Consider the following 288,358-nt stretch of genomic DNA (forward strand, 5'->3'; position numbering starts at 1 on the left):
AGAGGCACTGTTGTGCTTTCTTCACAATTGGACTTCAGTGCCGGGCCCAGGGCAGGTTCTATTATAAAAGTTATTATTATTGTTAAGATTTGTTCCCCACTCCCTCAGGACGTTCTGGCAGTGAAGTTTCCAGCTAAATGAGGTTGGATGCTGAGCTTGTGGAAGGGTGTCGGGAACTGCACCGTTTAGAAAGGCAGGCCAAGTCATTTCAGCTCTTAACCTCGATTCCCTGGGGTCTCTCCCTTAAGGCCCCACGATGCCTCCTAGTCGCAAGGTGGGGGCAACTACATTGCGCGGGAAATGACTCATGACGTTGCCCGCTTTCAGCGGGATAAGGGTCATCCATTGGCTCGGGACCGTCCATCAATTAGTCGACAAGCATAAGGAATGCGAAGCACGGCGGGAAATGTAGTTTAAAATCGTAACGAATTTTAATTTCCTTTTAATTGGATCTAACACAAATCCACAAAGCAGATGTTCATATGATCTAGAGTCCGCAATTTATTTTCGAAAATAATGACGTAATGCTGGGGGCTAAATCTCGCCCCCTTCACGTGATCCGAGGCAGGACCCTGCCCACGTGACCCCTCTTTTTACTCTTCCCACACCCACGGATTTTTTTCCCCTTCTGAAAGGCTCATTAAATTGAAACAAAACATCACTTACACGTTGATACGGCTGTAGGTGAAAAGGAAGGCCAAAAAAAGAACTCGCGGGAGGCTGAGGTGCGTAAATATCATAAAACGGTCCTACTGGGCGGAAGTCGTTCTTCCTACCGGTTCCCACAGAGGACTACAATGCCCAGCTGGCTTTGCGGTCACTTCCGGGCGGGCGGCGAGTTGCGCGCGCATTCGCCAGCTCGAGCGCGGAGGAGGAGGGGGTGGAGGCTTCGCAACCGATTTAAAATAATTTTTTAAAAAAGGAGAAAAAATGAGGCAAAAGATCTTCTTCTGATGAGGCCAAGTGGACAATGGGCGCCTTCCTTCACGAAACAATTAATATACGCTCTATAAAACTACCAAAAATTTAATTGGAGTTCCCCCCCCCCCGAAGGTTCTATTATTGCGTCTGGTTGTGGTGGGGGATCTAAATTTAAGGAGAAAAATAATCTTTTATTCTATTTTTTCTTGATATAATTATCTGTAAGCAGATTATTTGTTGGAAGGAATAAATTTTGTTCCACACCAAAAAGAAGACTGGCAAGGGGTTTAAGAAGAATAGGAGGGAGGGTTACAATGGTTGAACAGTCCAGAGGGGCTTTATCCGGACTGTGAGGGGGTTAAAACTTTTACCCCCTTCCTTCAGCCCCAAGGAACCAACATCCTGCAGCCTCTAATTTCGTTTTAATTATGGATACAGGCAAGGGTGACTCCTCCTTGCTGGTTCAAGGCTGCTTGGGTATTTTCTCCATGTCCTCTCCTTTAGTAAGTAAAACCAAAAAAAAATCCTTTCCAGATTATTGTTCAAGTCTTCGTTTTCTTTGTCCTTGTAGGCATGTCTTTCTGCCTTGCATATATCTGTTCTGTGCTGTGTTGGTGTTCTTAAAAAAAAATGATTTAATTGAAGAAGTGCGTGCTGATGAGGGTAGATATTGTGTGAAAATTAAAACTTTTTTTGTCCTATTTGCTTTTCATATAGAAATATGTAGTATGTTTGCAAATGTTTCTTCGGATCTTGAGAGTTTCATGGCATGCTTTCTGTTTGAATCTCATTAAAATGTTCTTTTTTTAAAAAATCTAGTTCTGTTTTTTTCCCTAAATTTCCTCTAACCTATTTTCGCTCATCTGTGTATTTCTTTGTGTTTATAATATTTCGCGGCGTGAAGTGTTGCTGCGACAGTATCAGTTTTAATATTTGTGATGCAAACTTTGCGAGTGAAGTGTGTTCTCGGTTGTGGAAGAGCGTTTGCAATTGAGGAGGATGTGCTTTTTGATTTGTTGCGCAAATATTGCTGGTGTGGACGCGCTGGTTTCAGTTTACTGTGTCACTCCCCCCCCCCCACCATCTCTCCTCCCTCCCCGCCCCGCTTTAAACCTTCCTGATCCCGAGTGAAATGGCTGGGTTTACAAAGTGCTCCAGGTCGCCTTGTAACGCTGTGAGTATGGGCTGGGGGACATTGAAGTGAGTTTGCCCCGTGGTGCCCGCGGTTCTCCGGGCTCCGAGTTACAAAGGCAGCTGTCAGCTTCGCCTCGGAACTAGAAAACCGCCGAATGAATGGGTGAATCTGTCTTTGGAGGCCTCTGGTCACTCGGATGCAGTAGAGACTGTTCGTTTGGACATTTGGTTTTCAATACTTTCTGCATTGTTCCTCCTTTGACTTTTTTTTTTAAAAATTAAGACTCCTTGCTATTGCTTCCTTCCGCTTTACTTAGCAGTTCAGAATCAGGTGTTGTATCACCGGCGTATGCCGTGAAATTTGTCCCTGCGGCAAAATCACGCTAAAACGGTAAATTACAGTAAGTATCTATATTTTAAAAAGTTAAGTAGTGGGGGGGGGGGGGAGAGTAGTTTATGGGTTCATTGTTCATTCAGAGATCTGATGGCAGAGGGGAAGAAGCTGTTGCTGAATCGTTGAGTGTGTGCCTTCAGGCTCCGGTACCTCCTTCCTGATGGTAGCAATGAGAACAAGGCATGTCCTGGGGGTTGGGGGTCCTTGACCATGGATGGGTCCTTTTCGAGGTGCCGTTCCTTGAATATGAGAGTCGGGTTTAATGTCATTGGCCTACGTCGTGAAATTTGCTGACGTTGTAATAATGCAATACATTAAAAAGAGCTGAATTACGTTAGGTGTATATGCATATTAAACAGTGCAAAACCAGAAATTAATTTTTTTTTTAAAAGTAGTGAGGTTCGATGTCCATTTGGAAATCTGATGGGAAGAAGCTGTTCCTGTGCCTCATTCCTGATGGTAGCAATGAGAAAAGAGCACGTCCTGGGTGGGGGGAGCCCTGGATGAAAGCTGCCTTTCTGAGGCACCACTCCTTGAAGATGTCTTGGATTCTGCTGAGGCTGGTGCTCACGATGGAGCTGACTAATTTTACAAGTTGCTGTAGCTATGGATCCTGTGCAGTAGCCTCCCCATACCACGTGGTGATGCAGCCAATCAGAATGCTCCCACAGTGCATATGTAGAAGTTTTCCAGTGTTGTAGGTGACAACCCTAATCCCCTTAGGCTCCAGATGAAACGTTGCTGCTGTCCTGCTTTATAGCTGCATCAATATGTTGGGACCAGGTTAGCCAGGAACTTGAAATTGCTCACTGTCTCCACTTCTGATCCCTCTTGCTTGTGTTCCCTCATCTTGCCCTTTCTGAAGTCCACAATCAGTTCTTTGGTCTTACCTACGTTGATTGCAAGATTGTTATTGTGACGCCACTCAACTAACTGGTATATCTGGCTCCTGTATGCCATCTGTAATTCTTCCAACATTGGTTGTTTTCGGCAAATCTATGTATGGTATTTGAGCCACACAGCGAGAGTAAAGCAGTGGACTAAGCACCATCCCTGAGGTGTGTCAGTGATGACTGACAGTGAGATGGAGATGTTGATCGTGGTCTTCTGGTTAGGAAGTAGAGGATCCAGTTGTGGAGGGAAGTACAGAGACCCAGATTCTGTAGCTTTTCGTGAAAGTTGTCTTTGTGGCAGCAGTACTTTCTAATACATAAAATTGTAAATTACAGTCAATATATATTAAAAAGTTAAATAAGTGCAAATTTCTACAGTTGTGCTGTGGGAGCATTCTGACTGCCTGCATCATCAACTGGTATGAGGGGCGGAGGGACTTCTGCACAGGATCGAATTAAGCTGCTGAGAGTTGTAAACTCAGTCAGCTCCATCATGGGCACAAGCCTCCATAGCATCCAGGACATCTTCAAGAAACAATGTCTCTAAAAGGCAGCATCCATCATTAAGGCCCCCCCATCACCCAATTCATACCATGTTCTCATTGCTACCATCAGGGAGGGAGGAGGTACAAGAGCCTGAAGGCACACACTCACTAATCAGGAGCAGCTTCTTTCCCTCTGCCATCTCATTTCTGAATGGACATTGAACCCATGAATACTACCTCATCAGCAACACACACAAAATGCTGCTGGAACACAGCAGGCCAGGCAGCATCTATAGGGAGAAGCACTGTCGACGTTTCGGGCCGAGACCCTTCGTTGGGACTAACTGAAAGGATAGATAGAGATTTGAAAGTAAATCTCTTACTATCTTTCCTTTTGGTTAGTCCTGTCAAAGGGTCTCAGCCCGAAACGTCGACAGTGCTTCTCCCTATAGATGCTGCCTGGCCTGCTGTGTTCTATCAGCATTTTGTGTGTGTTGTTGTTTGAATTTCCAGCATCTGCAGATTTCCTCGTGTTTGCTCTTTAAATACTACCTCGTACTTTTTAAAATTTTTGTACCAAATTTAACTATTTAATGTGTGATTCCTGATTTATCTTTTATGTATTGCATTGTTTTGCTGCCATAAAGACATATTTTGTGACGTGCCAGTGATTTTAAACCTGATTCTGAAAAGATTTTTCTTTTAAGTAGTGAGGTAGTGTTCATGAGTTCAATATCCATTAAGAAATCTAATGGCAGAGGGAAAGAAGCTGTTCCTGATTAGTGAGTGTGTGCCTTCAGGCTGCTATGCCTTCTCCTTGATGGTAGCAATGAGAACAAGGTATGACCTGGGTGATGGGGGTCCTTAATGGAGGTCACCTTTTTTTTGAAGCATCGCTCCTTGAAGATTCTCTGGAGGCTAGTGCCCATGGTGGAGCTGACTAAGTTACTAAAGGAAATTATTTTTCTTGCATAAATGAATGGTTGTCAAATGCTTTGCCTGCTGTTAAACTGTTCCAATGCTTGTAAAATGCAAGAGAAAGATAGAAACCTTGAACTATACTGAATGAGTCAGTCTGGGATCTCCTAATTGCCTTTGGGTATGATATCAGAATTAGGTGTAATATCACTGGCGTAGGGAAAGGTCATGGTTGACAGTGAGTGACATTCATGAGTTACATCAAGTGATAAGAGGCAAAAGTTTTGAAGAGCTTGTTAAACTTCTCAGATTAAAAGGCAAACGGAGGATCATGATAGCCCACATCATACCACACGGTACATAATGATATGTCAAGACATTTGTTGTGCATCATGCATGGGCTGCAAGTTTACCAGAAAGCAGCCGAACTCCTTTAACTTGTAGTGCTTTAAAGTTAGAAGGCCAAGTGTAAAGAGCAGGCACTCAGCCTCTTTATTCATCACCTCCTGTACCTAATAAAGTGGCCACTGAGTGTATATTCATGTTCTTCTGCTGCTGCAGCCCATCCACTTCAAGATGGGACATGTTGTGCATTCAGAGATGCTCTTCTGCACATCACTGTTGTAAAGTGTTGTTATTTGAGTTACTGTTGCCTTCCTGTCAGCTTGAGCCAGTCTGGTCATTCTCCTCTGACCTCCCTCATTAAGTGCCGCTCACTGGATGTTTTGTTGTTCACCCATTCTCTGTAAACTCTAGAGAGTGTGCATGGGAATCCCAGGAAATCAGCAGTTGCTGAAATACTCAAACCACCCTGTCTGGCACCAGCAATCAGTCACTCAGTTCACATTTCTTCCCCATTCTGGTGTTCAGTCTAAGCAACAACTGAGCCCTTTGACCATGTCTGCATGCTTGTAGTTGCTGCCACATGATTGGCTGATTAGGTATTTGCATTAATGAACAGGTGTCCCAGTAAAGTGGCTACTGAACGTAGAGCAGTAAGGCACAGTGCAGGCCCTACGGCCAACAAGTGTTGTGTTGACCATTTAACCTACACTACGATCAACCACATCTTCCTTCATTTTTCTGAAGACCAGACCATGTACCTAATTAAGAGCGTTTTAAATGTCTCTAATGCATCTGCCTCCAGCACCACCTTTGGCAGCTCTTTCTAGGCACCCGCCACTCAATGTATGGAAAAAAAAATACTACCACCAATATATCTCCTATGTGGTCACTGTAAAGTTAGGCCCCCTCAAATTAGCCGTTTCTGCCTTGGGGGGTGGGGGGAAGCCTCTGGCTGTCCACTCAATCGATGCCTCTTATCACCTTCTATATCTTTATCGATAGTCACCTCTCATCCTCCACTCCAAAGGGAAAACTTGCTGAACCTTTCCTTATATGACATGCTCTTTAATCTAGGCAGCATCCTGGTAAACCTCTAATGCTTCCAGAGAATGGATATCTGTAGAACTGTTCAACACAGGAGCTGGCCATGACACCACATTAAGCAAAACCTATCTCCTTGACCATTATTCAATTCCCTCCTTTTCCTGCAACCTTGTATCCCAATGAAGGGTCTTGGCCCCCTCCACAGACGCTGCCTGATCCTGCAGCATTTTGTGTGTCACTCAGGATTTCCAGCATCTGCAGAATCTCTTGTGTCCCAACTTCATGTGACTGCATCTGAAATGCCACTATAATGTCTGCTTCCATCAGCGTGTTGCACTCTCTGTATATTATATTACTTCAGGTGTCTCACCTTAAATCTGTCTGCTAGTACAAGACACAGTGCAGGAACAGGCTTGTGGCAGCACGGTAACATAGCGGTTAGGTTAATGTTAACTGCAGCGCCTGTAGCTGGGGTTCAATTCTTGAACCCGTCTGTAAGAAGTTTGTATGTTAACACCACGGCAGTATAGCAGTTAGTGTAATGCTATTACAGTTCAGGGCATTGGAGTTTGGAGTTCAGTTCCACTGGTCCTCTGTAAGGAGTCCCCATGGATTTCCTCCCACTGCCCCAAGGCGCTCCAGTTAGTAGGTTAATTGGCTGTTGTAAATTGTCCTCGGGTTAGGCTAGGGTTCAGTTGGGACAGCGTGCGCATCTTGAAGGGCATACCTGCGCTGTATCTCTAAATAAATAAATGTTGTGCTGAACTAATTAAATTAATAATCAAATGCCTAGCCAAACTAATGTGCGCTGAACCAGTGGTCAAGCATCTGGGGAAGGGGTGGTGGAGCAAATTTTTTTTTAGTGTTTGGTTAAAACAAGACCCTGAGGCCTACATGCAAGACCAGATCTCCTCCAAAATCTTTAATGTAAATTAGCTTCTTGCCTGTTGTGTTCTATAAAAGTAGTTTCTTTGTACTTGTCCAATTTTCTTGAGTGAATTTTTTTTCTCTCTGATGTGCTCAGGGCTCCTCAATGCATCATACAGCACAGAAACAGGCTCTTTGGCCCATCTGATAAGATTTCCATCTAAGCTAGTCATATTTGGCCCACATCCCACTAAACCTTTCTTATCCACATCCCTGTAAGTACCTGCCTCAACCATTTCCTCTGGCAGTTCATTCCACGTACTGAATATCCTCATGAAAAAGATGTCTCTCAGGATCCTATTGACTCTCTCCCCTCACATCTTAAACCTTCACTTTCTGTTCTTGATTCCCAACCCGCAGAAAAATGATTTTGCATTCACCCTATGACCTTGTGATTTTATACATCCCGGTACAATTCTCCCCCTCAAGCTCCAATGAAAACTGTTCCAACCTACTTAACCGCTCTAAAACTCAGTCCCTTGATTCCTAACAACATCCCCATGTAATGGCATGCTTCAGAACAGAGCATGATATTTCTAATGTGACCTCAACAACACCTTGCATGGTAGCAAAAAACACAAGATCATAAGATATAGGAGCAGAATTGAGACATTTGGCCCATCAGATCTTCTCTGCCATTCCCCCCCCCACTCTCTGTCTTCTCCCTGTAACATTTGACACCCTTGCTAATCAAGAAATTATGGAATATTGAAAGGTCTAGATCAGGGGATCCATAGACCCTTTGTTTAATGGTATTGGCCCATGGCATAAGAAAGGTTGAGAACCCCTGGAATAGAGTGGACTGAGAGAATGTTTCCAATAGTGAGGGAATAGTGGACCAGAGGGCACAGCCTTAGAATACAAGGATGTCCCTTTAGAACAGATGAGGAATTTCTTTATCCAGAGGGTGTTGAGTCTGGAGGATTAATTGCCAAGTCATTGGATATATTTAAAGTGGAGGTTTATAGGTTTTTTGATTAGTTAAAGTGTCAATTGTTCCGGGGGAAGACAGGAGAATGGATTTGAGAGGGATAATAAATCAGCCATGCTAGTTTCGTGGAGCAGACTTGATGGGTTGAGTGACATGTGTCTTGTAGAGTGACATTTGAATCCATATGACTCGTGTATGCCCATTGCTCAGCTGATCCACAGCCTATCCCACAGCTGTTTACTACTGCTCTAGTATTTGACATCCTGTTTACTTTGGCTCACGTTTGCAATAAATTTGTAACCATCTGCCCCTTACTCCCTCTGCATTGTTGGCAGGAGTGCATGTATGTACAATTTCAGGTCGCTCCATTACAGGAAGGGCATGAAGGCTATGGAGAGGGTGCAGAACAGGTTTACCAGGCTTTCGATAGAGGCTTACTGGGATCCTGTCTTCATTAAAGGCAACATGCTTCAAGGAGAGGTTGGGTTTTTAATTTATTTTACTCTGAGATGCAGCACGGTAACAAGCCTATCCAGCCCGTGCCATCGAATTATACTCGTGACCAATACACTAACCCGTTTCCCTTTGAAACGTGGCAGGTAACCTGGATGAAATGCATACGTCACGAGAGAATGTAACGTCTCCCTACGTACAGTGGCAGGATTTGAACCAGAGTGGCAGAGGCTCAGGGGAGCCCTGATAGAAATTCATGTGATTGAGAGGCAGAGAGAGTAGGCAGCTACTACCTTCTTCCCAGGGTTGAGAGGGGGCAAGTTGAAATGAGGTTTCTTTTAACCTGGAATGTGTATCAGGGGTGGTGATGGTGGCATTTTGAATTTAGTGGGGGCTTTAAAGAGCCTCCTAAATGGGTACATGGAATGGAGATATATGCACGTGGTGTTGGCAGAGCTGATTAATTTTGTTAAGACAATTAATTTCTTGTTTAGTCACTTCGGCACAACAATGTGGGCTGAAGGGGCTGTTCCTATGCTGTACTGCTCTAAGTTATTAACACTGTGGGCATCGCTGAGTCGTGGCTGAAAAACGATCATGGTTGGCAGCTTGACATCCAAGGATAGTGGGGAGTCTAGGACCATCATGGCTGAATCCCATTCTTTTGCCTTCTCCCTGTTACCTTTAACACCCTTGCTTATCAAAATCCTGTTAATCTCCGCTTTAAATTTACCCAATGACTTGGTCTCCAGTTGTCTGGCAATGAATTCCACAGATTCAGCACCCTCTGGCTGAACAAATTCCTCATCTGTTCTAAGTAGACGTCCCTCTATTGAGGCTGTGTCCTCTGGTCCTAGACTCCCCCACTATTGTAAACATTCCCTCCACATCCACTCTGTTTAGGCCTTTCAGTATTCGATAGGTTTCAATGAAAGACCCACCCCCCCCCCCCATTCTTCTAAACTCCAGTGAGTACAGGTCCAGAGTCATCTAATGCACCTCATATATAATGTAGTGTTCGTGATGGCAGAGTGGATTGTGGGTGGATCTTCAGAAATGGGATGGAAGAAACAGGCCCCTTTAACCTTTCTAATTTATGCTGAACTATTATTTTGCCTAGTGCCGTCGACCTGGACTACACTTCCACACCCCTCCCATCCATGTATGTATCCAAGCTACTCTGAAATGGTGAAATCGAGCCTGTATCCACCACTTCCACTGGCAGCTTCTTCCAGTCTCTGCTATCTCACAGTGACTATTCCAGTTATCTATGTAGAGATACATCATGGTAACAAGCCCTTCTAGCAGAACGGTAGTAGCAATATCCCTGTTGTCTGTCCTCCTGATTGGTTAGTCCTTATCTAATCAGCTTTCCGCTCTCCCACCTTGTTTACAATCACATTCTAGTTATTAATTGGATGCGAGACTTTTGTCTGTTAACATTCTTTTCCTCTAGTTTTGTCTCAATGGCTTCCTTTACCAGGCAGTCCCAAAAGCCATTGGCGGGTCACGGTGGTTTTGTGAATGTCAAAAGTCAATCCTGTGGCCATTGCAGATGCAATATTCTCCCACTGGGACAAGGGAAGGATGATGGGTGTATGAATACCGCTGGACTGGACATTCCTAGGCATCATCCCCGATGAAGATGGCAGAGTTGGTTAAAGTTGATACCTATACCCAGCTGGAAGCCCAAAAAGTTTATTGGTCATGTATGCTTGGGAAAGCGCTAGATCCTTTTTGCATTTCAATGTGTTTTAAAGTACATAAGACAAATGAAAGCTAATCGTGTTAGAGAGAGAGCCTGTGGCATGTCGAATTGTCGGATAAACAATTAGATTCTGTTAGTCTGCAGATCATGGTCTCTCTTTGTAGGCTTTACTATTGTTTGCTTGATGGGTGCTGATGCTTCCTGCTGAAATAAGTTGGGGTGGGGAAAAGGGTTGATGCTTTTGCTGCTTGTCCACGGGAGGGGGAGAGTGGGCTTTGGGGTTCTTGTGATTTACTGTCGTTCATTCTTTGGGGTCCTCTGATGTTTTTGTGGATGTCTGCGAAGAGCAAGAATTTCATTCTCTGATATTAACTGGAGCAGTTGACACCATCTAATCATAAACTTGAGATCAAAAAGAATTCCGACATTTGACTTTAAACAGAGACCCACTCACCCATCCTGCATTATGTTCCCAGACCAGATCTTTTGGTGCATTGGCCTTCATCATTCAAAGTATTGAATGCAGGAGTTTGGGCTGTTGAGTTGAAGTTGAGTAAGATGTTGGTGAAGGCCATTTTGGAGTTGTGTGCAGTTCTGATCACCTGCCTACAGGAAAGATGCCAATTAAGATTGAAAGAGTACAGAGAAAATTTGCAAGGATGTTGCTCAGATTTGAGGACCTGAGTTACAAGAAATGGTTGAACTTTGTTCCCTGAGCATAGGAGAGCGAGCGGAGATTTGATAGAGGTATACAAAGTTATGACTGGTATAGATAGGGTCAATGCAAGCCGGCTTTTCCCATTGAAGTTGGGTGGGACGAGAGCTAGAGGTCATGGGTTAAGGGTAAAAGATGAAATATTTAAGGGGAACTTGAGGGGAACTTCACTCAGTGTGGAATGAGCTGCAAGTGGAAGTGGTGGTTGTGAGTTCTATTTCAACATTTAAGAGAAGTTTGGGTAAGTACACAGAAGGGGAATGGGGGTGATGGTCTGGATGCAGGTAGATGGGACTAGGTAGATGAATAGTTGGGCACGGACTAAATAGGCCAGAGTCTTTTTCTGTGACTGATGAGCACAGGCTCCTGGCCAAGCAATGCACTGATATATTTTTTTAAACCTTTGTTTTCAAATCTCTTTGCGGGTGTGCTGCTTCCAGTTTCTGTTATGTTCTCCCCCGCCTTCACATATCTGCCCTTCCAACTGCGCATCCTCGGGTTCAGTGGCATCGCAGTTCCCTGGACGTGGAATGCAAGTGCCATTGGAATTTCCCTCCCACTCCACCCCTTCTCGTCAATATTCACCCAGTTTTTGGGCTCCGTGCACTTAACCCCTTGGTGTCATGCCAGCAGCTTTACTGTGACAAAGCAATGTTGGCAACTTCTATAGGGAGAAAGCAGGGCAAACTGTTACAGTTACTGAGAGTGCAGTGCAGGCCGTTGTGAGGTTCATTTTACCATACTAAGGAGCAGGTATAATGGTGGGGTAGAAGGTGTCCTTGAGCTTGGTGGTACATGCTTTCAGGAGCTTATTTCTTCTGCCTCATGGGTGAGGAGGAGAAAAGAGAATGTCTGGAGTGGGTGAGGGGGGGGGGTCTCTGATTCAGTTGAGTGTTTTAAGTCCATAAACATAGAAGATGATTTAGGTCACTCAGCCCATCGTGTCATCTTTGCCATTCCATCATGACTTATTTTTATCTGTCTCAAAACTATTTTCCTGCCTTCTCTCTGTATTCTGACTAACCAAGAACCTCTGTTTTAAAGCTCCCCAATGACTTGGCCTCCACAATGTCTGTGGCAGTGAATTCCACGGATTCCCCACCCCGTGGCTAAAGAAATTCCTCCTCATCTCTTCTAAAGGTGAATCTTTTTATTCTGAGCCTCTGCCCTGGTCCCAGACTCCTCCACTATAGGAAACATCCTCTCCATGTCCACTCTATCTGTGTCCTCTGGTCCTAGACTCCACTATCAGAAACATCCTCTCCATGTCCACTCTATCTGTGTCCTCTGGTCCTAGACTCCACTATCAGAAACATCCTCTCCATGTCCACTCTATCTGTGTCCTCTGGTCCTAGACTCCACTATCAGAAACCTCCTCTCCATGTCCACTCTATCTGTGTCCTCTGGTCCCAGACTCCTCCACTATAGGAAACATCCTCTCCACGTCCACTCTATCTAGGCCTTTCAATATTCGACAGGTTTCAATGAGACCCCCCCCCATTCAAAGTAAACTTATTATTGAAAGTTCATAAGCAAGGTGACAGCTTTAGGGGGAATATGAGAGAAAACTTCATGCAGAGGGTCATGACAGTATAGGGTGAGCTGCCAGTGCAAGTGGTGCATCCAGCCCTATTTCAACATTGAAAGGAAGTTTGAATAGCTGTGCCGAGGGCATCTCTAAACACACAACACATCAAACTTTGAAGTGGATGGGCTTCAGCAGCTGAAGACCTCTCCCGGTTTCATTCCTATACCTAATAAGTGGCCGCTCAGTTTGTATCTAGTAGTTTTGCCATATATCACCAGCATCATCTTGGAAGGGAGAGGAACTGTGAAGGAAAGGTTTTCATTGTATGGTGAACAATGCAAATTGAATGACAAGAATGTTACATTCTAAACTCCAGCAAGTATAGCCCCAGTCTTCCAAGAATACATCTCTGCTTCCTCAAGTTTCACCAGTGACCCAGTTTGGCCCTTTCTGGTTGTAGACATTTCTGGGCTCCCCAACCTTTTTTAGGCCATTAAGCAAAGGGTCTGTGGACTCCAGGTTGGGAACCCCTGACTTGGAGAGATTCACCACTCCGAATGGATGTTCCTCTATTCTGTTTTTAAATGACTATCCACTAATCTCAACTATCCTGTACTCGATTAGGGGGGAAGGGGGTAATCTCGTTGAAGCTTGCCACTTACTTATAGATGTTTGTGAAAGCTCCTTGTCCAAACTTCATCAAAATGCATACATTCAGACTTGATGGGCTGAATAGCTCTTCTGTTTTATGGACTGGATGAGGGAGAATGTTTTCATCAGAGATCTGAGGGCTCAGCCTCAGAATAAAGGGACATTTCTTTAGAATGGAAATGAGGGGAAATTTCTTCAGTCAGTGGTTGGTGAATCTGTGAAACTTGTTGCCACAGAAAGCTATGGAAGCCAAGTCATTAGAAATTGTCTTCCTGATTGGTAAGGGGTTATGGTTGGTAAAAACCCAGTCATGATTGAATAGTGGAGCAGACTCGAAGGGCCACTTCTATAACTTGTGGTCTTTAGTCACACATAATAGATCCCTCTCGCCCCAGAATTACCTGCATAAAGATGTTCAAATACTAGATGTTACATATGAAGAACTTTGTTACAAATCATAGGATCACGGCAGCATGACTGATAGGCATTTGGTCCATTGAGTCTGTTGGCTCTGTTCATTTTCCCCACAGCACCCTGCATGGTCGCATGGCAGTTAGTCCAATTGCTTACTGTGCCAACGGTCACCGATTCCGCCAGCATTTCGTGTGTTGCTCTGGATTTCCAGCATCTGCAAAATCTTGTGTGTTCAGCAAACGCAGAATGCAGTGCACGTACACATACGATACAAGGGCCATGGTGACGTGGAGTTCTCATGTCACAAGCATGAGACCCTGCAGATGCTAGAAATCTAGAGTAGTACACAAAATGCTGGAGGAATTTGACATCTTCCCCTTTCTTTCCAGTCCTGATGAAGGGTCTCAGCTGAAACGTCAATTCTATTCCTTTCCATTGATGGTGCCTGACTAGCTGGCAATATTAATCTTTATCATACAAATGGTCCCTTAGTGGTTAGCACAATGCTATTACATCTGGGGCCATTCTGAAGTTCAGAGTTCAATTCCGGTGCCGTTCTGTAAGGAGTATCTGAAGACCTCCTCGTGGAACCTGTGAGTTATCGCTGGGTCCTTCCACAGCCGAAAAACGAACCTGATAGGTTAATTGGTTATTGTAAATTGTTCCATGGTTAGGTTAGGGTTAACTGAGTTTGTCGGGGTTGCTGGGGTGATGTAGCTCAAAGGGCCAGAAGGTCCTATTCCACACTGTATTGCTAAATTCACAAAAAAGTCTTGTAATAGTACAAACTATTGAAGCTGGTGGTGTCTGTTTTCATACTTTTAACTTCTCGACTCGTGATAGACTGGTGTCCTATCCTGGGGAGGAGGGGGATGAGTCTGATACTCTCAGTCGCTTCACGCCACAGAAACCGGCATAAGCACCGGCCTGATGAGGCTGGGGACAGACTTTAATTTGACTACTTTGAAAGCCTCAAATTTGTTACTATTCTATGCTTGGCCTTCCTGTTAACAAAGGAGGTTTTGAGGCTGAAAAGTCCCAGATTTGGTGTAAATGACTAGTTCTCTAAATTAGCAAATGGTAATCAGTTTCATCACTTGCTAATCACACAAAAATAAGAGACAATCTGCAGATGCTGGAAATCCAAGCATGCACACAAAACAAAATGCTGGGGGAACACAGCAGGCCAGGCAGCATCTATAGGGAGAAGCACTGTCGACGTTTCGGGCCAAGACCCTTTGTCAGAACATCTTTCATCCTGACGAAAGTGAAACTGGGAGGAGGGGAGGGATGAAGTAAAGAGCTGGGAAGTTAATTGGTGAAAGATACGGGACTGGGCTGGAGAAGGGGGAATCTGATAGAGGAGGACAAAAGACCATGGAAGAAAAAAGAAGGTGGGGGTGGGAGAGCATCTGAGGAAGGTGATAGGCAGACAAGGAAATAGAGAGGGAAAAGATGGTGGGGGGGGGGGGGGGAGGTATTACCAGCAGTTGGAGAAACTGATTTTAATACCATCAGGTTGGAAGCTACCCAAACAGAATACAAGGTATTGTTCCCCCAACCTGAGTGACAGTAGAGGAGGCCATGGATTAACATATTGGAATGGGAATGAGAATGGGAAGTGGAATTAAAATGGGTGGCCACTGGGCATTCCCACTTTTTCTGGTGGATGGCGTGTAGGTGCTCAGCGAAGCCATCTCCCAATCTCCATCGGGTCTCGCAGGAGGCCACACTGGACATGGTAGATGACCCAAACAGACTCTCAGGTGCAGTGTCATGTCATCTGGAAAGACTGTGTGGGGTCCTAAATGTTAGTGAGGGAGGAGGTGTAGGGGCAGGTGTAGCACTTGTTTTGCTTTCAAGGATAAGTGTAAGGAGGGAGATCAGTGGGGAGGGACAAATGGACAAGGGAGTCACATTGGGAGCGATCCCTACATATCTTTCCCTCTTCTTTCTCCTCCCCCCAATCCCCCAATTTTTGCTTTCCACTTGTTCCTTGCAAGCAGAACGAGTGCTACATCTACCCCTACACCACCTTCCTCACTATCATTTAGGACCCCGAGCAGTCCTTCCAAGTAAGGCGACACTTCACCGTGAGTTTGCTGGGGTTGTATACTGTGCTCCCGGTGTGGGCTCCTGTATATTGGTGAGACCGACGTAGATAGGGAGACCGCTTCGCCGAGCACCTATGCTCCGCCTGCCAGAAAAAGCGCTATCTCCCAGTCGCAAGCCATTTTAATTTCACTTCCCACTCCTAGTCTGATATGCCTATCCATGGCTGCCTCTACTGTCACGATGAGGCCACGCTCAGGTTGGAGGAACAAAACCTTGTATTCCGTATGGGCGGCCTCCAACCTGATGGCATGAACGTTAATTTTTCAAACTTCCGGTAATGGGCTCTTCCCCCCCCCCTTTCACTATTCCTCATCCCCTTTTCCCCCTCTCATCGTATCTCCTTGCCTGCCAATTGCCTCCCTCTGGTGCTCTTCTATCTTCTATCCTTTTTTCTTTCTTCCATGGCCATCTGTTGTCTATTACAATCCCCCTTCTCCAGCCCTATATCTCTTTCACCAATCAACTTCTCAGCTCTTTACTTCACTCCTCCCCCTCTCAGTTTCACCTGTCACCTTGTTTCTCCCTGCCTTCCCCCACCTTTTTAACTCTACTCATCATCTTTTTTTACTCCAGTCCTGCTGAAAGTTCTCGGCCTGAAACGTTGATTGCACTCTTTTCCATAGATGTTGCCTGGCTGGTGAGTTCCTCCAGCATTTTGTGTGTGTTGTTTTAATTGCCTGTTAATAGTTTATCTCAAACATTTCCACCTGCAGGCTGATCCGAGTTTTTGGGGGAAGCTACTTTATTTCTTAAAGTGGTCAAGCCTGCCAAGTACAAGTCTATTATTGTCCTGTGTACCAAGATACAGTGGAGAAAACTGCATTGCAAGCCATTCGGTCAAACCATCATTACAACATAGTACAAGGGAAAAACAATAACAGAATGCAAAATGAACTGTTAGTTACAGAGAAAATCTTTTTGCAAGTAAGCAAAAAGATGCAAGGGTATAATGAGGTGTAAGTATATACCAGAGGCCATAAGAAAGCAAAAAGAAAGCAACATTAGTGAGGTAGTGTTTGAGGGTTGATTCATTGTGTTCAGGAATCTGATGGTGGAGAGGAAGAAGCTGTTGCAAAAATGCTGAGTGCTCAAAAAGCCATGGGTGCTAGCCTTCTCGGCATCAAGGACATCTTCAACTCATCACCAAGTAGTGCTCTCTTGGTACTATCATCAGAGAGGAAGGAGAGTACAGGCTCCTTTTGAAGACTAGAGGGCTAGTGTTATCAGAAGAGGCTGGGTCGATATTCTCCAGAGCATTGTCTGAGGGGTGACCTCAGAGGGTTGTAATATCATGAGGGGTATTGACAACGTGGATGGTCATAGTTTTATCTTAGGTTCATCGTCTCTCATGGGCACTCACGGTCTCTTCTGGGCAGAGTCTTTACAAGATGGGTGACACCCCACACACAGAGCCATTATCAATGCTTTTTATTGATGGCTTCACATGACCCTGATCAGTGAAGGGGTGTGGCTAAGGTGCAACACCTTGCCCAAGGATAAGCTGCAAGCCAGCGGAGGGATGGAGCGCCTCACACAACCTCTGGTATCACCCCGGGAGACTAAAACTAGAGGGCACAGGTTTAAGATGAGTTGTGGGGGGAGGTGGGGGTGGTACTGTAGTGTGTGGCTAGCAACCCTCAGTGACCTAGGTTCAATTCCATGGCTGTCAGTAAGGAGCACATTCTCCCTGTGCTCCTCCCGCATTCAAAAGATGTATGAAAGTTGTGGGCATGCTACTTCGGTGCTGGAATGCATGGCAACACTTGTGAGCTTGGACTGGACTAGTTGTTTCACCATATGCTACTGTGTGCATGTGACAATAACGTTACTCTGTATTCCTGTGACTCTTCATAAGATAAGATGTTCACTGCCTGCTGATAAAATAGTCAAAGCCTTCAACTTGTTGATTCACAAATGATCTATTTTTGATCTATGCGTTACATGATTAGCAATTATGCTTTATGGATCGAATTAAGTTTGTGATCTGTCTCTGTTTATCTCTTTCCTTTCATTTAAAGTTTGGTGGTGGGGGGAAAAAGAATTGTTGTTAATGAATGTGACATGTTTCACTGTTTATTTCAATGTGCATGTAATAAATCAGAAGTGGTCGTAGCTTGCAAACTGGAAATGCAGCTGGCTTGGTGATGTATTTGACTTGGAAGCATAAGGCAATGTGTGGTCAAACTAAGAAGTTTAATGACCATTTCTCTGCTCCAGGTAAGGTATTAGTAGAGACCTCACTGAGTTGAGTATGATGTTTTCCTTATTGGAGAATGTCTGTGCGTGACTGTTTAATGTGGGGAGACTGATGCATGGGCAGTCACCAGTCAGTCCCTGACAGATCGGGGTCAGTGTCCAGAGGCGTGGAGCGCAAGAGGATTGGGGACACTTCACTGCTGCAGCCTTCCTCCACCTTCACTAATATTGTGACATGTCACCATCTTCCACTAGTTCCACCGCAGAAACATTGTTCTTCATCTTCCTTGATCTTCAAAGATTCGAAGTACATTTAGTTTCAACATTTGCAGAATACATCCTTGAGATTTCTCTTCCCACAAACAGTCACAAAACAAAAAAATCATGGAACCTGTTCAGAGAAAAACATCAACCTCCCCAAACACAAAAAAATTGTGCAAACGGGGTGGAAAAAAGCAAGCGAGAAACATAAAATATAAAACACCAAGTCTCCGAAGTCATCTTTCCACCATGAGTGACCCTTCTAGGCGTTAGGTGCCAGAAGGCATCACTCTCATTGAACTCAAGCCTCTTCACCACGACACAGTTACGATCCTTGGAGAAGACAATGCAAGGATTCCTTCTCGGCAGAAGATGCCTGCAACCCAGCAGCATCCGGCAAATTCATCTCCACCAGCCTCCCAAGTGCTTGTTTCTTATGCACAGCCTGGCCATTGTTACACTCGTGTGACCAATGAACCTGCTGACATGTATGTGTTTGGAATGTGGGAAGAAACTGGAGCACCCAGAGGAAACCCACGTGGCGACAAGGAGAAGGTACCAACTTCGTATAGACAGCAGTGATAATTGAACCGAGGTCACTGGCACTGTAATCGTGTTACACTAACCACCATGCTGTAGGAAAGGTGCAGAGGGATTATGGGCCAAACCAGGGTAAATTGTCATAAATTGATAAAGTTATTGTGATGTATCAAGGTGCAGGTTTGCCTGATATCATACAGATCATTTCATCACATCAGTACATTGAGGTACTGGAAGGAAATTAAGGAGAAGGGTAAGATTTGGGTTCCCAACCTGGGGTTCACAGACCTCTTGATTAATGGTAGGGGATGATGGCATAAAAAAGGTTGGGAACCCTTGGGTAAGCCTGATTCATGAAAGGGTCACTATATCATCGTGGGCTGAAGGGTCTATACTGTGCTGTTCTATGTTCAAGTACAAGGGAAAAGCAATAACAATGCAAATTAAACTGTTCAAGTACAAGTGTAGGTAAAATATAAAGCCATGACAAGGCAGATTGAGGGCATGAGTCTGTTACCAATACAAGAGGATCATTCAATAGTTGCTACGGATGTTCAGTGGACAGCATTCTAACTGGATGTATCACTGGTGGGGAGACTCTGCACAGGATCAGAAAAAGCTGCGGGAAGTTGTAAACCCAGCCAGCTCCATCGCAGGCACTAGACTCCCCACCATCAAGGACATCTTCACAAAGTGATGCCTTAAAAAATGGGGAATCCATCATTAAGGACCCCCGTCACCCAGAACATGCCATCTTCACATTGCTACCATTAGGGAGGAGATACAGGAGCCGGAGTGCACACACTCAATGATTCAGGAACAGCTTCTCCTCTGCCATCAGATTTCTGAATGGATATTGAACCTATGAACACTATCTGTACTTTTTCTCTCTCTTTGTACTAAAGTTAACTTTTTTAAATGTATATACTTTAGTTTTTATTATCTATTGCTGCTGCAAAACTACAAATTTCACAACATTTGCCAGTGATAATAAACTGATTCTGATTATTGCACAGGGATATGAGATGTCCTTGAGTCTTGTACTATGTGCTTTTGTATCTCCTGCCCGTTGGGAGGGGTAGGGTGGAGAAGAGATTTTTGTATCTATTGCTTGGTGGGAAGAGAAAGTCTAGTCTGGGTGGGGTGTTTAGCTATGCTGGCTACTTTACTGAGGCATCAAGAAGTGTAGATAGTCTGTGGATGAGGTGGGTTTCCATGACGTGGACACAGCTCAGCACAACTTTGTAGTTTCTAGTGGTCTTGGGCAGAACAGTTGCTGTGCCAATTCAACAGGATTGAATGCTTTCTGTGGTATACCAATAACTCTTCTCATCTGCCTATCACCTCCAACCCTTTCCTCTATAGTCCACTCTCCTGTCCCATCAGATTCCTTCCTCTCCAACCCTTCATTGTTCTCCACTGCCACACCCCTTCTCTCCCCCCCTCCCCCCGGGCCGGCTTCAACTATCATTTTCCAGCTATCCTCCTTCCCCTCCCCCAACCTTTCTTCTGGCATCTTCCCCCATCCTTTCCAGAATTGAAGAAGGGTCTCAGCCCAAAACATCGATTGTTTACTTATTTCCATGGATGCTGCCTGACCTGAATTTGTTTAATGGACATTGCTTTGAGAGTCTATGGGACCTGAATTTCTATAAGGGGCGGGCTCAAAATAAGTTGGTTGGTTCTGGTTGGGCGGAATGGCCTGTTTATTTTCCCTCTCTCCCTCTCTCCCTCTCTCCCTCTCTCCCTCTCTCCCTCTCTCCCTCTCTCCCTCTCTCCCTCTCTCCCTCTCTCCCTCTCTCCCTCTCTCCCTCTCTCCCTCTCTCCCTCTCTCCCTCTCTCCCTCTCTCCCTCTCTCCCTCTCTCCCTCTCTCCCTCTCTCCCTCTCTCCCTCTCTCCCTCTCTCCCTCTCTCCCTCTCTCCCTCTCTCCCTCTCTCCCTCTCTCCCTCTCTCCCTCTCTCCCTCTCTCCCTCTCTCCCTCTCTCCCTCTCTCCCTCTCTCCCTCTCTCCCTCTCTCCCTCTCTCCCTCTCTCCCTCTCTCCCTCTCTCCCTCTCTCCCTCTCTCCCTCTCTCCCTCTCTCCCTCTCTCCCTCTCTCCCTCTCTCCCTCTCTCCCTCTCTCCCTCTCTCCCTCTCTCCCTCTCTCCCTCTCTCCCTCTCTCCCTCTCTCCCTCTCTCCCTCTCTCCCTCTCTCCCTCTCTCCCTCTCTCCCTCTCTCCCTCTCTCCCTCTCTCCCTCTCTCCCTCTCTCCCTCTCTCCCTCTCTCCCTCTCTCCCTCTCTCCCTCTCTCCCTCTCTCCCTCTCTCCCTCTCTCCCTCTCTCCCTCTCTCCCTCTCTCCCTCTCTCCCTCTCTCCCTCTCTCCCTCTCTCCCTCTCTCCCTCTCTCCCTCTCTCCCTCTCTCCCTCTCTCCCTCTCTCCCTCTCTCCCTCTCTCCCCGCACCTGTTGAGGGGAACTCAGCAGCTCAGGTAGCATCTTTGGAAGGGAATGAACGATCAAGTAAACTGAATGAAGGGTCTCGGGCTGAAACTCAACTGTTTATTTCCCTCCATAGTTGCTGCCTGACTTGCTGAGTTTCTCCAGTATCATGTGTGTGTGTTGGTCAAGAGTTCCAGCATCTGCATAACGTTGCGTCTCTGGAAGAAATGATTATTGATATATGGTAGTGTAAATAGCTATCAGCTGTTCTCAGTCAGAGTAAATAGTTACATCACTGTGCACTACCCTGAGGTTCATTTCCTGTAGGCATTTACAGGAAGGTAAAGAAATATAACAGAATTTATGAAAATCTATGCATAAACAAATATTAACAAACAACCAGTGAGCAAAAGATATACAGTGCAAATTAAAACTGAAGAAAAAATGCTGAGAACATGAGTACCTGGAAGTAAGTGTGTAGTTTGTGGAATTAGCACTACTGAGGTGAGTGAAGCTACCCAGGCTGGTTCATGAGCCTGATTGTTGAGAGGTATTAACTGCTCCTGAACCTAGTGGTGTAGTTCCTGAGGCTCATGTACCTCTTTACTGTAGTAGTGAGACAGGAGTGTGGCCTGGATGATGGGGGCAGTGTTGTCTTTGATGGTGGGGATCTTGTGACAACGGTCCTTGTAGCTGTGCTGAATGGTGATGGACCATTCATTTGGTGATGTAGCTGTGTCTACCACTTTTAGACTTTTTCATTCCTGGGCATTGGTGTTTTCTTACCAGGTCGTGAGGCAACCAGTCAACTCTGCATCTTTAGAAGGTTGTCCAAGTTTTAGATGACATGCCAAATCTGTGTAAGCTTCTATAAAGTAGTGGCGCTGTCATGCCTCCTTTGTGTTGGCATTTGCATGTTATCCTCTGTGATAACACCAAGGAATTTAATGTTACTGATCCTCTCCACCCCGATCCCTAATAACCAGTCTTTGGGCTTCCTCATCCTGTAGGCAAAAATCAGCTCTTTGGTTTTGCTGACTTTGAGAGAGAAGTTGTAGTGGCACCTTCTTGGAGCATGTGGATCTTTGGAATAACTGAGACTCTCCCCCTCCATACAAACACACATGTTCATGTGTTTAAATATGCTGCTGACCCCCACCACCCAGACCATGCTGTCTTCTCGCTACTGTCATCAAAAAGGTACAGGAGCCTCAGGACTCAAACCACCAGGTTCACGAGCAGTTACAACCCCTCAACCATCAGGCTCTTGAACCAGAAGGGATAACTTCACTCAATTATGCCCACCCCAACACTGAACTGTTTCCACAACTATGGACACACTTTCAAGGATTCTTGTTTTTTCTTTTATTTTCTTGTGTGTATTTGCACCCTTTAACTTTTGGACATTGGTTGGTTGTCCGTCTTTGTGGCTCTTTGATTCTTTTGTTTCTTTGTATTTACTGTGAATGCCTGCAGGAAAATTAATCTGTGTGAAACTGTGCAGAGGTCTGAAGCACATATCTATAGCTAGGGTGTCTGTTTTGTGCAGCAGTGTATTTGTCAATGTAGAGCACAGAGCGAGTTTGTAAATCTAGCGGGGGCAAAGGCTGTTGGGAATGGCAAGGGAGGGGTATGGGAGAGGTGGCAGAGAAGAAGTGCCGGGGCGAGATTGCCGTGGACGCAGACACACCCAGCCCTGAGACACCAGGCAAGGTCATTTGATTCCAAACAATTGGTTTGCTAATCATTACAGATGATGGTGGTGGTTCCCTCTCCCTACCCCCTTCCCACACTCAGTCACAATAGAGATCCATATCAGAATCAGGTTTATTGTCATTCACGTATATCATGAAATTTGTTTTTACGGCAGCAGTACAGTGCATTACATTTAATTGCAGCAGTACTGGGCAAAAATCTTGGGCATCCAAGCTATATATGTGTGCGGGTGTGAGACAGAGTCTGAGAGAGGTCGAGATATGTTCAAGACAGTCGGGGCATGTGAAGCATAGAAAAGTCGGAGTGGAGGAAATTGGGAGCAAGGTTTGATCTATCTAAATGCTGGGCCAATTTGGAAAGGTCGGATGATCCAGGCCCAGAGTGGATCGAAGTGACAAGGCCTGGGAACTAAAGCAGGAACGGCCCGATGTTCGGACTATTTAAAAACTGGCCAGATGGATTGAAAAGGCTGGGTGTTGGGACCAGAGAAGTGGGTTCTGTTCGCTGCTCCCTGACATTTACTCCACTCTTTGCTGCACTGAGGCTGTGGGCCTGCTCCGGCTCTGACGTTTATTCCATCTACTAAGCTGAGGCTGTGGGCCTGTGCCAGACTGTGTGTCTGAGGACTCACTTTCATTCAAAGTACCATTTGTTTAATTTTATTATACTTTTTCTTTCTGTCTGCATGTTGGGTGTTTGTCAGGTTTTATGGGTTCATTTGGTTTTCTCGGTTTGGGACAGATCTCAGGGACATTGATAATGTACTCTGAACCAAGACTTTTGCACAATACTGTATACAGTGACATATGTATTTTGTGTTGAATTTACCTTGAACTTTGAAGTATGTAAGTGCTGTTTCAATGCTTTTTTTTTGCCTTTATCCCTTTCCACTAATTTACTTCTGTTCTTGCAGAGAGCTTGGCGTACAGTGTCTGTCCGTCCCATGCTTGAGAATTGAAGAGGCGGGGGCTCTGCAAGGTGCCAAGAGACTGTCTGCACGTCATGTCCTAGGCTGAGGCGTCCCCCCCCCCCCCCCACCCTGGCAATTGGTTGATCGGAACAGAAGGGAGGACTTCGGCCGTTGCGGGAGCACAGGATGGCCACGGACCCGGGAGAGCCAACTGGCCCCGGGGGCTCCAGCAAGCCAAGGGGTATGACCCCCAGTGAGGGCTCGGCTGACAGCGAGACCAACCCCACGGCTGCTGCACCTGGCAGAACTGAGAAGGCTGGCGACCCCCTACCCCTGGCTGAGAACCACCGCTTTGTGCGGCGGAGCATAGATTTGGCGGAGCGGGATGGGCCCACCCGTCCGCCCGCCTGCGCTGCCGTGCCGGAAGGCAAGAGCGACGCTGCCACTACAGCCAAGACAGCGGCCGACGTCGCCAAAGACTCATCCAGGGACAGGACCGAGAAGGAGAACGAGGAGGAGGCCGAGATGAAGGCGGTCGCCACCTCTCCAGGAGGCCGCTTCCTGAAGTTTGACATCGAGCTTGGGCGAGGGGCCTTCAAGACTGTGTACAAAGGGCTAGATACCGAGACTTGGGTGGAAGTTGCTTGGTGTGAGCTGCAGGTCAGTGCCTCTTCTTGTATTTGCATGTCACAGCGTCCTACAGCGTGAAAACAGACGCTGTGGCCCAACTCATCTGTGGTGACCACCGTGTTGGTCTTTTGTGGCCCACACACAAAATGGTGGAGAAACTCAGCAGGTCAGGCAGTGTCTACGGAGGAAAATAAACAGTCAACATTTTGGGTTGAGAACCATTTGGTCCATATCCCTGTAAACCTTTCCTATCCATACACCTATTTAAATGTCTTTTAACTCCTGTTGATGAACTGGCAACTGGTTCCATATGCCCACCACCCTCTGCCTATAGAAATGGTCTGTCCTGTCTCTTTATAAAACCTTCCCATTAAGGATTTGATCCCCTCCCCAGGGGGAAATGCTGAGTGCATTCCCCATACCTATGGCCCTTTACCCTACATCTGCTCTAACCACTATGCTACCATGCCAGATACATAGTGTAGTACAAGGTCAGACACCAAGTCTAATGCGATGGGTCAGTGTTCTCTCCCGTGGCCAGTACTGAAGAACAGCACATGGAATATAAAGGGAGATTGGGTTAACAGTGTTAAAACATGGTGGTTAAACTTCTGGGATTAAAGAGAGGTATGGGTTAATCTTCCAGAGTCACAAGTACAAATCCCAGTAAAACGCTCAAAAATTAAAATGTGTACAGTCAGTGGCCACATTATTAGGTACAGGAGTGCAATCCAGTGCAGTCTTCTGCTGCTGTAGCCCATCTACTTCAAGGTTTGAGATGTTGTATATTCAGAGATGCTCTTCTGCACATCACTGTTGTAATGTGGTTATCTGAGTTACTGTCACCCTCCTGTCAGCTTGAATCAGTCTGGCCATTCTCCTCTGACCTCTCATTAACAAGCCATTTTCGCCAACAGAACTGCCACGCACTCAATGGTTTTCCATTCCTTGCACCATTCTCTGTAAACTCGAGAGACTGTTGTGCATGAAAATCCCAGGGGATGATTAGTTTCTGAGATACTCAAACCACCCCATCTGGCACCAACAATCATTTCATGGTCAAAGTCACTTAGATCACATTTCTTCTCCATTCTGATGTTTGGTCTGAACAGCAACTGAACCTCTTGACCAATTCTGTGGGTGAAAACACCTTGTTAATGAGAGAGGTCAGAGGAGAATGGCCAGACTAGCTTAAGCTAGCAGGAAGGCAACAGTAGCTCAAATAACCATACATTACAACAGTGGTGTACAGAAGCAACACAGCACATCAAGCCTTAAAGTGGAAGACCATGAGCATACGCTCAGTGGCTATTTCATTTGGTACAGGAGGTACCTAATAATGTGGCCACTGAGTGTACATTTGTTATGAAAACCACACTGGGTTCCACTCCTGCGACCACTTTATTAGGTACACTCTGTGGCCACTGAATGTACACCCATGACAATGAACTGGGATTTAATCCATTTCTTCTTAAATATTTCAGTGGAAGGCATTGAATGTTTTCTCTGTAGCCTAGTGCATGTGCTTCTAAATTCTCTGCAATCCAATAGTGTGTTAACTTGATTAAACAGTGATTTATCACACTGCAGAGCTGCAGAATGATAATCTGTAGTGTAAACGGCACGTTATCACAATGGGACGTTTACCATCACCTCTTCTCTCTGCCAATCCACCCACATCCACACCCAGAGTTATTTTCTTATCGAAAGACAAACACCTTCAACAAAATGGACAGGGCCTTGCAGGCAGGCAGGCAGGAACAAAGAGGGGCTGTTCAGCTTGTCTAAAGCTGCCCAGTTCAAATATGCAATAAAGGGGAATCCATTTGGATTTTTAAATAGCATTTAGACATTGCCATGCCAACATGCCTGTCTGGCAGTCAGCTCACATTAATACTAAATCATTGTCTGTTCTGTTACAGCAGTTACAGTCTAGCTAATACACAAGAGCCCTTGACCTGTCTGCATGCCTGTTCTCACTCAGAGCTTCCTCTATGTGCAAGTGTGATTTTATTTTCTCTCAGCAGGATGTTTGAAATCCAGCCCCCATTTATAGGGTCAGTTTCTGCTACACTGCTCTTGCCTCCATCAGTTCAGAATACACTGAGGCATCATCTGGCTTCATTTCCTCGACTCCCGATACATGGTGGAATTACAGAGTCTTGATGAAGGCTCTTGGCCCGATAAGTTGAATGTTTATTCCTGTTCATAGGTGCTGCCTGACCTGCTGAATTCCTTCAGCATTCTTGTGTGCATTGCTCTGGGTTTGCAGCATCTGCAGAATTTCTTGTGTTCACATTTTGGAACTGGTTTATTATTGTCACAGGTACTGAGATACAGTGAAAAGCTTGTCTTGCATACCATTTGTACAGATCAAATCATTACAGTGTATTTGAGGTGGAACAGAGTAAATAAAGGGAACAGCTCTAGAGAGAAAATACAGTGTTGTTAAACAAAAAGGTGCTAGATTGTAAAGTACACTGAGGTCAAAAGTACTACTAGGAAACTGTTTAATGATCTTATAGAAGCTGTCCGTGAACGAGCTGGTACATACGTTCAGGCTTTTGTATCGTCTGCCCGACGGGGAAGGGGAGAAGAGATGACGGGGGGGGGGGGTGGTGGGCTTGAGAGTGCTGTTTGCTTTACCGAGGCAGGGAGAAGTACAGATAGTCCATTGGAGGGGAGGCTGGTTCCTGTGATGAGCTGAGCTGTGTCTGCAACACTGTAGCTTCCTACATTCATGGACAGAGTATTTGCCAAATCTAAGCAGTTAGGATGCTTTCTACAGTGCTTTGAAAAAAATTGGCGAGGGTTGACCTCTTTAGTCTCCTGAGGAAGTAGAGATGTTGCTGTGCTTTCCTGGCTGTGATGTCTGCGTGATGATCACTTCTGAGAACATGAAGTCCTCAACCTCAACACCACTGATGTAGACAGGGAGCATGTACACCACCCCCTTCCTGAAGTCAATGATCAGCTCTTTTGTTTTGCTGACCTTGAGGGAAATATTGTTGTCACGACACCATGTCATTAAGCTCCCTATCTCCTTCCTGAACTCTACAGTGGTTTTATCTGCAACTTGTAGACTGAGTTGGGAAGAATCTGGCCGTGCACGAGTGAGTGGACAGGGTGTGGAGTAGGGGGGGTTGAAGATGCAGTCTTGTGGCATCAGTATCAGTGTTCAGAATAATTGTGACCTGTCCTTACTGACTGAGGTCTGTTGGTCTGGAAGTCAAAGATTCAGTTGCAGAGGGTGGTGTTGACTCCCAGGATCCAGCACTTGGTGATGAGTTTGCTTGTAATTCTATTATTGATTAAATTCCCTTTCACCTCCCTCTCCAGAGTCTGTCTTTCTGTTGTAGTTTCCATGGCTGAGGAGATACTGCTGGGTTAATTGAACTTAATTTTTGAGGGGATTGCCTGATTGGGAAAGACTTGAGAGACATGGGCCTTTACTCTCAGGAGTTTCTATTTATTTAGATATGAGCATAGGTCAGCCCCTTCAGGCCCAGCAAGCCACACTGCCCAGCAGCTTACCTATTTAACATTAGCCTGTTAACTTGCAGCCCTGTGCTCAAGTGCTGTCTTGTAACCGAGACACTGTAGGAGCTCAGCACGTCAGGCAGCATCTATGGAAGGAAATGGAGAGCTGCCGTTTCAGGCCGAGACCCTTCATCTGGTGAACATAGGACCTGATGCCAAGAGTCTTGATGAAGGGACTCAGCCAGGAATGTCAACTGTTCATTTCTCTCCATCTGGCCTCCGAAGTTCCTAAAGCATTTTGTGTGTGTTGCTGAAGATCTGCAGAATCTCTTGTAGTTATGCAATGTCAAACAAGTGGCAGGTTAGGTGCTTTCAGCTGTAAATCATCTGGTCAGTGATCTGGATGGGTTGGGCACACCATTCTCCTTCTGGACCTTTGTGTGCTGCAGTTTCCAAAAATCCAGCTTTCTAGGAATCCTTGGCGGAAGTTCCTTAGTGATTCTGAATTGTACAATTTCTTTCCCAAACTTCAGTTTCTCAGAATGTTGACAGATAAAGGAAGAAGGATTAGTGTTTGTCACGTGCATTGAAACGTACAGTGAAAGCATCACCTGTGCTGGTGGGCTGCCCGTATGCCCACACCTTACCTATCAGTACTGCAGTGAACATATTTGGAATGTGGGAGGAAACTGGAGCACTGTGATGAAATGCTCATGGTCACGGGGAGAGCATACAGACTCCTTGCAGACAGTGGCGGGAATTGAACCCTGATCTTACAGTTGGCTGTTATAAGGTGTTGTGCTAACTGCTACACTACCTTGCTGTCCCATCTTCGCACAGGCACCTTGCTGGTGACAGTTGTGTTAACCACGCAGTAATCTCGCCTGATTATTTGATTTCTCTATTAACTGTTGATGATGGGAAATCAAAGCTCACGCAGTGACTTGTAGTTTGCCCTGAGTGGGGCAGATATTTCTTGTGATGTAAGCGTCTGCGTTCATCAAAAATCACTTCAAATAATAGTGTGCACATTGCTCTCGCCTTGTCATGGGCACATCTTCAAAATCAAGTGTCTCAAGGCAGAGGGTTGTAAATTCCGTCAACAGAGTGTTGTAGACTCAGCCAGCTCCATCACAGACCCAAGCCTCACCACCAAAGGGGGACATCTTCAAAAAGAGGTATCTCAAGGCATCATCCATCATTAAGTGGCCTGACCATCTGGGACATGCCCTCTTCTCGTTACTACCATTGAAGAGGTGTAGGAGCCTGAAGACCCACACTCAACATTTTAGGAACAGCTTCTTCCCCTCCACCCTTCCATGATCACTACCTCACAATTCCTCTTTTGCACTATGTATTTATTTTTTTCAAAGGTAAATTTAATGTCAGAGAAATATAAACAATATACATTCAGAAATGCTTTTTCTTTGCAACCATCTACGAAAATAGAGGAGTTCCCCAAAGAATGACAGTTAAATGTTAGAACCCCAAAGTCCCCCCCCCCCTCAGCTCTCCTCCCTCCTGTCCATAAGTGGCAACAATCAATGACCCCCCCTCCCCCCATGGCTAAAAAAAGCATTGGCGCCCGCCACCGAGCACTCGAGCATGCAGCAAAAGCAACAGCAAAGACTTGCAGTACTCCAAAGACTACGTGTTCACCCAGTATTCAACATACCATAGGTTCTCTGTCCCCGTTGTGTTGCTTTTTCGGAGCTCTGTGCCCAAAGATCTCGGGCTTTTGGGCACACAGCCAAAGGTCTTCCAGCTCCTATGACACACTGGTCTGGGACCCTGACCTTTGATACGCCCGTCTCCAGAATCCCGAGATCCTAGGCCTCCAAAGGTGAGCTGAACTCTTAGGCCAGGCCTTTGGCATGTCGGATAGCGGCCAGTCATGACGCTCCGCGAGCAGGTCCCATCCCTGCAAAGAACTGAAGTCAGTGTGTAACTCCAAGTCAGGGACTTCAAGATAACCCTCAAAGGGAAAAATAAGGAAATAGAGCTGTTTCCAAAGAGGCAAGCAAAGGAGTTGCCATTTAGCGCCATCTTAACTAAGCCCCGCCCTCTGACTTGTAACTTGTAGTCATAAGACCATAGACATTGGAACAGAATGGTCCATCTTGTCCAGCAAGTCCGCTTCGCCATTCAATCATGACTGATCCTCTTGGTTTTTCTCCTCCTCAACCCCAGTTCCCGGCCTTCTCCCCATAACTTTTGATGCCATGTACAATCAAGAACCTATCAATCTCTGCCTTAAACACATCCAACAGCCTGGCCTCCACAGCTGCATGTGGCAATAAATTCACCGCCCTTTGGCTAAAGAAATTTCTCCACTTCTCTGTTTTGAAAGGGTGCCCCTCTATCCTGGACTCTCCCATCATGGGAAACATTAGGGAAACATTTCCACACCACCTCTGTCTAGGCCTTTCAGTATTCAAAAGATTTCAATGAGATTTCCATCATCCTTTTGAATTCCAGCAAGTGCAGACCCAGAGCTATCAAATGTTCCTTGTATGATAACACTAAGTCTTGGAATCATCATTGTGAACCTCCTCTGGACCCTTTCTAATGCCAGCACTTTTTAGGATGAGGGTCCCAAAACTGTTCAGAATACTCAAGGTGAGGCCTCCCCAATGCCTTCTAAAGCCTCAGCATCAAATCCTTTCATGTCTTGCACTGTAGTTCTGTCACAAAGTAATAAATTTCACAGCATACATCAGTGATGATAAATCTGACTAATTCTGAATTTCAAGTTCAGGTGAGCCTGTGTTGCATGGAGAGAGAAATGGGGAGAACATATCAACCCCTGACTGAGAATTAACTTGGATCCTCTCTGGTCCACAGCAGATGCCCCTCAAAACTAATCAATAAGCTTAATGACTTTGGCCTCAATACATCTTTGTACAGCTGGATTCTTAATTTCCTCACGCAGACCCTAGTCAGTTTGGATTGGAAAGAACTCTTCAATCTCCATCAGCACAGGTGCACCATAAAGCTTAGCCATCTTGCTTTACACTTATAACTGAAGCTAAGAACGGGTCCAATACCATTTTTAAGTTTGCTGGTGACGCCATTGTCGTAGGCCAAATCAAAGGTGATGAATCGGCATATGGGAATGAGACTGAAAATCTGGCTGATTGGTGCCACGGCAGCAACCAGCAAGGAGCTGGTTTTTGACTTAAGGAGAATGAAACTGGAGGTTCTTGAGCCAGTCCTTATCAGGAGTTCAGAGGTGGAGAGAGTCAGCAACTTTAAATTCCTTGGTGTTATAATTTTGGAGGTCCAGCAAGTGCCATTACAAAGTAAGCACGGCAGTGGCTCCATTTCCTTAGAAGTTTGTGAAGATTTAGCATGACATCTAAAATCTGTGGTGGAGAGTATATTGACTGGCACGAGGAAACACGAAGTCTGCAGATGCTGGAAATTCAAACAACACACACGCAAAATAAACGTCGCCAGTGCTTTTCCCTATAGATGCTGCCTGGCCTGCTGTGTTCCACCAGCATTTTATGTGTGTTGGCTGTATCATGTCCTGGTATGGAAACACAAATGCCTTTGAATGGAAAATCCTACAAAAGGTAGGATATGGTCAAGTCCATCATGGTAAAGCCCTCCCAGCCATTGAGCACATCTAACTGAAGCTCTGTTGCGGGAAAGCAGCATCCATCCTCAAGGACCCCCCGCTACCCAGATCATGCTCTCTCCTTGCTGCTGCCAGCAGGAAGCATGTATAAGGACCTCAGGACTCTCCAGCAGGTTCAAGAACAGTTATTACCCTTCACGCATCAGGCTGTTCAACTAGTGTGGATAACTTCACTTGCCCTATCACCGAGCAACGGACTCACTTTCAAGGACTCTTCATCTCATGTTCTTGCTAGTTATTGCTTATTTATTATATATTTGTATAGTTTGTTGTCTTTTGCACTTGGCTTGTTTTTCTGTCCTGTTAGGTGCTGTTTTCACAGGTCTGTTTTATTTTTTTTAAATCCTCAAGACAACTGCAGCTCATTCAGAATGTTGCTGCTATAGAGTCCTCACTGAGACCAAAAAAGTAGAACATAGCACTCCAGTTCTCAAGTTGTGTTCTGGCTTCTTGTCCATCAGTGGATTGACTTTAAAATATTACTAGTTTATAAAGCACTGAGTGAATGGTCTAGCTCCAAAATACATGTCTGATCTCTTGCTGAATTATGAACTTTCCTGAAGTTGTCTGTGGCTTGTCTGATTACTGTCCCCAGGGTCAAAACTAAACATGGTGAATCAGATTTTAGTTTGTTATGCTGTGTCCTGAATAACCTTTCAGATCCTCTTTTCATATAACCTTTTCATATCCACTATAGCTTTTAATTAGAATCTCCTGCACTGTAACTTCTATTGATCAGATCTGTGTTTTATGTGATTTTATTCTCTTGTATATTGTCTGAAATTTGATGTTTGATTTTTTCTATCTTTGTAAAGCCTTGTGAATTGCTTTGTGTTTGAAAAGTGCGATACAAGTAAACTTGCTTGCTTTGATTAAATTATGGTTCTTGGGTTTACTGAGTGTGCCTGCAAGTAAATACCAGGGTTGTGTACAGTGAAATGTATGCATTTTGATAATAAATTTACTTGAACTTTGAAATGGGGAAGAAGGAAAGGGGTAAAACAACTCATGTACTGAGCCAGTATAGAGTCACACAGCAAGGAAATAGGTCCTTTGGCCCAACTGAGGAGATTTGGTGTCACCATAGACATTCACATATTTCTGCAGATGCACCGTAGATAGCATTCTAACTGGCTGCCTCATTGTCTGGTGTGTTTGGGGGGGGGGCGGGGTGTGAGAGGGCTACTCTGCAGATTTGGGGGAAAAAGCTGGAGAAAGTTGTAAGCACAGTCAGCTCTATCATGGGCACTTGCCACCCCAGCGTCCAGGACAGATTCAAAAGGCGATGCCTCAAATAGGGGGATCCATCATTAACCCATCACCCAAGACATACTCTCTTCTCATTGCTACCATCAGGAAGGAGATGCAGGAGCCTGCAGGAACACCTGCTTCCCCTCTGCCATCAGATTCCTGAATAGACAATTGAACTCATGAATACTACCTCACTACATTTTTGTGTACTGATTTAATTTAACTATTTAATATATTTGCTGTATTTCACAAGCTTTTTCTATTATGTATTGCAATGTACTGCTGCTGCAAAGACAACATATGCCGGTGATGTTAAATCGGATTCTGAACTGATCCATTCAGACTTTGTTGCCCAGTGAGTGTGCCCCATCTGCCCCAGTTCAGCTTTCCAAACCACTCCTATTCATGTATTTCTCTAGATAGCCTGGATTGTTGCAGGGTGTCAATGATGGAGGGAATGAATAGATGCTGTACAGTCAGGATGTTTCGTCAGCATCTCAATTTGCTTTAGTCTATAGCAAATGACTCACCACATTCAAAAACCAGATTTATTGTCAAAACACACAAGTCCATCTACACACAACAGCATTGAACGACAGCAGTGTCACAGTTACATAGCATCACAGAGGAACAACCAATTCAGCATCCACTCAGTGGCCACCTTATTAGGCACACCTGTACACATCAGTAATACAAATAACTCATCAGCCAATCATGTGGCAGTAGCTCAATGCATAAGAACATGCAGGTATGGTCAAGAGGTTCAGTTGTTGTTCAGACCAAACATCCGACTGCGGAAGAAATATGATCTAAGTAACTTGGGCCATGGAATATTGTTGGTGCAGACAGGGTGGTTTGAGTATCTCAAACTGCTGATCTCCGAGGACAGAGAACGGTGGGAAGAACAAAAAAACATCCAATGAGCATCAGTTCTGTGAGTGAAAATGCCTTGTTAATGAGAGGTGTCAAAGGAGAATGGCCAGACTGGTTCAAGCTGACAAAGTCAGCAGGAACTCAGATAACCAAGCATTATTACAGTGGTGAGCAAATTAATATCTCTGAGCGCACAACGTGTCAAACCTTTGTGTACAGGAAGTATGTGATAAAGTGGTTACTTAGTTTAAATTATACATAATGAGAACAAAACAAGGACATTTTCATGCTAAGTTAAGATTTAATGTTGCTAAACTGTAGTGATTAGGGTTTGCCGGCCGATTCAAGAACTGAATGGTTGAGGGGAAGTAGCTATTCCTATACCTGGTGGTGTGGGGCATCAAGTTCAAGCTTGTCATTCAACCATATATTTGTATACCATGAAACAGAACAATATTCATCTGACCAAGTTCACGGCATGGTACACATTACTTTACATGTGTGGGTGTGTATGAGTTGTATTTCCATGAATAAATTAGCATATTTATTCCAGAAGGTTGGCGCTTAGCATGAGATACATTTAGGACACAAGCTGGAAGGGAAGCTGTATAACATTTATGGCACTTCATACAAGATGAAACCAGGGTGATGGCAGAGAGTTCAGTAAGCTGAAGAACTTGTTCCCCACCCTAATGGTTCTTGTCCTAATGCGAGGGTACCTCCTGCCTGATGGTAGGGGGTCAAAGTGATTGTGAGACCAATGGGAGGGGCCCTATGTATGCTGTGCTCCTGATAAATGTGGAAGAGACCCTGATGATCCTCTGAGCAGTCCTCAATTCTTTAAAACAAACAGAGGAATAGGCCCTTCAACGTTTTGAGCCATGCAGCCCAACAATCCCCGATTTTAACCCTAGCCTAATCACAAAACGATCTATAATGACCAGTGAACCTACCTGGTACACATTTGGATTTTGGGAGGAAACCGGAGCACCCAGAAAAGAATCCACACATTCCACGGGAAGGGCATACAGACTCCTTACAGATGTCGTTGGAAATAAACTCCAGCATCGCACTCACTGCACTGCCACTGTGACCGTTTGCGGTCAGATGCCGTGCAGTTGGTCAGGACACTTAGTGGTGCTCCTTATGGTGGGTGAGTCTAAGATCAGAGGATGCAGCCTCAGCATAGAGGGGTGTCTTTTCAGAACAGAGATGAGGAAGAATTCCTTTAGCCAAAGGGTGGCGAATCTGTGGAATTCGTTGCCATAGCCAGCTGTAGTCAACGGGTATACTTAAGACAGAGGTTGATTCTTGATTAGTCAGGGCATGAAGGGATAGGGGGAGAAGGCAGGAAATTGGGGCTGAGAGGAAAATGGATCAATGATGATGAAACGATGGAGCAGACTTGCTGGGCCAAATGGCCTAATTCTGGTCCTATGGTCTAATCAGTCTCTAAGGCTTAATCTGGGGTCCACGAATCACTTGCTTAATGGTATTGGTCCAAGGCGTAACGAAATTTGGGAGCCAGACAAGTTTCCTGTCATTTGTAAGCACTTGGCTTTTGGGGGAGGTTAGCGATTTGATTGTAATGCAGTTGAGCATCAGAGGGAGATGTTTAGTGGGGTTTTTTGATTCACTGTATGGAAAGCCATAGAAAATCCTTGAATGCTGTTGGTTTATTATTGACCACAATATGACAACTGGATTAGCGTGTTGTATGTACAGGTCACTTCTTTACATCAGTGAAAAGGGAAAAGCAATAACAGAATGCAGAATAAAGTGTTGCAGTTACAAATTGCAGTGCATGCAGGCTACAGAGGTTGAGTCCATCGTACCATATTGGGAATCTTGCAATCAGTCGCTTGGTTATGCAAGATGGGTTAACATGTGAGGGACTAGAATGTAAGAGCAAGGCATTGATCAGACCACATGGAGTATTGTGAGCAGTTTTGGGCCCCATGTAGGACATGCTGGCATTGATAAGGATCCAGATTCATGGGAATCATCCTGGGAATGAAAGGGTTAACATATGAGAAGTTTTTCAGTCTGGGCCTGTATTCACTGGAGTTTAGAAGATGGGGGAAACCTAATGAATATCGAAAGGCCTAGATAGAGTGGTTGGGGGAGGATGTTTTCTATCATGGAGGAGTCTAGGAGCAGGAGAACGGATTGAGAGCGATATAGATCAGCCACGATAGAATGGTGGTGCGGTGTTGATGGGCTGAATGCCCTAATTTTGCACTGATGTCTCATAACTCCAGGGTAGAAGCTGTCTTTGAGCCTGGTGATCTGTGATTCTGCCTAATGGAAGGGGGGAGAAGAGGGAATGAATGTGGCTAGTGCCTTGGACTATGCTGGCTGTTTTAACAAGGTCGTGGACGGGAGGCTAGAGTCTGTGATGTGCTGAGCCATGTTCACAACTCTGCCCTTTCTTGTAGTCATGGGCAGAGAAGTTGCTGTACCAAGTGGTGATGCACCCGGAGATGTCCCTTCAAACACTCAGCATCTGTGGGTCATCTCAAGTCAATGACCCATCATGGCCTTGCATTCACACAGCACACATTTACTTGCTTTTTCTCGGCTCTGTTCAGTACCTGAGGCCCGTGGTCAGTGACAGCTTTACAAAGAGAACTTTTTTTGTTCTACATTGCACTTCTCTTTCCTGTTTCCATTGCGGTTCATGCTCACTCCCCCACAACAGTCACTAAACCTCAGTCCCTTGTATCACCACCTCGGGGAAAATTCGTTTCTGGATGCTTTCAAGCATCTTGAAGAGTAGCTTACACAACAAACCTACCATACCGCCGAAGGGGTGACTGTTCACTGTAGTTGCTATCAGGCCAAAGGGAAGGGAACGGGGCAGGGTGACAAGGCAGGCAAGTGGGCAAATTAAAATGATGTGCTGGCATTGGAGAGGGTCCATTAAGGTTCACAGGAATGAAAGGGTTAATGTACGAGGAGCGTTTGACATCTCTGGGACTGGCCTAATTCTGCTCTTGTGTCTTACCATCTTATAAAGAAATCCCTCAAGTTTTTGCTTTATTGCCCTTCAACTCTCAGACTCCTGAACTGGCATGGATAACTTCAGTCACCTCAACTCGGAACTGTTTCCACTCATTTTCAGTTCTGCTTATTATTTATTTATTATTACTGCTATTTTGTTTTTGTAAGCTTTGTCTTCTGCATATCAGTTTGTCAGTCTTTGTGTGTACTCTTTACTTCTGCTGTATTTTTGTTTTATTGTAAATGCCTGCAAGGAAATGAATCTCAGGGTAGTATATGGTGGCATATATGTACTTTAATAGTAAACTTAATTTGAACTTTAGAACTATAAATTTTATTCAGTTTCCTGAACTCAGGGTGGCAGTGATGCCCAAGGGGGTTGAAGGGCCAACCTGGGCCCCTGGCATGATGAAGGCCGGTTCTTCACATGCGAAGATCAGGAGGGAATATCCATATCACTGAAGGACTTTTCCTCCCACCTGCACTGCATAGGTTCATAGTGAGGATCAGTACACTCCAGGCTGGGCGACGTTCCACAATGACACAGCAAGCTGCAGCAATTGGTTGAGTATCGGAGTTTTCCTTTTTGTAGACAAACTCCTGTCAAAGCTAACGAGTCCCATTGACCTGGGTTTGGAATCTCTGGCTGGCTGCCAGCCTTCCCACCCAGTTACACCACTGGACACTCAGTCGCACCATGACCTGGCAAACTCAGTCAGAGCGGGGACGTCACATGAAAACATTGCTATGTGCACAGTAGTGTAGGAGAGGCCATGTGTGAGCGACCTGCATGGCAAGCCAAACAGTGGTCCTGCGATGAGCACTACACCTGGAAATGAGAGGCTGAGGAAGAAGTTTCACTTTCCTTAAATGAGCAGGACGTCCAACCCGGGTCTCACCTGGCCCCTGGCATGAAGAGATGGAAAAGTTGGTGATTGGATCAGATGAGCTCTCCGCCATTGCCATGTGGACGTGTGAGTGGACCGGATGACCACCCTCCACTATGGACATCAGCAAATTCTCTTCCTGCCTGCCACCTGGGGTTGGAGGCCTGGAGGCAGCCTGTCCTGAAGTTGGAGACTTCTGTGTGAGTGGGATAGTTTTGCTGCTGTTGCTTTTCATTGTTGTTTCTTGTGTTGTTCTGGAACATTTCTTAGGGTTCATCGTAGCCGAGGGTAGTGGGAATAAGCTCCCACTGCCTAATAAATGTTCCCAATGGCGTGCATCTCACTAGCTTCTGACAACCAAATCCAGATCCTGTTTTTCATGTGGTTTAGCTACTAATCCTGGTGGTGCCCTTTCTACTGACAGGAGATGGGACAAAGGTGGATTGCTGGTGGCTTAAAGCCAGTCTCTTTAGGTATACGTGGCTCATCAGCTGTGGTTGGCGGCTTATCCATGAGAAGTACTCATGGGAAAGGCTTCGGGAGTAAACCCCGAGGGGAAAAATCCAGAGCTGGAGTCCCTAAGAGTTGAATTCAATGCTGACTGGCAACTGGTGCAACACTGCTGGTGCCAGACTGTCTCAGTTCCTTTGGAGTCATCAGCTGCATAGAGCAGGGGAGCCTGTGACATGGGCTACAGCTTGCTACCCTGGCTTGCATATTACATAGACAACTAGAACAGAACTAGCGGAGGGCCTTAGTTGATTCTATGGTGATTCTTCCAACATCAAGATGTTTGTGTGGAGTTCTCAAAACTTCATTTCTCTTTTTGTTGCCCAGCAGTGTCTGTCAGTTGAGGAAGTGGGTACCCCCCCCCCCCCCGCCATTCTCCCCTCCCTTCCCCCAACCCAGCACTGTAATTTGGTATTAAGATAACCTCATGCTGCTTTGAGTGGGGAACTTACCCAGTTTTTGATTCCCTTGTGGAATTTTTATCCTTCGGTTGGGAGAGTTCTGCATTTATAAAGATGAAGATTAGCTTTATTTGTCACATGTACTTTGAAATGGTGAAATGCATCATTTGCGTTAACAGGTAGCAGCCCCCAAGTGTCTAGGGTCAACACGGCATGCCCTCAATTTCCTAACCCTAACACATATGTCTTTGGAATCTGGGAAGAAACTGGAACACCCGGAGAAAACCCACACAGTCAAGGGGAGAGCATACAAACTCTGTACAGGCAACAGAGGTCACTGGCGCTGTATTAGCATTATGCTGACTGCCATGCAACTGTGCCACCATTTTTTCCTTTACTCTTTTACTGAGGGTGTCTTCAAGACCTGGTGCCTCACTCTGGACCTTCACCATCCAGGAAATGCCCCCTTCCTGTTCCCATCATGGGGAGGAGATACAGGAGCCTGAAGACTCACACTCAGTAACTCAGAAACTGCTTTTTACCCTCCACCATCTGATTTCTGAATGATCCCATGAAAATTTTGTTATTACTCTCAGTTTTTAATTCCATAAAACAAATTCCACATCCTGTAAGTCAATGATGATGCATTGGAAATGTGGAACCTATTGTTAGAAGCTTAATGGCATAATCCAAGGCATTGTGCAGTGGTCCACCAGTAATTGTGCGTCTCATGGGTCTGGGCCTGTACTTGCTGGAGTTTAGAAGACTGAGGAGAGATCTCATTGAAACCTACTGAATACAGATTGGTTCCAGAACACCACCCTCTGTGGATACCAAAACACACGAATGCTCAAGTCAGTGGACTTTAGGACCTGGCGGAGCTCCGTATCTTATTTCATCAGTCTCAGTGCAGTGGACTTTAGGACCCAGCAGAGTTTGGGACCCGCTGCCTGCAGTGTTTCTGTTCTGGAAAATGATCACGATTGAAAATAAAGTAGAAATAATAAAACGATCAGAAAGAGGTGAAACGTCGTTGGTCATTGGATAAGCATTAGGCTACAGTCGGTCAACGATCAGAACAATTTTAAAGGATAAAGTGAGAATAATGGAGCATGTGAAGGCTCTGCCCTGATGAAAGCTACAATTATTACTAAGCAACACAGTGGTTTAATTATTGAAATACATACATTTCTTAAGTGCTTTATATGCATAGAAAGGTAAAATATATGCTATATACTAAGATAAACTGATGCTAAATAATACTGGATGTGTGTGTTCCGCCTTAGAGAACTTATGGTTTTTTTTTGATTCCCAATCCGCACATCCTCCCGTATACTTCAAAACATTTCTAGATTACTTATAATACCTAATACAATGTAAATACTATGTAAGTAGTGGTTATACTGTATTGTTTAGGGAATAATGACAAGAAAAAGAAGTCTGTACATGTTCAAACAAGTACTGGAGAGAGAACTTCCCAGTTTTCCTGATCCGCGATTGGTTGAATCTGCGCATACGGAACCAGCGGATAAGGAGGGCCGACTATTGAAAAGCCCAGATAGAGTGGATGTGGAGGGGATGTTTCCTATAGTGAGGGAGTCTAGGACCAGAGGGCACAGCCTCAATATACAAGCATGCCCCTTTAGAACGGAGATGAGTAATTTCTTTATCCAGAGGGTGGTGAATATGTGAAATTCATTGTCACAGATGGATATGGAGGCCAAGTCATTAGGATAATTGTTTTGATATGAATCCTCTACAATGCCAGCACATCTTTTCCTTAGATAAGAAACCCAAAACTGCCTACAATACTCCCAAGTGTGGTCTGACCAATGCCTTGTAAAGCCTCAGCATGACATCCTTGTAATGGTCCTCTTGACACACCACTGGCACAACACTATGGGCCTTGGGACATATGCTCCATTCTGTATTTTTTTTTATTCCTTCTGATTTCCTTGTCCTTCACCTCAGCTGGGAGAATAATATACCCTCAGTGGATATTTTATTCAGTACATCAGCTCGTAATGTAAATATCTAATCAGCCAATCATGTGGCAGCAACTTAATGCATAGAAGCATGCAGACGTGGTCAAGAGATTCAGTTGCTGTTCAGACCAAACATCAGAATGAGGAAGAAATGCGATTTTATTGACTTTGACTATGGAATGATTGTTGATGTCAGGTGGGATGGATTGAATATTTCAGAAATTGCTGCTATCCTGGGATTTTCATGCACAACAGTCTCTAGAGCAGTAGTTCCTAACTGCTTTGGGCCAATACCATTAAGCAAGGAGTCTGTAGACCCCAGGTTTGGAACTCTGGCTTGAGAACTTACAGAAAGTGATGCGAAAAACAAAAAAAAATCCAATGAGCGGCAATTCTGTGGTCGAGACGCCTTGTTAATGAGAGAGGTCAGTGGAGAATGGCCAGACTGATTCAAAGTGACAAACACGACGGTAACTGAAATAACCGCACGTTTCAGCAGTGGTGTGCAGAAGAGAATCTCTGAATGCAAAACACGTTGAACCTTGAAGTGGATGGGCTACAGCAGCAGAAGATCACGAGCATACACCGAGTGGCCACTTTATTAGGTACAAGAGATACTTAGTAATGTGGCTACTGGTGTATACTTTGCATGGTGTATTTTTTGGCATGTGGGAATCCAGTTGTGTAATGCATTAAAAATTTGTGCAATTTTGTGCATAACTTGGTGCAATATGGTGCATTAAAAATAGCTTCCTACACAGGATGAATTTTCTTTGAAGTGAGGCTATTGCTGTATAAGCAAAAGTGAAAAGCATTTTTTCAAGATGCTACAAATAGCAAAGATGAGCGATTACTTAGTCTGTTCCTGTTAGTGTGGTTAGTAAGACATTTTGGCAAGGATATGAAGACAATTTCTGGCTCTTCATTCTGGGCACCTACAACAATGGAGTATAATCTTTCTTTTGCATGCAATCCATAGAGATCATTTGATCACATCAGTGCATTGAGGTAGTACAAGGGAAAAGCAATAACAGAATACAGTTACAAACAAATGAATGTCTACAGATGCTGGAAATCCAAAGCAACACACACAAAATGTTGGAGGAACTCAACAGGTCAGACAGCATCTATGGAAATGAATAAACAGTCATCGTTTTGGGCTGAGACCTTTCTAAAGTGCTGAAGATGGGTCTCTGCTCGAAACATCGACTGTTTATTAATTTCCATAAATGCTGTCTGACCCACTGAATTCCTCCAGCATTTTGTCTCTGTTGCACTGAATAAAGTTAGTTCAGGTAGACAGTGAGGTGTAAGGCGATTAAAACAACATGGGTGGATGTAGAATCTGTCTTGCAGCCTTTCAATAGTCTTAGCAGGATTGAAACTGTCCTTCAATCTAATAGTATATGCTTTCAGGATATTGTATAATTTGATTTTTTTTTGGGTGGCATGTAGAGTGCAGAGAGCAACTAGCACAGCTTTGTGCTGTTCTTATTTAGTTGTGTTGACTGCGGACAACATGCAGTCATAGAGCACAGAAACAGTCCATCTAGTCAGCCTAATCTTTCGCCTGGACTCTGGTGCCGTGCACCGTCACAGCAGCCTCTGTGGGGCCAACCAAAGGTGATATTGTGATTTTTAAAACATCTTTGTTTTTACAATTGCGAGACTTTGCTGGACATTAAACACTTCAAGTATTGGCGAGTTGTTCGTTGGCCGAGGAGCTGAAGCAGTGGACTTGGTGTGGGTTGTGATGCTGCCTGCTACAGAGGTATCAGAGTGGGTGCGCGAAGGTGCTATGCAGTTAAACAGCGAGTGATTGTCTTGGTGGTTTTTCTTGTGATCACAAGACCCTGCTGGACATTGGTAATGTGGAATGCTGCAAATCTGGTTCAACAGTTTATTGGTGGGACAGACAGCAGGGGAGCTGCACGGCCTCAGTTGTAGTATAGACTAGGCCACATGCTACAGTCGCCCAAGAGAGAGACTTTGGCGATACTGCCCAGAGGCGGTGTCGGTGCTGCCCTCCAGTGATCACTCAGTAGAAGATTGCATTCATCTGCAGATTGCGGCGAGCTTGCTCATGCCAGCAACATTCATGGATGCAGGGCTATTTTAGACTTCTTGGTGTGGCTGCATGTTTACTGCTATCTTATTGGTGCTATATGTCCTTTGTTTTGTGTATGACTTGGTACTATGTTTTGCACCTTGGCCTCAGAAGAACGCTGTATTCATGGGTATTCCTGTATGGTTGAATGACACTTAAACTTAGTTCCATCTATTTGCACCTGGACCATAGCCACCAATACCTCTCTCTATGTACCCATCCAACTTCAAATGTTGCAAAGAACCCACTGGTAACTGCTCCACCTTCTGAGTGAAGAAGCTCCCCCCTTATGTCCCTCTTAAATATTTTACCTTTCACACTAAAGCTATGGCCTCTCATCCTCATCTCATCTAACTAGAGGGGAAATAACAGCAAGCATTTTATATATACTAATAATTACATTTACCTCTGTAAGATCTCTGCTCATTCTCCTGCACTCCAGGGAATGAATCCCTGACCTATTCAGCCCAACTCAGGTCCTTAAGTCCTGGCAGCATCCTTGTAAATTTTCTCTGTACTCTTTCAAGCTTGTCGGTATCTTTCCTGTTGGCCTGGAGCCTTTTCAGTCCTGAATTCAGGACTGGTGTGTACAGAAAGACCATATGTTATAGAAGCAGATTTAGGCCATGTTGGCCCACTTGGTCCGTTCTGCCATTTGATCATGGCTGATTTATTATCCCTTCTCCGGCATTCTTTCTGTAATCTTTAACTCCCTTACTAATCAAGAACCTGTTTTAAGTATACCCAATGACTTGACCTCCACAGCCATCTGTGGCAATGAGTTCCACAGAATCACCATCCTCTGGCTAAAGAAATTCCTCACCTCTGTTTAAGAGGGACAATCTTCTATTCTGAGGCTATGCCCTCTGGCTCTTCCTCTATAGGAAACATCCTCTCCACATCAACTTTATCTAGATCTTTTAATAGTCCATATATTTCACTCCATAGATGCTGCCTGCAGCTGCTGAGTTCCTCCAGCGTTTTATATGTGTTGCTTCTGGATATCCAGCAACTGCAGAATCTCTTGTGTCTACTCTAAATTGTGCCTCCCAGCTCCTAGGATCTGTGCCCTGGGGCAGTTCGCTAAGGTGAAAAAAGCAAGTGAGGTAGGAAGGAGCCAGTCATACTTGGAGTATGAGAAGGCAGCAGCAACTGATGTAACTTCTGCCAACCAGAGTGACCTTAAGTTCACAAAACAACATAATGAGGATTAATTTTTGTTTCCTGCTGATTTTTTTTAAAAAGTGCTTTTTTTAAAAAAAAGAAAAAGGAAGCCCTGAATACCCCTGTGGTTCCTGCTCACCACAGTTTCATTCTATGATGTACGTGTGGTTTTTAGTTGAATTTTTGTCATTTCCAGCTCTTCTGCAGCAGTTTGCACCCTGATACGCCACATACGATTTTTGAAATGGCCGAACCAAAGCAAAGGGAAGTGCAGTTGGCTTGCCAGTGCGTAGAATTTACGGGTGCAATCTTTTCCGATTGCAGCCTGCCACGCTGTGTGAACTGTGATCTTTATAGTCTTAGTTTTCCACCCGCTGTGATCTTTACCAAGAAGTGGCCAATCTTTTACAGCACACACGCACTCACAATTCTGGAGGAACTCAGCAAGTTAGAGAGGAATCTCTTTAGAACAGATGAGGAGGGATTTCTTTACTCAGAGTGTGGTGAATTTGTGGAATTCGTTACCACAGATGGTTGTGAAGACCAAGTAATTTGGTATATTTCAAGCGGAAGTTGATAGGCCTTTGAATTAGTAAGGGCATCGAAGATTACAGGGAAGAGGCAGGAGAATGGGGCTGGGAGGGATAACAGATCAACCATGACTGAGTGGTTATGCAGACTTGATGGGCTGAATAGTAAGACAAAGTATGGTGGTCTTATCAACAGACAGTGTTTTGGGCTGGGACATTAAACCCAGACTGGAAAGAATGCCTAAATAAGAAAGTGGTGTGGTGAGGGAGGAGTACAAGCTGGCAGTTGGGGGGTTGGGTGGTTGAATTAAGAAGCTGGGAGGTAATAAGTAGAAGACAGAAAGGGGTGAAGAAGATGGAACCTGATAGAGGACAGTAGACTATGGAAGAAAGGAACCAGAGGGAGGTTGACGGGCAAGTGAGGAGAACAGGAGGTGAGAGGGGAACCGGAATGGAACTAGAGGGAGGGAGGCTGGAGAAATAACTGGAAGATGGAGAAACATGTTCATGCCATTGGGTTAGAAGCTACCCAAATGGAATACGTGGTATTGCTGCTTCAGCCCGAGTGTGGCCTCATGGTGGAAGTAGAGGAGGCTACGGGCAGATATGTCAGAATAGCATTGGGAAGTTGAATTGAAATGAGTGGCTACCAGGAGAACCTGCCATTGTGGCAGCTAGGGCAAAGGTGCTTGACAAAGCAGCCCCCCCCCCCCCCCAGTCTGCATTGGGTCTCACCAATGTAGAGGAGGCTGCACCGGATACAATAGACGACCCCGACAGACTCACAGGTCACGTCATCTGGATGGTCTACTTGGGTTCTGAATGGCTGTGAGTCTCAGAGTGTGAAGTCCACGAGCCCGCTGGAGGCCTGTCCTGGGGTTGGTGGACTCTGTGGGGCTTGTTTTGCTGTTGTTGTTTATTGCATTCTGTTGTTCTGCTGAGCATTGTGGACGTGCTACGTTGGCACCAAAATGTGTGGCAGTGCTTGCAGGACGTCCTCAGGTTGTTCTGATACACATTCAGCTTTACGTTTCAATGTACATCTGAATCTGGTGGTGAAGGAAGAGGAGGAGGTATGAGGGCAGGTGTAGCACTTACCTTGGCTGTTTCTTTGCTAACCTTTCACTCAATCATGTTTCCCTTGCTCCGGCATTGGTGTATTTCTGTTCAGGCTCTGGAGAAACAAGCTGACCTTCAAAGTGCCATTTCAATGAGGGCATGGTAGCACCTCGACTTTCTTAGAAGTTTGTGTAGATTCGGCCTGTCATCTGAAATACTGACAAACTTTTCTAGATACACAAAGGAGAGTATCCTGACTGGTTGCGTCATGGCCTGGTATGGAAACATCAATACCAACACTACGAAAGTGTTGATGCAGCCCAGTCACCAAAGGCAAAGCCCTCCTCACTGTTGAGCATAGCTACGAGGAGCGCTGCCATGAGAAAGCAGTGTCCATCATCAAGGACCTCCTCCATGCTGTCTTCTTGCTACTGCCACGGGCAAGAGGTACAGGAGCCTTGGGTCCCACACCACCAGGTTCAGAAACAGTTATTACCCCTCAACCATTGGGCTCTTGAACTAAATTGAATAACTTTATTCAACTTAACACTGAACTGATTTCACAACTTACAGACTCACTTTCAAGGACTCTACAACATCGTCTATCTCTGTCTTTGCTCAGTTTGTCACCTTTTGCATATTGTTGTTTGTATGTAGTTTCTATTATATTTATTTATTCCACTGGGAATACCTGCAAGAAAATGAATCTCAAGATGACAAATACATATTTTGATAATAAACTTACTTTGAATATTGCCTTGCATTATGCCATGAAGTTAGAGCAATGGGTTCACCTTTCCCTCGGAGTCTGATTTATCACTGTCTTGGATGGTGTAAATTTGTTTTGTGACAATAAAAATAGTGCAAGGAATAACAAGTTATTTTCATGGACAATTCAGAAATGAGGTATTAGAGCAGATGAAACACTTTCTGAATTATTGACTGTGGGTCTTCAGGCTCGTGTAACTCCTCCCTGGTGGTGGTAACAGGAAAGGGCATGTCCTGGATGATGAGGGTCCTTAGTGAGGTGCAGGCTCTTGAAGATGTCCTCTGCATATGGGTAGGATGGTGGCATGGTAATGTAGTGGTTAGTGTTAACACTGTCACAGCACCGTTGATCATGGTTCGATTCCAGACACTGACTGGAAGGAGCTTGCCCGTGTGTAGTTTTTCACTGACTCTATTGTATTTCTTTGTTGTACTGTGAATGCATGGGTGGAGGAATGGAGTTGCATCTCTACCAAAGGAGGTGTTCCCTCTGCTAGCCTGCAGGTCACCATTGGGCAAGATGTAGCAGCTGCTTAGCCCCCGATCAGGGTCATGTGAAACCATGGGAGCAGGTGGTAGATATCACAAGTCTGGTTATGTCACCAGGTAGATAATCTCTGAGGAGATAATTGCTGGGGTCACCTGTTGTGTAAAGTCACTGTCCAGAAGAAGGCAATGGCAAACCACTTCTGTAGAAAAAATTTCCAAAAGCAATCATGGTCATGGAAAGACCATGATCGCCCATGTCATACAACACTGCACAAAATGAGCAATGAACTGTGAATACCTGCAAGAAAATTAATCTCAGTGTAGTGTACGGTGATAATAAATTTACTTAGAACTTTTAACTTCCTGGGGCAGAGGAACAAGTATCTAAGAATGCAAAGCTCTGAAGAGGAACTTCATCTTGCAGGTAACAGGGTTGCATGAATACCTGTGCGTCCCACCAAGCAGATTCTGCTTGCGATCAGAAGCGAGAACCAGAGCTGATGGCTTGTACCGTCCACACGCAGCTTTGGTCTCCTTTCCCTCCTTGGGCTGAAGTCTGTTGGACAGTGGTTCTCCGGGTTAGCCCACGCACAGAAAGCTGGAGGAATTCAACTGGTTAGGTGGCATCTGTGCAAGGGAATAAACAGTCAATGTTTCCTCAGGGTGGGAAATTAAAGGGGCAGAAGCCAGTAAGGTGACAGACAGGGGAAAGGTTACAAGCTGCCAGGTGATAGGTGAGGGGAGGGGGAATAAATTAAGAAGCTGGGAGGTGATAGGTGGAAAAGATAAAGGGCTGAAGAAGCTGGAATCTGATAGGAGAGGAGAATGGACCATGGGAGAACAAAAGAGGGACACCAGAAGGAGGTGATGGGCAGGTGAGAAGAGCGGGGGTGAGATGGGAGCCAGAATGTGAAATGGAAAGAGATAGATGGGGGGAAGAAATTACCGTTAGTTAAGGAAATTGATGCTCTTGCCATCAGGCTGGAGGCTACCCAGAATGAGGTGTTGCTGCTCTACTCTAACTTTGGCCTCATCATGGCGGTTCAGGAGATGGTTGACCAACATGTCAGAATGGGAGGTCAAATTGAAATTGGTAACCACGAGATTGTCTTTTGCTTGTCAAAGCAGTCCCCCAGTTTGAGAAAGGGTGATTGGAAAAAGAGAGAAGGAAACCAAAATGCTGCTTTAGCCGTAATCCCAAGTCCTTGTGCCTTTCTAAGTCCTGAGTGAGGTGATGTGCAACAGGGGGAGTTGTTGCCATGGGTGGTAGGCTTTCAGTGACTCAAGTTCAAGTTTGTCATTCAGCCACACAGGAATACAGCCAAACGAAACAGAAGGCCTCTGGGACCAAGGTGCAAAACACAGTACCAATAATCACAACAGCAGAAAAACAGTCACAAAAACTAATAATACAGCCTCAAGTGTGGTGGCCTGTAGATTGATGGTGAATGCAGTGTTGTCCTGGAGCCATGTTTCCGCACAAACAAACACACAACACTTCCTCATCACGTGCTAGTGTAGTCCAGTTTGTCTTTCATCAAGTGAGCACTTTAGAGGCAAGACATCGATGGGAGGGACCAGGCCCTAAACCAGCAAGGACCCCAGCGCCTCTCCTGTCTCCCACACCGCCTCTGTGTCTTCTCCCGTACAAAGCTGCAACAGGGCACCCTACAGCACAAGGGCCATGTCCGCTCAGCTCTCACTGAACTTGACTTTCAATATTTTACATTACCAGGGTCTAGTGATCACAAGATCTGGAGCAGGAAGAGGTGAGCTTGCCCTTGGCTTCTGCGTGGTTATCATTCCACAGCCTCTGTGGCAACTGTCCCAGTCACATAACTGACATTCCTGCTAAAACACATAGCTCTTGATTTGTGATTAGTGGAAACTATTTTAAAAAGAAATCTTTCCTTCTAAGACTTGTTGTGATGCCAACAGCAGAGATTAGACTTTATTATAGCTAGAATTATGAGAGCCGAGAAGAGGTTGAATTACTTTACTTTTCTCTCCCTTAAGCTCACTCCTGCATCCTGTATGAAAGCCCTGTTGATTTAAATCTTAAACCCGGAACATTTCACTCCTATCAACCAGGAAGTGCCCTCTTCTCATTGCTGCCATCAAGGAGGAAGTACAGGAGCCTGAAAATGTGCATTCAGTGATTCAGGAATAGCTTCTTCCCCTCTGCCATCAGATTTCTGAATGGACAGTTAACCCATGTACACTATCTTGCTGTATTTTTCCTTCTTTTTACTCTCTTATTGCACTGAAAGAGTAAGGAGAAAATGTATGAGGATGGGTCTGGAGCACCTGAGTTATTTGGAAAGATTAAATAGGTTAATACTTTATCCCTTGGAATGTAGAAGATTGAGGGACGATTTGATAGAGGTATACAAAATTGTGAGGGGGTATAGATAGGGTAAATGCAAACAGGATTTTTTTCCACTGAAGTTCGGTGGGACGGCAGCTAGAAGTTGTGGGTTAAGGGTGAAAGGTGAAAAGTTTAAGGGGAACATGAGGGAAAACTTCTTCACTCAGAGGGTAGTGAGAGTGAGTTGAGCTGCCAGCACAAGTGGTGCGTGCAAGCTGGATTTCAACACTTATGCGAAGTCTGGATAGGTATATGGATGATAAAGGTATGGAGGACTATGGTCCTGGTGCAGGTCGATAGGAGTGAGCAGTTTAAATGGTTCAACATGCCCTAGATGGGCCAAAGGCCCTGTTTCTGCATTGCAATTCTCTATGACCCTATGACTACTAATTTTATATATATATATATTTATTTGATGGCAGAGAAGATGTGTGTACACGCACATATACATCTTCTCTGTCATCAAATTCTTTGAATGTGCTTTTAGAATTTACAGTACTGTGCAAAAATGTGTGTATTTATCTATATCTTCAATGCTTGGGTACCTAAGACTTTTGCACAGTACTGTAGTAATTTTATGATTGCACTGTCTGCTGCTGCAAAATAAAGCAAATTTCATGACATGTGGGTGATGATAAACCTGATTCTCTTGTGGGCTGAGAATGGGAAGGATGCAGGGAGAGGGGAATCAAGATTAAGAAAAGAGGGAGGGAGAGGGAAGTACCAGAGAGACAATCTGACCTTAACTGGTGTCTTAGGGCTGGGTGTGTCTGCACCCACACCACCTCCTGCCCTGGGATTCCTTCTCTGCCACCTGTCCCACACCCCTCTTGTGGCATGCCACCCTCACCATTCCCAACATTCTTTGCTCCCACCAGATTTACACACTCGCTCTTTGCTCCACATTGACAAGTACAGTACTGTGTAAAAGTCTTGGGCACCTTAGTTATATATAAGACTTTTGGTAGTTCTGTAGAAGGACGTAATGCTGAGGTTATATAAGGCATTGGTCGGACCACACAGAATATTGTGAGCAGTTTTGTGCCCCTTATCTAAGAAAGGATGTTCTGGCATTGGAGAGGGTTCAGAGCAGGTTAATGAAAATCATTCTAGTATGATATATGAGGGTTCTGGGCCTGTACTCACTGGAGTTTAGAAGAATGGGGCAGGAAAAGCTCATCTTAATATACTGAAAGGCTTATATGGAGTGGACGTGGAAAGGGTGTTCCCGATAGTGGGATAATCTGGAAGCAGAGGGCACAGCCTCAGAGTACACGGATATCCCTTTAGAACAGAAGTGAAGAGGAATTTCTTTACCAAGAGGGTGGGTAAATCTGTGGAATTCATCACCACAAACTGCTATGGAGGCCAAATCATTGGGTATATTTAAAGCAGAGGTTGATAGGTTCCTGATTGGTCAGGATGTCAAAGATCATGCGGAGAAAGCAGGAGGATGGAGTTGAGAGAGATAATAAATCATCTGTGATGGAGCAGACTCAATTAGTTAAATGGCCTAACTCTCCTCCTGTGTCTTACGAACCTATGATTGGTACCTTGTTGCACTGTTTATTTATTGTAGTTTTTACATCTTTATACTGTTGTGGCAAAATAATAAATTTCATGTCTTGTTATTCTCTAACAAGAATGGAATCACTACCTCATTAGTCCTCTTTATTTTAAATTTGTAATCTGTAGTAATTTTGACTTTGCACTATCCTGCTGCTGCAAAACAAATTTCACCCCATGTAAGATGCTGATGATGAACCAGATTCTGATTCTAACTGTTTCTCTGTTCCTTCATGGCCTTGAATGCTTGCCTGTTTCTGTAACTTCCTCTACTTCTCAGAGAAATGCATCATCGTGCTGCAGCTTAGAGGAGCATAGGCCTTGATTTATCTCTCTCCCATCGGCAGCAGACGATGCTTATCACATTTGCTGATTGTGGGACTTTGTGGGACTTCCTGTATTAACAGCGTCAACACTTCAACAGCCCTCTCATTGGCTACAAGACCCAGCTGACGGGAGAAATGGAAGACATGTGTCATAAGAAACTCCAGTGCATGAACATTAGCAGAATGCTTAAGTTTCTGGGCAGAATTAGAGCTAAGATTAACTGTCATCTCCTGGCAGCAGAGGGGCCCGGTATCTAAGAAAAGATGGGCTGACTCACCATGCGGGGCATCCCCTTTCGTAACTACTGCTGGGGAAGAGGTATATGAACCTGAAAAGGTTAAAAATTGAGAAACAGCTCTTCTCCTTTGGCATCAGATTTTTACAATATGTTTTTAGAAAATAAGATCAAGGATGTAATGCTAAAATTTTATAAGACATTGGTCAGACCACACTTGGAATACGTGAGCAGTTTTAGGCCCCTTACCTAAAAAAATGATGCGCTGGCATCGGAGAAGGTCCAGAGGAGGTTCATGAGAATTATCCTAGACATTAAAGGGTTAACATGTGAGGAGCATTTGATGTTTCTCGGCCTGTACTCACTGGAGTTCAGAAGAACGAAGGGGGGATCTCATTGAAATGTACCGAAAGGCCTAGATAGAGTGGATGTGAAGATGATGATTCTAAAAGTGAGAGAGGCCAGGACCAGAGCGCACAGTCTCAGATGTCCCTTTGGAACAGAGATGAAGAGATCTTCAGCCAGAGGGTGGTGAATCTGTAGAATTCATTGCCATGGATGGCTGTGGAAGCCAGGTCGTTGGGTAGATTTAAATCTGAGGTTCATTAAGGGCATCAAAGATTACAGGGGGAGAGCTGGGGAATGGAGTTGAGAGGAGAGGAGAAGTTGTTTAGTATGGCAGGTGTTTTTCTTTTCACACTTCTTATTAGTTTTTGTCAAGCCAATCCTCTAGCTTGTGGCCTCATCGATGGACCGCAGCAAAGCCATCTTGGATCTTGGTGAGAGGGCATGTTTGTACCAGATGGAGGACGTCCTAGGTTGGGGCACCACAGGGGCAAGCTGGGGTTTGTCAGGCACCCCATCAGCATAGTGTTTGTGTTGTTTAGGCATGTTGACTTCTGAGACTATTTATGGCTGTCCAGTTTTTTTCTGGTAGCTGTAGTAAAGTCTGGGAGGGGTGAGGTGGGGTCATTGTTAGCAAGGGGTGCCAGTATTGCGTTCCTCAGGAGTCGTGGTTTTTCAAGTTTTAGAAAGGTTTTGGAGAATTGAGTCAGTAAGTTGGAGGAAATGGGTTTACGAACTGTAATGTTGTTGGACATATTTTAGATACGCTTCTAGAATTTTGCTAAAGCTGCTCTTCTACAGATCTCCTGAAGTGCTATTCTGCACATTGTTGGGAGCTATTGGACAGGTGTGGACTTTAGGGCTCCTGAGATTATTCTTAGAGAAGTGTAGAGCTGTGTATTGATGATGTTTATGTGAGCCCTAAGTAAACGAGCTGTGACTGAATTGATGCCTCAATCTGCTCCTGTGTAACTGAGTACCTTGGCACATTATGATTTCTTCCCATTTTCACACTGGGCTAAGATCTCAGTACCAGTTAAATCACGGCACCACTCCTTCTGGTGTACCAACAAGAACAAACAAGAGAAAATCTGCAGATGCTGGAAATCCAAACAGCACACACAAAATGCTGGAGGAGCTCAGCAGGCCAGGCAGCATCTACGGAAAAGAGTACAGTAAAGGTTTTGGGGCATGAGCCTTCATCAGGACTGGGAAAAAAAGATGAGAAGTCAAGAGTAAGAAAATGGGGGGGACGGGTGAAAGAACCACAAGGTGATGGGTGAAACCAGGAAGGGGGGAGAAGTAAAGGGTTGGGAAGTTAATTGGTGAAAGAGATACAGGGTTGGAGAAGGGGAAATCTGATGGGAGAGGACAGAATGCCATGGAAGGAAAAAGAGAGGTATCTCTTTCACCAATCAACTTCCCAGCTCTTTACCTCCCCCCTCCCCCCTCCCACTTTCACCCATCACCTTGTGGTTCTTCCTCCCCTCTGCCCACTTTCTTACTCTGACTCCTCATCTTTTTCTCGGGTCTTGGACCGAAGCATCGACTGTACTTAATTCCATAGATGCTGCCTGGCCTGCTGAGTTTCTCCAGCATTTTGTGTGTGTTACCATCAAGAACAAAGACTGTCAGAGTATGCAGTTAACAAATTTCACAACACATGCCATTGATAATAAACCTGATTCTGACAACTTGAGCTTGCTAGTTTTGTTACAAAATGACAAGCCCATCACCAACAATGAACCCCAGTGTTGCAGGATAGTAAATTTGTTTGCACAAATATTCAATGGCAGTACTAGACAGACGCAGACCTGTATTATACTCTTCTCCAACAGTACTATTGCCTCAGTGTTTTACAGCAATAGACCTGGTCCCCACTGGAACTATACCCTGGTGTAATATAGTGATGTCCTGTCCCTGCTAGTACCGTACCCTGGTGGTATACAGTGATGGATGTGTCCCTGCCGTTATCTACCCGGTACCGTACTCCAGTGTTGTACACCATATAGCTTTACACACCGTCCTTGCACATCTGGAGAAGGATGCTTATGTGAGAATGCTGCCCTTGGACTACAGTTCAACATTCAACACCATAGTTCCCTCCAGGCTCAACAAGAAGCTCAGAGACCTCGGCCTTCACCCTACTTTGTGTAACTGGATCCTGGACTTCCCGTCAAATCGCCGGCAGGTGGTAAGAGTGGGCTCCCTCACCTCTACCCCTCTGACTCTCAACACAGGTGCCCCTCAGGGCTGTGTACTAAGTCCCCTCCTTTATTCTCTGTATGCTCATGACTGTGTCGCCACCCACAGCTCCAATCAAATTTTTTTAATTAGTTTTTTTATACATTTTACAAATTAAAAAACCCCAAATCACAATGAGGAACATTAATACAGTGCAAAATTAAGCACACAATGACAATATGATACAAAGAAAGAGAATTTTTAAAAAAAGCACCTAAATTGAAGACAAGTAAACTTAGTATCCTCCCCAAGCCCCACAACACAAAAAAAAACTCCAGACCAACCACAACACAATATAGAGAATATAAATCAGGACAATCAAACTCCCAGACTGTGAATACACTTAGCAACCGAGGATAATAATGCCTACTACCAGAAAAAAAAGTGAGCTGAAAGCAAGGAAAAAAAACCCTAGTCAAGAGGAAGGTTATGAAAGTACTTGATAAAAGGTCCCCAGACCTTATGGAACTTTAGGTCTGAATTAAGAACTGAATAATGAATTTTTTTGAGGGCCAAGCAGGACATAATGTCATTAAGCCATTGAGCATGAGTGGGCGGGGCAACATCTCTCTATCTAAGGAGGATCAAGCGTCTAGCCAGGAGAGAGGCAAAGGATAATATTCGGCATTTGGTTGGACTCGGACGTAAATCTGTCTCGCCCCAGAAACCGAACAAAGCAATTAAGGGGTTTGGTTCTAGGTGCTGATTCAGAATATACGATAACGTAGTGAAGACATCTTTCCAAAATTTCTCCAAGCTAGGACAGAACCAGAACATATGAATGAGAGAGGCCACGCCCCTCTTGCATTTATCACAGAGCGGACTAATGTCAGGGTAGAATCGAGATAGTTTAGATTTAGACATATGGGCTCTATGAACAATCTTAAACTGTAAAAGGCAATGGCGAGCACAAAGAGAGGTTGAGTTAACCGATTTGAGAATCGAGTCCCAGCTCTCATCAGATAAGGAGGTATTTAAATCCTGCTCCCATGCCATTTTAATTTTATCCACAGGGGCCCATCGTAAGGCTGCTAATTTATCTCGAATAATTGATATTAAACCTTTCCCTAGTGGATTAATGGAAAGAAATAAGTCTATAGCATTTTTCGCAGGCATTTCAGGAAAGTTAGGAATTAAAGGAGCAATAAAGTGTCTAATTTGGAGATATCTAAAAAAAATGGAGCAATGGGCAGATTGAACTTAACAGAGAGCTGCTGAAAAGAAGCGAAGCGATTATCAATGAAAAGATCTTCAAAATATCTAATGCCCTTCCTATAGCAAACATGGAATGCTGGATCGTACATAGTAGGTAAAAAAAAAGGTGATTATCTACGACAGGGCTGGAAACGGAAAAACCATGGAAACCATAGCATTTCCTAAACTGAGCCCATATACGCAAAGTGTGTCTAACAAGAGGGTTAGCTATTAATCTGGACAGACTACCAGGGAGTGCAGAGCCAAGAAGTGCAGAGATAGATAATTCTTTAGTGGGGAGCTCCAATCAAATTTGCTGACAGCACCACACTGAATGGCCTAATCTCAAATAATAATGAGGCAGTGTACAGAGTGGAATTCATCACCCTGACACTGGTGTCAAGAAAACAACCTCTCCCTGAATGTCACAAAAACAAAGGAGCTGGTTGTGGACTACAGGAGGAATGGAGACAGACTGACCCTTATTGACATCAATGGATCTGGGTTTGAGAGGGTGAATAGCTTTAAGTTCCTCAGCATCCACATCACCGAGGATCTCGTAGTCTGTACATCCCAGCTATGTGGTGAAAAAGGCACAGCAGGGTTTCTTTCACCTCAGTTGAGGAAGTTTGGTGTGGGCCCCCAAAACATAAGAACTTTCTACAGGGGCACAGTTGAGAGCATCCTGACTGGCTGCATCACTGCATGGTATGGGAACTGTGCTTCCCTCAATTGCAGGACTTTGCAGAGAGTGGTGCCGACAGCCCAGCGCATCTCTAGATGTGAACCTCCCACTATTCAGGACGTTTACAAAGACAGGTGTGTAAAAACGGCCCAAGGGAGCTTTATGGGCCTGGGTCACCATAACCACAAAATGTTCCAGCTAATACCATCCATGAAATGGTACTGCAGCATAAAAGCCAGGACCAACAGGCTCTGGGACAACTTCTTCCACCAGGCCATCAGACTACTTAATTCATGCTGATGTAACTGTCTTTCTATGTTATATTGACTATCCTGATGTACATACTAGTTATTATAAATTACTATAATTGCACATTCAACATTTGAACAGAGATGTAACATAAAGAATTTTACTCCATGTACATGAAGAATGTAAGTAATAAAGTCAATTGAATTCAATATAGTGATATTTGTAGCCACTAGTACTGTATCAGATCTAGGATTTTATGTTAGTGAAATCATAAAATTGAAATTGCACTTTTCCGATAAACATTGCAGACACTTTAGTGGTATCTAGTATGAATTGAATTCTGAGCCACTCCCAGTCTGGTGATAGTGCAATCCACTATCAACTCGGCACGTTGTCCTGATCTATAACCTGGGAGTGTTGTTAGTGTTTGAGCTTACGATGTGTTAGCTTTATAGCTGTTTTATCGGCGCCATTAATAGTGTGTGTTTTGGTTATCAGTGTATGATTACAGTTGATTAGTGTTACATTCAGTAGTTAAGTAAACTGTTTCACTTGATCGTGTCCCATACTAACACTATTGCTTTGTAAGTGTGTCGCGCTCTGGGTAAGTTTTTGGCACATTCCCATAGGACAGTATCAGTGTATTGTGCTTATTTGATCTTATTCCAGCTATGTCTGAATAATACCGGCATGTTGGTCCATGGCCTCATCTTGTGGCATGATGAGCCCTCCCTCAGGGTGGAGGAGCAGAACCTTGTGTTTCTCTGGGTAGCCTCCAGCCTCTTGGCATGAACATCAATTCCTCCTTTCAGTTAAAAAAAAATTCCCTCCTTCTCCTTTCTATTTCCCATTCTGTCCTTTTATCTCTTTTCACCTGCCTATCACTTCCCCCTGGATCCCCTCCTCCTTCCCTTTTCCCCCATGGTCCACTCCTCTCCGATCAGATTCCTTCCTCTCCAGCCCTTTTCTTTTCCCACCCACCGAGCTTCACCTATCGCCTTCCAGCTAGTCCCTCCACCCCCCGCCACCACCTTTTTGTTCTGGCATCTTGTTTGAGCAGGTTGGGATTTTATTCATTGAAGGATAGGAGGATAGGGAGATCTAGTAGAGGGGCAATGTGCATAGTTTTTCCCTGCGATTGTGTATCGTTTGAAGGTGAGGGGGCAGAGCAGTAATCAGAACCTGATGGGATTGAAAAAGCTTTCTAAAAAAGGTGAATAGAACTCAGTCTATCACAGGCAAAGCCCTCCCCACCATTGAAATCATCTGCACGGAGCACAGCCACAAGAAAGCAGCATCCATCATCAAAGACTCCATCCAGATCATGCTCTCTTCTTGCTGCAGCCATCAGCAGGAGGTACAGGAACCTAAGGTTCCACACCACCATGTTCAGGAACAGTTTTTGACCCTTTAACCACCAGGCTGCTGAACCAATGTGGATAACTTCACTCACCTCAACTCCAAATTCATTCCACAGTCCATGGACTCACTTTCAAGGACTTGACAACTCTTGTTCTCTATTATTTATTCACTTATTTCTTCTTTGTATTTGGACTGTTTGTCGTCTTTTGCACTTTGTTATTTCTTAGTCTATGTGTGTAGCTTTTCATTGATTCTATTATATTTCTTTGTTCTACTGTAAGTGCCTGCAAGAAAAATGGTAGTATATACATACTTTAATAATAAATTCACTTAGAACAGAACTTTGAAAGAATGCAGAACAGATTTACTAGGATGTTACCCAGGGGCGAGGAGGGACTAAATTACAAGGAGAGGTTGCATAGATTAGGACTTTATTCCTTAGAGCAGGGGTTCCCAACTGGGGCCCATGGAGTCCTGCTTAAAGGTATTAGTCCATGGCATAAAGTTTGGGAACCCCTGCCTTAGAACTTTAAGCTCCCAGACTTGAAACTCTCTCAAGCAACACACATCAACACTCAAATGTTCAAAGTAATTTTACTATCAAAGTACATATGTATCACTAAATACAACCCTGAGATTCATTTTCATGTGGGCATACTCAATAAATCCATGCTAGAATAATAACCACAATAGAATCAATGAAAGACAGCTCCGACTTGGACAGTCTCATGCAGAGTGTGATCAATATATGGCAGAGGAATTTGAGCCAAGTGTATTAACAACATTTCAAAGACAAGAACATAGACAGGAAGGGTTTAGATCAGGGGTAAAGTTTTTTTTATGCTGTGGACCAAATGCAGGCAAATAGGATTAGCTTGGTTGGAATGAACCAGTTGGGCTGAAGGGCCTGTTTCCCTCCTCCATGCCCTGACTGAGATTTGGGATGATCTTTATCACAGGAGCATCAAAATATTGAAACATATTCATTGCCTTGCATCAATGAACAAACAGTGTGAGATGTGCTGGGGGCAGCCCACGTTTGTCGCCATGCTTCCAGCACCAACGTAGCCCACTCGAAACCTGCTGACCATAATTGGAACCCAACGTGGGATTGTGCGGCGACACAGCAGCATAATGGTTAGTGCAGCGCCTTATAGTACCAGTGACGCAGGTTCAGTATCCGCCGCCCTCTGTGAGGAGTTTGTCCTGCTTGGGTGCCCTCTGGGTGCTCTAGTTTCATCCCACGGGTTATAGGTTAATTAGTGATTGTAAATTGTCCTGTGATTGGGCTAGTCTTGAACAGCCAGAAGGGTCTATTCCAGGCTGCATCTCAATAAGTAAGTCATCGAGCTTTACAGCAAGGGAACAGTCTATGTCATCTCCCATCTAGTCTATGTCAACCAAGTTGCCTAACCAAGCTAGTCCCTTTTGCCAGCATTTGGCCCTTGTCCATCCGAACCTCTCCTATCCATGTATCTGTTGTAATTATACTTGCCTCACCCACTTCCTCTGGCAGCCTGTTCCATATATTCACCACCCACTGCATGGGGGAAGGATACAAGCATGAAATTTTGCAGATGCTGGAAATCCAGATCAGTACACAAAAAATGCTGGGGGAACTCAGATTAGGCAGCATCTATAGAAAGGACTAATGAGTCAACTTCTTTGGGCTGCGTCCCTGGGAAAAGTTTGCCTCGGGGTCCCCCTTTTAAATTATTCCCCTCTTATTTTCAGTCAGTGCTCTCCAGTTTGAGAGGGGAAAGGTTGTGATCATTTACCTAATCTAGGCACCTTATGAGTTTATAAATCTTTGAAGTTTCCTTGCAGTCTTCTACACTCCAGGGAGGAGAAAAAAAGTTCAAAGTGCAGTGCATTTATTGTCAAAGTATGCATGGGTGGCAGGGTGGAGATAAGTCTACTAACCTGCAGGTCTCTCTTGGACAAGGTTTAGTTCCTGCTTAAGCGCCCCCCCCCCCCCACCTCCACACTCTCAATCAGGGTTATGGGAGGGGGTGGTGGATGGCTGTCTGAGCAGCTGGTGCATACCACAAGTCCTGGTTATGTGACCACTGACACCAGGCAGACAGTCCCTGAGAAGAGTGTATTCGTGGTCTCTGATGAGTATTGATGATGGCTGGGGTCACCCGTCTTATAAAGACTCTGTCCAGAAGAAGGCAATGGCAGACCACTTCTGTTGAAAAATTTGTCAGAACCATTCATGGTCATGGAAAGATCATGGTCGCCCACATCATTCGACACAGCACATAATGATGTTGATTTATACCATGTGCATCCTTGAGATTTATCTTCTTGCGGGCAGCCACGAAACAAAAAGCCCACTTAAAGCCCACACAATAAGGACTGTCAAATGTGCGGGAAAAAAAAAACAAATTGTGCAAACAATTTTTTAAAAAGTTAACAAATAACATACAGAACATGAACCATAGAACCCTGAAAGTGAGTTCACAGCCACGGAGCCAGTTCAGTCCTGAGGCGAGTAAAGTCTCTCAGAGTAGTGAGCTGAACACCAGTTCACCCTTCACCATTGGCCTTGATACTTCAATCGACTAAACTTCAGTTTGTTTTCTCCTCGTGAGCCTAGGTCCCACCTCTTTGATCCAGCTCAAAGTTTCAGTCCGGCCCCAAGTCAGCTCCAGCAATGGTCGCTGCAGCTGTACCTGCATTCCCTAGGGTTCAGCTCGCTAATCCTTCAGGATTTCGCAAAAACTCCAGGTCATACAGACGGTTCAAAGGCATACCTCACAAAGGGAAATTACAGCCTGCAGATTGTAATAATCGTAATCCAGAAAAATTATAATTAATAGAATAGTTAGTTGGTTCGTTTGCTCCCTGCAAAATGACACTGTGTCTCACCAGCACCATCTTTCCCAGGGTCCCAGCCTCTCCTTGTAACTCAAACCTTCCGGTCCTGGTAACGTCCCATTCCAGTTTAATCCTTCCTTTAGCAGTACTCCAAATATTAACGTCTTGTACATCTTTAACATGTGCCCTTTCCAGGTTTTAAGATTAGCTTTATTTGTCACATGTACGTTGAAACATACAAGGAAATGCATCATTGTCGTCAAATTAAAACAGCAAGAATTATGTGGGATCAGTAACTCAAATTACAACAATGGTGTACAGGAGAGTATCTCTGAATGCACAACATGTTTTTGAAGTGGATGGGCTACAGCAGCTGAAGACCACAAACATACACTGAGTGCCCACTTTATTAGGTGCAAGAAGTACCAAATAAAGTGGCCGCTGAGTTCAAGTTAAATAAAGAATTTTGAAAAGGCATATCTGCTCCTTTCCTTTCCCTGCCTCATTCCTTCAATTCTCTTTGCTGTGCTTTGTAACTGCACTCTGCCTCAGTATCTTTGGGGCCACGTTCATAGATCCCTCAGAGTGGCCGCACAAGTTGACAGGGTGGTTCAGAGGTCTCATGGGGACTTGACGTTCTAATCGGGGGGTTGAGTTTAAGAGCCACGAGGTAATGTTGCAGCTCTATAAAACTCTAGTTAGACCATAGTTAGGAGTATTGTGCTCACTTCTGGTCACCTCATTATAGGAAGGCTGTGGAAACTTTAGAAAGGGTGCAGAGGAGGTTTACCAGCATGCTGCCTGGTTTAGAGAGCATGTCTTATGAAGAAAAGTTAAGAGAGGCATTGATAGAATGGACAGCCAGCACCTCTTTCCCAGCACAGCAATGGTGAGTACTGGATGATGATCATTATCATCATTCTGCGCCCATCCTATGACATGGGTGGTCATCATCTATGATCTTTGGAAAATTTTTTTGCAGATGTGGTTTGCCATTTCCTTCTTCTGGGCAGTGTCTTTACAACACAGGTGACCCTCTCAGCCATTGTCAATACTCTTCAGAGATTTTCTGTCTGATCTGCACTGGCTGCTCATATGACCTGCTCCCATGGCTACCCTTGATCCTGACCAGGGGGCTAAGCAGGTGCTACACCTTGCCCAAGGGTGAACTGCAAGCGTAGCTCCAGCCCGCCACCCAAAATACCAGAGGACTTCCTTTTAAGGTGATTGGAGGAAAGTATGAGGGAGATGTCAGAGCTAAGTTCCTTACACAGAGTGGTGGGTGTGTGGAACGTGCTGCCAGGGTGCTGTGGTAGAGGTAGATACATTAGGGCTCTTTAAAAGACTCTGTTAGGCATGTGGATGTCATGGACTATGTAGGAGGGAAGGATTGGATTGATTATTGAGTAAGTTGAAAGGTCAGAATCAGGGTTACTATTGATGAGATATGACATGAAATTAATTTTGCAGCTGTAGTATAATGCAAGTGAGAAGCTGGGAGGTGAGGGGTGGGGAAACTGGATGGGAGGCGGAGAGGATGAAGTGAGAAGCTGGGAGGTGGGGGGAGGAGAGGATGAAGTGAGAAGCTGGGAGGTGGTAGGTGGAAGAGATAAAGGGCTGAAAAGAAGGAATCTGATATGAGTGGAGAGTGGATCATGGGAGAAATGTGAGGAGGAGGGGCACCAGAGGGAGGTGATGAGCTGGTATGGAGAAGGGGTAAGAGGGAAACCAGATTGAGGAATGGAAAAAGAGTGGAGGGGGGAAGAAATGACTGAAAGTTAGAGAAATCGATGTTCATGCTCCCAGTTTAAAGAGATGGCAGGGCAAGAATTTAGTAAGAAACAATGATGGTTGCTTGAAACAGGCTGTCATGGATAGTGATGGAGGTGTGGGGGGGGGGGGCAACACAATAGATGCATTAAAAAGGATCCAGAATGGGGATAGAAATTACTGGAAGTTAGAGAAATCGATGTTCATGCTATTGGGTTGGAGGACCAACCGGAATGTAGCCTCCCCATGGCAGTAGAGGAAGCCAAGGACAGAATGGGAAATGGGAAGTCAAATTGAAAGGGATGATTGATGATGATGGTATCCATTAGTCTCGTGAGACCATGGATCTGCGCCTGGAAAGTGTCCTCTCCAGGGCGCAGGCCTGGGCAAGGTGGTATGGAAGACTGGCAGTTGCCCAATCAGCAAGTCTCCCCTCTCTACACCACCAATGTTGTTCAAGGGAAGGGCAAGGACCGATACAGCCTGGCGTCACAGGAGTTGCCAGAGTGAGGTTGAAGGCAATGTTGGTCTGTCTTAGGGATTCCAGCTCCAGATTTGTCCTCAGGGTTTACTCCCGAAACCTTTCCCAAAAGTGGGTTTGGCCGCAAGACTGCGGAGGTTGGAAATCAATTTTCCCTCTCTTAGACTGCCTTCCCAGGCTGACGAGCTCCATCTACCCAAAGCTCTGGTGTTAAGGCACCAGGACCCACCTTCGCCCCTTCTGTCAGTAGAAACAGTTCCACCAGGCTTACAGGGTAAGCCACGTGAGAAAGCCGGGAGTTGAACTTGGTTGTCAGAGGCTATTTGAGGCGCATGCCGTGAGGAGCACTTTTAGGTAGTGGGAGCTTGTCCCCACTACCACTCCTTGGCTTGACAACCTTGGAACCTGAAAGGGGTAGCCACCTATTTTATGGTTAGAGTTATCATATGGAATTGGGTGCCATTGGTTGTCGGACCTTGCAAGGCAAGGAAGGATCTTAGCCACAGTTGCTGGTTCTCAACAGAAGAAGGGACAAATCCCTCATTCAACATGATCATGACTAATCTGCTGCAGGCCTCAGCTCCTCTTCCATGCCAGTTCCTATTTCTGGTTCACGTTCCTCTATTTGCCTCTGGAAAGTGAATGGCTGCGGTCATCTGTCTTGGGCTGTGCAGGAAGCAGTGTTGAGAAATAGCGGAGTTAGGATGGCTGCTGATTCTACATCCCACACAGGATATTGCAAGGAGATTTACATGGGAGGAGGGGAGAGAGGAAGTGAAGGAAGGCTCTCTCTACTTTTAGAAAATAGCACAGATTCAGTATGTCATCTCAAACTTTGACAAACTTGTATTAGAGGCACAATGTAGAGTATCCTGGCTAGGTGCATCATGACCTGGTATTGAAACACCGCTGCCCAAGAACATAAATGCCTTACAAAAAATAGTGGAAACAAGCCGTTCTGTCACAGGAAAAGCCTTCCCCACCATTGACCACATTAATAAAGGGCACTGTCAGAGGAAAGCAGCATCCATCATCAAGAATCCCCACCACCCAGGCCGTGCTCTCTTCTCACTGCTACAATCAGGAAGGAGGTACAGGAACCTGAGGTCCCACACCACCATGTCAGGAACAATTATTACCCTTCAATCATCAGACTCCTGAACCAGCGTGGATAGAAACATAGAAAATAGGTGCAGGAGTAGGCCATTTGGCCCTTCGAGCCTGCACCGCCATTCAGTATGATCATGGCTGATCATCCAACTCAGAACCCTGTACCTGCTTTCTCTCCATACCCCCTGATCCCTTTAGCCACAAGGGCCATATCGTAACTTCCTCTTAAATATAACCAATGAACCGGCCTCAACTGTTTCCTGTGGCAGAGAATTCCACAAATTCACCACTCTCTGTGTGAAGAAGTTTTTCCTCATCTCAGTCCTAGAAGGCTTCCCCTTTATCCTTAAACTGTGACCCCCTCGTTCTGGACTTCCCCAACATCGGAAACAATCTTCCTGCATCTAGCCTGTCCAATCCCTTTAGAATTTTATACGTTTCAATAAGATCCCCCCTCAATCTTCTAAATTTCAGTGAGTATAAGCCTAGTCGATCCAGCCTTTCTTCATATGAAAGTCTTGCCATCCCAGGAATCAATCTGGTGAACCTTCTCTGTACTCCCTCTGTGGCAAGAATGTCTTTCCTCAGATTAGGGGACTAAAACTGCACACAACATTCTAGGTGCGGTCTCACCAAGGCCTTGTACAACTGCAGTAGAACTTCCCTGCTCCTGTACTCAAATCCTTTTGCTATGAATGCCAACATACCGTTTGCCTTTTTCACTTCCTGCTGTACCTGCATGCCCACCTTCAATGACTGGTGTACAATGACACCCAGGTCTCGTTGCATCTCCCCTTTTCCTAATCGGCCACCATTCAGATATTAATCTGTTTTCCTGTCCTTGCAACCAAAGTGGATAACCTCCCATTTATCCACATTAAATTGCATCTGCCATGAACTTGCCCACTCACCTAACCTACCCAAGTCACCCTGCATTCTCTTAGCATCCTCCTCACAGTTAACTCTGCCGCCCAGCTTTGTGTCATCCGCAAACTTGGAGATGCTACATTTAATTCCCTTGTCTAAATCATTAATATATATTGTAAACAACTGGGGTCCCAGCACTGAGCCTTGCGGTACCCTACTAGTCACTGCCTGCCATTCTGAAAAGGTCCCGTTTACTCCCACTCTTTGCTTCCTGTCTGCCAACCAATTCTCTATCCACATCAATACCATACCCCCAATACCGTGTGCTTTAAGTTTGCACACTAATCTCCTGTGTGGGACCTTGTCAAAACCTTTTGAAAATCCAAATATACCACATCCACTGGTTCTCCCCTATCCAATCTACTAGTTACATCTTCAAAAAATTCTATAAGATTCGTCAGACACGTTTTTCCTTTCACAAATCCATGCTGACTTTGTCCGATGATTTCACCTCTTTCCAAATGTGCTGTTATCACATCTTTGATAACCAACTCTAGCACATTCCCCACCACCGATGTCAGGCTAACCGGTCTATAATTCCCCGGTTTCTCTCTCCCTCCTTTTTTAAAAAGTGGGGTTACATTAGCCACCCTCCAATCCTCAGGAACTAATCCAGAATCTAAGGAGTTTTGAAATATTATCACTAATGCATCCACTATTTCTTGGGCTACTTCCTTAAGCACTCTGGGATGCAGACCATCTGGCACTGGGGATTTATCTGCCTTTAATCCCTTCAATTTACCTAATATCACTTCCCTACTAACATGCATTTCTCTCAGTTCCTCCATCTCACTAGACCCTCAGTCCCTTACTATTTCCAGAAAATTATTTATGTCCTCCTTATTGAAGACAGAACCAAAGTAGTTATTCAATTGGTCTGCCATGTCCCTATGATCAATTCACCTGTTTCTGACTGTAAAGGACCTACATTTGTCTTGACCAATCTTTTTCTTTTCACGTATCTATAAAAGCTTTTACAGTCAGTTTTTATGTTCCCTGTCAGAGTTCTCTCAGAATCTTTTTTCCCTTTCCTTCTGCTGGTCTCTGAATTTCTCCCAGTCCTCAGGTGTGCCGCTTTTTTTTGCTAATTTATATGTTTCTTCTTTGGACGTGATACTATCCCTAATTTCCCTTGTCAGCCACGGGTGCACTACCTTCCCTGGTTTATTCTTTTGTCAAACTGGGATGAACAATTGTTGTAGTTCATCCATGCGATCTTTAAATGCTTGCCATTGCATATCCACCGTCAACCCTTTAAGTATCATTTGCCAGTCTATCTTAGCTAATTCACATCTCATACCTTCAAAGTTACCCTTCTTTAAGTTCAGAACCTTTGTTTCTGAATTAACTGTCACTCTCCATCTTAATGAAGAATTCCACCATATTATGGTCACTCTTACCCAAGGGGCCTCGCACGACAAAATTGCTAACTAACCCTTCCTCGTTGCTCAATACCCAATCTAGAATGGCCTGCTGTCTAGTTGGTTCCTCGACATGTTGGTTCAGAAAACCGTCCCGCATGCATTCCAAGAAATCCTCTTCCTCAGCACCCTTACCAACTTGGTTCACCCAATCTACATGTAGATTGAAGTCACCCATTGTAACTACTGTTCCTTTATTGCACACATTTCTAATTTCCTGTTTAATGCCATCCCCAACCTCACTACTGCCGTTAGGTGGCCTGTACACAACTCCCACCAGTGTTTTCTGCACCTGAGTGTTATGCAGCTCTACCCATATCAATTCCACATCCTCCAGGCTAATGTCCTTCCTTTCTATTGCGTTAATCTCCTCTCTAACCAGCAATGCTACCCCACCTCCTTTTCTTTCCTGTCTATCCCTCTTGAATATTGAATATCCCTGATAACTGTCGAGGTGATAACTATCAGTGATAACTTCACTCACTTCAACACTGAATTGATTTCACAACCTATGGACTGATGCTGCAACTCATGTTCTCAATATTATTTATTACTCCTACTATTTTTTGTATTGAGCAGTTTGTCTTTTTTGGACATTGAATGTTTGACAATCTTTATATGATCCTACGTTACTTCTTTGTTCTACTGTGAATGCCTGCAACAACATGAATCTCAGCAAGACATGCACTCAGTGGCCACTTCATTAAGTGCAGGGGTGGAATCCGGTGTGGCCAACCACTTCAAGGTTCAACATGTTATGCGTTCAGAGATGCTGTTCTGCACACCACTGTTGTAACGTGTAGTTATTTCAGTTACTGTTGCCTACCTGATGGCATCAAATTCAGCTCAAAGACACAAGAGACAGAATTTACAGCACAGAAACAGGCCCTTTGGTCTTACATGTCCGTGCAACCATGGTCTTTAAATGAGCAAGTCCCATTGGCCTGGATGGAAACATGGGAGTGTGGGTTAGCAAGTTGAAGACAATACAAAGATTGGTGGTGTTGCAGAAAGTGTAGAAGACTGGCAAAGAACATAGTAGATATACAGTGCATGGAGTTTCATGGTCTTCTGCTGCTGTAGCTCTCGAGTTCCTCCAGCATTTTGTGTGTGTTGAACGTGCATCGTGTGTGTCAGAGTTGCTTTTCTGTACACCACTGTTATTTGAGTTACTATCACCTTCCTGTCAGCTTGAGCCAGTCTGGCCATTCTCCTTGGACCTCTCTCATTAATAAGGCGTTTTCGTCCACAGAACCATGTTCAATAGATTTTATTTTTGTTTTTCATACCATTCTCTGTAAACTGTTGTGCATGAAACTCCTAGGAGATCAGCAGTTTTCTGAGATACTCAAGCCATCCTGTCTGGCACAATCATTCCCCAGTCAAAGGCACTTAGAACATATTTCTTCCATATTTTGACCTTTGGTCTGAACATCAACTGAACCCCTTGACCATAGAGTCATAGAAGAGTCTTATAAAAATACAGCACAGAAACAGGCTCCATTCAAACTTCTTGTAAACGTTCAAATCAAGCCTGCATGCACCACTCGTGCTGACAGCTCATTTCACCTTTTGCCCTTAACCCATGACCTCTGGTTGTAGTCCCACCTAACCTCAGTGAAAAAAGCCTGCTTGCGTTTACGTTATCTATACCATTCATAATTTTGTATACCTCTGTCAAATCTTCTCATAGTCTTGTACGTTCCAAGGAATAAAGTCCTAATCTATTCAATCTTTCCTTGTAACTCAGAACCTCCAGACTCGGCAACATCTTATTAATTTTCCCTGTACTCTTTTAAGTTTATTTACTTCTTTCCTGTAGGTGGGTGACCAAAACTGCACATGATACTCCAAATTAGGTCTCACTAACTTCAACGCAATATCCCATCTCCTATACATAACACTTGGATTCAGGAGCATGTTCACATGCTTTTATGCATTGAGTTGCTGCCACATGATTGGCTGGTCAGGTCTTTGCATTAAAAGGCTGGTGTACAGGTGTACCTAATCAAATGATCACAATGTAGAGATGGGGGTTTATAGAACTTGTGACAACTGCTGGAAGAACATCATGAGTCATGCAGCATCTGTGGAAAGAAAGTGACTTCAACCTTGTTTTTTTTCCTCCTGATTCCTGCATCTACAGTTGTGATCGCCAACCCGTCGATCGCAATCGGCTGGTTGATCTTTCAGACTTTCCTAGTAGATCCCGAAAAAAAAATGAAAAATAAATACACAAATACTGTTGGAAGATTGTTTCCAGGTTGTGGGGTTTTAGTTTCATTCTTTCTGCCCAGTGCGCATGCGTGTAGCTCCCACGCAGTACACAGTGTAATTCAGTGGTCCCTAACCACCGGGCCGTGAGGAAACGATATGAGTCAGATGCACCTTTCCTCATTCCCTGTCACGCCCACTGTTGAACTTGAACCCACACAAGGTCATCAGTCGCCTAAACACTGTGATACCCTCGCGCCAGGGATCACTGGTTGGCCTTGCGCGGTCAGCGGGAAGTGCCGTTGTTACTGGCCTGGAGAGCAGACAGGTGGGCGCCGTCTCTAAACCTGTTCAGCACACCGAATGTTCGTGGGGAACCTGGTGCTAAAATATTTGCAGACAACCTAATTCGGAATCAGGGTTTCATAAGTAGCAGAGCAGATACCACACTGCAATCTACTGAAACAAACTTTTGTCATCCGATAGATCCTACAAGGCAGCGGGCATGCGTCCTAACGCACTCCTCACTCGGTTGGTTACTCTTTCTGGACTGCGACCGCTGTGGCTTCGGCACTGGGACCTCTGGCCCTGACCTTGTCCTCTCACCCCACCCCAGACCAGCCGCACCTGGCCAAGGCGTCTGGTGGTGGGCGGGTGGGAGGCTGCAGTTAGGGCCGGGAGGCTGTCTAATGAGGCAATGAAGCCCTCAAAACTGCTTTGGCACCTCGAGTCCAAGCACCCTGCACTTAAAGACAAACCTGTTGAGTTTTGTGAGTGAAAAAAACATGAGCAAGTGGGACAGAAGCTAAGTACCGAGAGCCACAAAAACTAAATTGCGGAATAGACTGGACAGAAGGAATCTTCTTCGAGCATCACTGTATTCCCCGCTGTGTTTAACAACCCCCCCCCCCCCCCCCCGTCGGCTGGTCTACAAGACGATTGTCAATATTAAACCGGTCCGCGGTGCAAAAAAGGATGGGTAACCCTGGTGTTTATACATTATTTCTACTTCTGGGTTGCGGGGTTTTACTTCCGGTCTTTTCTGCCTGGTGTGCATGCATGTAACTAATCGATCTGGGGTCGATCTTGCCTGTCACTAAGGCCGAGTTAGGGGATCTTGGGCTTAAAAAGGTTGGTGACCTCTAACCTACAGTCTCTTGTAAGGCGACACGGTAACATAGTGTTTAGAGTAAGACTATTACAGTGCCAGCTGTAAGATCGGGGTTAAATTCCTCCCCCCCCTCCCCCACAGTCTGTGAGGAGTTTATATGTTCTTCTCATGACCTTTTTCACAGATGCTCTGGTTTGTTCCCATATCCCAAATATGTACAGGTTAGGGTAAGTGAGTTGCGGGCTGCCCCAGCACATGCTCAGACTGCAGTTATTGACGCAAAACAACTGTGTTTCATCTCACTGTATGTTTCATTGTATACGTGACAAAGTTAATTTTTGTGTTGAAAGGTCCATTGCTCTGCCTTCATCTGTTGAGTTCTTCCGCTGTTTTCTTCTGCTCCACAATCTGCAGTATAGGAATGGGGGTGTTACGTTATGTCTGTGCACAAAGTTGGTGAGATGGGCTTAGAATGTAGTGTGCATTTCTGGTTGCGGGTGACAGTGACTAAATGCATAAAAATGCCGATGTGGTTAGGAGGTTCCGGAGGTACATAATAAAGTGGCCACTGAAGTTTATGGTGACTTGCTAAATATATGCAAACTTCAAATAAAGTAGATGCACTGTTGTGCCTTCTTTGTGATGGCACTTGCTTGCTGGTCCTAGAGCCACTCATCCGGTATGATATTGCCAAGGAATTCAAAGTTACTGACTCTCTCTACCTCCAGTCCCCTAATGAAGACTGGCTCATGGGTGTCCAATTTCTTTCTCTGGTAGTCAATAATCAGTTCTTTGGTTTTGCTGACGTTGTTGTGGCACCACTCAGCCAGATTTTCAATCTCCCTGGTGATTCATCACCACCTTTGATTTGGCCAAGTTATGGTGTCATCGGCAAACTGAAATATGGCATTGGAGCGGTACTTAGCCACACAATTACAGGAATGAAGAGAGGCTAGGCACACATCCCTGTGGCGCATCTGCTGATGGTGAGTGTGGAGATGTTGGCAATCTGTACCTACTGGGGTTTGCCATTGAGGAAGTTGAGGATCCATTTGCACAGGGAGGATGCTGTCGATTTAACATTCTGTCCTGATCTGCCAGTGGCGAATATCCATTGCAGCCCTGACTGTTCAGGAGTATAAAGGTTTGTTATGTTCACCCTCCTAATTCTGGATCCAGTTGTATTATCCTGGTGGTCAGCATCGCCCCCTTGTGTTGGCTAGTAGCATCCTTTCTGAGACTACCACCTGAGATTCTGCAAATGCTGGAAATTTTGAGTAACACACAAAATGCTGGAGGAACTCAACAATTCAGGCAGCCATCAGATTGTGAACAATCCGTGAATCCATCAGCACTACCTCATTTTTTGCACTGTTTATTTTTGCAATACATAGTAATTTTATGTTTTTGCACTGCTTGCTGCCACAAAACAACAAATGAATTTGTCAGTGATAATCTGATTGTGAAAAGGGTGCTGTGATTCATAAATTTATAAACTTCTATCTGCTTCCCTCCTCCTCAGCCTCCGATGCTTCAGAGAAAGCAGCCCAAATGTGTCCAATCTCTCCTTGAATTTACTCTCGAATCCAGGCAGCATCCTGGTGAACCTATTCTGCTTCTCTCCAAAGCCTTCCAGTCCTTCCTGTAATGGGGCATCCAAAGTTGCAAAGAGCTGCAACATGGCTTCCTGACTCCTGAAAGATAAAGGATTTGCTTTATTTGTCACACGTACTTTGAAACACCGTGAAATGTGTCGTTTGTGTCGATGGCCAACATGGTCCAACGGTGTGCTGGGGGCAGCACGCCTCTGGTGCCAACATAACGTGCCCTAACCCATACATCATCGGACTGTGGGAGGAAACTGGCGCACACTACACATCATGGGGGAGCTGCACATTCTGAGCGTACAAACTTCCAACAGACAGCGGCGGGAATTGAACCTGGGCCACTGGCATGGTAAAGCATTGTGCTAGGCGCCACGCTACCATACAAGCTCTTACAAGCACCGCCCTGACAGGGTAGTGATAGACACTGGTTCCTCCCATTAAACAATATCTGTGGCTCACAGTACCATAGCCTGGAAAGTGGGACTGACTGGCATTGGATCTGAACTCCCCTATTGGGATTGAAGGGTTGATTTTTTTCCCTTTGTTACATGCAGATATTTTGGTACATGTTATTCACTCAGTATCCACTTTTATTAGGTACACCTGCTCATTAATGCAAATATCTAATCAGCCAATCATGTGGCAGGAACTCAGTGCTTAAAAGCATGCAGACATGGTCAAGAGGTTCAGTTTTTGTTCAGACCAAATATCAGAATGGGGAAGAAATGTGATCTAAGTGACCTTGACCGTGGAATGATTGTTGGTGCCAGATGGGGTGATTTGAGTATCTCAGAAACTGCTGATCTCCTGGGATTTTCATGCACAACAGTCTCTGGAGTTTACAGAGAAAATGGTGTGGAAAAACAAAAACATCCAGTGAGCAGCAGTTCTGTGGGCGAAAACACTTTGTTAATGAGAGAGAGGTCAGAGGAGAATGGCCAGACTGGTTCAAGCTGACAGTAACTCAAATAACCACATGTTACAACAGTGGTATGCAGGAGAGCATCTCTGAACACACAACACATCAAACCATGAAATGGATGGGCTACAGCTGCAGAAGACCAAAAGCATACACTCAGTGGACACTCTATTAAGTACAAGGGTGCTGTACAGCTGAACACTGTATTTGGTTCTTCCCTTAATGTACCTAATTAGAGATGTTCGTGCATGTTTCAGGGAAATAGGGTGTGAGATTAACTGTTGTAATGCAACGTAGAACTGTCCAGCCTCCTCTTGGCCCAAAATAGTATTTATGGGTCCTTTAGAAATCTGATGGCAGAGGGAAGAAGCTGTTCCTGAAACATTGAGTGTGGGTGTTCAGCTCCTGTACCTCATCTCTGATGGTAGTAACAAGCAAAGGGCAGGTCCCAGATGGTAAGGGTCCTTAATGATGGATGACACTTTCTTGAGACCACTTTTTGATGGTGTCCTCGATGGGTTACTTATTGCCCCCCCCCCTCAATAATTGTAACCTTCATTCCTCTTTTGTGTTGCAGGACAGAAAACTCACCAAAGCCGAGCAGCAGAGATTCAAGGAAGAGGCAGAAATGTTGAAGGGCTTGCAGCACCCGAACATTGTGCGCTTCTACGACTCGTGGGAGTCGACGCTGAAGGGGAAAAAGTGTATAGTGCTGGTAACGGAGCTTATGACGTCCGGGACCCTAAAGACGTGAGTAAATACCACACAGGTCTTGCCTCCTGGTTTTCATGACTTTGGGGGTCTTAAGGGCTCAAATTTAATTTCTTGTTTGTGCTAATCTAAAACAGAGTCAGTGTCCCTTAAAAAAGCAAATGAAAACTTTATCTTCCTTCACACACTGACAAAACCCTGTGCCAACAGTGTCAGATAATGAAAAATCTCATTTTCCTTGACGCAGAAAGCTGCATGCGTAGACTTGTGACCAATTCCAACTCTCCCTCGGGATGCAAGATTCTGGAATCTGAAGCAGCAAACAATCTGCTGGAGGAATTCAACAGGCCAAGAGCATCTGTGTGGTAGAAATGAACTGTCAACATTTTGGGTTGAAAACCTTACATCAGGGTTCAACATTGTCATTAGGTGTCATGTTGTATGACGCAGGTGAACCTGGTCTCATGATTAGATTGCTCTTGGCAAATTTTTCGACAGAAGTGGTTTGCCGTTACCTTCTGGCCAGTGTCTTTACAAGGCGGGCGACCCCAGCTGTAATCAGTGCACTGCTGAGATTGTCAGTAGTCACACAACCAGGAATGTGATATGCACCAGCTGATCATACGAACATTCACCATCTTGCCCAAGGGTGACCTGCAGGCTAGCAGAGGGAGGGAGCACCTTACACTCCTTTGGTAGAGTTGTATCTCCACCCCAACACCTAAAATCTACCTCTACTGTTTCTAAAGCGTTGATTGTGGGTCTTCAGTCTCCCGTACCTTCGCCCTAATGTTATTAATGAGGAAGAGAGCATGTCCTAGGTTGTGGGAGTCCTAAGTAATGAATATCACCTTTTTTAAGACAGCACATTGAAAATATCCTCAGTGGTGAGGAGGCTGGCTAAGTCGACAACCTGAGCACGAGCATTTCACTTTCTTTGTAGCTGCTACACTTTACTCTGCGTATATATTATTTTACCTTGTTCTACCTCCGTGCATTGTTGGGAGGAAAAAGCAAGTCAGACTGCATCTATGACTGGAAATAAACACTCGAAGTTTTGGGCCAAGACTTCATGAGAACTGAAAAGGAAGGGAGTAGAAGCCAGAATAAGAAGGTGTGGAGAGGGGGGAGAAATAGTACAGGTGATAGGTGATCAGGTGAAGGAAAAGATGGGTGGATGGAGAGGGATGGTGAGAAGCTGGGAGGTGATAGGTAGAAGAGGTAAAGAAGAATAAATTGTTAAGAGAGGAGAGTGGACCATGAGAGAAAGGAGGACGGGTGAGGAGAAGAGAAGGGGTAAGAGGGTAACCAAAATGGAAAAGGAGAGAAGGGGGAGGGGAGAGAAGTGATTGGAAGTTTGAGATATCAAAGTGCATGCCACCAGGTTAGAGGCTACTCAGATGGATTATGAGGTGTTGCTCCTCCAACATGAGAGTGGACTCATCATCTCAGTTGAGGAGGTCATAGACCGATGTGTCAGATTGGGAATTAGAATTAAAATGTGTGCCTACTGGAAAAACTCAGCTTGTGTGGCAGACGGAGTGAAGGCGTTCTGCCACCTAATCTGCCTATTTATTTTTACTGCCTCCTGTATGGAGGGGTGTTGGATGGCAGGGGAAGGCGTGTGTTAACCAATGTGATCTCTTGCCTCCCACTCAGGTACTTGAAGAGGTTTAAGGTGATGAAGCCCAAGGTCCTGCGCAGTTGGTGCAGGCAGATCCTGAAGGGCCTGCAGTTCCTACACACTCGCACTCCACCCATTGTCCACCGCGACCTCAAATGTGATAACATCTTCATCACAGGGCCCACCGGATCTGTCAAAATCGGAGACCTGGGACTGGCAACATTGATGCGCACGTCTTTTGCTAAAAGTGTGATAGGTAAGCTTAGAAAATCTTTATCACGCTAAGGTGGTAGGGAAACCACTTGGTGCTCGACAGACTTTCCAGCAGTCTGGAGGTCATGCAATAGTGATGGTGATTGTGAGAGACATACTGATCCATGCTTGATCCACTCTGTCACAACTGAAGGTGTCCTCACTGCCATCTTCAGGGATTGCCAAGAAGGCAGTATCCATCACTAAAGACTCTGACATGCCCTCTACTCGTTATTACCATCGGAGAGAAGGTACAGGTGCCTGAAGATTCATATTCAAGGATTCAGAAACAGCTTCTACCCTCCCCTCTGCTGTCAGATTTTTAAACAGACCACGAACCCATGAGCACTACCTCATTATCCCTTTATTTTTTTGAATTTTCATATATAGAGACAGCTTCTACCCACTCTTAAGTCTATTGAATGGTTTCCCAGTTTGATATGACGGGCTCTGTCTCACTACAATCTTGCACTTTCTTGCTTGCCTGTACTGCACTCTCTCTGTAACTGTAAAACTTGATTCTGTATTATTTTCTTTTGAGAAATACACCACAGTACTAGGCCCTACTGCCCAATTGCACCACAGTGACCAATACACCTACTTAGCCCCTATGCTTTGAGACGTCTGTTCCTTAAGGTTATTACCACTGGGGGAGGTAGTGGGGATAAGCTCCCACTGCCTATTAAATGCTCCCAATAATGTGCATCTCAAATAGCCTCTGTAACACTTACCCAACAGGCTGGTATATGTTTAGGGGAAAAGGAGATCCAGCCACACACCAATCCCACCTCCCGTACACGCAGGTGCTGTGAGAATCGAGTTTATGCCTCGCGCCCGCCCACAGTATCAAACCCACAACAAATACCATTATGAAATACACTTTAAAGAATTTACTAAAATGAAAAGAGTATTAGGCAGTACAATATATATGCAAGGGAAACAAACAAAATAAAAAGGCACCAACTTATCAAAGTTCAGTCAGTTTAGTGCACATCGTTGGAGCTCAGAATCGAACCATTCGACCCCTTGTCGCTTGCCTCCGACTTCCATGTCTTCGCACCTGGGACCACGCCCGGTGGTCTTCCGAGCAGTGCAGCGCACGTCCACCTTCCTTGACGTCTTCCTCCCGCTCTCTCCCAAAAGCCCACGAAAAACCCCTCCCCCAAGTTCCCAGCCTCACAAGACAAAATAACATTCCCCATTGGTTAACAAATGAATACAATTACCATATCAACAAGTATAAAGCAAAACAACTGCAAGAGAAATACTTATCAAAGAAGCATTCCTACTCTTAACAAACCAAAAAACCCATTTTGAGTAACATACACAGGACATTGTACACCTCTGACAACCAAGTTCATCTCCTGGCCTTCACACCTGGCTTAGCAAGAAAGCCCAACAAAATCATTTCTACTGACATGAGAAGGGGCAACAGCAGGTTACTAGTGTCTTAAAACCAGTTACTTAAGGCAGATGGGGCTTGTCAACCATGGTTGACAGATCATTGAGGAGAAGGAAAACTCTGATCTCAAACCTCTGCTGCCTTGAAGGTGTACCTACTCATGGGGAAGGCTTCGGGAATAAACCCAGAGGAAAATTTTGGAGCTGGAATCCTTAAAGGAGTCCTAAGTTGAAATCAGGGTTGACTGGCTGAAACTCAGGTGCCAAACTATATCGGTCTCTGCCGTTCCTTTGGATTTATCAGATGTGCGGAGAGGGGGAGCTTGCTGCATGGGCACCAGCTTGGTTTCTGTATTGTACTGCCCTGGCTTGCGTATCACTTAGGCAGTTTGGACATAATATCCATGGTTGACCCCAACCAACGGAGGTCTTTGGGATGTGGGAGGAAACCAGAGCCTCTGGGGGAAGCACTCACGGTTGCAGGGAGAGCTTCTAAAACCTTTACAGAGAGCGGCGGGAATTGAACCCGTGTTGCTGACACTGTGGTAGTGTTAACTCTAACCTCTATGTCACCGTGCCATTTTTAATCTTGCCATCTTTGCAATGTACTGCTGCCGCAAAGCAAGCCACACAACATCACAGAAACAGTCGCTGCAGCCCATTTAGTCAATGCTGAACTCTTATTCTGCCTAGTCCCATTGACCTGCACCTGGACATTAGCCCTCTACACCCCTCCCATCCCCGTACTTATCCAGACTTCTCTTAAGTGTTGAGATTGAACGTGTATCCACCACTTCCACTGAGGGCTCGTTCCACACTCTGAGTGAAGACATTCCCCCCTCTGGTTCCACTTAAACATTTCACCTTTTATCCTTAACCTATGACCTCTAGTTCTAACCTCAGTGGAAAAAGCCTGTTTGCATTTACCCTATCTATACCCCTCATAATTTTGCATACCTCTATCAAATCTCCACACATTCTTCCACACTCCAGGGAATAAAGTGAGGTGACATTTCACCTGTGGGTCTGGGCTCATCTACTATATTTGTTGTTCTTTGTGTGGCCTCCTCAGCACTGGTGAGACCCAGTGTGGATTGGGAGATCACTTTGTGAGCACCTTTGCTCCATCTGCAACAGGCAGTCTTTCCCGGTGGCCACTCATTTTAATTCCATGCCCCATTCCCATCCTGACATGTCAGTCTATGGCCTCCTTTACTGCCAGAATCCTTGTACTATGCTGAGATTCATTTTCTTGCAGGCATTCACATTGGATGCAAGGAAACACTATAGAATCAATGAAACAGCACACACAGAGGCAGACAAACAACCACAGTGCAAAATATGACAAATTATGGAAATACAAAAACAAAATAATAATAAATATTATAAATAATCCTGAAAGGATGAGTTGTAGAGTCCTTGAAAGTGAATCTGGAGATTGTGGAATCAGTTTAGTGTTGAGTTGAGTGAAGTTATCCACATTGGTTCAGGAGCCTGATGGCCATAGGGTAATAACTGTTCCTGAACCTTGTGCTGTGTAAGGCTCTTGTACCACCTCTTCAATAAGTTGTTCTATTGTGAATGCCTGTAAGGAAATGAATCTCAAGGTAGTATATGGTGATGTATACATATTTATTTTGAACTTTGATATACAGTGGATTCCAGTTAATTGGGACACGTCAGGGCTAGGTCATTTTGTCCCAATTAAGCAGCTTCTCCAATTAGCCAAAGTTTCATGGAAATAGTTAAAAAAGGTATAAAAAAGACAAGCTACCATTTATCAAACAAATTATTTATTTAAAAACAGTAAATTAGAGCACTACTGATATTATTACAGTACTATAAAACCGTGTATTTGATTGACTATAAAAGAACAAAATCAGCGCAAACACCGAGTGAGATAGTAGATTGACTTCAGTGATTTGACAGTTGCCTTCATTTTAATTAAAACATTCAAGGTGATTATTGATACCTCCAAATTCTGCGTGTTCCTAACGTATTAAGGTAGTGATATCTTTTCATTTTCACTTCTAGTCTGCTCTGGCATCTCCATGCCTGAATGCTTGAAACCACAGTGAGCAAAACAATTCTGAACTGTCTTGTTGTTTGTTACTCACCATCTATTGGTGACAAAAATTTTGACACAAACACTCAGTGATGCTATTTAAAAAACTGCTCACTCTAAGCACAGCCACACAACTTCCACGTGACTGGTGACAACCAGAAACTGTTTGGCCACAGTCTCCTGCCCCCAGTTAAGCTGCATAGTGTCCCAAATAAACGAAGATACTCCCGGCTATTTTCTCAATATGTTTTTGTTCTTGAGTTTTCCTAAATAAGCGGCTACCCCGATCTACCAATGACCCAAGTGACCAAATGCACTGTATTTCCAAGTGAGGATAGTGTGTGATTTGGTGGGCAACTTGCAGGTGGGGTTGTTCCCTTGTCTTTGCAGCCTTTTTTCCTACTGCTTGAGAGAGGTGGTGGGTTTCAAAGAAGTTGCCTTGGTGAGTAGCTGCAGTGTTCCCTGTAGATGGTGCACACCTGCTACTCCTCACTTCAGACATTGAGGGATAAAGTCGCTGTAATAAGCCATTGATCAGGTCACATTTGGAGTACTGTGAGCAGTTTTGGGCTCCTAATCTTAGAAAGGATGCGCTGGCATTGGAGAGGGTCCAGAGGAAGTTTGCGAGAATAATCCCAGAATTAAAGGGTTAACGTATGAAGAGCGTTTGATGACTCTAGGCCTGTACTCACTAGAATTTTGAAGAATAGTTGGGGGGTGGGGTGCGTGGTGTATGGATTTCATGGAAGCCTGTCGAATATTGAAAGGCCTAGATAGAGTGGATGTGAAGAGAGTGTTTCCTATAGTGGGAGAATCTAGGACCAGAGGGCACAATCTCAAAATAGAACATTCAGAACAGAGATGAGGAATTTCTTTAGCCATAGAGTGCTGAAACTGTGGAATTCATTGCCATAGACAGCTTTGGAGGCCAAATCATTGGGTATACTTAAAGTGGAAGTTGATAGATTTTGATTTGTAAAGGGTGTCAAAGGTTATGAGGAGAAGGCTGGGGTTGAGAGGGAAAATAAATCAGCCATGGTGGAATGATAGAACAGACTCAATGGGCTGAATGGCTTAATCCTGCTCCTAAGTAAGCATATTAAAATCCTTGCAGACCTGGTGCACACATCAGCCTTTGGATAGTAAGCGGTGGACCAGTTGGCTCTGGCTTTGCTCTGCTTATATTTTTTCCTTTCTATTATTTGTGAGTGATAATAATGGTAAATATGTAGTCTAATGCCTCCATGAATATGTGTTTTTTCATAATAAACATTTTTATATGCTTATTTATTACTCATTCTTTTTCATTTAAAAATTCCATAATAATTGTAACTTAATTGTCACAGTAATAGTAATAATATTGTTACAATTAAGTAACACTGAGACAAATGGGCCTGTTCAAAGCTCAAAGTAAATTTATTGTCAAAGTACATATTTGTGACCATATGCAATGCTGAGATTCGTTTTCTTGCAAGCATTCACAGTAGAAACCATGAACAACTGCACACAAAGACTGACAAAGAACCAATGTGCAAAAGCCAATAAATAGTTGAAATGCAAAAAAAAAACCCTAATAATTAAATAAGTAATACAGAGAACATGAGCTATAGAGTCTTTCACAATGAGTCCATAGATTGTGGAATCAGTTCAGGGTTGAGGTGAGTGCAGTTGTCCACATCAGTTAAGTTGAGGGGTAATAACTGTTTCTGAACCTAGAGGTGTGAGTCCTGAGGGTTCTGTACATTCTTCCTGATGGCACCAGTGAGAAGAGAGCATGTCCTGGGTGGTGGAGATCCCTGATGATGGATGATGCTGTACTGCAACAGTGCTGTATGTAGATGTGCTCAGTGCTGGGGAGGGCTTTACCCGTGATGTACTGTAGTTTTTCCTTTTCCTTTCAGGGGCGTGATTCCAAGCTGTATCTCCAAAACAAAAACCATAAATATTTAATTTTTCTTTAACAAATTCAACATGTTAAACTTGCCTGTCGCTGTTCCTTCCCCCGGCAGGAACTCCAGAATTCATGGCTCCGGAGATGTATGAAGAGCATTATGACGAATCCGTCGACGTTTACGCCTTTGGGATGTGCATGCTGGAAATGGCTACCTCAGAATACCCCTACTCCGAATGCCAGAACGCTGCCCAAATCTACCGGAAAGTAACCAGTGTAAGTCTGATTCTTCCTCATTGCATTTAAAGGTCAAGGGATGATCAGAAGCTTTAAACTCCTTGGTGCTGTTATATCAGAGAATGTCTTGGGACTGGCACAAAGAAGGCATGACAGCATCATTACTTTCTTAGAAGTTTGTGTAGGTTCAGTAAGTCACCTAAAACTTTGACAGGCTTTTATAGATGCACAGTGGAGAGTGTTCTGACTGGTTGCGTCCCAGCCTGGTATGTAGACACCAATGCCCAGGAACGAAAAGGTTTATAGAAAATGGTGGATACAGCCCAGTCAATCACAGGTAAAGCCCTCCACAGCACTGAGCATATTTAGATGGAGCGCTGCCACAAGAAAGCAGCATCCATCATTAACAACCCCACCCCCACTCCCAGGGTCCAGACCACATCTCTTCTCGATGCTGCCGTCCAACAGCAGGTACAGAAGCCTTTAGTCCCACACCACCAAGTTCAGGCTTCAACCTCCAGGCTCCTGAACTATCTTCACTCACCTCAACACTGAACTGATTCCACAATCTACAGACTCACTTTGAAGGACTCCACAACTCATGTTCTCAGTATTATTTACTACTAATTTACTTTTTAATTTGCATAGTCTGTTGTCTTTTGCACATGGATTATTTGTCAGCTTTTGTAGTTTTTCATTGATACTTTTGTATTTCTCTTTTCTACTGTGAATATCTGCAAGAAAATGAATCTCAAGGTAGTATATGGTGACAAATTCAGTACTGTGCAAATGTCTTAGGCACACATATAGAGTTAGGGTGGCTAAGAGTTGCACAGTACTGTATTTGTTAATTTGGTGCAGATAGTGAGTTTGTCAATCTCATGGGAACGAAGAATGTTGGGAATGGCTAGGGTGGAGCCTGCGGTAGGGGTGTGGGACAGGGGGCAGAGAAGGAGGGACAGGGCAGGGGTGGCGGGCACACCCAACCCTGAGACACCAGGCAAGGTCATTTGAATCCAAACAATTGGTTTTGTTGATCATTACAGAATGTCTCTCCGGTGCTTCCCACTTCCTTCCCTTTCTCTCAACCATGATTCCCCTCACCCTGCCCCCGTCCCATTCTCAGTCCACAATAGAGACCCATATCAGAATCAGGTTTATCATCACTCACGTGTGTCATGAAATTTGTTTTATTTGTGGCAGCAGTACAGTGCAACACATAAAATTACTACAGTACTGTGCAAAAGTCGTAGGCTCCCTGGCAAATTTACTTTGAACTCTGAAACACCCTTAGTTATTCAAAAACAAATCTAAAGCTCCCAGTGACTTTTGCTGGGCCTGTCTCTCAACATGCAAGACGTGCTTTTAAGGTTGGAGGAGAGAAGTTTAAAACCAAAGTGATTTTTAATGCAAAGTTTGGTCGCTGCCTGGAACGGATTACTAAGTAGAAGCAGGCTTTTAGACAGACATGTGAACAATGGGTGGTGGGGGTGGACATATTTACCAAAAGAAGTGTAAGGCACTCCTTCCGTCTAGCTTGTTGGTCACCCTTAGGCAAGGTGTAGCACCTGCTTAGCCCCTCCACCCCCCCGATCAGGGTCACATGAAGGCATGTGAGAAGGTGGTGAATGGCTGTATGAGCAGTTGGTGTATATCATGAGTCCTGGTTTTGTGACCACTGACAATCTCTGAAGAATATTGATGATAGCTGGGTCACCCATCTTGTAAAGACATTGCCCAGAAAAAGGCAATGGCAAACCACTTTTGTGGAGAATTTGCCAAGAACCATCATAGAAAGACCATGGTCACTCGCATATGGCATGTAATGATGATGCATGAATATGAGAGGAATGGAGGAATATGGATGGTACACAGGATGAAGGCATTTAGTATTAAATAGCATCAGGTTAGCACAGTATTGTGGGCCAAATGTCCTGCCCAGTGCTGTACTGTTCAATGTCCTGTGGCAAATACTCACTCGTTTGGTGTGGCCACCTGATAATGAGTGTGTTAGTGTGCGCTCACAGACTCAGTAGGCCTATTTATTTGTTACTTGAATAGACATGAACAGTGCCTCATGCCCCCAAAGGTCAAAGTAAATTTATTATCAAAGTATGAGGGGTGATTGATAAGTTTGTGGCCCAAGGTAGAAGGAGATGAGATAGTAACTTCAAACTTTCTGCATTTTCACTCAAAGAGTTGAACTGGACGTGCACGTAACGAGAGCTGTATAACAAATCTCCTTCTACCTAGGCCACGAACTTATCAATCACCCCTGCTGTGGACCACTTCTACAAAGAAGGGATCCGTATGCTCCACGACCACTGGACTAAGTGTGTACGTGTAGGAGGGGACAATGTTGAAAAATAAATGTGCTAGGTTTTCTAAAACTGACTCATTCACAGTAGCACAGAGAACTACAACAAACTACCGTAAATTCCGGACTATAAGCCGCTACTTTTTTCCCACGCTTTGAACACTGCGGCAACACTGCGGTCTATACTACGGTGCGGCTAAAGCATGTTTTTTTTTCATGCCGCCAAAAACATTTTGCCTCGTAACAGCAGACCAATAAAATTGATGAGTAGTTCACAGAGGTCCAATGAAATTGTACGATAAATCAAGCGCACTTTCACAATTAAATTATTGTAAATCAGTCATTTGTACTCACCCTCATCAACATGGAAAACACTCGAAGAAAAGCATATGATGCAGCTTTTAAGTTAAAGGCGATCAATCTGGCGGTTGAAGAAGGAAATCGAGCTGCTGCACATAATCTTGGCATAAATGAATCAATGGTGAGACAGTGGAGACGCCAGCGTGAAGAACTGAGTCAATGCAAAAAGACGACAAAAGCTTTCAGAGGTAATCATAGCAGATGGCCCGAACTTGAAAACTTTCTTGAAGACTGGGTTAACACACAGAGAGCAGGCGGCCGCGGTGTTTCCACCGTGCAGATCAGACTGAAGGCTAAAGCAATCACCACCAAAATGAAAATCGAAGATTTTAGAGGTGGGCCATCGTGGTGTTTTAGATTTATGAGACAAAAAGGCCTGTCCGTCAGGGTACGCACGACTCTGCGTCAGCAGCTCCCTCCCGACCACGAAGAACAACTTGCTAACTTCCGCACATTCACTCAAACAAAGATAGCGGAGAATTCCATCGGGCCAGATGATATCATAAATATGGATGAAGTACCTTTGACGTTTGACCTGCCTCTCACTCGGACTGTTAATAAAAAAGGTGACTCATCCATCACACTGAAAACAAGTGGCCATGAGAGAACGCATTTTACTTGTGTTCTGAGCTGCACAGCATCCGGACTAAAGCTTCCACCGATGGTGATTTTTAAGCGGCTGACAATGAAAGTTCAGTGAAAGCTGCCATCAAGAGTACAAACTCAATTCCAGCTGTGATTCCTGGGGGCACCAGGAAGTATTTGCAGCCACTGGACATCAGCGTGAACCGGGCATTTAAAGTGGCGCTGCGCGTTGAGTGGGAGGCTTGGATGACGAGCGGCGAGAAATCCTTTACCAAAACAGGACGCATGCGAAGAGCATCTTTAACTCAAGTCTGCCAGTGGATCCTAAATGCGTGGAGCCGTGTCACAACATCCACCATCACCAACGGGTTTCGAAAGGCTGGACTGCTGCGTGATGAAGAGGACCGCGTGCGCTCAAGTGAGAGCGACAACGAAGAGACTGAAGTGAGTGACGAGATCCTGAGGTTCTTCAATTCGGACACTGAAGGACTTTGATGGTTTTAGTGCGCAGGAGGAAGATGAAGAAGGCGATCAATAACTTTTCCTGGTAGGCTGCAGTATATATATTTTTTTACCAGTCGTTAGGAGATATTGGAATGTTGTTCGTGCACTGTTCAGTCAAAAAGTATACGCAACGTAATTTGTGTGTTACCAATACGTATGTATATTTAAAAGTAGCTGTGTTACAGGCACTGTTCGAAAAAAAGCATTTGCAATATGTATTTGTTTATGTTACCATACGGATTTAATTAAAAGTTAAAAAATCCTCATGTGTAATATCTTTCTGTGTAAATATCTCATATTACAACGTGGGACACCTGCGGCTTAAAATCCGGTGCGGCCTGTACAAGTGCAAAATTGATTTTCTTTCTAAAATTAGAGCGTGCGGCTTTTAATCAGGTGCGCTCTGTAGTCCGGAATCTACGGTAGTCACAAGAAAAGGTAGACAAATGGCCAATGTGCAAACGAAACAAAACTGCAAATACAAATTAATTAATTGATATAAATGATCATTTATTTATTTGATTGCTTGATTAATTAATTAATTGTCCTTAATAGTGAGTCCATTGGTTGTGTTCAGTGGTCAGTTTAGAGATGAGGTGAGTGAAGTTACCCACACTGGTTCAGGAGCCTCACAGTCGAAGGGTAATAACTGCTCCTGAGACTGGTGGTGTGAGACCTGAGGCTCCTGTACCTCCTGCCCCATGGCAGTAGTGAGAAGAGAGCATCTTTGATGACAGATTCCGCTTTCTTGTAGCGGCACTCCTTGTAAATATACTTAATGGCAGGGAGGGCTTTTCTTGTGGTGGACTGGACTTTATCCACTACCTAATGTAGTCTTTTCCTTTCTTGGGCATTAGTGTTTCCATACCAGGCTGTGATGCAACCAGTCAGGGTATTCTCCATTGTGCATCTGTACAAGTTTGTCATGCTGAATCTATTCAAACCCCTAATAGAGGTGCTGCTGTGCTTCCTCAGCTCAGATCCCCCTGATATGATAACACCATGGAATTTAAAGTTACCAATTCTCTCCACCTCTGATTCCCTAATGAGAACTGGCTCACGAACCTCTGTTTTTCCCCTCCTGTAGTCAATAATCAGCTCTTTGGGTTTGCTGCTGTTGTGTGAGAGGTTGTTGTGGCACCACTCGGAATCTTCCTACTATATGCTGATTCATCATAAGGGTGGCATCAGTAAAGTTGGGTTAAAGGGGCCCATTTCGCACATGGTAGGTTCTAAACTGCAGCGGTGCTGGCATCGGGGGAAGACCGGAGGGTGTTACTTTCTAACTGCTCTTTGCTGGGGCTGCTTTTGTAAAATCTGCCCTTGTGTTCCTGCTCTTAGGGCATTAAACCGGCAAGCTTCAATAAGGTGAGCGACCCCGAGATCAAGGAAATCATCGAAGGATGCATCCGACAGAACAAGTCAGAAAGGTGGGTTTTACAGATGGGCGGGGCAGGCAACGAAAAGTCTCTGTGACAGAGTTGCAGTGATGGAGCGGGGAAGAAATTAGTTGAAAATGCAAACTAAAACGTCATAGCAGCTTATTCGAAATCAAGATTGTTTAATGTTATTTCCAGTGCACAAGTGTAAAGGAGAACAAAATAATTGTTACTCCGGATCTGATACAGAACAGAAAAAAATGACAGGATGAAAGTGCAAAGTAAATTTATTATCAAAGTGCATGTATGTTACCAGAAACAACCTTGAGATTCATTTTCTTTTGGCCATACTCAGTAAATCCAAGAAGCATAATAGAATCAGTGAAGACTGCATCCAACAGGGCAGAAAAGAAAATAAATAATAATAATAAATAAGTAAGCAATAAACATCAAAAGCATGAATTGAAGAATCCTTGGAAGTGAGTCCATTGGTTGTGGGAACGGTCAGTGATGGAGCGATTGAAGTTATCCTCTCTGGTTCAAGAGCCTGATTGTTGAGGGGTAATAACTGTTCTTTAACCTGGTGGTACGAATCCTGAAGCCCCTGTACCTCCTTCCCGATGGCAGCAGTGAGAAGAGAGCATGGGCTTGGTGGTGGGGGTCCTTGATGATGGATGTTGCTTTCCTGCGAAGCGCTCCATAGATGTCCTCATTGGTGGAGGGGGGTTTACCTGTGATGGACTGGGCCATAGCCACTTCTTTTTGTAGGATTTTCCATTCAAGGGCATTGACGTTTCCATACCAAGCTGTGATGCAACTAAACAATATACTCTCCACCTCTCATCTACAGAACACAATAAAAATTTTAAAATGCAATAATTATAAATATATTAGCTTATGTACATTGATTGATTGTCCATAAAGTGACACTAGGCACAGGAATACATAAGTTGACATGAAATGGTAAAGTAGTGGTGATTGGGGTATGGAGGGGTGGGTTAGAAGGTGGAAGTGTTGATCAGCCTTACTGCTTGGGAAAAATTATCCAGGTAACAATGCTGCTTAGGCTATTCGGAAACTGGACTGGTGACCATTAAGAGCAGAATTAGGTCATTCGGCCCATTGTGTCTGCTCTGTCATTGCATCACTTATTTTTCTTCTCAACTCCATTCTCTTGCCTTCTCCCCATAACCTCTGATGCCTTGGTAAATCACAAGCCTATAGCCCTCCACTGTAAGTATGCCCAATGACTCGGCCTCCACAGCCACCTGTTGCAACAAATTCCATAGATTGGCCACCCTCTGGCTAAAGAAGTTCCTCCTCATCTCTGTTCTAATAGAATAGGTTTCTCCTCTGGGTGGTCTGGTTCTCTCCCACATTCCAAAATTTGTCAGCAGTTTAATTGGTTACAGGCTTGTTGGGTTAGAACAGTGGTCCCCAATCTCCGGGCCGCGAAGCATGCAGGGGTACAACGGTCGGCGGAATGCACCCAGTACGCCTTTAAGAAAAAAGCCAAAATAAACAAGCTAATTAATTAGGTGCCACCCCCGGCACGTAAATGTCGGCCCAGATCAGAGACGATTGCCGATCGCATAGAGAAAGTGAACTCAGCAATCGCCTCTGATCTGACATCTACGAGCTGGGTGGCACCTAATTAATTAGCTTGTTTATTTTGGCTTTTTTCTTAAAGATGTGCTGGGTGTGCGCCGGCTACTGCTGCATCCCTGCATGCTCCGCGGCCCGGTATCGGTCCGTGGCCCAGAGGTTGGGGACCACTGCGTTAGAAGAGCCTATTACAGTGCTGTAAAAGAAAGAAGAATAAAGTGTTCAGATTACAGAGAGAGTTTACTTTGGAAGGAAAAATGGAAGATCAGATTATTGTTTAAATGGTAACAGATTGCAGTATGCTGCTGTGTAGAGGGACTTGAGAGTGCTTGTACATGAATCACAAAAGGTTGGTTTGCAAGTGCAGTCGTCTATCAAGAAGGCAAATGGGATATTAGTCTTCATTGCTAGAGGGATTGAATTTAAAAGCAAGGGAAGTTATGCTACAACCGTACAGGGTTCTGGTGAGGCTGCATCTGGAGTACTGCGTGCAGTTCTGGTCTCTCTTCTTGAGGAAGGATAGACTGGTTTTGGAGGCAGTGGAGAGGAAATTCACCAGGTTAATTCCATGAATAAGGGGATTGGATTATGAGGAGAGATTGAGTTGCCTGGGACTATGCTCGCTGGAATTCAGAAGTATGAGAGAAAATCTCACAAGTATGAGAGAAACCTATGAAAGGGGTAGATAAGGTGGTGGCAGGAAAGTTGTTTCCACTGATAGGTGAGACGAGAACTAAAGGCATAGCTTCAAGATTCAGGGGAGTAAATTTAGGATGGCAATGAGGAGGAACTGCTTTTCCCAAAGAGTGGTGAATTTGGGATTTCTCTGCCCAATGAAGCAGTGGAGGCTACCTCAGTAAATATATTTAAGACAAGGTTGGATAAATGTTGGGATTGTAGGAGAATTAAGGGTTATGGGAAAAAGGCAGGTAGGTGGAAATGATTCCATGGTCATATCAGTCATAATCTTATTGAATGGTGGAGCAGTCTCGACAGGCCGGATGAAATACTCCTTTTTCTGTTTTTTGTGTTCTTGTATCGTGATGCAGGTATTTCCAATCTGTTAGGTAGGGAGTACTAGAATATTAATGTATTGGTGAAAAATAGACATTGTCTTATAGTCAAGGTGCAATCTGAGAAGAATTTGGAACCAAACAGTCCCCAGCTGAACACTGTTCATACAGAAATTCCAGAAGTAAAGGTGTTTCCCCAAACTTTTATGTTACCAACAACTCAAGCAAATTTCCACAGATGTAAGGTAGAAGCATTTTGATTGGTTGCATTACCGCCTGGTATGGAGGTGCCAGAGCACAAGACTGGAAAAAGCTGCTGAGGGTTGTAGAGTCAGCCAGCTTCGTAATAAGCACTAGCTTCCCCAACCAGTGATGCCTCAAGAAGGCAGCGTCCAACATTAAGGACTCTCACCATCAGGGTCGTGCCCCCTCTCATTACTACCATCAGGGAGGAGGTACAGGAACCTGAAGACCCACACTCAATATTTCAGGAAAAGCTTCTTCCCCTTCACCATCAGATTTTTCAACAGACAATGAGCCCATGAACGTGACCTCACTATTTTTGCTTTTTTTGCACTATTTATTTCATTTTTAATATATACACTCAGTGGCCACTTTATTGGAACCTGGTGTGCTTTTCTGCTGCTGTAGCCCATAAACTTCAAGGTTCAATGTGCTGTGTATTCACAGTTGCTATTCTACGCACCACTGATGTAACGGGTGGTTATTTGAGTTACTGTCGTCTTCCTGTCAGCTTGAACCAGTCTGGTCATTCTCCTCTGGTCTCTTATTAACAAGGCATTTTCACACACACAACTACCGCTGACTGGATACTTTTTAAAAACTTTTCACACTGTCCCCTATTAACTCTTTTAAGCATGAAAATCCCAGGAGATCAGCAGTTTCTGTTACATTCAAACCACCCTGCCTGGCACCAACAATCATTCCACGGTCAAAGTCACTTCCCCATTCTGATGTTTGGTCTGAACAACAACTGAACCTCTTCACCCTGTGCTTTTGTAGTCACGTGATTGGCTGATGTTTGCATTAATGTGTGGGTTGTGCACAGGTATATCTAATAAAGTGGCTACAGATTTGTATTTCTTATGGTCAATTACAGTATTTTTATGTATTGCACCGTACTGCTGCAGTATAAATATCTTCTGGTCCAGTCTACCTACAGTAGTTTGCAGTACTTATTTATTTTATATATATTATTGTAACTTATGGTAATAATTTTAATGAATTGCTCTGTACTGCTGCTGCAAAACATGACATATTATAATGATAATAAACCTGACTCTGATTCTGAAGCAAAGGTGTGCAGTCTAGAGTCCTCCCCACACCTCAAAACTGGTCCTCCAGAGATTCAAGGTGCACGGCCTAACCTCTATTCACCTTTGCACAGGCTTGCCATAAAGGACCTCCTGAGCTACGCTTTCTTTGCCGAGGACACGGGCTTGCGGATCGAACTGGCCAAAGAGGACACCAGGCAGGACTCCTCGCTCGCCCTCCGCATCTGGGTGGAAGACCCCAAGAAGCTGAAAGGCAAGCACAAGGACAATGAGGCGCTGGAGTTCAGCTTCGACCTGGAGCAGGACACCCCTGAGGAGGTGGCACAGGAGATGGCAAGTGCTTAATGGGTCCCGAACCTTCTGCGTGTCTCCCTGCGTGCATGTGTGTGTGAGTGCTTACATGTCTGTGTGTTTCTCTCTCTGTTTTCCTTGTGTATCCTTCTGACCGCATGCTTGCGTGTCCCTGCGGGCTGTGGAGACGATCGTCGCTGCCGTTTGCCTCCTCCGCTGACCTGCGGCGTGTTTGGTGGTTCTAGGTCCGGTCGGGCTTTTTCCACGAGAGCGACTCCAAGCTGCTGTGCAAGTCCATCCGCGACCGGGTCTCCTTCATCAAGCGGAAGCGCCAGAGGACGCAGCAGATCCGCGAGGTCGAGGAGCAGGAGAAGCTGCGCCCTCAGCCGGAGCAGCAGCCGCCGGCCCCGGTGACCCCCGGCTGGCACCAGCACCCGCCCGAGTCCGAGGACCCGGAGGTCGACCAGCATGTGCTGCAGAGTAAGCTGCTCGCCAACACTGTTTCAAGTAAGCTTCCATCTCCTCCCGCTCCGTCCTCCACCTCTCCCTGCTCCCCCACCATTGTCCAGTCCCATTCCCTGGTCTATCCGCAAACAACCCCCGCCCCTAACCCCCTCCTCTTTCTCTCACCGGAGTAGTCCTCCCGGGCAAACCTGGCAGTATCCATGGGAAGCGGGTTAAAGATTCAGTCATAAAGCAGCATGGAACAGACCCTTCAGCCCATTTGTTTTGCATCGATTCAAACCTGGACCGTGTTCTTATACAGATGTACGACTCACTTCCTTACCTCATCTGGTTGGGGGGGTGGGGAATGTGTGTGTGTGTGTCTGTGTCTGATTTTTTTTGATAGCCTGGACCGTCTTCTTGTACAGATGGCTCTTATCTACTACTCACTTCCTTGACCTCATCTGTTGTACATGTGTGTGTATATATACACACGCGACCCCACACATACCCCATGTGCCCATAGAACAAAAGGCCCTTCAGAGAGAAAATCTCACAAGTATGAGAGAAACTTATGAAAGGGGTAGATAAGGTGGCAGCAGGAAAGTCGTTTCCACTGATAGGTGAGACGAGAACTAAAGGGCATAGCTGAATCTCGCCATGAAAGACTTGGTGCGCTTTTGTTCAGTTACAGACTAGAAAAACTTAAACAACGGACAGCTGTTAGCTCTCGCGCAGGAGAACTTAAAAGTAGAAATAAACAAATACTGGAGCGTATGGAAGCAACCGACAGGGAGTTCACGGACAGTATGACCCGCCTGACGATGAACATTGAAAAACTGACTAACTCTGTTGCATTAATAAAGTCCCTTGTTAAATGTATAGAACCTGTCTGCATCAGTATTATCTTGTATTTCCATACAATGTTACACTAGACTGTTACACATCTATTGTCAGAGAAGTACTTGCATAAATAGGTAAACCACCTTCATACGAGCAAGGACAGAAAACAGGGCAAAGTGAGTATGCTTATTTATTCAGTAAGTTATGGGTCAAAGTATTTGGTGAGTACATTTCTAACTCTTCTGGCTTCAGTCTCGTTGCCATCTGTTCTGAAATTGTTAGGTTGCGTTCAAGAAAACAATGAAATGGCGTGCTGCCGTCACCATCTGTTCCGACACGTCATGACAGCATTTTTAGATTTCTTTGGTTACCCTGTCCACACTGCTCTGGTCAAGCGGCGTTTTCAAAATTGCACACTCTGGAGAGTGTTTCTGAAAATCTCCGGTTTCAGGGGACGAAAACACCGTTTTGGTGTGGATGGAGGGTAAAAACGAAGAGAAAAAGCTTCGGTTACGGATTTATCCGTTGTAGTATGGATACGTCCATACGCCTTAGAGTCTTTGCAAGAGATTAGATTAGTTGCCTAATCTACAAGAGGGGAATCTTCAGTAACTGCAAGCTGTGTTTGGATGAGACAATACCATATCTCTAATACAGCCTCCTTTCTTCTCCCTCGCCACCTCCCCCTCCCTCTCTCTCTCCTCACTGAACCACCATCCTGCAGTTGACAGTGTCTCAGACAGCAACCCACCCTCTGCCGTGTGCTCTGAGTCTCAGGGAGGCGTGGGTTTCATCACCGCAGTTGCCTCTGCCGCAGAGCCTGGCACGTGTGCGCCACGGGTCTCCTCGGGTTCCAGCGTGGAGTCGCACCACCCTTCGGCGGGACTCCCTCAGCCGCAGCAGCAGGCCGTAGCAGGATACCAGCAATCAGCTGTGGTGAGTAAGCACCAAAGCTCACCGTTGGTCCAGGGAAGGTGGGAGTATGCATGGGGCTGGTCAGAGGGGGAGCAGGAGAGGGGGAGCAGGAGAGGGGGAGCAGGAGAGGGGGAGCAGGAGAGGGGGAGCAGGAGAGGGGGAGCAGGAGAGGGGGAGCAGGAGAAGGGGGAGCAGGAGAGGGGGAGCAGGAGAGGGGGAGCAGGAGAAGGGGGAGCAGGAGAGGGGGAGCAGGAGAGGGGGAGCAGGAGAGGGGGGAGCAGGAGAGGGGGGAGCAGGAGAGGGGGAGCAGGAGAGGGGGAGCAGGAGAAGGGGGAGCAGGAGAGGGGGAGCAGGAGAAGCTTTAAAGAGGGTGCAGAGGAGATTTACCCAGATGCTGCTTGGATTGGACAACATGTCTTACGAGAATAGGTTGAGCAAGCAAAGGCTTTTTTCTCTGGAGCGAAGGTGGATAAGAGGGGCCTTGATGCAAGTATACAAGTTAGGAACACCTTTCGCCGGGCATTTGGTGTTTGGAGGAAATTATAGAGGGAAGATGTCAGAGGTAGGCTTTGTACAGAGTGGTAGGTGTGTGAAACGCACTGCCAGGAGTGGTGTTGGAGGCCATTGTGCAGTTTTTGTGCATCTAAACAGTGATTTGTTTCTAGCGAGTTAAATGATACAGAATGCTAACATGTTTTTTGCTGTCATTTTTCAGCCCCTGAGCCAGCCGGTGGTTCCTGATTCCCAGAGGCCCATGAGACAGGTGCAGGATAACCAGAGGTAGGGTTACTGTTCAAGCCTCTGACAATAACCCCCTTCCCAGATGGTATGATAAATGCAGTTAGGTCCTGACTGCTGTATGTGTAGGGTTGGTGAGCCCCTTAAGCGGATTGTACCAGCAAGCTGGGAATTCCCCTTGTCGTCTTCTCTCTCCCAACATCCCCTTCTCTTAGCTGCTTCTCCTGGCGCCCCAACAACGGTACAGCACAGGAGCAGAGCCTTTGGCCCACCATGCCTCTGCCGAACTAATCTGATGAGGCTAATCTGAATAAATCCCATCTTCTCACCCATTCCTCTCACTCGCTGCCTGTTCATTTGTCTGTCTAAATACCTCTTCACCGTCTTCGTCATGCCTGCTTCACCTGCCTATACTCTGCTTTTCAAAAATCTACCCCCTCTGTAGATCATTCAGACTTCTTGGGGAATTTGAGGGGGTGGTTAAGAAGGTGTTTGATGCGTTGGCCTTCATTAGCTGGAAGAGAGGAGTTCAGAGCCACACGGTAATGTTGCAGCTCTATAAAACCCTGGTTAGACCACACTTGGAGTATTGTGTTCAGTTCTAGTCACATAGGAAGGATGTGGAAACTTTAGAGGAGAGGCTGCTTGGACAAGAGTTCAAAGTTCAAAATGAATTTATTATTTACATATATGTCATCATAAACAACCCTGAGATTCATTTTCTTACGGGTATACACAGTAAACACAAGAAACACAATAGAATCAATGGAAGACTGCACGCAACAGGACAGACATACGAACAATGTGCAAAGGCTAACACGGGGTGCAAGTACAAAAGAAAAAAATAACAACAATAAATAAATAAGCAATAAATATCAATAGCATGAGTCGGAGAGTCCTTGAAAGTGAGTGTATAGGTTGTGAGAACAATTCTGTGATAGGGTGAGTGAATTTATCCCCACTGGTTCAAGAGCCTGATGGTTGAGGGGTAATAACTATTCCTCAATCTGGTGGTGATGGGCCATGTCTTATGAGAGAAGGTTGAGTGAGTTAGGGCTTTTGGGGCAAAGGAGGATGAGAGGTGACTTAGTAAGAGGTGTTTAAGATGATAAGAGGCATATATCGTGAATAGCCAGAGATTTTTTTTCCCCCAGGGTGGAAATGGCGAATACAAGGGGGCATAATTTTACGGTGATTAAAGTGTAAGGGGATGTCAGAGCTAGGATTTTTACACAGAGTGGTGAGTACATGGAGCACGTTGCTGGGGTGGTTGCAGAGGCAGGTACATGAGGGGCATAGAGACTCTTAGACACATGGATGATAGAAAAATAGAGGGCGATGTAGGAGAGATGGGTTAGATTGATCTGTGCTGTGCCGGACTGTTCTATATTAAACCTATACTCTCTAGCATTTGGAATATCCTCCCCAGGGGATAAAGGCTGACGCTCTACCCAATCCGTGACTCTCATGGTCTTGTATACTTATATCAGGTCTTCTAAAAATAAGAAATCTGGCTTTGTCCAACTTCTCCTTTTTAGTTGATGCTCTCTAACCCTACTGAATGAACCTGCTCCAAAGCCTTCACATCATTCCTGTAAGGACCTGATCTCTACACAATACAGTGGATTCCAGTTAATTGGCCATCAGTTAGTTGGGGCATCCGCGTATTTGAGACAACTCTTGAAGAAAAACTGTTCAAGAAAATAGCTGGGATTTCCCTCATTTATTTTTGGGACATTATACCACTTAATTGGGACAGGAGACTGTTACCAAACAGTTTCTAACTGGCATCAGTCATGTGTACTATTATGGCAGTTAGACACTGCACCATGCTTAGAGCAAACTGATTTTTAATAGCGTCAGTTGTGTATGCTTGGGTTATGTTAGATGAAAAAGCAGAACGGTAATTCTTGGCACTACTTCGTGCAGGAAGGCAATGAAAGCAGTCTCGGAACTGCACCAGGTGTCTGCACTGAGTTTGTTCATTTACAGTGAATCAAAAGAACATGGCAGCATACACTCGATGAACTCCTCCATCAATAGTTATTTGGAATTAATGCAAAATTTTATAATACTGTAGTAATATTGGTAATGTTCCAATTTGTTCAATATTCCATTTAAATATGTGATTTGTTTCTCAGTTACTTTGTCTTTTTTATACCTTGTTAACTATCTTCTTGAAACTTAGGCTAATTGTGCATCCACTTAATTCAAAGTTGAAAATAAATTTATTATCGAAGTACATTTAGGTAGCCACATACAACCCTGAGATTCATTTTCTTGCAGGCGATCGCAGTAAATACGAGAAACACAATAGACTTAATGAAAGACTGAACCCAGCAGGACAGACAACGATCAGCAAATACAAAAAGAAAGAGGGGAAAAATGAAATAATAATAAATAAGCAATAAATATCAAGGCCTTGAAAATGATTTCATAAGTTGTGGAAACAGTTCAGTGATGGGCAAGTGAATTTGAGTGAAGTTATCCCCTCTAGTTCAAGAGCCTGATGGTTGAGGAGTAGTAACTGTTTCTGAACCTGGTGGTGTGAGTCCTGAGCTTCTGTACCTTCTTCCTGATGGCAGCAGCAAGAAGAGAGCATGAGAGGTGGGTGGGGGGGGGGGGGGGGGAGGGAGTCCTTTGATTACGGATGCTGCTTTCCTGCGACAGCACTCCATATAGATATGTTTAGCGGTGGAGAGGGCTCATCCATGTTGGACTGGGCCATATCCATTACTATTATTAGGCTTTTCCGTTCAAGGGTATTGGTATTGCAATACCAGGCTGTGATATAACTGGTCAATATACTCTCCACTACACATCTATAGAAGTTTGACAAAGTTTTAGATGATGCTGAAATCTTCACAAACTTCTAAGAAAGTAGAGGTGCTGCTGTGCTTTCTTTGTAATTGCACTTACTTACAGAACCCAGGACAGATCGTTTAAAATGATAACATGTTGGGCCAAGTGTATTGGTCCCAATGTGTCCCAATTAACCAGAATCCACTGTATTCCATAAGTGGTCCCAGTAAAGTTTTATACGTTCTGACTTTTGTGCTCAATGTTGCATCAGATGAAGGCAAATATGCCGTACGCTGCCCTTACCACCCTGCTACTTGCACCCCAAGGTCCCTCTGTGCATTAGTGCTCCTAAAAGTCCCACCATTGTTTGATCTCTGTGGTTCCTGATTCCCTCTCCTATCTGGTTCCGGAGCCCCTGCCTCTTCTCTGCACCATAACTTTCTTCACTTTCTCCTTCACGTATCCCCTTCCACTTTGGCAGCTAGGCTATCACAGATGTCTTCCCACTTCAGCAGTTCCCTGTGCCAGTGGTAACGTTATAAATGATCCACAGAAGTGTTCAGTGTTGCTGGCTTTTCCCCTTGGAGAAGTAATTACAACAACTGTGCATTCTCAGTGGGACTCCTGACACGGTTAAAGAAGTCTCCAATGGCAGTGACCTTGGGAACGGAAAGCCCGAGAAGCCCCAGAAGTCTCAGCTGAGGAGGCCTTCCTGCGCACGGGAAAGGCCGGAGAAGTCGACCAAGTTCCAGCTGACTGTCTTGCAGGTAACTGGAATGGTGGGATAGTAGGATTGTCTTCTCAAGAGAAGCAAAATGGGTTGGGCCTGTATTGTTTAGAATTAAAGGAACGTGGACCAATTATATTGAACTCTTTGCTCCAGGGAATAAAGATCTAACCTTTCCCGATAATTCAAATGCTGTATTCCTGGCAGCATCCTCATAAATTTTCTCTACATGTTCATGGATCATTTCTGTAAAAAGTTATACCACTTTATATTTTATCTATTATTGCACAACATTGATTCCAACAATCATCAATTTAAATTTTGTAATTGTGAAATTTTGTATGTGTGCTGAATGAGGGGCTTTGTTTCAGACTAAGGGTCAGGTCATTTAAAACAGACGTGTGTGCATATTATTTCTCGCACGGAGTGGTGAATCTCGAATTCTCTGCTCCAAACACCATGGAGCCCAGATGCGGACAATACAAGGATAGGTGGAGGGGCAGGTGGTGTTGGGGAAGCAGGGAGTCTACAGAAGAGCTGAGACAGATTAGGAGAATTAACAAAAAAGTGGCAGATGGAATATAGTGTAGCAGGGTTTTTGGTCGTGTATTTCGGTAGAAAGAATGGAAGGCATAGACTGTTTTCTGAATAGGGAAAAAATTTAGAAATCAGAGATGCAAAGGAACTTGGGAGTCCTCATGCAGGATTCCCTAAAGGTTAACTTGCAAGTTGAGTCACTGGCAAGGAAGGCAAATGCAATGTTAGCATTCGCTTTGAGAGGACTAGAATATAAAGGCAGGGAAATGATGCTGAGGCTTTATGAGGCTCTGGTCAGGCTGTACTTGCAGTATAGTGTGCATTTTTGGGCCCCTCATCTAATAAGGGATGTTCGACATTGGAGAGTGTCCCGAGGAGGTCTACTAGAATGAAAGGATTTGTGCGTGAGGAGTGTTTGATAGCCATGTGCCTGTACTCACTGTAGTTTAAAAGAATAAGGAGGGATCTTGTTGACACCTGTCAAATATTGAAAGGCCTAGATAAAGTGGACTTGGAGAGGATGCTTCCTCTTATGGGGGAGTCTAGGACCAGAGAGCACAGCCTCAAAATAGAAAGCTGTCCCTTCAGAACAGAGATGGGGAGGAATTTCTTTAGCCAGATGGTGGTGAATCTGTGGAATTCATTGCTACAGACAACTGTTGAGGCAAAGTCATTGGGAATAGATTTAAAGCGGAGGTTGGTATGTTCTTGTAAGGACATCAGAGTTACAGGGAGAGGGCAGGAGAATGAGGTTGAGAGGGAAAGTAAATCAGCCATGATGAAATGGTGGAGTAGACTCAATTGGCCAAATGGCCTAATTCTCCTCCTGTGCTTTATAGTCTTAACTGGTTGTGATATCCCAAATGCAGTCTATGGGAGGGGTGAAGTAGTTGGGGAAGGAGGAGGTCAATGTTCAGTGTTGCTGAAAGTGTTGAGACCTGTGTCACTGAGCCTGTCTCTCCCCCCGCCCCGCCACCAACAGGTTTCCAGCGAGGGTGACAACATGGTGGAGTGCCAGCTGGAGACACACAACAACAAGATGGTTACTTTCAAGTTCGACGTGGATGGGGACGACCCTGAAGACATAGCCATCTACATGGTGAGTCTGGTGACTGAACAAACCACTAAGAACCCAGTCGTCATAGAGTCACACAGAATGGAAGCAGGGCCTTCCCCCCCAACTGGTCGATGCCGACTATAGTTCCCACCCGGTCTGATCTTAACTTTTCTTTCTTTCATCATTAATCTTTAATATCTTTAATTTGAGCTTTTGTTCCACATACCTGTCCAATTATCTTAAAAGTTCAAAAGTAAATTTGTTATCAAAGTACACATATTGTCACCATACACAACCCTGAGATTCATCCAAGTTCAAGCATTCCCAACGGAACAAAGAAATACAATGGAATCAGTGGAGAACTAAACACAAGGGTGGACAAGCGACTGTTCATTTCATGACTTGCTGAGTTACTCCAGCATTTTATGTACATAGCTTTGGATTTTCAGCATCTGCAGAATTTCTTGTGTTTAGTACTCAAACACTTCCTTTGGCAGCTCATCCACTTATGTCTTAAGAAACACAAAGAAAATTGCCCCTCAGATTCCTACTAAATTACTCCCCTCTCACCTGAAACCTATGCCCTCTCGTTCTTGATCATCCAGCCCTGGGGGAAAAGACTAAGAGCATTCACCCTAATCTATCTTCACGTGGTTTTGTACATCTGCGGAATAATATATCATATACAACCCTGAGAGGGCATAATCAATAAATCCTGAGAATAGTAACCATAACAGACTCAATGAAAGACCACACCAACTTGGGCCAACCTGCACGGACACCCAGTGGCATTCACAGTGAAACAAAGAAGTACATAGAGTCAATGAAAAAATACACTAGCAAAGATGGACGAACAACCAATGTGCAAAAGATAACAAATTGTGCTAATGCAAAAAGAGACAAAAGTATAATAATAATAAATAAATAATGAATGAATGAAGTCCAACCTCTTCCTCAGTTCCTCAAGTCCTGGCAATAACCTTGATAACCCTTTTTTTCTCTCTTCCCAGTTTAGTAACTGCTTTCCTATAGCAGGGTGACCCCTCAGTCTCCTGTATTCTACGAAGAATGGAATTGGAGTCTCAGGTTTGAGTTTTAAACCTATAGGAGTGTGGGTCCCACTTAACCTATCCCTTTTGTCCTTTGAATCGTCCTTCCCTTTGCCCTATGCTGTCTGCATTTGAGAGGCCACCTAATCCCCCTATGGTGGTAGGATGGAGATACGTCTCTACCAAAGTTTTTTTTTTAAACTTTTTTTTATTGAGTTTTCAAATGATTACAGAAAGAAAAAAAATATATACCCTTCCCCCCTCCCCTTAGCCCCTCCCCCCTAACATCCCTATAGAAAAGAAGAAGAAAAAAAAAAGGAAAGAAAGAAAGAATGAATGCCTGGATATCGGAAGATCCCCACATGCTCCACGGAGTTCGTAATAACTTTAGTATATATATTTATTTCTTTCCCCAAATAACCAATTATTTTATCTTCCGAGCACCTATATATTTAATCCTGTCTTTTGTAAACAAGAGTGCCAAATTTTCAAAAATGTTTCATATTTATCTCTTAAATTATAAGTAATTTTTTCAAGTGGAATATAGCTGGAAATTTCATTCTTCCAACGATCTATACTTAAGTATGAATCTGATTTCCAAGTAACTGCAATAGCCTTTTTGGCTACTGCCAGTGCAATTTTTATGAATTCTTTCTGATATTTATTCAATTTAGGTTTCGATTTTATCCCTTCAATATCGCCTAATAAAAATAATATTGGATTATGTGGAAGTTGTGTTCCAATAGTCTCTACCAAAGTTAATGTAAGGTGATCCTGCCGTCCACTATCCTGCAGGTCACCCTTGGCAAAGTGTTGCACCTGCTTAGCCCCCTGATCAGGATTACATGAAGCCATGGGAGCAGGTGGTGGATGGTCGTACGAGCAACCGGTGCAGATCAGAAGTCCTGGTTATGTGACCACTGACACCAGGCAGACAATCTCTGAAAGGTATTAATAATGGCTGGGGTCACCCATCTTGTAAAGACACTGCCCAGAAGAAGGCAGTGGCAAACCATTCTGCAGAAAAATTTGCCAAGAACAGTAATAGTCATGGATAGACCATGATCACCCACATTATACATCATGGCACATATTAATTAATTTTATATATATATCTTACATCCTTCCCATAACACAAGGGGAATAAAAATCGCAGTGTACAGACATGTGAAATTATAAGTCTAATGGCCTGTGGAAAGAAGTTGTCCTGTAGACTGTAGGCCCTTTAATGCTGCAGTACCGTTTTCCAAACAGAAGCAGCTGAAACAGTTTATAGTTGGAGTGACTGGTGTCCCCAATGATCTTTTAGGCCTTTATACGCCCGCTGCTGTAAATTTCCTCAGTGGAGGGAAGTTCACATCCGCTGATGCGCTGTGCTGTCTGCACCACTCTCTGCAGTGCCCAGCGATCAAGATTGGTGAAGTTCCCTTTCCAGGCGGTACTACAGTCAGTCAGGATGCTCTTAACGGTGCCTCTGTAGAAGGCTTTGAGGATTTGGGGGCTTATGCTGAACAACTTCAGTCACCAGAGGTGGAAGAGACGCTGTTGTGCTTTTTTTTTGCCACAAAGCAGTCCAAGTGAGATCTTCGGTGATGTGTATACCAAGGAACTTGAAACTACTCACCCTCTCAACTGCAGTCCTATTGACATTGATCAGGGTGTGCCTGTTCCGGTTCTTCCAGTAATCCATGATCAGCTCTTTCGGTTTCTGGACAACAAACGAATGAACCCACCCCTCCTGCTCTCCATCCCTCCCTTTGCAGAGCAATCAGGTCTCTTTTGTCTTTTACCCCAGGTGCAAAACAACTTCATGCTGGAGCTTCAGAAGGTGAAATTCATTGAGGAGATGAGAACCATCATTGCCAATTCCCTAGAGATTGTGCGAAGTTCGTCGGAGGCCGATCGGGGGGTGGACAGCACTCCTCATCACCCCTTAGCAGGCACCGGGCAGCCTGACCACAGCATGGTAAGTTGCCCCTCTCAATCTGTGTAATGGGACCAGGACAGGATACTGGTGATGCTCACTCCCAGATACCTTTCTTGTAGTTAAAAGCCCATCTGTCCACCCTCAGGAGAGTTTCTGTAAAACGTAGGCACCCTTGGCCATATGCGACTCTAGTCCCACCTGGAATTATTAAGGGATTGGACACGCTAGAGGCAGGAAATATGTTCCCAATGTTTGGGGGGGAGGGGGGGTCCAGAACCAGAGGCCACAGTTTAAGAATAAAGGGTAGGCCATTTAGAACGGAGTTGAGGAAAAACTTTTTCACCCAGAGAGTTGTCGATCTATGGAATGCTCTGCCTCAGAAGGCAGTAGAGGCCAATTCTCAGGATGCTTTCAAGGAGTTAGATAGAGCTCTTAAAGAAAGCGGAGTCAAAGGATATGGGGAGAATGCAGGAACGGGATACTGATTGTGGATGATCAGCCATGATCACATTGAATGGCAATGCTGGCTCGAAGGGCCAAATGGCCTACTCCTGCACCTATTGTCTATAGAACTTAGCAACCCAACAGCATGGTGGGAACCTAAAGGAAGCACATTGTCAAGGTCAAAGTTCAGTTTGTAATCATACCCACAAGGTGCACTGAGAAGCTTAATAGCAGCAGCTTCAGATAAGCAGATTTCACAGAGAAAAGCATAAATTATACAACAGAGAACACGATTAGAACAACAGGAAAACAAAGTCCACTGTAGTGCAAACTGTTCATTGTGTCGTTATACTGAATTAGTAATTGGGGTTGTGCCGGTTGGCTCCCCTTCAACCCTCACCAGTTTTTATAGGGACAACCCAACTGAATGCATCACAACTTAGAGCAGCAATTGCTCTGCCAGAGACTGCAAAGAATTGGAGAGATTTGTGGGCACAGTTTAGCATGTCACAGAAACCAGCCTCCTCTCCATGGTAACACATACAGAATACTAGAGGAACTCAGCAGGTCAGGCAGCATCTATGAGGAGGAATAAACCCAACGTTTCAGGACGAGAGCCTTCATCAGGGCTTCATGGATGCTGTCTGACCTGCTGAGTTCCTCCAGCATTTTGCGTGCATTAATCTGGATTTCACCTTGTTAATGCAAGTATCTAATCAGCCAATCATGTACCAGCAACTCAATGTATAAAGCATGCAGACATGGTCAGAAGGTTCAGTTGTTGTTCAGACCAACCATCAGAATGGGGGAGGAAATGTGATCTAAGTGACTTTGACTATGGAAGATTGTTGGTGCCAGACAGCATGGTTGGAGTATCTCAGAAACTGCTGACCTCCTGGGATTTTCACAGTCTCCAGAGCTTTACAGAGAATGGTGTGAAAACCAAAAAAAAATTCAGTAAGCAGCAGTTCTGTGGATTAAAATACCTTGTTGAGAGAGGTCTAAGCAGAAAGACTGGTTCAAGCTGACAGGAAGGAGACAATAACTCAAATAACCATGCGTTACAGCAGTGCTGTACAGAAGAGCATCTCAGAAGGCACAACACATCAAACATGTCTGAAGAAAGCAATCCCAGCTTGTGGTCCCTTGTCCCAGGAACCTCCAGAATCTCCTCTGGAACCTCTCTGACACCCCTGCACCCTTTCAGAAGCAAGGCAACCAGAACTGAACACGAGGTGAAGCCAGTGTAAAGGTACGGCCTGCCTTCCCCGCTTTTGTACTTGTTGCCCCTGTTGCCAGAGCCCAGTATTGTGTGTGCCTGGCCTTGCCACGTTGAGTGGTTCATGCACCCACACCCCAACAGTGTCCTTTGTTCCTGCAGCCCTTGTAAAATGGGAGCTTTTAGTCCACATTTTCCTACTTGTTCTTCCTGCATTAAATTTTGTTTGCCACCCACTCTACTAACCTCACTGCGTCTTGACGCCAAAGGAACATAGAGGCTTACGTAATGGTTTACAGCGCCAGAGATCAGGGTTCAATTCTCAACGTGGTCTGTAAGGAGTTTGTATGTTCTGTCACTCGTTGTTTGTAGTCTTTCATTGATTCTGTTGTATTTCTGTGTTCTGTGAGAATATCTTCATGAAAATGTCTCTGAAGATAGTATATGGTGACATTTACGTACCTTTTTTAACAAATTGTCTTCAAAGTTCAAAGTATGTATACGTTGTGCAACCCTGAGATTCGTCTCCTAAAAGGCAGGCATGAAATAAAGAAACCCTAAAGAACCCATATAAAAAAAAAGACAATTGAACACCCAATGTAAAGGGAAAGTAAACACGCCATGCCCACAAAACAAAACAAAAAAATAAGAAACCCATAAAAAAGATCGTTGAGCAGCCAGTCTTCAGATGGGTGGGGGGGGGGGAACAATTGAAACCTGTTTGGATATTGAGAGTCATAGATAGTGGATGTGGAGAGTATGTTTCCTGTAGTGGGGGGAGTCCAGGAATAGAGGGCACAGCCTCAAAATACAGGAACATCCATTTAGAACAGAAATGAGGAGATCTTTAGAGCAGAAATGTTGAATCTGTGGAATTCATTGCCACAGACACCTGTAGGTCAAGTCATTGGGTATACTTAAAGCAAAGGTTGATACAAAATTAAGGGAGGGAAGTTTAGGGGAGACATCAGGGGTAAGTTTTCTACACAGAGGGTTGCAGGTGTCTGGAATGACTTGCCGGGGATGGTGGTAGAGGCTAAAACATTAGGGGTATTTAAGAGCCTCTTGGACAGGCACATGGATGAAAGAAAAATAGAGGGTTATGGGGTTTAGTACTTTTTTTTAAGGATTATATGAGTCGGCACAACATGGAGGGCTGAAGGGCCTGTACTGTGCTGTAATGTTCTATGGTTGTTTATTAGTCAGTGCATTAAAGTTTAGGGGAGAAGGCAGGAGAGTGAGGTTGAGAGAGATGATATATCAGCCATGGTGGAATGGTGGAGTACACTCAGTGGACTGAATCCTCTATACTCTGTTTTATGATCTTAGAAATCAGACTTGATTTAGGTACTGTTTTAGATGTTAATCTTTGCTTTTCTGTGTCTTTAGCACACAGGTGCAGAGCAGTTGCAGATGAACCAAGCACTCTCACAGCCTTGTGGTGAGTACAGCGAGATCCCATCTCCACAACGCCATTCTCCAGGGCGCGTCCAAACATCACAGCGGTGACCCACGTGATCCTGTGGAAGTCCTGTCGACCTTGCGCACTTTGTGTCTAGCAGGCGACTGTTCTGTCACAGACTGGATGGGCCGCCGTCATATTTCAGGGCATCATCCAGAAGTTGCGCTGAACTGCAGCTTCCGCTCTGCTGGGTTCGACACAGGAGATACTGCAGATGCTGGAAATCTTGAGCACCACACACACACAAGACGCTGGAGGAACCCAGCAGAGGAAAATAAACAGTCAACACTCCGGGCCTGATGAAAGTCTGGACCTGAAGCGTCAACTGTTTATCCCCAGCATTTTGTGACTGCTTAGCTGCCAAGTCTGAGCTGATCTCCTTGGAGGGTTTCAAAACTTCAGAGACCCAGGTTAGACCTTGATCTCTGGCATCACCTGTTTGTACAGTCGGCATGTTCTCCCTGTGGCCACGTGGGTTTCCTGATGAGCTGTTCTACTTCCCTCCCACCTCCCAACAGCCGACATTTCGGGCCGAATCTCTTCATCAGGAACAGGGGTGGGAGTGGAATGGGAGGAGGAGTACAAGCTGGCTGGCAGGGGAAAAGCAGAAAGGGCCAGAGAAGGAGGAATCTGATAGGACTATGGGAGAAAAGGAAAGAGGAGAACCCGAGAAAGGTGGTGAGAGAATGCATGTTAGATTCTGATGTTTTTAATCCGAGGCTCTTTCACAATTCAGGAAAGAGGAACAAACTGGTGTTTTGCAATCGTTTGAAGTGTTAATAGAACAAAGAGAGTTGAAAACGGTGATAAGTCGACCGAGTGAAGGGAGAGAGAAGCAAAAAGATAGCGTTGCAGTGCAGTTAGTGAGAAGAAAAGTTCCATTCAAATAGCAAATAGAGTCATTCAGTGCGGAAGTCCTTATGCAAATAATGCAATACCAAGAGAAGCTTCCAGAACTTTCCAGAATCATACCAATTCCACTGAACGATTGCTGTGGCTACTTTTCTCCCATACTAACCAAAAACTACTTAAAATGCAAGCTGATAATGAATTGTTAAACTACAAAGGAAGTACCAGTTAAGCAGATTAAAAAGAGCAACCTAATCCAACAGATATGAGTGAGAGGGACAGTGGGATGAAGGAAAATATAATTGATGATGCTCCTTGCCCCAAAACGTCGACTGTTCATTCCCCTCCATAGACGCTGCCTGACTTACTGATATTTTCCCCCAGCATGTTGTGTGTGTTGCTCAGGATTTGCAGCAACTACAGAATCTCTTGCGTCCCCAGTGTAGTGAGAGTGAGGTGCAGAGCAGAGGGAAGGGACAACTCCCTTCTGAACCCATAAGCAACTTCAGATACTGGAGACTCCTGATTCTATCCGTCTACTTAGCCACACGCTCCAATTCAATTGTCCATTTCCCTCAACAGACGCCGACTGGCTTGCTAAGATGCCCCGGATGCTTTTTTTTTGGTCCTTCACCCCTCCCCCCACCTGCCCTTCGCACCCCTCACCTTCCTCTTCCTCCCTCCCATTTGCCCCTCATCCCACCCCACTTCCCTTTGTACCACTCTTCACACCTCCTCTTCCCCCCACCCTATTTCTGTTTCAGCTTGTTACCGAACCCCTCTCCCACTCATCTCCCACTCCAGCCCATCACCCCTCGGCGACCCACTGATCACCTATCACCCCACCCATTCCCCTCTTTATACTCACCTTATCTGCACTCCCAGTGCTCAACCTGAAACGTCAGCAGTCCTCACCGCCCACAGATACTGCTTGACCTATTGACCACCTCCAACTGCTTGGAGGCACAAAAAACCATGAAACCTTAAGACACTGGAGTAGAACGCAGCCAATCAGCCTATCGAGTCCCTCCACCACTCCATTGCAGCTGATATATCAGTGGTTGCTGGGCAGCACAGCCCAAAGGGTCTGCTCTGCACTCTATCACTAAAGAAATAATTAAAAATTATGCTTCCTTGCATCAGCCACTTCTACCCCGGGAAAAAAGTACTGGCTTTACAATCAATCTATGCCTCTTTTCAAGTTGTTTCTCATCCTCCTCCTATCCAAAGAGAAAAGCCCAAGCTCACTCAACCTCTCCAGGGGCTCAGTAAAGCAGCCAACGTAATCAAAGACAACTCCCCCTTACCCCCACCTACTGCAGCCATTTTCTCTTCTCCCCACCCTCCCAATCAGGCAGAAGATACAGTAGCCACAAAGGACGTACCACCCAGCTCAAGAATCACTTCTGTCCTGTTGTTATAAGACACATTTCCTATTGCCCTCCCTTGAAGCACTGATGTGATGCTCGTCCAGAGTGATGGGAGTCCTTTAATGACGGATGTCGACTTTTTGAATGCTGCGGAGGCTAGTGCCCAAGATGGAGCTGACGCCCAGGACATGCCCTCTTCTCATTGCTACCAGCAGGGTCGGGGTACAGGAGCCTGAAGATGCACACTCAACATTTCATGACCAGCTTCTTCCCATCTGCCATCTGATTTCTGAAAGGACAATGAACCCATGAACATTTCCTCACTATTTTCGTTCTTCTTTTGCTCTCTTTTAGCACTACTCCTACATATTTAAATAAAAACAGCATATTTTGTGATTTTGCCAGTGATATTAAATCTGATTCTGAAATTATCTCTGCAGCATTTACACAGAATGCAGGACTCCACAGTATAGGCTGTTCAGCCCACAATGTTGTGCCAACCTTTTAAACTACTCCAACTTGTCCCCATCTACATTAACGGAGCTGTAGTGGAGCGTGTATCAAGCTTCAGATTCTTTGGTGTCCACATTTCTGATGATCTCACCTGGTCCCTGAACTCCTCTATCCTGATCAAAAAGGCACAACAGTGCCCTTATTTCCTGCGGAGCATCAGGAAAGCTCACCTCTGTCCCAGGATACTGACGGACTTTTACCGCTGAACCATTGAGAGCAAACTCACCAACTGCATCTCAGTGTGGTATGCCAATTGTCCCGTATCGGACCGCAAAGCTCTCCAGCGGGTGGTGAAAACTGTCCAGCGGATTATCAGCACCCAATTGCCCAGTATTGAGAACATCTACCATAAACGCTGTCTGGGCAGGGCAAAAAGCATTATCAAGGATGCATTTCACCCTAACCATGGACTTCTTACTCTCCTCCCATCTGGTAGGCACTACAGGAGCCTCCGCTCAGGAAGAGGCTGTGACCCTGCTGAACCTCACATCACAGCACTAAGCAATATTGCACCCATATTGTACTGTCTCAGTACTTTTATATTTGTATTCTATAGCACTTTTTATTTGCAGTTATTTTATAAATAATACTGTTCTTTTGCACTTCTGGTTGACAATACAGTTGAATCTAATCTAATCTAAAGATCAATCTAACCCTTCCCTCCCACATAGCACTCCCATTTTTTTAATCATCCATGATCCTATCTGTTAGTCTTTTAAACATCCCGAACTTATCTGCCCTGTACCACCACCCTTTACAAAGTGTTCCATGCTCTGTGGAAAGCTTCCCCTTGACACCCCCCCCCCCCCAATCTTGACCTTTCAGTTTGCTTTTGGGTGTGTGTGTGTTTGTACAGTGTCCCTTTACGCCGCAGGTGAGGCTGGCCCGCACTTCTCATCTGTTGGACGATGGAGATTCTTCATTAATCAGAAGGTCATGACCCATGAAGCGGAGATTCCAAGCGATCACCAGCTCAGCGCAGAAGCCGGTAAGGAAAAACCAAGCTCTGGCAAAACCCCCTTTTTATCTTCTTCCCTCTGTCCATCGCTTGGCTTGTAGCCATCCTCTCAGCGTGCCGTACACTCCCAGTGCACAGGGGTAGGACACCCTACTGATCGGTAGAGTGGACGAACATGGACGAGTCCACACAAAGTGGCAGTGCAGGTGCAAGAGGATATAAAGAAGGCACATCGCGATACTTGCCCGTGGCACAGAGCTGAGACCCCTGTTCAATCCCTGTCACTGTAAAGAGTTTGTACTATATCCCCATGATCATGTGTGTTTCCTCCGGGTAGTCCATTTATTGCACATACTTGTCACAGCTTTATAAGGCATTCTGGTCACCACTCTATAGGGAGGATGCTGTCATACTTGAGAGGGTGCAGAGGAGATTTACCAAGATGTCCATGATAGAGCAGTTCAGTTATAAGGACAGGCTTGGTCTGTTTTTCCTGGAGCAGAGGTGGTTGAGGGATGATGTTACACAGGTGGGTAAGCTTGTGAGGAGTTAGATAGAACAGATAGTAAAATACCTTTTCCCCAATGTGGGGGGGTATCACTACCAGTTAGCACAGCTCTTCACAGCACCAGCAGCCCGGATTCATTTCCCACCACGTCCTCCCCATCACCATGTGGATTTCTTCCGTATGCTCTGGTTTCCTCCCACAATCCAGAGACGTATGGGTTGGGGTTAGTGAGCTGTGCTGGCAAGAGAAGCATTGCAGCCAGCCAGGGTTCCAGAGAACCCCTTCAGTGACATGTTAGATGTACTGTGGGTTAGTGAGCTGCAGAATCCATTCTCTCTGCCCTTCCTTCTTCTCTGATTATCCTGGCAATTGAGCTCTCTTCTTTCTCCCAACCAAAACCCCCGCACAGACCCCGAAAGCAAAAGTCACGAGGCAACCCACCCAACGACGTCGAGTTCCCTGGAAGACATGAAGCGGATCCCAACGGACAGCGTCGTCCCCAGCGGCCTGACGCCTTGCAGCAGTTCCTCCTCCTCATCCTCCTCTTCATCCTCCTCCTCCTCTTCCTGCGGTGACGACTGCCCGACGATCCCCGCCCCTGACCGAGGGCAGCAGCCGGGTGTCCAGCCCTCCTCCGTGCCCGAGTCGGATGGTGAGGGCCCCCCTCGGCTGGGCTATGCCGACCACTGCATCAAGAAGCTGGACGCGAAGCTCCGTACCCTGCTGTACCAGGAGCACGGCGGGCAGCCTGGGGCGTCCGAGGCCCCCCTGTCGAGTGGGGAACCGCCCCCTATGGACGTTGACCCAGGCTTGACCTCCGAGCCTCTGGAACGGTGCCTGGGATCACCCAACCGCTCATCCACTGGTGCAGCAGAGAAGGTGAGCCACATTATCTCTCTCTCTCTCTCTCCCTCTCCCCCTCATTGGTGTTTCCGTGATGCACCCAGTCTGGGTCTTCTCCACTGTGCTCTGTAGAAGTTTGTCACAGTTTTAGATGACGATGCGAACCTATGCAAACTTTTAAGTAAGTAGAGTTATTGAGTCTTTTTTGTGGTAGCACTTAACGTGCTGGCCCCAAGACATGATAACACCAAGGAATTGAAAAGCAGGTAGAATAATAGTATTTGCACATGTCCAGGGATAGGAAAGATCTATGGCGATACGGGCCAAAAGCCGGCATGTAACAATGAGTAGGTGTCATGCTCAGTATGGACCAGATGGGCTGAAAAGCCTATCCAGGCTCTGTAACCTTGCTTGCACTCTGGAACATACGATGTTGGATAATCTGAATTCGCAAGCAGTCAGCTGCCAGATTCTCATAGTTATAACGTAAATCAAGTTTCTCAAGTCCCTGGTGATAAAGTGGTGTCTCATCCAGTGAATTGGCCATTCCCCACCCCCCCCCCCCAGCCACCTCCCCACTGCAGTGCTAACATTGGGACGGAGAGTGGATGTGTCCTTTTCTGCAGTTCCTTTGTTCAGTCCACCGTAAGCAGGATTTCCCAGTGGCCTACCATTTTAATTCCAGGTCCATACCAACACTTCCGTTCATGGCCTCCTCTACTGCCAAGATGAGGCCACTGTCAACCTGGAGGAGCAACACCTCATATTCTGTCTGGGCATGAACAACGATTTTTCTAACTTACAGTAATTTTTTCCCTCCCCCCCCCTTTCCTTTTCCATTCCCACTCTGGCTCCCCTTGCCCCTTCCACCTGCCTATCAACCCCCCCCCCGGTGCCCCTCCTCTTTCCCTTTCTCCCAAGGTACACACTCCTGCCCTATCAGCTTCCTCCTCCTCTTGTCCTTTACCTTTTCCACCTATCACCTCTCAATGTTTCACTTCATCACACTCCCCCATCCATCTGTTTTCACTCTCACCTATCACCTGCTAGTTTGTACTCCTCTCCCTCTCCCCAGCTTCTTATTCGGGCTTCTTCTCCCTTCTTTTCTAGTCCTAATGTCATCCCGAAACATCTGTGCATTCCCGTCCATAGATGCTGAGTTCCTCCAACATTTTGTAAATGTTACTCTGCAGAATAGCCTATGTTAACTCGAGCACCTCTTGCTTTCCTACAGTCTCTTCCACAGGAGAAGGTCACCTCTGAGCCTTCGGAGCCCGGGGCGCGGACATCACCGCTATCAGTGGGAGTCACTCTGAGCCAGACAGGAGGTGGGTACCTTGGCCTGTGTCTCGTTCTAGTAAGACTGCATGCTGAAGTGTCAGTAGTGGGAGGGAAGAGATGTGCTGAAAAGCCACTTCTCCTGACCTTGATTTTCTCTGTCAGCGATGGTGATTGAATTCTGATCGCTGGTGCGCTGTTAGTTACACTAACTGCTATACTACTGTGCACTCCCAGCAACGTCCCTCTGTTTCCTATCCTGCACCTATTGCAGCTCGCAGTGTCTGAGTTCAGAGTTCATTCCTAGCGTCCTCTATAAGGAGCTTCCTCATCCTCCCTGTGGAATGTGTGTGTTCTCCGGTTGCTCCAGTTTCCTCCCACGGTCCAAAGATGTACCGGTTAATTGGTCATTGTAAATTGTCCTGTGACTAGGCTAGGGTTAAATTGCTGTGGAGCAGCTCAAGGAACTGTATGCCCTGTATCTCCAAACATATGTAATCAAATGAATCACATTCTCTCCCACCTGATTTTTTTCAATTGACCCAAAACCAAATTGGCCACTTTCCCATCGGATCTGTTTGTGCATGGAAGTTGTAATCTTGTTGTCGTATGAACACAAAATGGGAGTAGGAGTGAGCTACTCGGTCATCAAGGCTACCCTACCGCTCAGTATGATTGGATTTAAATTCACGTTTATTTATCCACGGGCAGTCAAATGCATCATTTGCATTAACAACCAACGCACTCGAGGGCGTACTGGGGGGCCACCACACATTCCGGCATACCATGCCCACCAAGCTCGGCAGAGCAACACAGAACACAGCAAGAGCAAAACAAATCCATAAATCACACTCTCACACATACGCGCACACACACGCACTCTCTCTCTCTCTCACTCACTCACTCACGCACTCACTCCTCCAACCCCAGTACAGGCCTCCATTTTCCAAGTTTTGGCTATCGGGCTCTGAATGCTGGACTTCTGTTTGGCCTTTGGGCTTTGGTTTTTAGTATCAACACCTGGACTAGTTAACGACAGGACCTCAAACTCTAGGCTTGCCTACTGTCTGGCCCTTGTGCCTCCTGTATGCACAGGCATCTAATCCCAGGTCCCACCAACCTGGGACATCCCAACATCCATAGATGTCCTTCATCACCCATCCATATTGCTGACCTTCAAGTGCAGAGGCCAGGACTCTGGATGTCCTCTGTTTCCTTCCATGTCACATGTCTGTTTGTGCAGGCCTCAGTTCCTCTTCTACGACAGCTCCCCATAACTGGCAGTTACCTGATCTTTTAAAAATCTACAGTACTGTGCAAAGATATTATAGCTAGGTTGCAGAGAGATATAGATAGCTTAAGTGAATGGGCAAGGGTCTGGCAAATAGAGTACAATGTTGGTAAATGCGAGGCCATCCACTTTGGAAGGATAAGTGAAAGAGCAGATTATTATTTAGATGGTAAAAGATTGCAGCATGCTGCTGTGCAGAGGGACTTGGGAGTTCTTGCGCATGAATCACAAAGGTTGGTTTGCGGATATCAAGAAGTCAAATGGAACGCTGGCCATTGCCAAAGGGATTGAATTTAAGAGCAGGGAGATTAAGCTACAACTATACAGGGTACTGGTGAGGCCGCACCTGGACTACTGCGTGCAGTTCTGGTCTCCATATTTGAGGAAGGGTATACTTACTGGCTTTAAAGAGGTTCACCAGGTTGATTCCAGAAATGAAGGGGTTGGACTATGAGGAGAGGTTGAGTTGCCTGGGACTATACTCACTGGAGTTCAGAAGGATGAGAGGAGATCTTATAAAAACATATAAAATTATATAAGATAGAAGCAGAAAAGTTGTTCCAGCTGATAGGCGAGATTAAAACTAAGGGAGATAGCCTCAAGATTTGGCAGAGTAGATTTAGGATGATTATGAGATGGAACTGTTTTACCAGAGAGTGGCGAATCTGTGGAATTCTCTGCCCAATGAAGCACTGGAGGCTACCTCAGTAAATATATTTAAGACAAGGTTGGATAGATTTTTGCACAGTAGGGGAATTAAGGGTCATGGGGGAAAGGCAGGTAGGTGGAGATGAGTCCATTGCCAGATCAGCCATGATCTAATTGAATGGCAGAGCAGGTTCGACAGGCGAGATGGCCAACTCCTGCTCCTATTTCTTATGTTTTGTGCAGTGCTGTATTTGTCAACGTGAAGCAGAGAGTGAGTTTGTAAATCTGACAGGAGCAAAGGATGTTTGGAACGGTGACAGTGGAGTGCCGCTGGAGGGGGTGTGGGACAGGTGGCAGAAAAGGAGTGCCGGGGCAGTTCATGGGGGGGGGGGGTGGTTTGGCACAGGTGCACACACACACCCAGCCCTGAGACACCAGGCAAAGTAATTTGATTCCAAACAATTGGTTTATTGAACATCACAGAATGTCTTTCTGGTGCTTCCTGCCCCTGACTCTCTCCCTTCCCCTTTCCCCAACTATGATTCCCCTCTCTCTGTCCTCTTTCCACTCTCAGCCACAATAGAGACCCATCAGGTTTGTCATCACTCACATATGTCATGAATTTAAATTTTTTTGTACCAGCAATACAAAATAGTACATACAATTACTACAGTACTGTGCAAAGTTCTTAGGCTCCCTGGCTATATATACACACTTTTGCACAGTACTGTATATCTATTGTCTAAAACTTTTGCAATAGATATTGTCTATAAAATGTATTCACCCCTTGGAAGTTTTCGTGTTTTATTGTTTTACAACATTGAATTACAGTGGGTTTAATTCAGATTTTTTGACACTGATCAATAGAAAAAGACTTTTGTGTCAAAGTGAAAACAGATCTTTACAAAGTGATCTCAAATTAATTACAAATATAAAACTCAAACTAATTGATTGCTTGTGTTCACCCCCTTTTAATATGACACGCCAAATCACCACTGGTGCAGCCAGTTGGTTTTAGAAGTCACATAATTAGCTGAATGGAGATCACTGTATGCAGTCAAGGTGTTTCAATTGATCGTAGTAAAAATACACCTGTATCTGGAAGGTCCAACTGCTGGGGAGTCAGTATCCTGGCAAAAACTACACCATGCAGACAAAAGAACACTTCAAGCAACTCTGTGAAAAGGTTATTGAAAAGCACAAGTCAGGAGATGGATTGAAGAAAATTTCCAAGTCACTGAATATCCCTTGGAGTACAGTTAAGTCAATCATCAAGAAATGGAAAGAATACGGCACAGCTGTAAATCTGCCTAGAGCAGGCCATCCTCAAAAACTGAGTGACCCTGCAAGAAGAGGACTAGTGAGGGAGGCCACCTAGAGACCTATGACAGCTCTGGTGGCTGAAATAGGAGAGAGATTGAGCATACAACTGTTGCCTGAGTGCAGCTTTATGGATGAAAGGCAAAGAGAAAACCACTGTTGGGAAAAAAAACTTGCATGAAATCTCAGAGTTTGTCAGAGGGCATGTGGGAGACTCTGAAGTCAGCTGGAGGAAGGTTCTATGGTCTGATGAAACCAAAATTGAGCTTTTTGGCCATCAGACTAAACGCGATGTTTGCCTTAAGCCAAACACCGCACATCATCAAAAACACGCCATCCCTACTGCAAAGCATGGTGGTGGCTGTATTATGCTGTGGGGATTCTTCGCTGCAGCAGGCCCTGGAAAGCTTGTGAAGGTAGAGGGTAAAGTCAATGCAGCAAAATACAGGGAAACCCTGGAGGAAAACCTAATGCAGTCTGCAAGAGAACTGCGACTTGGGAGAAGATTTGTTTTCCAGCAAGACAGTGACCCCAAGCATAAGGCCAAAGCTACACAGGAACAAAGTTAATGTTCTGGAGTGGCCAAGTCAGAGTCTGGACCTCAATCCAAGTAAGAATTTGTGGCTGGACTTGAAAAGCTCTGTTCACTCACGATCCGCATGCAATCTGACAGCTTGAGCAGTTTTGTAGAAACTCTGTAGAATGGGGAAAACTGCAGTGTTCAGATGCGAAAAACTAATAGAGACCTATCCACACAGACTCAAGGCTGCAATTACTGCCAAAGGTGCATCTAATAAATACTGACTTGAAGGGGGTATTTATGAAATCAATTATTTTGTGTTTAATAATTGTAATAAATTTAGACCGATTTGTAGAAATTTGTTTTCATTTTCACAAGAGTCTTTTTCTGTTGATCAGTGTCAAAAAAGCCAAATTATATCCACACTGAATCAATGCTGTAAAACAATAAAGCATGAATATTTCTGGGGGGGGGGTGAATATTTACTTTTTATAGGCATTGTATATGTGCCTAAGACTTTTGTACAGTACAATGCATGTGACACATACTGCTAATGTTAAGTCTTCAGCTGGTTACTGTATTTGTCCTCAGTGCTGGTGGGCAAGAGTATCTTTGGGGGGATGATGGGGAGAAAGGTTCAGATTTAATTGTCACATGTACATGAAAACTCTGCCAGCTTACTAGCTTCCTCACCATAAGGCATAGGAGCAGAATTCAGCCCGTTAAGTCTTCTCTGCCATTTCATCATGGCTGATTTATTATCCCCCTCAACCCTCATTCACCTGCCTTCTCCCTCACAACCTTACTAATCAAGAACCGATTGACTTCTGCTTTAAATATACCCAATGACTTGGCCTCCAGAGCTGTCTGTGGCAATGAATTCCACAGATTCACCTCCCTCTGGCTAAAGAAATTCCTGTTCTAAGAGGACATCTTCTATTCTGAGACTGTGCCCTCTGGTATTGAGGACATCTTCAAAAGGTGATGCTTCAAGAAAGTGACATCCATCAGGAAAGACATGCCTTCTTCTCATTGCTACCATCAGGGAGGAGGTACGGGAGCCTGAAGACACACACTCAAAGTTTCAGGAACAGCTTCTTCCCCTCCCCAATCCGTTTTCTGAATGGACACTGAACCTTTCTCTCAATGCCCCGATCTCTGTATCTGAGCTGCTGTTAACCCCCTCTCCTTTTGTTCTCCTTTTGCCCCGGGCAGCTGGTGACAGTCAGACCAACCTTGGAGGCAAGGACCTTGCTGGGACGGAGCAGAGCAGCGCCCATGGAGGATTCCCAGATGACCAATCCCTTGTGTGTGGGCAGGCGGGGCGATTTCGGGTAAGATTTGGCACGTGTGGGAGGGGAGTATCACAGCTCTGCCATTGTATTGCTTCCGGTGCGAATAACGTGGGGTTAAAGAGGGAGGGAGTGTAGGAGGGGTGGTTATCATCACAGGTGAGAGCCTCCTATGCCGTCAGCTGTGTAGGGCTTTTGTGTGAGGTGGAGGCATCTGTGTCAGGTGGGGAAGTGGGTGAGGAGAAGCGAAGTCCATGTCGTGCAGAGGTAGGAGAGTTGTACCTGTGTCTGAGAGAGACGAGGGGCACCTGTTCCCAAGAGGCAGGGAGGGGCGTCTGTGTCTGGGAGAGGGGAGGGGAGGGCATCTTTGTCTGGGAGGGGGGAGAGGAGGAACATCCGTGTCTGGGAGAGGGAGGGAGTGGAGTCTATGTCTGACACAGATATAGTGTCTAAGAGAGGGGAGGGAGGGGAATTTGTGACTTGAGGGAGTGGAGGATGCCTTTATTTGGAGAGGGTTTCTTTACTCGGGGGCTGGAGGCAGGGGAGGAAGAGGAGAGACTCCTGTTTTCTGAGGATGGGAGTTTACCTTTATTCTGGGAATGGGAGGGAGGTGAGGGAGAAGTGAGCTGTTTTATCTGTTGCAGGTGGGGAAGAGCTGGCGTGTGGCTTGGATTGTTGGTGAGGGGCCAAACGCTGAGTAACGGTTGGGGTTTGGTTGAAATAAATAATTTTTTTTTCTCCATCCTCTCCCCCCCCCCCCCCCAAAGATCTCTGCATCATCACCCCATCCTGAAGGAGCCATCCCACCTGCCGAACACTCGCCCCACCACCCAAAGGATGACCCCAGCCATCGCTCCCCAACCATCACCCCATCCAGGGGTGCCCCTCCACGGGCTGAGTCCACCCCCAGGGGCTGCGATGCTCTCGACGGGCCGCTGCACCTGCCGCCGGGCTGGTACGAGGAGGAGGAGGCGTCCAGCGGCCTCCTCGGCAAGCAGCCCAGCACTGATAGTGACCCGGCCGGTTGGCCACACCCTGTTGCCGGCCGACCTCCAGCCCTCCCCTGCCACTCGCTCTCCTCCCCCATGAGCAGTGACGATGAGTCAGAGGTGGAGGACGAGGACCTGAAGCGAGAGCTACAGAGACTCCGGGAGAAGTAAGTGAGGGCAGTGAGACATAGCGCATAATCGGCCCTTCCCACCCAGCAACCCCTGACAACCCTAACCTTATCACGGGACTGTTGACAATGACCTGGTACATCTCTACTGTGGGAGGAAACCGAAGAACCCAAACAAGCGCCACACATTCCACAGTGAGGAGTGAACACTGAACTCTGGCAGCCCAACCTGTAATAGCGTCACACTGACCACTACGAAACAATAGCGCCAAGTACGTGCAGGGCGGTGAATGAACAACGAAGCAGACCCAATGAGCTGAATGGCCTCATTCTGCTCTTGTGTCTTGCAGTCTTATGGTAGAAGGCAGATACAATAACTAAAGGTGGAAAGAGATAAATATTAAAGACTGAAGATCAAAGGTTACGGGTGGCTGGCTCAGAATGTGAGGTCAGCAAGAGTCAGCACAGGCATGAAGGGCCAAGTGGCACACTGTTGCTCAGAGTCCCCAGTCCCAGACATTTTGTTTCTTTCTCTCTCTTAATCACTCTCCCTCTCTCCCTCCCCCACTCTGTCCCCTCCTTCCCTCTCTCTATCTCTCTCTCTAACTCTCTCTTCCTCACACGCCCCCCTCTCTCACACTCTCTAACTTTATCTCCTAATTCAATCTCTCTTTCTCTCTCTAATTCACTGTCCCTCTCTCTAACTCACTCTCCCTCTCTTAACTCACTCTCCCTCTCTCTAACTCACTCTCCCTCTCTCTAACTCAATCACACTCTCTCTCTAACTCTCCGTCTCTCTCTAACACACAGACACTCTCTCTCACACACACACACACACTCTCACACACACACACACTCACACACACACTCACACATACACACACACTCTCTCACACACACACACACACTCTCTCACACACACACACACACACACACACACACACACACACTCTCACACACACACACACACACACACACACACACACACACACACTCTCTCTCACACACACACACACCCACACCCACCCACCCCTAAATCATCTCCAAAAAATGCTCACCTGGCAAAACCCAACATCCCAAGTTTGCGGAGTGTGTGTCTCCTTCAGGGCTTACGCAATGAGGGGATGATCGAATTGAAACACGACGCTGTGGGGGGGGGGGGGTGGGGGGAGCGGCTTGACAGGATAGATGTCAAGATATTTCCAGTACTGCCACAGTCCCAAGTAACAGACATAATCGTAAGACCACAGAACTTGCATTAAAAGCTAATCTGCATAGGGTTTTACACATCACCCCATAAGCCTCCATATCCTGCACATCATTCTTCATCACTTCAACCATCTCCAATGGGATTCTCCTCCAGGCACATCTTTCCATCCTCCACACTCCCTGCTTTCCTTGGGATTGCTCTCTACGTGACTCCCTTCTTCATCGGTCCCTCTTCAATAATCTCCCTCTTGGCACTTACCCCTCTGCCCTCAGCACAATTCAGGGCCCCAAACAGTCCTTCCAGGTGAGGCGACACTACATCTGTGAGTATGCTGGGGTCCTCTACTGTATTAGTGCTCCCAATGTGGCATCCACTACATCGACGGCCACCCATTTTAAATCTACTTGCTATTCTCATATGTTGGTCCATGGCCTCCTTTACTACCATAATGAGACCAAACTCGGGTTGGAGGAGGAACACCTCATATTCCATCTGGGTAGCCTCCAAGCTGACAGACTTTCTCGAACTTCTGGTAATTTCTTCCCCTTCTGGAGAGATGGACTGAAAAATGGCAGGTGAAATTTGATAGAGAAGTGTGAGGTTTTGCATTTTAGAAGGACAGACCAGAGGAGAACTTACACAGTGAGTGGTGGGGCACTGAGGAGTGTAGTAGAACAGAGATCTAGGAATACGGATTCATGATTCGTGGAAAGTGGCGTCACGGATAGCTAGGATCATAAAGAAAGCTTTTGGCACATCGGCCTTCATAAACCGAAGTATTACCTGTTTTAAGGTGTATATTATGTTGGTGAGGCCTAATTTGGAGTATTGTGTGCAGTTCTGGTCATCTACCTAGAGAAAAGTTAACAATAAGATGAAAGCGTTCAGAGAAAATTTATAAGGGTGTTACCGGGTCTTAAGGACCTGAATTATAGGGAAATATTAGAGTCTAGGAGAATGAGGGAGATTTGATAGCGGTAAACAAAATTATGAGAGGTATAGACAGGGTTTTCCACTGAAGTTGGATGAGGTCATGGGTTGAGGGTGAAAGGTGGAATGTTTAAGGGGAACATGAGGAGGAACTTCTTCACTCAGAGAGTGTGGAATGAACTGCCAGAGGAAGAGGTGGCTGCAGGTTCAATTTTGGCATTTAAGAGAGGTTTGTATAACTATGGGTGGGAGGGCTATGATCCAGGTACGGTTTATGGGATTAGGCAGGATAGCAGTTCAGCACAGACTAGATGGGCTGAAGGGCTTGTTTTTGTGCTTTGTTTCTCTATGACTCTTTTTCCATTCCCACTGTTTCTCCGCTCTTCTCACCTGCCCACCACATCCTCGTCTCCCTTCTCCCGTGGTTCACTGTACTCCATCAGATTCCTCCTCCTTCAGCCCTTCCATCTATTGCCATCAAGCTTCTTCATCCCTGTCTCCCCACCCACCAACCTTACCCCTCACGTGGTCACCTACCAGCTTGTACTCTCCTACCCCTCACATTCTAGCTTCTGCCCCCTTCCTTGTCAGTCCTGATGAAGGGCCTTGGCCCGAAGCATCTACTTTCTATTCCCCTCCGCAGATGCTGCCTGGCTAGCTGAGTTCCTCCAGCATTTTGTGTGTGTTAGAACAGCACAGTAATGATATTGTGCCAATCCTTTAACCTGCTTTAAAATCAATCTAATCCTCTCCCACATAGTCCTCCATTTATCTATCATCATGATAGTCTCTTAAATGTCCCTAATGTGTCTGCCTCTACCATCACCTCTCCCAAGCACATTGAAATGATGCTTCTGCATATTCACTATTTCTGCCCTGGGAAAAAGTCCACTCGATCAATGCCTATTGTGACATTGTACCCCTCTGTTATATCGCCTCTTAATCCTCCCACGCTCCAAGAGAAAAGCCCGAGCTCACTCAACATGTCCTGCATCTTTTGCAATGTAATGTTGTTTCTGAAAGCCTGGAACTCTGTACATCTCCTGAAGTAGGTAATTAACTAGTTTAACCCACTCAGCCTGTCAACCAATGTGAATACTCCTGGTTGATATTTGAATTCTGAAATGAATTTATTCTGAAGCATTTTAACATTGTTTGGAAAGTAAAATGTTGCAAATTCAACACTTCATTACAAACTTAACATTCTTGTGTCCAGCTTTGTAGAGTGCACCCTCGGAGCTGGGTTTGAATCTTGTACATCAAGTATTCCCCACACCCAACTTACCATCGGCCGTCTGCTCTCCACACACTCACCTTCCGAGGCAACACACAAACATAGTGCTGCAGGAACTGTGAACCGTCAGATCATGAAACATGGGAGCAGCACTAGGCCATTCAGCCAGTCAAAGTCTATTTTGTCACTTCATCGTGACTGATTTATTATCCCTCTGCCCATTCTGCCTCCTCCCTACAGATCTGGTGAAAGAAATTCCTCTCATCTCTGTTCTAAAGGAATTCTGAGACTGTGCCCTCTGGTCCTAGACTCCCCCACTGTAGGAAACATCTCTTCATGTCCTCTCAAACTAAGCCTTTTGAACGGTTTCAATGAGATCCCCGCTCACTCTTCTAAACTCCAGCGAGTACAGCCCCAGATCTATCAAACACATATCATTGGTTAACCCTTACGTTCTCAGGATCGTTCTCTTAAACCTCCTCCGGAACCACTCCAACACCAGCACATCCTTTCTGAGATAAGGGGCCCAGAACTGCACGCAGTACTCCCAAGTGCGATCTGACCAGGGCCTTATAAAGTCTCAGCATTACATCCTTGCTTTTATATTCTAGTTCCCCTGAAATGAACGCTAACATTGCATTTGCCTTCCTTACTACCTACTCAACTTGTAAGTCAACCGTTAGGAAATCCTGCACAAAGATTCTTGTCCCTTTGCACCTTTGAAATTGTTGAAATTTCTGTAATTGCTCTATCTTCATGAAATAGTCTATACCTCTATTCCCTGTACCAAAGTGCACAATCATATACTTCCTTGCCAACACTGTATTCCATCTGTCCCTGTCCATTCTCCTAATCTGTCCAAGTCCTTCTGTAGCCCTTCTACTTCCTCAATACTGCCTGCTGACCCTCCACCTACCTTCGCTTACATCTGCAGTCTTGACCGCAAACAATTTTGTCATCTAGAACATTGACCTCTAATGTGTAAAGAAGTGATCCCAGGAGATTGAGTCGGTGAGAGTTAAAGTTTTGCAAGTTCAGGGGACTGAGGGTGATGGGGAACTGGGGCAGGTTGGTTTGCATCAAATGAAGGGGGAGGGGGTGTTGGCTGGAAGAGGCTGAGTGCCCTGCCCCTCATCTCCTCACCGCTCTTCTCTCCTCCCTGCTCCGGCCCAGGCACATAAAGGAGGTGGTGCACCTGCAGGCCCAACAGAAACAGGAACTCCAGGAGCTGTACAGGCGCCTCCAACCCAACAGCGAGTCGTCTGAGGACTCACTCCAGGCTTACTCCCCGACAGGCCGCCGGTCGCGCTCGGCCAGAAGCAAATCCCGTGGCGCCAAGCCCCACTCTCTGGCTGCCACCCCCACCAGCACAGGTAAGCAGGAGGCACCTCTGGGTCATTAGAGCACCTGAAAGGCTCAGCAAGGGGCGGGGGGGAGCTCCCTCCATGATACGGATCTGCAATCTTGCACCCTGCAGGAATCCCAAAGTATGGCTGAGACTGCTTTGATATTTTGTTTGGTTTCCTGCTGGCAGCATCCATCATCAAGGACTCACACCATGTGAGACATGCCTTCATCTCTTTTCTACCATCAGGGAGGAGGTGGTACAGGAGCCTGGAAGCCCACACTGAACAATTCTTCCCCTCTTCCAGCAGATTCCATGAACTCTGCCTCACTATTCCTCTTTTCCACTATGTTTTCATTGTAACTAAAAGTATTTTCAGTACGGTGGGAAGGGTGTACGTGTGTTTGTGGGTTTGTGTCTGTATGTATAGATGGTGGGGAGAACGTTGCCTTCCACTGACTTGGCCCTCCTTTACCGCAGGGTTATTCTACAGCGGGGAGTCCCAACTGGCGTCCGGGACCAAGAAGGGGACTTTCACGGATGAGCTGCACAAGCTGGTGGACGACTGGGCAAAGGAGAAGATGGGCGCCGCCAACACCAAGCCCAGCCTGAACGAGATCAGGCAGATTCAGTGCAGGCAGGACCTCGAGAGCTGGCAGCAACTCGGTGATGTAAGGAGACCCTCCAACTCCAGGGTGAAGCCTGTCCACTCACGAGGCTTAGATTCTATTTATTTCATTTGGAGATGCTACGTAGAGCAGGCGCTTCCAGCCCAACAAGCCTCACCACCCAGCAACCCCCCTATTTAACCCTCACAATACATTTTACAATGACCAATTAACCAGTATGTGAGAGGAAATCAGTGCAAACCCACATGGTCACGGGGAGAAAGTCCAAGCTCCTGTCAGACGGTGCTGGAATTGATCTCCAAACCCCAGAACGCCCTGAGCTAGAATCATGGCACACTAACCGCTACGGTACCATGGCACCCCAATACTGGTAGGAGTGCTGGATGTGGGTTCAAATCAGTATTGTGCTGGGGGCAGCCGGTGATAGCATGCCCCCAACACACTGTATGTCTTTGGAACATGGGAGGAAACCAGAGCAGCTGAACAAAGCAAACATGGCACTGGCAGGACGTGCAGACTCCTTACAAACAGTGATGTGAATTGAGCCCCAGTCCAACGGTGCCACCCCTTTGGTGTATGTGGTTCTGGTGACCCTGTTACACAAACACTGTGGAGGCTTTGGAGTGGGTGCAGGAAAGGTTTAAGACAAATACACCGTTAGTGTTCATTTCAAGAGGACTGGAATATCAAAGCAGGAAGGTAATACTGAAGCCACAGTTGGAGTATTGTGAGCAATTTTGTACCCCCTATCTAAGAAAGGATGTGCTGGCGTTGGAGAGGACCCAGAGGAGAATGATCCCTGGAATGAAAGGGTTAAGGTATGTTTTTGATGACTCCTGGCCTGTACTTGTTGGAGTTTAGAAGAATGAGTTTGGGGGGGGAGGGGGGATGCTCATGGAAACTTAATGAACATTGAAAGGCGTAGATAGTGGATGTGGAGATGATTTTTCCAAAAGAGAGGGAGTCTAGGACCGGAGGGCACAGCATCAGATTAGAGGAATGTCTATTTAGTACAGAGATGAGAAGGAATTTCTTTAGCCAGAGGGTGAGGACTCTGGAATTCATTGCCACAGACAGCTCTGGAAGCTAAGTCATTGTGTATATTTTAAGTGGTTGATAAGTTCTTGATTAGTAAGGTTACGGGAGGAAGGCGAATGAGATTGAGAGGGGTGATGATTCAGCCATGATGGGTTGGGGTAGCAGATGTGATGAGCTGAATGCCTGATTCTGTTCCTGTGTTTTATGGTGAAAGCAGGTGGGACAGTGGCTTTGAGAGACTGATAGGCACATGAGAATGAAGAAGTGGAGGACTGCGGATCTTGTGTGTGGAGGATTTGGGGAGGGTATGAAGAGATTCACCAAGGTGCTCTCTGGATTAGAGAGTGTGAGCCTTAAGGAGACATTGGACAAACTTGGGTTGTTCTCCCTGCAGCATTAGAGTTTAAAGGGAGATCTGGCGGGTTTTAAAAATTATAAGAGGCATAGACAGTCAGAATGTTTTGCAGAGGTCACACTTTTAAAGTTAGAGGGGAGAAATTTAAAGGTGACATGATGGGCTTTTTTTTAACTCAGTATGATAGGTGCTGGAAATGTGTTACCAGGGGCAGCAGTAGGAGCAGGTACTTTGGTGGAACTTGAGGTGTTGAGACAGACTTCTGAAAATGGAGGGGTATGGATCAAACACAGGCCAAATTGACGTTAAGATTAGCACAACATCGTGGACCTGACCAGAGCTGTGGAGATGCTGAGATTGGAGGGGTTTAATGAGAGGGAAGGATTGGAGAGATTGGGCCTCCACAGTAGTGCAAAGCTGTTACAACACCAGCGACCAGGTTCAATTCCAGCCGCTGCCTGTAAGGAGGCTGGGTTTCCTCCCACAAACCGGTTGGTAGTTTAATTGGTCATGGGTGTAATTGGGTGAGATGGGCTTGTTGGTCAGAAGGGCCTGGAAGCATGTCAGATCTCTAAATAAAATAAAATAAAAACTGAGCTAGTGTGATGGGAGATCTGACAGCAGTAGATACAGTTATGGTGGGGGGGGGGGAATTGATACCTGGTCAGAACTTTTGTCCCATCATGAAAAGGCAGAATTCAGATTACTATATTGTCACCTGTACCATCATCATCATCACTATATCGTGGGCAATCATGGTCTATCCATGACCTTGATTATTCTTGACAAAGTCTTTTACAGAAGTGGTTTGCCATTGCCTTCTTCTGGGCATTGTCTTTACAAGACGGGTGACCCCAGCCATTATCAATATCCTTCAGAGATTGTCTGCCTGGCGTCAGTGGTCATATAACTAGAACTTGTGATCTGCACCGGCTGCTCATATGACCATCCACCACCTGCTCCCATGGCTTCATGTGACCCTGATCAAGGGGCTAAGCAGGTGCCACACCTTGCCCAAGGGTGACCTGCAGGCTAGTGGAGGGAAGGAGTGCCTTACACCTCCTTTGATAAGAGGCACATCTCCACCCTGCCACCTACACCTGTACCAGACTGCAATAAAACCCTAGCCAGAAGCATGAACAGTTTACAATGGTATATCAAGCATAAAACAACACACTTGAGTAATGGGGGCGGGGGGGGGGAATCTTATTCAGGCCCTAACAAATATTGAAAAGAGTGGTCATAGAGAAAATTTTTTTTTTGTAATTTATTTTTTTATTGAAGTTCATCAAATAAACATTTCCATAAATGTATTTCAGACATTGTACCTATATATCACAAATCTCCACAAAGTATTTATCTGGGGTATACACTTCTAGAAAAGAGTGGAAAGAAAAAACAAGCAGAAGGAAATAGAGAGAATATATAATAAAACTAGAGGACACAGCCTCAGACTAGGACGTCCCTTTAGAACAGAGATGAGGAGGAATTTCTTTAGCCAGACAGTGGGGAATCTGTACAATTAATTGCCGCAGATGGCTCTGGATGTCAAGTCAGTGGATATATTTAAAGCCGAGGTTGATTGGTTCATGATTAGTAAGGGCATCAAAGATTACGGAGAGAATAGGGTTGAAAGGGACAATAAATCAGCCATGATGGATTAACAGTGCAGATTCGATGAGCCAAATGGCCTAAACCTGATCCTGTTGTCTTATGGTCTCAAATCTCCTCTGCACCCTGTCTTTCCTTCCTGAGAGGTCTGGAACTCCTAAGCATGGTCTAACCAGAGCGTTACAGAGCTGCAGTGGGGAAGGAAGGCTGGGAGCTGAGCATCAGAATCCAATGCATCATTGCGGAGTGAGTTAGAAAGGGCAGGTGCCTTGGGATAAGAAATTAGCCCAAAATCAATGGGTTGCTTATACCAATAAGATTGAAAGAGTGCAGAGAAAATTTAGAAGAATGTTGCTAGGAGTTAAGGATCTGGGTTATAGGGAAAGGTTGAATAGGTTAGGACAGTGGTCCCCAAACAAAGCACGTGCTACCGGGCTGCGAGGAAACAATATGATTTGGCAATATGAAATGGTATGAATCAGCTGCACCTTTCCTCATTCCCTGTCACACCTACTGTTGAACTTGAACGCATGCAAGGTCATTACCCACGTGAGGTCATGAGTTGCCTAAACGCAGTAATACCGTCACGCCAGGGATCATGGTTGGCCTCGGGTAACCAGCCACCTCGCGCGGCTGGCGAGGGGTGCCGTTGCTACTGGCCTGGAGCGCGGACAGATGGGCGCCACCTCTAAACCTGTTTAGCACACTGAATGTTCGTGGGGAACCCGGTGCTAAAATATTCACAAACGACCTAATTCGGGCTCAGGGTTTCATAAGTAGCGGAGCAGCTACCACGCTGCGATCTACTGAAAGTCATCCCTCAAGCCAAACTTTTGTCGGCCAATAGATCCTACCTACCTGCAAGGGGGGGTGCGGGCACACGCCCTGTCGCACTCCTCACTCGGTCAGTCATTCTCTCCAGACTGCAACTGCCATGGCCCCGGTATGGGGACCTCTGGCCCTGACCTTGTCCTCTCACTGGTGTGTTGCAATGATTTTATATGTTCATGCGAGGAAAATATGTGCTGTGTGTTTAATATCCAAACGCTACTTAAAATGTTATGATGCTATTGACTTATAAGTGAGTTATAATTGACTTATCACCATATTCATGTGAGGAAAATATGTGCTGAGTGTTTAATATTAAATTCATTAGATAAACCCTTTTAGAAACAAAATTGAGTGTATTAGCCATTTATAAGTAACTTGCAGTTGACTTATCACCTATATTCCGGTTGTGATTAACACCCCCACCACCCCCCCTCCTCCGTCAGCCGGTCCGCAAGAATATTGTCAATATTAAACCGGTCCACGGTGCAAAAAAGGTTGGTGACCCCTGGGTTAGGACTTTATTCCCTGGAGGGTAAGGAAATGAGAGAAGATTTCATAGAGCCATACCAAAATTGGGGCGGGTGAAACATCTCTACCAAAAGAGGTGTAAGGTGTTCCTTCCCTCCGCTAGCCTGCAGGTCACCCTTGGGCAAGGCTTTGCATCTGCTTAGCCCCTCCCCCCCAAATCAGGGTCACGTGAAGCCACGGGAACAGGTTGTAGACGGTCATATGAGCGTCCAGTGCATATCACAAGTACTGGTTATGCGACCACTGACACATGGCAGACAATCTCTGAAGATTATTGAGAATGGCTGGGGTCACCCGTCTTGTAAAGAAGAAGCCAAAGGCAGATCAGTTCTGTAGAAAAATTTGCCAAGAACAATCATGGTCAAAGGTAGACCATGATCACCCATCTCATAAAACACAACATATAATGATGATGATACAAAGTTATGAGGGTTATAGATAGGGTAAATGCAAGCAGATTTTTTCCAGTGAGGTTGGGAGAAACTCGAATTGGACGTTAAGGAGGAAAGGTGAAATACTTGAGGGGATCATGAGGGGAATTTCTTCACTCAGAGGGCAGTGAGAGTGTAGAACGAGCTACCAGCGGAAGTGGTGTCTGTGGATTCCGTTTCAACATTTAAGACAAACTTGCATAGGTATATTGATGGGAGGGGATGACGGGCTGTGGTCTGGGTGCAGGATGATGCTAGTTCAGCACAGAAGGGCCTGATCTGAGCTGTAGTGTTCTACGACTGTATGGCTGAATTAATACGAAAATAGTCACTTAACAGAGTAGGGAGACAGGGACAGTAAAGAGCCCAAGAGTGGGTCGGCATCCCTTGAAGGGGATGTTCAGGAAGTTTCCTGATCAGAAGTCCAATAGCTGCAGGATTAAGTTTGAGAGGGAGCTCTAAGAGGGTAGTGTATTTTTAAATATACCTACAAGGGGAGCTGGTGGAGTCGTACACCTCACTCTGTTTAAGAGGCATTTAGTCAGACACTTAACATTGGACATTTGGCCCATCGAGTCTGTACCACCATTTTATCACAATTGATTTATTTTCCATCTCAATGTCATTCTGCTGCCTTTCCCCATAGCCTTTGAAGCTTTGACTGATCAAGGACCTATCAACCTCCACTTTAAATCTCCCCAGTGATTCGGCCTCTACAACCACCTGTGGCAACAAACTCCACAGATTCACCACCCTCCGGCTAAAGAAATTCTTCCTCATCTCTGTTTTATTCTCAGGCTGTGCCCTCTAGTTCTAGACTCACCCACTATAGGAAACATCCTCTCCCTATCCATTTTATTGAGGCCTTACAAGTTTCAATGAGATTACCCCCTCAATCTTCTAAACTCCGGCAAATGCAGGCCCAGAGGATGGAACAGTAGGCCACTTCGGGATGGCATGCCAATGCGGGCAATCGGGATTCAAGTCAATGGGCACAGGGGGTTTTACATAGAGAGGGAGGGATGTGTACAGGGTAGCTGCAGAGAGTGAGTGTGTTGAGCTGGGGGTCTGTTTCCCTGCTGTCCTACTCAGCGACCGGCTTACTTGACTCCGCAGAGGCGTGGGGCTGGGTATCCTCAAGCAAGGGTTGGGGGGGTGCGGAGTGGTCCCAGCTGATATTCCACTTACTGATGCCCTTCCCTCCTACCTCTCTCTCTGTCTCTCCTACAGCGGAATTCTCAGTCTCCTCAGGTCACCGGCTGGATCCCCTCGCAGGGGGCACCCCCACGGAGCTCGTTCCCGGCCACCTCTGGACCCCCGTGCCAGCCTGCCCCACCCCAACCCCAATCCCAAACTCTAAACCCCAGCCAGCCCCCCACTCTGCCCGCTGCCCAGCCCCGGGCCAAGTAACTCCATGCCAGGTGTCGTCCTGGCAAGGGGGAGAGTGGAACCCCAAACCCCGACACCACCATCCCACCCTTCCCTACTGCAGTTCAGAGGTTCTCAGACGTTGCCCCTACCCCACTAGCTGGGTTCAAAACTGCTTTCCCCTCTCCCCTGGGGCCCTTTCACCACTCCTCCCTCCAGAATACCAAGATTCTGTGGGCAGGTCCCTCAGAAATGAAACTAGGGGGCTGAGATTTGGGTGGAGGGTTATGGGTTTTTTTTTCACTTTGCAAGTTAGCCACCACCTTGCTCGTCACCTACTTTACATTCCAACCCGCCCCCCCCCCCCCACAACCCGCTGCCTCTTTATCCCTCAAAACTAAAGCTGAAGAGGCATCTGAAGACCAATAAGCGACATGTGAATGGAGAAAGACCGGACGTGTGCAGGAATCTGGGACATGGTCCCAATGATCCATCAATTAACACAGCACCACCCCCCCCCCCCCCACACACACACACACACACACACACACACACTTGGCTGCGTCGGGCCATGACGGATGCTCATGCTGCTCGGTGGGCCGTGGAAGAATCACTTTTCCTTCATAAAACTCATTTTCTGCACTGGAATCAGATATTTCAGTTTCTCTGCCCCCCACCCCTGCTTCCCCAATCCCATCTGTCTCCCATCTCCACACTCCTACTTCCTCTCCCTCTCACCTCCCCCTCCCCCTCCTTTCACCTTACCCTCGCCCTCTGTTCTCCCTCCTCTCACCTTCTTCCTTTCCCACACTCTCTATCCCTTGCCCCTCTCCCTACCCTAGCCCCCCCTCCCCGATCGCAGGCTGTTCTACCGGTTCCACTCTAGAATGCTCGTGGGCAGACCGACACGCTACACCCTCACCATTCCCCAGCCAGGGTTTGTTTGACAGATCCACCCGCTGCCCGGCCTCCTTCCCCAGTGAGGGGCGTGTGTCGGGAAGATCAAGGCTCAACGATGGAGCAGGAGGTGGTTGTTGGGGTTTCAATGGGATCTCCAGGGCAGAGACGGCACAGTTCGGGGCAGGGTAGCGGTCAGAGCGAGCGATGGCATCGTCAGGAAGCTTCTGTCCTCCCCAACCTCCGCCTTGTTGTCCGAGGCCCAGTAGCACGCCGTCAAGTCACTCCCTCCCCACTCCAATCCCGGGGCGTTCATTGTCAGAGTCACTTCCCACCCTGTTGGGGGCTTGAATCTACCCGCAAGGGAATCCCTAACATCTGACTCCACCCCAAAGCAAGAGGCATGTCCGCAGGGTGTCTGACCTTGGCGAGGGGGGTGGGGGAGAGGGGAGAAACAAGGTCTATTCCCGCCCACCTCCACTTAATAATCTCACTTCCCTTCTCCTCTCAACCCACTCCCTTCTCTTTTCACCCTCCCCCACCTCTCCCGTGTCTCCATCCTCCTCTCAAACACCACTGCCATCTCTCCTGTGTCAGTAGACCCATCGGCTACCCTCCCCATCCACGAGAGACAATTCTGCATAAGTTCCAGTGCACGTTTCTGCCCCACTTTGTGTTTTAATTATTTGATGACACTGTGGTCCGTGCCTTCTACCCATCCCGGTCCCAACTGTGTCTCATACACAGTTCTACTGTCCCCTTCTACTTCTCCCCACCTCCTCTGCCTCTCCATCTCACACACCACAACGTTAGCCAGCCCCCCGGTCTGTAAGTCCTGCCCGCCCGGGTCGACCATCTACTACGGCTCGCGATTTCTTTTTTCTCGAAACGAAACTGTGAAATTTTAAACGGGTTTGTGAAAGAATTTTCAAAGCTGTGGCCCGCCAAGACCGGCCACTCAGTTACCTGTTGATAATGTGTCACGTTCTACTGTTACGATTGTAGTCTGTATTTAATTTCCTTCCACAATTTCTTTTTCAGTTTACTGATCACAGTTGCTGGGGAAAGGGGTGTGTTGGGGAGATGGGGAGAGAGACGGGAGGGTCTGCTAAATGCTAATTCGTTCAGCGTCTCTAGTCTGGGCCACCACAGATTCAGGTCACTGGGGTCTGGGACTGCGGCACATGGGCCTGTCACTGTACAACACTGATGTGGATGGGTCTGTCACTGTATAACACTGGGGTACGGTACCGGTGGGGACAGGTTTGTCATTGTATAATACCGGGGCACAATACCGGTGGGGGCGGGTCTGTCATTCTGTAATACCAGGATACGGTAGCGGTAGGGATGGGTCTGTGACTGTGTAACACAGGGTATGGTACAGTAGGGACAGGACTGTCACTGTGTAACACTGGGGTACAGTACCAGTGGGGACGGGTAGGTTCCTGTGTAACACCGGGGTACGGTACCGGTGGGGACGGGTAGGTCCCTGTGTAACACCGGGGTACAGTACCGGTGGGGATGGGTCTGTCACTGTGTAATACCAGGATACAGTAGCAATGGGGACGGGTAGGTCCCTGTGTAACACCGGGGTACGGTACCGGTGGGGGCAGGTAGGTCCCTGTGTAACACCGGGGTACGGTACCGGTGGGGACGGGTAGGTCCCTGTGTAACACCGGGGTACAGTACCGGTGGGGATGGGTCTGTCACTGTGTAATACCAGGATACAGTAGCAATGGGGACGGGTAGGTCCCTGTGTAACACCGGGGTACGGTACCGGTGGGAGACAAGTCTGTCACTGTGTAACTCCGGTGTGTTCCCACTCGATGGACATGCATTGCCTCTTTTTTAAAAAAACGGATTGTGTAAAGCTCTCCTGGAAAGCAGTTTCCACTGCCCTACACCTCTGTTGCATGTCTCTTTCCCCCTACGTGGTACATGGTCAGTCAGGTGAGGAGTTCCTCCGACAGCCAGGCAGGGACGGTGTGGAACGAATGGATCCCTCGTCTTGTGTTGGTGAACGGTTTATGTTGAAAGATATGACAAACAGTATTACTGGCCAGCTGAAAAATGTGATTTATTTTTATTTTGGTTTGGCGTTGCTTGTACAACCGTTATTTTTTAAAAGAAACTTACTGTGAATTGAGTAGTGTGCAAACAATGCATCTCTCTCTCTCTTTCTCCCTATCTCCTGAAACAGGAGGATTTTTTTCGGTGTAAAGTTAAAAGCATTCCTCCAAGTTGAAATGCATGTGCAAGATTACTTTTGTATCTTTCTAAACTTAGACGGGATGAAAACGAAAAAAAAACAAGAAAACAGACCGAAGCTCGTGGTGGTAGTTTATTCTGGTGTCCTCATTTTGTTTGGCCTGAATTTTTAATTTTTATTTGTAGATACATAAATAACCTGGCCCAACAAGTCCGCACGGACAGTTGATTTATTAACCCGTAGTTTTGGGATGTGGGAAGAAACCAAAGCACCCGGAGGGAAACCCACAGGGTCATGGAGTGAGCATTCGGGCAGTGGCGGGATTCGAACTTGATTCGCTGGCCAGTAATAGCCTATTACACAGCCAATAATTCCTATTGCCGTAAAAACGTAAATAGGATCAGGAGTAGGCCATCTGGCCTGTGAATCCTGCTTCGCCATTCAATAAGATCATGGCTGATTTGACTATGGAATTTCTCCACCTCCTTGCCTTTTCCCCATAACCCTTAATTCCCCTGCTATGCCGCCCCTCTTCACCCTTTATTAGCCCTAAGTTGGAAACTCCTGCGGGTTGTTGGGCACAATCTGATTCCTTCCTTCGAGAACAGTAATGCCAGTCGGTTAAACTTGTGATTAAGTGGTGGATCCGCTCATTTGGGCGACTTGGTCGCCAGGGATGAATCGGGGGTTGTCAAGATGGACGCCAAATGCCGCTGGGTAGAGGAGAATGGACCTCGGCACAATGACTTTTTCCCAATGGTTCCGATACGATGCAGAAAGCTCTGGGTGATACACCCAGTGAAGACACTACAGCGACCTCAGATTCAATTCTGTCCTCTGATGTTGCGTGTGTGTGAGATCGAGTGTGTCTGTGAGAGAGATAGTGTGTGCGCATGAGAGAGAGAGAGAGACACCTCAGCCCAAAACATCAACTGTACTTTTTTGCATGGGTGCTGCCTGGCCTGCTCCAGCATTTTGTAGATGTTTCAATGGATTGGTTGGCCACGAAATTGCCTGGAGTCTGCAGATGAGCTGTGGAATCTGAGATCCGGCTAACGCAAAAGTGTGGAGAATAAAAAGGGGGGAGGTTCGGTGAAGACATGGTGCTTGATGGTTGGAATTGGTTTATTATTGTCACATGTACCAAGATACAGTGAGAAGTTTGTCTTGCACATATCATGCAGATCAGATCATTGCACAGGGCACCAAGAGCAAGGTTAAACAATAACAGAATGCAGAACAAAGCGTAACAACTATGGAGAAAGCAGCACAGGTAGACAATAAGGTGCAAGATCATGAGATAGGGCACAATAGCAATTCTGTATTAGAGCAAAAGAGCTTAGAACATTGGAGCAGAATTAGGCCATTTAGTCCATCGAGTCTGCTCTTCCATTTCATCATAACTGACCCATTTCTCTCTCAAATCTGCCTTCTCCCCATATCCCTTCATGCCCTGACTAAACAAGAACCCATCAACCTCCGCCTTAAATGCACCCAGTTACCTGGCCTCCACAACTGCCCGTGGCAGTGATTTTCACAGACTCGCCACTCTGGCTAAAGAAATTCCTTCTCATCTCTGTTCTAAATGGACACCCTCTATTTTAAGGCTGTGCCTTCTGGTTCTAGACTGCTCCTCAAAGGAAACATTCTCTTCACATCCATTCTGTCTAGGCATTTGATAGGTGTCAATGTGGTATCCCCTCATTCTTCTAAATTCCAGCGAGTACTGGCCCAGAGCCATCAAATGTTCATCGTATGATAACTTTCTTTCCTGGAATCATTCTCATGAACCTCCTCAGAGCCCTCCCCAATGTCAGCACATCCTTTCTTAGATAAGGGGCCCAGAACTGTTCACAATACTCCAAATGAGGCCTCGCCAGTGCCTTATACAGCCTCAGAATTGTGTTACTCTAGTCTTTTTGAAATGAAGGCTAACATTGCATTTGTTGTCTTCACCACCCATTCAACCTGAAAATTCACCTTTAGGGAATCCAGCACAAGGACTCAAATCCCTTTGCACCTCGTATTTTTGTATTTTTTCCCTTTTAGAAAATAGTCCATGCTTTTATTCCTTCTACCAAAGAGCATGACCATGTACTTACTCGCATTGTATTCTGTCTGACAACTCTTTCCCCGTTCTTCATTCTAAGTCATTCTGCAGCCTCTCTGCTTCCTCAACTGTGCCTCCATCTATCATTGACAAACGTGGCCATCAAGCCATTAATTTCATCATCAAAATCATTAACATAAAACGTGAGAAGAAGTGGTTCCAAAACCACTAGTTGCTGGCAGCCAATGAGGAAAAGCTCCCTTTATTTGCACTCTTTACCTCCTGTCAATGAGTCAATGCTCTATTTAATCTAGTATCTTCTCTGTAATACCCTGGGCTCTTGTTCGGCAGCCTCATGTGGCACCTTGTCAAAGGCCTTCTGAAAATCCAAGTACACAACATCCACTGATTCTCCTTTGTCTATCCCACTGGTTATTTCTTCAAGGAATTCCAACAAATTTGTCAGGTAAGATTTTCCTTAAGGGAAGTATGCTGACTTTGGCCTATTTTGTCAAGTGTCTGCTCCTTTAGAACCCAGTGCAGTAGTCCACCTGGTCTAGGTGACTTACCTACCTAAAGACCTTTCAGTTTCTCAAGCACCATCTCCCTATTAATAGCAGCTGCACTCACTTCCACCCGCTAACACTGGGGAAGACTGATGTAAAATACTTACTCAGTTCACCCCCTTCCCCTTTTACTATCTCTCTGGCGGTCCAATATCAACTCTTGCCCCTATTTTATTCTTTATATATTAAAAAAACTTTTGGGTTCTTTTTTTATATTATCGGGTAGCTTCATATTTCATCTTTTCCTCCCTTTTTTTGGTGTTTTTTAAAAACTTCCTAGTCCTCTAACATCCCACTATTTCTTGTTGTATTACATGCCCTCTCTTTTGCATTGTGTTGGCTTTGACTTCCCTTGTTAGCTGTGGTTGCATCAATCTGCCTTCTGAATCGTCCTCTGAAAATCCAGCCATTGCTGCTCTGCTGTGATTCCTGTCCCCTTCTAATCAACTTTGTCCAGCTCCTCTCTCATGTCTCTGTAATTCCCTTTACTCCACTGTAGTACCATACATCTGAGTTTAGCTTCTTCTCAAATTGCAGGGTGAATTCTATCATATTACAATCACTGTTTCCTAAGCGTCCCTTTACATTTAGCTCCCTAATCATATTCAGTTCTTTGCACAACACTCAGTTCACAATTGCTGATCTCTTAGTGGGCTTGGCCACAAGCTGCTCCAGAAAGCCATCTCGGAGGCATTCCACAAATTCTCTCTCTTAGGATCCAGCATCAACTTGATTTTCCCAATCTATCTGTAGTTTGAAATCCCGTGTGACTAATGTAACATTGTCTTTTTGTCATGCTTTTCTATCTCCCACTGTAATTTGTAGACCACATCCTGGCTACCATTCAAAGGCCTGTAAGTAACTCCCATCGGGGTCTTCTTAACTCTACCCACAAGGATTCTACAAGTTCTCATCCTGTATGTCACCTAAGGGAACCAAAACTGCTCACAGTACTCCATGTTCTGGCCAATGCCTTACATCTTTTTATTCTAGTTCTCTTGAAAGAATGCCAATATTGCATTTGCCTTCCTTTGGCCCATGGCCCCTTAAGCAAGCTGACCCCCATTCTAAATCTTGAAATTTAAAAATAAGCAATAAAATATTTGTGAAACAATACATGCTTTAACCCAAAACGCAAGAGATTCTGCAGATGGTAGAAATACAGAGCAGCACCCACAAAATGCTGGAGGAACTCAGCAGGCCAGGCAGCATCTGTGGAAAGGAATAAACAGTTGACATTTCGAGTCGAGACCCTTCATCAGGACAGGAAATGAAGGTGGAAGATGCCAAAATAACAAGGTGGGGTGGGGGTGGGGAAGGAGTACAAACTAGAAGGTGACGTGAAGCCAGGTAGATGGGGGAGAGGGATGAAATAAGAAGCTGGGTGGTGATAGGTGGAAAGGGTTAAGGGCTGGAGAAGAGATCTGATAGGAGAGGAGAGTGGACCATGGGAGAAAGGGGGCCCCCCGCATGATAGGCAGGTAAAAGAAGAGGGGAACCAGAAGTTAAAAGGAGAAATGGTAAGTTAATTGAGCATTGTAAATTGTCCTGTGTTTAGGCTAGGTTTAAATCGAGTTTTTTTGGAAGGGCCTACTCCATATTGTATTTTATTAAATAAAAAGGGGCAGGGAGATTTATTGGAAAATGGAAAAATCAATGTTCGCCCCATCAGGTTGGAAGCTACCTACACAGAATATGAGGTGTAGCTCAAACCTCAGAGTGGCCTCATCGTGGCAGTAGGAGAGGCCATAAGGGGATTGGGATTGAAATTGAAATGGTTGCCCACCGGGAAATCCTGATGGAGTGAGTGCAGGTGCTACATGCGTGGTGCATCAGTTGAGTGTGGACCGTGTACAAAGGACCAGTGCAGTTTGTGGCTCAAGGGTCAGGCAGCGGAGCCACCATTTCAGATAAGAGGGGCCCAATTGGTGTACCAGAGTACAGTGAAATGCTCATCTTGCGGGAGGGAGTTGGGCTACATGAGATCACCCTCCAATGTGCCACAGAGACGGAATAGAAAAGCAGAAGATCCAACCTCTCGCCCACACCGCACCAGAATATATGGACCCTGAGGACCCGCAAATAGATGACACACCTAAGACCGCAAGGCTGCTTACGTACTGGTCAGGTTATTACACATTGAAGGTGGTAAAACAGTAACAATACAGAATAAAGTCGCCTGCGTCATCTCTTGTGAGAATAGGGCCAGCGATCCAGCAGGAGGAGGAGACACAATTTGATAGCGGTGTACAAGGTGATAGCAGGTATAGATTGAGTGCTCAGCCAGAGACTGAGCAAGGCAGAAATGGCTAATATCGGGGAGCATAACTTTAAGGTGATTGGAGGAAAGTATGGGGAGAGGGTGTCAGAGGTGGGTTCTTTACATAGAGAGAAGTGGATCATGGAACACCCTCCCAGGGATGGTGGTAGAGGCAGATACATTAGGGCGTTATGAGGTTGCTTTCGCAAGTAAGGTGAAAATAAATCCAAAGAGTTTCTACAGTTATATTAATAGCAAAAGGATAATGAGGGATAAAATTGATCCATTAGAGAATCAGAGTGGACAGCTATGTGTGGAGCCAAAAGAGATGGGGGAGATTTTGAACAATTTCTTTTCTTTGGTTTTCACTAAGGAGAAGGATACTGAATTGTATAAGGTAAGGGAAACGAGTAGGGTAGTTATGGAAACTGATGATTAAAGAAGAGGAAGTACTGGCGCTTTTAAAGAATATAAAAGTGGATAAGTCTCCAGGTCCTGACAGGATATTCCCTAGGACCTTGAGGGAAGTTAGTGTAGAAATAGCAGGGGCTCAGACAGAAATATTTCAAATGTCAATAGACAGTAGGTGCAGGAGTAGGCCATTCGGCCCTTCTAGCCAGCACCAATATTCACTGTGATCATGGCTGATCATACTCAATCAGTACCCTGTTCCTGCCCTTTCCCTATATCCCATGACCCCGCTATCTATAAGAGCTCTATCTAACTCTCTTTTGAATGCATCCAGAGACTTGGCCTCCACTGCCTTCTGGGGCAGAGCATTCCACATATCCACCACTCTCTGGGTGAAAAAGTTTTTCCGCATCTCTGTTCTAAATGGCCTACCCCTTATTCTTAAACTGTGGACTCACCCATCAGCGGGAATATGCTTCCTGCCTCCAGCATGTCCAATCCCATAATAATCTTATATGTTTCAATCAGATCCCCTCTCATCCTTCTAAATTCCAGTGTATACAAGCCCAGTTGCTCCAATCTTTCAACATATGACAGTCCCGCCATTCCGGGAATTAACCTTGTGAACCTACACTGCACACCCTCAATAGCAAGAATGTCCTTCCTCAAATTTGGAGACCAAACCTGCACACAATACTCCAGGTGCGGTCTCACCAGGGCCCTGTACAGCTGCAGAAGGACCTCTTTACTTTTGTACTCAATTCCTCTTGTTATAAAGGCCAGCATGCCATTAGCTTTCTTCATTGCCTGCTGTACCTGCATGCTTGCTTTCATTGACTGATGTACAAGAACATCCAGATCTCGTTGTACTTCCCCTTCTCCTAACTTGACTCCATTTAGATAGTAATCTGCCTTCCTGTTCTTGCCACCAAAGTGGATAACCTCACATTTATCCGCATTAAACTGCATCTGCCATACATTTGCCCAGTCACCCAACCTGTCCAAGTCACCCTGCATTCTCATAACATCCTCCTGACATTTCACACTGCCACCCAGCTTTGTGTCATCAACAAATTTGCTAATGTTACTTTTAATCCCTTCATCTGAATCATTAATGTATATTGTAAACAGCTGCAGTCCCAGCACCGAACCTTGAGGTACCCCAGTGGTCACAGCCTGCCATTCCGAAAGGGACCCGTTAATCGCTACTCTTTGTTTCCTGTCAGCCAGCCAATTTTCAATCCATGTCAGTACTTTGCCCCCAATACCATGTGCTTAATTTTGCCCACTAATCTCCTATGTGGGACTTTATCAAAAGCTTTCTGGAAGTCCAGGTACACTACATCCACTGGCTCTCCCTTGTCCATTTTCATAGTTACATCCTCAAAAAACTCCAGAAGATTAGTCAAGCATGATTTTCCCTTCATAAATCCATGCTGACTTGGACTACTCCTTCTACTGATATCCAAATGTGAAGTAATTTCCTCTTTTATAATTGACTCCAGCATCTTTCCCACCAGTGACGTCAGGCTAACCGGTCTATAATTCCCTGTTTTCTCTCTCCCTCCTTTCTTGAAAAGTGGGACAACATTAGCCAACCTCCAATCAACAGGAACTGTTCCTGAATCTATAGAACATTGGAAAATGATTACCACGATTTCTAGAGCCACCTCCTTAAGTACCCTGGGACGCAGACCATCAGGTCCAGGGGACTTAACAGCCTTCAGACTCAACAGTCTATCCACTGTTTCTTGCCTAATATAAATTTCCTTCAGTTCATCCTTTACCCTAGTTCCTTTGGCCACTACATCTGGGAGATTGTTTGTGTCTTCCCTAGTAAAGACAGATCCAAAGTACCTGTTCAACTCGTCTGCCATTTCCTTGTTCCCCATAATAAATTCACCCATTTCTGTTTTCAAACGGTGATGGTGCTGAAGGATTGGCATATTGTTCATGTGGTTCCATTGTTTAAAAAGGGTTCTAAGAGTAGACCTAGCAATTATCAGCCTGTAAGTTTGACGTCAGTGGTGGGTAAATTAATGGAAAGTTTTCTTCGAGATGGTATATATAATTATCTGGATAGGATATGATTAGGAACAGTCAACATGGATTTGTGCGTGGAAGGTCATTTTTGACAAATCTTACTGAATTTTTTGAAGAGGTTATTAGCAAAGTTGACGAGGGTAAAGCAGTGGATGTTGTCTATGTGGACTTCAGTAAGGCCTTTGACAAGGTTCCACATGGAGAGTTAGTTAGGAAGGTTCAATCGTTAGGTATTAATATTGAAGTAGTAAAATAGATACAACAATGGCTGGATGGGAGATGCCAGAGAGTAGTGGTGGATAACTGTTTGTCAGGTTGGAGGCCGGTGACTAGTGGTGTGTCTCAGGGATCTGTACTGGGTCCAATGTTGTTTTTCATATACATTAATGATCTGGATGATGGGGTGGTAAATTGGATTAGTAAGTATGCAGGTAATACTAAGATAGGTGGCATTGTGGATAATGAAGTAGGTTTTCAAAGCTTGCAGAGAGATTTATTCCAGTTAGAAGAGTGGGCTGAACGATTGCAGATGGAGTTTAATGCTGATAAGTGTGAGGTGCTACATTTTGGTAGGACTAATCAAAATAGGACATAAATGGTAAATGGTAGGGCATTGAGGAATGCAGTAGAACAGAGTGATCTAGGAATAATAGTGTATAGTTCCCTGAAGATGGAATCTCATGTGGATTATAGTGATCAAGAAAGCTTTTAGTATGCTGGCCTTTATAAATCAGAATATTGAATATAGGAGTTGGAATGTAATGTTAAAATTATACAAGGCATTGGTGAGGCCAAATTTGGAGTATTGTGTACAGTTCTGGTCACTGACTTATAGGAAAGAGGTCAACAAAATAGAGAGAGTACAGAGGAGATTTATTAGAATGTTATCTGGGTTTCAGCACCTACGTTACAGAGAAAGGTTGAACAAGTTATTTCTTTATTCTTTGGAGCGTAAAAGGTTGAGGGGGGACTCGATAGAGGTATTTAAAATTATGAGGGGGTTCTGGTGACGTCATCATCGAGAATGGCAGCTTAAGTCACTAGCTCCTCCGGAAAAATGCATATTAAGCCCCGTTATCCCATCAAATATAATATTTTTCGAAAAATAATTGAACTGAAAAGAGGGACAAGAATGGGGAAAAGGTATGGAAGTTAAAAAAGCGACACTGTGGAGCCTGCGTCCGAGAGGAGTGCAGCGAGCAGCTCTCCTACCCAACCACGTGCGAGCGAGGCGGCTGCCGGGCCTCGTTCAGGCGAAGCAGCGAGTGTCTTCGGAATCCTGAAAGAGATAAGGGAGTTCCCGAAAGAAATAAAGCAGCCGCTCCGGGATATTAAGGCAGAGCTCGCCATCGTCAATCAAAAAATAACTGTGGCAGAGACTCGAATTGAAAAGGTGGAAGATTGTGTTCCAAACATGGAACAGATACTGAGCAAGACAATAAAAATAATACATCACCAAGAAGGTAAACTGCTTGACCTGGAGGAAAGATCATGACGGAAAAATATCAGAATCTACAACGTTCCCGAAGGAGCGGAGGGCTCGTCTATGACGGAGTTTGTCGGAAAGTTACTGCGGGACGCGCTGGATATTCCCCCGGTTATGAAGCTGGAAGTCGAAAGAGCCCACCGCGCGTTAGTCCCAAAACCTACCCAGGATAGAAAGCCACGCTCAACTATCATTATATTCCTTTGGTACAGCACCAAGGCGGAGATTCTACGAAGGGCCTGGGGTAAGAAGAGAGTGTTTTTCGAAGAGAAATTAATATATTTCGACCAAGATTACCCCCCACCCCCGCAGTCCTGCAGAAACGCAAAGAACACTCTGAAGTAAAGCGAGTACTAAAGCAAAATAAGATTAGATTTCAAACTTCATACCCTGCTAAATTTCGAGTGTTTTATGACAACAGGACGCGGTTGTACCAGACGGTGGAAGAGGTGACTACAGACATGAAGGCCAGAGGGTTGCCCGTCAGCGTGACCAAAACGAGGGAAAGCCTGGTTGAGGAATTATCCCGCTCTGCTTGGGAAATAGTGCGAGATTCGAGAAGGCAGGAGACGGGAGGAGGCCGAGAGAAATATATCAGGAAGAGACCGAGAGTTTCCCGAAGACAGTCATCACCCCCTTCAGAAGAGCCATAAGGTTTGGCTAACTTAAAAAATTATGAGAAGCTAAACGGAAGCAAAAGTAGACGGTGAAATACCTATCTCGAGAAATACTTATTATAATGTGGATTTTGGATTTTATATTACTTAGTTGTTATTCTTCATTCGCTCACTTACTCCTTTTCCCCACCAAAATGAGAATATATATATAAATATATGTATATGTGTGTGTGTGTGTGTGTAATGTATGTGTGTGTGTATATATATATATATATAATTTGTGTGTATTTGTAAACGTGTATATATATATATATATATATATATATATGTATATATTGGATTTGTTCACTGACTTTTATGAATACTACAATGGGGGCCCTCAACTCACAAATAGGAGGGGTTATCCCCCACAGCTAGGCATTTCCTCTAGCTCAACGCAGGGTCATCTACTAGAGATGGAATCACACGTTCGTTGCCGTTTTTGTTATTACTTGTGTTTCTTGGTTCTTACTTGTTCAGGGAGTAGATCGATTAAGTTTTATTCTAATTTCAATGATACATTGACAGATAAATACAGATGGCTAAGGACAAGGTAAAACTCAATTCTTTTAATGTCAATGGGCTATTAAATCCAATCAAACGTAAGAGAATTTTATTCATTTTGGAACAACTTGACTCATACTGGGAAAAATGGTTTAACTACATAATGCCTCATAGGCCTGATTTTATTCTCACAAATCAATGAATCTGTTGTTTAAAAAAAGATCACTCCCTACCTGTGCATAGTTCTTTCCTTTTGCTTGTTTTTTCTTTCCACTCTTTTTTATGAGTGTATACCCCAGATAAGTACTTTGTGGAGATTTGTGATATATATGATTATATGATATATATGTACAATGTCTGAAATACATCTTATGGAAATGTTTGTATGATGATGAACTTCAATAAAAAATAAATTATAAAAAAAATAAAATTATGAGGGGGATAGATAGAGTTGACATGGATAGTCTTTTTCCATTGAGAGTAGGGGAGATTCAAACAAGCGGACAAGTTGAGAGTTAGGGGGCAGAAGTTTAGGGGTAACACGAGGGGGAACTTCTTTATTCAGAGAGTGGTAGCTGTGTGGCATGAGCTTCCAGTAGAAGTGGTAGAGGCAGGTTCAATATTGTCATTTTAAAAAAATTGGATAGGTACATGGACAGGAAAGGAAGGGAGGTTATGGGCTGAGTGCAGGTCAGTGGGACTAGGTGAGAGTAAGTGTTCGGCATGGACTAGAAGGCCTGTTTCCGTGCTGTAATTGTTATGGTTATATGGCATGAAAAACAACTTTTACTTAGATTAACACAGAAGAATGGAGGTCTACATAGGAGGGAAGAGTCAAATTGATCTTGAGAGGTCGGCACAATATTGTGGGCTAAAGGCCATATAGTGTGTTGTATTCTGTGTTGTAAAGTGTCAGAGTTACAGAGGAAGTGCAGTCAATCTATGAGGTCAAGAGTCAATCTCAGGGTACTAGGGGACCGTTCAAGAGTCTGATAACAGCGGGTTAGAAGCTGTCCTGGTGGGATCTGCTTTCGGGCTTTTGTATCTTTTACCAGTGGGAGAGGGGAGAAGAGAGAAAGTCCAGGAGTAGGTGGGGTTTTTGATTCTGCCGGCTGCTCTACCAAGGGAGCGAGAAGTGTAGATAGAGTCCGCGGAGGGGAAGCTGGTTCCTGTGATGTGCCGGACTGTTAGCTGAATTAGGCCATTCGGCCAATCGAGACGACTCCTGTGTCTGTGCTCACAGTGGGCACCCAGTGACCGTAGGGCCTGCTGCAAATTCTTGTCCGGACACTCCAACTGAATGATGCACCCTACATTAGAGAGGTGACAAAACGTTAGATTGCAGCACATTCCCCACCGAGCCTTTGATTCTGGCTGCGCTCGAGCTGGGGATCGAGCCCATTCCAGTTGTACTTCCAACCTCTGTGCTGCTGCCCTCTCCTGTTCAGGGTCAGCTGTGCAATTGGATCCACTTCTCAGATACCTTTGCATTCCTTGAACACCTGCGGTACGATGTCGGATTTAGCCAGTCACAATGAAAACCCATTTCCATTTGCACTCCGACGTGTCAGTCCGCGGTCCGCTCTCTTTCCAGGATGAGGCCACACAGAATATGAGGTGTTGCTCCTCCAACCTGATGGCATGAACATCGATTTTTCCAACACTCCACAATGTCTCCTTCCCAATTTTTCCATTCCCCATTCTGCCACCCCTCTCACTCCTTCCTTTCTCCTCAGCTGCCCACCACCTCCCTCTGGTATCCCTCCTCTTCTCCTTTCTCATAGTCTGCTTTCCTATCAGACTCCTCCTTCAGCCCTTCTACCTACCACCACAGCTTCTCATTTCATCCCCTGCCCTCGCCAACCCACTTTCCTCCTCACCTGCCTTCACCTATCACCAGACAGCTTGTTCTCCTTTCCTTCCACCTGTCATCTTATTCTGCACCCTTCCCTTCCAGTCCCAATGAAGGATCCTGCGCGTCCCCCTCCACGGACGCTGCCTGACCTGCTGAGCTCCTGCACTGTTCTGCGTGCGTGTGTGTGTTGCAATGAAAAGCTTCCTTACAGCAGCATCAAAGGCACATAGCATCAGAGACACGGCACTCGCAAGAAAAACATACACTGTCAGAAAACAATTAGAACAATAAAAAATCAATCCATTTTAGTGAAACTGTGCCAGACTCGGGGATTACAACTGTGCCAGTTGGTCCTAGAACTGAATGGTTGAATGGAAGTGATAAACTCGAGGATCTGCAGATCCTGGAAATCCTGACCACCACACACAAACTGCTGGAGGAACTCGGCAAATTGGGCTGCATTTGTGGAGAGGAATAAACAGGATCTGGAAGGGTCTTGGCCCAATCTGCATTTTTAGTGTGTTGGTTAAAGAGAAGAAGCTGTTCCTGGTGGTGCGGGACTTAGGGTCTCTCTACTTCCTGCTCGGGGAGACAGCCCGACCTGGACGGTGGGGATACGACCGAAGATGAGGAGGGTTGTGTCTGTGAGGTATCGGGCAGAGCCCACTACTCTCTGCAGCTTCTTGCGTGCGTTCAGATTGGCGCAAATGACGAACGACACGAACACTACGCTAAATTGAACTGAACATTCCTAGACCATTTCAATGATTCTGCAGTTTGGTGTTCTACATCCCGTGTGTTACTTGCCGTTTGTGCCATTTGTTTTTTTTAATGCATGGTGGGGTGCATAGTGTTTTCTTTGAATGAGTTCCACGGTGTTGCTTTGTTTCGTGGCTGTCTGTGCGGAAGATGAATTCCAGTGTTATTTACTACATACTTATTTTGATAATAAGTGTACTTCGAATTTCTGAAATATCACTGTAGTTTTTGATATGCACGTGACAAACTTGTATCTTGAAATTGTCACTTGTTGTTCAGTTGTTAAGTCGAGTACAACTCGTCGTGACCTCATGGGGTCCACAGTGTTTTCATGGCAAGATATGGAAGTAGATTGCCAGGCCTCCTTTCCACACAGGTACTGCTGCTGCCCGGGTTGGGACCCAGCTGGGTCTGAACTCAGGAACATCTGCCTTGAAGTCCAGTGCTGGTACCACTACACCACAAACTGGCCTTGAAATTGTCATACCAGGATACAAAGCAACCAATTAGTTTGTTTGGTGACAAGATAAAACTCCTTAACCTCTTAAGAAGTTCAAAGTTCAAATTAAATTTATTATTGTCGCCATGTACAACCCTGAAATTAATTTTCTTGTAAGCATTAACAGTTAATACAAAAAAAATAGAAAGAAAAATAAATATCGAGAACATGAGATGAAGAGTCCTTGAAGGGGAGTCCATTATTATGGGAACAGTTCAGTGATAGGACAGGTGAAGCTATCCCATCTGGTTCAAGAGCCTGATGGTTGAAGGGTAATAACTATTCCTGAACCTGGTGGTGTGGGACCCAAGGCTCCTGTACCTCCTTCCTGATAGTAGCAGCAAAAAGAGCTGCTGGCCGGTGGGCGTCCTTGATAATAGATGCTGCTTTCCCGCAACAGCACTCCTTGTAAAGTGCTCAGGGCTCTACCCATGACAGGCTGGGCTGTGTCTGTTACTTTTTTTAATAGGTTTTTCCATTCAACAGCATTAGTGTTCTCATACCAGGCTGTGATGCGACCAGTCAATATACTCTCCACCACACACCTGCAGAGACAAAGTCACTGGCAAGCCATTCTTGTGATTGCAGCCAGGACATCCCTACAATGGTGGTTAAGTGTTATTACTATGCCTGTCAGTTAACCACTCCCACATGGGAGGCAATCACAGATCGTGCACACGGGGTTATCAATAAAGGTTAACTGAATATCCTGCATGCTGGCATCATGGTTTGCTCGACACTCCCCCCTCAATAACGAACACAACATGGCACCATATCTTGTTTAAATTTAGAAAAATTAGAAGAGATACATTTGACCCCTCGGTTAAATTTGAAGAAACTTGGAGGCCTTTTATTCAATACTTTCATAGAACATAATCTGACCTTTTCCGATTCCTTTATTTTATTCATTGACTTGAGTAGAGGAGCGGAGTTAATGACACTAAAGATTTTATTAGATATAATTGAATAGCCCAGCTTTGTTTAGTTTTGGTTTAGTTTAGTTTTTATTTCAATTTGAGTTTTTTCCCTTTTTTTTCTATTTTGGGTATCAAGGGTTTGGAGGTCAACTATATTGGTGCTATTTATAGCTTTTTTTCTTATGTTAATTACCAACAATGTAATCCCACTCCCTTTATACTACTATGGTTATTATTATTATTATTATGTATTTACTTTTGAAAAACTTAATAAAAAGATAGAATTGGTGCTACAGACCAGGTGAGATCCCCAACAAGAAAGAATTTACATAAAAGACTGTTCTTGTTTGCATATATCGGGAGTCTTGTCAACCTAAACTGCCTATGCTGGTTGCCAGCTGTATGCACCATGGAGCATGGGCTGAGAACTGCCCAGGGTTGTTAGGCAATGCTTTCAGGCTACACCCAAAAGTGGATACATTGTGATAATCTGTGGGCTGCTAGCCAGGGGAAGTGTACAGAGACACAGGCACAGCAGAGAAGTCAGAGAAGTTAGTCAAACTCTCAGGAAAAGACCAGAAAATTTTATAGTCCAAATAAATGTAATAATAAATCAACAAACGCAATGTCTGATTAAGATTTCTACTGCTCTGCTGTGGGGTGATTTTATTTTAGCAGTTTTCTGTACAAGCAGTGGGTCCTGTTAGTAAGAGTGTTTTGGCTTCGGCTAAACATAAGGAGACACTTTCTCCAACTTAGGAATGTTGTGTCAGCCAGTTGGGTTTGTCTTGTCTTGGTATGTGTGTCTGCCCAGTGGGATGCAGTGGAAGATTCGAGAGAGTCAGGTGGGGTCAGATTTCTGAAGGACAATAGTCTGGTCTGGGTTTTTTGGTGGGAGGTGCGGAGAGAAGAGCACTAGGGAAGGCACCTGGAGTGTCCCACCGAAGTATTGCAAGTAATACTTTGTGACTTCATGGACCACATGAATGGTCACAAGGAGGGAAGTTCTACCTGTGGTTGGTGTTGAGAATTCAGCACCATGAGTAAAGCGTTGCATCCAGCTACTATAGAAATGAACTCCAGTGTTTGTGTGCACGTTTAGAACAGTTTAAATGTAATGGGCTGTTTTTCTTTTCCTTTACTGGTAACTGTTGTTAAAGTTGAAGGTTGGTAAGTATACATTCTTTTTACTTGTATGGCTGTGTGTTGTATTATTCCTTGTGAATAATAACTGTGTGGGGCAGTATTTACATGGCATTGACTACAATCAGTGTTCCTTAATCAGAACATACTGACTTCCATTGACGTACCGTCCCTAGATGTGAGCTGCTTATGGAGGGTGGCCTTCTCACTCACCGCTGAGTCATGTGGCTGATAGCGGAGTGAGCTAACGAGCCAAATTTGTACAAGAGCCCCGATGAGCGGGTTACATCTATGGGGGCTCATCTGGGATCAAGTGCTGTAGAAGGATTGAGTAAGCAGTTTATTTGTGTGTTTAAGCCAATGCTTTGGAAAGTGTGATGTGACGTAATTTAGGTATTTTATTATGGAGGCCAGGGAGAGGTTTGGTGCATTACGAAGAGGGTATCAACATATAACGCTTGTATTCTGAGCGGGATAGATAATTGAATTCCCGACGAAGTGCTCGTTAGAGTGCCGAGTTCTGTAAAAGTACTGAAGAAAGTTACAATGATTGAACGGCGCTTCGACTAATCGGCTGGTAAGGATGTCATATTAGTCCAGAGTACCAGTGATGTGACTGAAGTCACGCTCCCGATAGGAATGGGTCAACTGGAGAGGCAGTCCATATCTTTAGAGAAGGGGGAATGTAGCTGAGGGTGAAAACGTTAAAGACAAGTTGTATGTAGCTGAGCATGAAGATTTTAAAGACAAGATGTTCTGTTTTCTGCAAAATGAAGGAAAGGAGTTGTCTGATGTAAACGCTCCTTCAGCAGTTGGTTTAAATTCTGAGCTGGTTTTGACAATTACATCACTGGTTGATGAACGTCAAAGTGTACCTGCAGGGAGCCAAAGTTATCGTAGGCTGGCAATGTTCTCTGGAGTCAAGCCCACCCCCCAATGGGTGGAGCAGACATCTCAGTTATAGGAAAGTGAAATGTGATGTAGGAAAGGACAAAGTTGAAGTCTAGAAAACAAGAGCAAGATGAAAGTGTAAATTGCTTTATCACAGCACTCTTTGCCCTGCCAGACCACTGTGCATATTGAAATCTGAGGCTACATCCACACTACACCGGATAAATCCGTAACTGAAGCTTTTTCTCTTCATTTTGACCCTCCATCCACACTAAAACGGCGTTTTCCTCCCCCCGAAACCAGAGATTTTCTAAAACGCCCTCCAGAGTGTGTAATTTTGAAAACGCCACTTGGCCAGAGCAGTGTAGATGGGGTAACCGGAGAAATCTAAAAATGCTGTCATGACGTGTCGGAACAGATGGTGACGGCAGCACGTCATTTCATTGTTTTCTTGAACGCAACCTAACAATTTCAGAACAGATGGCAACGAGACTGAAGCCAGAAGAGTTAGAAATGTACTCACCAAATACTTTGACCCATAACTTACTGAATAAATAAGTATACTCACTTTGCCCTGTTTTCTGTCCTTGTTTGTATGAAGGTGGTTTACCTATTTATGCAAGGTCTTCTCTGACAATAATGTAACATTGTATGGAAATACAAGATAATACTGATGCAGACAGGTTTTATACATTTAACAATGCAACAGGCTTTATTAATGCAACAGAGTTAGTCAGTTTTTCAATGTTTGTCATCAGTCGGGTCATACTGTTCGGGAACTCCTTGTCGGTTGCCTCCATACGCTCCAGTATTTGTTTTTTTTTTAGTTTTAATACTCCTGCGCGAGAGCCAACAGCTGTCCGTTGTTTAAGTTTTTCTAGTCTGTAACTGAACAAACGCGCACCAAGTCTTTCACGGCGAGATTTGTCACCAAACACGTCACTTGTTTTCGGTAGATGTGTCCTGCGCATGTGCAGTAGGAGGAGATTCATTGAAATATCCATTTTAATGTGGACAGAAGTATTTTCAAAAACGCTTAGTGTGGGCGCCTATCGTTTTTACGTGAAACTGGCGTTTTCAAAATTATCCGGTCTAGTGTGGACATAGAGATGAGCTAATTAGAGACAGGACTGATGTCAGGGTAGTAGTCATAAAATTGTCAGAGAGACCTCAGCTGCAGGCAAATCTCACCCTCGAGAAAGCTATAACTATGGTCAGGCAGAGGGAAAGGTAGCTGTACATAGCGAAGGGTGCATGCAAGGTGCAGTCAGAAAGAAGCGACGGTCGAGCTCGGCTCAAACAGAACAGGCAAGTGAAACAAAGAGCAGGCAAAATGTCCAAATGCAGGAGATACGGCAATTCTCCATTCCACATCAGAGAGCTCTGTCCGGTAAAAGAAGTGAAATGCCTCCAGTGTAATGGAGTTGGCTGTTATAAAAGCCAGTGTCACTCACAAACAGCTCTTCAGGAGGTCAAAGAAGACCATGATTCAGATGGAGAGAGAGCTTTCACTGGGGTCCTCAATTAAAATTGATAAAGCAGGTGCACTGCGATTCTGTTGCAAAGTGAGGCAGTGACGTTTGAAATGGACACTGGGGTAGATGTCACAGTCATCCTTGAACATCTGTCCATAATATGAATACCACAAATGACCTGACTTGGTCTAACCAAGCAGAGTCCACTGCCAAGAAGGCCCACCAGTGTCTTTACTTCCTGCGAAAGCTGAAGAAATTTGGCCTGTCCCCTAAAACCCTCACTAATTTTTATAGGTGCACCGTAGAAAGCATTCTTCTAGGGTGCATCACAACCTGGTATGGAAGTTGTCCTGTCCGAGACTGGAAGAAGCTGCAGAAGATCGTGAACATAACCCAGCACAACACACAAATCAATCCTCCATCCTTGAACTCACTTTACACCGCACACTGTCGGAGCAGTGCTGCCAGGATGATCAAGGACAAGACCCACCCAGCCAACACACTTTTTGTCCCACTTCCCTCCGGGAGAAGGTTCAGGAGCATGAAGATTCATATGGTCAGATTTGGGAACAGCTTCTTTCCAACTGTGATAAGACTGCTGAATGGATCTTGACCCAGATCTGGGCCGTACCTTCCAAATATCCGGACCTGACTTGCACTACCTTACTTTCCCTTTTCTATTTCCTAGTTATGATTTATAATTTAAATTTTTGTTATATTTACTTCGATTTGTACTTCAGGGAGCGCGAAGCACAGAATCAAATATCACTGTGATGATTGTACACTCTAGTATCAATGGTTTGGTGTCAATAAAGTAAAGTAAAACTGGTGAGGAGAACAGACATTGCACTAAGCCCAACAAAGAAAGCACTCGTGAAACATAAGCTCAGTGTGAAAGGAACGTTTACTACTTCCATCCATAAAAGTGAGGAACAGTTCAGGGTGGGAGTCTATGTTGTTCAGAATCTCCTCTCGCCACTACTGGGACAACATGCCATCAAGAAGCTGAACTTCACTGCGAGGTTGGCAGGAGAAGTCCCCAGAGTTATCCATGGGCCTGGAGTTTCTGAAAGAAGAGCACCTTATCTAACTGAGGCCTGGACGCCCTACTCTCTGACCACAGCAAAGAGTATACCAGTCGCATTAATGACCAATGTCAAAGCTGAACTTGAGAGAATGGAGGTTCTTGGCATTATATCTAGAGTGAATGGATTTACTGACTGGTGTGTGGGCATTGTTCCTGTTCTCAAGCCAGATGATGCAGTGAGGAAATAACAAAATGTTATAATACAACGTTGCAGGAGGTTTATTCTGCCCTTTGTTGAGTACACATTGGGTATGCTGGGAGGAGTAAAGTTCTTCACCAAGCCAGATGAAAACTCAGGGTTCTAGCAGATCTGTTTAGCTCCTGAATGATAGAAGCTCACAATCTGTATCACACCATGTGGACACTATACTTTCAAGAGTCTCCCTTGTAGCAGCTCATCAGCCCCTTCAGATGAGGATGAATCAAATTTTGGAGGAAACAGAAGGAGTACTCTGCCACAAGGATGATATACTCATCTTCAGAGGCTCAAGTGAGGAACATGACGAAAGAGCGGCAGCTGCCTTGGAGAAACTGGAACAAGCCGGGATCACCCTGAACAAAAAGAAATGTGAATTTGCAAAGCTGGAGATCAGAGGGATTCAGGTTAAGACAACCTGGCAGGAGTTTGGAATATGGAACAACCTACGAATGTATCAGAGATCCCCAGTTTCCTTGGCATGGTAAACCAGCTGGGAGTGTTCATTCCAGATTTGGCAGAGGAAACAAAGTCACTACGTGACTTCCTCTCCCAGAGAAACATTCGGACTTGGGACGTACCACTGTTTCCACAGCACAAAACACCTGGATGACTTACCTCCACGTCTGCAAAGATTCAGAATGATTCAGTTATGGCATTGTCCCCAGCAAACCTTTCACAACACCAGACCCTCTGTCGAGGATGCCACGCAAAAGTAGTGGGTGAGAAGTCATTCCCGTCACTTAAAGCAGAGATCATCTCTCCGCCAGTACTGGCATTCTTTGATCCGAGCAAAGCAACCCAGCTCCCTTTGGTCTGGGGGGAGCGCTCATGCAAAACTGCAGCGGTGTACGGAAATGGGTAGCTTATGCATCAAGACCACTGACTCTTACTGAAAAGTGTTACGCGCCAATCGAAAAGAATACACTGGCTACCGTGTGAGTGTGTGAACGTTTCAACTGCTACTCGATAAATTCCTACTTGAAATAGACCCCAGGTCAGCCTCCTTAGCTCAAAACACCTGGATGACTTACCTCCACGTCTGCAAAGATTCAGAATGGGGCTTGTGCGATACAGTTATGACATTGAACTTGTCCCTGGCAAACACCAGACCCTCTGTTGAGAACGCCACGCAGAAGTAGTGGGCGGAAGCTGTCTCCACCCTCATGGAAGTTGCTAACATCTACGTGAAAGCTTCCCTGCATCACGGAGCAAGCTGGATGAAATTTGCCCAAAGTTGAAAACAGGCCAAATCTGCAGCAAGGCCCCGCAACACTGTGAGCATGGATGGCCAGCTGTTCCAAAAGGGGCTGGCAAACTCAGAGCTTACTGGCTTGAAAGAGACACACTTGCCATCCCTGATGACTTGCTGCTAAAGGGCTCCAGACCCATCAAACCCACTTCTACGCTCGCCAAAATCATCAGTCAAATCCACCAAGGGCAAAAAGGCATCAAGTGTCACCTAAGAGCGAGGCGATCTGTGTGGTGGCCTGGTCTGAGCACGCAGCTGAAAGATTATGTAAAGCACTGCGAAGTTTGCAGAAAACTGCTTGAAAAAGTCACACAGAAACTCTCTGTCCCACACAATTCCCAGTCTTTTCCTTGGCAAATTGCAGGCACAGACATTTTCGAGCTGAAAAGATATCTTCTCACTGTGTGTTACTACTCATGGAGTGTTGAGGTGTCCAGGCTGTCCTCTACATCCTCAGCAGCTGTTATACAGCACCTGAAAGCTGCCTTCACTCACCATGGAATACCAGAGACACTTGTGTCAGACAAATGAGCTGCTCACGATTCAAACACCAGACACACGGTTCATGGAACCCCCAGGCAAACAGAAGAGTGGCAAGAGCAGTGCAAACCGTTAAGAGTCTCCTACCAAAGGCAAAAAAACCCTCAAAACGCTGCCAGCTTATCGCTCCACACCTCTGGTGAATGGCTGCAGTCCACCAGAGCTGTCAACGGGGCAGAGACTGAGAACAGGCCTGCCCGTTCCTCCTCCCTTCCCGCACTTGGACCAAGTGAGAAATCTTGCAAGGCCGCGACGTGAGAAAACAAAGGCTCGGTTCTGATTACCTCAGACAAGAAGCAAAATCTTTACTGCCGCCCAGGAGCGGTGAAGCTGTTCGGGTCTCAGGCGAGTTCACCAGAGGAACAATAGTCCGGCAATGTGCACCACGATCAGAACAGAAAACAGTGAAATCAGGCGTGCAGTCGTGCATCTTCAAAGTCCTTGAAAGGTAGAGGAAGAAATAGAGTGGCCTGATCCTTATGACGAGGACCACTTACCTGAGGAGGACACACCTGTACAAGAATCTCCATCCCCCTGACCTATACCAGACACGGTTGTTTATCTGTCCCACCACGGACTCCATAGTCTGATAGCTTAGTTCGAGTGTCTAAAGAGGCTGAATAATCCTCTCACTCTGCCGGTCTAAATCTGTTAGATTTAGTGTTTTTTAAGAAGAGTTCCAATGTTGAAAACATTTCAATAATTCGGACTGTTCGTAAAAAAAGATGGAATTGATGGGGGAGAAAAAAGGAGGAAAGCAAAGAGAAGGACAATTATATTGTTGGCAATACTATCTTGGTTTATATAAGGAGCATTAGTTGCATGCTATGGGTAAGGTGAACTGAATCACTCAATTTCATTGATTGCAATTTCAATACAGTTCTATCGACAGGAAGTGGATACGAACTCAGATTTTCTTTTTTCTTCAAGAAGGGGAGATGCAGTGCCAGTTAATAGTGTTATTCCTCGGCCACTCAGTTGGCCACACCCACGTGGGAGGAGTTCAGATATTGAACAAGCAGGCTTGTCAATAAGGTTCAGTTGAATATCCCGCATGCTGGCATCCTGGCGTGCTCTGCACCCTCCCTCAATGACGAACACGACTATCTGACACCGTTGCAAATCAGAAGGAACTGACAAAACCTCAACGGCATCTCACCCCTATCACCCTACACTTCAAAGTTAATTTATGATCAAAGTACATATTATCATCATCTTGTGCCATGTCACATGGCATCATTATTATGTGCCCTGTCATATGACATGGCCGATCGTGGTCTTTCCGTGACCATGATTGTACTTGGCAAATTTTTCTACAGAAGTGGTTTGCCATTGCCTTCTTCTGGGAAGTGTCTTTACAAGACGGGTGACCCCCCAGCCATTATCAATACTCTTCAGAGATTGCCTGCCTGGCATCAGTGGTCACATAACCAGGACTTGTGATCTGTACCGGCTACTCATACGACTGTCTACCACCTGCTCCCATGGCTTCACGTCACCCTGATTGGGGGCTAAGCAAGTGCTACACCTCACCCAAGGGTGACCTGCAGGATAGTGGAGGGAAGGAGCACCTTACACCTCCTTTGGTAGAGACGTGGCTCCACCCCACCATATACATCCCTAAGATTTGTTTTCTTGCAGGCATTCACAGTAGAAACAAAGAAACACACTATCCATGCCCCTCATAATTTTGTGTACAGCACGGTGCAAAAGTCTTAGGTACAGATATATACCTAGAGTGCACTGGACTGTATTGGTAACGTGGAGCAGAGAGCGAGTTTGTAAATCCAGCAAGAGCAAAGAATATTGGGAATAGTGAGGGCGCAGCACCACGGGAGGGGTGTGGGACAGGTGGCAGGGAAGGAGTGCCAGGGGCGAGTGCAGACACACCCCAGCCCTTCCCACCAGACAAGGTCATTTGATTCCAAACAATTGGTTTATTGATCATTACAGAGTGCTTCCCGCTCCCAACCCTTTTCCCAGCACGATTGCCCTCTCCCAACCGTTTTCCCAGCACGATTCCCTTCTCCCTGCCCCCTTCCCACTCCCAGTCCACAATAGAGACCCAATTCAGGTTTATCATCACTCACATACGTCTTGAAATTTGTTATTTTTTGCGGCAGCAATACAGTGCAATACATAAAATTACTGCAGTACTGTGCAAAAATCTTAGGCACCCTAGCTATATAAATGTGCCTGAGACTTTTGCACAGAACTGTACCTCTATCAAATCTCCCCTCATTTTCTACACTCCAGGGAAAAAAGCCCTCATCTATTCAACCTTTCCTGAAAACGCAAGTCCTCAAATCCCAGCGACATCCTTGTAGATTGTCTCGTCACTCTCTCGATCTTATTGATCCTGTCGGTGGGTAACCAAAGCTGCACAAGATACTCCAAATTCGGCCTGACCAACATCTCACACAACTTTAGCGTAACTTCCCAATTCCTACATGGGCTTCACATTGATGCACCCACCCCCACCTCCATTCTACCACTCCTGTCTCTCCAACTTTGATTCAGGGGCTCAGCCTCGATGATTCCACCCACTCCCTCTCCTCCCCCATAGATGCCACTTGACCCAGCTGTGTCGCTCCAGGAGACTGTCCATTGGAATCTCATTCTACGATCAGCGGCCGCTTCATTGAGTGCAGGAGTGGAACCTGGCATGGACTTCTGCCGCTGTTGCCCATCCACTGCAAGCTTCCATGTGTTGTGCATTCAGAGATGCTCCTCTGCACACCACTGTTGTAACGTGTGGTTATTTGAGTTGCTGTCAGCTTGAACCAGTCCGGGCTATTCTCTTCTCTTGTAAACGAGGCCTTTTCACCCACAGAACTGCTGCTCACTCAATTTTTTTTGTTTTCTGCATCATTCTCTATATTCTAGAGACAGTTGTGTGTGAAAATCCCAGGAGATCAGCAGTTTCTGAGATACTCAAACCACCCCATCTGGCACCAACTATCATTCCACGGTCAAAGTCAGATCACATTTCTTCCCCATTCTGAAGTTTGGTCCAAACAACAACCGGACCTCCTGACCATACCCACATGCTTTTATGCTTTGGGCTGCTGCCACATGATTGGCTGATGAGATTAACGAGCAGAAGTACAGGTGTACCTAATAAAGTGGCCACTCAGTGTATTATCACTGACTTAGATGAATTGAACCATTAACAGGGCAAAGACATAAAAATCACCATAAATTACAAAGTAAAGAAATTGTTCAATTATTGTCCATTTGGAAACAGGAGGGGCGGGGGGCAGAAAGCTGTTCTAGAATTGTGGAGTGTGTGAGCCATTGGGCTCCTATACCTCTCCCCAGTGGTATTAACGAGTGCAGAGTGTTACACCGTGATAGAGCTGACACAGCATCGTGGGTGGAGTGGGCATCGGAATTGTCTGCAATAACCCGAAAACACTCTCCGGGTCAAGCAACATCCACGGAGACAGAGGGGGAGGTAGAGGGAGAGGAGGGAGATGGAGGGAGGGAAGGGAAGGGGAGATAGAGGATAGGGGAGAGGGAGGGAGGGGGAGAAAGAAGGGGAGAGGGAGGAAGCGAGGGATAGAGAATGATCAAGATAGAGACAGAGAGAGATAGAGATAGAAAGAATTGAGATAGAGAGAAAGATCATGATAGAGAGATGGAGAAAGAGAGAGAGAGATAGAGGCAGTGTGTGAGAGTGTGCGAGTGTCTATCTGTGAGAGTGTGTGTATCTGTGTGTGAGTGAGTGTGTGTGTCTGTGTGAGTGTGAGAGTGTAGGGGGGAGTGAGATGGAAAGAGGGAAGTGAGAGAAAGGAAAGTGGGGACCTTCAACAAACCAGGGAATGAGCAAAGACGGGTTTGATTTTGATACTCAGAGAGGGTTGGGGGGGTGTAGGTGTGGAGAAAATATCCCCGCTAGGGTGAGAGCAGACAGGCGAGGGAGGCAATTAGAAGCTGGTGATGCCCCTGCAGTCTGAGCCGAGTGTGACTGAACGCGGGGAAGGTCTGTCTATAGGAACGGAGAGGGAGAGAGTCCGAAATGGCCGTACCGACGCCGAAAAGAAGGGAATGAGTTTTCGAGGGAGGATAAGCCTGCATCCACCCCACCCCCAACACCGTCACGGCCAAGTACATAGAACAGGCCCTTCAGCCCATCACATGTTTGCCGACCTTTTGTTTTCTGCTTTTCTATTTTCACGCATCGAGTTTGCTTTCAAGCCTGTCTCAATGCCTGTCAGTGACCCTGTCAGTTTCCTCAGCCCTCCCGGACAGGACGGTCCACACATCACCCACTCTGTGTGAAACACAGGTCCCCTTTCAGATCCCCAACCTCCGCCTGCCTGGTTTCCAAAGCTCAAAGTAAACTCATTATCAAAATATGTCTATGTCACCGTATAGCACCCTGGGATTCATTTCCTTGCGGGCGTTCACAATAGAAGAATTAGGGCATTGATCGTGTGGATAGTCAGAGGATTTTTCCCGGGGCTGAATTGGTTGCCAGAAGAGGACACAGGTTTAAGGTGCTGGGGAGTAGGTACAAAGGAGATGTCAGGGGTAAGTTTTTTACTCAGAGAGTGGTGAGTGTGTGGAATGGGCTGCCGGCAACGGTGGTGGAGGCAGATACGACAGGGTCTTTTAAGAGGTTTTTAGATAGGTACATGGAGCTTAGAAAAATAGAAAAAAGGTAAGCCTAGTAATTTCTAAGGTAGGGACATGTCCGGCACAACTTTGTGGGCCGAAGGGCCTATATTGTGCTGTAGGTTTTCTATGTTCTCTGTTGTAAGAAAGAAATACAATAGAGTGAATGGAAAACAACGCACAGAGACTAATAAGCAAGGTGCAAACACAAAAACTAAATAAAGAAATAAATAATGCTGAGAACACGAGTTGTCAAGTCGTGAAAGTGAGTCCATAGGTTGTGGAATCAGCCTAGTGTTGGGGTGAGTGACGTTATCCACTCTGGTTCAGGAACCTGACGGTTGAGGGGTAATAACTGTTCCCGAAGCTGGTGTTTCGGGACCTGAGGCTCCCGCACCTCCTTCCCGATGGCAGCAGCCACATCCTCCATGGAAGTCCTCCGATCGAGGGAACATCCGGGTGAACATGCTCTCCAGCACGGTCTCCTCCTCCCTGTGGGAGGCTCCGCACTTCGAGAGGTCCGATGTAAAAGGGGTGGGACACCTGGTTTTTATTTCAGAAAACAGCTTCTTCATCACTGCCATCATATTTCTGAAAATCTATCTCTTTGACTCATTGTATCTACCCAACTATCTGTATGTCTATCTCTCTATTTTATCTATCCATTCACCTGTCTGTCTCTCAGCTATTTATTTGCTCTTCTGTCTATCTATCTTTGTGTGTATTTGTCTATGTATTTCCAGTTAATACTACTGAGCTGATACAAAGCTAAGTAGAAACAGGAGTACAAAACTCAGTACTCATATTTCTGTTTCCCAACCACCTTTCAATTTTAACGAAAATGCAGTTTTGTCCAAAATTTGGGCACCTAATGATATATATATATATATATATATATATCTATGTGTGTGTGTGTGTGTGTGTGTGTGTGTGTATAAATAATAAATATATATATATGTGCCCAAGACGTTTGCACAGTATCATTTATCATTGTGGAGCTGAGAGCAAGTTTGTAAATCAGTCGGGGGCAAAGGATGTTGGGAATGGTGAGGGTGGAGCACCGCGAGAGGGGTATGGGATAGGTGCCACAGAAGGAATGCCAGGGGGGTGGGAGGGGAAGTGGTATGGCTGCAGACAAACCCAGTCCTGACACACCAGGCAAGGTCATTTACTTCCAAACAATTGGTTTATTGAACATTACAGAATGTCTCTCTGGTGCTTCCCACACCCTCCCCTCTCCCTTCCCATTTTTCCAACCATGATTCCCCTCTCCCTACCTCCTTCCCACTCTCAGTCAACAATAAAGACCCAGGTCAAAATTAGGTTTATCATTGCTCACATGTGTCATGAAAGCTGTTTTTTTTTTTGCTGCAGCAGTACAGTGCAATAGATGCAATGACTACAGTACTGTGCTAAGGTTTTAGGCATCCTTGCAATATATATATGCTTGAGAATTTTGCACAGTATTGTCTCTACCTTCTTGTCTATCCAGTCATCCATCCGTCTATCCACTCATCCATCCATCTATCCATTCATGCACCCAGTCTATCCATTCCTCATCAGTCTATCCATTCATCATACATCTAACAATGTATCCACCTATCTAACAACGCATCAATCCATCTATCCATTAATCCAGCCAGTCTAACCATTCATCATCCATTTATACATTCATCACCCACCTATCCATTCATCCATCTATCTATTCATCACCCACCTGTCCATTCATCGCCCACCAATCCATTCATCCACCTGCCTATCCATTCATCCATCTATCCATTCATCGCCCACCTATCCATTCATCACCCAGCTATCCATTCATCGCCGACCTATCCATTCACACCTACACATCCATTCAACCATCTGCCTTTCCATTCATCCATCTATCCATTCATCACCCACCTATCCTTTCTTCACCCACCCACCTATCCATTCATCACCCACCTATCCATTCATCCATCTGCCTATCCATTCATCACCCACCTATCCATTCATCACCCACCTATCCATTCATCCACCTATCCATTCATCTGCCTATCCATTCATCACCCACCAATTCATTCATCCATCTGCCTATCCATTCATCACCCAACTATCCATTCATTACCCACCTGTCCATTCGTCACCCACCTATCCATTCATCCATCTGCCTATCCATTCAACCATCTATCCATTCTTCGCCCACCTATCCATTCATCCATCTGCCCATCCATTCATCCGTCAATCCACTCATCACCCACCTATCCATACATCGATCTGCCTATCCATTCATCGCCCACCTATCCATTCATCACCCACCTATCCATTCATCGCCTACATATCCATTCATCACCCACCTATCCATTCATCGCCCACCTATCCATTCATCCATCTGCCTCTCCATTCATCACCCACCTATCCATTTATCCACCTATCCATTCATCACCCACCAATTCATTCATCCATCTGCCTATCCATTCATCACCCACCTATCCATTCATCCACCTATCCATTCATCTGCCTATCCATTCATCACCCACCAATTCATTCATCCATCTACCTATCCATTCATCACCCACCTATCCATTCATCTGCCTATCCATTCATCACCCACCAATTCATTCATCCATCTGCCTATCCATTCATCACCCAACTATCCATTCGTCACCAACCTATCCTTTCATCCATCTGCCTATCCATTCATCCATCTATCCATCCATCACACACCTATCCATTCATCCATCTGCCTATCCATTCATCGCCCACCTATCCATTCATCACCCACCTATCCATTTATCGCCTACCTATTCATTCATCAGCCACCAATCTATTCATCGCCCACCAATCCATTCATCCATCTATCCATTCATCACCCACCGATCCATTCATCCATCTGCCTATCCATTCATCGCTCACTTATCCATTCATCACCCACCTATCCATTCATCACCCACATATCCATTCATCGATCTGCCTATCCATTCATCGCTCACCTATCCATTCATCACCCACCTATCCATTCATCCATCTGCCTATCCATTCATCGCTCACCTATCCATTCATCACCCACATATCCATTCATCGATCTGCCTATCCATTCATCGCTCACCTGTCCATTCATCACCCACCTATCCATTCATCGCCGACCTATCCTTTCACACCTACACATCCATTCATCCATCTCCCTTTCCATTCATCCATCTATCCATTCATCACCCACCTATCCATTCATCAATCTGCCTATCCATTCATCCATCTATTCATTCATCACCCACCTATCCATTCATCGCCCACCTATCCATTCATCCATCCGCCTAACCATTCATCACCCACCTATCCATTCTTCACCCACCTATTCATTCATCGCCCACCCGTCCATTCATCGCCCACCTATCCATTCATCCATCTGCCTATCCATTCATCACACACCTATCCATTTATCCACCTATCCATTCATCTGCCTATCATTCATCGCCCACCTATCCATTCAACCATCTGCCTATCCATTCATCACCCACCTGTCCATTCATCACCCACCTATCCATTCATCACCCACCTATCCATTCATCTGCCTATCCATTCATCGCCCAGCTGTCCATTTATCGCCTACCTAATCATTCATCAGCCACCAATATATTCATCGCCCACCAATCTATTCATCCATCTATCCATTCATCACCCACCGATCCATTCATCCATCTGCCTATCCATTCATCCATATAACCATTCATCATCCACCTATCCATTCATCACTCACCTATCCATTCATCGCCGACCTATCCATTCACACCTACACATCCATTCATCCATCTGCCTTTCCATTCATCCATCTATCCATTCATCACCCACCTATCCATTCATCAATCTGCCTATCCATTCATCCATCTATCCATTCATCACCCACCTATCCATTCATCACCCACCTATCGATTCATCCATTTGCCTATCCATTCATCACTCACCTATCCATTCATCACCCACCCATCCATTCAACACCCACCTATCCTTTCATCCATCTGCCTATCCATTCATCCGTCTATCCATTCATCACCCACCTATCCATTCATCCATTCATTCATCACCCACTTATCCATTCATTGCCCACCTATCAATTCATCCATCTGCCTATCCACTCATCACCCACCAATTAATTCTTCACCCACCTATCCATTCGTCACCCACCTATCCTTTCATCCATCTGCCTATCCATTCATCCGTCTATCCATCCATCACCCACCAATCTATTCATCCATCTGCCTATCCATTCAACCATCTATCCATTCTTCGCCCACCTATCCATTCATCCATCTGCCTATCCATTCATCGCCCACCAATTCATTCATCCATCTGCCTATCCATTCATCCATCTGCCAATCCATTCATCCATCAATCCATTCATCAACCACCTATCCATTCATCGATCTGCCTATCCATTCATCGCCCACCTATCCATTCATCACCCACCTATCCATTCATCGCCTACCTATCCATTCATCACCCAGCTATCCATTCATCGCCCACCTATCCATTCAACCATCTGCCTATCCATTCATCACCCACCTATCCATTCATCAACCACCTATCCATTCATCGCCCACCTATCCATTCATCCATCTGCCTATCCATTCATCACCCACCTATCCATTCACCCACCTATCCATTCATCTGCCTATCCATTCATCACCCACCAATTCATTCATCCATCTGCCTATCCATTCATCACCCCTATCCATTCATCACCCACCTGTCCATTCGTCACCCACCTATCCTTTCATCCATCTGCCTATCCATTCATCCATCTATCCATCCATCACACACCTATCCATTCATCCATCTGCCTATCCATTCATCGCCCACCTGTCCATTCTTCACCCACCTATCCATTCATCAACCACCTATCCATTCATCCACCTATCCATTCATCTGCCTATCCATTCATCACCCACCAATTCATTCATCATCCACCTATCCATTCGTCACTCACCTATCCATTCATCCATCTGCCTATCCATTCATCCATCTATCCATTCATCACCCAACTATCCATTTATCAATCTGCCTATCCATTCATCCATGTATCCATTCATCGCCTACCTATCCATTCATCACCCACCTACCCATTCATCGCCCACCTATCCATTCATCCATCTGCCTATCCATTCATCACCCACCTATCCATTCATCCACCTATCCATTCAGCTGCCTATACATCCAACCCCACCTATCCATTAATCACCCACCTATCCATTCATCACCCACCTATCCATTCATCCATCTGCCTATCCATTCAACCATCTATCCATTCTTCGCCCACCTATTCATTCATCCATCTGCCCATCCATTCATCCGTCAATCCATTCATCACCCACCTATCCATTCATCCATCCGCCTATCCATTCATCAACCACCTATCCATTCATCGATCTGCCTATCCATTCATCGCCCACCTATCCATTCATCACCCACCTATCCATTCATCGCCTACCTATCCATTCATCACCCACCTATCCATTCATCGCCCACCTATCCATTCCTCCATCTGCCTATACATTCATCACCCACCTATCCATTCATCACCCACCTATCGATTCATCAACCACCTATCCATTCATCGCCCACCTATCCATTCATCCATCTGCCTATCCATGCATCACCCAACTATCCATTCATCCACCTATCCATTCATCTGCCTATCCATTCATCACCCACCAATTCATTCATCCATCTACCTATCCATTCATCACCCAACTATCCATTCATCACCCACCAGTCCATTCGTCACCCACCTATCCTTTCATCCATCTGACTATCCATTCATCCATGTATCCATCCATCACACACCTATCCATTCATCCGCCTATCCATTCATCGCCCACCTATCCATTTATCGCCTACCTATTCATTCATCAGCCACCAATCTATTCATCGCCCACCAATCCATTCATCCATCTATCCATTTATCACCCACCGATCCATTCATCCATCTGCCTATCCATTCATCCATATAACCATTCATCATCCACCTATCCATTCGTCAGCCACCTATCCATTCATCCATCTGCCTATCCATTCATCCATCTATCCATTCATCACCCACATATCCATTCATCGATCTGCCTCTCCATTCATCGCTCACCTATCCATTCATCACTCACCTATCCATTCATCGCAGACCTATCCATTCACACCTACACATCCATTCATCCATCTGCCTTTCCATTCATCCATCTATCCATTCATCACCCACCTATCCATTCATCAATCTGCCTATCCATTCATCCATCTATCCATTCATCACCCACCTATCGATTCATCCATCTGCCTATCCATTCATCACCCACCTATCCATTCATCCACCTATCCATTCATCTGCCTATCCATTCATCACCCACCAATTCATTCATCATCCACCTATCCATTCGTCACTCACCTATCCATTCATCCATCTGCCTATCCATTCATCCATCTATCCATTCATCACCCACCTATCCATTCATCAATCTGCCTATCAATTCATCCATCTATCCATTCATCGCCTACCTATCCATTCATCACCCACCTATCCATTCATCGCCCACCTATCCATTCATCCATCTGCCTATCCATTCATCACCCACCTATCCATTCATCACCCACATATCCATTCATCGATTTGCCTCTCCATTCATCGCTCACCCATCCATTCATCACTCACCTATCTATTCATCGCCGACCTATCCATTCACACCTACACATCCATTCATCCATCTATCCATTCATCACCCACCCATCCATTCAACACCCAACTATCCATTCATCGCCCACCTATCCATTCATTCCCACATATCCATGCTTCGCCCACCTATCCATTCATCTATCTGCCTATCCATTCATCCATCTATCCATTCATCACCCACCTATCCATTCATCCATTCATTCATCACCCACTTATCCATTCATTGCCCACCTATCAATTCATCCATCTGCCTATCCACTCATCACCCACCAATTAATTCATCACCCACCTATCCATCCGTCACCCACCTATCCATTCATCCATCTGCCTATCCATTCATCGCCCACCCATCCATTCATCCATCTGCCTATCCATTCATCCATCTATCCATTCATTACCCACCTATCCATTCGTCACCCACCTATCCATTCATCGCCCACCTATCCATTCATCCTTCTGCCTATCCATTCATCAATCTATTCATTCATCACCCACCTATCCATTCATCCATCTGCCTATCCATTCATCACCCACCAATCTATTCATCCATCTGCCTATCCATTCAACCATCTATCCATTCTTCGCCCACCTATCCATTCATCCATCTGCCTATCCATTCATCACCCATCAATTCATTCATCCATCTGCCTATCCATTCATCCGCCAATCCATTCATCCATCAATCCATTCATCAACCACCTATCCATTCATCGATCTGCCTATCCATTCATCGCCCACCTATCCATTCATCACCCACCTATCCATTCATCGCCTACCTATCCATTCATCACCCACCTATCCATTCATCGCCCACCTATCCATTCAACCATCTGCCTATCCATTCATCACCCACCTATCCATTCATCACCCACCTATCCATTCATCAACCACCTATCCATTCATCGCCCACCTATCCATTCATCCATCTGCCTATCCATTCATCACTCACCTATCCATTCATCCACCTATCCATTCATCTGCCTATCCATTCATCACCCACCAATTCATTCATCCATCTGCCTATCCATTCATCACCCAACTATCCATTCATCACCGACCTGTCCATTCGTCACTCACCTATCCTTTCATCCATCTGCCTATCCATTCATCCATCTATCCATCCATCACACACCTATCCATTCATCCGCCTATCCATTCATCGCCCACCTATCCATTTATCGCCTACCTATTCATTCATTAGCCACCAATCTATTTATCGCCCACCAATCCATTCATCCATCTATCCATTCATCACCCACCGATCCATTCATCCATCTGCCTATCCGTTCATCCATATAACCATTCATCATCCACCTATCCATTCGTCACCCACCTATCCATTCATCCATCTGCCTATCCATTCATCCCTATCCATTCATCACCCACCTATCCATTCCTGAATCTGCCTATCCATTCATCGCTCACCTATCCATTCATCGCCTACCTATCCATTCATCACCCACCTATCCATTCATCGCCCACCTATCCATTCATCCATCTGCCTATCTATTCATCACCCACCTATCCATTCATCACCCACCTATTCATTCATCACCCACCTATCCATTCATCGCCCACCCGTCCATTCATCGCCCACCTATCCATTCATCCCTGCCTATCCATTCATCACCCACCTATCCATTCATCCACCTATCCATTCATCTGCCTATCCATCCAACCCCACCTATCCGTTAATCACCCACCTATCCACCTATCTGCCTATCCATTCAACCATCTATACATTCTTCGCCCACCTATTCATTCATCCATCTGCCCATCCATTCATCCGTCAATCCATTCATCACCCACCTATCCATTCATCCATCCGCCTATCCATTCATCAACCACCTATCCATTCATCGATCTGCCTATCCATTCATCGCCCACCTATCCATTCATCACCCACCTATCCATTCATCGCCTACCTATCCAATCATCACCCACCTATCCATTCATCGCCCACCTATCCATTCATCTATCTGCCTATCCATTCAACACCCACCTATCCATTCATCACCCACCTATCCATTCATCAACCACCTATCCATTCATCGCCCACCTATCCATTCATCCATCTGCCTATCCATTCATCACCCTCCTATCCATTCATCCACCTATCCATTCATCACCCACCAATTCATTCATCCATCTGCCTATCCATTCATCACGCAACTATCCATTCATCAACCACCTGTCCATTCGTCACCCACCTATCCTTTCATCTATCTGCCTATCCATTCATCCATATAACCATTCATCATCCACCTATCCATTCGTCACCCACCTATCCATTCATCCATCTGCCTATCCATTCATCAATCTATCCATTCATCACCCACATATCCATTCATCGATCTTCCTCTCCATTCATCGTTTACCTATCCATTCATCACTCACCTATCCATTCATCGCCGACCTATCCATTCACACCTACACATCCATTCATCCATCTGCCTTTCCATTCATCCATCTATCCATTCATCACCCACCTATCCATTCATCAATCTGCCTATCCATGCATCCATCTATCCATTCATCACCCACCTATCCATTCATCACCCACCTATCGATTCATCCATTTGCCTATCCATTCATCCATCTGCCTATCCATTCATCACCCACCTATCAATTCATCACCCACCTATCCATTCATCAACCACCTATCCATTCATCGCCCACCTATCCATTCATCCATCTGCCTATCCATTCATCACCCACCTATCCATTCATCCACCTATCCATTCATCTGCCTATCCATTCATCACCCACCAATTCATTCATCCATCTGCCTATCCATTCATCACCCAACTATCCATTCATCACCCACCTATCCATTCATCCACCTATCCATTCATTTGCCTATCCAACCCCACCTATCCATTAATCACCCACCTATCCATTCATCACCCACCTGCCCATTCGTCACCCACCTATCCTTTCATCCATCTGCCTATCCATTCATCCATCTATCCATCCATCACACACCTATCCATTCATCCGCCTATCCATTCATCGCCCACCTATCCATGTATCGCCTACCTATTCATTCATCAGCCACCAATCTATTCATCGCCCACCAATCCATTCATCCATTTATCCATTCATCACCCACCGATCCATTCATCCATCTGCCTATCCATTCATCCATATAACCATTCATCATCCACCAATCCATTCGTCACCCACTATCCATTCATCCATTCATTCATCACCCACTTATCCATTCATTGCCCACCTATCAATTCATCCATCTGCCTATCCACTCATCACCCACCAATTAATTCATCACCCACCTATCCATTCGTCACCCACCTATCCTTTCATCAATCTGCCTATCCATTCATCCGTCTATCCATCCATCACCCACCTATCCATTCATCCATCTGCCTATCCATTCATCGCCCACCTATCCATTCATCCATCTGCCTATCCATTCATCCATCTATCCATTCATCACCCACCTATCCATTCAACACCCACCTATCCTTTCATCGCCCTCCTATCCATTCATCCAGCTGCCTAGCCATTCATCCATCTATCCATTCATCACCCACCTATCCATTCGTCACCCACCTATCCATTCATCGCCCACCTATCCATTCATCCTTCTGCCTATCCATTCATCAATCTATTCATTCATCACCCACCTATCCATTCATCCATCTGCCTGTCCATTCAACCATCTATCCATTCTTCGCCCACCTATCCATTCATCCATCTGCCTATCCATTCATCCATCTGCCAATCCATTCATCCATCTATCCATTCATCACTCAGCTATCCATTCATCACCCACCTATCGATTCATCCATATGCCTATCCATTCATCCATCTATTCACCCATCACCCACCTATCCATTCGTCACCAACCATTCATCGCCCACCTATACATTCAACCAGCTGCCTATCCATTCATCCATCTATCCATTCATCACCCACATATCCATTCGTCACCCACCTATCCATTCATCGCCCACCTATCCATTCATCCATCTGCCTATCCATTCATCCATCTATCCATTCATCACCCACCTATCCATTCAACAACCACCTATCCTTACATCACCCACCTATCCATTCATCCACCTATTCATTCATCTGCCTATCTATTCAACCCCACCTATCCATTTATCCAACCCCACCTATCCATTCATCACCCACCTATCAATTCATCGCCCACCTATCCATTCATCCATCTGCCTATCCATTCAACCATCTATCAATTCTTCGCCCACCTATCCATTCATCCATCTGCCCATCCATTCATCCGTCAATCCATTCATCCATCCGCCTATCCATTCATCCATCTATCCATTCATCAACCACCTATCCATTCATTGATCTGCCTATCCATTCATCGCCCACCTATCCATTCATCACCCACCTATCCATTCATCGACTACCTATCCATTCATCACCCACCTATCCATTCATCGCCCACATATCCATTCATCCATCTGCCTATCCAATCATCACCCACCTATCCATTCATCAACCACATATCCATTCATCGCCCACCTATCCATTCATCCATCTGCCTATCCATTCATCACCCACCTATCCATTCATCCACCTATCCATTCATCTGCCTATCCATTCATCACCCACCAATTCATTCATCCATCTGCCTATCCATTCATCACCCAACTATCCATTCATCACCCACCTGTCCATTCTTCACCCACCTATCCTTTCATCCATCTGCCTATCCATTCATCCATCTATCCATCCATCACACACCTATCCATTCATCCGCCTATCCATTCATCGCCCACCTATCCATTCTTCACCCACCTATCCATTTATCGCCTACCTATTCATTCATCAGCCACCAATCCATTCATCACCCACCTATCCATTCATCCACCTATCCATTCATCTGCCTATCCATTCATTGCCCACCTATCCATTGATCACCCACCTATCCATTCATCGCCCACCTTTCCATTTGTCATCCACCTATGCAATCATTCATCTGCCTATCCATTCATCCATCTATCCATTTATCACCCACCTATCCATTCATGACACACCTATGCATTCATCGCCCACCTATCCTTTCATCGCCCACCTATCCATTCATCCAGCTGCCTATCCATTCGTCAAGCACCTATCCATTCATCTGCCTATCCATTCATCGCCCACCTATCCATTCATCACCCACCTATCCATTCATCGCTCACCTATCCATCCATCATCCACCTTTCCATTCATCGACAACCTATCCATTCATCTATCTACCTATCCATTCATCCATCTATCCATTCATCACCCATCTATCCATTCGTCACCCACCTATCCACTCATCGCCCACCTATCCATTCATCCATCTGCCTATCTATTCATGCATCAATGCATTCATCACCCACTATCCATTCATCCATCCGCCTATCCATTCGTCGCCCACCTATCCATTCGTCACCCACCTATCCTTTCATCCATCTGCCTATCCATTCTTCCATCTATCCATTCATCACCCACCTATCCATTCATCCATCTGCCTATCCGTTCGTCACCCACCTATCCATTCATCCACCTATCCATTCATCACCCACCTATCCATTCATCGCTCTCCTATCCATCCATCACCCACCTTTCCATTCATCGACCACCTATCCATTCATCTATCTGCCTATCCATTCATCCATCTATCCATTCATCACCCATCTATCCGTTCGTCACCCACCTATCCACTCATCGCCCACCTATCATTCATCCATCTGCCTATCCATTCATCCATCTATCCATTCATCACCCACCTATCCATTCATTGTCCACCTATCCATTCATCTATCTGCCTATCCATTCATCCATCTATCCCTTCATCGCCCACCTATCCATTCATCCATCTCCCTATCCATTCATCACCCACCTATCCATTTATCCACCTATCCATTGATCTACCTATCCATTCATCTGCCTATCCATTCATAGCCCACCTATCCATTCATCACCCACCTATACATTCATCGATCTAACCATTCATCATCCACCTATCCATTCATCGCGCACCAATCCATGCATCCGTCTGCCTATCCATTCATCACCCACCTATCCATTCGTCACCCACCTGTCCACTCATCGCCCACTTATCCATTCATCTATCTGCCTATCCATTCATCCATCTATCCATTCATCACCCACCTATCCATTCGTCACCCACCTATCCTTTCATCCATCTGCCTATCCATTCTTCCATCTATCCATTCATCACCCACCTATCCATTCATCCATCTGCCTATCCGTCAGTCACCCACCTATCCATTCATCCACCTATCCATTCATCACCCACCTATCCATTCATCGCTCTCCTATCCATCCATCACCCACCTTTCCATTCATCGACCACCTATCCATTCATCTATCTGCCTATCCATTCATCCATCTATCCATTCATCACCCATCTATCCGTTCGTCACCCACCTATCCACTCATCGCCCACCTATCATTCATCCATCTGCCTATCCATTCATCCATCTATCCATTCATCACCCACCTATCCATTCATTGTCCACTTATCCATTCATCTATCTGCCTATCCATTCATCCATCTATCCCTTCATCGCCCACCTATCCATTCATCCATCTCCCTATCCATTCATCACCCACCTATCCATTTATCCACCTATCCATTTATCTACCTATCCATTCATCTGCCTATCCATTCATCGCCCACCTATCCATTCATCACCCACCTATACATTCATCGATCTAACCATTCATCATCCACCTATCCATTCATCGCGCACCAATCCATGCATCCGTCTGCCTATCCATTCATCACCCACCTATCCATTCGTGACCCCCCTGTCCACTCATCGCCCACTTATCCATTCATCTATCTGCCTATCCATTCATTCATCTATCCATTCATCACCCACCTATCCATTCGTCACCCACCTATCCTTTCATCCATCTGCCTATCCATTCTTCCATCTATCCATTCATCACCCACCTATCCATTCATCCATCTGCCTATCCGTTCGTCACCCACCTATCCATTCATCCACCTATCCATTCATCACCCACCTATCCATTCATCGCTCTCCTATCCATCCATCACCCACCTTTCCATTCATCGACCACCTATCCATTCATCTATCTGCCTATCCATTCATCCATCTATCCATTCATCACACACCTATCCATTCATCACCCACCTATCCATTCTTCGCCCTCCAATCCATTCATTGCCCACATTTTCCCTTAATCCATCTACCTATCCATTCATCGATCTATCCATTCATTACCCACCTATCCATTCATCCATCTGCCTATCCATTCATCCATCTGCCTATCCATTCAACCACCTATCCATTCATCCATCTAACCATTCATCATCCACCTATCCACTCATCGCCCACCTATCCATTCATATTTCTGCTTATCCATTCATCCATCTATCTATTTATCACCCACCTATCCATTCGACACCCACCTATCCTTTCAGCCATCTGCCTATCCATTCATCCATCTATCCATTCATCACACACCTATCCATTCATCCAACTGCCTATCCATTCACCGCCCACCTATCCATTCATTGCTCACCTATCCATCCATCACACACCTTTCTATTCATCGACCACCTATCCATTCATCTATCTACCTATGCATTCATCCGTCTATCCATTCATCACCCATCTATCCATTCGTCACCCACCTATCCACTCATCGCCCACCTATCCATTCATCCATCTGCCTATCCATTCATCCATCTATGCATTCATCACCCACATATGCATTCATCCATCTATCTATCCATTCATCACCCACCCATCCATTCAACACCCAACTATCCATTCATCGCCCACCTCTCCATTCATCGCTCACCTTTCCATTCATCTATCTACCTATCCATTCATCCATCTATCCATTCATCACCCATCTATCCATTCGTCACCCACCTATCCACTCATCGCCCACCTTTCCATTCATCTATCTGCCTATCCATTCATCCATCTATCCATTCATCAGCCACCTATCCATACATCCATCCATTCATCACCCACTTTTCCATTCATTGCCCACCTATCCATTCATCCATCTGCTTATCCATTCATCACCCACCAATTCATTCATCCATCTGCCCATCCATTCATCACGCGACTATCCATTCATCACCCACTTTTCCATTCGTCACCCACCTATCCATTCATCTATCTGTCTATCCATTCAACCATCTATCCATTCATCACCCACCTATCCATTCGTCACCCTCCTATCCATTCATCGCCCACCTATACATTCATCCATCTGCCTATCCATTCATCCATCTATTCATTCATCACCCACCTATCCATTCGTCGCCCACCTATCCATTCATAACCCACCTATCGATCCATCGCCCACCTATCCATTTTTCGCCCACCTATACATTCATCACCCATCTGTCCATTCAACACCCACCTATCGATTCATCGCCCTTCTATCCATTCATTGCCCACATTTTCCCTTAATCCATCTACCTATCCATTCATCGATCTATCCATTCATCACCCACCTATCCATTCATCCATCTGCCTATCCATTCATCCATCTGCCTATCCATTCAACCGTCTATCCATTCATCACCCACCTATCCATTCATCCATCTAACCATTCATCGCCCACCTATCCATTCATCTATCTGCCTATCCGTTCATCCATCTATCCATTTATCACCCACCTATCCATTCGACACCCACCTATCCTTTCATCCATCTGCCTATCCATTCATCCATCTATCCATTCATCACCCACCTATCCATTCATCCGACTTCCTATCCATTCATCGCCCACCTATCCATTCATCACCCACCTATCCATGCATCGCCTACCTATCCATTCATCACCCACCTATCAATTCATCGCCCGGCCTACACATTCATCCACTTATCCATTCATCTGCCTATCCATTCATCCCACACCTATCCATTCATCACCCACCTATCCATTCATCGCCCACCTATCCATTCATCCAACTCCCTTCCATTCATCCATCAATCCGTACATCACCCACCTATCCATTCATCCATCTAACCATTCATCATCCACCTATCCATTCATCGCTCACCTATCCATTCATTTATCTACCTATCCATTCATCCATCTATCCATTCATCACCCATCTATCCATTCGTCACCCACCTATCCACTCATCGCCCACCTATCCATTCATCTATCTGCCTATCCATTCTTCCATCTATCCATTCATCACCCACCTATCCATACATCCATCCATTCATCACCCACTTATCCATTCATTGCCCACCTATCCATTCATCCATCTGCCTATCCATTCATCACCAACCAATTCATTCTTCCATCTGCCCATCCATTCATCACCCGACTATCCATTCATCACCCACTTTTCCATTCGTCACCCACCTACCCATTCATCTATCTGTCTATCCATTCATCCATCTCTCCATTCATCACCCACCTATCCATTCGTCACCTTCCTATCCATTCATCGCCAACCTATCCATTCATCCATCTGCCTATCCATTCATCCATCTATCCATTCATCACCCACCTATCCATTCAACACCCACCTATCCTTTCATCGCCCTCCTATCCATTCATCCAGCTGCCTAGCCATTCATCCATCTATCCATTCATCACCCACCTATCCATTCATCGCTCTCCTATCCATCCATCACCCACCTTTCCATTCATCGACCACCTATCCATTCATCTATCTGCCTATCCATTCATCCATCTATCCATTCATCACCCATCTATCCGTTCGTCACCCACCTATCCACTCATCGCCCACCTATCATTCATCCATCTGCCTATCCATTCATCCATCTATCCATTCATCACCCACCTATCCATTCATTGTCCACCTATCCATTCATCTATCTGCCTATCCATTCATCCATCTATCCCTTCATCGCCCACCTATCCATTCATCCATCTCCCTATCCATTCATCACCCACCTATCCATTTATCCACCTATCCATTTATCTACCTATCCATTCATCTGCCTATCCATTCATCGCCCACCTATCCATTCATCACCCACCTATACATTCATCGATCTAACCATTCATCATCCACCTATCCATTCATCGCGCACCAATCCATGCATCCGTCTGCCTATCCATCCATCACCCACCTATCCATTCGTCACCCACCTGTCCACTCATCGCCCACTTATCCATTCATCTATCTGCCTATCCATTCATCCATCTATCCATTCATCACCCACCTATCCATTCGTCACCCACCTATCCTTTCATCCATCTGCCTATCCATTCTTCCATCTATCCATTCATCACCCACCTATCCATTCATCCATCTGCCTATCCGTTCGTCACCCACCTATCCATTCATCCACCTATCCATTCATCACCCACCTATCCATTCATCGCTCTCCTATCCATCCATCACCCACCTTTCCATTCATCGACCACCTATCCATTCATCTATCTGCCTATCCATTCATCCATCTATCCATTCATCACCCATCTATCCGTTCGTCACCCACCTATCCACTCATCGCCCACCTATCATTCATCCATCTGCCTATCCATTCATCCATCTATCCATTCATCACCCACCTATCCATTCATTGTCCACCTATCCATTCATCTATCTGCCTATCCATTCATCCATCTATCCCTTCATCGCCCACCTATCCATTCATCCATCTCCCTATCCATTCATCACCCACCTATCCATTTATCCACCTATCCATTTATCTACCTATCCATTCATCTGCCTATCCATTCATCGCCCACCTATCCATTCATCACCCACCTATACATTCATCGATCTAACCATTCATCATCCACCTATCCATTCATCGCGCACCAATCCATGCATCCGTCTGCCTATCCATTCGTCACCCACCTATCCATTCGTCACCCCCCTGTCCACTCATCGCCCACTTATCCATTCATCTATCTGCCTATCCATTCATCCATCTATCCATTCATCACCCACCTATCCATTCGTCACCCACCTATCCTTTCATCCATCTGCCTATCCATTCTTCCATCTATCCATTCATCACCCACCTATCCATTCATCCATCTGCCTATCCGTTCGTCACCCACCTATCCATTCATCCACCTATCCATTCATCACCCATCTATCCGTTCGTCACCCACCTATCCACTCATCGCCCACCTATCATTCATCCATCTGCCTATCCATTCATCCATCTATCAATTCATCACCCACGTATCCATTCATCCATCCGCGTATCCCTTCATCGCCCACCTATCCATTCATCCATCTGCCTGTCCATTCATCCATTTATCCATTCATCACCCACCTATCCATTCATCCATCTGCCAATCCATTCATCCATCTATCCATTCATCACACACCTATCCATTCATCACCCACCTATCCATTCTTCGCCCTCCAATCCATTCATTGCCCACATTTTCCCTTAATCCATCTACCTATCCATTCATCGATCTATCCATTCATTACCCACCTATCCATTCATCCATCTGCCTATCCATTCATCCATCTGCCTATCCATTCAACCACCTATCCATTCATCCATCTAACCATTCATCATCCACCTATCCACTCATCGCCCACCTATCATTCATCCATCTGCCTATCCATTCATCCATCTATCCATTCATCACCCACCTATCCATTCATGGTCCACCTATCCATTCATCTATCTGCCTATCCATTCATCCATCTATCCCTTCATCGCCCACCTATCCATTCATCCATCTGCCTATCCATTCAACCGTCTATCCATTCATCACCCACCTATCCATTCATCCATCTAACCATTCATCGCCCACCTATCCATTCATCTATCTGCCTATCCGTTCATCCATCTATCCATTTATCACCCACCTATCCATTCGACACCCACCTATCCTTTCATCCATCTGCCTATCCATTCATCCATCTATCCATTCATCACCCACCTATCCATTCATCCGACTTCCTATCCATTCATCGCCCACCTATCCATTCATCACCCACCTATCCATGCATCGCCTACCTATCCATTCATCACCCACCTATCAATTCATCGCCCGGCCTACACATTCATCCACTTATCCATTCATCTGCCTATCCATTCATCCCACACCTATCCATTCATCACCCACCTATCCATTCATCGCCCACCTATCCATTCATCCAACTCCCTTCCATTCATCCATCAATCCGTACATCACCCACCTATCCATTCATCCATCTAACCATTCATCATCCACCTATCCATTCATCGCTCACCTATCCATTCATCTATCTACCTATCCATTCATCCATCTATCCATTCATCACCCATCTATCCATTCGTCACCCACCTATCCACTCATCGCCCACCTATCCATTCATCTATCTGCCTATCCATTCTTCCATCTATCCATTCATCACCCACCTATCCATACATCCATCCATTCATCACCCACTTATCCATTCATTGCCCACCTATCCATTCATCCATCTGCCTATCCAGTCATCACCCACCAATTCATTCTTCCATCTGCCCATCCATTCATCACCCGACTATCCATTCATCACCCACTTTTCCATTCGTCACCCACCTACCCATTCATCTATCTGTCTATCCATTCATCCATCTCTCCATTCATCACCCACCTATCCATTCGTCACCTTCCTATCCATTCATCGCCAACCTATCCATTCATCCATCTGCCTATCCATTCATCCATCTATCCATTCATCACCCACCTATCCATTCAACACCCACCTATCCTTTCATCGCCCTCCTATCCATTCATCCAGCTGCCTAGCCATTCATCCATCTATCCATTCATCACCCACCTATCCATTCATCGCTCTCCTATCCATCCATCACCCACCTTTCCATTCATCGACCACCTATCCATTCATCTATCTGCCTATCCATTCATCCATCTATCCATTCATCACCCATCTATCCGTTCGTCACCCACCTATCCACTCATCGCCCACCTATCATTCATCCATCTGCCTATCCATTCATCCATCTATCCATTCATCACCCACCTATCCATTCATTGTCCACCTATCCATTCATCTATCTGCCTATCCATTCATCCATCTACCCCTTCATCGCCCACCTATCCATTCATCCATCTCCCTATCCATTCATCACCCACCTATCCATTTATCCACCTATCCATTTATCTACCTATCCATTCATCTGCCTATCCATTCATCGCCCACCTATCCATTCATCACCCACCTATACATTCATCGATCTAACCATTCATCATCCACCTATCCATTCATCGCGCACCAATCCATGCATCCGTCTGCCTATCCATTCATCACCCACCTATCCATTCGTCACCCACCTGTCCACTCATCGCCCACTTATCCATTCATCTATCTGCCTATCCATTCATCCATCTATCCATTCATCACCCACCTATCCATTCGTCACCCACCTATCCTTTCATCCATCTGCCTATCCATTCTTCCATCTATCCATTCATCACCCACCTATCCATTCATCCATCTGCCTATCCGTTCGTCACCCACCTATCCATTCATCCACCTATCCATTCATCACCCACCTATCCATTCATCGCTCTCCTATCCATCCATCACCCACCTTTCCATTCATCGACCACCTATCCATTCATCTATCTGCCTATCCATTCATCCATCTATCCATTCATCACCCACCTATCCATTCATTGTCCACCTATCCATTCATCTATCTGCCTATCCATTCATCCATCTATCCCTTCATCGCCCACCTATCCATTCATCCATCTCCCTATCCATTCATCACCCACCTATCCATTTATCCACCTATCCATTTATCTACCTATCCATTCATCTGCCTATCCATTCATCGCCCACCTATCCATTCATCACCCACCTATACATTCATCGATCTAACCATTCATCATCCACCTATCCATTCATCGCGCACCAATCCATGCATCCGTCTGCCTATCCATTCATCACCCACCTATCCATTCGTCACCCCCCTGTCCACTCATCGCCCACTTATCCATTCATCTATCTGCCTATCCATTCATCCATCTGTCCATTCATCACCCACCTATCCATTCGTCACCCACCTATCCTTTCATCCATCTGCCTATCCATTCTTCCATCTATCCATTCATCACCCACCTATCCATTCATCCATCTGCCTATCCGTTCGTCACCCACCTATCCATTCATCCACCTATCCATTCATCACCCACCTATCCATTCATCGCTCTCCTATCCATCCATCACCCACCTTTCCATTCATCGACCACCTATCCATTCATCTATCTGCCTATCCATTCATCCATCTATCCATTCATCACCCATCTATCCGTTCGTCACCCACCTATCCACTCATCGCCCACCTATCATTCATCCATCTGCCTATCCATTCATCCATCTATCCATTCATCACCCACCTATCCATTCATTGTCCACTTATCCATTCATCTATCTGCCTATCCATTCATCCATCTATCCCTTCATCGCCCACCTATCCATTCATCCATCTCCCTATCCATTCATCACCCACCTATCCATTTATCCACCTATCCATTTATCTACCTATCCATTCATCTGCCTATCCATTCATCGCCCACCTATCCATTCATCACCCACCTATACATTCATCGATCTAACCATTCATCATCCACCTATCCATTCATCGCGCACCAATCCATGCATCCGTCTGCCTATCCATCCATCACCCACCTATCCATTCGTCACCCACCTGTCCACTCATCGCCCACTTATCCATTCATCTATCTGCCTATCCATTCATCCATCTATCCATTCATCACCCACGTATCCATTCATCCATCCGCGTATCCCTTCATCGCCCACCTATCCATTCATCCATCTGCCTGTCTATTCATCCATTTATCCATTCATCACCCACCTATCCATTCATCCATCTGCCAATCCATTCATCCATCTATCCATTCATCACACACCTATCCATTCATCACCCACCTATCCATTCTTCGCCCTCCAATCCATTCATTGCCCACATTTTCCCTTAATCCATCTACCTATCAATTCATCGATCTATCCATTCATTACCCACCTATCCATTCATCCATCTGCCTATCCATTCATCCATCTGCCTATCCATTCAACCACCTATCCATTCATCCATCTAACCATTCATCATCCACCTATCCACTCATCGCCCACCTATCCATTCATCTTTCTGCTTATCCATTCATCCATCTATCTATTTCTCACCCACCTATCCATTCGACACCCACCTATCCTTTCAGCCATCTGCCTATCCATTCATCCATCTATCCATTCATCACACACCTATCCATTCATCCAACTGCCTATCCATTCACCGCCCACCTCTCCATTCATCGCTCACCATTCCATTCATCTATCTACCTATCCATTCATCCATCTATCCATTCATCACCCATCTATCCATTCGTCACCCACCTATCCACTCATCGCCCACCTTTCCATTCATCTATCTGCCTATCCATTCATCCATCTATCCATTCATCAGCCACCTATCCATACATCCATCCATTCATCACCCACTTTTCCATTCATTGCCCACCTATCCATTCATCCATCTGCCTATCCATTTATCACCCACCAATTCATTCATCCATCTGCCCATCCATTCATCACGCGACTATCCATTCATCACCCACTTTTCCATTCGTCACCCACCTATCCATTCATCTATCTGTCTATCCATTCAACCATCTATCCATTCATCACCCACCTATCCATTCGTCACCCTCCTATCCATTCATCGCCCACCTATCCATTCATCCATCTGCCTATCCATTCATCCATCTATTCATTCATCACCCACCTATCCATTCGTCGCCCACCTATCCATTCATAACCCACCTATCGATCCATCGCTCACCTATCCATTTTTCGCCCACCTATACATTCATCACCCATCTGTCCATTCAACACCCACCTATCGATTCATCGCCCTTCTATCCATTCATTGCCCACATTTTCCCTTAATCCATCTACCTATCCATTCATCGATCTATCCATTCATCACCCACCTATCCATTCATCCATCTGCCTATCCATTCATCCATCTGCCTATCCATTCAACCGTCTATCCATTCATCACCCACCTATCCATTCATCCATCTAACCATTCATCGCCCACCTATCCATTCATCTATCTGCCTATCCGTTCATCCATCTATCCATTTATCACCCACCTATCCATTCTTCACCCACCTATCCTTTCAGCCATCTGCCTATCCATTCATCCATCTATCCATTCATCACACACCTATCCATTCATCCAACTGCCTACCCATTCACCGCCCACCTATCCATTCATTGCTCACCTATCCATCCATCACCCACCTTTCTATTCATCGACCACCTATCCATTCATCTATCTACCTATCCATTCATCCGTCTATCCATTCATCACCCATCTATCCATTCATCCATCTGCCTATCCATTCATCCATCTGCCTATCCATTCATCCATCTAACCATTCATCGCCCACCTATCCATTCATCTATCTGTCTATCCATTCAACCATCTATCCATTCATCACCCACCTATCCATTCGTCACCCTCCTATCCATTCATCGCCCACCTATCCATTCATCCATCTGCCTATCCATTCCTCCATCTATTCATTCATCACCCACCTATCCATTCGTCGCCCACCTATCCATTCATAACCCACCTATCGATCCATCGCTCACCTATCCATTTTTCGCCCACCTATACATTCATCACCCATCTGTCCATTCAACACCCACCTATCGATTCATCGCCCTTCTATCCATTCATTGCCCACATTTTCCCTTAATCCATCTACCTATCCATTCATCGATCTATCCATTCATCACCCACCTATCCATTCATCCATCTGCCTATCCATTCATCCATCTGCCTATCCATTCAACCGTCTATCCATTCATCACCCACCTATCCATTCATCCATCTAACCATTCATCGCCCACCTATCCATTCATCTATCTGCCTATCCGTTCATCCATCTATCCATTTATCACCCACCTATCCATTCGACACCCACCTATCCTTTCATCCATCTGCCTATCCATTCAACCGTCTATCCATTCATCACCCACCTATCCATTCATCCATCTAACCATTCATCGCCCACCTATCCATTCATCTATCTGCCTATCCGTTCATCCATCTATCCATTTATCACCCACCTATCCATTCGACACCCACCTATCCATTCATCCGACTTCCTATCCATTCATCGCCCACCTATCCATTCATCACCCACCTATCCATGCATCGCCTACCTATCCATTCATCACCCACCTATCAATTCATCGCCCGGCCTACACATTCATCCACTTATCCATTCATCTGCCTATCCATTCATCCCACACCTATCCATTCATCACCCACCTATCCATTCATCGCCCACCTATCCATTCATCCAACTCCCTTCCATTCATCCATCAATCCGTACATCACCCACCTATCCATTCATCCATCTAACCATTCATCATCCACCTATCCATTCATCGCTCACCTATCCATTCATCTATCTACCTATCCATTCATCCATCTATCCATTCATCACCCATCTATCCATTCGTCACCCACCTATCCACTCATCGCCCACCTATCCATTCATCTATCTGCCTATCCATTCTTCCATCTATCCATTCATCACCCACCTATCCATACATCCATCCATTCATCACCCACTTATCCATTCATTGCCCACCTATCCATTCATCCATCTGCCTATCCATTCATCACCCACCAATTCATTCTTCCATCTGCCCATCCATTCATCACCCGACTATCCATTCATCACCCACTTTTCCATTCGTCACCCACCTACCCATTCATCTATCTGTCTATCCATTCATCCATCTCTCCATTCATCACCCACCTATCCATTCGTCACCTTCCTATCCATTCATCGCCAACCTATCCATTCATCCATCTGCCTATCCATTCATCCATCTATCCATTCATCACCCACCTATCCATTCAACACCCACCTATCCATTCATCCATCTGCCTATCCATTCATCCATCTGCCTAGCCATTCATCCATCTATCCATTCATCACCCACCTATCCATTCGTCACCCACCTATCCATTCATCGCCCACCTATCCATTCATCCTTCTGCCTGTCCATTCAACCATCTATCCATTCTTCGCCCACCTATCCATTCATCCATCTGCCTATCGATTCATCCATATGCCTATCCATTCATCCATCTATTCACCCATCACCCACCTATCCATTCGTCAACAACCATTCATCGCCCACCTATACATTCAACCAGCTGCCTATCCATTCATCCATCTATCCATTCATCACCCACATATCCATTCGTCACCCACCTATCCATTCATCGCCCACCTATCCATTCATTCATCTGCCTATCCATTCATCCATCTATCCATTCATCACCCACCTATCCATTCAACAACCACCTATCCTTACATCACCCACCTATCCATTCATCCACCTATTCATTCATCTGCCTATCTATTCAACCCCACCTATCCATTTATCCAACCCCACCTATCCATTCATCACCCACCTATCAATTCATCGCCCACCTATCCATTCATCCATCTGCCTATCCATTCAACCATCTATCAATTCTTCGCCCACCTATCCATTCATCCATCTGCCCATCCATTCATCCGTCAATCCATTCATCCATCCGCCTATCCATTCATCCATCTATCCATTCATCAACCACCTATCCATTCATTGATCTGCCTATCCATTCATCGCCCACCTATCCATTCATCACCCACCTATCCATTCATCGCCCACATATCTATTCATCCATCTCCCTATCCAATCATCACCCACCTATCCATTCATCAACCACATATCCATTCATCGCCCACCTATCCATTCATCCATCTGCCTATCCATTCATCACCCACCTCTCCATTCATCCACCTATCCAATTCATCTGCCTATCCATTCATCACCCACCAATTCATTCATCCATCTGCCTATCCATTCATCACCCAACTATCCATTCATCACCCACCTGTCCATTCTTCACCCACCTATCCTTTCGTCCATCTGCCTATCCATTCATCCATCTATCCATCCATCACACACCTATCCATTCATCCGCCTATCCATTCATCGCCCACTATCCATTCTTCACCCACCTATCCATTTATCGCCTACCTATTCATTCATCAGCCACCAATCCATTCATCACCCACCTATCCATTCATCCACCTATCCATTCATCTGCCTATCCATTCATCGCCCACCTATCCATTCATCACCCACCTATCCATTCATCGCCCACCTTTCCATTTGTCATCCACCTATGCAATCATTCATCTGCCTATCCATGCATCCATCTATCCATTTATCACCCACCTATCCATTCATGACACACCTATGCATTCATCGCCCACCTATCCTTTCATCGCCACCTATCCATTCATCCAGCTGCCTATCCATTCGTCAAGCACCTATCCATTCATCTGCCTCTCCATTCATCGCCCACCTATCCATTCATCACCCACCTATCCCATTCATCGCTCACCTATCCATCCATCATCCACCTTTCCATCATCGACCACCTATCCATTCATTTATCTACCTATCCATTCATCCATCTATCCATTCATCACCCATCTATACATTCGTCACCCACCTATCCACTCATCGCCCACCTATCCATTCATCCATCTGCCTATCTATTCATCCATCAATGCATTCATCACCCACTATCCATTCATCCATCCGCCTATCCATTCGTCGCCCACCTATCCATTCAACCATCTGCCTGTCCATTCATCCATCTCTCCATTCATCACCCACTTATCCATTCATCGCCCACCTATCCATTCATCCATCTGAATATCCATTCATCACCCACCTGTCCATTCATCACCCACCTATCCATTCATCGCCCACCCATCCATTCATCGCCCACCTATCCATTCATCCATCTGCCTATCCATTCATCAGCCACCTATCCATTTATCCACCTGATCCATTCATCTGCCTATCCATTCATCGCCTACCTATCCAATCATCACCCACCTATCATTCATCGCCCACCTATCCATTCATTGTCCACCTATCCATTCATCTATCTGCCTATCCATTCATCCATCTATCCCTTCATCGCCCACCTATCCATTCATAACCCACCTATCGATTCATCGCCCACCTATCCATTCATCGCCCACCTGTCATTCATCACCCACCTATCTATTCATCGCCCACCTATCCATTCATCTATCTTCCTATCCATTTATCACCCACCTATCCATTCGACACCCACCTATCCTTTCATCCATCTTCCTATCCATTCATCCATCTATCCATTCATCACCCACCTATCCATTCATCCAACTGCCTATCCATTCATCGCCCACCTATCCATTCATCTCCCACCTATCCATTCATCGCCTACCTATCCATTCATCACCCACCTATCAATTCATCGCCCACCTATCCATTCATCTGCCTCTCCATTCATCGCACACCTATCCATTCATCACCCACCTATCCATTCATCGCCCACCTATCCATTCATCCATCTGCCTATCCATTCATCCATCTGCCTATCCATTCAACCGTCTATCCATTCATCACCCACCTATCCATTCGTCGCCCACCTATCCATTCATAACCCACCTATCGATTCATCGCCCACCTATCCATTCATCGCCCACCTGTCCATTCATCACCCACCTATCTATTCATCGCCCACCTATCCATTCATCTATCTTCCTATCCATTTATCACCCACCTATCCATTCGACACCCACCTATCCTTTCATCCATCTTCCTATCCATTCATCCATCTATCCATTCATCACCCACCTATCCATTCATCCAACTGCCTATCCATTCATCGCCCACCTATCCATTCATCTCCCACCTATCCATTCATGCCTATCCCTAACCTATCATCATCACCCACCTATCAATTCATCGCCCACCTATCCATTCATCTGCCTCTCCATTCATCGCACACCTATCCATTCATCACCCACCTATCCATTCATCGCCCACCTATCCATTCATCCAACTGCCTATCCATTCATCGCCCGCCTATCCATTCATCACCCACCTATACATACATCGCCTACCTATCCATTCATCTATCTACCTATCCATTCATCCATCTATCCATTCATCACCCGATCTATCCATTCGTCAACCTCCTATCCATTCATCGCCCACCTATCCATTCATCCATCTGCCTATCCATTCATCCATCTATTCATTCCATCACCCACCTATCCATTCGTCGCCCACCTATCTATTCACAACCCACCTATCGATCCATCGCCCACCTATCCATTCTTCGCCCACCTATCCATTCATCACCCACCTGTCCCATTCAACACCCACCTATGGATTCATCGCCCTCCTATCCATTCATTGCACACATTTTCCCTTAATCCATCTACCTATCCATTCATCGATCTATCCATTCGTCACCCACCTATCCATTCATCCATCTGCCTATCCATTCATCCATCTGCCTATCCATTCAACCGTCTATCCATTCATCGCGCACCTATCCATGCATCCGTCTGCCTATCCATTCATCACCCACCTATCCATTCGTCACCCACCTCTCCACTCATCGACCACCTATCCATTCATCTATCTGCCTATCCATTCATCCATCTATCCATTCATCACCCATCTATCCGTTCGTCACCCACCTATCCACTCATCGCCCACCTATCATTCATCCATCTGCCTATCCATTCATCCATCTATCCATTCATCACCCACCTATCCATTCATTGTCCACCTATCCATTCATCTATCTGCCTATCCATTCATCCATCTATCCCTTCATCGCCCACCTATCCATTCATCCATCTCCCTATCCATTCATCACCCACCTATCCATTATCCACCTATCCATTTATCTACCTATCCATTCATCTGCCTATCCATTCATCGCCCACCTATCCATTCATCACCCACCTATACATTCATCGATCTAACCATTCATCATCCACCTATCCATTCATCGCGCACCAATCCATGCATCCGTCTGCCTATCCATCCATCACCCACCTATCCATTCGTCACCCACCTGTCCACTCATCGCCCACTTATCCATTCATCTATCTGCCTATCCATTCATCCATCTATCCATTCATCACCCACCTATCCATTCGTCACCCACCTATCCTTTCATCCATCTGCCTATCCATTCTTCCATCTATCCATTCATCACCCACCTATCCATTCATCCATCTGCCTATCCGTTCGTCACCCACCTATCCATTCATCCACCTATCCATTCATCACCCACCTATCCATTCATCGCTCTCCTATCCATCCATCACCCACCTTTCCATTCATCGACCACCTATCCATTCATCTATCTGCCTATCCATTCATCCATCTATCCATTCATCACCCATCTATCGTTCGTCACCCACCTATCCACTCATCGCCCACCTATCATTCATCCATCTGCCTATCCATTCATCCATCTATCCATTCATCACCCACCTATCCATTCATTGTCCACCTATCCATTCATCTATCTGCCTATCCATTCATCCATCTATCCCTTCATCGCCCACCTATCCATTCATCCATCTCCCTATCCATTCATCACCCACCTATCCATTTATCCACCTATCCATTTATCTACCTATCCATTCATCTGCCTATCCATTCATCGCCCACCTATCCATTCATCACCCACCTATACATTCATCGATCTAACCATTCATCATCCACCTATCCATTCATCGCGCACCAATCCATGCATCCGTCTGCCTATCCATTCGTCACCCACCTATCCATTCGTCAGCCCCCTGTCCACTCATCGCCCACTTATCCATTCATCTATCTGCCTATCCATTCATCCATCTATCCATTCATCACCCACCTATCCATTCGTCACCCACCTATCCTTTCATCCATCTGCCTATCCATTCTTCCATCTATCCATTCATCACCCACCTATCCATTCATCCATCTGCCTATCCGTTCGTCACCCACCTATCCATTCATCCACCTATCCATTCATCACCCATCTATCCGTTCGTCACCCACCTATCCACTCATCGCCCACCTATCATTCATCCATCTGCCTATCCATTCATCCATCTATCAATTCATCACCCACGTATCCATTCATCCATCCGCGTATCCCTTCATCGCCCACCTATCCATTCATCCATCTGCCTGTCCATTCATCCATTTATCCATTCATCACCCACCTATCCATTCATCCATCTGCCAATCCATTCATCCATCTATCCATTCATCACACACCTATCCATTCATCACCCACCTATCCATTCTTCGCCCTCCAATCCATTCATTGCCCACATTTTCCCTTAATCCATCTACCTATCCATTCATCGATCTATCCATTCATTACCCACCTATCCATTCATCCATCTGCCTATCCATTCATCCATCTGCCTATCCATTCAACCACCTATCCATTCATCCATCTAACCATTCATCATCCACCTATCCACTCATCGCCCACCTATCATTCATCCATCTGCCTATCCATTCATCCATCTATCCATTCATCACCCACCTATCCATTCATGGTCCACCTATCCATTCATCTATCTGCCTATCCATTCATCCATCTATCCCTTCATCGCCCACCTATCCATTCATCCATCTGCCTATCCATTCAACCGTCTATCCATTCATCACCCACCTATCCATTCATCCATCTAACCATTCATCGCCCACCTATCCATTCATCTATCTGCCTATCCGTTCATCCATCTATCCATTTATCACCCACCTATCCATTCGACACCCACCTATCCTTTCATCCATCTGCCTATCCATTCATCCATCTATCCATTCATCACCCACCTATCCATTCATCCGACTTCCTATCCATTCATCGCCCACCTATCCATTCATCACCCACCTATCCATGCATCGCCTACCTATCCATTCATCACCCACCTATCAATTCATCGCCCGGCCTACACATTCATCCACTTATCCATTCATCTGCCTATCCATTCATCCCACACCTATCCATTCATCACCCACCTATCCATTCATCGCCCACCTATCCATTCATCCAACTCCCTTCCATTCATCCATCAATCCGTACATCACCCACCTATCCATTCATCCATCTAACCATTCATCATCCACCTATCCATTCATCGCTCACCTATCCATTCATCTATCTACCTATCCATTCATCCATCTATCCATTCATCACCCATCTATCCATTCGTCACCCACCTATCCACTCATCGCCCACCTATCCATTCATCTATCTGCCTATCCATTCTTCCATCTATCCATTCATCACCCACCTATCCATACATCCATCCATTCATCACCCACTTATCCATTCATTGCCCACCTATCCATTCATCCATCTGCCTATCCAGTCATCACCCACCAATTCATTCTTCCATCTGCCCATCCATTCATCACCCGACTATCCATTCATCACCCACTTTTCCATTCGTCACCCACCTACCCATTCATCTATCTGTCTATCCATTCATCCATCTCTCCATTCATCACCCACCTATCCATTCGTCACCTTCCTATCCATTCATCGCCAACCTATCCATTCATCCATCTGCCTATCCATTCATCCATCTATCCATTCATCACCCACCTATCCATTCAACACCCACCTATCCTTTCATCGCCCTCCTATCCATTCATCCAGCTGCCTAGCCATTCATCCATCTATCCATTCATCACCCACCTATCCATTCATCGCTCTCCTATCCATCCATCACCCACCTTTCCATTCATCGACCACCTATCCATTCATCTATCTGCCTATCCATTCATCCATCTATCCATTCATTACCCATCTATCCGTTCGTCACCCACCTATCCACTCATCGCCCACCTATCATTCATCCATCTGCCTATCCATTCATCCATCTATCCATTCATCACCCACCTATCCATTCATTGTCCACCTATCCATTCATCTATCTGCCTATCCATTCATCCATCTACCCCTTCATCGCCCACCTATCCATTCATCCATCTCCCTATCCATTCATCACCCACCTATCCATTTATCCACCTATCCATTTATCTACCTATCCATTCATCTGCCTATCCATTCATCGCCCACCTATCCATTCATCACCCACCTATACATTCATCGATCTAACCATTCATCATCCACCTATCCATTCATCGCGCACCAATCCATGCATCCGTCTGCCTATCCATTCATCACCCACCTATCCATTCGTCACCCACCTGTCCACTCATCGCCCACTTATCCATTCATCTATCTGCCTATCCATTCATCCATCTATCCATTCATCACCCACCTATCCATTCGTCACCCACCTATCCTTTCATCCATCTGCCTATCCATTCTTCCATCTATCCATTCATCACCCACCTATCCATTCATCCATCTGCCTATCCGTTCGTCACCCACCTATCCATTCATCCACCTATCCATTCATCACCCACCTATCCATTCATCGCTCTCCTATCCATCCATCACCCACCTTTCCATTCATCGACCACCTATCCATTCATCTATCTGCCTATCCATTCATCCATCTATCCATTCATCACCCACCTATCCATTCATTGTCCACCTATCCATTCATCTATCTGCCTATCCATTCATCCATCTATCCCTTCATCGCCCACCTATCCATTCATCCATCTCCCTATCCATTCATCACCCACCTATCCATTTATCCACCTATCCATTTATCTACCTATCCATTCATCTGCCTATCCATTCATCGCCCACCTATCCATTCATCACCCACCTATACATTCATCGATCTAACCATTCATCATCCACCTATCCATTCATCGAGCACCAATCCATGCATTCGTCTGCCTATCCATTCATCACCCACCTATCCATTCGTCACCCCCCTGTCCACTCATCGCCCACTTATCCATTCATCTATCTGCCTATCCATTCATCCATCTGTCCATTCATCACCCACCTATCCATTCGTCACCCACCTATCCTTTCATCCATCTGCCTATCCATTCTTCCATCTATCCATTCATCACCCACCTATCCATTCATCCATCTGCCTATCCGTTCGTCACCCACCTATCCATTCATCCACCTATCCATTCATCACCCACCTATCCATTCATCGCTCTCCTATCCATCCATCACCCACCTTTCCATTCATCGACCACCTATCCATTCATCTATCTGCCTATCCATTCATCCATCTATCCATTCATCACCCATCTATCCGTTCGTCACCCACCTATCCACTCATCGCCCACCTATCATTCATCCATCTGCCTATCCATTCATCCATCTATCCATTCATCACCCACCTATCCATTCATTGTCCACTTATCCATTCATCTATCTGCCTATCCATTCATCCATCTATCCCTTCATCGCCCACCTATCCATTCATCCATCTCCCTATCCATTCATCACCCACCTATCCATTTATCCACCTATCCATTTATCTACCTATCCATTCATCTGCCTATCCATTCATCGCCCACCTATCCATTCATCACCCACCTATACATTCATCGATCTAACCATTCATCATCCACCTATCCATTCATCGCGCACCAATCCATGCATCCGTCTGCCTATCCATCCATCACCCACCTATCCATTCGTCACCCACCTGTCCACTCATCGCCCACTTATCCATTCATCTATCTGCCTATCCATTCATCCATCTATCCATTCATCACCCACGTATCCATTCATCCATCCGCGTATCCCTTCATCGCCCACCTATCCATTCATCCATCTGCCTGTCTATTCATCCATTTATCCATTCATCACCCACCTATCCATTCATCCATCTGCCAATCCATTCATCCATCTATCCATTCATCACACACCTATCCATTCATCACCCACCTATCCATTCTTCGCCCTCCAATCCATTCATTGCCCACATTTTCCCTTAATCCATCTACCTATCAATTCATCGATCTATCCATTCATTACCCACCTATCCATTCATCCATCTGCCTATCCATTCATCCATCTGCCTATCCATTCAACCACCTATCCATTCATCCATCTAACCATTCATCATCCACCTATCCACTCATCGCCCACCTATCCATTCATCTTTCTGCTTATCCATTCATCCATCTATCTATTTATCACCCACCTATCCATTCGACACCCACCTATCCTTTCAGCCATCTGCCTATCCATTCATCCATCTATCCATTCATCACACACCTATCCATTCATCCAACTGCCTATCCATTCACCGCCCACCTATCCATTCATTGCTCACCTATCCATCCATCACACACCTTTCTATTCATCGACCACCTATCCATTCATCTATCTACCTATGCATTCATCCGTCTATCCATTCATCACCCATCTATCCATTCGTCACCCACCTATCCACTCATCGCCCACCTATCCATTCATCCATCTGCCTATCCATTCATCCATCTATGCATTCATCACCCACATATCCATTCATCCATCTATCTATCCATTCATCACCCACCCATCCATTCAACACCCAACTATCCATTCATCGCCCACCTCTCCATTCATCGCTCACCATTCCATTCATCTATCTACCTATCCATTCATCCATCTATCCATTCATCACCCATCTATCCATTCGTCACCCACCTATCCACTCATCGCCCACCTTTCCATTCATCTATCTGCCTATCCATTCATCCATCTATCCATTCATCAGCCACCTATCCATACATCCATCCATTCATCACCCACTTTTCCATTCATTGCCCACCTATCCATTCATCCATCTGCCTATCCATTTATCACCCACCAATTCATTCATCCATCTGCCCATCCATTCATCACGCGACTATCCATTCATCACCCACTTTTCCATTCGTCACCCACCTATCCATTCATCTATCTGTCTATCCATTCAACCATCTATCCATTCATCACCCACCTATCCATTCGTCACCCTCCTATCCATTCATCGCCCACCTATCCATTCATCCATCTGCCTATCCATTCATCCATCTATTCATTCATCACCCACCTATCCATTCGTCGCCCACCTATCCATTCATAACCCACCTATCGATCCATCGCTCACCTATCCATTTTTCGCCCACCTATACATTCATCACCCATCTGTCCATTCAACACCCACCTATCGATTCATCGCCCTTCTATCCATTCATTGCCCACATTTTCCCTTAATCCATCTACCTATCCATTCATCGATCTATCCATTCATCACCCACCTATCCATTCATCCATCTGCCTATCCATTCATCCATCTGCCTATCCATTCAACCGTCTATCCATTCATCACCCACCTATCCATTCATCCATCTAACCATTCATCGCCCACCTATCCATTCATCTATCTGCCTATCCGTTCATCCATCTATCCATTTATCACCCACCTATCCATTCTTCACCCACCTATCCTTTCAGCCATCTGCCTATCCATTCATCCATCTATCCATTCATCACACACCTATCCATTCATCCAACTGCCTATCCATTCACCGCCCACCTATCCATTCATTGCTCACCTATCCATCCATCACCCACCTTTCTATTCATCGACCACCTATCCATTCATCTATCTACCTATCCATTCATCCGTCTATCCATTCATCACCCATCTATCCATTCATCCATCTGCCTATCCATTCATCCATCTGCCTATCCATTCATCCATCTAACCATTCATCGCCCACCTATCCATTCATCTATCTGTCTATCCATTCAACCATCTATCCATTCATCACCCACCTATCCATTCGTCACCCTCCTATCCATTCATCGCCCACCTATCCATTCATCCATCTGCCTATCCATTCCTCCATCTATTCATTCATCACCCACCTATCCATTCGTCGCCCACCTATCCATTCATAACCCACCTATCGATCCATCGCTCACCTATCCATTTTTCGCCCACCTATACATTCATTACCCATCTGTCCATTCAACACCCACCTATCGATTCATCGCCCTTCTATCCATTCATTGCCCACATTTTCCCTTAATCCATCTACCTATCCATTCATCGATCTATCCATTCATCACCCACCTATCCATTCATCCATCTGCCTATCCATTCATCCATCTGCCTATCCATTCAACCGTCTATCCATTCATCACCCACCTATCCATTCATCCATCTAACCATTCATCGCCCACCTATCCATTCATCTATCTGCCTATCCGTTCATCCATCTATCCATTTATCACCCACCTATCCATTCGACACCCACCTATCCTTTCATCCATCTGCCTATCCATTCAACCGTCTATCCATTCATCACCCACCTATCCATTCATCCATCTAACCATTCATCGCCCACCTATCCATTCATCTATCTGCCTATCCGTTCATCCATCTATCCATTTATCACCCACCTATCCATTCGACACCCACCTATCCATTCATCCGACTTCCTATCCATTCATCGCCCACCTATCCATTCATCACCCACCTATCCATGCATCGCCTACCTATCCATTCATCACCCACCTATCAATTCATCGCCCGGCCTACACATTCATCCACTTATCCATTCATCTGCCTATCCATTCATCCCACACCTATCCATTCATCACCCACCTATCCATTCATCGCCCACCTATCCATTCATCCAACTCCCTTCCATTCATCCATCAATCCGTACATCACCCACCTATCCATTCATCCATCTAACCATTCATCATCCACCTATCCATTCATCGCTCACCTATCCATTCATCTATCTACCTATCCATTCATCCATCTATCCATTCATCACCCATCTATCCATTCGTCACCCACCTATCCACTCATCGCCCACCTATCCATTCATCTATCTGCCTATCCATTCTTCCATCTATCCATTCATCACCCACCTATCCATACATCCATCCATTCATCACCCACTTATCCATTCATTGCCCACCTATCCATTCATCCATCTGCCTATCCATTCATCACCCACCAATTCATTCTTCCATCTGCCCATCCATTCATCACCCGACTATCCATTCATCACCCACTTTTCCATTCGTCACCCACCTACCCATTCATCTATCTGTCTATCCATTCATCCATCTCTCCATTCATCACCCACCTATCCATTCGTCACCTTCCTATCCATTCATCGCCAACCTATCCATTCATCCATCTGCCTATCCATTCATCCATCTATCCATTCATCACCCACCTATCCATTCAACACCCACCTATCCATTCATCCATCTGCCTATCCATTCATCCATCTGCCTAGCCATTCATCCATCTATCCATTCATCACCCACCTATCCATTCGTCACCCACCTATCCATTCATCGCCCACCTATCCATTCATCCTTCTGCCTGTCCATTCAACCATCTATCCATTCTTCGCCCACCTATCCATTCATCCATCTGCCTATCGATTCATCCATATGCCTATCCATTCATCCATCTATTCACCCATCACCCACCTATCCATTCGTCAACAACCATTCATCGCCCACCTATACATTCAACCAGCTGCCTATCCATTCATCCATCTATCCATTCATCACCCACATATCCATTCGTCACCCACCTATCCATTCATCGCCCACCTATTCCATTCATTCATCTGCCTATCCATTCATCCATCTATCCATTCATCACCCACCTATCCATTCAACAACCACCTATCCTTACATCACCCACCTATCCATTCATCCACCTATTCATTCATCTGCCTATCTATTCAACCCCACCTATCCATTTATCCAACCCCACCTATCCATTCATCACCCACCTATCAATTCATCGCCCACCTATCCATTCATCCATCTGCCTATCCATTCAACCATCTATCAATTCTTCGCCCACCTATCCATTCATCCATCTGCCCATCCATTCATCCGTCAATCCATTCATCCATCCGCCTATCCATTCATCCATCTATCCATTCATCAACCACCTATCCATTCATTGATCTGCCTATCCATTCATCGCCCACCTATCCATTCATCACCCACCTATCCATTCATCGCCCACATATCTATTCATCCATCTCCCTATCCAATCATCACCCACCTATCCATTCATCAACCACATATCCATTCATCGCCCACCTATCCATTCATCCATCTGCCTATCCATTCATCACCCACCTCTCCATTCATCCACCTATCCATTCATCTGCCTATCCATTCATCACCCACCAATTCATTCATCCATCTGCCTATCCATTCATCACCCAACTATCCATTCATCACCCACCTGTCCATTCTTCACCCACCTATCCTTTCGTCCATCTGCCTATCCATTCATCCATCTATCCATCCATCACACACCTATCCATTCATCCGCCTATCCATTCATCGCCCACCTATCCATTCTTCACCCACCTATCCATTTATCGCCTACCTATTCATTCATCAGCCACCAATCCATTCATCACCCACCTATCCATTCATCCACCTATCCATTCATCTGCCTATCCATTCATCGCCCACCTATCCATTCATCACCCACCTATCCATTCATCGCCCACCTTTCCATTTGTCATCCACCTATGCAATCATTCATCTGCCTATCCATGCATCCATCTATCCATTTATCACCCACCTATCCATTCATGACACACCTATGCATTCATCGCCCACCTATCCTTTCATCGCCCACCTATCCATTCATCCAGCTGCCTATCCATTCGTCAAGCACCTATCCATTCATCTGCCTCTCCATTCATCGCCCACCTATCCATTCATCACCCACCTATCCATTCATCGCTCACCTATCCATCCATCATCCACCTTTCCATTCATCGACCACCTATCCATTCATTTATCTACCTATCCATTCATCCATCTATCCATTCATCACCCATCTATACATTCGTCACCCACCTATCCACTCATCGCCCACCTATCCATTCATCCATCTGCCTATCTATTCATCCATCAATGCATTCATCACCCACTATCCATTCATCCATCCGCCTATCCATTCGTCGCCCACCTATCCATTCAACCATCTGCCTGTCCATTCATCCATCTCTCCATTCATCACCCACTTATCCATTCATCGCCCACCTATCCATTCATCCATCTGAATATCCATTCATCACCCACCTGTCCATTCATCACCCACCTATCCATTCATCGCCCACCCATCCATTCATCGCCCACCTATCCATTCATCCATCTGCCTATCCATTCATCAGCCACCTATCCATTTATCCACCTATCCATTCATCTGCCTATCCATTCATCGCCTACCTATCCAATCATCACCCACCTATCCATTCATCGCCCACCTATCCATTCATTGTCCACCTATCCATTCATCTATCTGCCTATCCATTCATCCATCTATCCCTTCATCGCCCACCTATCCATTCATAACCCACCTATCGATTCATCGCCCACCTATCCATTCATCGCCCACCTGTCCATTCATCACCCACCTATCTATTCATCGCCCACCTATCCATTCATCTATCTTCCTATCCATTTATCACCCACCTATCCATTCGACACCCACCTATCCTTTCATCCATCTTCCTATCCATTCATCCATCTATCCATTCATCACCCACCTATCCATTCATCCAACTGCCTATCCATTCATCGCCCACCTATCCATTCATCTCCCACCTATCCATTCATCGCCTACCTATCCATTCATCACCCACCTATCAATTCATCGCCCACCTATCCATTCATCTGCCTCTCCATTCATCGCACACCTATCCATTCATCACCCACCTATCCATTCATCGCCCACCTATCCATTCATCCAACTGCCTATCCATTCATCGCCCACCTATCCATTCATCACCCACCTGTCCATTCAACACCCACCTATCGATTCATCGCCATCCTATCCATTCATTGACCACATTTTCCCTTAATCCATCTACCTATCCATTCATCGATCTATCCATTCATCACCCACCTATCCATTCATCCATCTGCCTATCCATTCATCCATCTGCCTATCCATTCAACCGTCTATCCATTCATCACCCACCTATCCATTCGTCGCCCACCTATCCATTCATAACCCACCTATCGATTCATCGCCCACCTATCCATTCATCGCCCACCTGTCCATTCATCACCCACCTATCTATTCATCGCCCACCTATCCATTCATCTATCTTCCTATCCATTTATCACCCACCTATCCATTCGACACCCACCTATCCTTTCATCCATCTTCCTATCCATTCATCCATCTATCCATTCATCACCCACCTATCCATTCATCCAACTGCCTATCCATTCATCGCCCACTTATCCATTCATCTCCCACCTATCCATTCATCGCCTACCTATCCATTCATCACCCACCTATCAATTCATCGCCCACCTATCCATTCATCTGCCTCTCCATTCATCGCACACCTATCCATTCATCACCCACCTATCCATTCATCGCCCACCTATCCATTCATCCAACTGCCTATCCATTCATCGCCCGCCTATCCATTCATCACCCACCTATACATACATCGCCTACCTATCCATTCATCTATCTACCTATCCATTCATCCATCTATCCATTCATCACCCATCTATCCATTCGTCAACCTCCTATCCATTCATCGCCCACCTATCCATTCATCCATCTGCCTATCCATTCATCCATCTATTCATTCATCACCCACCTATCCATTCGTCGCCCACCTATCTATTCACAACCCACCTATCGATCCATCGCCCACCTATCCATTCTTCGCCCACCTATCCATTCATCACCCACCTGTCCATTCAACACCCACCTATCGATTCATCGCCCTCCTATCCATTCATTGCACACATTTTCCCTTAATCCATCTACCTATCCATTCATCGATCTATCCATTCGTCACCCACCTATCCATTCATCCATCTGCCTATCCATTCATCCATCTGCCTATCCATTCAACCGTCTATCCATTCATCGCGCACCTATCCATGCATCCGTCTGCCTATCCATTCATCACCCACCTATCCATTCGTCACCCACCTCTCCACTCATCGACCACCTATCCATTCATCTATCTGCCTATCCATTCATCCATCTATCCATTCATCACCCACCTATCCATTCATCACCCACCTGTCCATTCAACACCCACCTATCGATTCATCGCCCTCCTATCCATTCATTGACCACATTTTCCCTTAATCCATCTACCTATCCATTCATCGATCTATCCATTCATCACCCACCTATCCATTCATCCATCTGCCTATCCATTCATCCATCTGCCTATCCATTCAACCGTCTATCCATTCATCACCCACCTATCCATTCGTCGCCCACCTATCCATTCATAACCCACCTATCGATTCATCGCCCACCTATCCATTCATCACCCACCTATCTATTCATCGCCCACCTATCCATTCATCTATCTTCCTATCCATTTATCACCCACCTATCCATTCGACACCCACCTATCCTTTCATCCATCTTCCTATCCATTCATCCATCTATCCATTCATCACCCACCTATCCATTCATCCAACTGCCTATCCATTCATCGCCCACCTATCCATTCATCTCCCACCTAACCATTCATCGCCTACCTATCCATTCATCACCCACCTATCAATTCATCGCCCACCTATCCATTCATCTGCCTCTCCATTCATCGCACACCTATCCATTCATCACCCACCTATCCATTCATCGCCCACCTATCCATTCATCCAACTGCCTATCCATTCATCGCCCACCTATCCATTCATCACCCACCTATACATACATCGCCTACCTATCCATTCATCAACCACCTATCAATTCATCGCCCAACTATCCATTCATCCATGTGCCTATCCATTCATCGCCCCGCCTACACATTCATCCACCTATCCATTCATCTGCCTATCCATTCATCGCACACCTATCCATTCATCACCCACCTATCCACTCATCGCCCACCTATCCATTCATCTATCTGCCTATCCATTCATCTATCTATCCATTCATCACCCACTTATCCATTCATCGCCCACCTATCCATTCATCCATCTGAATATCCATTCATCACCCACCTGTCCATTCATCACCCACCTATCCATTCATCGCCCACCCATCCATTCATCGCCCACCTATCCATTCATCCATCTGCCTATCCATTCATCAGCCACCTATCCATTTATCCACCTATCCACTCATCGCCCACTTATCCATTCATCTATCTGCCTATCCATTCATCCATCTATCCATTCATCACCCACCTATCCATTCGTCACCCACCTATCCTTTCATCCATCTGCCTATCCATTCTTCCATCTATCCATTCATCACCCACCTATCCATTCATCCATCTGCCTATCGTTCGTCACCCACCTATCCATTCATCCACCTATCCATTCATCACCCACCTATCCATTCATCGCTCTCCTATCCATCCATCACCCACCTTTCCATTCATCGACCACCTATCCATTCATCTATCTGCCTATCCATTCATCCATCTATCCATTCATCACCCATCTATCCGTTCGTCACCCACCTATCCACTCATCGCCCACCTATCATTCATCCATCTGCCTATCCATTCATCCATCTATCAATTCATCACCCACGTATCCATTCATCCATCCATTCATCATCCACCTATCCATTCATCGCTCACCTATCCATTCATCTATCTACCTATCCATTCATCCATCTATCCATTCATCACCCATCTATCCATTCGTCAACCTCCTATCCATTCATCGCCCACCTATCCATTCATCCATCTGCCTATCCATTCATCCATCTATTCATTCATCACCCACCTATCCATTCGTCGCCCACCTATCTATTCACAACCCACCTATCGATCCATCGCCCACCTATCCATTCTTCGCCCACCTATCCATTCATCACCCACCTGTCCATTCAACACCCACCTATCGATTCATCGCCCTCCTATCCATTCATTGCACACATTTTCCCTTAATCCATCTACCTATCCATTCATCGATCTATCCATTCGTCACCCACCTATCCATTCATCCATCTGCCTATCCATTCATCCATCTGCCTATCCATTCAACCGTCTATCCATTCATCGCGCACCTATCCATGCATCCGTCTGCCTATCCATTCATCACCCACCTATCCATTCGTTACCCACCTCTCCACTCATCGACCACCTATCCATTCATCTATCTGCCTATCCATTCATCTATCTATCCATTCATCACCCACCTATCCATACATCCATCCATTCATCATCCACCTATCCATTCATCGCTCACCTATCCATTCATCTATCTACCTATCCATTCATCCATCTATCCATTCATCACCCATCTATCCATTCGTCAACCTATCCATTCATCGCCCACCTATCCATTCATCCATCTGCCTATCCATTCATCCATCTATTCATTCATCACCCACCTATCCATTCGTCGCCCACCTATCTATTCACAACCCACCTATCGATCCATCGCCCACCTATCCATTCTTCGCCCACCTATCCATTCATCACCCACCTGTCCATTCAACACCCACCTATCGATTCATCGCCCTCCTATCCATTCATTGCACACATTTTCCCTTAATCCATCTACCTATCCATTCATCGATCTATCCATTCGTCACCCACCTATCCATTCATCCATCTGCCTATCCATTCATCCATCTGCCTATCCATTCAACCGTCTATCCATTCATCGCGCACCTATCCATGCATCCGTCTGCCTATCCATTCATCACCCACCTATCCATTCGTTACCCACCTCTCCACTCATCGACCACCTATCCATTCATCTATCTGCCTATCCATTCACCAATCTATCCATTCATCACCCACCTATCCATTCGTCACACTCCTATCCATTCATCACCCACCTATCCATTCATCACCCACCTGTCCATTCAACACCCACCTATCGATTCATCGCCCTCCTATCCATTCATTGACCACATTTTCCCTTAATCCATCTACCTATCCATTCATCGATCTATCCATTCATCACCCACCTATCCATTCATCCATCTGCCTATCCATTCATCCATCTGCCTATCCATTCAACCGTCTATCCATTCATCACCCACCTATCCATTCGTCGCCCACCTATCCATTCATAACCCACCTATCGATTCATCGCCCACCTATCCATTCATCGCCCACCTGTCCATTCATCACCCACCTATCTATTCATCGCCCACCTATCCATTCATCTATCTTCCTATCCATTTATCACCCACCTATCCATTCGACACCCACCTATCCTTTCATCCATCTTCCTATCCATTCATCCATCTATCCATTCATCACCCACCTATCCATTCATCCAACTGCCTATCTATTCATCGCCCACCTATCCATTCATCTCCCACCTATCCATTCATCGCCTACCTATCCATTCATCACCCACCTATCAATTCATTGCCCACCTATCCATTCATCAGCCTCTCCACTCATCGCACATCTATCCATTCATCACCCACCTATCCATTCATCGCCCACCTATCCATTCATCCAACTGCCTATCCATTCATCGCCCACCTATCCATTCATCACCCACCTATACATACATCGCCTACCTATCCATTCATCAACCACCTATCAATTCATCGCCCAACTATCCATTCATCCATGTGCCTATCCATTCATCGCCCCGCCTACACATTCATCCACCTATCCATTCATCTGCCTATCCATTCATCGCACACCTATCCATTCATCACCCACCTATCCACTCATCGCCCACCTATCCATTCATCTATCTGCCTATCCATTCATCTATCTATCCATTCATCACCCACCTATCCATACATCCATCCATTCATCATCCACCTATCCATTCATCGCTCACCTATCCATTCATCTATCTACCTATCCATTCATCCATCTATCCATTCATCACCCATCTATCCATTCGTCAACCTATCCATTCATCGCCCACCTATCCATTCATCCATCTGCCTATCCATTCATCCATCTATTCATTCATCACCCACCTATCCATTCGTCGCCCACCTATCTATTCACAACCCACCTATCGATCCATCGCCCACCTATCCATTCTTCGCCCACCTATCCATTCATCACCCACCTGTCCATTCAACACCCACCTATCGATTCATCGCCCTCCTATCCATTCATTGCACACATTTTTCCTTAATCCATCTACCTATCCATTCATCGATCTATCCATTCGTCACCCACCTATCCATTCATCCATCTGCCTATCCATTCATCCATCTGCCTATCCATTCAACCGTCTATCCATTCATCGCGCACCTATCCATGCATCCGTCTGCCTATCCATTCATCACCCACCTATCCATTCGTCACCCACCTCTCCACTCATCGACCACCTATCCATTCATCTATCTGCCTATCCATTCATCCATCTATCCATTCATCACCCACCTATCCATTCGTCACCCTCCTATCCATTCATCACCCACCTATCCATTCATCACCCACCTGTTCATTCAACACCCACCTATCGATTCATCGCCATCCTATCCATTCATTGACCACATTTTCCCTTAATCCATCTACCTATCCATTCATCGATCTATCCATTCATCACCCACCTATCCATTCATCCATCTGCCTGTCCATTCATCCATCTGCCTATCCATTCAACCGTCTATCCATTCATCACCCACCTATCCATTCGTCGCCCACCTATCCATTCATAACCCACCTATCGATTCATCGCCCACCCATCCATTCATCGCCCACCTGTCCATTCATCACCCACCTATCTATTCATCGCCCACCTATCCATTCATCTATCTTCCTATCCATTTATCACCCACCTATCCATTCGACACCCACCTATCCTTTCATCCATCTTCCTATCCATTCATCCATCTATCCATTCATCACCCACCTATCCATTCATCCAACTGCCTATCTATTCATCGCCCACCTATCCATTCATCTCCCACCTATCCATACATCGCCTACCTATCCATTCATCACCCACCTATCAATTCATCGCCCACCTATCCATTCATCTGCCTCTCCATTCATCGCACACCTATCCATTCATCACCCACCTATCCATTCATCGCCCACCTATCCATTCATCCAACTGCCTATCCATTCATCGCCCACCTATACATTCATCACCCACCTATCAACTCATCGCCCAACTATCCATTCATCCATGTGCCTATCCATTCATCGCCCCGCCTACACATTCATCCACCTATCCATTCATCTGCCTATCCATTCATCGCACACCTATCCATTCATCACCCACCTATCCACTCATCGCCCACCTATCCATTCATCTATCTGCCTATCCATTCATCTATCTATCCATTCATCACCCACCTATCCATACATCCATCCATTCATCATCCACCTATCCATTCATCGCTCACCTATCCATTCATCTATCTACCTATCCATTCATCCATCTATCCATTCATCACCCATCTATCCATTCGTCAACCTCCTATCCATTCATCGCCCACCTATCCATTCATCCATCTGCCTATCCATTCATCCATCTATTCATTCATCACCCACCTATCCATTCGTCGCCCACCTATCTATTCACAACCCACCTATCGATCCATCGCCCACCTATCCATTCTTCGCCCACCTATCCATTCATCACCCACCTGTCCATTCAAAACCCACCTATCGATTCATCGCCCTCCTATCCATTCATTGCACACATTTTCCCTTAATCCATCTACCTATCCATTCATCGATCTATCCATTCGTCACCCACCTATCCATTCATCCATCTGCCTATCCATTCATCCATCTGCCTATCCATTCAACCGTCTATCCATTCATCGCGCACCTATCCATGCATCCGTCTGCCTATCCATTCATCACCCACCTATCCATTCGTCACCCACCTCTCCACTCATCGCCCACCTATCCATTCATCTATCTGCCTATCCATTCATCCATCTATCCATTTATCACCCACCTGTCCATTCGAAACCCACCTATCCTTTCATCCATCTGCCTGTCCATTCATCCATCTATCCATTCGTCACCCACCTATCCATTCATCCAACTGCCTATCCATTCATCGCCCACCTATCCATTCATCACCCACCTATCCATACATCGCCTACCTATACATTCATCACACACCTATCAATTCATCGCACACCTATCCATTCATCACCCACCTATCCATTCATCGCCCACCTATCCATTCATCCAACTCCCTTCCATTCATCCATCTATCCATTCATCACCCATCTATCCATTCGTCACACACCTAACCACTCATCGCCCACCTATCCATTCATCTATCTGCCTATCCATTCATCCATCTATCCATTCATCTCCCACCTATCCATACATCCATCCATTCATCACCCACTTATCCATTCATTGCCCACCTATCCATTTATCCATCTGCCTATCCATTCATCACCCACCAATTCATTCATCCATCTGCCCATCCATTCATCACCCGACTATCCATTCATCACCCACTTTTCCATTCGTCACCCACCTATCCATTCATCTATCTGCCTGTCCATTCATCCATCTACCCATTCATCACCCACCTATCCATTCGTCACCCTCCTATCCATTCATCACCCACCTATCCATTCATCACCCACCTGTCCATTCAACACCCACCTATCGATTCATCGCCCTCCTATCCATTCATTGCCCACATTTTCCCTTAATCCATCTACCTATCCATTCATCGATCTATCCATTCATCACCCACCTATCCATTCATCCATCTGCCTATCCATTCATCCATCTGCCTATCCATTCAACCGTCTATCCATTCATCACCCACCTATCCATTCATCCATCTAACCATTCATCATCCACCTATCCATTCATCGCGCACCTATCCATGCAGCCGTCTGCCTATCCATTCATCACCCACCTATCCTTTCGTCACCCACCTCTCCACTCATCGCCCACCTATCCATTCATCTATCTGCTTATCCATTCATTCAGCTATCCATTTATCACCCACCTATCCATTCGAAACCCACCTATCCTTTCATCCATCTGCCTATCCATTCATCCATCTATCCATTCATCACCCACCTATCCATTCATCCAACTGCCTATCCATTCATCGCCCACCTATCCATTCATCACCCACCTATCCATACATCGCCTACCTATCCATTCATCACCCAACTATCAATTCATCGGCCACCTATCCATTCATCCATGTGCCTATCCATTCATCGCCCCGCCTACACATTCATCCACCTATCCATTCATCTGCCTATCCATTCATCGCACACCTATCCATTCATCACTCACATATCCATTCATCGCGCACCTATCCATGCATCCGTCTGACTATCCATTCAACACCCACCTATCCATTCGTCACCCACCTATCCACTCATCGCCCACCTATCCATTCATACATGTGCCTATCCATTCATCGCCCCGCCTACACATTCATCCACCTATCCATTCATCTGCCTATCCATCCATCTACTCATCCATTCTTCCATCTATCCATTCATCGCCCACCTATCCATTCATCACCCACCTATCCATTCATCGCTCTCCTATCCATCCATCACCCACCTTTCCATTCATCGCCCACCTATCCATTCATCACCCACCTATCCACTCATCGCCCACCTATCCATTCATCTATCTGCCTATCCATTCATCTATCTATCCATTCATCACCCACCTATCCATACATCCATCCATTCATCATCCACCTATCCATTCATCGCTCACCTATCCATTCATCTATCTACCTATCCATTCATCCATCTATCCATTCATCACCCATCTATCCATTCGTCAACCTCCTATCCATTCATCGCCCACCTATCCATTCATCCATCTGCCTATCCATTCATCCATCTATTCATTCATCACCCACCTATCCATTCGTCGCCCACCTATCTATTCACAACCCACCTATCGATCCATCGCCCACCTATCCATTCTTCGCCCACCTATCCATTCATCACCCACCTGTCCATTCAAAACCCACCTATCGATTCATCGCCCTCCTATCCATTCATTGCACACATTTTCCCTTAATCCATCTACCTATCCATTCATCGATCTATCCATTCATCACCCACCTATCCATTCATCCATCTGCCTATCCATTCATCCATCTGCCTATCCATTCAACCGTCTATCCATTCATCACCCACCTATCCATTCGTCGCCCACCTATCCATTCATAACCCACCTATCGATTCATCGCCCACCTATCCATTCATCGCCCACCTGTCCATTCATCACCCACCTATCTATTCATCGCCCACCTATCCATTCATCTATCTTCCTATCCATTTATCACCCACCTATCCATTCGACACCCACCTATCCTTTCATCCATCTTCCTATCCATTCATCCATCTATCCATTCATCACCCACCTATCCATTCATCCAACTGCCTATCTATTCATCGCCCACCTATCCATTCATCTCCCACCTATCCATACATCGCCTACCTATCCATTCATCACCCACCTATCAATTCATCGCCCACCTATCCATTCATCTGCCTCTCCATTCATCGCACACCTATTCATTCATCACCCACCTATCCATTCATCGCCCACCTATCCATTCATCCAACTGCCTAACCATTCATCGCCCACCTATACATTCATCACCCACCTATCAACTCATCGCCCAACTATCCATTCATCCATGTGCCTATCCATTCATCGCCCCGCCTACACATTCATCCACCTATCCATTCATCTGCCTATCCATCCATCTACTCATCCATTCTTCCATCTATCCATTCATCGCCCACCTATCCATTCATCACCCACCTATCCATTCATCGCTCTCCTATCCATCCATCACCCACCTTTCCATTCATCGCCCACCTATCCATTCATCACCCACCTATCCACTCATCGCCCACCTATCCATTCATCTATCTGCCTATCCATTCATCTATCTATCCATTCATCACCCACCTATCCATACATCCATCCATTCATCATCCACCTATCCATTCATCGCTCACCTATCCATTCATCTATCTACCTATCCATTCATCCATCTATCCATTCATCACCCATCTATCCATTCGTCAACCTCCTATCCATTCATCGCCCACCTATCCATTCATCCATCTGCCTATCCATTCATCCATCTATTCATTCATCACCCACCTATCCATTCGTCGCCCACCTATCTATTCACAACCCACCTATCGATCCATCGCCCACCTATCCATTCTTCGCCCACCTATCCATTCATCACCCACCTGTCCATTCAAAACCCACCTATCGATTCATCGCCCTCCTATCCATTCATTGCACACATTTTCCCTTAATCCATCTACCTATCCATTCATCGATCTATCCATTCATCACCCACCTATCCATTCATCCATCTGCCTATCCATTCATCCATCTGCCTATCCATTCAACCGTCTATCCATTCATCACCCACCTATCCATTCGTCGCCCACCTATCCATTCATAACCCACCTATCGATTCATCGCCCACCTATCCATTCATCGCCCACCTGTCCATTCATCACCCACCTATCTATTCATCGCCCACCTATCCATTCATCTATCTTCCTATCCATTTATCACCCACCTATCCATTCGACACCCACCTATCCTTTCATCCATCTTCCTATCCATTCATCCATCTATCCATTCATCACCCACCTATCCATTCATCCAACTGCCTATCTATTCATCGCCCACCTATCCATTCATCTCCCACCTATCCATACATCGCCTACCTATCCATTCATCACCCACCTATCAATTCATCGCCCACCTATCCATTCATCTGCCTCTCCATTCATCGCACACCTATTCATTCATCACCCACCTATCCATTCATCGCCCACCTATCCATTCATCCAACTGCCTAACCATTCATCGCCCACCTATACATTCATCACCCACCTATCAACTCATCGCCCAACTATCCATTCATCCATGTGCCTATCCATTCATCGCCCCGCCTACACATTCATCCACCTATCCATTCATCTGCCTATCCATTCATCGCACACCTATCCATTCATCACCCACCTATCCACTCATCGCCCACCTATCCATTCATCTATCTGCCTATCCATTCATCTATCTATCCATTCATCACCCACCTATCCATACATCCATCCATTCATCATCCACCTATCCATTCATCGCTCACCTATCCATTCATCTATCTACCTATCCATTCATCCATCTATCCATTCATCACCCATCTATCCATTCGTCAACCTCCTATCCATTCATCGCCCACCTATCCATTCATCCATCTGCCTATCCATTCATCCATCTATTCATTCATCACCCACCTATCCATTCATCGCCCACCTATCTATTCACAACCCACCTATCGATCCATCGCCCACCTATCCATTCTTCGCCCACCTATCCATTCATCACCCACCTGTCCATTCAAAACCCACCTATCGATTCATCGCCCTCCTATCCATTCATTGCACACATTTTCCCTTAATCCATCTACCTATCCATTCATCGATCTATCCATTCGTCACCCACCTATCCATTCATCCATCTGCCTATCCATTCATCCATCTGCCTATCCATTCAACCGTCTATCCATTCATCGCGCACCTATCCATGCATCCGTCTGCCTATCCATTCATCACCCACCTATCCATTCGTCACCCACCTCTCCACTCATCGCCCACCTATCCATTCATCTAACTGCCTATCCATTCATCCATCTATCCATTTATCACCCACCTGTCCATTCGAAACCCACCTATCCTCTCATCCATCTGCCTGTCCATTCATCCATCTATCCATTCGTCACCCACCTATCCATTCATCACCCACCTATCCATTCATCGCTCTCCTATCCATCCATCACCCACCTTTCCATTCATCGCCCACCTATCCATTCATCACCCACCTATCCACTCATCGCCCACCTATCCATTCATCTATCTGCCTATCCATTCATCTATCTATCCATTCATCACCCACCTATCCATACATCCATCCATTCATCATCCACCTATCCATTCATCGCTCACCTATCCATTCATCTATCTACCTATCCATTCATCCATCTATCCATTCATCACCCATCTATCCATTCGTCAACCTCCTATCCATTCATCGCCCACCTATCCATTCATCCATCTGCCTATCCATTCATCCATCTATTCATTCATCACCCACCTATCCATTCGTCGCCCACCTATCTATTCACAACCCACCTATCGATCCATCGCCCACCTATCCATTCTTCGCCCACCTATCCATTCATCACCCACCTGTCCATTCAAAACCCACCTATCGATTCATCGCCCTCCTATCCATTCATTGCACACATTTTCCCTTAATCCATCTACCTATCCATTCATCGATCTATCCATTCATCACCCACCTATCCATTCATCCATCTGCCTATCCATTCATCCATCTGCCTATCCATTCAACCGTCTATCCATTCATCACCCACCTATCCATTCGTCGCCCACCTATCCATTCATAACCCACCTATCGATTCATCGCCCACCTATCCATTCATCGCCCACCTGTCCATTCATCACCCACCTATCTATTCATCGCCCACCTATCCATTCATCTATCTTCCTATCCATTTATCACCCACCTATCCATTCGACACCCACCTATCCTTTCATCCATCTTCCTATCCATTCATCCATCTATCCATTCATCACCCACCTATCCATTCATCCAACTGCCTATCTATTCATCGCCCACCTATCCATTCATCTCCCACCTATCCATACATCGCCTACCTATCCATTCATCACCCACCTATCAATTCATCGCCCACCTATCCATTCATCTGCCTCTCCATTCATCGCACACCTATCCATTCATCACCCACCTATCCATTCATCGCCCACCTATCAATTCATCCAACTGCCTATCCATTCATCGCCCACCTATACATTCATCACCCACCTATCAACTCATCGCCCAACTATCCATTCATCCATGTGCCTATCCATTCATCGCCCCGCCTACACATTCATCCATCTATCCATTCATCTGCCTATCCATTCATCGCACACCTATCCATTCATCACCCACCTATCCACTCATCGCCCACCTATCCATTCATCTATCTGCCTATCCATTCATCTATCTATCCATTCATCACCCACCTATCCATACATCCATCCATTCATCATCCACCTATCCATTCATCGCTCACCTATCCATTCATCTATCTACCTATCCATTCATCCATCTATCCATTCATCACCCATCTATCCATTCGTCAACCTCCTATCCATTCATCGCCCACCTATCCATTCATCCATCTGCCTATCCATTCATCCATCTATTCATTCATCACCCACCTATCCATTCGTCGCCCACCTATCTATTCACAACCCACCTATCGATCCATCGCCCACCTATCCATTCTTCGCCCACCTATCCATTCATCACCCACCTGTCCATTCAAAACCCACCTATCGATTCATCGCCCTCCTATCCATTCATTGCACACATTTTCCCTTAATCCATCTACCTATCCATTCATCGATCTATCCATTCATCACCCACCTATCCATTCATCCATCTGCCTATCCATTCATCCATCTGCCTATCCATTCAACCGTCTATCCATTCATCACCCACCTATCCATTCGTCGCCCACCTATCCATTCATAACCCACCTATCGATTCATCGCCCACCTATCCATTCATCGCCCACCTGTCCATTCATCACCCACCTATCTATTCATCGCCCACCTATCCATTCATCTATCTTCCTATCCATTTATCACCCACCTATCCATTCGACACCCACCTATCCTTTCATCCATCTTCCTATCCATTCATCCATCTATCCATTCATCACCCACCTATCCATTCATCCAACTGCCTATCTATTCATCGCCCACCTATCCATTCATCTCCCACCTATCCATACATCGCCTACCTATCCATTCATCACCCACCTATCAATTCATCGCCCACCTATCCATTCATCTGCCTCTCCATTCATCGCACACCTATCCATTCATCACCCACCTATCCATTCATCGCCCACCTATCAATTCATCCAACTGCCTATCCATTCATCGCCCACCTATACATTCATCACCCACCTATCAACTCATCGCCCAACTATCCATTCATCCATGTGCCTATCCATTCATCGCCCCGCCTACACATTCATCCATCTATCCATTCATCTGCCTATCCATTCATCGCACACCTATCCATTCATCACCCACCTATCCACTCATCGCCCACCTATCCATTCATCCATCTGCCTATCCATTCATCCATCTATTCATTCATCACCCACCTATCCATTCGTCGCCCACCTATCTATTCACAACCCACCTATCGATCCATCGCCCACCTATCCATTCTTCGCCCACCTATCCATTCATCACCCACCTGTCCATTCAAAACCCACCTATCGATTCATCGCCCTCCTATCCATTCATTGCACACATTTTCCCTTAATCCATCTACCTATCCATTCATCGATCTATCCATTCGTCACCCACCTATCCATTCATCCATCTGCCTATCCATTCATCCATCTGCCTATCCATTCAACCGTCTATCCATTCATCGCGCACCTATCCATGCATCCGTCTGCCTATCCATTCATCACCCACCTATCCATTCGTCACCCACCTCTCCACTCATCGCCCACCTATCCATTCATCTAACTGCCTATCCATTCATCCATCTATCCATTTATCACCCACCTGTCCATTCGAAACCCACCTATCCTTTCATCCATCTGCCTGTCCATTCATCCATCTATCCATTCGTCACCCACCTATCCATTCATCCAACAGCCTATCCATTCATCGCCCACCTATCCATTCATTGCCCACCTATCCATTTATCCATCTGCCTATCCATTCATCACCCACCAATTCATTCATCCATCTGCCCATCCATTCATCACCCGACTATCCATTCATCACCCACTTTTCCATTCGTCACCCACCTATCCATTCATCTATCTGCCTGTCCATTCATCCATCTACCCATTCATCACCCACCTATCCATTCGTCACCCTCCTATCCATTCATCACCCACCTATCCATTCATCACCCACCTGTCCATTCAACACCCACCTATCGATTCATCGCCCTCCTATCCATTCATTGCCCACAATTTCCCTTAATCCATCTACCTATCCATTCATCGATCTATCCATTCATCACCCACCTATCCATTCATCCATCTGCCTATCCATTCATCCATCTGCCTATCCATTCAACCGTCTATCCATTCATCACCCACCTATCCATTCATCCATCTAACCATTCATCATCCACCTATCCATTCATCGCGCACCTATCCATGCAGCCGTCTGCCTATCCATTCATCACCCACCTATCCTTTCGTCACCCACCTCTCCACTCATCGCCCACCTATCCATTCATCTATCTGCTTATCCATTCATTCATCTATCCATTTATCACCCACCTATCCATTCGAAACCCACCTATCCATTCATCCATCTGCCTATCCATTCATCCATCTATCCATTCATCACCCACCTATCCATTCATCCAACTGCCTATCCATTCATCGCCCACCTATCCATTCATCACCCACCTATCCATACATCGCCTACCTATCCATTCATCACCCAACTATCAATTCATCGGCCACCTATCCATTCATCCATGTGCCTATCCATTCATCGCCCCGCCTACACATTCATCCACCTATCCATTCATCTGCCTATCCATTCATCGCACACCTATCCATTCATCACTCACCTATCCATTCATCGCGCACCTATCCATGCATCCGTCTGACTATCCATTCAACACCCACCTATCCATTCGTCACCCACCTATCCACTCATCGCCCACCTATCCATTCATACATGTGCCTATCCATTCATCGCCCCGCCTACACATTCATCCACCTATCCATTCATCTGCCTATCCATCCATCTACTCATCCATTCTTCCATCTATCCATTCATCGCCCACCTATCCATTCATCACCCACCTATCCATTTATCGCTCTCCTATCCATCCATCACCCACCTTTCCATTCATCGACGACCTATCCATTCATCCATCTATCCATTCATCTCCCATCTATCCATTCGTCACCAACCTATCCACTCATCGCCCACCAATCTGTTCATCCATCTGCCTATCCATTCATTCATCCATCCGCGTATCCATTCATCGCCCACCTATCCATTCATCCATCTGCCTGTCCATTCATCTATTTATCCATTCATCACCCATCTATCCATTCATCCATCTGCTAATTCATTCATCCATCTATCCATTCATCACTCACCTATCCATTCATCACCCACCTATCGATTCATCCATCTGCCTATCCATTCATCCATCTATCCATCCATCACCCACCAATCCATTCATCCATCTGCCTATCCATTCATCGCACACCTATCCATTCATCACCCACGTATCCATTCATAGCTTACCTATTCATTAATCAGCCACCTATCTATTCATCACCCACCTAACCATTCATCCATCTGCCTATCCATTCATCCATCTATCCATTCATCACCCACCTATCCATTCGTCACCCTCATATCCATTCATCGCCCACCTATCCATTCATCCATCTCCTATCCCTTAATCCATCTATTCATTCATCACCCACCTATCCATTCGTCGCCCCCTATCCATTCATAGCCCACCTATCGATTCATCGCCCACCTATACATTCGTCGCCCACCTGTCCATTCATCACCCACCTGTCCATTCAACACCCACCTATCCATTCATCGCCCTCCTATCCATTCATTGCCCACATTTTCCCTTAATCTATCTACCTATCCATTCATCCATCTATCCATTCATCACCCACCTATCCATTCGTCGCCCACCTATCCATTCATAACCCACCTATCGATTCATCACCCACCTATCTATTCATCGCCCACCTATCCATTCATCTATCTGCCTATCCATTTATCACCCACCTATCCATTCGACACCCACCTATCCTTTCATCCATCTTCCTATCCATTCATCCATCTATCCATTCATCACCCACCTATCCATTCATCCAACTGCCTATCCATTCATCGCCCACCTATCCATTCATCTCCCACCTATCCATACATCGCCTACCTATCCATTCATCACCCACCTATCAATTCATCGCCCACCTATCCATTCATCGCCCCGCCTACAAATTCATCCACCTATCCATTCATCACCCACCTATCCATTCATCGCCCACCTATCCATTCATCCAACTGCCTATCCATTCATCGCCCACCTATACATTCATCACCCACCTATCAACTCATCGCCCAACTATCCATTCATCCATGTGCCTATCCATTCATCGCCCCGCCTACACATTCATCCACCTATCCATTCATCTGCCTATCCATTCATCGCACACCTATCCATTCATCACCCACCTATCCACTCATCGCCCACCTATCCATTCATCTATCTGCCTATCCATTCATCTATCTATCCATTCATCACCCACCTATCCATACATCCATCCATTCATCATCCACCTATCCATTCATCGCTCACCTATCCATTCATCTATCTACCTATCCATTCATCCATCTATCCATTCATCACCCATCTATCCATTCGTCAACCTCCTATCCATTCATCGCCCACCTATCCATTCATCCATCTGCCTATCCATTCATCCATCTATTCATTCATCACCCACCTATCCATTCGTCGCCCACCTATCTATTCACAACCCACCTATCGATCCATCGCCCACCTATCCATTCTTCGCCCACCTATCCATTCATCACCCACCTGTCCATTCAAAACCCACCTATCGATTCATCGCCCTCCTATCCATTCATTGCACACATTTTCCCTTAATCCATCTACCTATCCATTCATCGATCTATCCATTCGTCACCCACCTATCCATTCATCCATCTGCCTATCCATTCATCCATCTGCCTATCCATTCAACCGTCTATCCATTCATCGCGCACCTATCCATGCATCCGTCTGCCTATCCATTCATCACCCACCTATCCATTCGTCACCCACCTCTCCACTCATCGCCCACCTATCCATTCATCTATCTGCCTATCCATTCATCCATCTATCCATTTATCACCCACCTGTCCATTCGAAACCCACCTATCCTTTCATCCATCTGCCTGTCCATTCATCCATCTATCCATTCGTCACCCACCTATCCATTCATCCAACTGCCTATCCATTCATCGCCCACCTATCCATTCATCACCCACCTATCCATACATCGCTTACCTATACATTCATCACACACCTATCAATTCATCGCACACCTATCCATTCATCACCCACCTATCCATTCATCGCCCACCTATCCATTCATCCAACTCCCTTCCATTCATCCATCTATCCATTCATCACCCATCTATCCATTCGTCACACACCTAACCACTCATCGCCCACCTATCCATTCATCTATCTGCCTATCCATTCATCCATCTATCCATTCATCTCCCACCTATCCATACATCCATCCATTCATCACCCACTTATCCATTCATTGCCCACCTATCCATTTATCCATCTGCCTATCCATTCATCACCCACCAATTCATTCATCCATCTGCCCATCCATTCATCACCCGACTATCCATTCATCACCCACTTTTCCATTCGTCACCCACCTATCCATTCATCTATCTGGCTGTCCATTCATCCATCTACCCATTCATCACCCACCTATCCATTCGTCACCCTCCTATCCATTCATCACCCACCTATCCATTCATCACCCACCTGTCCATTCAACACCCACCTATCGATTCATCGCCCTCCTATCCATTCATTGCCCACATTTTCCCTTAATCCATCTACCTATCCATTCATCGATCTATCCATTCATCACCCACCTATCCATTCATCCATCTGCCTATCCATTCATCCATCTGCCTATCCATTCAACCGTCTATCCATTCATCACACACCTATCCATTCATCCATCTAACCATTCATCATCCACCTATCCATACATCGCGCACCTATCCATGCAGCCGTCTGCCTATCCATTCATCACCCACCTATCCTTTCGTCACCCACCTCTCCACTCATCGCCCACCTATCCATTCATCTATCTGCTTATCCATTCATTCATCTATCCATTTATCACCCACCTATCCATTCGAAACCCACCTATCCTTTCATCCATCTGCCTATCCATTCATCCATCTATCCATTCATCACCCACCTATCCATTCATCCAACTGCCTATCCATTCATCGCCCACCTATCCATTCATCACCCACCTATCCATACATCGCCTACCTATCCATTCATCACCCAACTATCAATTCATCGGCCACCTATCCATTCATCCATGTGCCTATCCATTCATCGCCCCGCCTACACATTCATCCACCTATCCATTCATCTGCCTATCAATTCATCGCACACCTATCCATTCATCACTCACCTATCCATTCATCGCGCACCTATCCATGCATCCGTCTGACTATCCATTCAACACCCACCTATCCATTCGTCACCCACCTATCCACTCATCGCCCATCTATCCATTCATACATGTGCCTATCCATTCATCGCCCCGCCTACACATTCATCCACCTATCCATTCATCTGCCTATCCATCCATCTACTCATCCATTCTTCCATCTATCCATTCATCGCCCACCTATCCATTCATCACCCACCTATCCATTTATCGCTCTCCTATCCATCCATCACCCACCTTTCCATTCATCGACGACCTATCCATTCATCCATCTATCCATTCATCTCCCATCTATCCATTCGTCACCAACCTATCCACTCATCGCCCACCAATCTGTTCATCCATCTGCCTATCCATTCATTCATCCATCCGCGTATCCATTCATCGCCCACCTATCCATTCATCCATCTGCCTGTCCATTCATCTATTTATCCATTCATCACCCATCTATCCATTCATCCATCTGCTAATTCATTCATCCATCTATCCATTCATCACTCACCTATCCATTCATCACCCACCTATCGATTCATCCATCTGCCTATCCATTCATCCATCTATCCATCCATCACCCACCAATCCATTCATCCATCTGCCTATCCATTCATCGCACACCTATCCATTCATCACCCACGTATCCATTCATAGCTTACCTATTCATTTATCAGCCACCTATCTATTCATCACCCACCTAACCATTCATCCATCTGCCTATCCATTCATCCATCTATCCATTCATCACCCACCTATCCATTCGTCACCCTCATATCCATTCATCGCCCACCTATCCATTCATCCATCTCCTATCCCTTAATCCATCTATTCATTCATCACCCACCTATCCATTCGTCGCCCCCTATCCATTCATAGCCCACCTATCGATTCATCGCCCACCTATACATTCGTCGCCCACCTGTCCATTCATCACCCACCTGTCCATTCAACACCCACCTATCCATTCATCGCCCTCCTATCCATTCATTGCCCACATTTTCCCTTAATCTATCTACCTATCCATTCATCCATCTATCCATTCATCACCCACCTATCCATTCGTCGCCCACCTATCCATTCATAACCCACCTATCGATTCATCACCCACCTATCTATTCATCGCCCACCTATCCATTCATCTATCTGCCTATCCATTTATCACCCACCTATCCATTCGACACCCACCTATCCTTTCATCCATCTTCCTATCCATTCATCCATCTATCCATTCATCACCCACCTATCCATTCATCCAACTGCCTATCCATTCATCGCCCACCTATCCATTCATCTCCCACCTATCCATACATCGCCTACCTATCCATTCATCACCCACCTATCAATTCATCGCCCACCTATCCATTCATCGCCCCGCCTACAAATTCATCCACCTATCCATTCATCACCCACCTATCCATTCATCGCCCACCTATCCATTCATCCAACTGCCTATCCATTCATCGCCCACCTATACATTCATCACCCACCTATCAACTCATCGCCCAACTATCCATTCATCCATGTGCCTATCCATTCATCGCCCCGCCTACACATTCATCCACCTATCCATTCATCTGCCTATCCATTCATCGCACACCTATCCATTCATCACCCACCTATCCACTCATCGCCCACCTATCCATTCATCTATCTGCCTATCCATTCATCTATCTATCCATTCATCACCCACCTATCCATACATCCATCCATTCATCATCCACCTATCCATTCATCGCTCACCTATCCATTCATCTATCTACCTATCCATTCATCCATCTATCCATTCATCACCCATCTATCCATTCGTCAACCTCCTATCCATTCATCGCCCACCTATCCATTCATCCATCTGCCTATCCATTCATCCATCTATTCATTCATCACCCACCTATCCATTCGTCGCCCACCTATCTATTCACAACCCACCTATCGATCCATCGCCCACCTATCCATTCTTCGCCCACCTATCCATTCATCACCCACCTGTCCATTCAAAACCCACCTATCGATTCATCGCCCTCCTATCCATTCATTGCACACATTTTCCCTTAATCCATCTACCTATCCATTCATCGATCTATCCATTCGTCACCCACCTATCCATTCATCCATCTGCCTATCCATTCATCCATCTGCCTATCCATTCAACCGTCTATCCATTCATCGCGCACCTATCCATGCATCCGTCTGCCTATCCATTCATCACCCACCTATCCATTCGTCACCCACCTCTCCACTCATCGCCCACCTATCCATTCATCTATCTGCCTATCCATTCATCCATCTATCCATTTATCACCCACCTGTCCATTCGAAACCCACCTATCCTTTCATCCATCTGCCTGTCCATTCATCCATCTATCCATTCGTCACCCACCTATCCATTCATCCAACTGCCTATCCATTCATCGCCCACCTATCCATTCATCACCCACCTATCCATACATCGCCTACCTATACATTCATCACACACCTATCAATTCATCGCACACCTATCCATTCATCACCCACCTATCCATTCATCGCCCACCTATCCATTCATCCAACTCCCTTCCATTCATCCATCTATCCATTCATCACCCATCTATCCATTCGTCACACACCTAACCACTCATCGCCCACCTATCCATTCATCTATCTGCCTATCCATTCATCCATCTATCCATTCATCTCCCACCTATCCATACATCCATCCATTCATCACCCACTTATCCATTCATTGCCCACCTATCCATTTATCCATCTGCCTATCCATTCATCACCCACCAATTCATTCATCCATCTGCCCATCCATTCATCACCCGACTATCCATTCATCACCCACTTTTCCATTCGTCACCCACCTATCCATTCATCTATCTGCCTGTCATTTCATCCATCTACCCATTCATCACCCACCTATCCATTCGTCACCCTCCTATCCATTCATCACCCACCTATCCATTCATCACCCACCTGTCCATTCAACACCCACCTATCGATTCATCGCCCTCCTATCCATTCATTGCCCACATTTTCCCTTAATCCATCTACCTATCCATTCATCGATCTATCCATTCATCACCCACCTATCCATTCATCCATCTGCCTATCCATTCATCCATCTGCCTATCCATTCAACCGTCTATCCATTCATCACCCACCTATCCATTCGTCACCCTCCTATCCATTCATCGCCCACCTATCCATTCATCCATCTGCCTATCCATTCATCCATCTATCCATTTATCACCCACCTATCCATTCGACACCCACCTATCCATTCATCTATCTACCTATCCATTCATCCATCTATCCATTCATCACCCAACTATCCATACATCCATCCATTCATCACCCACTTATCCATTCATTGCCCACCTATCCATTCATCCATCTGCCTATCCATTCATCACCCACCAAATCATTCATACATCTGCCCATCCATTCGTCACCCACCTATCCATTCATCTATCTGCCTATCCATTCATCCATGTGCCTATCCATTCATCGCCCCGCCTACAAATTCATCCACCTATCCATTCATCCATCCATTCATCACTCACTTATCCATTCATTGCCCACCTATCCATTCATCACCCACCAATTCATTCATCCATCTGCCCATCCATTCATCACCCACCTATCCATTCGTCACCCTCCTATCCATTCATCGCCCACCTATCCATTCATCCATCTGCCTATCCATTCATCCATCTATCCATTTATCACCCACCTATCCATTCGACACCCACCTATCCATTCATCTATCTACCTATCCATTCATCCATCTATCCATTCATCACCCATCTATCCATTCGTCACCCACCTATGCATTCATCCATCTGCCTGTCCATTCATCCATCTATGCCTTCATCACCCACCCATCCATTAATCTATCTATCTGTCCATTCATCACCCATCCATCCATTCATCACCCACTTATCCATTCATTGCCCACCTATCCATTCATCACCCACCAATTCATTCATCCATCTGCCCATCCATTCATCACCCACCTATCCATTCGTCACCCTCCTATCCATTCATCGCCCACCTATCCATTCATCCATCTGCCTATCCATTCATCCATCTATCCATTTATCACCCACCTATCCATTCGACACCCACCTATCCATTCATCTATCTACCTATCCATTCATCCATCTATCCATTCATCACCCATCTATCCATTCGTCACCCACCTATGCATTCATCCATCTGCCTGTCCATTCATCCATCTATGCCTTCATCACCCACCCATCCATTAATCTATCTATCTGTCCATTCATCACCCATCTATCCATTCGTCACCCACCTATCCACTCATCGCCCACCTATCCATTCATCTATCTGCCTATCCATTCATCACCCACCTATCCAAACATCCATCCATTCATCACCCACTTATCCATTCATTGCCCACCTATCCATTCATCACCCACCAATTCATTCATCCATCTGCCCATCCATTCATCACCCACCTATCCATTCGTCACCCTCCTATCCATTCATCGCCCACCTATCCATTCATCCATCTGCCTATCGATTCATCCATCTATCCATTTATCACCCACATATCCATTCAACACCCACCTATCCATTCATCTATCTACCTATCCATTCATCCATCTATCCATTCATCACCCATCTATCCATTCGTCACCCACCTATGCATTCATCCATCTGCCTGTCCATTCATCCATCTATGCCTTCATCACCCACCTATCCATTAATCTATCTATCTGTCCATTCATCACCCATCTATCCATTCGTCACCCACCTATCCACTCATCGCCCAACTATCCATTCATCCATGTGCCTATCCATTCATCGCCCCGCCTACACATTCATCCACCTATCCATTCATCTGCCTATCCATTCATCGCACACCTATCCATTCATCACCCACCTATCCACTCATCGCCCACCTATCCATTCATCTATCTGCCTATCCATTCATCTATCTATCCGTTCATCACCCACCTATCCATACATCCATCCATTCATCATCCACCTATCCATTCATCGCTCACCTATCCATTCATCTATCTACCTATCCATTCATCCATCTATCCATTCATCACCCATCTATCCATTCGTCAACCTCCTATCCATTCATCGCCCACCTATCCATTCATCCATCTGCCTATCCATTCATCCATCTATTCATTCATCACCCACCTATCCATTCGTCGCCCACCTATCTATTCACAACCCACCTATCGATCCATCGCCCACCTATCCATTCTTCGCCCACCTATCCATTCATCACCCACCTGTCCATTCAAAACCCACCTATCGATTCATCGCCCTCCTATCCATTCATTGCACACATTTTCCCTTAATCCATCTACCTATCCATTCATCGATCTATCCATTCGTCACCCACCTATCCATTCATCCATCTGCCTATCCATTCATCCATCTGCCTATCCATTCAACCGTCTATCCATTCATCGCGCACCTATCCATGCATCCGTCTGCCTATCCATTCATCACCCACCTATCCATTCGTCACCCACCTCTCCACTCATCGCCCACCTATCCATTCATCTATCTGCCTATCCATTCATCCATCTATCCATTTATCACCCACCTGTCCATTCGAAACCCACCTATCCTTTCATCCATCTGCCTGTCCATTCATCCATCTATCCATTCGTCACCCACCTATCCATTCATCCAACTGCCTATCCATTCATCGCCCACCTATCCATTCATCACCCACCTATCCATACATCGCCTACCTATACATTCATCACACACCTATCAATTCATCGCACACCTATCCATTCATCACCCACCTATCCATTCATCGCCCACCTATCCATTCATCCAACTCCCTTCCATTCATCCATCTATCCATTCATCACCCATCTATCCATTCGTCACACACCTAACCACTCATCGCCCACCTATCCATTCATCTATCTGCCTATCCATTCATCCATCTATCCATTCATCTCCCACCTATCCATACATCCATCCATTCATCACCCACTTATCCATTCATTGCCCACCTATCCATTTATCCATCTGCCTATCCATTCATCACCCACCAATTCATTCATCCATCTGCCCATCCATTCATCACCCGACTATCCATTCATCACCCACTTTTCCATTCGTCACCCACCTATCCATTCATCTATCTGCCTGTCCATTCATCCATCTACCCATTCATCACCCACCTATCCATTCGTCACCCTCCTATCCATTCATCACCCACCTATCCATTCATCACCCACCTGTCCATTCAACACCCACCTATCGATTCATCGCCCTCCTATCCATTCATTGCCCACATTTTCCCTTAATCCATCTACCTATCCATTCATCGATCTATCCATTCATCACCCACCTATCCATTCATCCATCTGCCTATCCATTCATCCATCTGCCTATCCATTCAACCGTCTATCCATTCATCACCCACCTATCCATTCGTCACCCTCCTATCCATTCATCGCCCACCTATCCATTCATCCATCTGCCTATCCATTCATCCATCTATCCATTTATCACCCACCTATCCATTCGACACCCACCTATCCATTCATCTATCTACCTATCCATTCATCCATCTATCCATTCATCACCCACCTATCCATACATCCATCCATTCATCACCCACTTATCCATTCATTGCCCACCTATCCATTCATCCATCTGCCTCTCCATTCATCACCCACCAAATCATTCATCCATCTGCCCATCCATTCATCACCCACCTATCCATTCGTCACCCTCCTATCCATTCATCGCCCACCTATCCATTCATCCATCTGCCTATCCATTCATCCATCTATCCATTTATCACCCACCTATCCATTCGACACCCACCTATCCATTCATCTATCTACCTATCCATTCATCCATCTATCCATTCATCACCCACCTATCCATACATCCATCCATTCATCACCCACTTATCCATTCATTGCCCACCTATCCATTCATCCATCTGCCTATCCATTCATCACCCACCAAATCATTCATACATCTGCCCATCCATTCGTCACCCACCTATCCATTCATCTATCTGCCTATCCATTCATCCATGTGCCTATCCATTCATCGCCCCGCCTACAAATTCATCCACCTATCCATTCATCCATCCATTCATCACTCACTTATCCATTCATTGCCCACCTATCCATACATCACCCACCAATTCATTCATCCATCTGCCCATCCATTCATCACCCACCTATCCATTCGTCACCCTCCTATCCATTCATCGCCCACCTATCCATTCATCCATCTGCCTATCCATTCATCCATCTATCCATTTATCACCCACCTATCCATTCGACACCCACCTATCCATTCATCTATCTACCTATCCATTCATCCATCTATCCATTCATCACCCATCTATCCATTCGTCACCCACCTATGCATTCATCCATCTGCCTGTCCATTCATCCATCTATGCCTTCATCACCCACCCATCCATTAATCTATCTATCTGTCCATTCATCACCCATCCATCCATTCATCACCCACTTATCCATTCATTGCCCACCTATCCATTCATCACCCACCAATTCATTCATCCATCTGCCCATCCATTCATCACCCACCTATCCATTCGTCACCCTCCTATCCATTCATCGCCCACCTATCCATTCATCCATCTGCCTATCGATTCATCCATCTATCCATTTATCACCCACCTATCCATTCGACACCCACCTATCCATTCATCTATCTACCTATCCATTCATCCATCTATCCATTCATCACCCATCTATCCATTCGTCACCCACCTATGCATTCATCCATCTGCCTGTCCATTCATCCATCTATGCCTTCATCACCCACCTATCCATTAATCTATCTATCTGTCCATTCATCACCCATCTATCCATTCGTCACCCACCTATCCACTCATAGCCCACCTATCCATTCATCTATCTGCCTATCCATTCATCACCCACCTATCCATACATCCATCCATTCATCACCCACTTATCCATTCATTGCCCACCTATCCATTCATCCATCTGCCTATCCATTCATCACCCACCAAATCATTCATCCATCTGCCCATCCATTCATCACACACCTATCCATTCGTCACCCTCCTATCCATTCATCGCCCACCTATCCATTCATCCATCTGCCTATCCATTCATCCATCTATCCATTTATCACCCACCTATCCATTCGACACCCACCTATCCATTCATCTATCTACCTATCCATTCATCCATCTATCCATTCATCACCCATCTATCCATTCGTCACCCACCTATCCACTCATCGCCCACCTATGCATTCATCCATCTGCCTGTCCATTCATCCATCTATGCCTTCATCACCCACCTATCTATTAATCTATCCATCTGCCCATTCATCACCCATCTATCCATTCTTCACCCACCTATCCACTCATCGCCCACCTATCCATTCATCTATCTGCCTATCCATTCATCACCCACCTATCCATACATCCATCCATTCATCACCCACTTATCCATTCATTGCCCACCTATCCATTCATCCATCTGCCTATCCATTCATCACCCACCAAATCATTCATCCATCTGCCCATCCATTCGTCACCCACCTATCCATTCATTTATCTGCCTATCCATTCATCCATCTATCCATTCATCACCCACCTATCCATTCGTCACCCTCCTATCCATTCTTCGCCCACCTATCCATTCATCTATCTGCCTATCCGTTCATCCAACTATTCATTCATCACCCACCTATCCATTCGTCGCCCACCAATCCATTCATAACCCACCTATCGATCCATGGCCCACCTATCCATTCTTCGCCCACCTATCTATTCATCGCCCACCTATCCATTCATCTATCTGCCTATCCATTCATCCATCTACCCATTTATCACCCACCTATCCATTCGACACCCACCTATCCTTTCATCCATCTGCCTATCCATTCATCCATCTATCCATTCATCACCCACCTATCAATTCATCCAACTGCCTATCCATTCATCGCCCACCTATCCATTCATCACCCACCTATCCATACATCGCCTACCTATCCATTCATCACCCACCTATCAATTCATCGCCCACCTATCCATTCATCCATGTGCCTATCCATTCATCGCCCCGCCTACAAATTCATCCACCTATCCATTCATCGGCCTCTCCATTCATCGCACACCTATCCATTCATCACCCACCTATCCATTCATCGCCCACCTATCCATTCATCCTACTCCCTTCCATTCATCAATCAACCCGTTCATCACCCACCTATCCATTCATCCATCTAACCATTCATCATCCACCTATCCATTCATCGCCCACCTGTCCATTCATCACCGACCTATCCATACATCGCCTACCTATCCATTCATCACCCACCTATCAATTCATCGCCCACGTATCCATTCATCCATGTGCCTATCCATTCATCGCCCCGCCTACGCATTCATCCACCTATCCATTCATCTGCCTATCCATTCAGCGCACACCTATCCATTCATCACCCACCTATCCATTCATCGCTCACCTATCCATTCATCCAACTCCCTTCCATTCATCCATCAATCTGTTCATCACCCACCTATCCAATCATCCATCTAACCATTCATCATCCACCTATCCATTCAGCGCTCACCTATCCATTCATCTATCTACCTATCCATTCATCCATCTATCCATTCATCACCCATCTATCCATTCGTCACCCACCTATCCACTCATCGCCCACCTATCCATTCATCACCCACCTATCCATACATCTATCCATTCATCACCCACTTATCCATTCATTGACCACCTATCCATTCATCCATCTGCCCATCCATTCATCACCCGACTATCCATTCATCACCCACTTTTCCATTCGTCACCCACCTATCCATTCATCTATCTGCCTAACCATTGATCCATCTATCCATTCATCACCCACCAATCCATTCGTCACCCTCCTATCCATTCATCGCCCACCTATCCATTCATCCATCTGCCTATCCATTCATCCATCTATTGCTTCATCACCCACCTATCCATTCGTCGCCCACCTATCCATTCATAACCCACCTATCGATCCATCGCCCACCTATCCATTCTTCGCCCACCTATCTATTCATCGCCCACCTATCCATTCATCGATCTGCCTATCCATTCATCCATCTATCCATTTATCACCCACCTATCCATTCGACACCCACCTATCCTTTCATCCATCTGCCTGTCCATTCATCCATCTATGCCTTCATCGCCCACCTATCCATTCATCTATCTGCCTATCCATTCATCACCCACCTATCCATACATCCATCCATTCATCACCCACTTATCCATTCATTGCCCACCTATCCATTCATCCATCTGCCTCTCCATTCATCACTCACCAAATCATACATCCATCTGCCCATCCATTCATCACCCACCTATCCATTCGTCACCCTCCTATCCATTCATCGCCCACCTATCCATTCATCCATCTGCCTATCCATTCATCCATCTATCCATTTATCACCCACCTATCCATTCGACACCCACCTATCCATTCATCTATCTACCTATCCATTCATCCATCTATCCATTCATCACCCATCTATCCATTAGTCACCCACCTATCAACTCATCGCCCACCTATGCATTCATCCATCTGCCTGTCCATTCATCCATCTATGCCTTCATCACCCACCTATCCATTAATCTATCTATCTGTCCATTCATCACCCATCTATCCATTCGTCACCCACCTATCCACTCATCGCCCACCTATGCATTCATCCATCTGCCTGTCCATTCATCCATCTATGCCTTCATCACCCACCTATCCATTAATCTATCTATCTGTACATTCATCACCCATCTATCCATTCGTCACCCACCTATCCACTCATCGCCCACCTATCCATTCATCTATCTGCCTATCCATTCATCACCCACCTATCCATACATCCATCCATTCATCACCCACTTATCCATTCATTGCCCACCTATCCATTCATCCATCTGCCTATCCATTCATCACCCACCAAATCATTCATCCATCTGCCCATCCATTCGTCACCCACCTATCCATTCATCTATCTGCCTATCCATTCATCCATGTGCCTATCCATTCATCGCCCGACTATCCATTCATCACCCACTTTTCCATTCGTCTCCCACCTATCCATTCATCTATCTGCCTATCCATTCATCCATCTATCCATTCATCACCCACCTATCCATTCGTCACCCTCCTATCCATTCATCGCCCACCTATCCATTCATCCATCTGCCTATCCATTCATCCATCTATCCATTTATCACCCACCTATCCATTCGACACCCACCTATCCATTCATCTATCTACCTATCCATTCATCCATCTATCCATTCATCACCCATCTATCCATTCGTCACCCACCTATGCATTCATCCATCTGCCTGTCCATTCATCCATCTATGCCTTCATCACCCACCTATCCATTAATCTACCTATCTGTCCATTCATCACCCATCTATCCATTCGACACCCACCTATCCACTCATCGCCCACCTATCCATTCATCTATCTGCCTATCCATTCATCACCCACCTATCCATACATCCATCCATTCATCACCCACTTATCCATTCATTGCCCACCTATCCATTCATCCATCTGCCTATCCATTCATCACCAACCAAATCATTCATCCATCTGCCCATCCATTCATCACCCACCTATCCATTCGTCACCCTCCTATCCATTCATCGCCCACCTATCCATTCATTCATCTGCCTATCCATTCATCCATCTATCCATTTATCACCCACCTATCCATTCGACACCCACCTATCCATTCATCTATCTACCTATCCATTCATCCATCTATCCATTCATCACCCATCTATCCATTCGTCACCCACCTATCCACTCATCGCCCACCTATGCATTCATCCATCTGCCTGTCCATTCATCCATCTATGCCTTCATCACCCACCTATCCATTAATCCATCCATCTGTCCATTCATCACCCATCTATCCATTCGTCACCCACCTATCCACTCATCGCCCACCTATCCATTCATCTATCTGCCTATCCATTCATCACCCACCTATCCATACATCCATCCATTCATCACCCACTTATCCATTCATTGCCCACCTATCCATTCATCCATCTGCCTATCCATTCATCACCCACCAAATCATTCATCCATCTGCCCATCCATTCGTCACCCACCTATCGATTCATCTATCTGCCTATCTATTCATCCATCTATCCATTCATCACCCACCTATCCATTCGTCACCCTCCTATCCATTCCTCGCCCACCTATCCATTCATCCATCTGCCTATCCATTCATCCATCTATCCATTTATCACCCACCTATCCATTCGACACCCACCTATCCATTCATCTATCTACCTATCCATTCATCCATCTATCCATTCATCACCCATCTATCCATTCGTCACCCACCTATCCACTCATCGCCCACCTATGCATTCATCCATCTGCCTGTCCATTCATCCATCTATGCCTTCATCACCCACCTATCCATTAATCTATCTATCTGTCCATTCATCACACATCTATCCATTCGTCACCCACCTATCCACTCATCGCCCACCTATGCATTCATCCATCTGCCTGTCCATTCATCCATCTATGCCTTCATCACCCACCTATCCATTAATCTATCTATCTGTCCATTCATCACCCATCTATCCATTCGTCACCCACCTATCCACTCATCGCCCACCTATCCATTCATCACCCACCTATCCATACATCCATCCATTCATCACCCACTTATCCATTCATTGCCCACCTATCCATTCATCCATCTGCCTATCCATTCATCACCCACCAAATCATTCATCCATCTGCCCATCCATTCGTCACCCACCTATCCATTCATCTATCTGCCTATCCATTCATCCATGTGCCTATCCATTCATTGCCCCGCCTACAAATTCATCCACCTATCCATTCATCCATCCATTCATCACTCACTTATCCATTCATTGCCCACCTATCCATTCATCACCCACCAATTCATTCATCCATCTGCCCATCCATTCATCACCCACCTATCCATTCGTCACCCTCCTATCCATTCATCGCCCACCTATCCATTCATCCATCTGCCTATCCATTCATCCATCTATCCATTTATCACCCACCTATCCATTCGACACCCACCTATCCATTCATCTATCTACCTATCCATTCATCCATCTATCCATTCATCACCCATCTATCCATTCGTCACCCACCTATGCATTCATCCATCTGCCTGTCCATTCATCCAACTATGCCTTCATCACCCACCTATCCATTAATCTATCTATCTGTCCATTCATCACCCATCTATCCATTCGTCACCCACCTATCCACTCATCGCCCACCTATCCATTCATCTATCTGCCTATCCATTCATCACCCACCTATCCATACATCCATCCATTCATCACCCACTTATCCATTCATTGCCCACCTATCCATTCATCCATCTGCCTATCCATTCATCACCCACCAAATCATTCATCCATCTGCCCATCCATTCATCACCCACCTATCCATTCGTCACCCTCCTATCCATTCATCGCCCACCTATCCATTCATTCATCTGCCTATCCATTCATCCATCTATCCATTTATCACCCACCTATACATTCGACACCCACCTATCCATTCATCTATCTACCTATCCATTCATCCATCTATCCATTCATCACCCATCTATCCATTCGTCACCCACCTATCCACTCATCGCCCACCTATGCATTCATCCATCTGCCTGTCCATTCATCCATCTATGCCTTCATCACCCACCTATCCATTAATCCATCCATCTGTCCATTCATCACCCATCTATCCATTCGTCACCCACCTATCCACTCATCGCCCACCTATCCATTCATCTATCTGCCTATCAATTCATCACCCACCTATCCATACATCCATCCATTCATCACCCACTTATCCATTCATTGCCCACCTATCCATTCATCCATCTGCCTATCCATTCATCACCCACCAAATCATTCATCCATCTGCCCATCCATTCGTCACCCACCTATCCATTCATCTATCTGCCTATCTATTCATCCATCTATCCATTCATCACCCACCTATCCATTCGTCACCCTCCTATCCATTCATCGCCCACCTATCCATTCATCCATCTGCCTATCCATTCATCCATCTATTCATTCATCACCCACCTATCCATTCGTCGCCCACCAATCCATTCATAACCCACCTATCGATCCATGGCCCACCTATCCATTCTTCGCCCACCTATCTATTCATCGCCCACCTATCCATTCATCTATCTGCCTATCCATTCATCCATCTATCCATTCATCCATCTATCCATTCATCACCCACCTATCAATTCATCCAACTGCCTATCCATTCATCGCCCACCTATCCATTCATCACCCACCTATCCATACATCGCCTACCTATCCATTCATCACCCACCTATCAATTCATCGCCCACCTATCCATTCATCCATGTGCCTATCCATTCATCGCCCCGCCTACAAATTCATCCACCTATCCATTCATCTGCCTCTCCATTCATCGCACACCTATCCATTCATCACCCACCTATCCATTCATCGCCCACCTGTCCATTCATCCGCCTCCCTTCCATTCATCAATCAACCCGTTCATCACCCACCTATCCATTCATCCATCTAACCATTCATCATCCACCTATCCATTCATCGCTCACCTATCCATTCATCTATCTACCTATCCATTCATCCAACTATCCATTCATCACCCATCTATCCATTCGTCACCCACCTATCCACTCATCTCCCACCTATCCATTCATCTATCTGCCTATCCATTCTTCCATCTATCCATTCATCACCCACCTATCCATACATCCATCCATTCATCACCCACTTATCCATTCATTGCCCACCTATCCATACATCCATCTGCCTATCCATTCATCACCCACAAATTCATTCATCCATCTACCCATCCATTCATCACCCGACTATCCATTCATCACCCACTTTTCCATTCGTCACCCACCTATCCATTCATCTATCTGCCTATCCATTCATCCATCTATCCATTCATCACCCACCTATCCATACATCCATCCATTCATCACTCACTTATCCATTCATTGCCCACCTATCCATTGATCACCCACCAATTCATTCATCCATCTGCCCATCCATTCATCACCCACCTATCCATTCGTCACCCTCCTATCCATTCATCGCCCACCTATCCATTCATCGCTCAACTTTCCATTCAACTATCTGCCTATCCATTCATCCATCTATCCATTCATCACCCATCTATCCATTCGTCACCCACCTATCCACTCATCGCCCACCTATCCATTCATCTATCTGCCTATCCATTCATCACCCACCTATCCATACATCCATCCATTCATCACCCACTTATCCATTCATTGCCCACCTATCCATTCATCCATCTGCCTATCCATTCATCACCCACCAAATCATTCATCCATCTGCCCATCCATTCATCACCCACCTATCCATTCGTCACCCTCCTATCCATTCATCGCCCACCTATCCATTCATCCATCTGCCTATCCATTCATCCATCTATTCATTCATCACCCACCTATCCATTCGTCGCCCACCAATCCATTCATAACCCACCTATCGATCCATGGCCCACCTATCCATTCTTCGCCCACCTATCTATTCATCGCCCAGCTATCCATTCATCTATCTGCCTATCCATTCATCCATCTACCCATTTATCACCCACCTATCCATTCGACACCCACCTATCCTTTCATCCATCTGCCTATCCATTCATCCATCTATCCATTTATCACCCACCTATCCATTCGACACCCACCTATCCATTCATCTATCTACCTATCCATTCATCCATCTATCCATTCATCACCCATCTATCCATTCGTCACCCACCTATCCACTCATCGCCCACCTATGCATTCATCCATCTGCCTGTCCATTCATCCATCTATGCCTTCATCACCCACCTATCCATTAATCTATCTATCTGTCCATTCATCACCCATCTATCCATTCGTCACCCACCTATCCACTCATCGCCCACCTATGCATTCATCCATCTGCCTGTCCATTCATCCATCTATGCCTTCATCACCCACCTATCCATTAATCTATCTCTCTGTCCATTCATCACCCATCTATCCATTCGTCACCCACCTATCCGCTCATCGCCCACCTATCCATTCATCTATCTGCCTATCCATTCATCACCCACCTATCCATACATCCATCCATTCATCACCCACTTATCCATTCATTGCCCACCTATCCATTCATCCATCTGCCTATCCATTCATCACCCACCAAATCATTCATCCATCTGCCCATCCATTCGTCACCCACCTATCCATTCATCTATCTGCCTATCCATTCATCCATGTGCCTATCCATTCATCGCCCCGCCTACAAATTCATCCACCTATCCATTCATCCATCCATTCATCACTCACTTATCCATTCATTGCCCACCTATCCATTCATCACCCACCAATTCATTCATCCATCTGCCCATCCATTCATCACCCACCTATCCATTCGTCACCCTCCTATCCATTCATCGCCCACCTATCCATTCATCCATCTGCCTATCCATTCATCCATCTATCCATTTATCACCCACTTATCCATTCGACACCCACCTATCCATTCATCTATCTACCTATCCATTCATCCATCTATCCATTCATCACCCATCCATCCATTCGTCACCCACCTGTGCATTCATCCATCTGCCTGTCCATTCATCCATCTATGCCTTCATCACCCACCTATCCATTAATCTATCAATCTGTCCATTCATCACCCATCTATCCATTCGTCACCCACCTATCCACTCATCGCCCACCTATCCATTCATCTATCTGCCTATCCATTCATCACCCACCTATCCATACATCCATCCATTCATCACCCACTTATCCATTCATTGCCCACCTATCCATTCATCCATCTGCCTATCCATTCATCACCCACCAAATCATTCATCCATCTGCCCATCCATTCATCACCCACCTATCCATTCGTCACCCTCCTATCCATTCATCGCCCACCTATCCATTCATCCATCTGCCTATCCATTCATCCATCTATCCATTTATCACCCACCTATCCATTCGACACCCACCTATCCATTCATCCATCTATCCATTCATCACCCATCTATCCATTCGTCACCCACCTATCCACTCATCGCCCACCTATGCATTCATCCATCTGCCTGTCCATTCATCCATCTATGCCTTCATCACCCACCTATCCATTAATCTATCCATCTGTCCATTCATCACCCATCTATCCATTCGTCACCCACCTATCCACTCATCGCCCACCTATCCATTCATCTATCTGCCTATCCATTCATCACCCACCTATCCATACATCCATCCATTCATCACCCACTTATCCATTCATTGCCCACCTATCCATTCATCCATCTGCCTATCCATTCATCACCCACCAAATCATTCATCCATCTGCCCATCCATTCGTCACCCACCTATCCATTCATCTATCTGCCTATCCATTCATCCATCTATCCATTCATCACCCACCTATCCATTCGTCACCCTCCTATCCATTCATCGCCCACCTATCCATTCATCCATCTGCCTATCCATTCATCCATCTATTCATTCATCACCCACCTATCCATTCATAACCCACCTATCGATCCATGGCCCACCTATCCATTCTTCGCCCACCTATCTATTCATCGCCCACCTATCCATTCATCTATCTGCCTATCCATTCATCCATCTACCCGTTTATCACCCACCTATCCATTCGACACCCACCTATCCTTTCATCCATCTGCCTATCCATTCATCCATCTATCCATTCATCACCCACCTATCAATTCATCCAACTGCCTATCCATTCATCGCCCACCTATCCATTCATCACTCACTTATCCATTCATTGCCCACCTATCCATTCATCACCCACCAATTCATTCATCCATCTGCCCATCCATTCATCACCCACCTATCCATTCGTCACCCTCCTATCCATTCATCGCCCACCTATCCATTCATCGCTCAACTTTCCATTCAACTATCTGCCTATCCATTCATCCATCTATCCATTCATCACCCATCTATCCATTCGTCACCCACCTATCCACTCATCGCCCACCTATCCATTCATCTATCTGCCTATCCATTCATCACCCACCTATCCATACATCCATCCATTCATCACCCACTTATCCATTCATTGCCCACCTATCCATTCATCCATCTGCCTATCCATTCATCACCCACCAAATCATTCATCCATCTGCCCATCCATTCATCACCCACCTATCCATTCGTCACCCTCCTATCCATTCATCGGCCACCTATCCATTCATGCATCTGCCTATCCATTCATCCATCTATTCATTCATCACCCACCTATCCATTCGTCGCCCACCAATCCATTCATAACCCACCTATCGATCCATGGCCCACCTATCCATTCTTCGCCCACCTATCTATTCATCGCCCACCTATCCATTCATCTATCTGCCTATCCATTCATCCATCTACCCATTTATCACCCACCTATCCATTCGACACCCACCTATCCTTTCATCCATCTGCCTATCCATTCATCCATCTATCCATTTATCACCCACCTATCCATTCGACACCCACCTATCCATTCATCTATCTACCTATCCATTCATCCATCTATCCATTCATCACCCATCTATCCATTCGTCACCCACCTATCCACTCATCGCCCACCTATGCATTCATCCATCTGCCTGTCCATTCATCCATCTATGCCTTCATCACCCACCTATCCATTAATCTATCTATCTGTCCATTCATCACCCATCTATCCATTCGTCACCCACCTATCCACTCATCGCCCACCTATGCATTCATCCATCTGCCTGTCCATTCATCCATCTATGCCTTCATCACCCACCTATCCATTAATCTATCTATCTGTCCATTCATCACCCATCTATCCATTCGTCACCCACCTATCCGCTCATCGCCCACCTATCCATTCATCTATCTGCCTATCCATTCATCACCCACCTATCCATACATCCATCCATTCATCACCCACTTATCCATTCATTGCCCACCTATCCATTCATCCATCTGCCTATCCATTCATCACCCACCAAATCATTCATCCATCTGCCCATCCATTCGTCACCCACCTATCCATTCATCTATCTGCCTATCCATTCATCCATGTGCCTATCCATTCATCGCCCCGCCTACAAATTCATCCACCTATCCATTCATCCATCCATTCATCACTCACTTATCCATTCATTGCCCACCTATCCATTCATCACCCACCAATTCATTCATCCATCTGCCCATCCATTCATAACCCACCTATCCATTCGTCACCCTCCTATCCATTCATCGCCCACCTATCCATTCATCCATCTGCCTATCCATTCATCCATCTATCCATTTATCACCCACTTATCCATTCGACACCCACCTATCCATTCATCTATCTACCTATCCATTCATCCATCTATCCATTCATCACCCATCCATCCATTCGTCACCCACCTATGCATTCATCCATCTGCCTGTCCATTCATCCATCTATGCCTTCATCACCCACCTATCCATTAATCTATCTATCTGTCCATTCATCACCCATCTATCCATTCGTCACCCACCTATCCACTCATCGCCCACCTATCCATTCATCTATCTGCCTATCCATTCATCACCCACCTATCCATACATCCATCCATTCATCACCCACTTATCCATTCATTGCCCACCTATCCATTCATCCATCTGCCTATCCATTCATCACCCACCAAATCATTCATCCATCTGCCCATCCATTCATCACCCACCTATCCATTCGTCACCCTCCTATCCATTCATCGCCCACCTATCCATTCATCCATCTGCCTATCCATTCATCCATCTATCCATTTATCACCCACCTATCCATTCGACACCCACCTATCCATTCATCTATCTACCTATCCATTCATCCATCTATCCATTCATCACCCATCTATCCATTCGTCACCCACCTATCCACTCATCGCCCACCTATGCATTCATCCATCTGCCTGTCCATTCATCCATCTATGCCTTCATCACCCACCTATCCATTAATCTATCCATCTGTCCATTCATCACCCATCTATCCATTCGTCACCCACCTATCCACTCATCGCCCACCTATCCATTCATCTATCTGCCTATCCATTCATCACCCACCTATCCATACATCCATCCATTCATCACCCACTTATCCATTCATTGCCCACCTATCCATTCATCCATCTGCCTATCCATTCATCACCCACCAAATCATTCATCCATCTGCCCATCCATTCGTCACCCACCTATCCATTCATCTATCTGCCTATCCATTCATCCATCTATCCATTCATCACCCACCTATCCATTCGTCACCCTCCTATCCATTCATCGCCCACCTATCCATGCATCCATCTGCCTATCCATTCATCCATCTATTCATTCATCACCCACCTATCCATTCGTCGCCCACCAATCCATTCATAACCCACCTATCGATCCATGGCCCACCTATCCATTCTTCGCCCACCTATCTATTCATCGCCCACCTATCCATTCATCTATCTGCCTATCCATTCATCAATCTACCCATTTATCACCCACCTATCCATTCGACACCCACCTATCCTTTCATCCATCTGCCTATCCATTCATCCATCTATCCATTCATCACCCACCTATCAATTCATCCAACTGCCTATCCATTCATCGCCCACCTATCCATTCATCACCCACCTATCCATACATCGCCTACCTATCCATTCATCACCCACCTATCAATTCATCGCCCACCTATCCATTCATCCTTGTGCCTATCCATTCATCGCCCCGCCTACAAATTCATCCACCTATCCATTCATCTGCCTCTCCATTCATCGCACACCTATCCATTCATCACCCACCTATCCATTCATCGCCCACCTATCCATTCATCCGACTCCCTTCCATTCATCAATCAACCCGTTCATCACCCACCTATCCATTCATCCATCTAACCATTCATCATCCACCTATCCATTCATCGCTCACCTATCCATTCATCTATCTACCTATCCATTCATCCAACTATCCATTCATCACCCATCTATCCATTCGTCACCCACCTATCCACTCATCTCCCACCTATCCATTCATCCATCTGCCTATCCATTCATCACCCGCAAATTCATTCATCCATCTACCCATCCATTCATCACCCGACTATCCATTCATCACCCACTTTTCCATTCGTCACCCACCTATCCATTCATCTATCTGCCTATCCATTCATCCATCTATCCATTCATAAACCCACCTATCCATACATCCATCCATTCATCACTCACCTATCCATTCATTGCCCACCTATCCATTCATCACCCACCAATTCATTCATCCATCTGCCCATCCATTCATCACCCACCTATCCATTCGTCACCCTCCTATCCATTCATCGCCCACCTATCCATTCATCGCTCAACTTTCCATTCAACTATCTGCCTATCCATTCATCCATCTATCCATTCATCACCCATCTATCCATTCGTCACCCACCTATCCACTCATCGCCCACCTATCCATTCATCTATCTGCCTATCCATTCATCACCCACCTATCCATACATCCATCCATTCATCACCCACTTATCCATTCATTGCCCACCTATCCATTCATCCATCTGCCTATCCATTCATCACCCATCAAATCATTCATCCATCTGCCCATCCATTCATCACCCACCTATCCATTCGTCACCCTCCTATCCATTCATCGCCCACCTATCCATTCATCGCTCAACTTTCCATTCAACTATCTGCCTATCCATTCATCCATCTATCCATTCATCACCCATCTATCCATTCGTCACCCACCTATCCACTCATCGCCCACCTATCCATTCATCTATCTGCCTATCCATTCATCACCCACCTATCCATACATCCATCCATTCATCACCCACTTATCCATTCATTGCCCACCTATCCATTCATCCATCTGCCTATCCATTCATCACCCATCAAATCATTCATCCATCTGCCCATCCATTCATCACCCACCTATCCATTCGTCACCCTCCTATCCATTCATCGCCCACCTATCCATTCATCCATCTATTCATTCATCACCCACCTATCGATTCATGGCCCACCTATCCTTTCTTCGCCCACCTATCTATTCATCGCCCACCTATCCATTCATCTATCTGCCTATCCATTCATCCATCTACCCATTTATCACCCACCTATGCATTCGACACCCACCTATCCTTTCATCCATCTGCCTATCCATTCATCCATCTATCCATTCATCACCCACCTATCAATTCATCCAACTGCCTATCCATTCATCGCCCACCTATCCATTCATCACCCACCTATCCATACATCGCCTACCTATCCATTCATCACCCACCTATCAATTCATCGCCCACCTATCCATTCATCCATGTGCCTATCCATTCATCGCCCCGCCTACAAATTCATCCACCTATCCATTCATCTGCCTCTCCATTCATCGCACACCTATCCATTCATCACCCACCTATCCATTCATTGCCCACCTATCCATTCATCCGACTCCCTTCCATTCATCAATCAACCCGTTCATCACCCACCTATCCATTCATCCATCTAACCATTCATCATCCACCTATCCATTCATAGCACACCTATCCATTCATCTATCTACCTATCCATTCATCCAACTATCCATTCATCACCCATCTATCCATTCGTCACCCACCTATCCACTCATCGCCCACCTATCCATTCATCTATCTGCCTATCCATTCTTTCATCTATCCATTCATCACCCACCTATCCATACATCCATCCATTCATCACCCACTTATCCATTCATTGCCCCCCTATCCATTCATCCATCTGCCTATCCATTCATCACCCACAAATTCATTCATCCATCTGCCCATCCATTCATCACCCGACTATACATTCATCACCCACTTTTCCATTCGTCACCCACCTATCCATTCATCTATCTGCCTATCCATTCATCCATCTATCCATTCATCACCCACCTATCCATACATCCATCCATTCATCACTCACTTATCCATTCATTGCCCACCTATCCATTCATCACCCACCAATTCATTCATCCATCTGCCCATCCATTCATCACCCACCTATCCATTCGTCACCCTCCTATCCATTCATCGCCCACCTATCCATTCATCCATCTGCCTATCCATTCATCGCCCACCTGTCCATTCATCCATCTGCCCATCCATTCGTCACCCACCTATCCATTCATCTATCTGCCTATCCATTCATCCATCTATCCATTCATCACCCACCTATCCATTCGTCACCCTCCTATCCATTCATCGCCCACCTATCCATTCATCCATCTGCCTATCCATTCATCCATCTATTCATTCATCACCCACCTATCCATTCGTCGCCCACCTATCCATTCATAACCCACCTATCGATCCATCGCCCACCTATCCATTCATTGCCCACATTTTCCCTTAATCCATCTACCTATCCATTCATCGATCTATCCATTCATCGCGCACCTATCCATGCATCCGTCTGCCTATCCATTCATCACCCACCTATCCATTCGTCACCCACCTATCCACTCATCGCCCACCTATCCATTCATCTTTCTGCCTATCCATTCATCCATCTATCCATTTATCACCCACCTATCCATTCGACACCCACCTATCCATTCAACTATCTACCTATCCATTCATCCATCTATCCATTCATCACCCATCTATCCATTCGTCACCCACCTATCCACTCATCGCCCACCTATGCATTCATCCATCTGCCTGTCCATTCATCCATCTATGCCTTCATCACCCACCTATCCATTAATCTATCTATCTGTCAATTCATCACCCACCCATCCATTCAACACCCAACTATCCGTTCATCGCCCACCTATCCATTCATCGCTCACCTTTCCATTCATCTATCTACCTATCCATTCATCCATCTATCCATTCATCACCCATCTATCCATTCGTCACCCACCTATCCACTCATCGCCCACCTATCCATTCATCTATCTGCCTGTCCATTCATCACCCACCTATCCATACATCCATCCATTCATCACCCACTTATCCATTCATTGCCCACCTATCCATTCATCCATCTGCCTATCCATTCATCACCCACCAAATCATTCATCCATCTGCCCATCCATTCGTCACCCACCTATCCATTCATCCATCTGCCTATCCATTCATCCATCTATGCCTTCATCACCCACCTATCCATTCATCTATCTATCTGTCCATTCATCACCCACCCATCCATTCAACACCCATCTATCCATTCGTCACCCACCTATCCACTCATCGCCCACCTATCCATTCATCTATCTGCCTATCCATTCATCCATCTATCCATTCATCACCCACCTATCCATACATCCATCCATTCATCACCCACTTATCCATTCATTGCCCACCTATCCATTCATCCATCTTCCTATCCATTCATCACCCACCAAATCATTCATCCATCTGCCCATCCATTCGTCACCCACCTATCCATTCATCTATCTGCCTATCCATTCATCCATCTATCCATTCATCACCCACCTATCCATTCGTCACCCTCCTATCCATTCATCGCCCACCTATCCATTCGTCCATCTGCCTATCCATTCATCCATCTATTCATGCATCACCCACCTATGCATTCGTCGCCCACCTATCCATTCATAACCCACCTATCGATCCATCGCCCACCTCTCCATTCTTCGCCCACCTATCTATTCATCGCCCACCTATCCATTCATCTATCTGCCTATCCATTCATCCATCTACCCATTTATCACCCACCTATCCATTCGACACCCACCTATCCTTTCATCCATCTGCCTATCCATTCATCCATCTATCCATTCATCACCCACCTATCCATTCATCCATCTGCCCATCCATTCGTCACCCACCTATCCATTCATCTATCTGCCTATCCATTCATCCATCAATCCATTCATCACCCACCTATCCATTCGTCACCCTCCTATCCATTCATCGCCCACCTATCCATTCATCCATCTGCCTATCCATTCATCCATCTATCCATTCATCACCCACCTATCCATTCGTCCCCCTCCTATCCATTCATCGCCCACCTATCCATTCATCCATCTGCCTATCCATTCATCCATCTATTCATTCATCACCCACCTATCCATTCGTCGCCCACCTATCCATTCATCACCCACCTGTCCATTCAACACCCACCTATCCATTCTTCGCCCTCCAATCCATTCATTGCCCACATTTTCCCTTAATCCATCTACCTTTCCATTCATCGATCTATCCATTCATCACCCACCTGTCCATTCATCCATCTGCCTATCCATTCAACCACCTATCCATTCATCCATCTAACCATTCATCATCCACCTATCCATTCATCGCGCGCCTATCCATGCATCCGTCTGCCTATCCATTCATCACCCACCTATCCATTCGTCACCCACCTATCCACTCATCGTCCACCTATCCATTCATCTTTCTGCCTATCCATTCATCCATCTATCCATTTATCACACACCTATCCATTCGACACCCACCTATCCATTCATCTATCTACCTATCCATTCATCCACCTATCCATTCATCACCCATCTATCCATTCTTCACCCACCTATCCACTCATCGCCCACCTATCCATTCATCCATCTATGCCTTCATCACCCACCTATCCATTCATCTATCTATCTATCCATTCATCACCCACCCATCCATTCAACACCCAACTATCCATTCATCGCCCACCTATCCATTCATCGCTCACCTTTCTATTCATCTATCTACCTATCCATTTATCCATCTATCCATTCATCACCCATCTATCCATTCGTCACCTACCTATCCACTCATCGCCCACCTATCCATTCATCTATCTGCCTATCCATTCATCCATCTATCCATTCATCACCCACCTATCCATACATCCATCCATTCATCTCCCACTTATCCATTCATTGCCCACCTATCCATTCATCCATCTGCCTATCCATTCATCACCCACCAAATCATTCATCCATCTACCCATCCATTCGTCACCCACCTATCCATTCATCTATCTGCCTATCCATTCATCCATCTATCCATTCATCACCCACCAATCCATTCGTCACCCACCTATCCATTCATCGCCCACCTATCCATTCATAACCCACCTATCGATCCATCGCCCACCTATCCATTCTTCGCCCACCTATCTATTCATCGCCCAACTATCCATTCATCGCCCACCTATCCATTCATCGCTCACCTTTCTATTCATCTATCTACCTATCCATTTATCCATCTATCCATTCATCACCCATCTATCCATTCGTCACCTACCTATCCACTCATCGCCCACCTATCCATTCATCTATCTGCCTATCCATTCATCCATCTATCCATTCATCACCCACCTATCCATACATCCATCCATTCATCACCCACTTATCCATTCATTGCCCACCTATCCATTCATCCATCTGCCTATCCATTCATCACCCACCAAATCATTCATCTATCTGCCTATCCATTCATCCATCTATCCATTTATCACCCACCTATCCATTCGACACCCACCTATTCTTTCATCCATCTGCCTATCCATTCATCCATCTATCCATTCATCACCCACGTATCCATTCATCTAACTGCCTATCCATTCATCGACCACCTATCCATTCATCACCCACCTATCCATACATCGCCTACCTAACCATTCATCACCCACCTATCAATTCATCGCCCACCTATCCATTCATCCATGTGCCTATCCATTCATCGCCCCGCCTACACATTCATCCACCTATCCATTCATCTGCCTATCCATTCATCGCACACCTATCCATTCATCACCCACCTATCCATTCATTGCCCACCTATCCATTCATCCAACTCCCTTCCATTCATCCATCAATCTGTTCATCACCCACCTATCCATTCATCCATCTAACCATTCATCATCCACCTATCCATTCATCGCTCACCTATCCATTCATATATCTACCTATCCATTCATCCATCTATCCATTCATCACCCATCTATGCATTCGTCACCCACCTATCCACTCATCGCCCACCTGTCCATTCATCTATCTGCCTATCCATTCATCCATCTATCCATTCATCACCCACCTATCCATACATCCATCCATTCATCACCCACTTATCCATTCATTGCCCACCTATCCATTCATCCATCGGCCTATCCATTCATCACCCACCAATTCATTCATCCATCTGCCCATCCATTCATCACCCGACTATCCATTCATCACCCACTTTTCCATTCGTCACCACCTATCCATTCATCTATCTGCCTATCCATTCATCCATCTATCCATTCATCACCCACCTATCCATTCGTCACCCTCCTATCCATTCATCGCCCACCTATCCATTCATCCATCTGCCTATCCATTCATCCATCTATTCATTCATCACCCACCTATCCATTCGTCGCCCACCTATCCATTCACAACCCACCTATCGATCCATCGCCCACCTATCCATTCATCCATCTGTCCATTCATCACCCACCTATCCATTCATCTATCTGCCTATCCATTCATCGCCCACCTATCCATTCATCACCCACATATCCATTCATCGCCTACCTGTCCATTCATCGTCCACCTATCCATTCATCCATCTGCCTATCCATTCATCCATCTATCCATTCATCACCCACCCATCCATTCATCCATCTGTCCATTCATCGCACACCTATCCATTCATCCATCTGCCTATCCATTCATCGCCCACCTATCCATTCATCACCCACATATCCATTCATCGCCTACCTATCCATGCATCGTCCACCTATCCATTCATCCATGTGCCTATCCATTCATCCATCTATCCATTCATCACCCACCTATCCATTCATCCACCTATCCATTCATCCATCTATCCATTCGTCACCCACCTATCCATTCATCGCCCACCTATCCATTCATCCATCTGCCTGTCCATTCATCGATTTATCCATTCATCACCCACCTATCCATTCATCCATCTGCCAATCCATTCATCCATCTATCCATTTATCACACACCTATCCATTCATCACCCACCTATCGATTCATCCATCTGCGTATCCATTCATCCATCTATCCATTCATAACCCAACTATCAATTGGTCACCCATCTATCCCTTCATCGCCCACCTATCCATTCATCCAGCTGCCTAGCCATTCATCCATCTATCCATTCATCACCCACCTATCCATTCGTCACCCACCTATCCATTCATCGCCGACCTAACCATTCATCCATCTGCCTATCCATTCATCAATCTATTCATTCATCACCCACATATCCATTCATCACCCACCTATCCATTCGTCGCCCACCTATCCATTCATCCATCTGCATATCCATTCATCGAACACCTATCCATTCATCACCCACCTATCCATTCATCGCCCACCTATCCCTTCATCGCCCACCTATCCATTCATCCATCTGCCTATCCATTCATCGCCAACCTGTCCATTCATCCATCTGCCCACCCATTCATCCATCAATCCATTCATCACCCACCAATCCATTCATCCATCCAAACATTCATCATCGAACTATCCATTCATGGCCCACCTATCCATTCATCCATCTGCCTATCCATTCATCCATCTGCCTATCCATTCAACCACCTATCCATTCATCCATCTAACCATTCATCATCCACCTATCCATTCATCGCGCACCTATCCATGCATCCTTCTGCCTATCCATTCGTCACCTACCTATCCACTCATCGCCCACCTATCCATTCATCTTTCTGCCTATCCATTCATCCATCTATCCATTTATTACCCACCCATCCATTCGACACCCACCTATCCTTTCATCCATCTGCCTATCCATTCATCCATCTATCCATTCATCACCCACCTATCCATTCATCCAACTGCCTATCCATTCATCCTTCTATCCATTCGTCACCCACCTATCCATTCATCGCCCACCTATCCATACATCCATCCATTCATCACCCACTTTTCCATTCATGGCCCACCTATCCATTCATCCATCTGCCTATCCATTCATCACCCACCAATTCATTCATCCATCTGCCCATCCATTCATCACCCGACTATCCATTCATCACCCATCTATCCATTCGTCACCCACCTATCCACTCATCGCCCACCTTTCCATTCATCTATCTGCCTATCCATTCATCCATCTATCCATTCATCACCCACCTATCCATACATCCATCCATTCATCACCCACTTTTCCATTCATTGCCCACCTATCCATTCATCCATCTGCCTATCCATTCATCTCCCACCAATTCATTCATCCATCTGCCCATCCATTCATCACCCGACTATCCATTTATCACCCACTTTTCCATTCATCGCCCACCTATCCATTCATCCATCTGCCTATCCATTCATCCATCTATTCATTCATCACCCACCTATCCATTCGTCGCCCACCTATCCATTCATAACCCACCTATCGATCCATCGCCCACCTATCCATTCTTCGCACACCTATACATTCATCACCCATCTGTCCATTCAATACCCACCTATCGATTCATCGCCCTCCTATCCATTCATTGCCCACATTTTCCCTTAATCCATCTACTTATCCATTCATCGATCTATCCATTCATCACCCACCTATCCATTCATCCATCTGCCTATCCACTCATCCATCTGCCTATCCATTCAACCGTCTATCAATTCATCACCCACCTATCCATTCATCTATCTAACCATTCATCGCCCACCTATCCATTCATCTATCTGCCTATCCATTCATCCATCTATCCATTCATTACCCACATATCCATTCGTCACCCTCCTATCCATTCATCGCCCACCTATCCATTCATCCATCTGCCTATCCATTCATCCATCTCCTCATTCATCACCCACCTATCCATTCGTCGCCCACCTATCCATTCATAACCCACCTATCGATCCATCGCCCACCTATTCATTCTTCGCCCACCTATACATTCATCACCCATCTGTCCATTCAACACCCACCTATCGATTCATCGCCCTCCTATCCATTCATTGCCCACATTTTCCCTTAATCCCTCTACCTATCCATTCATCGATCTATCCATTCATCACCCACCTATCCATTCATCCATCTGCCTATCCATTCATCCATCTGCCTATCCATTCAACCGTCTATCCATTCATCACCCACCTATCCATTCATCCATCTAACCATTCATCATCCACCTATCCATTCATCGCGCACCTATTCATGCATCCGTCTGCCTATCCATTCATCACCCACCTATCCATTCGACACCCACCTATCCATGCATCGCCTACCTATCCATTCATCACCAACCTATCAATTCATCGCCCGGCCTACACATTCATCCACCTAACCATTCATCTGCCTATCCATTCATCGCACACCTATCCATTCATCACCCACCTATCCATTCATCGCCCACCTATCCATTCATCCAACTCCCTTCCATTCATCCATCAATCCGTTCATCACCCACCTATCCATTCCTGCATCTAACCATTCATCATCCACCTATCCATTCATCGCTCACCTATCCATTCATCTATCTACCTATCCATTCATCCATCTATCCATTCATCACCCATCTATCCATTCGTCACCCACCTATCCACTCATCGCCCACCTATCCATTCATCTATCTGCCTATCCATTCTTCCATCTATCCATTCATCACCCACCTATCCATACATCCATCCATTCATCACCCACTTATCCATTCATTGCCCACCTATCCATTCATCCATCTGCCTATCCATTCATCACCCACCAATTCATTCTTCCATCTGCCCATCCATTCATTACCCGACTATCCATTCATCACCCACTTTTCCATTCGTCACCCACCTATCCATTCATCTATCTGCCTATCCATTCATCCATCTACTCATTCATCACCCACCTATCCATTCGTGGCCCACCTATCTATTCACAACCCACCTATCGATCCATCGCCCACCTATCCATTCTTCGCCCACCTATCCATTCATCACCCACCTGTCCATTCAACACCCACCTATGGATTCATCGCCCTCCTATCCATTCATTGCCCACATTTTCCCTTAATCCATCTACCTTTCCATTCATCGATCTATCCATTCATCACCCACCTATCCATTCATCCATCTGCCTATCCATTCATCCATCTGCCTATCCATTCAACCGTCTATCCATTCATCACCCACCTATCCATTCATCCATCTACCCATTCATCATTCACCTATCCATTCATCGCGCACCTATCCATGCATCCGTCTGCCTATCCATTCATCACCTACCTATCCATTCGTCACCCACCTCTCCACTCATCGCCCACCTATCCATTCATCTATCTGCCTATCCATTCATCCATCTATCCATTTATCACCCACCTATCCATTCGAAATCCACCTATCATTTCATCCATCTGCCTATCCATTCATCACCCACCTATCCATTCATCCAACTGCCTATCCATTCATCGCCCACCTATCCATTCATCACCCACCTATCCATACATCGCCTACCTATACATTCATCACCCACCTATCAATTCATCGCCCACGTATCCATTCATCCATGTGCCTATCCATTCATCGCCCCGCCTACACATTCATCCACATATCCATTCATCTGCCTATCCATTCATCGCACACCTATCCATTCATTACCCACCTATCCATTCATCGCCCACCTATCCATTCATCCAGCTGTCTTCCATTCATCAATCTATCCATTCATCGCCCATCTATCCATTCGTCACCCACCTATCCATTCATCGCTCACCTATCCATTCATCTATCTGCCTATCCATCCATCCATCCATCCATCCATTCGTCAACCACCTATCCACTCATCGCACACCTATCCATTCATCCATCTGCCTATCCATTCATGCATCTATGCATTCATCACCCACATATCCATTCATCCATCTATCTATCCATTCATCACCCACCCATCCATTCAACACGCAACTATCCATTCATCGCCCACCTATCCATTCATCGCTCACCTTTCCATTCATCTATCTACCTATCCATTCATCCATCTATCCATTCATCACCCATCTATCCATTCGTTACCCACCTATCCACTCATCGCCCACCTTTCCATTCATCTATCTGCCTATCCATTCATCCATCTATCCATTCATCACCCACCTATCCATACATCCATCCATTCATCACCCACTTTTCCATTCATGGCCCACATATCCATTCATCCATCTCCCTATCCATTCATCACCCACCAATTCATTCATCCATCTGCCCATCCATTCATCACCCGACTATCCATTCATCACCCACTTTTCCATTCGTCTCCCACCTATCCATTCATCTATCTGCCTATCCATTCATCCATCTATCCATTCATCACCCACCTATCCATTCGTCACCCTCCTATCCATTCATCGCCCACCTATCCATTCATCCATCTGCCTATCCATTCATCCATCTATTCATTCATCACCCACCTATCCATTCGTCGCCCACCTATCCATTCATAACCCACCTATCGATCCATCGCCCACCTATCCATTCTTCGCCCACCTATACATTCATCACCCATCTGTCCATTCAACATCCACCTATCGATTCATCGCACTCCTATCCATTCATTGCCCACATTTTCCCTTAATCCATCTACCTATCCATTCATCGATCTATCCATTCATCACCCACCTATCCATTCATCCATCTGCCTATCCATTCATCCATCTGCCTATCCATTCAACCGTCTATCCATTCATCACCCACCTATCCATTCATCCATCTAACCATTCATCGCCCAGCTATCCATTCATCTATCTGCCTATCCGTTCATCCATCTATCCATTTATCCCCCACCTATCCATTCGACACCCACCTATCTTTTCATCCATCTGCCTATCCATTCATCCATCTATCCATTCATCACCCACCTATCCATTCATCCATCTGCCTATCCGTTCGTCACCCACCTATCCATTCATCCACCTATCCATTCATCACCCATCTATCCGTTCGTCACCCACCTATCCACTCATCGCCCACCTATCATTCATCCATCTGCCTATCCATTCATCACCCACCTATCCATTCATCCAACTGCCTATCCATTCATCGCCCACCTATCCATTCATCACCCACCTATCCATACATCGCCTACCTATACATTCATCACCCACCTATCAATTCATCGCCCACGTATCCATTCATCCATGTGCCTATCCATTCATCGCCCCGCCTACACATTCATCCACATATCCATTCATCTGCCTATCCATTCATCGCACACCTATCCATTCATTACCCACCTATCCATTCATCGCCCACCTATCCATTCATCCAGCTGTCTTCCATTCATCAATCTATCCATTCATCGCCCATCTATCCATTCGTCACCCACCTATCCATTCATCGCTCACCTATCCATTCATCTATCTGCCTATCCATCCATCCATCCATCCATCCATCCATTCGTCAACCACCTATCCACTCATCGCACACCTATCCATTCATCCATCTGCCTATCCATTCATGCATCTATGCATTCATCACCCACATATCCATTCATCCATCTATCTATCCATTCATCACCCACCCATCCATTCAACACGCAACTATCCATTCATCGCCCACCTATCCATTCATCGCTCACCTTTCCATTCATCTATCTACCTATCCATTCATCCATCTATCCATTCATCACCCATCTATCCATTCGTTACCCACCTATCCACTCATCGCCCACCTTTCCATTCATCTATCTGCCTATCCATTCATCCATCTATCCATTCATCACCCACCTATCCATACATCCATCCATTCATCACCCACTTTTCCATTCATGGCCCACATATCCATTCATCCATCTCCCTATCCATTCATCACCCACCAATTCATTCATCCATCTGCCCATCCATTCATCACCCGACTATCCATTCATCACGCACTTTTCCATTCGTCTCCCACCTATCCATTCATCTATCTGCCTATCCATTCATCCATCTATCCATTCATCACCCACCTATCCATTCGTCACCCTCCTATCCATTCATCGCCCACCTATCCATTCATCCATCTGCCTATCCATTCATCCATCTATTCATTCATCACCCACCTATCCATTCGTCGCCCACCTATCCATTCATAACCCACCTATCGATCCATCGCCCACCTATCCATTCTTCGCCCACCTATACATTCATCACCCATCTGTCCATTCAACATCCACCTATCGATTCATCGCACTCCTATCCATTCATTGCCCACATTTTCCCTTAATCCATCTACCTATCCATTCATCGATCTATCCATTCATCACCCACCTATCCATTCATCCATCTGCCTATCCATTCATCCATCTGCCTATCCATTCAACCGTCTATCCATTCATCACCCACCTATCCATTCATCCATCTAACCATTCATCGCCCAGCTATCCATTCATCTATCTGCCTATCCGTTCATCCATCTATCCATTTATCCCCCACCTATCCATTCGACACCCACCTATCTTTTCATCCATCTGCCTATCCATTCATCCATCTATCCATTCATCACCCACCTATCCATTCATCCAACTTCCTATCCATTCATCGCCCACCTATCCATTCATCACCCACCTATCCATGCATCGCCTACCTATCCATTCATCACCCACCTATCAATTCATCGCCCGGCCTACACATTCATCCACCTATCCATTCATCTGCCTATCCATTCATCGCACACCTATCCATTCATCGCCCACCTATCCATTCATCCAACTCCCTTCCATTCATCCATCAATCCGTTTATCACCCACCTGTCCATTCATCCATCTAACCATTCATCATCCACCTATCCATTCATTGCTCACCTATCCATTCATCTATCTACCTATCCATTCATCCATCTATCCATTCATCACCCATCTATCCATTCGTCACCCTCCTATCCACTCATCGCCCACCTATCCATTCATCTATCTGCCTATCCATTCTTCCATCTATCCATTCATCACCCACCTATCCATACATCCATCCATTCATCACCCACTTATCCATTCATTGCCCACCTATCCATTCATCCATCTGCCTATCCATTCATCACCCACCAATTCATTCTTCCATCTGCCCATCCATTCATCACCCGACTATCCATTCATCACCCACTTTTCCATTCGTCACCCACCTACCCATTCATCTATCTCTATCCATTCATCCATCTATCCATTCATCACCCACCTATCCATTCGTCACCCTCCTATCCATTCATCGCCCACCTATCCATTCATCCATCTGCCTATCCATTCATCCATCTACTCATTCATCACCCACCTATCCATTCGTCGCCCACCTATCTATTCACAACCCACCTATCGATCCATCGCCCACCTATCCATTCTTCGCCCACCTATCCAGTCATCACCCACCTATCCATTCATCCATCTGCCTATCCATTCATCCATCTGCCTATCCATTCAACCGTCTATCCATTCATCACCCACCTATCCATTCATCCATATACCCATTCATCATCCACCTATCCATTCATCGCGCACCTATCCATGCATCCGTCTGCCTATCCATTCATCACCCACCTATCCATTCGTCACCCACCTCTCCACTCATCGCCCACCTATCCATTCATCTATCTGCCTATCCATTCATCCATCTATCCATTTATCACCCACCTATCCATTCGAAATCCACCTATCATTTCATCCATCTACCTATCCATTCATCACCCACCTATCCATTCATCCAACTGCCTATCCATTCATCACCCACCTATCCATACATCCATCCATTCATCACCCACTTATCCATTCATTGCCCACCTATCCATTCATCCATCTGCCTATCCATTCATCACCCATCAAATCATTCATCCATCTGCCCATCCATTCATCACCCACCTATCCATTCGTCACCCTCCTATCCATTCATCGCCCACCTATCCATTCATCCATCTATTCATTCATCACCCACCTATCCATTCGTCGCCCACCAATCCATTCATAACCCACCTATCGATTCATGGCCCACCTATCCTTTCTTCGCCCACCTATCTATTCATCGCCCACCTATCCATTCATCTATCTGCCTATCCATTCATCCATCTACCCATTTATCACCCACCTATGCATTCGACACCCACCTATCCTTTCATCCATCTGCCTATCCATTCATCCATCTATCCATTCATCACCCACCTATCAATTCATCCAACTGCCTATCCATTCATCGCCCACCTATCCATTCATCACCCACCTATCCATACATCGCCTACCTATCCATTCATCACCCACCTATCAATTCATCGCCCACCTATCCATTCATCCATGTGCCTATCCATTCATCGCCCCGCCTACAAATTCATCCACCTATCCATTCATCTGCCTCTCCATTCATCGCACACCTATCCATTCATCACCCACCTATCCATTCATTGCCCACCTATCCATTCATCCGACTCCCTTCCATTCATCAATCAACCCGTTCATCACCCACCTATCCATTCATCCATCTAACCATTCATCATCCACCTATCCATTCATAGCACACCTATCCATTCATCTATCTACCTATCCATTCATCCAACTATCCATTCATCACCCATCTATCCATTCGTCACCCACCTATCCACTCATCGCCCACCTATCCATTCATCTATCTGCCTATCCATTCTTTCATCTATCCATTCATCACCCACCTATCCATACATCCATCCATTCATCACCCACTTATCCATTCATTGCCCCCCTATCCATTCATCCATCTGCCTATCCATTCATCACCCACAAATTCATTCATCCATCTGCCCATCCATTCATCACCCGACTATCCATTCATCACCCACTTTTCCATTCGTCACCCACCTATCCATTCATCTATCTGCCTATCCATTCATCCATCTATCCATTCATCACCCACCTATCCATACATCCATCCATTCATCACTCACTTATCCATTCATTGCCCACCTATCCATTCATCACCCACCAATTCATTCATCCATCTGCCCATCCATTCATCACCCACCTATCCATTCGTCACCCTCCTATCCATTCATCGCCCACCTATCCATTCATCCATCTGCCTATCCATTCATCGCCCACCTGTCCATTCATCCATCTGCCCATCCATTCGTCACCCACCTATCCATTCATCTATCTGCCTATCCATTCATCCATCTATCCATTCATCACCCACCTATCCATTCGTCACCCTCCTATCCATTCATCGCCCACCTATCCATTCATCCATCTGCCTATCCATTCATCCATCTATTCATTCATCACCCACCTATCCATTCGTCGCCCACCTATCCATTCATAACCCACCTATCGATCCATCGCCCACCTATCCATTCATTGCCCACATTTTCCCTTAATCCATCTACCTATCCATTCATCGATCTATCCATTCATCGCGCACCTATCCATGCATCCGTCTGCCTATCCATTCATCACCCACCTATCCATTCGTCACCCACCTATCCACTCATCGCCCACCTATCCATTCATCTTTCTGCCTATCCATTCATCCATCTATCCATTTATCACCCACCTATCCATTCGACACCCACCTATCCATTCAACTATCTACCTATCCATTCATCCATCTATCCATTCATCACCCATCTATCCATTCGTCACCCACCTATCCACTCATCGCCCACCTATGCATTCATCCATCTGCCTGTCCATTCATCCATCTATGCCTTCATCACCCACCTATCCATTAATCTATCTATCTGTCAATTCATCACCCACCCATCCATTCAACACCCAACTATCCATTCATCGCCCACCTATCCATTCATCGCTCACCTTTCCATTCATCTATCTACCTATCCATTCATCCATCTATCCATTCATCACCCATCTATCCATTCGTCACCCACCTATCCACTCATCGCCCACCTATCCATTCATCTATCTGCCTGTCCATTCATCACCCACCTATCCATACATCCATCCATTCATCACCCACTTATCCATTCATTGCCCACCTATCCATTCATCCATCTGCCTATCCATTCATCACCCACCAAATCATTCATCCATCTGCCCATCCATTCGTCACCCACCTATCCATTCATCCATCTGCCTATCCATTCATCCATCTATGCCTTCATCACCCACCTATCCATTCATCTATCTATCTGTCCATTCATCACCCACCCATCCATTCAACACCCATCTATCCATTCGTCACCCACCTATCCACTCATCGCCCACCTATCCATTCATCTATCTGCCTATCCATTCATCCATCTATCCATTCATCACCCACCTATCCATACATCCATCCATTCATCACCCACTTATCCATTCATTGCCCACCTATCCATTCATCCATCTTCCTATCCATTCATCACCCACCAAATCATTCATCCATCTGCCCATCCATTCGTCACCCACCTATCCATTCATCTATCTGCCTATCCATTCATCCATCTATCCATTCATCACCCACCTATCCATTCGTCACCCTCCTATCCATTCATCGCCCACCTATCCATTCGTCCATCTGCCTATCCATTCATCCATCTATTCATGCATCACCCACCTATGCATTCGTCGCCCACCTATCCATTCATAACCCACCTATCGATCCATCGCCCACCTCTCCATTCTTCGCCCACCTATCTATTCATCGCCCACCTATCCATTCATCTATCTGCCTATCCATTCATCCATCTACCCATTTATCACCCACCTATCCATTCGACACCCACCTATCCTTTCATCCATCTGCCTATCCATTCATCCATCTATCCATTCATCACCCATCTATCCATTCATCCATCTGCCCATCCATTCGTCGCCCACCTATCCATTCATCCATCTGCCTATCCATTCATCCATCTATCCATTCATCACCCACCTATCCATTCGTCCCCCTCCTATCCATTCATCGCCCACCTATCCATTCATCCATCTGCCTATCCATTCATCCATCTATTCATTCATCACCCACCTATCCATTCGTCGCCCACCTATCCATTCATAACCCACCTATCGATCCATCGCCCACCTATCCATTCTTCGCCCACCTATCCATTCATCACCCACCTGTCCATTCAACACCCACCTATCCATTCTTCGCCCTCCAATCCATTCATTGCCCACATTTTCCCTTAATCCATCTACCTTTCCATTCATCGATCTATCCATTCATCACCCACCTGTCCATTCATCCATCTGCCTATCCATTCAACCACCTATCCATTCATCCATCTAACCATTCATCATCCACCTATCCATTCATCGCGCGCCTATCCATGCATCCGTCTGCCTATCCATTCATCACCCACCTATCCATTCGTCACCCACCTATCCACTCATCGTCCACCTATCCATTCATCTTTCTGCCTATCCATTCATCCATCTATCCATTTATCACACACCTATCCATTCGACACCCACCTATCCATTCATCTATCTACCTATCCATTCATCCACCTATCCATTCATCACCCATCTATCCATTCTTCACCCACCTATCCACTCATCGCCCACCTATCCATTCATCCATCTATGCCTTCATCACCCACCTATCCATTCATCTATCTATCTATCCATTCATCACCCACCCATCCATTCAACACCCAACTATCCATTCATCGCCCACCTATCCATTCATCGCTCACCTTACTATTCATCTATCTACCTATCCATTTATCCATCTATCCATTCATCACCCATCTATCCATTCGTCACCTACCTATCCACTCATCGCCCACCTATCCATTCATCTATCTGCCTATCCATTCATCCATCTATCCATTCATCACCCACCTATCCATACATCCATCCATTCATCACCCACTTATCCATTCATTGCCCACCTATCCATTCATCCATCTGCCTATCCATTCATCACCCACCAAATCATTCATCCATCTGCCCATCCATTCGTCACCCACCTATCCATTCATCTATCTGCCTATCCATTCATCCATCTATCCATTCATCACCCACCAATCCATTCGTCACCCACCTATCCATTCATCGCCCACCTATCCATTTATCCATCTGCCTATCCATTCATTCATCTATTCATTCATCACCCACCTATCCATTCGTCGCCCACCTATCCATTCATAACCCACCTATCGATCCATCGCCCACCTATCCATTCTTCGCCCACCTATCTATTCATCGCCCAACTATCCATTCATCGCCCACCTATCCATTCATCGCTCACCTTTCTATTCATCTATCTACCTATCCATTTATCCATCTATCCATTCATCACCCATCTATCCATTCGTCACCTACCTATCCACTCATCGCCCACCTATCCATTCATCTATCTGCCTATCCATTCATCCATCTATCCATTCATCACCCACCTATCCATACATCGCCTACCTAACCATTCATCACCCACCTATGAATTCATCGCCCACCTATCCATTCATCCATGTGCCTATCCATTCATCGCCCCGCCTACACATTCATCCACCTATCCATTCATCTGCCTATCCATTCATCGCACACCTATCCATTCATCACCCACCTATCCATTCATTGCCCACCTATCCATTCATCCAACTCCCTTCCATTCATCCATCAATCTGTTCATCACCCACCTATCCATTCATCCATCTAACCATTCATCATCCACCTATCCATTCATCGCTCACCTATCCATTCATCTATCTACCTATCCATTCATCCATCTATCCATTCATCACCCATCTATGCATTCGTCACCCACCTATCCACTCATCGCCCACCTGTCCATTCATCTATCTGCCTATCCATTCATCCATCTATCCATTCATCACCCACCTATCCATACATCCATCCATTCATCACCCACTTATCCATTCATTGCCCACCTATCCATTCATCCATCGGCCTATCCATTCATCACCCACCAATTCATTCATCCATCTGCCCATCCATTCATCACCCGACTATCCATTCATCACCCACTTTTCCATTCGTCACCACCTATCCATTCATCTATCTGCCTATCCATTCATCCATCTATCCATTCATCACCCACCTATCCATTCGTCACCCTCCTATCCATTCATCGCCCACCTATCCATTCATCCATCTGCCTATCCATTCATCCATCTATTCATTCATCACCCACCTATCCATTCGTCGCCCACCTATCCATTCACAACCCACCAATCGATCCATCGCCCACCTATCCATTCATCCATCTGTCCATTCATCACCCACCTATCCATTCATCTATCTGCCTATCCATTCATCGCCCACCTATCCATTCATCACCCACATATCCATTCATCGCCTACCTGTCCATTCATCGTCCACCTATCCATTCATCCATCTGCCTATCCATTCATCCATCTATCCATTCATCACCCACCCATCCATTCATCCATCTGTCCATTCATCGCACACCTATCCATTCATCCATCTGCCTATCCATTCATCGCCCACCTATCCATTCATCACCCACATATCCATTCATCGCCTACCTATCCATGCATCGTCCACCTATCCATTCATCCATGTGCCTATCCATTCATCCATCTATCCATTCATCACCCACCTATCCATTCATCCACTTATCCATTCATCCATCTATCCATTCGTCACCCACCTATCCATTCATCGCCCACCTATCCATTCATCCATCTGCCTGTCCATTCATCGATTTATCCATTCATCACCCACCTATCCATTCATCCATCTGCCAATCCATTCATCCATCTATCCATTCATCACACACCTATCCATTCATCACCCACCTATCGATTCATCCATCTGCCTATCCATTCATCCATCTATCCATTCATAACCCAACTATCAATTCGTCACCCATCTATCCCTTCATCGCCCACCTATCCATTCATCCAGCTGCCTAGCCATTCATCCATCTATCCATTCATCACCCACCTATCCATTCGTCACCCACCTATCCATTCATCGCCCACCTAACCATTCATCCATCTGCCTATCCATTCATCATATTCATTCATCACCCACATATCCATTCATCACCCACCTATCCATTCATCGCCCACCTATCCATTCATCCATCTGCCTATCCATTCGTCGCTCACCTATCCATTCATCCATCTGCATATCCATTCATCGAACACCTATCCATTCATCACCCACCTATCCATTCATCGCCCACCTATCCCTTCATCGCCCACCTATCCATTCATCCATCTGCCTATCCATTCATCGCCAACCTGTCCATTCATCCATCTGCCCATCCATTCATCCATCAATCCATTCATCACCCACCAATCCATTCATCCATCCAAACATTCATCATCGAACTATCCATTCATGGCCCACCTATCCATTCATCCATCTGCCTATCCATTCATCCATCTGCCTATCCATTCAACCACCTATCCATTCATCCATCTAACCATTCATCATCCACCTATCCATTCATCGCGCACCTATCCATGCATCCTTCTGCCTATCCATTCGTCACCTACCTATCCACTCATCGCCCACCTATCCATTCATCATTCTGCCTATCCATTCATCCATCTATCCATTTATCACCCACCTATCCATTCGACACCCACCTATCCTTTCATCCATCTGCCTATCCATTCATCCATCTATCCATTCATCACCCACCTATCCATTCATCCAACTGCCTATCCATTCATCCATCTATCCATTCGTCACCCACCTATCCATTCATCGCCCACCTATCCATACATCCATCCATTCATCACCCACTTTTCCATTCATGGCCCACCTATCCATTCATCCATCTGCCTATCCATTCATCACCCACCAATTCATTCATCCATCTGCCCATCCATTCATCACCCATCTATCCATTCGTCACCCACCTATCCACTCATCGCCCACCTTTCCATTCATCTATCTGCCTATCCATTCATCCATCTATCCATTCATCACCCACCTATCCATACATCCATCCATTCATCACCCACTGTTCCATTCATTGCCCACCTATCCATTCATCCATCTGCCTATCCATTCATCTCCCACCAATTCATTCATCCATCTGCCCATCCATTCATCACCCGACTATCCATTCATCACCCACTTTTCCATTCATCGCCCACCTATCCATTCATCCATCTGCCTATCCATTCATCCATCTATTCATTCATCACCCACCTATCCATTCGTCGCCCACCTATCCATTCATAACCCACCTATCGATCCATCGCCCACCTATCCATTCTTCGCACACCTATACATTCATCACCCATCTGTCCATTCAACACCCACCTATCGATTCATCGCCCTCCTATCCATTCATTGCCCACATTTTCCCTTAATCCATCTACTTATCCATTCATCGATCTATCCATTCATCACCCACCTATCCATTCATCCATCTGCCTATCCACTCATCCATCTGCCTATCCATTCAACCGTCTATCAATTCATCACCCACCTATCCATTCATCTATCTAACCATTCATCGCCCACCTATCCATTCATCTATCTGCCTATCCATTCATCCATCTATCCATTCATCACCCACCTATCCATTCGTCACCCTCCTATCCATTCATCGCCCACCTATCCATTCATCCATCTGCCTATCCATTCATCCATCTCCTCATTCATCACCCACCTATCCATTCGTCGCCCACCTATCCATTCATAACCCACCTATCGATCCATCGCCCACCTATTCATTCTTCGCCCACCTATACATTCATCACCCATCTGTCCATTCAACACCCACCTATCGATTCATCGCCCTCCTATCCATTCATTGCCCACATTTTCCCTTAATCCATCTACCTATCCATTCATCGATCTATCCATTCATCACCCACCTATCCATTCATCCATCTGCCTATCCATTCATCCATCTGCCTATCCATTCAACCGTCTATCCATTCATCACCCACCTATCCATTCATCCATCTAACCATTCATCATCCACCTATCCATTCATCGCGCACCTATCCATGCATCCGTCTGCCTATCCATTCATCACCCACCAATCCATTCGACACCCACCTATCCATGCATCGCCTACCTATCCATTCATCACCAACCTATCAATTCATCGCCCGGCCTACACATTCATCCACCTAACCATTCATCTGCCTATCCATGCATCGCACACCTATCCATTCATCACCCACCTATCCATTCATCGCCCACCTATCCATTCATCCAACTCCCTTCCATTCATCCATCAATCCGTTCATCACCCACCTATCCATTCCTGCATCTAACCATTCATCATCCACCTATCCATTCATCGCTCACCTATCCATTCATCTATCTACCTATCCATTCATCCATCTATCCATTCATCACACATCTATCCATTCGTCGCCCACCTATCCATTCATCTATCTGCCTATCCATTCTTCCATCTATCCATTCATCACCCACCTATCCATACATCCATCCATTCATCACCCACTTATCCATTCATTGCCCACCTATCCATTCATCCATCTGCCTATCCATTCATCACCCACCAATTCATTCTTCCATCTGCCCATCCATTCATTACCCGACTATCCATTCATCACCCACTTTTCCATTCGTCACCCACCTATCCATTCATCTATCTGCCTATCCATTCATCCATCTACTCATTCATCACCCACCTATCCATTCGTGGCCCACCTATCTATTCACAACCCACCTATCGATCCATCGCCCACCTATCCATTCTTCGCCCACCTATCCATTCATCACCCACCTGTCCATTCAACACCCACCTATGGATTCATCGCCCTCCTATCCATTCATTGCCCACATTTTCCCTTAATCCATCTACCTTTCCATTCATCGATCTATCCATTCATCACCCACCTATCCATTCATCCATCTGCCTATCCATTCATCCATCTGCCTATCCATTCAACCGTCTATCCATTCATCACCCACCTATCCATTCATCCATCTACCCATTCATCATTCACCTATCCATTCATCGCGCACCTATCCATGCATCCGTCTGCCTATCCATTCATCACCTACCTATCCATTCGTCACCCACCTCTCCACTCATCGCCCACCTATCCATTCATCTATCTGCCTATCCATTCATCCATCTATCCATTTATCACCCACCTATCCATTCGAAATCCACCTATCATTTCATCCATCTGCCTATCCATTCATCACCCACCTATCCATTCATCCAACTGCCTATCCATTCATCGCCCACCTATCCATTCATCACCCACCTATCCATACATCGCCTACCTATACATTCATCACCCACCTATCAATTCATCGCCCACGTATCCATTCATCCATGTGCCTATCCATTCATCGCCCCGCCTACACATTCATCCACATATCCATTCATCTGCCTATCCATTCATCGCACACCTATCCATTCATTACCCACCTATCCATTCATCGCCCACCTATCCATTCATCCAGCTGTCTTCCATTCATCAATCTATCCATTCATCGCCCATCTATCCATTCGTCACCCACCTATCCATTCATCGCTCACCTATCCATTCATCTATCTGCCTATCCATCCATCCATCCATCCATTCGTCACCCACCTATCCACTCATCGCACACCTATCCATTCATCCATCTGCCTATCCATTCATGCATCTATGCATTCATCACCCACATATCCATTCATCCATCTATCTATCCATTCATCACCCACCCATCCATTCAACACGCAACTATCCATTCATCGCCCACCTATCCATTCATCGCTCACCTTTCCATTCATCTATCTACCTATCCATTCATCCATCTATCCATTCATCACCCATCTATCCATTCGTTACCCACCTATCCACTCATCGCCCACCTTTCCATTCATCTATCTGCCTATCCATTCATCCATCTATCCATTCATCACCCACCTGTTCATACATCCATCCATTCATCACCCACTTTTCCATTCATGGCCCACCTATCCATTCATCCATCTCCCTATCCATTCATCACCCACCAATTCATTCATCCATCTGCCCATCCATTCATCACCCGACTATCCATTCATCACCCACTTTTCCATTCGTCTCCCACCTATCCATTCATCTATCTGCCTATCCATTCATCCATCTATCCATTCATCACCCACCTATCCATTCGTCACCCTCCTATCCATTCATCGCCCACCTATCCATTCATCCATCTGCCTATCCATTCATCCATCTATTCATTCATCACCCACCTATCCATTCGTCGCCCACCTATCCATTCATAACCCACCTATCGATCCATCGCCCACCTATCCATTCTTCGCCCACCTATACATTCATCACCCATCTGTCCATTCAACATCCACCTATCGATTCATCGCACTCCTATCCATTCATTGCCCACATTTTCCCTTAATCCATCTACCTATCCATTCATCGATCTATCCATTCATCACCCACCTATCCATTCATCCATCTGCCTATCCATTCATCCATCTGCCTATCCATTCAACCGTCTATCCATTCATCACCCACCTATCCATTCATCCATCTAACCATTCATCGCCCAGCTATCCATTCATCTATCTGCCTATCCGTTCATCCATCTATCCATTTATCCCCCACCTATCCATTCGACACCCACCTATCTTTTCATCCATCTGCCTATCCATTCATCCATCTATCCATTCATCACCCACCTATCCATTCATCCAACTTCCTATCCATTCATCGCCCACCTATCCATTCATCACCCACCTATCCATGCATCGCCTACCTATCCATTCATCACCCACCTATCAATTCATCGCCCGGCCTACACATTCATCCACCTATCCATTCATCTGCCTATCCATTCATCGCACACCTATCCATTCATCGCCCACCTATCCATACATCCATCCATTCATCACCCACTTATCCATTCATTGCCCACCTATCCATTCATCCATCTGCCTATCCATTCATCACCCACCAATTCATTCTTCCATCTGCCCATCCATTCATCACCCGACTATCCATTCATCACCCACTTTTCCATTCGTCACCCACCTACCCATTCATCTATCTGTCTATCCATTCATCCATCTATCCATTCATCACCCACCTATCCATTCGTCACCCTCCTATCCATTCACCGCCCACCTATCCATTCATCCATCTGCCTATCCATTCATCCATCTACTCATTCATCACCCACCTATCCATTCGTCGCCCACCTATCTATTCACAACCCACCTATCGATCCATCGCCCACCTATCCATTCTTCGCCCACCTATCCATTCATCACCCACCTGTCCATTCAACACCCACCTATGGATTCATCGCCCTCCTATCCATTCATTGCCCACATTTTCCCTTAATCCATCTACCTTTCCATTCATCGATCTATCCATTCATTACCCACCTATCCATTCATCCATCTGCCTATCCATTCATCCATCTGCCTATCCATTCAACCGTCTATCCATTCATCACCCACCTATCCATTCGACACCCACCTATCCTTTCATCCATCTGCCTATCCATTCATCCATCTATCCATTCATCACCCACCTATCCATTCATCCAACTGCCTATCCATTCATCCATCTATCCATTCGTCACCCACCTATCCATTCATCGCCCACCTATCCATACATCCATCCATTCATCACCCACTTTTCCATTCATGGCCCACCTATCCATTCATCCATCTGCCTATCCATTCATCACCCACCAATTCATTCATCCATCTGCCCATCCATTCATCACCCATCTATCCATTCGTCACCCACCTATCCACTCATCGCCCACCTTTCCATTCATCTATCTGCCTATCCATTCATCCATCTATCCATTCATCACCCACCTATCCATACATCCATCCATTCATCACCCACTGTTCCATTCATTGCCCACCTATCCATTCATCCATCTGCCTATCCATTCATCTCCCACCAATTCATTCATCCATCTGCCATCCATTCATCACCCGACTATCCATTCATCACCCACTTTTCCATTCATCGCCCACCTATCCATTCATCCATCTGCCTATCCATTCATCCATCTATTCATTCATCACCCACCTATCCATTCGTCGCCCACCTATCCATTCATAACCCACCTATCGATCCATCGCCCACCTATCCATTCTTCGCACACCTATACATTCATCACCCATCTGTCCATTCAACACCCACCTATCGATTCATCGCCCTCCTATCCATTCATTGCCCACATTTTCCCTTAATCCATCTACTTATCCATTCATCGATCTATCCATTCATCACCCACCTATCCATTCATCCATCTGCCTATCCACTCATCCATCTGCCTATCCATTCAACCGTCTATCAATTCATCACCCACCTATCCATTCATCTATCTAACCATTCATCGCCCACCTATCCATTCATCTATCTGCCTATCCATTCATCCATCTATCCATTCATCACCCACCTATCCATTCGTCACCCTCCTATCCATTCATCGCCCACCTATCCATTCATCCATCTGCCTATCCATTCATCCATCTCCTCATTCATCACCCACCTATCCATTCGTCGCCCACCTATCCATTCATAACCCACCTATCGATCCATCGCCCACCTATTCATTCTTCGCCCACCTATACATTCATCACCCATCTGTCCATTCAACACCCACCTATCGATTCATCGCCCTCCTATCCATTCATTGCCCACATTTTCCCTTAATCCATCTACCTATCCATTCATCGATCTATCCATTCATCACCCACCTATCCATTCATCCATCTGCCTATCCATTCATCCATCTGCCTATCCATTCAACCGTCTATCCATTCATCACCCACCTATCCATTCATCCATCTAACCATTCATCATCCACCTATCCATTCATCGCGCACCTATCCATGCATCCGTCTGCCTATCCATTCATCACCCACCAATCCATTCGACACCCACCTATCCATGCATCGCCTACCTATCCATTCATCACCAACCTATCAATTCATCGCCCGGCCTACACATTCATCCACCTAACCATTCATCTGCCTATCCATGCATCGCACACCTATCCATTCATCACCCACCTATCCATTCATCGCCCACCTATCCATTCATCCAACTCCCTTCCATTCATCCATCAATCCGTTCATCACCCACCTATCCATTCCTGCATCTAACCATTCATCATCCACCTATCCATTCATCGCTCACCTATCCATTCATCTATCTACCTATCCATTCATCCATCTATCCATTCATCACACATCTATCCATTCGTCGCCCACCTATCCATTCATCTATCTGCCTATCCATTCTTCCATCTATCCATTCATCACCCACCTATCCATACATCCATCCATTCATCACCCACTTATCCATTCATTGCCCACCTATCCATTCATCCATCTGCCTATCCATTCATCACCCACCAATTCATTCTTCCATCTGCCCATCCATTCATTACCCGACTATCCATTCATCACCCACTTTTCCATTCGTCACCCACCTATCCATTCATCTATCTGCCTATCCATTCATCCATCTACTCATTCATCACCCACCTATCCATTCGTGGCCCACCTATCTATTCACAACCCACCTATCGATCCATCGCCCACCTATCCATTCTTCGCCCACCTATCCATTCATCACCCACCTGTCCATTCAACACCCACCTATGGATTCATCGCCCTCCTATCCATTCATTGCCCACATTTTCCCTTAATCCATCTACCTTTCCATTCATCGATCTATCCATTCATCACCCACCTATCCATTCATCCATCTGCCTATCCATTCATCCATCTGCCTATCCATTCAACCGTCTATCCATTCATCACCCACCTATCCATTCATCCATCTACCCATTCATCATTCACCTATCCATTCATCGCGCACCTATCCATGCATCCGTCTGCCTATCCATTCATCACCTACCTATCCATTCGTCACCCACCTCTCCACTCATCGCCCACCTATCCATTCATCTATCTGCCTATCCATTCATCCATCTATCCATTTATCACCCACCTATCCATTCGAAATCCACCTATCATTTCATCCATCTGCCTATCCATTCATCACCCACCTATCCATTCATCCAACTGCCTATCCATTCATCGCCCACCTATCCATTCATCACCCACCTATCCATACATCGCCTACCTATACATTCATCACCCACCTATCAATTCATCGCCCACCTATCCATTCATCCATGTGACTATCCATTCATCGCCCCGCCTACACATTCATCCACATATCCATTCATCTGCCTATCCATTCATCGCACACCTATCCATTCATTACCCACCTATCCATTCATCGCCCACCTATCCATTCATCCAGCTGTCTTCCATTCATCAATCTATCCATTCATCGCCCATCTATCCATTCGTCACCCACCTATCCATTCATCGCTCACCTATCCATTCATCTATCTGCCTATCCATCCATCCATCCATCCATTCGTCACCCACCTATCCACTCATCGCACACCTATCCATTCATCCATCTGCCTATCCATTCATGCATCTATGCATTCATCACCCACATATCCATTCATCCATCTATCTATCCATTCATCACCCACCCATCCATTCAACACGCAACTATCCATTCATCGCCCACCTATCCATTCATCGCTCACCTTTCCATTCATCTATCTACCTATCCATTCATCCATCTATCCATTCATCACCCATCTATCCATTCGTTACCCACCTATCCACTCATCGCCCACCTTTCCATTCATCTATCTGCCTATCCATTCATCCATCTATCCATTCATCACCCACCTATTCATACATCCATCCATTCATCACCCACTTTTCCATTCATGGCCCACCTATCCATTCATCCATCTCCCTATCCATTCATCACCCACCAATTCATTCATCCATCTGCCCATCCATTCATCACCCGACTATCCATTCATCACCCACTTTTCCATTCGTCTCCCACCTATCCATTCATCTATCTGCCTATCCATTCATCCATCTATCCATTCATCACCCACCTATCCATTCGTCACCCTCCTATCCATTCATCGCCCACCTATCCATTCATCCATCTGCCTATCCATTCATCCATCTATTCATTCATCACCCACCTATCCATTCGTCGCCCACCTATCCATTCATAACCCACCTATCGATCCATCGCCCACCTATCCATTCTTCGCCCACCTATACATTCATCACCCATCTGTCCATTCAACATCCACCTATCGATTCATCGCACTCCTATCCATTCATTGCCCACATTTTCCCTTAATCCATCTACCTATCCATTCATCGATCTATCCATTCATCACCCACCTATCCATTCATCCATCTGCCTATCCATTCATCCATCTGCCTATCCATTCAACCGTCTATCCATTCATCACCCACCTATCCATTCATCCATCTAACCATTCATCGCCCAGCTATCCATTCATCTATCTGCCTATCCGTTCATCCATCTATCCATTTATCCCCCACCTATCCATTCGACACCCACCTATCTTTTCATCCATCTGCCTATCCATTCATCCATCTATCCATTCATCACCCACCTATCCATTCATCCAACTTCCTATCCATTCATCGCCCACCTATCCATTCATCACCCACCTATCCATGCATCGCCTACCTATCCATTCATCACCCACCTATCAATTCATCGCCCGGCCTACACATTCATCCACCTATCCATTCATCTGCCTATCCATTCATCGCACACCTATCCATTCATCGCCCACCTATCCATTCATCCAACTCCCTTCCATTCATCCATCAATCCGTTCATCACCCACCTGTCCATTCATCCATCTAACCATTCATCATCCACCTATCCATTCATCGCTCACCTATCCATTCATCTATCTACCTATCCATTCATCCATCTATCCATTCATCACCCATCTATCCATTCGTCACCCTCCTATCCACTCATCGCCCACCTATCCATTCATCTATCTGCCTATCCATTCTTCCATCTATCCATTCATCACCCACCTATCCATACATCCATCCATTCATCACCCACTTATCCATTCATTGCCCACCTATCCATTCATCCATCTGCCTATCCATTCATCACCCACCAATTCATTCTTCCATCTGCCCATCCATTCATCACCCGACTATCCATTCATCACCCACTTTTCCATTCGTCACCCACCTACCCATTCATCTATCTGTCTATCCATTCATCCATCTATCCATTCATCACCCACCTATCCATTCGTCACCCTCCTATCCATTCACCGCCCACCTATCCATTCATCCATCTGCCTATCCATTCATCCATCTACTCATTCATCACCCACCTATCCATTCGTCGCCCACCTATCTATTCACAACCCACCTATCGATCCATCGCCCACCTATCCATTCTTCGCCCACCTATCCATTCATCACCCACCTGTCCATTCAACACCCACCTATGGATTCATCGCCCTCCTATCCATTCATTGCCCACATTTTCCCTTAATCCATCTACCTTTCCATTCATCGATCTATCCATTCATTACCCACCTATCCATTCATCCATCTGCCTATCCATTCATCCATCTGCCTATCCATTCAACCGTCTATCCATTCATCACCCACCTATCCATTCATCCATATACCCATTCATCATCCACCTATCCATTCATCGCGCACCTATCCATGCATCCGTCTGCCTATCCATTCATCACCCACCTATCCATTCGTCACCCACCTCTCCACTCATCGCCCACCTATCCATTCATCTATCTGCCTATCCATTCATCCATCTATCCATTTATCACCCACCTATCCATTCGAAATCCACCTATCTTTTCATCCATCTGCCTATCCATTCATCCATCTATCCATTCATCACCCACCTATCCATTCATCCAACTTCCTATCCATTCATCGCCCACCTATCCATTCATCACCCACCTATCCATGCATCGCCTACCTATCCATTCATCACCCACCTATCAATTCATCGCCCGGCCTACACATTCATCCACCTATCCATTCATCTGCCTATCCATTCATCGCACACCTATCCATTCATCGCCCACCTATCCATTCATCCAACTCCCTTCCATTCATCCATCAATCCGTTCATCACCCACCTGTCCATTCATCCATCTAACCATTCATCATCCACCTATCCATTCATCGCTCACCTATCCATTCATCTATCTACCTATCCATTCATCCATCTATCCATTCATCACCCATCTATCCATTCGTCACCCTCCTATCCACTCATCGCCCACCTATCCATTCATCTATCTGCCTATCCATTCTTCCATCTATCCATTCATCACCCACCTATCCATACATCCATCCATTCATCACCCACTTATCCATTCATTGCCCACCTATCCATTCATCCATCTGCCTATCCATTCATCACCCACCTATCAATTCATCGCCCACGTATCCATTCATCCATGTGCCTATCCATTCATCGCCCCGCCTACACATTCATCCACATATCCATTCATCTGCCTATCCATTCATCGCACACCTATCCATTCATTACCCACCTATCCATTCATCGCCCACCTATCCATTCATCCAGCTGTCTTCCATTCATCAATCTATCCATTCATCGCCCATCTATCCATTCGTCACCCACCTATCCATTCATCGCTCACCTATCCATTCATCTATCTGCCTATCCATCCATCCATCCATCCATTCGTCACCCACCTATCCACTCATCGCACACCTATCCATTCATCCATCTGCCTATCCATTCATGCATCTATGCATTCATCACCCACATATCCATTCATCCATCTATCTATCCATTCATCACCCACCCATCCATTCAACACGCAACTATCCATTCATCGCCCACCTATCCATTCATCGCTCACCTTTCCATTCATCTATCTACCTATCCATTCATCCATCTATCCATTCATCACCCATCTATCCATTCGTTACCCACCTATCCACTCATCGCCCACCTTTCCATTCATCTATCTGCCTATCCATTCATCCATCTATCCATTCATCACCCACCTATTCATACATCCATCCATTCATCACCCACTTTTCCATTCATGGCCCACCTATCCATTCATCCATCTCCCTATCCATTCATCACCCACCAATTCATTCATCCATCTGCCCATCCATTCATCACCCGACTATCCATTCATCACCCACTTTTCCATTCGTCTCCCACCTATCCATTCATCTATCTGCCTATCCATTCATCCATCTATCCATTCATCACCCACCTATCCATTCGTCACCCTCCTATCCATTCATCGCCCACCTATCCATTCATCCATCTGCCTATCCATTCATCCATCTATTCATTCATCACCCACCTATCCATTCGTCGCCCACCTATCCATTCATAACCCACCTATCGATCCATCGCCCACCTATCCATTCTTCGCCCACCTATACATTCATCACCCATCTGTCCATTCAACATCCACCTATCGATTCATCGCACTCCTATCCATTCATTGCCCACATTTTCCCTTAATCCATCTACCTATCCATTCATCGATCTATCCATTCATCACCCACCTATCCATTCATCCATCTGCCTATCCATTCATCCATCTGCCTATCCATTCAACCGTCTATCCATTCATCACCCACCTATCCATTCATCCATCTAACCATTCATCGCCCAGCTATCCATTCATCTATCTGCCTATCCGTTCATCCATCTATCCATTTATCCCCCACCTATCCATTCGACACCCACCTATCTTTTCATCCATCTGCCTATCCATTCATCCATCTATCCATTCATCACCCACCTATCCATTCATCCAACTTCCTATCCATTCATCGCCCACCTATCCATTCATCACCCACCTATCCATGCATCGCCTACCTATCCATTCATCACCCACCTATCAATTCATCGCCCGGCCTACACATTCATCCACCTATCCATTCATCTGCCTATCCATTCATCGCACACCTATCCATTCATCGCCCACCTATCCATTCATCCAACTCCCTTCCATTCATCCATCAATCCGTTCATCACCCACCTGTCCATTCATCCATCTAACCATTCATCATCCACCTATCCATTCATCGCTCACCTATCCATTCATCTATCTACCTATCCATTCATCCATCTATCCATTCATCACCCATCTATCCATTCGTCACCCTCCTATCCACTCATCGCCCACCTATCCATTCATCTATCTGCCTATCCATTCTTCCATCTATCCATTCATCACCCACCTATCCATACATCCATCCATTCATCACCCACTTATCCATTCATTGCCCACCTATCCATTCATCCATCTGCCTATCCATTCATCACCCACCAATTCATTCTTCCATCTGCCCATGCATTCATCACCCGACTATCCATTCATCACCCACTTTTCCATTCGTCACCCACCTACCCATTCATCTATCTGTCTATCCATTCATCCATCTATCCATTCATCACCCACCTATCCATTCGTCACCCTCCTATCCATTCACCGCCCACCTATCCATTCATCCATCTGCCTATCCATTCATCCATCTACTCATTCATCACCCACCTATCCATTCGTCGCCCACCTATCTATTCACAACCCACCTATCGATCCATCGCCCACCTATCCATTCTTCGCCCACCTATCCATTCATCACCCACCTGTCCATTCAACACCCACCTATGGATTCATCGCCCTCCTATCCATTCATTGCCCACATTTTCCCTTAATCCATCTACCTTTCCATTCATCGATCTATCCATTCATTACCCACCTATCCATTCATCCATCTGCCTATCCATTCATCCATCTGCCTATCCATTCAACCGTCTATCCATTCATCACCCACCTATCCATTCATCCATATACCCATTCATCATCCACCTATCCATTCATCGCGCACCTATCCATGCATCCGTCTGCCTATCCATTCATCACCCACCTATCCATTCGTCACCCACCTCTCCACTCATCGCCCACCTATCCATTCATCTATCTGCCTATCCATTCATCCATCTATCCATTTATCACCCACCTATCCATTCGAAATCCACCTATCTTTTCATCCATCTGCCTATCCATTCATCCATCTATCCATTCATCACCCACCTATCCATTCATCCAACTTCCTATCCATTCATCGCCCACCTATCCATTCATCACCCACCTATCCATGCATCGCCTACCTATCCATTCATCACCCACCTATCAATTCATCGCCCGGCCTACACATTCATCCACCTATCCATTCATCTGCCTATCCATTCATCGCACACCTATCCATTCATCGCCCACCTATCCATTCATCCAACTCCCTTCCATTCATCCATCAATCCGTTCATCACCCACCTGTCCATTCATCCATCTAACCATTCATCATCCACCTATCCATTCATCGCTCACCTATCCATTCATCTATCTACCTATCCATTCATCCATCTATCCATTCATCACCCATCTATCCATTCGTCACCCTCCTATCCACTCATCGCCCACCTATCCATTCATCTATCTGCCTATCCATTCTTCCATCTATCCATTCATCACCCACCTATCCATACATCCATCCATTCATCACCCACTTATCCATTCATTGCCCACCTATCCATTCATCCATCTGCCTATCCATTCATCACCCACCAATTCATTCTTCCATCTGCCCATCCATTCATCACCCGACTATCCATTCATCACCCACTTTTCCATTCGTCACCCACCTACCCATTCATCTATCTGTCTATCCATTCATCCATCTATCCATTCATCACCCACCTATCCATTCGTCACCCTCCTATCCATTCATCGCCCACCTATCCATTCATCCATCTGCCTATCCATTCATCCATCTACTCATTCATCACCCACCTATCCATTCGTCGCCCACCTATCTATTCACAACCCACCTATCGATCCATCGCCCACCTATCCATTCTTCGCCCACCTATCCATTCATCACCCACCTGTCCATTCAACACCCACCTATGGATTCATCGCCCTCCTATCCATTCATTGCCCACATTTTCCCTTAATCCATCTACCTTTCCATTCATCGATCTATCCATTCATTACCCACCTATCCATTCATCCATCTGCCTATCCATTCATCCATCTGCCTATCCATTCAACCGTCTATCCATTCATCACCCACCTATCCATTCATCCATATACCCATTCATCATCCACCTATCCATTCATCGCGCACCTATCCATGCATCCGTCTGCCTATCCATTCATCACCCACCTATCCATTCGTCACCCACCTCTCCACTCATCGCCCACCTATCCATTCATCTATCTGCCTATCCATTCATCCATCAATCCATTTATCACCCACCTATCCATTCGAAATCCACCTATCATTTCATCCATCTGCCTATCCATTCATCACCCACCTATCCATTCATCCAACTGCCTATCCATACATCGCCCACCTTTCCATTCATCACCCACCAATCCATACATCGCCTACCTATACATTCATCACCCACCTATCCATTCATCCATGTGCCTATCCATTCATCGCCCCGCCTACACATTGATCCACCTATCCATTCATCTGCCTATCCATTCATCGCACACCTATCCATTCATCACCCACCTATCCATTCATCGCCCACCTATCCATTCATCCAACTATCTTCCATTCATCAATCTATCCATTCATCACCCATCTATCCATTCGTCACCCACCTATCCACTCATCGCCCACCTATCCATTCATCTATCTGCCTATCCATCCATCCATCCATCCATCCGTTCATCACCCACCTATCCATTCATCGCCCACCTATCCATTCATCCAACTATCTTCCATTCAACAAGCTATCCATTCATCACCCACCTATCCATTCGTCACCCTCCTATCCATTCATCGCCCACCTATCCATTCATCCATCTGCCTATCCATTCATCCATCTCCTCATTCATCACCCACCTATCCATTCGTCGCCCACCTATCCATTCATAACCCACCTATCGATCCATCGCCCACCTATTCATTCTTCGCCCACCTATACATTCATCACCCATCTGTCCATTCAACACCCACCTATCGATTCATCGCCCTCCTATCCATTCATTGCCCACATTTTCCCTTAATCCATCTACCTATCCATTCATCGATCTATCCATTCATCACCCACCTATCCATTCATCCATCTGCCTATCCATTCATCCATCTGCCTATCCATTCAACCGTCTATCCATTCATCACCCACCTATCCATTCATCCATCTAACCATTCATCATCCACCTATCCATTCATCGCGCACCTATCCATGCATCCGTCTGCCTATCCATTCATCACCCACCTATCCATTCGACACCCACCTATCCATGCATCGCCTACCTATCCATTCATCACCAACCTATCAATTCATCGCCCGGCCTACACATTCATCCACCTAACCATTCATCTGCCTATCCATTCATCGCACACCTATCCATTCATCACCCACCTATCCATTCATCGCCCACCTATCCATTCATCCAACTCCCTTCCATTCATCCATCAATCCGTTCATCACCCACCTATCCATTCCTGCATCTAACCATTCATCATCCACCTATCCATTCATCGCTCACCTATCCATTCATCTATCTACCTATCCATTCATCCATCTATCCATTCATCACCCATCTATCCATTCGTCACCCACCTATCCACTCATCGCCCACCTATCCATTCATCTATCTGCCTATCCATTCTTCCATCTATCCATTCATCACCCACCTATCCATACATCCATCCATTCATCACCCACTTATCCATTCATTGCCCACCTATCCATTCATCCATCTGCCTATCCATTCATCACCCACCAATTCATTCTTCCATCTGCCCTTCCATTCATTACCCGACTATCCATTCATCACCCACTTTTCCATTCGTCACCCACCTATCCATTCATCTATCTGCCTATCCATTCATCCATCTACTCATTCATCACCCACCTATCCATTCGTGGCCCACCTATCTATTCACAACCCACCTATCGATCCATCGCCCACCTATCCATTCTTCGCCCACCTATCCATTCATCACCCACCTGTCCATTCAACACCCACCTATGGATTCATCGCCCTCCTATCCATTCATTGCCCACATTTTCCCTTAATCCATCTACCTTTCCATTCATCGATCTATCCATTCATCACCCACCTATCCATTCATCCATCTGCCTATCCATTCATCCATCTGCCTATCCATTCAACCGTCTATCCATTCATCACCCACCTATCCATTCATCCATCTACCCATTCATCATTCACCTATCCATTCATCGCGCACCTATCCATGCATCCATCTGCCTATCCATTCATCCATCTATCCATTTATCACCCACCTATCCATTCGAAATCCACCTATCATTTCATCCATCTGCCTATCCATTCATCACCCACCTATCCATTCATCCAACTGCCTATCCATTCATCGCCCACCTATCCATTCATCACCCACCTATCCATACATCGCCTACCTATACATTCATCACCCACCTATCAATTCATCGCCCACCTATCCATTCATCCATCTGCCTATCCATTCATCGCCCGGCCTACACATTCATCCACCTAACCATTCATCTGCCTATCCATTCATCGCACACCTATCCATTCATCACCCACCTATCCATTCATCGCCCACCTATCCATTCATCCAACTCCCTTCCATTCATCCATCAATCCGTTCATCACCCACCTATCCATTCCTGCATCTAACCATTCATCATCCACCTATCCATTCATCGCTCACCTATCCATTCATCTATCTACCTATCCATTCATCCATCTATCCATTCATCACCCATCTATCCATTCGTCACCCACCTATCCACTCATCGCCCACCTATCCATTCATCTATCTGCCTATCCATTCTTCCATCTATCCATTCATCACCCACCTATCCATACATCCATCCATTCATCACCCACTTATCCATTCATTGCCCACCTATCCATTCATCCATCTGCCTATCCATTCATCACCCACCAATTCATTCTTCCATCTGCCCATCCATTCATTACCCGACTATCCATTCATCACCCACTTTTCCATTCGTCACCCACCTATCCATTCATCTATCTGCCTATCCATTCATCCATCTACTCATTCATCACCCACCTATCCATTCGTGGCCCACCTATCTATTCACAACCCACCTATCGATCCATCGCCCACCTATCCATTCTTCGCCCACCTATCCATTCATCACCCACCTGTCCATTCAACACCCACCTATGGATTCATCGCCCTCCTATCCATTCATTGCCCACATTTTCCCTTAATCCATCTACCTTTCCATTCATCGATCTATCCATTCATCACCCACCTATCCATTCATCCATCTGCCTATCCATTCATCCATCTGCCTATCCATTCAACCGTCTATCCATTCATCACCCACCTATCCATTCATCCATCTACCCATTCATCATTCACCTATCCATTCATCGCGCACCTATCCATGCATCCGTCTGCCTATCCATTCATCCATCTATCCATTTATCACCCACCTATCCATTCGAAATCCACCTATCATTTCATCCATCTGCCTATCCATTCATCACCCACCTATCCATTCATCCAACTGCCTATCCATTCATCGCCCACCTATCCATTCATCACCCACCTATCCATACATCGCCTACCTATACATTCATCACCCACCTATCAATTCATCGCCCACCTATCCATTCATCCATGTGACTATCCATTCATCGCCCCGCCTACACATTCATCCACATATCCATTCATCTGCCTATCCATTCATCGCACACCTATCCATTCATTACCCACCTATCCATTCATCGCCCACCTATCCATTCATCCAGCTGTCTTCCATTCATCAATCTATCCATTCATCGCCCATCTATCCATTCGTCACCCACCTATCCATTCATCGCTCACCTATCCATTCATCTATCTGCCTATCCATCCATCCATCCATCCATTCGTCACCCACCTATCCACTCATCGCACACCTATCCATTCATCCATCTGCCTATCCATTCATGCATCTATGCATTCATCACCCACATATCCATTCATCCATCTATCTATCCATTCATCACCCACCCATCCATTCAACACGCAACTATCCATTCATCGCCCACCTATCCATTCATCGCTCACCTTTCCATTCATCTATCTACCTATCCATTCATCCATCTATCCATTCATCACCCATCTATCCATTCGTTACCCACCTATCCACTCGTCGCCCACCTTTCCATTCATCTATCTGCCTATCCATTCATCCATCTATCCATTCATCACCCACCTATCCATTCCTGCATCTAACCATTCATCATCCACCTATCCATTCATGGCCCACCTATCCATTCATCCATCTCCCTATCCATTCATCACCCACCAATTCATTCATCCATCTGCCCATCCATTCATCACCCGACTATCCATTCATCACCCACTTTTCCATTCGTCTCCCAACTATCCATTCATCTATCTGCCTATCCATTCATCCATCTATCCATTCATCACCCACCTATCCATTCGTCACCCTCCTATCCATTCATCGCCCACCTATCCATTCATCCATCTGCCTATCCATTCATCCATCTATTCATTCATCACCCACCTATCCATTCGTCGCCCACCTATCCATTCATAACCCACCTATCGATCCATCGCCCACCTATCCATTCTTCGCCCACCTATACATTCATCACCCATCTGTCCATTCAACATCCACCTATCGATTCATCGCACTCCTATCCATTCATTGCCCACATTTTCCCTTAATCCATCTACCTATCCATTCATCGATCTATCCATTCATCACCCACCTATCCATTCATCCAACTGCCTATCCATTCATCCATCTGCCTATCCATTCAACCGTCTATCCATTCATCACCCACCTATCCATTCATCCATCTAACCATTCATCGCCCAGCTATCCATTCATCTATCTGCCTATCCGTTCATCCATCTATCCATTTATCCCCCACCTATCCATTCGACACCCACCTATCCTTTCATCCATCTGCCTATCCATTCATCCATCTATCCATTCATCGCCCACCTATCCATTCATCACCCACCTATCCATGCATCGCCTACCTATCCATTCATCACCCACCTATCAATTCATCGCCCGGCCTACACATTCATCCACCTATCCATTCATCTGCCTATCCATTCATCGCACACCTATCCATTCATCGCCCACCTATCCATTCATCCAACTCCCTTCCATTCATCCATCAATCCGTTCATCACCCACCTGTCCATTCATCCATCTAACCATTCATCATCCACCTATCCATTCATCGCTCACCTATCCATTCATCTATCTACCTATCCATTCATCCATCTATCCATTCATCACCCATCTATCCATTCGTCACCCTCCTATCCACTCATCGCCCACCTATCCATTCATCTATCTGCCTATCCATTCTTCCATCTATCCATTCATCACCCACCTATCCATACATCCATCCATTCATCACCCACTTATCCATTCATTGCCCACCTATCCATTCATCCATCTGCCTATCCATTCATCACCCACCAATTCATTCTTCCATCTGCCCATCCATTCATCACCCGACTATCCATTCATCACCCACTTTTCCATTCGTCACCCACCTACCCATTCATCTATCTGTCTATCCATTCATCCATCTATCCATTCATCACCCACCTATCCATTCGTCACCCTCCTATCCATTCATCGCCCACCTATCCATTCATCCATCTGCCTATCCATTCATCCATCTACTCATTCATCACCCACCTATCCATTCGTCGCCCACCTATCTATTCACAACCCACCTATCGATCCATCGCCCACCTATCCATTCTTCGCCCAACTATCCATTCATCACCCACCTGTCCATTCAACACCCACCTATGGATTCATCGCCCTCCTATCCATTCATTGCCCACATTTTCCCTTAATCCATCTACCTTTCCATTCATCGATCTATCCATTCATTACCCACCTATCCATTCATCCATCTGCCTATCCATTCATCCATCTGCCTATCCATTCAACCGTCTATCCATTCATCACCCACCTATCCATTCATCCAACTGCCTATCCATACATCGCCCACCTTTCCATTCATCACCCACCAATCCATACATCGCCTACCTATACATTCATCACCCACCTATCCATTCATCCATGTGCCTATCCATTCATCGCCCCGCCTACACATTGATCCACCTATCCATTCATCTGCCTATCCATTCATCGCACACCTATCCATTCATCACCCACCTATCCATTCATCGCCCACCTATCCATTCATCCAACTATCTTCCATTCATCAATCTATCCATTCATCACCCATCTATCCATTCGTCACCCACCTATCCACTCATCGCCCACCTATCCATTCATCTATCTGCCTATCCATCCATCCATCCATCCATCCGTTCATCACCCACCTATCCATTCATCGCCCACCTATCCATTCATCCAACTATCTTCCATTCAACAAGCTATCCATTCATCACCCATCTATCCATTCGTCACCCACCTATCCACTCATCGCCCACCTATCCATTCATCTATCTGCCTATCCATCCATCCATCCATCCATCCATTCATCACCCACCTATCGATACATCCATCCATTCATCACCCACTTATCCATTCATTGCCCTCCTATCCATTCATCCATCTGCCTATCCATTCATCACCCACCAATTCATTCATCCATCTGCCCATCCATTCATCACCCGACTATCCATTCATCACCCACTTTTCCATTCGTCACCCACCTATCCATTCTTCTATCTGCCTGTCCATTCATCCAACAATCCATTCATCACCCACCTATACATTCGTCACCCTCCTATCCATTCTTCGCCCAACTATCCATTCATCCATCTGCCTATCCATTCATCCACCTATTCATTCATCACCCACCTATCCATTCGTCGCCCACCTATCCATTCACAACCCACCTATCGATCCATCGCCCACCTATCCATTCTTCGCCCACCTATCCATTCATCACCCACCTGTCCATTCAACACCCACCTATCGATTCATCGCCCTCCTATCCATTCAGTGCCCACATTTTCCCTCAATCCATCTACCTATCCATTCATCGATCTATCCATTCATCACCCACCTATCCATTCATCCATCTGCCTATCCATTCATCCATCTGCCTATCCATTCAACCGACTATACATTCATCACCCACCTATCCATTCATCCATCTAACCATTCATCATCCACCTGTCCATTCATCACCCACCTATCCATTCGTCACCCACCTCTCCACTCATCGCACACCTATCCATTCATCTATCTACCCATCCACTCATCACCCACCTATCCATTCGTCACCCTCCTATCCATTCTTCGCCCAACTATCCAATCATCCATCTGCCTATCCATTCATCCATCTATTCATTCATCACCCACCTATCCATTCGTCGCCCACCTATCTATTCACAACCCACCTATCGATCCATCGCCCACCTATCCATTCTTCGCCCACCTATCCATTCATCACCCACCTGTCCATTCAACACCCACCTATCGATTCATCGCCCTCCTATCCATTCATTGCCCACATTTTCCCTCAATCCATCTACCTATCCATTCATCGATCTATCCATTCATCACCCACCTATCCATTCATCCATCTGCCTATCCATTCATCCATCTGCCTATCCATTCAACCGTCTATCCATTCATCACCAACCTATCCATTCATCCATCTAACCATTCATCATCCACCTATCCATTCATCGCGCACCTATCCATGCATCCGTCTGCCTATCCATTCATCACCCACCTATCCATTCGTCACTCACCTCTCCACTCATCGCCCACCTATCCATTCATCTATCTGCCTATCCATTCATCCATCTATCCATTCATCACCCACCTATCCATTCATCCAACTGCCTATCCATTCATCGCCCACCTATCCATTCATCACCCACCTATCCATACATCGCCTACCTATCCATTCATCACCCACCTATCAATTCATCGCCCAACTATCCATTCATCCATGTGCCTATCCATTCATCGCCCCGCCTACACATTCATCCACCTATCCATTCATCTGCCTATCCATTCATCGCACATCTATCCATTCATCACCCACCTATCCATTCATCGCCCTCCTATCCATTCATCCAACTCCCTTCCATTCATCCATCAATCCGTTCATCACCCACCTATCCATTCATACATCTAACCATTCATCATCCACCTATCCATTCATCGCTCACCTATCCATTCATCTATCTACCTATCCATTCATCCATCTATCCATTCATCACCCATCTATCCATTCGTCACCCACCTATCCACTCATCGCCCACCTATCCATTCATCTATCTGCCTATCCATTCATCCATCTATCCATTCAACATCCACCTACCCATACATCCATCCATTCATCACTCACTTATCCATTCATTGCCCACCTATCCATTCATCACCCACCAATTCATTCATCCATCTGCCCATCCATTCATCACCCACCTATCCATTCGTCAACCTCCTATCCATTCATCGCCCACCTATCCATTCATCCATCTGCCTATCCATTCATCCATCTATTCATTCATCACCCACCTATCAATTCGTCGCCCACCTATCTATTCACAACCCACCTATCGATCCATCGCCCACCTATCCATTCTTCGCCCACCTATCCATTCATCACCCACCTGTCCATTCAACACCCACCTATCGATTCATCGCCCTCCTATCCATTCATTGCACACATTTTCCCTTAATCCATCTACCTATCCATTCATCGATCTATCCATTCGTCACCCAGCTATCCATTCATCCAGCTGCCTATCCATTCATCCATCTGCCTATCCATTCAACCGTCTATCCATTCATCACCCACCTATCCATTCATCCATCTAACCATTCATCATCCACCTATCCATTCATCGCGCACTTATCCATGCATCCGTCTGCCTATCCATTCATCACCCACCTATCCATTCGTCACCCACCACTCCACTCATCGCCCACCTATCCATTCATCTATCTGCCTATCCATTCATCCATCTATCCATTCATCACCCACCTATCCATTCATCCAACTGCCTGTCCATTCATCGCCCACCTATCCATTCATCACCCACCTATCCATACATCGCCTACCTATCCATTCATCACCCACCTATCAATTCATCGCCCAACTATCCATTCATCCATGTGCCTATCCATTCATCGCCCCGCCTACACATTCATCCACCTATCCATTCATCCAACTCCCTTCCATTCATCCATCAATCCGTTCATCACCCACCTATCCATTCATACATCTAACCATTCATCATCCACCTATCCATTCATCGCTCACCTATCCATTCATCTATCTACCTATCCATTCATCCATCTATCCATTCATCACCCATCTATCCATTCGTCACCCACCTATCCACTCATCGCCCACCTATCCATTCATCTATCTGCCTATCCATTCATCCATCTATCCATTCATCACCCACCTATCCATACATCCATCCATTCATCACTCACTTATCCATTCATTGCCCACCTATCCATTCATCACCCACCAATTCATTCATCCATCTGCCCATCCATTCATCACCCACCTATCCATTCGTCAACCTCGTATCCATTCATCGCCCACCTATCCATTCATCCATCTGCCTATCCCTTCATCCATCTGCCTATCCATTCAACCGACTATCCATTCATCACACACCTATCCATTCATCCATCTACCCATTCATCATCCACCTATCCATTCATCACCCACCTATCCATTCGTCACCCACCTCTCCACTCATCGCCCACCTATCCATTCATCTATCTGCCTATCCATTCATCGCCCCGCCTACACATTCATCCACCTATCCATTCATCTGCCTATCCATTCATCGCACACCTATCCATTCATCACCCACCTATCCATTCATCGCCCACCTATCCATTCATCAAACTATCTTCCATTCAACAAGCTATCCATTCATCACCCATCTATCCATTCGTCACCCACCTATCCACTCATCGCCCACCTATCCATTCATCTATCTGCCTATCCATCCATCCATCCATCCATCCATTCATCACCCACCTATCGATACATCCATCCATTCATCACCCACTTATCCATTCATTGCCCACCTATCCATTCATCCATCTGCCTATCCATTCATCACCCACCAATTCATTCATCCATCTGCCCATCCATTCATCACCCGACTATCCATTCGACACCCACTTTTCCATTCGTCACCCACCTATCCATCCTTCTATCTGCCTGTCCATTCATCCATCAATCCATTCATCACCCACCTATCCATTCGTCACCCTCCTATCCATTCTTCGCCCAACTATCCATTCATCCATCTGCCTGTCCATTCATCCATCTATTCATTCATCACCCACCTATCCATTCGTCGCCCACCTATCTATTCACAACCCACCTATCGATCCATCGCCCACCTATCCATTCTTCGCCCACCTATCCATTCATCACCCACCTGTCCATTCAACACCCACCTATCGATTCATCGCCCTCCTATCCATTCATTGCCCACATTTTCCCTCAATCTATCTACCTATCCATTCATCGATCTATCCATTCATCACCCACCTATCCATTCATCCATCTGCCTATCCATTCATCCATCTGCCTATCCATTCAACCGTCTATCCATTCACCACCAACCTATCCATTCATCCATCTAACCATTCATCATCCACCTATCCATTCATCGCGCACCTATCCATGCATCCGTCTGCCTATACATTCATCACCGACCTATCCATTCGTCACCCACCTCTCCACTCATCGCCCACCTATCCATTCATCTATCTGCCTATCCATTCATCCATCTATCCATTCATCACCCACCTATCCATTCATCCAACTGCCTATCCATTCATCGCCCACCTATCCATTCATCACCCACCTATCCATACATCGCCTACCTATCCATTCATCACCCACCTATCAATTCATCGCCCTACTATCCATTCATCCATGTGCCTATCCATTCATCGCCCCGCCTACACATTCATCCACCTATCCATTCATCTGCCTATCCATTCATCGCACTCCTATCCATTCATCACCCACCTATCCATTCATCGCCCACCTATCCATTCATCCAACTCCCTTCCATTCATCCATCAATCCGTTCATCACCCACCTATCCATTCATACATCTAACCATTCATCATCCACCTATCCATTCATCGCTCACCTTTCCATTCAACTATCTACCTATCCATTCATCCATCTATCCATTCATCACCCATCTATCCATTCGTCACCCACCTATCCACTCATCGCCCACCTATCCATTCATCTATCTCCCTATCCATTCATCCATCTATCCATTCAACACCCACCTACCCATACACCCATCCATTCATCACTCACTTATCCATTCATTGCCCACCTATCCATTCATCACCCACCAATTCATTCATCCATCTGCCCATCCATTCATCACCCACCTATCCATTCGTCAACCTCCTATCCATTCATCGCCCACCTATCCATTCATCCATCTGCCTATCCATTCATCCATCTATTCATTCATCACCCACCTATCCATTCGTCGCCCACCTATCTATTCACAACCCACCTATCGATCCATCGCCCACCTATCCATTCTTCGCCCACCTATCCATTCATCACCCACCTGTCCATTCAACACCCACCTATCGATTCATCGCCCTCGTATCCATTCATTGCACACATTTTCCCTTAATCCATCTACCTATCCATTCATCGATCTATCCATTCGTCACCCAGCTATCCATTCATCCATCTGCCTATCCATTCATCCATCTGCCTATCCATTCAACCGTCTACCCATTCATCATCCACCTATCCATTCATCGCGCACCTATCCATGCATCCGTCTGCCTATCCATTCATCACCCACCTATCCATTCGTCACCCACCACTCCACTCATCGCCCACCTATCCATTCATCTATCTGCCTATCCATTCATCCATCTATCCATTCATCACCCACCTATCCATTCATCCAACTGCCTATCCATTCATCACCCACCTATCCATACATCGCCTACATATCCATTCATCACCCACCTATCAATTCATCGCCCAACTATCCATTCATCCATGTGCCTATCCATTCATCGCCCCGCCTACACATTCATCCACCTATCCATTCATCTGCCTATCCATTCATCGCACACCTATCCATTCATCACCCACCTATCCATTCATCGCCCACCTATCCATTCATCCAACTCCCTTCCATTCATCCATCAATCCGTTCATCACCCACCTATCCATTCATACATCTAACCATTCATCATCCACCTATCCATTCATCGCTCACCTATCCATTCATCTATCTACCTATCCATTCATCCATCTGTCCATTCATCACCCACCCATCCATTCAACACCCATCTATCCATTCGTCACCCACCTATCCACTCATCGCCCACATATCCATTCATCTATCTGCCTATCCATTCATCCATCTATCCATTCATCACCCACCTACCCATACATCCATCCATTCATCACTCACTTATCCATTCATTGCCCACCTATCCATTCATCACCCACCAATTCATTCATCCATCTGCCCATCCATTCATCACCCACCTATCCATTCGTCAACCTCCTATCCATTCATCGCCCACCTATCCATTCATCCATCTGCCTATCCATTCATCCATCTATTCATTCATCACCCACCTATCGATCCATCGCCCACCTATCCATTCTTCGCCCACCTATCCATTCATCACCCACCTGTCCATTCAACACCCACCTATCGATTCATCGCCCTCCTATCCATTCATTGCACACATTTTCCCTTAATCCATCTACCTATCCATTCATCGATCTATCCATTCGTCACCCAGCTATCCATTCATCCATCTGCCTATCCATTCATCCATCTGCCTATCCATTCAACCGTCTATCCATTCATCACCCACCTATCCATTCATCCATCTAACCATTCATCATCCACCTATCCATTCATCGCGCACCTATCCATGCATCCGTCTGCCTATCCATTCATCACCCACCTATCCATTCGTCACCCACCACTCCACTCATCGCCCACCTATCCATTCATCTATCTGCCTATCCATTCATCCATCTATCCATTCATCACCCACCTACCCATTCATCCAACTGCCTATCCATTCATCGCCCACCTATCCATTCATCACCCACCTATCCATACATCGCCTACATATCCATTCATCACCCACCTATCAATTCATCGCCCAACTATCCATTCATCCATGTGCCTATCCATTCATCGCCCCGCCTACACATTCATCCACCTATCCATTCATCTGCCTATCCATTCATCGCACACCTATCCATTCATCACCCATCTATCCATTCGTCGCCCACCTATCTATTCACAAACCACCTATCGATCCATCGCCCACCTATCCATTCTTCGCCCACCTATCCATTCATCACCCACCTATCCATTCATCTTTCTGCCTATCCATTCATCCATCTATCCATTTATCACCCACCTATCCATTCGACACCCACCTATCCATTCATCTATCTACCTATCCATTCATCCATCTATCCATTCATCACCCATCTATCCATTCGTCACCCACCTATCCACTCATCGCCCACCTATCCATTCATCCATCTGCCTATCCATTCATCCATCTATTCATTCATCACCCACCTATCCATTCGTCGCCTACCTATCCATTCATAACACACCTATCGATCCATCGCCCACCTATCCATTCTTCGCCCACCTATACATTCATCACCCATCTGTCCATTCAACACCCACCTATCGATTCATCGCACTCCTATCCATTCATTGCCCACATTTTCCCTTAATCCATCTACCTATCCATTCATCGATCTATCCATTCATCACCCACCTATCCATTCATCCATCTGCCTATCCATTCATCCATCTGCCTATCCATTCAACCGTCTATCCATTCATCACCCACCTATCCATTCATCCATCTAACCATTCATCGCCAACCTATCCATTCATTTATCTGCCTATCCGTTCATCCATCTATCCATTTATCACCCACCTATCCATTCGACACCCACCTATCCTTTCATCCATCTGCCTATCCATTCATCCATCTATCCATTCATCACCCACCTATCCATTCATCCAACTTCCTATCCATTCATCGCCCACCTATCCATTCATCACCCACCTATCTATGCATCGCCTACCTATCCATTCATCACCCACCTATCAATTCATCGCCCGGCCTACACATTCATCCACCTATCCATTCATCTGCCTATCCATTCATCGCACACCTATCCATTCATCACCCACCTATCCATTCATCGCCCACCTATCCATTCATCCAACTCCCTTCCATTCATCCATCAATCCGTTCATCACCCACCTATCCATTCATCCATCTAACCATTCATCATCCACCTATCCATTCATCGCTCACCTATCCATTCATCTATCTACCTATCCATTCATCCATCTATCCATTCATCACCCATCTATCCATTCGTCACCCACCTATCCACTCATCGGCCACCTATCCATTCATCTATCTGCCTATCCATTCTTCCATCTATCCATTCATCACCCACCTATCCATACAACCATCCATTCATCACCCACTTATCCATTCATTGCCCACCTATCCATTCATCCATCTGCCTATACATTCATCACCCACCAATTCATTCTTCCATCTGCCCATCCATTCATCACCCGACTATCCATTCATCACCCACTTTTCCATTCGTCACCCACCTACCCATTCATCTATCTGTCTATCCATTCATCCATCTGTCCATTCATCACCCACCTATACATTCGTCACCCTCCTATCCATTCATCGCCCACCTATCCATTCATCCATCTGCCTATCCATTCATCCATCTACTCATTCATCACCCACCTATCCATTCGTCGCCCACCTATCTATTCACAACCCACCTATCGATCCATCGCCCACCTATCTATTCTTCGCCCACCTATCTATTCATCACCCTCCTGTCCATTCAACACCCACCTATGGATTCATCGCCCTCCTATCCATTCATTGCCCACATTTTCCCTTAATCCATCTACCTTTCCATTCATCGATCTATCCATTCATCACCCACCTATCCATTCATCCATCTGCCTATCCATTCATCCATCTGCCTATCCATTCAACCGTCTATCCATTCATCATCCACCTATCCATTCATTGCGCACCTATCCATGCATCCGTCTGCCTATCCATTCATCACCCACCTATCCATTCGTCACCCACCTCTCCACTCATCGCCCACCTATCCATTCATCTATCTGCCTATCCATTCATCCATCTATCCATTTATCACCCACCTGTCCATTCGAAATCCACCTATCATTTCATCCATCTGCATATCCATTCATCACCCACCTATCCATTCATCCAACTGCCTATCCATTCATCGCCCACCTTTCCATTCATCACCCACCTATCCATACATCGCCTACCTATACATTCATCGCCCACCTATCAATTCATCGCCCACCTATCCATTCATCCATGTGCCTATCCATTCATCGCCCCGCCTACACATTCATCCACCTATCCATTCATCTGCCTATCCATTCATCGCACACCTATCCATTCATCACCCACCTATCCATTCATCGCCCACCTATCCATTCATCCAACTATCTTCCATTCATCAATCTATCCATTCATCACCCATCTATCCATTCGTCACCCACCTATCCATTCATTGCCCACCTATCCATTCATCCGTCTGCCTATCCATTCATCACCCACCAATTCATTCATCCATCTGCCCATACATTCATCACCCGACTATCCATTCATCACCCACTTTTCCATTCGTCACCCACCTATCCATTCTTCTATCTGCCTGTCCATTCATCCATCTGCCTATCCATTCAACCGTCTATCCATTCATCACCCACCTATCCATTCATCCATCTAACCATTCATCATCCACCTATCCATTCATCGCGCACCTATCCATGCATCCGTCTGCCTATCCATTCATCACCCACTTTTCCATTCGTCACCCACCTATCCATTCTTCTATCTGCCTGTCCATTCATCCATCAATCCATTCATCACCCACCTATCCATTCGTCACCCTCCTATCCATTCATCGCCCACCTATCCATTCATCCATCTGCCTATCCATTCATCCATCTACTCATTCATCACCCACCTATCCATTCGTCGCCCACCTATCTATTCACAACCCACCTATCGATCCATCGCCCACCTATCCATTCTTCGCCCACCTATCCATTCATCACCCACCTGTCCATTCAACACCCACCTATGGATTCATCGCCCTCCTATCCATTCATTGCCCACATTTTCCCTTAATCCATCTACCTTTCCATTCGTCGATCTATCCATTCATCACCCACCTATCCATTCATCCATCTGCCTATCCATTCATCCATCTGCCTATCCATTCAACCGTCTATCCATTCATCACCCACCTATCCATTCATCCATCTACCCATTCATCATCCACCTATCCATTCATCGCGCACCTATCCATGCATCCGTCTGCCTATCCATTCATCACCCACCTATCCATTCGTCACCCACCTCTCCACTCATCGCCCACCTATCCATTCATCTATCTGCCTATCCATTCATCCATCTATCCATTTATCACCCACTTATCCATTCGAAATCCACCTATCATTTCATCCATCTGCATATCCATTCATCACCCACCTATCCATTCATCCAACTGCCTATCCATTCATCGCCCACCTATCCATTCATCACCCACCTATCCATTCATCGCCCACCTATCCATTCATCCATGTGCCTATCCATTCATCGCCCCGCCTACACATTCATCCACCTATCCATTCATCTGCCTATCCATTCATCACTCACCTATCCATTCATCGCCCACCTATCCATTCATCCAACTATCTTCCATTCATCAATCTATCCATTCATCACCCATCTATCCATTCGTCACCCACCTATCCACTCATCGCCCACCTATCCATTCATCTATCTGCCTATCCATCCATCCATCCATCCATCCATTCATCACCCACCTATAGATACATCCATCCATTCATCACCCACTTATCCATTCATTGCCCACCTATCCATTCATCCATCTGCCTATCCATTCATCGCCCACCAATTCATTCATCCATCTGCCCATCCATTCATCACCCGACTATCCATTCATCACCCACTTTTCCATTCGTCACCCACCTATCCATTCTTCTATCTGCCTGTCCATTCATCCATCAATCCATTCATCACCCACCTATCCATTCGTCACCCTCCTATCCATTCTTCGCCCAACTATCCATTCATCCATCTGCCTATCCATTCATCCATCTATCCATTCATCACC

At 45.6% G+C, this 288,358-nt stretch overlaps 1 protein-coding gene across 2 annotated transcripts; it reads left to right on the top strand.

Moving 5' to 3' along the window:
- The first annotated feature begins 863 nt into the window (after window positions 1-863).
- On the top strand, window positions 864-130,695 carry LOC132380659 (serine/threonine-protein kinase WNK3-like). Of its 2 annotated transcripts, none has more exons than XM_059949626.1 (22): window positions 864-1,424; window positions 23,620-24,276; window positions 71,932-72,104; window positions 73,725-73,945; window positions 79,417-79,574; window positions 84,643-84,731; window positions 88,707-88,926; window positions 89,130-89,391; window positions 90,896-91,107; window positions 91,802-91,866; window positions 95,243-95,393; window positions 96,873-96,989; window positions 99,792-99,962; window positions 102,976-103,027; window positions 106,655-106,768; window positions 107,656-108,125; window positions 109,324-109,417; window positions 114,362-114,480; window positions 115,206-115,594; window positions 120,103-120,302; window positions 120,755-120,945; window positions 126,928-130,695. In XM_059949626.1, the coding sequence occupies exons 2-22, from the start codon at window positions 23,803-23,805 to the stop codon at window positions 127,105-127,107; spliced, it is 4,122 nt and encodes a 1,373-aa protein (XP_059805609.1). In that variant the 5' UTR covers window positions 864-1,424; window positions 23,620-23,802; the 3' UTR covers window positions 127,108-130,695. The 2 variants fall into 2 exon arrangements, with proteins under 2 accessions (XP_059805609.1, XP_059805610.1); XM_059949627.1 differs by lacking the exon at window positions 864-1,424 and adding an exon at window positions 2,025-2,095.
- The last annotated feature ends 157,663 nt before the right edge of the window (window positions 130,696-288,358 follow it).

This window comes from Hypanus sabinus, chromosome 24, assembly GCF_030144855.1.
Source record: "Hypanus sabinus isolate sHypSab1 chromosome 24, sHypSab1.hap1, whole genome shotgun sequence".
Classification (NCBI taxonomy): domain Eukaryota; kingdom Metazoa; phylum Chordata; class Chondrichthyes; order Myliobatiformes; family Dasyatidae; genus Hypanus; species Hypanus sabinus.

Coding starts and splice junctions, on each gene's coding strand:
- LOC132380659 (XM_059949626.1), top strand. CDS start 23,803: ATGGCCACGGACCCGGGAGAGCCAACTGGCCCCGGGGGCTCCAGCAAG. Junction 91,108..91,801: donor GATACCAGCAATCAGCTGTG/GTGAGTAAGCAC, acceptor GTCATTTTTCAG/CCCCTGAGCCAGCCGGTGGT. Junction 106,769..107,655: donor CCAGCTCAGCGCAGAAGCCG/GTAAGGAAAAAC, acceptor ACCCCCGCACAG/ACCCCGAAAGCAAAAGTCAC.